This window comes from Zootoca vivipara, chromosome 5 (genome assembly GCF_965207765.1).
Source record: "Zootoca vivipara chromosome 5, rZooViv2.hap1.1, whole genome shotgun sequence".
Classification (NCBI taxonomy): domain Eukaryota; kingdom Metazoa; phylum Chordata; class Lepidosauria; order Squamata; family Lacertidae; genus Zootoca; species Zootoca vivipara.
Window position 1 is genome coordinate 62,097,711 of NC_142588.1, and position 239,728 is coordinate 62,337,438.

A 239,728-nucleotide genomic window follows, 5' to 3' on the forward strand; every position below is an offset into this window, starting at 1 on the left:
CTCGGCAACCAAATTTTCCGACTTACGAATTGGGCGAATGGCCGCACGCTTACGAATGTCTCGACATCTGAAAGGAAACTGCGGCGGTTTTAGATAGGCGGTTTTTTCTGTTTCCAATGCATTCCTATGGGAAAGCACGTTTCCAATGGCGCTTTTCGACTTACGAATTTTTCGACCTACGAAGGTGCCTTTGGAACGGATTAAATTCTTAAGTCGAGGCACCACTGTAGATAAAGAGGTACCTCTACAGTGGGAAAGTAAACGGCGTTTCCGTGTGCTGCTCTGGTTCGCCAGAAGCGGCTTTGTCATGCTGGCCACATGACCTGGAAGCTGTACGCCGCCGGCTCCCTCGGCCAATAACGTGAGATGAGTGCCGCAACCCCAGAGTCGGTCATGACTGGACCTAATGGTCAGGGGTCCCTTTACCTGTTTCCTGCTTGGCAGGGGGTTGGACTGGATGGCCCTTGTAGTCCCTTCCAACTCTATGATTCTATGATTCTACCTTTACCTTTAAGGTAATATAACCTAAGGTAACTGGTGGACCACTGCCTCTTCCCACAACTCACCCTGGACCTATTGCCAGAACCACTAACTCAAATACCCCTAATGGACTTTTGCTGCTCATCTCCCCATGCCTGAGAAAAGTGTGCATTTTGAAGGATGGTTCTGTTGTGGTTCACATCCTCTTTCAGAGAGCGTGAATTAGGTAAGTTTGTTTTTAAATGCAAACTGAATGCAATTTCTCCTCCATTCCTTTTTCCTATTAATCACTTATTCACCCCATGCTTTTCAGTGTATATTTCCCCAGCACCTACCAAACCACAAAAAGTCTAAAGTGTATTTGTTGCAATAGGGTGACAGAGCACGTTATTCCACTTGAATTGTGCAAAGCTAAATTTCCGTTATGTGCTTGAATTCTTCCCACAAAATATACAAGCTGGAGACACCCATGTGAAATCATATGTTCATTTAATGACAAGAGGCAGTGCTTTGCTGCTTTAAGAAAACCTAACAACAATCTGATTTAATTGAGCACTCCAGTGGAAGGTAAAGGGAACACTGAACCTTCAAATAACTGGAAAATAAAATTACACCTAATCAAAGGTTCTTCAAACAGTGCTGGCATTGTTGCAATTGTTGCATTTCACCACTTAAAAATATGGTAATAACCACCAGATGAGCACCCTTATGCTAACATTGTACAGTGTTACAGTGCATAGCCTCCAGATATTTTTTAAAAACATACATTTCTAAATGATGAGAACATGGGGGGGGGAGAGAAGTGGGTCATTGTCAGTTATTACATTGCAAGATATATCTGACGATTGCTTGTGGTTATGGCACAGCCACAATCCACAATCCACACAGTAAACACCAACACAAATAGTGTGCTTTCTTGCAGGCCCGGCTCTAGGTAAGGTCCCGGTGGGGCGCAGGGCACCAGGGCGCCGGGCCGGCAGGGGGGCGCTCGCGGTGAAGCCGCGCGGAAGCCATGCTGCGCGCTGCGAGGGCGGGGGCGCCGGAGCGATCTCCGTGCCTCAGCGCCAGGGTGCCCGACTTGCTTGAGACGGCCCTGCTTTCTTGGCAGAAATACCACATTTTCTGAATTTTGCAATGTACTTCTCCTGCCAGGTAATGTGTACAAAAAATCATATACTAGGGTAAAGTGTGCATATAAATGCAAATACTAGTGAAAATAACATAAATGCATTGTATCAGGGGAAATTGCTTACAAAAATGTGCATAGCATTCAAAACTGCATTAAAATGTGTTTATTAGGATAAAATTGCGCTAAAATGCTGATATATTTTCATGAGGATTATTTTTACTGGTTTGCAAACTGCTGCAGAAATGTGAACTGGATTTAGGATAACAACGATAACAACAACAACAACAACAACAACAACAACAACAACAACAACAACTTTTATTTGTATCCCACCCTCCGAAACCGGGCTCAGGTATAAATAATATCAAACAATAATTAAATTACCTCCTAAAAACAAGTCAGGATCAAATTAAAATCTAATTAGATGGCTTTCCGCAGGGTTAGGGTTGAGGGTGAGAAATTGAGTGAAGTGAGAGTTATTCTTCTTCATTACATCTGTAGCATGTCTCAGATACTATACAGTGGTACCTCTAGTTGTGAACTTAATTCATTCCGAAGGTCCGTTCTTAACCTGAAACTGCTCTTAACTAGAGGCGTGCTTTCGCCAATGGAGCCTCTTGCTGCCGCTGTGCTGCCGGCACATGCTTTCCGTTCTCATCCTGGGGCAAAGTTCTCAACTCGAAGTAACTCTTCCAGGCTAGCAGAGTTTGTAACCTGAGACGTTTGTAACTCAAGGTACCACTGTACTAAGTCCCAGCCTCTGCCTGCCACCTCCACCAAGGGTTAATCAAACATGTCAAGGGAAGACAGGCTACATTCTCATTTCAAGCAGGCCAGTCACTGGTTGTCCTCTATTACCATGCAGACCGATGAGATAGGCATGAGAAATTCTTATCATTGAATGTCACACAGGATTTGATGGACATAATCTCCTTCATATCTGTAATGTGAGAAAACAAAATGATGGATTATAAATTTACGGTACATCCTGCTTATTTACAGACTTGAGAAAACCACGCAAACCAAAATGAAAATTTAAAAATGTTATGTATTAGTGTATATAGTTTTCCCTCAGGTCCTTGACAGTTGTTTTAGGAGGGAACTTTAGGAGGGAACTTTGAATTATGTTTGATACATTGTTTGAGCCAACCTCTATAAAAGCAGGCCAGCTCGGCAATGCAGTTCAGTTCTGTTCTGGCTTCCGAATAAAGAGCTTCTTGAAGAATCGCTGTGTTGTCTACCCACTATTTAATAAAAAATGTGTTCTCTTCTTAGACATAAGTGCATTCAGTGTATCTTCCTCCTTCAGTTATTTGGCCCATACAATAAGAAAATGTTTAAAGGCATGCTTAGAAAGAATTCTACAGTTATAGTTATTTCTCCGTGTACTGTATAAGACTAGGTTTTTTCCCCTAAAAAATAATGTCGAAAATTTGGAGCCGTCTTATACACAGATAGTGCTGAGAGTGGATTTTCTTAAATTAGAGCCCCCCCAAAATAGGGGGCGTCTTATACATGGGGGCATCTTATAGAAGGATAAATACGGTAAATGCTGACCATGCAATACTCAGTGAGATACATGGTGTGGGCTTCTCCAGTGATATCTTCTTTTTGGTCCGAAGTTGTTATTCACTTCAATTTCGTAATGGCAAAATCATCAATATTTTCAGATGTTCATGTACTTTTAAATTATATTCATGTAGTATGGGGATGGACGTGAATTTTATAAGCCCTTATGGTTGCTAAGAGACTTTTACTTTTGATCCTGGAAAGATACAAACCCACCATCTATTACACAACATTCTGAGGATCTCATGGCACTGGCCACCATAGAACATATTTCATATTGATGGCAATTTTTGTGGATACCTTGCAGGATATTTGGAGGGCTTATTTTAGCTTCTATGTTTAACTCAAATGTAAGCAATGCTGGTTATTGTATACAGAATGTGAACTGATTGTGGCTTATTTTTTTCTTCATTAAATTTGCAAATTAATAATAATAATAGGAAAAAAGAAAGGATTCTCAAATAGAAGGCCGCATTCCCGCATTCACCTCTCTTTTGTTTCTCTCTCTCTCTCTCCTTCCTTCCTTCCTTTCCCAGCAGACTGTGGTATAAGAGACGGAATCTCTCTTGCCAGAGATCTGAACCATCATCTTGCAGCAGGCCTTTGATATTAAGCCAAGGGCCACATTAAATTGAACTGAGGGCCACATGCAGTGCTAGGGCCACATATTGCCCACTCCTGATGTAAATAAAGAGAACCCTCACACAGACGCTGCCTTTTTCTTTATGATATCTTTTTAGAAGGACTGTTCACCATGACTGCTGAACACAGTGTCTCTGGCTGATCCTGTTGTATAACATAGTTCAACTACTCCCCATATTTCTTGTTGGAATTCAGGTCCTGAGGGGGAAACTTGGCCACCCACATGGCGCTTGCCCTCATAACCGTGCACAAAGCCCCCAGGATTCCTAAGAATGTGACTAGATCAGTTGAATCAGCTTCTTCTTGGCTTCTCTCGCTACCTTTTAAAGGCACAGGAGCGCCCTGGTGAGTTAATAACACAAATGTCTGGAAATAACATGGAAAAAGAATAGCTAAGAAGGATATGAATACATATATTTCCCCCCTTTTGCTTAGGACTTCATGAATGCTTTTGGAAGTTACGATTTTCTCAGTTAAGTTATTCCAGCATTCCTCAACCTGGTGCTCTCTTGCTGGTCACAAAACATCTGGAGGATTCCATGTTGGGAAAGGCAGACATATCTTCTCTTATTTCATATTCATATGCACATTGACATTTTCAAAAAATGGTGCAATGTTACATGATATATGTGAGGCATTAAAATAATGCAATACGCACAGAAAATAAATGTTGTGGAAGCCATCCATGCAGCCTGTGGAGTATTTCAGGTTTCAGGCTCCTCCTTTGGGGTATCTAAGACTGCAATCCACACTTGTTGCTGTTGTTTAGTCGTTTAGTCATGTCCGACTCTTCGTGACCCCATGGACCAGAGAACGCCAGGCACTCCTGTCTTCCACTGCCTCCCGCAGATTGGTCAGACTCATGTTCGTAGCTTCGAGAACACTGTCCAACCATCTCATCCTCTGTCGTCCCCTTCTCCTTGTGCCCTCAATCTTTCCCAACATCAGGGTCTTTTTCAAGGAGTCTTCTCTTCTCATGAGGTGGCGAAAGTATTGGAGCCTCAGCTTCAGGATCTGTTCTTCCAGTGAGCACTCAGGGCTGATTTCTTTCAGAATGGATAGGTTTGATCTTCTTGCAGTCCATGGGACTCTCAAGAGTCTCCTCCAACACCATAATTCAAAAGCATCAATTATTTGGCAATCAGCCTTCTTTATGGTCCAGCTCTCACTTCCATACATCACTACTGGGAAAACCATAGCTTTAACTATATATGGACCTTTGTGGGCAAGGTGATGTCTCTGCTTTTTAAGATGCTGTCTAGGTTTGTCATTGCTTTTCTCCCAAGAAGCAGGCGTCTTTTAATTTCGTGACTGCTGTCACCATCTGCAGTGATCATGGAACCCAAGAAAGTAAAAACCCTCACTGCCTCCATTTCTTCCCCTTCTATTTGCCAGGAGGTGATGGGACCAGTGGCCATGATCTTAGTTTTTTTGATGTTGAGCTTCAGACCATATTTTGCGCTCTCCTCTTTCACCCTCATTAAAAGGTTCTTTAATTCCTCCTCACTTTCTGCCATCAAGGTTGTGTCATCAGCATATCTGAGGTTGTTGATATTTCTTCTGGCAATCTTAAGTCCGGTTTGGGATTCATCCAGTCCAGCCTTTCGCATGATGAATTCTGCATATAAGTTAAATAAGCAGGGAGACAATATACAGCCTTGTCGTACTCCTTTCCCAATTTTGAACCAATCTGTTGTTCCATATCCAGTTCTAACTGTAGCTTCTTGTCCCACATAGAGATTTCTCAGGAGACATATGAGGTGATCAGGCACTCCCATTTCTTTAAGAACTTGCCATAGTTTGCTGTGCCATGGCCTAGGGTGCCGAAATGGAGAGGGCGCTGTCGAGCCTGCCCGCCGCCTGCCTGCGCCTCCACGCGCGTCCCCGGAGCCTGGCGGGCGGCTGCTCGGCTCCACCCCTGAAATGGAGGGGGCGCTGGCGAGCCTGCCCGCCGGCCGCCCACGCTGCCACCAGCGCCTGGAGCAACGAGCGAGCGGTGGCGGCGGCAGCGCCCGTAGCTGAAGCCTTCAGCTATGGGCGCTGTTCCTGCTGGCGCCGCCGCTTGCTCGCTGCCGCGGCTGCTGAACAGCCCACAGCGTCCCCTCCATAGGCGGGAGGCGCGCGAACCAAAATGAGAGCTCAGCACCCTCCTGCCTATGGAGGGGACGCTGTGCGCTCCTCAGCGGCTGCAACAAGCGAGCGGTGGCGGTGGCAGCGCCCGTATCTGAAGCCTTCAGCTATGGGCGCTGTTGCTGCTGCCGCCGCTGCCGCCCACTGCCGCCGCCACTGAACAGCCCACAGTGTCCCCTCCATAGGCGGGAGGCGCACAAGCCAAAATGAGAGCTCAGCGCCCTCCCGCCTATGGAGGGGACGCAGCGGCGTTGTACGACACACGTGTCATGACGCATGTGCCGGGGGGAGGCGCCAGAAGGTGATTTAGCCTAGGGCGCAAAAGCCCTAGCACCGGCGCTGGCTGTGGTCGACACAGTCAAAGGCTTTTGCGTGGTCAATGAGACAAAAGTAGATGTTTTTTCTGGAATCCACACTTATCTGCCATTAAGTCCCACTGAAATCAACAGGACTTACTTTAGGGTTGCAGTGTGAAGGATTATAGTGTGTAGAAGTTAAATTTCTGAATATGGAGATGATTCCATCTTGATTCTAGCATACACATATGTAAATGCTTGTCCATGGACGCAAAATACCAGTCTGCTGCTTTCCTTCTAATAACAACCCATAGCTGCTTATTCAGACAGTAAATGTTGCTCAGCAGGTTGGAGTTGCAGCTGTTTTTTTTAATAGATAGTAAGTATGGAAAGGTCCTGTTTGTATGTAGGTACTGGTATTCATATTTATTTATTATTGCATTCATATTCTACCTTCCCTCCAAAGAGTTCAAGGTGACAGGCGTGGTTGTCCTTTTTATCTTCGCAACTGCCCTGTGAGGTGGGTCAGGCTGAGAGACAGTGACTAGCCTAATACAGTTGCTGTTTATTCCAAGCAACTGGTATTCAGAGGTATACAACATTGTAAACATAGGCACCCCTGTAATATTTAGTTTAAATTTTATTATTTATAATTTTATATCCACTTTTTAACCTCATGGCAGCTTATATAAATTTTAAAATGCACAATAAAACAAATATCAAAACTATTTTTTTAAAGAGCAATCAAAATACAGTAATCTACAGCAACAATAACCCAGCAACCATTTTATGTCATAGAACTGTCTAAACAGAAACCTCTTAATTAGTCCCTGGAAAACACTTCTCTCCTAAAACACATGTTCTTATTACGCCATCGAGATAGAAAGACTATGGGGCAGAAATCCAGCAGAAAGAGGCCCTCAAATGCAGCATGTCTGGCTTACCACATTTGGGTAAACATGTGAAGTAAAACACATTGCCAACTAAAGAGCAGAGGCAACTGAAAGACATTAAGTTAAAATTTGGCTAATTGCAACCCTGAATGCATAGCTTAAGCATCAATCTGGCTATGGGAGTGCTTTTTAGCGGTGTGGCATCCAGAACAATTTTACTGAAATAATTGCCTTCCACTCCTTCATCTCTGCAACTGGTCTGCATGGAGACAGACAGAAAGATGAGCTTTGAAGTGTGTGAAGCCACTTGCAGAGGCGGAGATGAGAACCGGCTTCAAACCCATTTCTCTCTCTCTCTCTCTTGTCTGCAGGGGCAGCAGCCTCAGGGCAAGGAGAGGCAACAGCTTTCCTCACTGCATATACTGGGCAATGTGGAGACAGGTAATTACAGTATTAATTTTTTTCTACGTGGGTAGATTGTGTCAGCTAGCAGCGCACCCTGGGGCATTTTCAAAAGGTCACTGCACAGGTGTGCATCACTGTACTCAGCACTCAGGGCTTCGGTATGAGACAGGCAGGTACACCCATGACTGTGCTGCTAAATTCATGGTTAAATGATGATGGAATATTGCATAACCACATAAGAACCTGCAAGATGCCAATGGCCCATCTACTTCAGCATCCTGTTTTCACCAGGGCCAACCCGATACCTGCGGGAAACCTGCAAGCAGGACCCAAGCAGGACAGCACTCTCCTCTCCCGTGGTTTCCAGTAACTGGTATTCAGAAGCATTACTGTACTGCCTCTGGCTGGAGGCAGAGCACAGCCAATCCCATTAAAGGAAGCACAAAAAGGAAGAATGACCTTCCTAGGGTGTAGGGTGGGAGACTGAATTCTGTTTTAGCAGACATGTTCAACAGTTCGACCACGACCGATAGGTAGATTGGCGGTGTACTCCAGGTTGAATGTGGGATTAAGAAAAGTGATCGTGTGCGCTCTCCTGATCGATTGCGGCGTTCTGTGCTCCCTGTGAAAGCTAGTATTTCCTGCATTGGCATCAGAGTGTTGTAAGGAGGGAGGACAGCGTACTGTGTTGTGATCGTTTTTATGTAATCTTCCCCGAAAATAGCTCAACAAATCTGGGCAGTACTGACAATGGGTAGATCACTGCCAGTTTTATTATACAGTACTGGGAGTAGATTGCAGTCTCTAGAGAGTTGGATGTACCTGTTTTATAGCATTCAGCATGACTTCATTGTCCCCAAAAGGTAGAGTCACCAGGGCCACAATGCTTCATTCCCCATAGGTCATATGCTTGCATGGAGTTGCTATTTATTTGAAATATGTATCATCGAAAGATTCTAGGGTAACAAATAAAACCATTTGCATAAATACAGTAAAAAAAAACTACAAAGCCAATAAACGTAACACAAAGAACAATATAATAGTCTGAAAAAGTCGTTGTCGTCTTGCTTACCAGGATGATACATAGATTGTTGTTGTTGTTTAGCCGTTTAGTCATGTCCGACTCTTCGTGACCCCATGGACCAGAGCACGCCAGGCACTCCTGTCTTCCACTGCCTCCCGCAGTTTGGTCAAACTCATGTTCGTAGCTTCGAGAACACTGTCCAACCATCTCATCCTCTGTCGTCCCCCTCCCCTTGTGCCCTCCATCTTTCCCAGCATCAGGGTCTTTTCCAGGGAGTCTTCTCTTCTCATGAGGTGGCCAAAGTATTGGAGCCTCAGCTTCAGGATCTGTCCTTCCAGCGAGCACTCAGGGCTGATTTCCTTCAGAATGGATAGGTTTGATCTTCTAGCAGTCCATGGGACTCTCAAGAGTCTCCTCTAGCACCATAATTCAAAAGCATCCTTTCTTCGGCAATCAGCCTTCTTTATGGTCCAGCTCTCACTTCCATACATCACTACTGGGAAAACCATAGCTTTAACTATACGGACCTTTGTCGGCAAGGTGATGTCTCTGCTTTTTAAGATGCTGTCTAGGTTTGTCATTGCTTTTCTCCCAAGAAGCAGGCGTCTTTTATATTGGTGGATAAAGAAACCTCTGGTCTTTTTATGGCGGGAAGGTAGCCGACGGTACAAAGGTAGAAGTCACATTCACTGCTCTGCCCTCTTTTGCCTTTGGCAGTGCCAATAATTGGCATGTGACCCCCGGAAGGTTCCCCACAAGGGAATGTGGCGCTCAGTCTGAAAAAAGGGCCCCCACCCCTAGATTACATGGAACATCTGGGACCACTTTCACTAGTTTCATTGGGTCATACACAGAATAAGTTTGTAGTGGGTTATGTTTCCCCTTTGTATTATCGGTTTCAAACACTTTTCTCAATGGGAAATCTTACTGTATATAACTCTAATAGTTGAGCTCTCAAGTGAAGCATGAATCACAGTGATATTCATAACTCTGATATGTGGATGATTGAAATTTGGGGTGGTGCTGATGAGGGACTGCTGCCACCTGGAGGCTAGACCCAACCCTAGCAACACTTAACCTTTCCATTTTGCAGTGGATGAGTGATACCCAAAGCTTCAGTGTGGTACATGATCTTTCAAAGCAGTATGCTTAGTTGTAAGCTCATCATTCATCCATCAAACTGAGCAGAGGAAATTTCCTCTCTTGCAAGTTTATTCCCCCAGCTGTATCCATGTTGCAAATCAGGTCCGTTGTACTAAAGACTTAGGGCACTTTCCGACTGTCACTATTTTCGAGTGGGGTTCAGTCACTCATCGGCAAAGTCAAGGTTGTTCAATTACAGTTGATTGGGAGAACCTGCACAACGAACCGACTCCCCCAAAATATCAGACTTCCGTGAGAAGTAAAGTGACAGGAAATTGCACTAGAAATTGTTTTTGCCACCTGCAGGCACCATGTTTGAGACTCTTGCTTTTGATGCTACTTACCAAGATGATAAAACAGAATATATAGACTATCAATAGTCTACCTCTGATACAAAGCGGATCGTACAATATTTAAGTATGAGCCACACCTAGCTCTTTAGGATTTGGGTTTATTTTTAATCTGGTAATTTCTGCAAGAATAGAGTTTCAGTACAACCAAAGGGCAAAAATTTGTTGTACTGTGCGTGGGAAGCTAATGCATTGCCACAGCAACCAGTCAAGCAATTTTTAGCTTCACCAACCAGAAATTATGAGGTCAGGCTTCATAGTTGGAGTCTGGAAGATGAAGAACTAATTATTTAATTTGCTTCTCAATTTGTCCTTTTAACCACAAAGAACTACACACATTTGTAAAATTCCTTTTTTAATAATAATAATAATAATAATAATAATAATAGAATTATAGAGTAGAATTGGAAGGGACCCAAGGGTCATCCAGTCCAACCCCCTGCAATACAGGAATCTCAGCTAAAGCACCCATGACAATGGCCACCCAACCTCTGCCCAAAAGCCTCCAAGGAAGGAGTCCACCCCACCCCAAGGAAGACCGCTCCACTGTCAAACAGCCCCCACTGTCAGAAAGTTCCTCCCGGTGTTCAGTCGGAATTCCCTCTCCCATAACCTGAAGCCATGGGTTTCAGGAATAAAGAATTTTGTTCCATCTTCCATGTGTACAATAAAGAAACCTATCGCTCACAGAATCATAGAACCAAAGCATTGTAGTTTTGGAAGGGACCCCCAAGGCGCATTTTTATTTCTAGGCACAGGTTGAGCACCCAGAAAGGTGCGCACCTTATCATCTGCACATCTAGGTCTGCATGCAGCAAGTTTGTCCCATGTTCAGGTTATCTCCAACCTGTCTGAATTCTGACTTTTTGAGTAGAAACAAACATTTGGTAGGGATGTTAGGATTCTGGAAAAGCCCAGAATTCAGTAGTGAATTTGCAATTCCACCTATATCAGAGTATAAGTAAGATCTGTTTAGGATCAGTTTCCTTCTCCTGGATGGGCTACCTTCTCAGGTTGATGAGCCCCATCTGCCCCTCACATCCCTCTACAGCATCTGCAGCAACCGCCTTCTTAACCGTTGGACCCATTATTGGTCTCATCCGCTCAATCCGCTGCAGCCTGTCATCACATGCAGGAGAAGTCTTAAGTCACTGAGGGTTTGAGACAGTTCCTGGGGTGTGGCTGCTGTCACATGCAGACATCTTTTAGGAGCCACAGGTGAGAGCTGAGTGCAGGGTGGGGACCAAAGGTGGACAAACTACCCCAGAAGGAGCACAACATGTCCCCCACCAAAGGCACTACCCCTCCTAAAACCCCATGGTGTTTTCCTCAGATGTACATCACACTGTGTTAACTGTGGCATATTCCTAGCTGAGTGGGCATGGGGCTGCAGCCTAAGGCTGCTTACTGGCACCCATTAAATAAAGACCAAGTCCCATTAGAATCATTAGGAAATCCTTCTGAGTAAATATGTTTAATATCACATTAATAATAATATCAGCCCAGAATCATAGAATCATAGAATCATAGAGTTGGAAGAGACCACAAGGGCCATCCAGTCCAACCCCCTGCCAAGCAGGAAACACCATCAAAGCATTCTTGACATATGCCTGTCAAGCCTCTGCTTAAAGACCTCCAAAGAAGGAGACTCCACCACACTCCTTGGTAGCAAATTCCACTGCCGAACAGCTCTTACTGTCAGGAAGTTCTTCCTAATGTTTAGGTGGAATCTTCTTTCTTGAAGTTTGAATCCATTGCTCCGTGTCCGCTTCTCTGGAGCAGCAGAAAACAACCTTTCTCCCTCCTCTATATGACATCTTTTTATATATTTGAACATGGCTATCATATTACCCCTTAACCTTCTCTTCTCCAGGCTAAACATACCCAGCTCCCCTCCAGGCTAAACATACCCAGCTCCCAAAGTCTTCAATCTTTTCACTATGGAATCTCCTTTAACCCAAACATGAATATGGGGACTCACTCAAGCTTTTAATATACCGTATATTTGGACCGTGATAGTGTTGGTGTCATGCAACTGGAGTTTAGTTGCGGCGCAGCAATGAGCCCCAGCTCACCAGATTGAGAGTGAATGAGGCTGCAATCTTATGTCCACTTATCTGGGAATAAGCTCCATGGAACTCAATGGGACTTTCTTTTGAATAGGCATACGAGTTAGACTTTTATATGCCTGTTGTCTTTGTCCATGGAGTTTTCTTGGCAGGGATACTGGAGTGGCTTGCCAGTTCCTTCTCCAGGTGGATCACGTTTAGTCAAAACTCTCCACTATGACCTGTCCATCTTGGGTGGCCCTGCATGGCATAGCTCATAGCTTCTCTGAGTTATTCAAGCATTGATCCATGAAGGGATCGAGAACTCCCAGAAGTGCAAGCTGGATTTCGAAAGGGCAGAGGAACCAGAGACCAAATAGCAAACATGCGCTGGATTATGGAGAAAGCTAGAGAGTTCCAGAAAAACGTCTACTTCTGCTTCATTGACTATGCAAAAGCCTTTGACTGTGTCGACCACAGCAAACTATGGCAAGTTCTTAAAGAAATGGGAGTGCCTGATCACCTCATCTGTCTCCTGAGAAATCTCTATGTGGGACAAGAAGCTACAGTTAGAACTGGATATGGAACAACTGATTGGTTCAAAATTGGGAAAGGAGTACGACAAGGTTGTATATTGTCTCCCTGCTTATTTAACTTATATGCAGAATTCATCATGCGAAAGGCTGGACTAGATGAATCCCAAGCCGGAATTAAGATTGCCGGAAGAAATATCAACAACCTCAGATATGCAGATGACACAACCTTGATGGCAGAAAGCGAGGAGGAATTAAAGAAGCTTTTAATGAGGGTGAAAGAGGAGAGCGCAAAATATGGTCTGAAGCTCAACATCAAAAAAACCAAGATCATGGCCACTGGTCCCATCACCTCCTGGCAAATAGAAGGGGAAGAAATGGAGGCAGTGAGAGATTTTACTTTCTTGGGCTCCTTGATCACTGCAGATGGTGACAGCAGTCACGAAATTAAAAGACGCCTGCTTCTTGGGAGAAAAGCAATGACAAACCTAGACAGCATCTTAAAAAGCAGAGACATCACCTTGCCGACAAAGGTCCGTATAGTTAAAGCTATGGTTTTCCCAGTAGTGATGTATGGAAGTGAGAGCTGGACCATAAAGAAGGCTGATCGCCGAAGAATTGATGCTTTTGAATTATGGTGCTGGAGGAGACTCTTGAGAGTCCCATGGACTGCAAGAAGATCAAACCTATCCATTCTTAAGGAAATCAGCCCTGAGTGCTCCCTGGAAGGACAGATCGTGAAGCTGAGGCTCCAATACTTTGGCCACCTCATGAGAAGAGAAGAATCCTTGGAAAAGACCCTGATGTTGGGAAAGATTGAGGGCACTAGGAGAAGGGGACGACAGAGGACAAGATGGGTGGACAGTGTTCTCGAAGCTACGAACATGAGTTTGACCAAACTGCGGGAGGCAGTGCAAGACAGGAGTGCCTGGCGTGCTATGGTCCATGGGGTCACGAAGAGTCGGACACGACTAAACGACTAAACAACAACAACACGAGTTAGACTGCAGCAGTAACCCCAACTGCCTTGAAGTAATTCACACTGAATTCAATAGGCCTTATTTCTGAGTGGACATGGTGAGGACTGTTCTCTTAGGCAGCATGTGCCCTCTCATGCCCTCTCATGGTAACTATGAAGAATGACACTCATCTGAGTAGGATAGCACAGCCTACCGTGTTTCTCCAAAAATAAGACACCGTCTTATATTTATTTTTCCTCAAAAAAAAACCCACGGTGGCTTATTTTCAGGGGATGTCTTTTATTATTATTATTATTATTATTATTATTATTATTATTATTATTATGTATGGTTAAACTGCCTATCACTATGGCTTATTTTCGGGGTTTGGCTTATTTTCGGAGAAACACGGTATTATTCTATACCAGGCATCCCCAAACTTCGGCCCTCCAGATGTTTTGGACTACAATTCCCATCTTCCCCGACCAGTGGTCCTGTTAGCTAGGGATCATGGGAGTTGTAGGCCAAAACATCTGGAGGGCCGCAGTTTGGGGATGCCTGTTCTATACAGTACCAGGGGTCCCCAAACTTAACTGGCTTTGGCCGGTTCCTCCGGCGCCAATCACGCAGCGGGCCGGAGGGTGGGGGAACACGCTCCCATACGCGTGCACACTTACTTTTTCTGGCGCAGCGCGGCGCCAGAAATGGCTTCTGCGGATGTGCAGGCGTCATTTCCTGTGCACTTCTGGGGCGGCGCAGCACCAGAACTAGCTTGTGCATGTGTGCATGGGAGCGCGTTTCCCCGCCCTCTGGCTCGTGCGTGCACACAAGCTATTTCTGGCACCGTGCTGACCTGAGATGGGCAACCGCACTGCGGCCCGCCAGTAAGAGCGGGCGGTGGGGGTCGTCGGGGGTCACACAATTGGCTTGCACAGGCCGCATCCGGCCCCCGGGCCGTAGTTTGGGGACACCTGTTCTATACAGTATAAAAACTATAACACATATTTATTTATTTTCTTGCATTTATACCCCACCTTCCTTTCACTGGTCAGACCCAGACCTCAGTTTCAGCAAGGTTACCCCTACTTAAGTTTCTTCAAACTAATAGATAAGAAGCAGTTTTTAATATATTGGACAGTGCTCATAGATTATCCCATGTATATTCTAGAGCAGGGGCCAGCAAACTTTTTCAGCAGGGGGGCCGATCCACTGTCCCTCAGACCTTGTGGGGGGCCGGACTATATATTTTTTTGGGGGGGAATGAACAAATTCCTATGCCTCACAAATGACCCAGAGATGCATTTTAAATAAAAGCAGAAACATGCTGATTCCCAGACTGTCCGCGGGCCAGATTTAGAAGGTGATTGAGCCGGATCCAGCCCCCAGGCCTTAGTTTGCCTACCAATGTTCTAGAGGTAAAACTGAAGCAGAAGTAAGTTCAAAGGCCTGTAAAAGATTATCCCATATAACTCATGTAAGAGTCATGCATTTTCCGTCCTTCATTTGAGCAACCTTACCCTACTTCCTTCTTTAAACTGAGGACCAGCAAGACCTGCTAAAGCTGCCAGCCAGCTAGTCATACCAACCTGCCTACACTTTGTTTTATCGAAACCAAGTTGAATGTGCAAGAGCTTTATCTTTTAAGGTGTACACAACTCCATTTCTAAAAACAGTTCCAATATGGATATAGACTGGATTAAAAATGTTACGATGTTCTGTCTCCAAGCTTCATCTCATTTGCAAATCTGATAAGCATCTGCTGTATTCATCTAAGCCATTTCTAAAGAGATAAGCGGCACCGGGCATGTTAGTAAAGTGAAGGACAAGGGCCAAAAACATTTTTCCTTTTTTTTCTTTTTTAATGCAGATGACCAGGGACCAGCTGCAGTTCTGCCCAAAAGTTATGTGGGAGAATTAGCTGTTATCTTGGAAGTGAGGACTCGAAACAGGTGTTAGGTTTTTTAAAAAATTATTTAACAAAATTTATTTACATACTGCTTACTAGAACAAAAGCAATTTTAAAACACACATACCTACTAAAAACACGTGCCAAATAAATACGATAACATAGGCAACGTTCTACCAGTTATGAACTGCCTTATGATTGTCAAAGGAAACAACAGGTTTTTCCCTATTCTAGGCCCGTCAGAGACTTCCAGGATCTCTGTCAGAAATGTTTGCTTGAGATGCAAGGCAGCATTTGTAAGGACGAATGGAGCAGAATCGACGAAATGCTGTAGATTCACAGCTGATCCATGGTAGGGGTAACGGAGTTGAGGGAGCCAAGAGAAACACTATCACCGCACAAAGCAACCGTGAAGCCGACCTCTCCTAAAGCCTGTCCCCTCTCAAGGCTAAGGGATCGCCGTGTGACATTTTGCTTTAGGCGAAAGCTGCATGATTCAACCCCCGCGAGCAGAAGGCAGGAGGAAAGAGAGCCGGGAGCGCGCAGACCGTAGGAATGTTAACAGCAAAGCAGAACAAACTACCTTTCCCGGAAGCCCTCGCTTTCCCGGCTGCTTGCCCCACCTTCTCCGAGTGCATGCTGGTTTTGACAGTCCCTGGCTCGGCCGCTCCGTGGGGAGACGGGACTGCGAAAACTACCCCTCCCAGCAGCCCAGGCGGCGAGTTAAGATTCCTGCGCATGGCTGTTGGCGTCCTACTCCCTGCCTCTCCTGCAGTTGCTGTAACCGATTTGAGTATCCCGAGGTGGTTGCGCGCGGAGCCGCGATGGGTCAGCGGGGCGGGACGGACCCTCGGGGTGCAGGTGAGGCGCGGAAGACACCGGAGCGGGGCTGCTTCTCTGCGGGGAGGGAGCAGGGGCTGCTCGGAGCAATGCTGGCGGCGGCAACCGTTGCCATGACAGTTGTGTCTGGAGGCTGGGTGGAGCTGCTGCGCCCGGGGGCAGCAGGGGAGGGGGCAGCCTGGCCCCCCAGGCACCTCCTAATGGGCGCACACCTTAAGGCCGGGCCGGACCTGCAAACCCACGAGCCATTGAGGCAGGATTAGGCTCTCGTGTCTTTGCAAGACCATTCATAAAATCGTAGGGAAAAGGCTCCCCCCGCACCCCACCCTTTTTACGGTCCGGGAAGACGGGGAGGGCTTGCCTTGGGAATTGCAGCCTGTGTCGTGCTTGCTCTAAAGTTATTCTGCATGGGGATAGAGGCGGACGACTTCTCATGCACCAGAGGTATTGTTTGGTGTAATCTGTTTAGGTTTTGCTCTCTTAAGGGGCTTGGTCACGCTGAGCAGTAAACTCCTTCGCTTGGGCTTCACTCCCAGTGGCTAAGTTCCCTACACTTTGGGCCACCTGTTAAGTGTGCGTTAATAAAATATGGTGATGGCGTGTTTATCCCACCCTCCCTCCAAGGAGCTCAGGGTGAGAAACCTGGATATGGGCTTACCCACCTCATCCTCACAACTACCCTGTGAAGTAGGCTAGACAGTAAGAGAAGAAAGCGGGGGAGTGGAGTAGCTGGGCCCAGGTTACCTGTGGCACCTAATGTGTTGTCCATGATATAAGTAGGCTAAATCTCTTTATCTCGAATAGGGTAGGACTGCCTATGGAAACTGTTATTTGGCATTTATGGTGCAGTGGAGTCATTTCACAGGAGCTTTACAATAATAACTGGTTGCATTTTTGTTTTTGTTTTTTTAAAAATAGTTTAAGTGACCCGTAGAAGAGAGCACATTTTTAATTACTGTGTAAGAAGATTGGTGAATGGGTGTTGTGCTGATCTTCAGCCATGGCCCACCTGAGGGAATTTGCCAACCAGGTAAGTGAGAACTGGAGGCTCTTTTTGAATAAACTTAGGGCTTCTCTACGCTCACACTTGGTCAGTGCCTAGAATGCATGGGTCCAAGTAATTTTCGCTTGTCTCTTCCTTTTTAGGCACGAGTGCAAGAGGTTTTGCCTTTGCCGCACCATTTGTTTCTGGAAAACCCACAGTTTGGCGCTAAATCAGAACAAATGGCAATTCACAGAAAACACAATTTCTGTTTGTTCTGATTTCGTGCTAAGATGCCGGTTTTCCCAGAGGAAAGCAGTAGGGCAAACGGAAGTGAGGATGAACCCTAAATTAAACTAAAGCATACTCCCCATGACAAAGCTACCATACTATATGAGAAATTGACTAAAAGGAAGGCATCTAAGGTCATAGTAGTGTTGAATGATTTGTCAGTTTACTGATATCAAAATGAATCAACAGAAAGGCAATGCCTCCAAATGATACTGTGAATTTTATTAACTTGAAATACACGACACATTTTGGTAAAGCTTTATTCGGGAGCACTGAACAGTTTTCCATGTAGCCAAAAGGATATGTTAAGGTTATTATACTGTTTTGTAAAAAAGAGAATAACAGTACCACTTTGAGGTGTTGCCTCTTTTTTGCTATTTGGTGCAGCAGCACAATTTGCTAATTGTGCCCAAGTCTGGAATTTAGTATAAGGCACCACACACTTAGTACTCTTAAATAAATCTTCGCTTCCGTTGCATATCTGGTCTTTCTGGCTTGGTAGCCTTGGAAATCTTTTGAAGCTGAAGGAAGGGAACAGGATTTTTCTTGACTTCTTCCTATGATTACATCACCTAACTTCAGGATTTGGTGAAACATATTCTGCCTTCCTCTGCACTAGAGTGGAGGGCAGGCCAAACACAGGTAGTAGAATAATGAAGCCAGTACCAAGATCCTTCTGCTCAGCTGCATGTGAATGGAGTGAATGGCTGCAGCTGCTGAGAGAGAGAGAAAAAAGAAGAAGAGAAGAGGAAGGAGAGAGGAATGGAAGGCATGAGTGGTGGAAAGGCATGGAGGCAGAAGGTGACAGAACAAACCCAGCAAAGAAGAGGCTGGGGAGGAGGGGCTTGGAACAGTAACCCAACTCAGAAAAAGGAGGCAGATGAGCCAAACCTAGAGTAGAAAGAAAGTTGATGGAGATTAAAAGGGCCTGACTGAGAAGCTAGGCTTGGAAAGAGGAATTACCCTTGAGACTGTATAAGGCAGCTCTATGTGCTCCTAAACATTTGCATAATGACTTGTTCTCTTGAAGCACCCAGATTTGGTCATTTTTAAAATGCAACATGTTGTTCTACCTGGGTCCAATGTTTGTTACATACTTTGTTTTGTATGAAAAGCTGTGTTCTTCACACCTGTGTCATACCCTGATTCTTGGGAGAGCAAAACATTCTCTTTCCGCAAACTGGTCTACCATTTCCCATCAAATGGCATAACAACATTGCACATCATCTCAGAAGAATCTGAGCACAGTGGTACCTCATGTTACATACCGTCCCCCTTACAAATGCTTCGGGTTACACGCTCCCCTAACCCGGAAGTAGATGCCCCTTGTTGCGAACTTTGCCCTGGGATGCGAGCGGAAGTCGTGCTCCGGTAGCGCGGCAGCAGCGGGAGGTGCCATTAGCGAAAGCACGCCTCATGAGCAGTTTCCAGTTACGAACGGACCTCCAGAACGGATTAAGTACGTAACACAAGGTATCACTGTAGTAAGAAATATTTTTCAAAGTAGTGGGTGGGTACATTAAGTTTGTGTTTTTAACACATACTGTATATATTCAGGGTCTCTTTATATTCCCTATGATGGAATTTAAGGCTGAGAAATACTGTATCAGCTTTAACCACTTCACCAAACAATATCTGCTTTCCCTCCCAGCTTTCTCTTTTACTGCCACAATGTACAGTGGTACCTTGGTTTAAGAACAGCTTAGTTTATGAACAACTTGGATTATGAACACTGCAAACCCGGAAGTAGGTGTTTTGGTTTGTGAACTTTGCCTTGGAATAAGAACATGTTCCACTTCCTGTTGAGTGTGTTCCATTTGTAAATTGAGTCCCCCGCTGCTATGGGAAAGGACGCCTTGGTTTAAGAATGGACTTCCGGAATGGATTAAGTTCGTAAATCAAGGTACCACTGTGCATGGCAAGGATGAGAGGTCAGAGAGATAGGCAGGAAGGACCACTGAGGTCACTACAGAAGGCATAATTTTTCAAGGCTCTTGTTTCTATTATTCTGTGATCAGGATACATTCTTTGGGTGATTCAACCAATTTTTTTATTTTGCTTGGCTGCATCATGCTGCATCCTCATAAGTGTCTTTATTTGCCTGCTGTTTTTCATAACGGATCGTAACAATTTCCTAGGATTCCTTCTCTGACGTCGTTTCTCTAGCTCATGAGATGTTGCCTTACTTCAGCCTTCCCCAAGCTGGTGCTCTGCAGATGTTTTGTACTACAACTGCCATCAGTCCCAGCCTGCAGAGCTGTAGTCCAAGATAACTGGAAGGTTGGGGAAGCCTGATTTATTTTCTCTCAGTCTCTTGTGCTCTAGCTCTCTTATGCCCCCCCCCCTGTTGCTCACATTTCACTTCCCTATATTGCCAGCAGGCATTCTTTCAGAGGCCTGTGCTGTTTGGGTGTTGCTATGGAGACAGGAGGATGTTTGGTTGCCCTCTTCTGTTCTGTTGACTGAGAACCCTATTAGAGTGGGGCTGAACTCAAAGCATGAGGCCTGCTCATACCGTACTTTGAGCGGGTAACTGCCGTCCTTGAGTAGGAGAGGTTGTTTATCTCTCGTACAGTGTCCAAAGGTTTCTTAATGGCATCTTATCAGTTTAATTACTAAAGATAAGAGGCCGTTGCCTTTGCCTCAGATTGAAATCTTGGGAAGAAGGGGAACTGAAACAGGTGTGGTCCTTTTTGATGACAGATTTATAAGCGAGTCTGTACTATTTCTTCCCTAAGCAGCACATATATACACACACACACAGAGTGTGGAAAATCCATAAACAGGGACAGCTTGTAATCCGTGCTTCAAAAAACAATTCTGCACCGGGGGGAAAGTTACACTGGTATAAGCTAGTTTTCATCTTTGGTGTAATTACATTATTTTTTTCAATCAAAGGTACTCCTAAGCACAGTTTACTAGAGCTTATCTTGGTTATAGGGCAGAGAAGATAGGTGCTGGGGTGGATATGACAATTAAAGCCTCTCCCAAACTTTTCTAGTATTCATGTGGTATCTGAGGCAAACCCTGGAGAAATAGCAACTGTGGGGTGAGGCTTCTCGGATTGAATGTGGCTCACTCTCATTGTCTTTGTGATGGGGCAGCTTTGTGTATTTGTTTGGGAAATTAAATCCTCTCGCCAACTTTCTGGTATCTCTGCTGCTGTCATTCCATATCAGGTAACCCTAACAAATTTATGATGGTATAAGCTTTTGTGGGATGGAGTCCACTTCATCAGATCACTTCCGCACTTATTCCATAAGAAATTTATGAGACATTTAGGTTGTGCAGAACTTGTGTTGTTTTTGCTATAGCAGGCTAGCACAGCTACCCCTCTAGATGTTATGAATGCTAAGTTATTTTTAGCTCTTCTATTCAGTGTTTTCTAACCTTAACAGGAAACATGGTAATGTGGTTCAGTGTTATCTCCACATTGCAGAGAGATACTAGTTTGCTTAAGGTTACCTAGCTGAGTGTGTGGATTAGGCAGTATTTGAAGCAGACTCTTCCTGGTTCATGATTCATTCCTGGATCCCTTTGACGCACTAGATACAGATGGGCAGGCACACTCTGTAATAGTTTGATAGCGCTGGATTGTATATCTAAATGACTGTCTAGTTTCCAGTAACTGTCTTTAGACGTTTCAGATGCTGGAAGCTGACCGTATTTCAATGGTTGCAGAAGCTTCAGGTCACTTTAAGGCTCAGGCTCAGAGTGCAAGAATGATATCAATATGTGTGTGGTGGGGGGTGAGGCCTACTAAATTCCTAAAGTCTTGTTGGTACCACAGTGGAAACCCATCAGATTTCAACAGATCTTAATTATATTCCAGTGCAATTCTGATATAGGTGGAATTGCAAATTTGCTACTGAATTCTAGGCTTTTCCAGAATCCTAACATCCCTACTAAATATTTGTTTCCACTCAGAAAGTCAGAATTCAGACAGGTTGGAGATATACTGAACATGGGACCAACTTGCTGCACATACACAGAGGTGCAGATGATAAGCCTTTAGGGTACTTCTAACCCTTGTGTCATGTTGGGAAAGGCATGGCTTTGGTGTTGGCCTGTCAGGTACACTAGGGCAGCAGTTCTAAGCAAGTCTACTACCGGTAGGAGCAACTTATAATGAACTCACTGGGACTTTTTCATGATGGAATGAGTTTAAGAATGAAGAAAAACCCTGCTCAGTCAGATTAAACAACCAGACCACCAAGCCTGGAATCCTATACAAGAAGTGGCCAAGCAACAGCTTTCAGGAAGCCCACAAGCAAATGCTGAAGGGACTAACCATATTCTGTTGTCCCCAGTTCCCAGTAACTGGCACTGGGAGACACATTGCCCCATGAACATGAAGGTTCTTCCCAGCTATCACTGTAGTTGATAGTTTCATCCTCCATTAACTAATCTACTCTTTTAAAGCCACCAGAGCTAGTGGTGATCACCAGGCCATGTGGTAGTGAATACCATAAGTTAACGATGTATTGTGTGAGGAAGTTGTCTGCTTTGACTGTCTTAAATGTTTATACAGTAACTTTTATTTGGTGATCCTCAGTTGTCCTAATATGGCAGAAAGAGCAAAATTTATCTATCTCCACATCATACATACATTTTTGGGCTGAGCTCCTGTTGCCCTTATAATGAGAAGTGAGCCCTATGCTAGATGATAGAATGGCTCTAACAGATGAATCATTAAATCCCTGCTATTTATGATGATTATGTTTATGAATTACCCACCCTTAACCCTAAGGTCCCAGGGCAGGTTAACATAAAGTGCTACAGATTATTTTATCTTACTAGCTCTCTCTCTTCTTCTCTTCCCCCATCACCCCATTTATTCCTACTGACTCAGCACTCTCGGGTTGATCCAGAGGAACTGTTCACAAAGCTGGAGAGGATCGGTAAAGGATCATTTGGAGAAGTGTACAAAGGAATTGACAACCGTACCAAGGAAGTGGTAGCTATCAAGATAATTGACCTAGAGGAGGCAGAGGATGAGATTGAAGACATCCAGCAGGAGATAACGGTGCTCAGCCAGTGTGACAGTCCCTACATCACCCGCTATTATGGTTCCTACTTGAAGGTAACTGAAGCTACCAGGGCAAGCTGCATCACAGTGCTTGCCCCCCCCCCACACACACCATAAAGTGTCCTCAGTGAGTCTTGTGGCTGGGACATTAGTGTGGCAGTGGGTGTGGAGGAGTGAGCATGGTAAGAGGATTTTGCCTTTGGAGGCCTTTCTCCTTGGTGCAATCAGAAATGTTTAACTAAAAATTCTTACAACTGGCACGACACAAATATTTAGTGACTTAGAAATTTGACTAATCTAAGTAAAATTAAAACTCCAAGAATTAAAGAGGAAACACCTTCCCTGCTTATGAGTTGCAGACTCTTCATTAGTGTTGTCATGAGTTTGAGGATGCCTGAGTGTCATGATAATCAGCTACAGTATCAGCAAGATAAAGAAGCAAACTACAATGCTGGGCAATATCAATACTTGCTAGTATCGCAGTTGGGACGTAAGAGTCCTGCTGGATCAGACCAATGGCTCATCTAGTCCAGCATTCTGTTCTCGCAATGCCAGCCAGATTTTTATGGGAAGACTGCAAGCAGGACACAAGTGTAATAGCACTCTCCTGTTCCCGAGCAACCGGTTCTGAGGCATACTTTTTCTCATACTAGAATATAGCTGTCATGACTAGTTGTTATCGATCACATTTGAATTATTTCCCATTCAACTGTTTACTACACTTAAGTAGCAGTGTAATGGAGAAAGCTGGGCCAGAACCATTCACCCTGACCTGCCACTCTTCTTACGGTATTATTATTATTATTATTATTATTATTATTATTATTATTATTATATAGAAAAGGATTTAGAGATGTCCTTTCACCACAACAATCTACAGGCTGAAATGGAACAGTCCACCAAAAGCTGCAGCTTGTGATTACTCATGTAATTCAACTCTGAGAAAAACAAAAAATATATCACTAGATATGTCTAGATATGTGGATCATGCTAACAAGCACTTCTGGTCTCATTGTGACATGTGAGAACTGAATGAGGAATACAGGGCTGCCGTGTTTCTTCCGCTGTTTTTAAGGCAAAACCAGGGTGGGCTTAATATTGAAGTGGCTGTCACTGCTTTCACACAACACCTTGTCTAATTTACAGGGCACCAAGCTTTGGATAATCATGGAGTACTTGGGAGGTGGCTCAGCACTGGATCTAGTGAGTACCTTTTTGTTATTCAGTTTTGATACCTTAACAAGATTCAGCCTGGAACATAGAATTAAAAGTAATTCCACATTGGTTGCATGCAGTACCATCTCAAATCCACATTCAGAACTGCCACCCCCTGTAGACTCCCCATATCATTCAGCAAAATACATTTGTGCCAAGTGGTTATGAATGAACAGCTCAATACTTAATCAGTAATCACAGCCCAGCTTGGAGCTGCTGTTTGATCCCGCTTTAGTTCATGTACAAGTTCATGTTTACATAACTGCATTCTTCTTTCCTCTCTTTTTCTCTGATCTCCATGCAAATGGTTTTTCCTGACATCTAAGTTAAAGTTTGTTAAGCATGGAAGACTGAGCGACTTCGGTTTGAATATATTAAATGTGCCTCATTCGGTAACCGTCATTCCTACACTTCTCCTGTAGCTCAAGCCTGGACCTTTGGAGGAGACCTACATTGCCACCATTCTCCGAGAAATTCTAAAGGGTTTGGACTATCTTCACTCTGAGAGGAAAATCCACAGAGACATCAAAGGTCAGTCTTGCAAAATACATGTCTTCCATTCCCCCCCCCCCCTATCAGTTCTCTTATGAGGCAATTGAAACCACACATACTTGCTTTCACCGACAATCTCAGGTGTCTATGCTAGAATCCCTCCCTCCCCATTTGCATTTCTGTGATCATTCCTTAAATCAAGAAGTAGGAATTCTGGCAGTAATTTGTGCACTTATCAGAATAGTCTGAAGACTATCGGGACCACTAAGGCGGATTTAGTTCTATAGCCAGGCCTGAACTCAGACTGAGAAGGGTGTACATCAAAAGTGCAGAACAGATGATGGAAATTACACTTCCTTATGCAGAAGGCTACAGGTTCCCCACCTGTGGTCTAGATAGTAGGTATCCTCCAGGACTGCCTACAGCTGCTCTGCCACTACTTTCTCCAGTAACTTGGCTATAAAGGGTAGACTTCTTGAGGAGTGGCTATAGCATTAAGACAGGCACCCCCAAACTTCGGCCCTCCAGATGTTTTGGACTACAATTTCCATCCTCCCCGACCACTGGTCCTGTTAGCTAGGGATCATGGGAGTTGTAGGCCAAAACATCTGGAGGGCCACAGTTTGGGGGTGCCTGCATTAAGATACAGAAAAGGGAAGTAAAGCAGGAGAGTGGGCTAAGAATTGAAAACAAGGTAGGGGTTAAACAAGCTTTGGTGGTTCATACAGGGTGAGAATATAACCCCTTTGCCCTATTTGCAAAGCCATAAGGGATTGGGTTTAGAAATAGCAGGGAGGATCGAGCCAATTTTTGGGATGCTCTGCCTTCCTTTGTGCAGTTGCTAAGGCACCGTTACTATCTTCCCCTGTACTAAACCAGGAATTAACACAAAACATGTTTACCGGGGCTTCAGAAAGGCATCGTTTCTTACTGCAAGATAACTTATTGTATTCCCCTTTGATTCAGCTGCCTTTATTATTATTATTTTTCTATGAACAGCTGCTAACGTGCTACTTTCAGAGCAAGGTGATGTGAAACTAGCTGACTTTGGTGTGGCTGGCCAACTGACAGATACCCAAATCAAGAGGAATACCTTTGTTGGGACTCCTTTTTGGATGGCACCTGAAGTCATCAAGCAGTCAGCCTATGACTTCAAGGTGAGCTGAGAGGAGCAGGTGAAAGCCTACTAGAACCCTAGCTCATCATTTAGAATGCATGTTACATTGCATTATCCTGTGTTCTGCCTACGTTAGAAAGAAAGGTGCACATAGGTGGGAAAAGTTTGCATGTGCTTCCAAGTCTTGCTATACACATAATTGGCCACTTAGTGCCCCCTTCAGTTTTCTAGTGAAGGATGTGCTTTCTAGGGGTGCATGTATGTTTATGCATACATTTGCACAACTTTAAAGAAATCTGTTCAATGGGTTCTCCTAACCCTCTGGATCAGATTTGGGGAGGGCACTGGGTGCACATGGGGGGAGGAGAGGTGGGGAAGTGCTGTTGTGCAATCAGGAATCCTTGCACTAAGAGAATGTGTTAGTTGGATCCCATCCTAAAAGTCAAATTCATGATTAGAAATGCAGCCTGCTTTGACAGTGAAAAATACCCAGATCCGTGGTGCAATCCATTGGGTTTAAAGATGTATTAAAACAGTCAGTAATATGTATTTCTTTAAGACTTCGTACCTGCCTTTCACCACAAGATCCCAAGACAGGTTACAACAATATAATACACAGTGACAAAGAAACAAAGAAACTGTTTTGCTTCAACTGGAACAAAACAGTATTATCGTAATTCCCTATGTAATTTATATACTGTAATTTAAATGCTTGCTATTCACAAGTTGTGATCAGAGCTTAACTGCACACCCTGTAAAGGCAGCCACCTTTGTATTAGAAAATGAAGAGCACAAAAAACTTCTTGCACTCTACAAGATTTCACATCTAAGAGATAGTTAGCTTAATTATAGGACTGCTTAATAAAAGATTAAAAAGAGAGATTTTAAATACATGTTTAATCTCCATGTCTTATTGCTGTCCAACCTACAGCAGTCTGACCTTCTGGATTATCTTGTAAATCATAGGCTTAGTAAAAATGTTTTGCTCAGACACACGTATTCAAGAACTTCTAAATCTGTGACAACCAGAAATAACTTTACCTTAGATGTCGTTTCATGTTAGACATATGGATCAAGGAGACGCCCACATGATAAGCACACAAGTTGTCACTCAATCACATACAGAAGTTGGGTAAATACGAGAGGCAAGTGAATGATTTGAGTCTCTGGAGGAGTCCCCTTTTCTTGTGAATCAGCATCAAAGCTCAAGGCAATGCAGTGTTGGCTTCTCTGTGCCATGGTAACACTGAGTGTTCAGAGATCGTTCTCATTTTTCTTCCAGGCAGATATTTGGTCCCTTGGAATTACTGCTATTGAACTGGCAAAGGGAGAGCCTCCAAACTCTGACCTGCATCCTATGAGAGTTCTCTTCCTGATTCCCAAGAATAACCCCCCGACGCTGGAGGGACACCACAGTAAGCCCTTTAAGGAATTTGTGGAAGCCTGCCTTAACAAGGACCCCAGATTTGTAAGTGTTGCTCCAGCCTCTTCTCATAAGCAGAGCCTGAGTGTCAGGTCAGAAAACCTGGCAGCTGCTAGCCAGCAGAGCTCTGAAATGCTTGTCCTTAGAGATGAACCAGTAGGGATGTGCAGAGAAGGCCTTAGTCAAGTTCAAAAGACTCCTTGGAAAGTGGCAGTGGTAGCTGTCCACCTTTATGGTCTGGTCCCTGCCAGCTAAAACACCTTGTCTCTTGTGTTTGTGCAGAGACCCACTGCAAAAGAATTGCTAAAGCACAAGTTTATCACACGTTACACCAAGAAAACATCATTTCTCATGGAGCTGATTGACCGGTACAAACGCTGGAAGTCAGAGGGGCATGGTGAGGATTCAAGCTCAGATGACTCTGACATGTATGTATGTTTCCATTTTATTTTAAAAACATTTATGAGCTGCTTAATTTTTTTAAAAAAAACTTTGAGACTTTTGTCCTACTTTGAGAATCTTTCATTTCCTCCCCTTTCTCCACACCTGAATAATCAGGGTGTGATTGCTCAGTTGTCACTGAGAAAAGTTTCTGCATATTTTTTATTTGCACCGATAAAGCCTGTAAGGTGGACCAGTAAGATTTTATGTAGCTTGTTGAGAAGTACAGATGGACACAAAAAGCAACATATGATTTGTCATGCTGGCTGCTTTCAGTCTTTAAATAAGATAATTGCATGGTGACATGGAATATATGAATACCCAGTTCTGGGCTATGAGTTTGGTATCTATTGGTACCAAGTACATTTTAGCCCCTTGATAATGTTTGGAAAATGCAAACATTGAGTTTGCGTTTAAGTGAGATTAAGCTGGAAAAGCCTGCAGTTGGGGAAGCCCTGCCCCCCTGCAAATTTTGGCACTCCTCTACCCAGTGTTCTTTGAATGAAATGCACTTTCACTCCTCTTGTTTCTAGTGATGGAGACGCAGATGAGAGAGATCAAGGGCCGATCTGGACTTTCCCACCAACCATTCGTCCCAATTCCTTGAATAAGCTGCACAAAGGGATGTCTCATCATGGGTCCCAAAAGGTCAGTGTGGTGTCCATTACCGCTGGGGAGCAGAGCCCTGAGCCAGCAGTGGTCACTCTGAGGGACTGAGCAGCCAGTGTGCGGGAATTGTAGTGTTTCCCCCATTAACCCTGATACTGTCAAAGCAGAACGTATCTTGCTTTAGATTTTGGAATCTGCTTATTCTGCTGTGGTTTTTTGTTAACTCATGGAAGATTCCCTTCAATGCAGTGGAGCTAGAATGCAGGTCAGGGTTGGGAAACTTTTTTTGGACTGGTGGACCGGATCATTATCTGTCCGCACCTGATTGACAGATGAGTTGTCCCTCCCACCTCCCTTGTGCAGTGCTTCCTAACCACCCAGTAAGGTGCTTGGGGACTGTAACGCACAAAGCTTTGCCAGCTGCCAAGTGCCAAGCATAGGGAAACTGCAAGAAATACGGTTGGCAAACCTGCTTTCTGTAGAGATTGGCTGTGTGATTGAGTTCTCCACCCAAGCTGTGCCTCTACCTGCCCCACACCTGAAGTCTCATCTGATGTCGGGTATGGGGCAGCTGGGCATGGTTTGAGGGAAATGGCAATGTTAGACACATTGGGACCTGTAGCAAGCCAGATTTGGCCCACGGGCTGGAGGTTTCCCATCTCTGATAAAGGAAGTTTGCTACAAAGAGTAATTCTGCTGTTAGTTGCTGCTGCAAAATGGTGTAACACCATACTCTTTGCATACAGGTTGCTACTCCTGCCTGTGCCATTTATCTGCCTTAGGCTTCTCCTAGGGTCCATGTAGGAGCTGTAGCACAAACTGGAAGATTCTTAACGGATGCTATATCTACTTTGTTCTTTACTGTTTCTGCTACCGTGTTTCTCATATTTTAAGGCATCCCTACAAAATAAGGCATGGCAGGATTTTCCTGAGGTGGAAAAATATAAGGCATACCTCGAAAATAAGCCGTGCCAGGTGGTGGTAGGAGGTCTGTGGCAAAGAAGGATTGCTGCTGCCGCGTTAACCCCCGGGACCTGGCTGCAGCCTTTGCTTGCCGTGCGCGCAGCCCCAGGACCTGGCTGCAGCCTTTGCTTGTCGTGCACGCAGCCCCAGGACCCGGCTGCAGCCTTTGCTTGCCGCGTGCGCAGCCCCAGGACCCGGCTGCAGCCTTTGCTTGCCGCGCGCGCAGCCCCAGGACCCGGCTGCAGCCTTTGCTTGCCGCGCGCGCAGCTCCAGGACCCGGCTGCAGCCTTTGCTTGCCGCGCACGCAGCCCCAGGACCCGGCTGCAGCCTTTGCTTGCCGCGCACGCAGCCCCAGGACCCGGCTGCAGCCTTTGCTTGCCGCATGCGAAGACCCAGGACCCGGCTGCAGCCTTTGCCTGCTGCGCGCGAAGACCCAGTGGGAGCAGGTCTGTGGTCTATACAGATACCGGTACTTAATTAAAAAATAAGACATCCCTTGAAAATAAGCCATGGTGTGTTTTTTTCAGGAAAAAATAAATATAAGACGTGTCTTATAATATGAGAAACACGGTAGTGGCAGTGGATTAATGTCGCTTGTCAAAGCAAAGCATTTTAATAGACAGGTTGAAAGAACTGTTCAGAGTCATATTGAATAGCATCCTTCTTGTCCCTCCTCCTATTAGCCTGCTGAGCCTATCAAGCGGCAACCACGGTCTCAGTGTCTCTCTACTCTTGTACGTCCTGTCTTCGGAGAGGTGAGGTGGCAGGGTCTGACTTTTTTCTAATTATTATCTGTAACATATGAAGTGTTTCTCTGAGGATGTTAGGGTAGAATGATGAGTAGGAGCTGACAACCAAGTGATAGTAATAAATGAGACCTTTTAACCTTGTATGGTGATGCTGAAGTTTCTATCTTCATCTCGGTTTTTGGAGATGAACAGGTAATGGCTGTGGTTCTGCATGGTGAAATGTGGCTGTAGTCCAATTCAACATTTTCATTTGGGGAGAAAAACACTCAAAACCCAAATAAGCAGTTGGTATCACCTAATACAGGATGCGGGTGGCGCTGTGGGTTGAACCACAGAGCCTAGGGCTTGCCGATCAGAAGGTCGGCAGTTCGAATCCCCGCCACGGGGTGAGCTCCCATTGCTCGGTCCCAGCTCCTGCCAACCTAGTAGTTCGAAAGCACCTCAAAGTGCAAGTAGATAAATGGTACCGCTACAGTGGGAAGGTAAACGGCATTTACATGTGCTGCTCTGGCTCGCCAGAAGCAGCTTTGTCATGCTGGCCACATGACCTGGAAGCTGTACGCCGGCTCCCTCGGCCAATAATGTGAGATGAGCGCCGCAACCCCAGAGTCGGTCACGACTGGACTGGTCAGGGGTCCCTTTACCTTTACCTTTTATCACCTAATGTAATATGTGAATGCACGTTTTAAGCTATCAGCTACTCAGATGTTGGTGTCCAGCGTCATACCATAATGTGTTCTTTTCTAACAAAGGTCATTTCCTTCTAGCTGTGGAACTAGGAATAGCTATTCCTTTCCCAATTTATTAGAATTAATCTTTTGCCCTGTTCTGCATCCTTATGATGTGGGAGGCAGCTTGAACTCTGCAAAAGAGGTTGATCCCTGGATTATGAGCCAGGATCTGTGAGGACAGCTCAAAGCCACTTAATTTGCACAGCTGATGAAGGGGAGAGTTATTGAACCAGACACGTTAGGTGGTATAAGAGAACAATATATGGTACAGTGGGCAGGGATCAGACAGGAAGTAATAAGTACACAGGGCCAGAGTACTTTAAAGAAGAACATGACTACAAAACATGCACACCTTGCTATATCCAGCATCCAGGCTTGCTGGTCTACATTTGGTAAAACGCAGCTGCGTGCATTAAGAAAGCATTGTGTTGTTTAGCTGGAGTTGCAAGCTTCCCAGGGACACTGGGCATCACATAGTGAGTGAAGCAACTGGGTGCAGTATAGTGCTGGGTGGTTGATTGCATACTCTTCCCAACAGCCACAAGGCATTTGGGGAGATTTAGTTCCATATGGCTTTAGGAACAGGATGCAAGTTTCCTGATATCTAGTGTGCTTAGTTATTACAGCAGTGGCCCGCTCCAGTGAGCCGCATCCAGCTCCAAATCATCATGTGTCACTTGAGCTCGTCACTTACTGTAGCTTTAGGCAATTTTTACAGCTAGGCAATGTTGCTGTTGCTGCAGCTGATTAATTCTGTATTCTGCTTGTTCAAGGTACTGTTTAAATTTGGCACCATTACCAGCCACCAGCAATAGCTTGCTAATCGAAACCGTCTTAGGCGCTAATAGAGACCTTTCTGAGTTTCTCTCCTACAGGAGCTAAGTTGCAACTTTGTGTGTCCACTCAGCCTTGTCTAGAATATTTCTGTGATGGGTGGTTGTATTTGTTTTGGGGAATCAGACCTATGCTCCGATAGGGGAAATGCTGTTTGTAGGAGAGGTTATTCCTGTTTATTCCCATTTCCGCCTCAGGCCCCTCCCACCTATGGAATGCAGCCTCCAAAGTTTGACTCCAGCCCTTGGCATGAAAGAGGTTCTCCACCCCTGTACTGCTACGGCCTTAGGGGCTGTGGAGCTGGTCCAAATTCTAGAGATGCCTGTTGTACTTCTTTATACAGCAAATGTTTTTGCCTCCCATGAAAACTGACATTAAGGATTTTGTGCTGCTACTTAGAGCTTTCTCTTGTTCCAAACATTTTGCTTTCCTCTAATGTCTTGGCAGCTCAAAGACAAGCACAAGCACACTGGAGGCAACGTGGGAGCCATGGAGGAACTGGAGAATGCCTTTAGCTTAGCTGAGGAGTCTTGTCCAGGAATCTCTGACAAACTAATTGCACACATGGTAGAACGAGTGCAAAGGTAAAAGTTCTGAGCGTTGTTAATGTGACAATTTATTTTGGGCGAGGAAATGGGCTAGAAGGAGTATCCTTCATCTTGCCCCTGTACACCTTTCTCTAGTGCTGCTGTTCTTAGCTGGGCCCAAGATAAAGCTATTTGCTTAGGACTACATACTCTGCCCTAGGTGACTGTCTGCTATTCTGGTCTTTTGATTGGTGGTTGTGTGGGATGATGAAATCTAAATTATGATTATTAACTGTATTTTGCTACTGTCCTTCACCATAAGGTCCCAGGGTAGGTTACATCTACAGAAATACAGGCAACAACTGATTTACGGTACATGTGTCCAATTGATGTGTGCAACCCTGCAACCCAGAAGTGACTGGGAAAAAGGGCCGGGCTTAGGCATGCTTCACCATCGCATGCCATGATGTGGAACACAACCCCCCACGCAAATCGAGGGTTGCCTGTTCAATGAAAACTTAACCCTCAAAATACAATTATTCTGGGCCAATTAATTTGTTAGTACATGGCCTGGGGCAAACATCTGCATCACCTGCCTGTTAAATTGGGACAGATGAGTTTTTGACAAGGTTGCTATTCCTTGTTTATGCTTGAATTTGAAGAAAGTTTGTGTGAGGCAGACAGCAAGAATTTACTGTGAATAAGCCTGATGCATATCCGTTCTCTCTCTCCCTCCCTCCCTCCCTCTCTCAGGTTCTCACACAGCAGGAACCACCTGACTTCAGCACGCTGAGGCATCATCTTTGTTACTCATTGAAAGGAGGGTTGACTTTTCCCACCCCAGCTCCATAAGAACTGCATATTGAATCCATCGCCATCTGCTGTTGGATGTTAACATTGTGCTATGGATTCCCAGACATTTCAGAGCCTTTGTGTGTGTTTCATGACGACCCTGGATGGGATTTACAACACAACTGAGAATGGACTACTTTGCAGAGCCCTAGGAGGGTAATTTCTACAGTGTACTTCATGGAGGTTTTTAATTATATCCCAATTTCTCTCAGGTCAGACCTTGTTTCAAAGCAAAATCCTGACTGCTGGAAAATGGAAATTCAGATAAACACATTCCAAAAGGGAAAAGGTGGGACTGTGTAGCTCCCTGCTTTGGCAAGAGGTATGTGTGAACATGTTGATCAGCAAGGAGGGATTATCACTACCCAGTTAGGTGGGCATATGCTGGTGCTACTGAACCAATATATTTGCTTAGAGTTTCTCCTCAACTATTAGAACAGGAAGATTGGCCTAACAGTTGCTGAGACAGGTGAAGCTTGCCTTCTCCTCCTCCTGTGTGTCTACTTGCCCCTTTTGTGAGGTAGGTTTGACTGCTGCTTGCATTCTGCTCTTAGCCCATGTTTCACCAGCAACAGCTTGGAAAAGATGTGCTCCTACTCAAAGCCTTTTGCTGCTACTTATTATCTTGAGTGTGAACACTCAGTATCATGGATACATTCATATCCAATTCAAATAGTTTATCAAGAGTATTATGCACTTGCTAAAGAGGAAGAGAAGCTAAATGCTTAACTACATCTACAGTGTAAAAGGATTGTGGTATACTCTTAAGTCTTCAAACTTTATGGAAGTTTGCTGTTCTCTGAAATGTGACTGCAATTCAGTAAAATTTAATTACATGTGTGGTGCCAACAGCTGGAGGAAGTTCTAGGTGATGATTCTAAAACTTACCCTGTCTCTTCTGAACTGTTCATTCAATTGTGGACTTGAACAGTACTTCTGCCCAATTTATTTATGGCCATTATCTCTGGTTCTGGCTGAGCCTCCTATAAATACCATAAGCATTTGAGATTTCCAACTAGTTCTTCCTCTTCAAGAAAGGAAGGTCTACAGTAGTCACACAAATTGACAGTAGTCATATTGAAAAGTGTCACCTCCTAAATGTGTAAAACCATTTAGTCATTACAGTGGTATGGATCTATTCTTTTGATAGAGTTCAGGGGTGGAGGTGGAATTGCCTATTCTACATACCCTTGCAAGTAATTTTTGTGGAAAAGTAATGGAAATGCTTTTTTCTTGGTATTCATACTTTATGCTAGAACCGTGTCTTCAGAGCTGCAGTTGCTGCATTCTCAGTTTTGCTCATGGATAGCTGAGTTGAGAACATGGGCAGGAATATGAAGAATCCATTTTCCTTTACCATTATCCTCCAGGACTGCTTACGAAACATTATGGGAATGATGTAGAAAGGAAAACAGGAAGCTGTGAAGCTGCTACTTTGTGCTGTTCATAAAAGGTACCTTGCATTTAACTCACAAATCACCAGTAAAGCTCTCACAGTGTCTCTAGTATTCAAACAACAATGTCTTAGTTTTTCAAATGAGCAGTGAGAGGGATCTGCCACTTTCAATAAAACTAACTTGTCAAGTAAAGGCTGACTATATGGTTATTTATGCATTGCTAGAAACTCCAAAACTGGACTGGAGTTACTTCAGGGGAGTAAGGACTATTTCTGTCTGATCTAATGCAGTGTGGGATTTCAGTTATGCTACTGAAGGGCCAAGGTTGTTTTGCTAGAGTGCATCTATCCACACACTGGTTGGGAGAGTTCTAAGGTAAATCAGAGCAGCTGTTTTTGGTGGTGGTGGTGGGTCTGGGGAACTAAGATTGAAAAAACTGGGTATGTTTAGCCTGGAGAAGATACTTGCAGGGAAGGGAAAGGAAATGTACTTTGGTGCCACAAAGGACAGGACTAAATTTCATCCGAGGGGAGCTTTCAGTTGACCATTAGCTGAAACATCTTGAACGTAACAGCAATTCAACAGTAAAATTATTTACCTATGGATGTGGTAGACTCTCCCTTCCCTGCAGCTCTTCTAGCAGATGCTGTACAGCCATCTGTTGTGAAGGCTGTAGGATTTCTTACGACAAGCAGGGGCTTGAAGCAGATTGCCCACAAAGCCCCCCGTCAACTCTCAATTATTATTTTTTGTTGTTGACAATTTTGGTTAAGCCTTGATCAGACTTCAGTTGTAGGCCAGCCACAGCTCACTAGAGGTCTTAAGTTAATAAAATAGGAAAAATGGACTACTGCAGACTATGCATTTGAAATGAGAATGTGGGCACTGCTGAGATGGGAGTCCTTTTTATGTTGAAAATTCTGAATGGAATAAGAATTAGGTTATGACAAACTGAGCCACCTAGAGATCTACAATAGTTTATTTCCAAAAACAGACACTAATAAATAAAAAAATACATTAATGTATATTGAATGGCCATAATAGTAGAGAAGAATATTTAGCACTTTGTAGCTTCCTTATAAATGACAACGTCAAACAAAAAATGTAACAAACCTTCCCTTTGCCCTCTAAGTGGGAAACCAACCCCAACCTTCTACCTAAAAGACTGACCTACATAATTTTAAGGGTCAATATGAGGAGTAATAAAGACATCTGTATCTTCCCATGTCCTGCCTCTCCTTTAATTGCCACATACTTCAAAATGCGGTGTTCAATATATAATTTTTTTTTTCACCTCAGTTTCTTCTAAAGCACACTACCCATCACCACATTGTTGCTCAACACAGTATAACATGACAAGACCGCCTTCAAACCAGCAGACTACTTCCTACTACTATCCAAGGGTGAGGTGATAAACCATATCTGTCCCATGAAAGAAGTATATGAACTTAAAAAACAAAATGCGTAGGCTCTGCCTCCATGATCTCGGGACAATAGCACTATAGCGAAAAGGGGGGATTTCAAATATCTTGCCATTGTGCAGTACTTGTTTCAACTGATCTGCCTTAATTCCTAAATACACACTTTTAAATATATGTCTACACCAGTTCTCATACTAAGTCCCTGAGTATTCCCCCCACCCTGGCATGTCACTGTTAAAGGAACTAAGAAGTAGAGGTGTGTCGTTAATGAAGGAATAAACCCTTCCATAGTTAGTCACCCCCAAACACTACTAGGCTTTTATTATTGCTGCACATGCGTGCTTATTGGACATACCTGCACACCTGTTACAAAAGATGTTTTGGCTGAGGTAATAAAAACGGACTGGTTATTTGCTGAAGCTGCCTTTCCTTTCCAACTGTCTGTATGCATATTTATAACTTTTAAAAGAACTTAGCCAAAACATAACAAGCACCACTCTCAAGCCCAGAACAGAATCTGCAGGGGTACAGACACACTAAAAGGTCCGCTATCTTCATCTTTGCATACTTCAGTATCTTCTGTGTACTTTTCTACCCCTTCAAACTGACCATGGAATCCTCTTTTCTCATGCCCACTACCCAAATAAAAACAATCCTTTCAACTTTGTTTGCAAGAAGGGTGAAGTTGCTTCCTGGCAACTTTCCGAAGCACTCTGCTCTACAGTGAGGAGAAATTCCATCTTAACATTAATGTGAACATTGCTTGCAGCATGTGAGGCATGTATGGCTGGTAGGCTGAAAGAACAAGTTGCACACAGGTTATTTAGTCGAGACTGAGCATTAACAAATAATAGAAAACCACTTGAAAGCCAGAGAACTAACATTGGCCAAACCCCACCAAAAGAAGCAAGTCATGTAAATCCAGCAGCCACATTTTTTTCATGAACTGAATTCCCCAGAGTCTTTGCAGTCCCTTTGGATGAGAGAGCTTTCTACACTATGCAAAAATCACCATCTTCCAAGAGGCAGCTAACTTGGCCACAGGAGGGAGCAGATGGTTCCTTTTACTACTAGCATGCTCAGGCTCCTTTCCCCCACACTGCAAATAATTAACTTACAACAGAGACCCAGCTCTGCTTCTATCAGTTTGTGTTCTTTTCCTTTTCATCTTTAGGAAGGCAGAGGCTGGATCTCCCTGGAGAACTTGTGGCTCTCTTTATTACTTCCATCCACCTGACAAGAGAGGAAAAAAAGTGAACTGTCATGGCCCTAGTTCGTTACCTACTCACTATCATTCTTTGAATGTGCTACAAAATAGTTTTTAGCAGGAATATTAATATTTTGCTTTCCTTTTTGCTGAGGATTTTAGTAAGATTAACACTCAAACTAATGCTTAAAAGTTAACTTGCTGTAAAGAAGGAGCCACAGTATCCCAACAGTCATCTGATAATTTGAACAAAGGTCTGTACAATTATGCTAGGTTTGTTACTACGGTGCAAAGGGAGAGTTATAGAAGGGAGTCCTAACCCACAAAGAAGGGGACTGGCAGTTAATGCCCCTCTTTTCCACTGCCTGCTCCAGGTGGGTTGAGAGAGAGAGAGAGAGAGAGAACATTTCTTAGTTGATATGCAAACTTCCATATATGTACAACTTCAATCTGAGCTACTTTTGCACAGAGTTCTTTCACTGACAGATTTTGAAGTTAGCAGAATCCACCAAAAGTTATCTCATTCATTGATATAGGCGAGGCCACAGAAAGCATGACTTCTGTGTGAAATTCCAGCAGCTTCCTCAACTCATTACCAGGAGAGTAGAGAACATTTGTCAAAATGGTAACTGGGGGTAACGAATTCATTTTGCAAATTGTGTCTAGGAAGCACACTTACCTCTCAAAGGTGTACTTGCTCTCAGCCCTGAAGAAATATACATGGGACTTGAACTGCAGTTTGAAGACATAATCCTTCTGAATGCCATCGGCTTCTACGGGTATGCTGACAGTGTAACCGAGAAGTGGTAAACTGGCCAGTGGATAATCATCCTGAAAAAATAGCCAAGTTTTATTATTTATTTAACAGATGTCCATTCCACTCTTCAACCACTGTTTTCAGGGCAGTTTGCAAAGAAAATACAGGCAGCAACCATTCTGCATGCACCCAATTGCCACGAGACCACTGACACACAGGTCCTTTGGACCCGGAAGAGAGCAGAATGGAGGCAGAGCAGGCTTATGTGCGCTCGGCCAATAGACGCAGGGGCCAGGAATGGAACCCCTGCACAAAATGTTCACTGCCTGTACTAAAACCCACCATGTATCACTGAGTTAATACATGAAGTTACAAGTAAAAACAAAAACCCTCAGTTGTCAGCCAGCACAAATATACCAGTCAGAGAGAACTAGCTCTCCCAAGTTCTAGGTATTGTATGCCGGCTGGAGAGCCTAACTAAAGCCATAATTGGGAACCCTCTCTGCAATTTTCTCTTCAACTAGGTGCTTTTAAAGAGCACCAGACATGCTATTCATATTACGATCAATTTTAGTTTACTGTGGTCTGGCGATGCCTAGTGAATTGCCAGAAAGATGTGCCAATGACTACTGGTTGAAGCTGCGTTGGAGCATTCAACTCGTTGCTGACAGCAGCAACACTCACAAAATGTACCAAAGAATGAAGAAAGCCTTTAAGAATGGATTCACAAGGCATATTGCATCTTAGTCCTATGTATGCCTAACACCATCTTGAAGTTGTGCCACATCCATCTTACCTGATGCGTCTTGTAGAAGAACAAACAGAAGTTTGTAAAAACAACCCACAGCTTCTGCCAGCCGTTACTATTTTTGAATTTCCTCAGTAGGTATCCTGACAGCTGGTTCTAAATGGAAGAGAAGAAAATATAGTGTAAGTGACTAGTAGTCATTCTCCACAACTGCTCAACAAAAACCTGCTGTTAAATTTGTATTGCAGATTCAAAAAACAAATAACTTTTTCTAGGGGATGACTGAATTTGAGAAAGACTGCTTCAGAGCCTTTTTGTATGATTAGATATTTTGTGCAAGGAGTAAACAAGTTACCTTTTCATGGTGGTGATCTAATTTGCCAAGTGCAGTTAGAAAAGTTCCATATTTTTCCAGACAGTGCAATATTGGTGCATGGGTGTGTAACACAGACATTTATTGGCTATTCCCTGTGATGAAGTTAATGACTCAGCAATATAAAGCCACCACCCAACTCGATGGTTGTGTAATTTAGAACTATTTAAAATTACAACCCCTCCAAAATTATTTGGGATTCTTTGCTCTGAAACTACAACACTGGAGTGCTCGTCAAGCATTGTGTATGTTATATTTATTTTACTGGCAGACCAGCAAAAACACCTCAATTGCCCGAACAGTCCTTTTATTTATTACTTTTTTTAGCATTTGGCCCCCAGGTTTTTGAGGTGGGAAGTGAGGCAGCATTATTTTTTTATTCAGTTTGTAGCAGTGGCTCCCAAACTTGAAAATTGCTGTTGGTCTTGGTTGACCACTTAACTGGTTTTTCTACTTGTAGTAACTGTAATGCGCCGTGCTGGATGCTGTATGGTTTTTAATTGCATTTTTCTTGCTTTTATTATATTCTATTTTATTGTATTACAATTTGCATTCCATAGAATGTCTGTTTAATACAGGCATGCTTTGGAACACCTGCAAAAACCTCATGGACCACAGGTAGTCCACAGACTGCAGTTTAGGAACTCCTGCCCTATGGCAGAGCTACCTACTCCCCATTCAGATCCACTCAGTCCAGATAGGATATTTCACTGTTTCCACTAAAGGTTATTTGAGTCAGGCTTTTCCTGATCATACCAAAAAGGCTCTAAGGCAGGTGAACCCAATGTGCCCTCCAGATGATGTTGGACTACAACTCCCATCACCCCTCAGCATTGGTCAAGGTGGCTGCGGCTGATGGGAGGTGGTGTCCAGCAACTTCTGAAGGGCACCCTGCACCAAGGTGTCTTATTTCAGGTATGCCCGCTACTAAAGTAATGTCCATTTGTGACACACCCACACACCATTTTTTCACAGAGCGATAACTGCGTACTGCATTTCCTCCTTTGAAAGGGTAGAACAGTTATGGATGCAACTGATTCATGTCCGTGCTGTGTTAACTGTGCGACTTTAAGTCCCCTTTTTTTGTCGTCTACGACATGCTAAGAACCAGTAGGCAACACACAGAGCTTGCATTCTTAGTTAAGGAGACAATACAACTAGAAGACAGAAAATGTTGAGGGGAAAGCACACAGCAAAAAGCCCTGCAAAGCACATGGCAGCAATGCCACTTTTAAGTTAACATGCTGGTAAAGTGAAGAGTAAGCCCCACTGGAGGGAGGAGAAACCTAACTTGCTGTGATCTAATCTGCAGAATAATGAAATGCACCAAAACAATGGCAGGTGTATCCAGGGTTCTTCTTAATAAAGAGATTAATTTGGCTGATTTCTGCAAGAGACTTAAAGGCTGTCTTACCATTCATTCCAATATTTTAGATCCTCGTTTCTGCACATTAGAACAGTGTTTAAGAGAGCTATAATGAGATGGTACAAGTAGAAAATGACCGTCTTCATAGATCCTATCAATACTGAAAGTGAGTGAAGCAGCTTTACCTGAATCATACACAAATAATCAGACAGGGATAGGCTCTGGTTCCGGTACCAGCAAACATGGGTGATTGTGTTGGGCCGCTGAGTCTGGCCCAGCAAATAGCGAGGAGGAAGCTCTGGAGAAACAGCAAGAGAGCAGAAAACTAAGCAGAGAGGGTGCAGGGCAAAGAGAAAAAGAAAGAAAAATGTGATTTAGAACGAGAAAGGGCAGCACACGAAAAGGTCTGTTAAATAGTATGAAAAAGCAAAAAAAAAAAGGTATGAAGTTCATTATTTGTAAGTCCTAAGATCAGCAGTGCAAGGGGCCGCGGTGCTTTGGGGAGAAATCGGAAAGATTCAACCAATTTACCTAAAACAGGGCTCTCAGTGGGCAAGATCACAAACTTTTGGTTTCATAACTCCAAAGCTGATTTCTTCCATTGGCTTTTTAGTGTGAATGGCAGCTGTTGATATCAAGGCCCCCCTTTTTATCTTTTTTCTTCTCCAAAGCACACCCTTCTTGAGAACATGATGGAAACATGCAGTCACACATACAAAGAACACCTTCAGACATCTTGTTAGTTACTCATTCATCGGCTCTCTCACACAAGGCCACCGAAGTTATTGAAGGAAATGAGGGGGCTGGGTGTTAAAACCGCACACATGAATACAGTGCAGAGAAACCAGCAACCAAGACAGACAGAGTGGTAAGTGAAAGTGATATGTGCTCTGCTGCTGGGTACCTCGACGGCCACACTGTGATCTGTCATGGAGACACTGGTGTTGCGATACCAGCATACATGCATGGTAGTATTGGCACGGTGGTGGCTCTGCCTGTCCAGGGAGCTACGAGAAGAATGTATGTCCTCTTCGGACTCCTGTTCTAGAGATACCTCATCTGAGGATCCTGAGGGGGGAGAAGGGAGCAAACATTTAACAGGCTGTGGGCACAGGGGTAGTGATAGCGGCAAGGATTGCTGACGTATAATAGCATCTTCCCCTCACAAAAGGAATTGGCATGCATGGGTTACTGTCCTTCTGACATCCATGACCTTCATAATCGATAGCTTGAAGGATAGGACACCTCAAAGTTATTGCATAGGAAAAAGTCACACACTGTTATATAGGGAAAATATTAAAAAGTGTGCTCAGAAGCATCCTAGAAGGGTTCGATGTGTAGCAGAAGGGGATTCCTAGGAAATATATAATTTCCACCTGAGGAATGCCACAGTGTGTTTCAGTGGCCAGTGGTGGGGTGGATCCATAAATAAGGAGACATTCAGGAGTACACAGGATATTACTTCAATTACTTCCCCAGATTGGTAAGTGAACTGTGGTTTAAAAGGATAAATACTTTCCTATGTAAGAGGGTGGTGAGGAAAGATTACACACTATAAACTTCATTATTATTGCTTTAACAGCTGGAAGTTCTTATTTGCCAAGCCTGAAATATCTGGAGCATCAGAGAGGGTATGGAATGTTACTTAGTGAAAAAGACTGAAGGCTGCGTAATCTATACTATTTCCGCCTCAGAAGCCTGAAGAGTGCACAACTAACCAAGAATCACTAATCACAAGTGCCATGGATGCTACTCACTGTTAGAACGATTGCACACTGAGTTTTCTAGAAACATCTCTGATTTCTCAGTGAATTTCTTGGCCATTTCAATTGCCATATTTAGATCTTCCATCCACTTCCCCATTTCCAGACGAGTGCTGAAAAATAGAGAAAAGGACTGATGGCTAAGCACGTTTTGAAAGCTCAGCTGCCATTTGTGATTTATGGTTCGATAAAAGCACTGCTTGACCCATACTTAGAGCAATTTAATGTTTCCATAAATTCCCACTGAAATAACAAAATTTGCCGCCAATGCTACCATTCTGGCAACTGCAGAAGCTTGCCTCAACAATTTTAAATTCCACACAAATTCAGGTTTGAACACAGTTCGGGATCTTTTTCTATTCCTCCAAAATCTGAAGTCTCAAAAAGATGAAAGGAAGCAACATACTATTGCACTTTAAGCTTGGAGCACTACTCCATGGGGAGATCAGGTTTTGCCTCAACAAATCACTGCATAATGACTCAGGAAGAGTGTGGTTTCCCACATTGTGCAGCTTGGGGTATAGTGGCATATACACACACTGAAAGACGCCTATTTTACTAGTGCTTTAACACTCCTACCTTTTCTGAGCGCTGAGAAAATGCTTACCTTGCTGCCACTACTATGGTTTTTTGAGCTGAATAAATGGTAAAGCAATGAGGGACAGACCATTCGTTTTCGCTCTCTTCCACCTACAATAAAGGAAATTTCTTCATCACTCGGTGAGCAACAGCACACACATCTACACTAGGAACTAAAAGAAACGGCCTGACAACAGCAACTAGCTACATTAAAAGTATTTCATTTCTATTTTGTTTCTAATGGGAAAACTATCAGCTACAATTGCATTGTCACTTCAGCAGCTGCTAAGCATAGTAGTCACTGGCTTATTACTCACCGGAGGATCCAGGACTATCAGCTGAAAATCAAACACAGACACATAAAAAAAAAGTTCCATTAAGGAGTGGGAGGGAATGTAGCATTTTGGTGTGGAAGCAACACCAATTAGCACATCCAGCTAGCCTTGAAAATAGCAACACCACAGCCAAGAGTTGTCTTGTCTTCCCAGCTACTCCAATGCCAAAAAACTGGCAGTGCTTATTCTTTTGACTACAGTGGCACCTTGGGTTACAGACGCTTCAGGTTACAAACTCTGCTAACCAGGAAGCGGTTGCTCCAGGTTAAGAACTTTGCCCCAGGATAAGAACGGAAATCGCAAGCCAGCGGCACAGCAGCAGCTGGAGGCCCCATTGGCGAAAGCGCACCTCAGGTTAAGAACCGTTTCAGGTTAAGAATGGATCTCTGGAACGAATTAAGTTCTTAACCCGAAGTACCACTGTATTTAAATCTAACACAGAAATCTGTGTCTAAATGACTGGAGAAAAACTACAGTAACCAGAATTGTGCATTTCACAAGAGTCCCTTAAAAGTTCAATATAAAGAGGACGCCCAGGTTAACATAAAACACATTATTTTGATGTTTGATTGCTGTGTGATGTATCACTCACCAGCATCCCATGCAGAGGGAGATGACCATGAATTTTGAACTGATTGGTACCCGTGACTCCTTTGCTGGTGTAGAGCAACATATCTGAAAACTGAGGCATGGAAAAGTTCACAGAATCATTTAGGTACTAAGAAAAAAGGGAATTCTCTCTTTTGTCACAATCCTTGGGTTGCAGACAATGAGTGCATAAGCAGAAAGCAGTGCATGCAACTATTGTCTTTTTCTCTCCTCCTGCTCTGGAGCCCCTGAGCTCCTCTGAAAATCCTCTCCATGAAATTGGGGCTTCCTCTGGAACAGTGTGGCTGTGTTGTTTGGGGCTGCAGTACGGATTTGGAATTGCCTGGAATCAGGCAGAGGAACCATGCACAATTTATCCCTCCTATTGCAGCCCCAAACAATACAGCTCACACTGTTCAGAGGGCTTCCCAAACCTATGCAGAGGCCACAGAGAGGGAAGAGAGAAAAAAAATGTTGGCAAGCTGCCCTCCACACATACAGCCATTGGATACACCACTTTGTAACTTTATTTGCAAACCAAATAAATTTGCAAATCAATTTAAGTTTTCTCTTTACATTGTCCTCCAAGTAGTTCACAATAAAGCATAACAGTAACAAAATCAACTATCACTCTCTGTTATATTTCTCTATAAAAGTATTTAACTTTTATCCACTCAATATACCTGCATTACACTAGTATGCTTAGAGTTTCTCACTGTAATAGCCCTTTTTATAGGGCAAAATTATTACCAACCGGTTTTTAATTCATACGTGATTACAAAGAGTCCTTCAACATCAAGGGAAAAAACCCTATCGTTTTTCTGTGCGTAATTAGGATCAAGCAAAGAGACTGCCCAACTAACAGAAACTACTTTTTTCCTTTTGGGAGCCGCTTTAAGGAACGGATCCTGACAACATCAAAATCTGATGAGGAACAAGAGCACATACAAATTAGCTGCCCACACGGAAGTATGCAGCCATCATAGAATCAAAGAATCTTGGAGTTGGAAGGGACTCCAAGCGTCATCTAGTCCAACCCCCCTGCAATGCAAGAATCTCAGCTAAAGCATCCATGGCAGGTGGCCACCAAACCTCCGCTTTAAAATCTCCAAGGAAGGAGAGTCCGCAACTGTTCCATCATGACAAGTAGTTACTGATTAATGGCCATTCTGCTATCTATCCCTTGAGGATCCAGCCCCATGAGGAGGCAAAGAATCTGAGCTTGCATAAAGGCAGAGTTTGGGGACCCACCTATGTAACTGCCTCACATTTCCTGAAAAGTTTGATTGTGTAAACAAAGGCTTCTTTATATTTTGGCTGTAAAACAACCGAGGCTCAAATAACAAGGCCGTACTCCTCAGAATATGTACAGGAAACTAAAGTCTTGATGAATCCCAATCAAACTACTACAGGGGAATGGGCTCCAGAAACCTTATTACGAGTTGAAATCTTGATCAAAAGCATCAGCTCACCAGAAAGAACATCCTTTGCTGTAAACCCTTTTTGGTAAGCTTGTATAAGCAGCCTTCCCGGATAAATTCCTGTGGGGGGAAATATACAAAGCTTTAGTACCTTTGATGGCTACTCTGTGAAATGCAGCACTCTCTAGTTCAGGGTTGGGGTAACTGTTTTTGGCCTGAGGACTCTCTTACAGTCAACCTCTCTGAGGCCTACATGTCACTGGTGGACATGGCCAATGTATATACTGTACATGTAAACATACAGACCCCACTCATAACACATACAGTAAGAAAAATGCCAGACATGCAGGCACACACCACACTCTTCCCCCTCTCTCACACATAAGATCACACACATAAAAACACTCAGGCTGCCTGTTACTTTGCATAGCTTGGTTTGTGCAAAGAAAAACACAGCATTTCTCCCCACTTCAGTGTGTGTGTGTGTGTGTGTGTGCGCGCGGGGGGCGCATGCATGCATGGTAATGCTGCCATTTACTCTTAAAGAACAATGAGCAGGCAAAGGCTTTATCTTTATTCTTGGTGCGGTGGTGAAATTGCGTAAAGTGAAATTGCGTAAAGTGGAGAGTACCTTCTAAAAAGCCTCTAAATGTCTCCCCCCTGCCGCCCCCGGTTCAGCAGCACTTTCTTGCACTCTCTCTCTCCATACAATTCTCTCTTCAGTGTGAGTTTAAGCTCTGGGGCTGGCAGGAGGTAGGAGGATGGTGCTGGAACGTGGCTGCTGCTGCGCTACCCCAGGTACCAGCCATTTGGCGGAGAGGCTGAGCAGCTTACACAAAGCCCTGTTGCGCCTCCAGTCTCCCCAGGGCTTCCTCTGTGCTATCTGATGTCCTCTTTGGGCTCCGGGGAGGGTTTCCTTAGAAGCGTCAAGGACTCTCCAGCTGACTTCCGCCATTTGAGTCTATTTATATTTATTTATATGAGTCTATTTATCTATTTTCTGGCACTGCACATACATGAGTAGAACATGCGTAAGTGGGAGGATGTTTGTCCAGTTTCCAAAGCTCTTAATGCTGTGGTACACAACTAGGAGTACTCAAAATGTCTAAGAGGCAAGTACTATTTTCCCTAGGATTTGTCCATGACGAATGAATACATGAAGAGAGCCTGCACACCCATGCATGCATCATACTTGTGCTGGTCCCTGTTACCTCTGTGGATCAGCAATAATTGAAGGACTGGGGAAACTGAAACAATGCCTCTGATCCCTGAAATGAAGGCCCTTCAAAGGAGCCTTTTCTCACATTGTTTTGCCAACCTTAAAAACATCTCGGTAAGTACATGCAAATACAAGTTTTGAATGGTTATTTATGAGAGTTTCAATATTGAGATATATTTTTGGAAAGAACATGCTGGATTTTCCTAGTTCTGAAATAAACCAGTAAAACTTCTAAAGCCATCATCCTATACAGGAAGCAAGCAAGAAGAAAGGTCAGAAACAACTGAAGTACACAGGTCTTAAAATAAAGAACTACCTACTCTGCCAGCTGCTACAAGGTTATCAATGCCAAGCAGGTCATGCTGTAACTCAGTTAGCTTCTGGAAATTCTCCAAACGGATGAGACTGTTTTGAAGCTGTGATGTAATTTCTGTGATTTCTTTCAGTGCACCTGCAGAAGGGAATTACAAAAGAATCATAGAATCATAGAGTTGGAAGAGACCACAAGGGCCATCCAGTCCAAACCCCTGCCAAGCAGGAAACACCATCTGTCAAGCCTCTGCTTAAAGACCTCCAAAGAAGGAGGTATACTCCAAACTAACCAATCAGAGAAGCATAGACAGAAGTACAGGCCTTAGTTTACTGTAGAAATGTTTAACGCAGAGATAACCTCTAAAATCAAATCCCGTACAACTATAAAGCACTTGAGATTTATCTGGGTAAAACCATTTTGCTCTGGATCATTATGTAGTTTGATTACTCCGTAATTTCAACTTGGCAGTGCAAAAGGAGTTTTTAGGTGAACAAATGTTTTATTGAATGATAGGTGTCTCCAAGAATGGATTACTTTACAACTCCATAATCCTTATTTAACTAGCACCTGCTTCACATGTAGAGGGCATGGGTGTTGAAAGAGGGCTTGAGTTATGTGTTTAATCACACACCCCCAAACTGCACAGCTCCTCATGCACACACGCCTCCACCATCAAAAGGAAAAGAAAAGGAAGTGGAGCCTGGACCCCAAAGCGTCATACTACCTAAAGGAGGCTTCAGGCTTTGATTTCTATACCCAAATGACTTGCAAATCACTTGTAAAACTGTGGAGAATTTCAAAATCAGTTTGTGATATACTTTGTGATTTGTTCTTCAAAAGAAAGGAAAAACTGAGCGGTCACACCCAGGCCCAGTTGAAGTGGTTTTATAGATCCAGAACTGAATGCTTCATTCATGAGTTAGCTAGTGCTCATAACTCTTGATGTGGCTTTCTTTTTCTCGTGGAGATGTGTTTAACAAATTACTGTTGTTAAATCACACTGAATGTGGACAGCACAGGTTGACATAGCTTACCTAAAATGGTGTGTTGGGCACTAACTAGGCTGGAGGTTCTCCACCACTGGGCTAGAGGTTAAAAATAACTGAAACCAGATGAACTAGTTTTGTAGCAATACAGTGGTACCTCGGAAGTCGAACGGAATCCATTCCGGAAGTCCATTCGACTTCCAAAACGTTCAGATACCAAAGCGGGGCTTCCAATTGGCTGCAAGAAGCTCTTGCAGCCAATCAGAAGCCGTGGAAGTCACATCGGACGTTTGGGTTCCAAAGAACGTTCACAAACCGGGAACACTCACTTCCAGTGTTTCTGGCATTTGGGAGCCAAAACATTCGACTGTACTGTTTCTACCAAGAGAACTGAATTTCTGTCAATCAGCAACATAAAATGAGAATACAGAATGTGTCGAGTAGGGGCATTGCAGATATATGTCTGATCTGTCACTCACTCCTGCAGTCGGTGTAGTCCCGATGATCTGGCACGTAGTGTTTGCAAAGTCTCCCCAGGATCAGCTTGTAGTGCATTAACCTCTGGATGGGTTTCAGCAGGAAAGTGTTGAGTGGCAGGTAACAAACCTTCTGGAGTTCGAACTCCTTATAAACCATTTCCAGTTTCTTTATGCGCTTCGTTGCTTTCTCTAACTCTGACAGGACTTCATCATGTTTCTTCAGGTAGGTGGTATATTCCTGTAGAATCACAAAAGGTGTGGCCATGAGTACAACCTCTTGCAGCATTTATTTTCAGTTTCACATAATCATGGGCTGTCATTGCACACAAACCAAATCTTGTGGTTTAAAGCAAACTCTGTTACCCAAACAAGCCACTTTCATGACCCAGAGTTTGAAAGCAGCTTGTTTTGAAACAGACTAGAATTTGTTTTAAACCACAATATCTGGCTCATAGGCAACAAATCAAGATTCTATGAAAATGGAAGTCAACACTGCTGAAGACCTCAGTCCAGTCATGCAGGAGAAGCAGGCTAGAAGGAGCATGCAAGAAGACTTCGCCTGGGCTCCTTCCTTGAGTACACATCACTAAACAATCATTTAATGTTATATATTAATCCACCCACTGAACATGGAGGAACACACAGATTCTTGGGAGTTATTTCCCTACCTTTAGCATATGCATATTTTTCAGCAAGACATCACCAATCCGTTGATAATCTCCTTTCGTGGGAGCGTTGGAACGTCCCTCCCTACAATGAGAGAGTGAGAAGATTGTGCTAATGCTCTTGGGAAATTGAATCTTACAATTATTTTCCAGCAGGAACTGTTTTATAGAAACTAAAGCATACTATCAATAACTATAAAAGTAAAGAGTACCAAAACTGTTTCCATTCATTTCTCAGCAAACTAACTAACCATGTTTCCTGTTTCAATTTGTAGCTCAAATTGGAGTCTCAAAGCAAAGCAAAGATGTTTATTCGGCTTTACGCCCATCATAAAACACAACATAACAAAACAAATCAAATAAAACCGCGGACTCGTACAAACCGCAAATAATATAACACAATTCACAGCTCACAAGGACAAATATTAACAATTCAAAAAACGTATCTTAAAAGTTTAAGATTAAGATTAAAAATTTAGGCACTAAACTAAAATCAATATCCGATGTCATTTACAAAATTCTTATAACTATCAATAATCAGCTAACATTCCATTCCGTCTCTTGTACGAGAGGACGGCTGTTAGGAATTTAGCAACCTGTAGAGTAATATAAGGGTCCACATCTTGAAGAACCCAGGCAAGCTGTAGGTCAACTGGTTTGTCAGCCATAGGCTGGATTATGGAGTAGCACGAGCCGAACTGTACATGGGGCAGAAAAACATAACATGGTGTAGAGATTCAGTTGATTTCATTTCACAAGCACACATTGAAGAGAGTTGGCCCTTAGTAAATCTATGTCTCAATTGGAGTCTCAATAATCATTTAAAAAACGGAAGTAGAGTAAAGGTTTTAACACTGTATGCTATCAACTAAACTTCTCTGAAGTTTATATGTATTTTGCAAAAACAGGCATGCCAGACCTGAAAATTTAAAACAAAGAAACCATATTTCTACTCTTTTTGACCAGATTCAAATGTTTGCCTTTACAATGCTCTTAACACTTACCAAAGTGCTAGCCGATGTTCAAGCTCTTTCAGAAAACCTCTGTGAAATTCATAGATGGGGTCTATGTTTGAGAACAGCAAGGTCATGAGACCTTCAGGCATGGCATTTTCCTTGACAACTGCACTGCGGAACCACTGCAGAGGAGAGATAAATAAGAAGCAGATGTTTGCCTTCCTGTTCTTGGTATCAGCAATGTAAAAAGTATCAAAGAACCCAGAAGAAAACAAGATGCAAACAAATTTCAACAATATCAAACAAGTCCTTTGGCTGCAGACACATACTCTAAACAAGATGCACAAGAGACGTTTTGCAAGTATTCCATCCTGGAAATTCCAGTTTATAACCAGTTTTACCCAGAGGCTAAAGGACTGCAATAACACACAACTCACAATTTACACATACAACTATTAAAACAACTCTTTTTAGGGGAAAGTGGGTTTAAATCACTTACTACAGTTAGAACTTCCAAGTCTTTTAAATAAGTTCGTTCAGTAGCAAGAATTTCTTTTGCAATGAAATAGGCTTTGTCTGCTGGGTACCTCTGAAAGATAAAAGCAAATCCCAAATAAATGAAACAGAAAATGTTTCTTATTAAGAAAGCTTGGTTGAGCTATATAAGACGACTCCTTCGGCCATCCAGATGTGCCAATATAAAAGGAGGGCCAAAACCAGAGCCTCCTGCTCTAAATGGCTTTGAAGTGTGTGGCTTTTAAAGGAAATATTTGAATCAACTCTGCCAAATGTATTCTTCAGGTGAGGCAGTGGGAATCCTGCACCTGAGATGTGAATATGAGTTTCATTAAACCACACCCTGATCCTGATCTAGAGCTAGTTGCTTGAAACACACTGTTACCTGTGACCAAGCAGATACGGTAAGAACTAACCCGCTGTGGCCTTAATTCACAGATGGGATACAACTGGTAGTGCACATTCCTGACACTGATGGTAATTGGCATTCTCAACAGCACTGCCCCATACTGACATCAAATCTATTTGGTAAAGGTAAAGGTAAAGGTACCTCTGACCATTAGGTCCAGTTGTGATTGACTCTGGGGTTGCAGTGCTCATCTCGCGTTATTGGCCGAGGGAGCCAGCTCATGTGGCCAGCATGACAAAGCCGCTTCTGGCGAACCAGAACAGCACATGGAAACAACAATTATCTATTTATCTACTTGCACTTTGGCGTGCTTTCGAACTGCTAGGTTGGCACTGGCATGAAATATTCCCTTTCCTCTGCTATATGGGCAGGAGAGTGGGGAAAACTTTAGGGGTAATGCTGATACTTCTGTATGAGATACAGTGCTGATGGAAAAAAAACCTTTTATCCCACCCCTCTGTTTGGGTCATGCAACGATGACAGCACTGATCCTCTAGGCTGCATATGTCTGGACAGAGACATACTGTACTGCATTGAAAAGCTTCAACTTCTTTGTCACATTGAGCCTGATGGAAACAGAAACATGGGTAGAGGAAGCCACAAATTTGCTTTTTAATATATCTCATCTAACCTCAGATAAGGCACCAAACCACAACCTTGAAGTTGACTGTATTATTTTCAATAGAAAAAGTTCTAGATTAAGATTATGAATCATACTCCAAACACAAAAATGCCCAACCCCAAACTTTCCCAAATTCTCATAAGTGCAAGATACAAAGTTGCAAAAAAATGCATGATTTTTGCAGTGGGAAGATAGAATTCCCAATTGTATGGTTAATTTCCCTCCTGCTTAGACATGCAAAATCAGGGTTTTGCCTTTCCTTCTAGTTAATTTCACGTTCACCAAGATTGATTCACCAGCAGTAATCAATACGGTTGTTAAATAAGATAAATTGTCTATGGTTTGAGCTGAGCTTGCTAAACAACAAAACCAGCTCATTCCCACCTGAAAAATGTGTTCAAGTGAAGGATCTGTTTTTGACAAGAAATTGTGGGTTATTAGACTGCAGAAAAGCACTCAGAGAGTTGGAATTAATGTATTTTATATAACTGTCTCTAATGTTTTACAGTACAACTATTCCCCACAAACAGAAAGGACAAAAATGGTGCTCTTGAGGTAAAGAGAAGCATTTAGTTCATATCTCACTTTGAAACAGCTGGAACAAAGGATTGTTCCTTTTAGCAGTTTTATAGTAGCAAAGTGTGGTGTATTTATTTTAACATAGGTCAAGAAAAACAATTATGTGGGAAGTTTAACAGCACACAAGTTAGTACGATAGATATTAGCAATGTGCAAATCTCCCAGTGCTATAACTAAGGGCTTATGTACGCTTAACTTTTGCCATGCTCTTTCCATGCGGAGGTCCGCGCTTTAATGCTCTGTGTCCAAGTGGTTTATTTGGTTTTGTTTTGCCCCAAGCTTTCCTCGTGAAAACCCGCGCTTCAAAGTTTTCTGTGGATTGATGTTTCCTCTGATTGAAATTTAAAGAGTAGGTTTTTGCAGGGAAAGCTCTGAAGCAAAAAAAAGGGGGGGAAGGGGAGCATTCAGACACAGAGGTTAAAACCGTGGACTGTGCATGGAAAGAGTAGAGGAAAGGTAAGTGTGAATAAGCCCCAACAAAGAAATCTGAAATTGAAGCAGAGGCTCATGAAACAAACAAACAAAAATCACCCTCCTTGTCCTTGCCTTACCTTACGCCTTGCCTCATCCTCTTCTTCTATCCTGGCACCACCAACATCGCTCAGGACAGGACTCAAAAGAGGAGATGAGCCCTGGCCAGGTGTGTTCATATTCACATGAAACGAGGGATTCAAAGTCATTGGACTCTTCATTACAAAGGAAGACAGCTGAGGACCTAACACATTAGGAAGGAAGTGGGGAAGAGAAAGAGGTTAAGAATTGGTTTTGCTTCAACAAAATACCACCAGGTACATCGCCAAATCCACATCACACTTGCAAGTACTGTAGTAGTTGTCTCCCTTGTTTGCTTTTTTTTTTTTATGAGCCCACAAATATTTTAAAGCAGTCTTTGAAAATGTTAGGAACAATTAGACTTTTGAACAAAAGCAACCTACAACAACAACAACAACAACAATCCCATTTCCTCTGCTATGGCTAAACAGATCAAGACCACAATACAGTGGTGCCTCGCTTAACGAATGCCCTGCTTAACGAAATTTCCGCTTAACGAAAGGATTTTTCGAGCGGAGCTTGCCTCGCTAGACGAATGCGTTTTACGAAAAATTCGTCTAGCAAATCGCGGTTTCCCATAGGAATGCATTGAAATTCAATTAATGCGTTCCTATGGGCAAAAAAAAAGTCGAAAAAAATCCAGTGCATTCCTATGGGATTCGCTAGACGAATTTTTCGCTATAAGAAAAGACCCGTGGAACGAATTAATTTCGTCTAGCGAGGCACCACTGTATACTGCTTCAACATATTCTGCTTCTAACATTCCTCTTGGAGAGTTAGGAGTTCTTACTACTTTCTGCAAACAGATCACACGAGACACAATGCCCCTGAAAAACAAGGAATGGAAAGCAGGAGAACAAAAATGGGAAAGCTCCATATTTTCAGAGTTCAGCATACATTTGATTTCAGAAACTGTATGTATGGATAGGAAATATGAAACTAGAAATAGGGAGAATGCAGATTGCATGCCCTTCCTGACTTTGTAACCACATAGCAGCTTTTCAATAACTACCCATGCTAAATACAGCTTCCTCTACAGTCTTTAAACCACGTTGCATCACTAACTGGGTGGAGATATGTTATTTCATTTGTCAAGTAATGTTTGAGGGTGTGTCTGGACAACCGTGGCACAACGTAATTGTTATGTAGCAAGGAATGAAAAAGAAGCTTATCAAAACAATGTTTTAGCATTGTAGTAATTACCAAGCTAAAGTAAATTTTCCATTTATTGTAGCTTTTCTTTAGAGCAAGCAAGCTATTTCACAAAATACTGTTCTCTACAGAGAAGGTCTCTGTTTTAATATGTTGCGCCACTAGCAATTCCCTTGCAACTGCTCTTTTTGCAAGCAAATTCCATGATCAGTATCATGTAAGAGTATCAGGCTGAATCAGGCTGAAGGCCCATCTAGTCCAGCACTCTTCTCACAGTGGCCAGCCAGATGCCCAGGAGAAGTCCACAAGTGGGACTTGAACACAGGAGCTTTGCACAAAATGGCAAATGAATGGCACAGATCCAAATTGCAATGTTAAGCATTCTGGTGCCCTAACATTGTGATTTGCTACCCAAAACATCAAAATTAGGCTGTTTATCCCATTGCCATTCACTCTTAAAGCAAAACAGCTTCTCTACTTATGCATTTTGAAAGTTTCTTGCATTTGAATTATGGCTGACATTTTCCACGTTATCATTAATATATATTATCGTTATTATTCCAATGCTAAAGCTGTTTTGCAGAGGGTAATGCCAGAGAGGGCTCCTACGCTGACACCAGTAAGTGCTGCCCCAGATATGTTTGCCACTCCCACTCCAAATTCCATTCTGTGCAGCCTCAGAAAGACAGCATGAAGCTTTGTGCTCTGGCCAACATGTATTCTTGATTCCACTGTAAACGGCAAAAAAAAAAGTTCCACTGAACTGCCCCAAAGTATCCACTCAAAGTGATATTAAGGCCCAGTAATAAACAGGCACGTAATACTTTTCAACACTTATTTGAAGCGGGATTAAGAAATTGGAGGGCAGCCAGCTGCAAGGCTTCTGCTACAGTGCTACACTACTGAAAGGAACTGACTGCTCTCTCGTTTGACTCTGGAAGCAAAGCCTTTTAAAAGTAATGAATGCCAAAAGGGGGAGGCATTACGAAAAGGAGAGGAAGTTTAAGTGCATGCATTCACACTGGCTAACTCAGGAAGCTAAACAGTGTTACACTTAGGTCACCTGGAAGAGATTCAGAGTATCAGGGAAGTTAACTATTAACATTCTTTGGCCAATCTACTGTGTATTGTATCAGCTCATGCAGTCCCCTACTCCTCCTCCTGACTTTTAGTATCGTATCTGTAAGATCCAGCGTACAGTATTTGTTGGCATTTGTTCCTTGCTGGGAAAGCAATTTACGGGAAATCTGCTTGAACGTACAAGTCAAATACAAGCAAGAAGCAACTTGGACTTTCCCCAAAGTCTTTAGTATTTCATTTCCTTTCCAACAGAAACAGCTTTTTCTTTCTTTCTTTCTTTTCTTTCTTAAAAAAAACTCTACAGTATTTGAAAATGCTGCTCAGTTTCAAGGCTAACATCCTTTTTATTGTGTGTATGAGATTGTGAGCAGATGGCATCCAGTACATTATGACCACAATTGTAGAAACAACAGTGGGGGAGAAATCTTTCCTTAAAATACACCAAGTAAAGAAAGATCTGCCAGTGTCTTGCATTGCCCATTAGCAGCATTACATTTTAACAGGTATATGATAATGGAATACTGCTACAGCTTTTCTTTTCTTTAGATGAATTGCTTTTGCCCCACCTCTCATCTTCTGCAGGAAGCAAAAGAATTGAAGAGAATCATGGGAGTGGGGTGGGGTGAGATTAAAGATGGGAGTGGTTTTGAAACAATGCAAATCAGCATGGTTTTTTAAAGTCAGCGACTATTAAAAGGCCTTCCATTATACATGAGAGTTAACAAGACAATTTTGCAGCCTGCCTGACAACTGACTGGTTATTTAGAAGGAATGCCACATCTACTTTTGATAGTATCATTTCAGAAAGAGAGGAAATGTGTGTTTAGAGTGTGAGTGAAAGTTGTGGATATGAAAAGCATAGAAGGAACTTTAGAAGCAAGTCTTTTGCCTTATAATTAGTGGTGTCTGTAGATGAGCCTGTCTGACTATGTGTAAAACTGCACTTCCTTTGCCACTGAGTCCAACTGTGTTTCCAGAGAGGTTTGCACTTTGAAGCAGTAGTTTTATATAGTTTTTCAGCTGCAGGTTTGTTTAATTTTAGAATCCAAATCATGTCACATAAATGGGACTAAAGCTGTAGAGAAGCTAATGCAATGCACAACACCTTCAATTTAACAGCAGTTAAAGGGGGGGGTCCTCAAGTGTCATGTCTTTAGAAAATCTACATCCAACAAGCATTTCCTAATTTGAAAAATTAGAAGTCGTCAAACTACTGCTAAGTAAACTGATTTTCTTGAAAGCAGGTGAGTTTCAGTAGTACCGCAGACAACTTACATTCTTACATTCTACATTTATTAATACATACATTAGTACAGGTCACAATAATGCATAAAAATCCATTTGTACTTCCACCCCCACCCCTCATTCTACAGCAATCAGATGCTAAAAAAACTCCTCAAACTCTTATTTATGTATATTAAAAGTATGACTTCTACAAAAGGTTTGTAGCCATCAGCCTTTCTGTTGGACACTGATGCATTGACAAGTTGTATAAACACATTATAAGTTACAGAAAGCCAGGCTTTATTTTAAAAAGATGCTATATATTAGTATGCATGCAATAAAATGGCAGTAGACACTATGGATAAGATTTCACAATAGTTTCAGACCTGATCTTACTTATGTTAATGAATGAAGGCTAGAACCTTCAAAGAGTGCACAACTTAGCAAAAGGAGATTTGTGATTTATTCAAAATGACTTCTGAAAACTGATCAAGTCCCCAATGTGCTTCCACTATGGCTCCATAAATGATGCACCCAGTCTTTACTTGCCTCTGAAAACTGAGGATTGGGTAGCTGTCTATTGTATATATACAATAAAGGTAAAGGTAAAGGGCCCCCTGACCATCAGGTCCAGTCATGTCCGACTCTGGGGTTGTGGCGCTCATCTCGCTCTATAGGCCGAGGGAGCCGGCGTTTGTCCGCAGACAGCTTCCGGGTCATGTGGCCAGCATGACAAAGCTGCTTCTGGCGAACCAGAGCAGCACACAGAAACGCCGTTTACCTTCCCGCCGGAGCGGTCCCTATTTATCTACTTGCACTTTGATGTGCTTTCGAACTGCTAGGTGGGCAGGAGCTGGGACCAAGCAACGGAAGCTCACCCCGTTGCAGGGATTCGAACCGCCGACCTTCTGATCAGCAAGCCCTAGACTCTGTGGATTAACCCACAGTACAATATCTTGTACTGTGGATTAACCCACAGTATCTCTGTGGATTAACCCACAGTACAATATCTTCTTTCAAAAAGAAATGTGACAGCTTCTCAAAAAATACAACAGGCTAGCATTCCAGTCCCACACTTGGCTTAATACCATTTAAAAACCAAAAAAATTGCAGATATGTGAAAATGTCTCCTGAATACCCAGAGTCTGATTTTTAGGACAAGTTTCTTGCACTATTTTCTGCAAATCTATTTTCTGCAAGCTGTTCAACCTTTTGACACAAGTAATCAAAATAGGATTCTATAACCCCTCTAAAACCAATTACCCCATTGAAAAAGACTCATTGCCATTATTCCTCCACTCCATGTCCCTATTGTAAGAACAGAATTTACTACTTCAAGCTGTAAATAAGCCTTGATGTCGTAGCCCCTTCCTATATAAGGCTGAGGCCTTTAAAGAAAAGCAATTCATTATTTGCCTCATGTTTTCCTTTTCTATGACTGCTACAGGTATAGACAAGTACAAAAGAAGGAATTCATGGTTGCACAGAGACAAAAGCAAATAGCATATCTGCAAGTGCCACACAGTAAGGAAACCCCCAGATCTTGCTGTCTTTAGCAAAAAGGGGGGGGGAGGAATTGTAACATCTTCTGCTCTCACCCCTAAGCAGTATATGTTCATGAAGTGTTTGCACACTAGTAAACTGAAATAGCATTTTTACACATGCAATGTGTTCTAACATGCATATTTTACTTACCTGCAACGATAGTTCAAGAACTGGTTCTGTGCATTCATATTACAGAACACAATTCTCTGTATGGTTCCACAGCATGATACCAAAAGCACGCATAGATCAGGCATCCCCAAGCTTTGGCCCTCCAGATGTTTTGGTGTACAATTCCCATCATCCCTGACCACTGGTCCTGTTAGCTAGGGATCATGGGAGTTGTAGGCCAAAACATCTGGAGGGCCGCAGTTTGGGGATGCCTGGCATAGATACTCTCAAAGAGGGTATTCACACACCCAAATACTGTAGCATTTAAAAATGGAACTTAATATTATAATGAGAAGGTAGGGTGTATTTCCTTTCCCAAAATATAATGAACCTCTTTCATATTCTGTGTCTGAAAATAAAAAGGGCCTTTGATAATATGATTGTCATTATAGTTGCATCCAGTGCATCAGCTTTACTCCTAAGGATTAACTTTCTGAGGAATCATATTTCCAGGTAGTATAGTAAGCACTACTTAAATAATAAGTTCTACCACTGTGTCAATACACTGTTTCTACACCAGGATGCATTGTACCTAAATTTGAACTGTCAGGAAAATGATACTATTCAACTACAAAACTGGTAGCTATATTTGGCTTGGGGAGCATGGATGGAAAACAATGCTAATTCAAACTGAGGGCCAGTGTCTCTGAATAGCCAGTGGTGGGGAACTTGTGGCCCTCCAGATGTTGTTGGAATAAAATTTCCATCAACCTTGGTCACTGACCATGATGGGAGCTCTAACTCCAACAATTTCTGGAGGAACGCAGGTTCCCCAACCCCTACCAGTAGGCGTTAGCCATATTATGAATTATTGTAATCTGCCCTCAGTGACACCAGCACGGAGGAAAAATTGACTGGCTATTTGAAGATATCAATATTACTAGAAAAGAGGAAGATGTTAATACTGGTGTCAAAATTTCAGCTAACTGGGAATGTGCAGAGCTCACAACCGAGTGCCAACAGTGCTTGAATATCAAGTACTAAATAGCGGGTCACAGGACACTTGAATGTGTTTTGTAGGAACTTTCTGTCTGTACATTAGTACAGTTATAAAACAAAGAAATGAGAAAGATATGAAAATGTCAAAATTGTTGAAAAAATATTTTTTATAGCAAGTTTTGAGGATTTTTGATCCCAAATCCCAGGTGGTTTCTTGTACGTAAGGGGTCCAGCTGTATGTAGCTCAGTGTGCAAATTAAAGCAATATTTTCAAACAAAAAGGCTAATCAAGTATGGATAATGAAGGAGCAGCTTTAAACAAGAGAGACCATAAAATATTTGGATATGTCGAACTCCTTAATCTGCATAGGCTACTTAGATCTTTCATGGCCTATCCTGCAAGTTAAATGTTGGTCATCTTCACGGACTAATCTGCCTGAAACAAGCCAAGTACATTTTTAGTTGTGTTTGTGTATATAATTTATACTATAGATTTACAGTATATAGAATATGTAACACTAAAACAACAACTTATGATCATGGCCAGCTTGTTTTAAAGAAAGAACAGTAAAAATGGTTCAAGATAAATTCGCTGTTGTATTCCAGAATAAATTGTTGGATTATAAAGAGCCAACTACACTTCTAAAGTAAGGCAGCCTTACAAAATAATATAGTATGCCTTTAAAAAAAACTGTTAATGAAAGGTAAAAGCAAATTTATCATTCATATCAAATACTTCTTCATTTTATTGCATAAACAATTTCAAATTAGTACAAATTTGTAGATATATCATCAATAATTTCAACAGAAAACAAAAAAGTATAAAACAAACATCTGGAGTATAAAAATGATCATGATCAAAAAGTTGTAGTAAGGAATTCCAGTCCAATAAATGTAGTCCCCCCCCCTGAATATGTATCATTGTACTAAGAAACGGATAATACTAAGGCACAAATCATTTGAAACATAAAGCTTTACTATATGTATGCCCAGTATGTTCTGAACCTTTGCAGTCGGTTGCCAATACAGAGAATCTGTATTTTTTATGTGCTCCACATACTAAAGCTATGACTTGGTCCTAAATATGGCAAACTGTTTCTTATGATCTCACTCATACCAATGTTAATTACTGATGAACAATTGAAAATCAAATTCTTCATTAAGTGGATGAACCCCCTAAAATTTCACAAACAAGGAGTAAGATATTTAGCTGAAGTTAAGCATGAAGAGCTGCAAAAAGCTCACAATATTAATTTATTCAGCATGTGCATACAAGTATATATACTGCATTAATTGGGTGGGAAATTGAATATTAAAAATAAGTGACCATTGTAAGAATCAGTACTGACACATTTGCAATGAAAGTCTAACTAATGCATGTAATACCTGAAAGCTTAAAACTCGGCAAAATGACAATAATGGGAATGAATTACCAACAGGTTTTTAATTAATGCTCTTCTAAAGGCTTAACACACACACCATCCATAAGAATATATCTGATAGGAATTTCATTAGTCTTTTAAGGTTAGTAAACTGAATTTAAAAGTGAACCAGATTTCAAAATAAGCATGTCACTACTCATGTCAAGTGGTAAATAATTATTAGAAAAAGAAATTGCTTTAATAGCAAATTATATACCTAATTCTACAATGGATAAAGGTAAAGGGACCCTTGACCATTAGGTCCAGTCGTGACCGACTCTGTGGTTGTGGCACTCATCTCACGTTATTGGCCGAGGGAGCCGGCGTACAGCTTCCGGGTCATGTGGCCAGCATGACAAAGCCACTTCTGGCGAAGCAGAGCAGCACACAGAAACGCCATTTACCTTCCTGCTGTAGCGGTACCTATTTATCTACTTGCACTTTGACGTGCTTTCAAACTGCTAGGTTGGCAGGAGCAGGGAGTGAGCAACGGGAGCTCATTATAAATTATGTGTGGACAGCTCTGCCAAAGCTTAACTGTATATGGTTGTCAAGCTACAGCATTCAACCATATTCCATCAATCAAGTCATCCTTTATTTTTTATTGGGTCAAAATAAATATGTTTAAATGCAGAATGATTACAAACCTATAATAATGTCAGTAAATAATGCTTTGAGTATATCTGATTAAAATCTGAAGTATTTAATACTACATACCCATGTACCATAAAGTGCAGTCAAATACTTTATCAGTGTACAACGGAGCAAACTCACTTGCATGGATGTTTCTGCAACTATGAAAAAAGCTACCTATTATGTACAGATTTTTTATTTCCCCTGTATCTTAATGTCAGAGGAACATTCATTTGTGAATTTGCTCCCCACCTGCTTGTTGACCCCGAGGCAATCAGCTGCTACTTGCTATAATCTGCAACACACATGCACATTTATTTTAAAAACTGGAATTCTAGGCAAGTTTTTCTACCAACAACTAGATTTGTACTAACAGAAGCGGGAAATGAGCAAAACAGTGAAAATAATAATAAAACTAGCAAAATTAACGATACCACAAGATATGACTAGGGTAAACAAAAATGTTCATCTTCTGTAGCATGGATGGTTTAATACTGAACAAAACAGACTTGAACTATGACAAGTTTCTCAGAAGAAAATAGAATACACTATGAGAACTAACAAAGTGCAAGAGATCTCCCCTTGGAGTATAATAAAAAGGGAACTATTTCTACACACAAGCCCAAGGTCTTCTGTGAGGTTTGCAATCAAGAGGCAGAGCAAACCTCTGGTTCCTTACGACTTCTAGATCAGCCCTCCATTGCCCACATTCTGAATTCTTTATTTTTTTTATATAAAAAAAACTACTGGAAACTAACCAGCGGATCCAACACATTTCCTTTCTGCTATGCATATCAGTCCCAACTTCAATCAACATAACCTTGTCAATCCATAACTTCACAGCTTGGAGATAAACAGAAGCTGAATACGGTATTGTGAAATTTATTTTTACCTATATTTCACTAAGAATAAATAACAAGTTCAGACTTACCTAAAAAGTATGAGAGTTCAGGAACAATCTCATATTGGGAATGAAGGCAATTTGATGTGTTTTAAACAGAAAAACTATGTTGTTGTTAAAAAGGTTTTTTAAAAAAATATTAAGACATTCATAGGGAGGCAAGTAGTTATACCTCGGTTTGCGACCACAATTCGTTCCGGGGAGCTGGTAGCTTCCTGAGTTCGTCGTAAACTGAGGGGCTCTTCTGCGTGTGCGCGAAGCACTGATAGAGCGCTTCTGCGCATGCGCGCTCTGCACAGATCGCTTCTGTGCATCCGCGCACCGCGGAAGCCGGATGTAAGCACTTCCAGGTCCGCGGTGGTCACAAACCAATCAGTCGCAAACAGAGGTATGACTGTACTTACAAAACAGAAGGGCACGGAGTCCAAACAAATCCTGAAAATTTTACTTGATTTCAAAACATACAACATATTTAAGAACAACAGCTACTAGAAAAGCCTCTGGGGAAGTTAACAGGCACTTCTAGAAAATGCACCTGCATTTGACCAATCTTGTATTTAATTATGATGGTCTTGAATAAAATGTGGTTGTGTGCAATGCTCCAAATGGAAAGGAAAATGTTTTATTTCAGTAACTGAACTGATCTATTCAATAGGAAGCTTTAACAGGAAATTAGCTGTACTGTACTGTGCCAAGAGTTCAGAAGTGGATTGCCATAGATATGTTGTTTCTGAGAAGAAATACAATTACCGGTACCTCATATTACCATTTACTAACCGAGGTTATTTGTACAATCTCGGCATGTACCACCAGTCATTGATCATGACCAATATCTAATTTTAGCACTCCTAGCCTGTATCAGCAAAGGTGCATGCATTCTTAACTTTAAAATCTTACATAAGCAAATTCCTTTCTGAATTATGGTTGGGAAAGGGGGGGCACTTTAATCTAGTAATATAACTTTATGGCATTACCGTCATAGCTTTAGAATAAGCAAAGCAATACTTAAAATCCAAGGTAAATATAGACTATGAAAACCCAAGTTGCAGATATTCTCCAGATACCCACATGAAGTACAACCTGGCCCTACAGAGTCCTGGTACTTCTCTGAAAAACTAGAGGGGCAGAGATGTCAGATTTTTAAAAAAATATGGTATCGAAAGATTGCATTCCATGGTACAGTAAGCCAGCAACTTGTGCACATTCAGCCTTGTGTTTGGCCAAAACAAAAAACAAAACAAGAAAACAACTTTCTTTAAAAATGGAAGGGATGTCCTGGGGGAAAGACTTTGGCAATCCCACCCGCATTTGAACCCAGTGTGTTTTGACTTTATGTGATTTGGCTTTAGGCACGATCCTTGGAGCGTAACCCCCGGGTTAAATTGTGGGTTTACTGTATGTATTATTTAATGTGCTACTATCACAACTAGTATAAATTCTTGCTGATATAACAATTTCAGGCACATGGAGCATATCACTACAGGTATGATAAACTAGTGAAAGTGAATCTTGTACAGTATGTGGAAAGACTCAGAACAAAAAGCAAACTAATTGGCAGCCTGAAGGCAATTGCTCCATTATGCTGAGCTGCACTCTGATAAAATCAGCCTAATAAGAATTTGGTCAGGAGGATTATGAAAGTGGTTTTTTTAAAGTATGATAGGAAATCCACAGTGAAAACACACAGAGTATACAAACCAGATGTGCCTGGTTCCCTACCACTACCACAGAAAATCTGGTGAAGTTCATATATTGCACAATCTTCCCTTTCACACAGGTATAATTAGGAAATTATAATGGAAAGATACACAAGCCTATTTAATTAACTCAAGATATAATCCTTTCAGACACAGCCCTAACAGTATTTTAGTTTATTTCCTGTACAAGGTTTGCTTTCCTGCTTTGCAACCTAAATACATTCTTCAATGTCTATCAGGAGACCTGAGAGAACCAGGTTTGCCAACTCTCTTACCGCCATAATATAGTCTTGCAATACCACTTGTATATTCATAGTCTAACAATAATAAGATCATTTCCTTGAAGTAGTACCATCTTCAAATAAAAGCTCAAGCAAACCTTTCATATTGATTCGGTTAAGTTACAGCAGGGGTGGAGAACCTGTGGCCCTCCAGATGCTGTTCCATGGCCAATAATCATGCATGATGTGATTTGTAGTCCAACAGCATATGGAGGACCACAAGTTCCCTATCCCTGTGTTATAGGCTTGTTTCTGCAGAGTAAGGAGTTAAAATTCTACAGTAACAAAACACCAACAAGGAAGCACAAAATATGGCAATGGCCATTCAAGACATTTACTGCTCATCAGCAACGGTGCTTTGTAGATAGTTTGTTATTTGCAAAGTGTACTTAAGTTCAAAATTCAGTGACGCCGTGCATCCATAAGGTGCAGTGACCTTCACCACAGATGGTTTAAACCAGGCATCCCAAAACTTCAGCCCTCCAGATGTTTTGGACTACAATTCCCATCTTCCCCGACTACTGGTCCTGTTAGCTAGGGATCATTGGAGTTGTAGGCCATAACATCTGGAGGGCGGCAATTTGGGGGTGCCTGGTTTAAACAATTGCTGGGTGATAAAAAGGCATAGTACAAAACATTAGAAAAATTATAATGGCTAGTCTGCACCACTGACATCTACACTTCAAAGTAGCAACTAATTTATGATGGCTTGAGAAAAATTGGGATAAGGATTTTTAAAAAGGACATGAATTTGAAATCCAAACACTAGAATGAACCACGTCAGAAACAATCTACATTATCTTTTCTCTTTCAAAACCAGATTCCCGAAAGCATAAATTAGCGCAATATCAACCAAAATACTAATGGCTTGTGTGTGTATCTTCTGTTTTATCTTCCTGGGTGAGATTCTTAAGATTATTCTGAAAATCAAGAGTGAAATTCTCTCTAGTAGCCTCAGCAAAGGAGTTGCTGAAAAAGAGGTTTATGTCTAATGGGGCTGCAGTTTCTGAATCCCATGAGTCATCAGTGCTACTAGAGTCTTCTGTAGTGGTAGGTGGATAGCTCAGCTGTTCCAACTGGTCAATAATGTCAGTGAACTGAAAAGCTGAACTTGACTCAGAGCGAACTGAATATGCCGGAAAATTCACCATTGAACTAGCTTCAGAGTGATTAGCAGAGCTATAAGTGTGCAAAAATGGCATACCATTTAATGTCAAATTGTTGAGAGAACTACTTTCAGAACGGTTGTTAATTAGTGAACTAGTTTCAGAAGGACTCAGAAGACTTTGCATTCTGCTTGCCTGAGCTTTAACTTCAAATAATTCCGAGGTATCTGATGGCTGTTCATTCCCATTGAAATCACTCTCTCCTTCAAATTCAAACTCATGGTCCATGTTCATATCTACTGCTTCTATGGAACACCTATCAGGACTTGACTGAGAAGACATCATATTTCTTTGCAGAATTTCTTTAGTTAAAGCAGGTGAATCTGAGAGACAATTAGTTAAATCTGACTCCTGCAAATCTAAACCATCATACAAATAGGAAAATGCTTCAGAACCTCCAGCAAAAAAGGAAATTTCTGCTGGATCATCATCAATGAACTCTTCTGAAACCTGAAGCTGGGAGCTAACCAGTTTTACAAGTGAGGCACCCCTACCTTGAGGCAGATGCTGTTTAGCAGCAATGGCCATACCTGTGGTAAAGTCATCCACATAATTGTCATTTTTACAAGTAATCCTACCTTCTACTGCTACACCTAAACCACAACTACTCTCAACATCAGTACAAGTGGGGGTGCAGTTTTCTGCAACTTTACAAAGCCCAACACCTTGGAATGACTGGAGTACTGGTGATCCAGGCTGCTGTATCACTTTCTTCCCAGTTTCTTCTGATGTCCCACTATTTGCTTCTGCGGCCAAGCTCCTTGTATGGGATATTCTGGGCTCCAAAAAGAAAGGATTGCTCTCTGTGAAAGTGGGCAAGCTGGCAATGTTTGTGGCTAACACATTATCCGAATGGAAGGAGGCATATGTACATGCATTAGGCCCAGGGGTTCTTAATCCTTCTGTAAATGAGGCACTCTGAGGAGAAAAACAAGAGAGGAAGCTGTTAGAGAATCTGTTTTAGGATATATCTAACCATGTCCACTTGAATTGACAGATAAACATGTTTATAAGTTCATGAATTTTACCGAGACGACTTGATTGTGAAGACTGTGGGACTCATCCTTGCCCGTTTTCAGTGTGAGAGACACTACCACATGACAAAGGTGGGTGAATCAGTGCCCTCTGCTCTATCTATGGCATTTTAAATCTGGGTCAAGTGTTCAGTCATCCATGATTTGTATTAATTTTAGAAAAAAGCATATTGTGCCAACTTTTTAAAGGTAACCATTTCATTGAGTCTTGAGCTTTGAAAGCCTATTTCTTCAGATATGGTGGAGGGATAAATTCAGTATGTGACTATTATACATAGGCAGATAGTATTGATCTCTCACTGGTTTCTATAGATATTTCATGTCTGTTTTGCATTCCTTCCTTTACTCTTTTATGTAGAACTGGCCCTGTTTGGTCTTTATAAAATGGCAGAGGGAATTATCATGAGGTGATGTATCTTTATTATATGAAATGGAAGATGAATAAACTCTTCATAGTATGGCTAATGGTGTTTCCAAATATAATGTTCAGAGTAGATGAATGAAGAAAACTGGCCCTGGGTTTCTTACAGATAACTCTTCCTTCTAATGTCTACATGAGATTATGCTGGTTTAGAATTCTGGATTTGGGACCAGAGAAAGTTGATTCATTATATGACTGTGTTAACTGTAACAGTAATTATGCATGCAATCTTGACACTCTGAAATGGCATCTATAGAAAAGTTTTAGTTATTGCAGCAGTAAGGAGATTTATTTGCTATACACTGGTAAATCATATTGATAATGAACTATAGGCTCCTGGTTGATAAAGACATATGAATTATTTAGGATCAAATATTGATCTGGATCCAAAGAACTGCACTGTTCCATGTGCCCAAAATAAGATTCATGGTTTTAGAACGGCGACCCCACCCACCCATATACATTCCATGTAGCAAATTTCTTTTGCAAGTAGGTTTTATATGCAGTTTGCTATATGACATGGAGGTCTGCCATTCAAGAGAAAAAAAGCTAATAATTGTTTTCCTGTACAAGCTGAAAAACTCTGAAGTTGCTTCAACAGTACACACATATTTAACATTACCACCAGAATTGGGGGACGCGTGTGGCGTTGTGGGTTAAACCACAGAGCCTAGGGCTTGCTGATCAGAAGGTTGGCGGTTCGAATCCCCGCGACGGGGTGAGCTCCCGTTGCTCGGTTCCAGTTCCTAGCAGTTTGAAAGCACGTCAAAGTGCAAGTGGATAAAAAGGTACAGCTACAGCGGGTAGGTAAACGGTGTTTCTGTGTGCTGCTCTGGTTCGCCAGAAGCGGCTTTGTCATGCTGGCCACATGACCTGGAAGCTGTACACTGGCTCCCTCAGCCAATAATGTGAGATGAGCGCAGCAACCCCACAGTTGGTCATGACTGGACCTAATGGTCAGGGATCCCTTTACCTTTACCTTACCAGAATTGGACAAGGCTGAACAGAGCAATGATTGAAAATATATAGAATTTTAAATGCAGACATCATTCATGCTTTAGAATGAAAAGACTGAGATTCATAATCTTTCTGATAATTCAAAACAGGTTAATATCAAGACTAACCTGTTTGGGTGTATCAGCATGCAAGGTGTGAGCAGACATTCTAGTTTTACTATGCCTCCTGTAAAGAAAGAATATGCTGTGATACCCTGATCACTTCATTAGCTATATACAGAAAGCAAACAGGGGGCCTTCAGTAAGAAGCTATTCCTGAAACATAACCTACTTCATAAGACTGTTAAGTGTGATAAAGATTAATAGTAATAAATCAACGAGCCTCAGAATTTTGTCATTCATGGATAGTTTTATCTGTTAGATGCAGTGACTGCAAATTATAGTTTTAACTAGAGAGAGGGGAAAGCTGCAAAAATGTATTTCCATATTCTGTAAGTTTTAACACAAATATTAAAATACAAATCCAGGACAGGACACATTTTTAACATTCAAAAAAATGCTTAAAATGTTTATTCATGTGGTCCAGATGCTCAAGATCTGATACACCTCTCCAAACTCTCAATAGCCAATTTTGGGGTGCAAGGGGCTACAGCATGGAAGAAGAATGACCAGAAATCACCTCCCTCCCTGTTCTGCTGACAGATGCTTTTTGTCAGCAGAAGGGAAGCTCTGGATACCATCTGGTAAGTATAACAATGAACAAATGCAAGATGGTTTACAACATTGGAACAAAAAAAAAGACTCCATGTCTCTAGTTGGCACTACGTGAAGCAAAAGTGAAGATTAAGCCAACATATATCCATACCATTCAATCAAATCACTTTTTTGAATTTGAAACATGTTAAATAGTTTGTCAATTGCAGCTCCTTCCTACTCAACATAATTCCCAGTGTCAAGTATTTAACATTTTAATTAATTAAATTTGGAATATAAAAATGTCAAATTCTGAAGCTGACAAAACTCCAGAAAACAATAATACTTTAACAGTTTAAAATCTCTAGGGAAAAAAGGACTTTCATTATTGTAGACTAGACTAAGGAAGATACAAAATAAGAACATTAAAGACTCTTTGCTTATATAAAAGAGCTTGTTACCTTTCATATGGGATTTTTTTCAACCCACTTTCTTTAACATAATCCACCAATTGTTTCTGTGTACGCCCACTGCGAAGAAATGAATATGAATGTTACAAAAAATATCCAGGAAAAGTACATAAAATCCTGGGCTTCTTGTACTCAAGAAATAAAGATCCTAAACCTTTAATTTAAAAGGAATTACTTCCGAAGTTTTTCTTGCTTCCATTTTCCTGGATCAAAATGAACTGGGTTATATCATACCTGTATCTGAAAGATGACCCTCTGCTGAAAAAGACTGCTTTTGACTTTGGTTTTGGCTGATCAAATAGCCTGAAGAAAGTGTGATATTCAACACATATTTTCCAGAAGTTCTTGCACTCGTCTCTACTTCCCAAAAGAAACTCCAGAGTGTCTTGATATGGACCCTAGAAATGAAACACAAAATGGGACTTTGTCATGCTACCTCTGCTCATTTAAGGTTACAATGAGAAAATATTTAATAAAACTTTATTCAACAGAAACAGATAGAAGTGAAGAGAAAAACAAAAATTAACAACAAATAATATAGACAAGGAGAAAAAATCAGGAGTGATTATAATGGATTCAATTATAAAATTATAAACGGGGTATAAAAACACAACTTACATTGTACAATGAAGGAAACAGGAATAAATAAAAAGGTCTTGCCTGTCTATAGAAGCCACCCAATAAAAACATATTTCAAAGGGATTTGCAACCCATGTGACTAGGATGTCAATAATAATAATTCCTATACCCGCAGGTCTCAGGGCAGTTCACAGGATAAAGTCACAATATAAAAACACAGAATACATAATCAAAATAAAAACAAGTACAACTCAATAACCTCCCTCCATAAATAACCTCCAGAGGTGAAATCAGAAGGATCAAAATCACTCTCAATGGGTCAAATGCCCCATCATTTTTTCTGAGATAGCAATGAATGTAGGATTCTTGAACTAGTTATCTAGGGTACATCATGAAACATCTTTCCAGCCCTGTGTAATAACTAATCAAGTGGCTACAAATTATACAATTAACTGTTTACATATAAGATCCACATCACCTTTCTAAAAATAGACAAAATACATAGTTTAGGGTCCAGGGTCATATTTTTTAATATCATGGTTCAATGTAGGCCTCAAGAACATGCTCTAGAGCAGTGGTTCCCAACTTTTACAAGTGTTAGGACCTCTTTTTAACTTTTTTTTGCGCAGATGGGCTCCTTTGAAAGACAAGTCAGAAGATAAATAAACTTAAATAATAAATTAATTTTAGAAATACAAGAGAAATTCAGACTTTAATGAAATATGGATTTTACTAGAATGCTTTTATTGTAGTGCTATTACCGATGAATGAATGGCATTAACAGTACTGAATACTGCATGAACATCATTTCATATTTGAGTCATGATTGAAACTGTAGAAGTGACATTATCATGCAAGTACTTACATGAACTTCTGGATGAAGCTTGATAAGGAATCGTTTTCTTTTGAAGCTTATTTTTCGGACTTTGGACCAGTTGAAAGTATTGATTTTTGTATTACCCTGTGTTCAATTCAATATAAAATAACTGAGGTATATTATACACCGGTTTTAAACAGAACGTAAATTATAGACTATCAAACCTTTTTTCTATCTACAGTAAATCATATCGTCTGGATCAGATAACTGATAATTTAAAACAACAAGACTGTTAAAAGAACTTCTAGTTCTGAAAGCAGCCCTCCCTGATCTTGCTACTCTACCTTTGACATCTGAGATACGTCTTTTCAGGATCCACACTATTCCTGTGATTGCAACCTGTTTTAACTGTTTTTAATTCTGAAAGTTAAATTGTTGTAACATGCCCTAGGACCTACTGGTGAAAGGTGGGTAACAGATTTATTACAACAACTACTACTACATTTGGACTACAACATCAGCCCAAGCCAGCATAATGAAGGCAGTATCACAAACACTCCCATTAGTCTCAAAGAAGAAGCTGCTGCAATGGTGCCCTACTGATCCCATCTGGGTTTGATGAAGAGTGCTGCTGCCACAAAGGTATCTGCAAACATCAAATTGTCTGTTGAGACTGCAAAGACTGTCATGGCAAGGATGTAGTAGCCATTCATTCAGAATCAATTGCTACATGCTCTAAAGCAGGCATATGGGTCTATCCTCGGGATTTAAAGTCTTCTGTCTGCATAACTACAAAAAGCTTCTCACTTTAAATACTGCTTTCCTACCTGGAATACCAGTACGCCCATGTTCGATACAGCCAGATTAATTTTTGTTCCCTCACGGTCAGATGCCAGGTGAAATCTCATGCCATACATTTCCAACTTCCGAGCTATTTCAAGCACCTGGAAATCTGATTCAGCTGGAGTTTGGCCCCTGTGTTACCAAAATTGAAAATATTATTAATTACTTATAACACTATCCAAAGCTATGAAACAGGAAAAAGACTCTAATACAGTTCAACAAGTTTAATGAGATCATATCCATATTAGTAAGCAGTCACTAAGCTTCAGAGTTATTCAGTTTCACTCTGACAGACCAAAAGAGAAAAACCAACTAGCATAAAAATACAGTGGCACCTCGACTTACGAAGGCGATCTGTTCCACAGTGCTCTTCATAAGTCAAAACCTTCGGATGTCGAAGCATCCATTTTGCGCATGCGCGAAGCGCAATTTTCAATTTTGCACTTCTGCGCAGGCGCAGAACGCGCGCACGACGAAAATACTTCCGGGTTTGCCGACTACGTTAAGTCGAAACCTTCGGAAGTCATGGCATTCAGAAGTCGAGATACCACAAATGGAAGAGCAAATGGCAATCTAGTTGAAGTCATAATCAGACTCAGAGACACTTAATTATTCTTTAAAACTAGCGTATCCTTAAAATGCCCTTTGTTATTTCATAATTTTAAATGTGAAAAGCTATGTATTCCATAATTTTGTAAAAGAGGATACGCCAACATCTAATCTCTCTGTCTTTATTTGAAAACATGAGAGCAAGTCAGTAAGTAGGCAAGCCCAATTGGTCCCATGGCTTTGCAATGTTCAAGACAGATGCACTACAATAGCATCAGTTGACTGTGTCTTTGTATATAGACAACTGGCTCCTGGTGGTTCTCATACCCACCCATTATCTGCAGTTGATAGGTGTCAATCCTTAACAGTTGCCCTTAAGTCTGTCTTATGAATTAAAATGATTGTATTATCCTAGTACAAGGGCAGATCCCCATTATGAATTTAAAGAATACAGTGGAACCTCGGTTTATGAACACCTCTGTTTATGAATTTTCGGTTTATGAACACTGCGGACCCATCTGGAACGGATTAATTCATTTTCCATTACTTTCAATGGGAAAGTTTGCTTCAGTTTATGAACGCTTCAGTTTATGAACAGACTTCCGGAACCAATTACACCCATGCTTCAGTTTATGAACGCTTCAGTTTAAGTACTCCACGGACCCATCTGGAACGGATTAATCCACTTTCCATTATTTTCAATGGGAAAGTTTGCTTCAGTTTATGAACGCTTCAGTTTAAGTACCCCGTGGACGCTTCAGTTTATGAACAGACTTCCGGAACCAATTGTGTTCATAAACCGAGGTACCACTGTATCTAACACACATTCAAAGCACATGATTTCACCCAAAGAATCCTGCAGTTTCCCCCTCACAGAGCTACAATTCCCAGCACCTTTAACAAACTTCGATTCCCAGGATTCTTTGGGGGACATTATATGCTTTAAATGTGCACTGATTGTGTTTTAAATGTATGGTGTGGATGTGCCACAGTTGTGTGCAAGTGGTGTTAGCACCCTCTGCGACATGCTAGGTCAATTCACTAACACCTTGGGTAGTATCAGTCCTGAAAATGCAAACACTCCCCCCAAGCTGTGGTTCCTCTTAGTCTTCTGCCTGTTTGGGGATCAACAGTCAAGTCTGTTACAGATTGCTTGTTGCCTTCTACCCCGTATCTCCTCCATCACAAAAAAGTGGAGAAGGGGGCATGTAAGCCACAGGCTCATGCACACAGATTATAGAGATATTTATTACAGATTAAAATGGTCAACATTTCTATGCTGTGCTAGTGACCAGAAGAAATCCCTGAATAAATGTTTGCCTAAAAAAACTGATCAACGTTCTTAAATAACCTTTTCCACCTAGAGAAGATACAGTACTTTATTTCTGAAGTGAGAAAAACCAGTAATTATGCCAAGTGATTTACCCTATGCAAGCAAATGTTTACAAGGGTAAAGCACAGTGAGTAATTATCTTCAGTTGTTTTCAGTCGACTAAGCCTCACAGACTGGCCTGAAAACAATCTGGTCTAATTTTGTTATCTGCTAAGCAGATCAAACCGCTTAGCCATCCTACAACCAGTGAACAGCCAATTTACAGAATTTTCTCAACAATAAATATATTCCTGCAGTTGATGTCTAGGTTTTTTTGTTGTTGTTTTTTAAAAAAGTTCTGACCTTGCATGGACAATAAATAGTTCAACGTTATTACAATATTCACCAATAAATCAGGGTCAAACTGACATAAATGTAATAAGATACTATACTTTGAAAAGGCCATTAAGCATTGTTAACTGGCCAATACTGCCACTTTTAACCTGGATTACTTCACATTAATTTGTAAACTGCATAAGTGAACGAAGTATAATTGCTACATTGGCATTCATAAGGCCCAAGCAATATTGAAAAACATAGTTCCAGTCATATACTTGCTAATGGCAGGGGAAATAGTGATGGAGTAGAGAATACTTTTAGAGAATTGGTAGAAGGGAGGGGGTAGTTTGGGAATTCTAAGAAACAAAAAAATCAGTGTTTGGGAATTCTAAGAAACAAAAAAATCAGTGCCGTTTTGAAAGAAGTGTTTAAAATCAGTGCTATTTTGAAAGGTTTATTCCACCATCTTGATTCAAAATGATATCCTATATTATAGGAGAAAACACTGAGGGAAACATTATGCTTAAACCCCATGAAATTGGTTCTTCTTAAATTTCAATTCTATTCAAGAAAGCTTCAAAACCTGTCAAATACCATTGTAAAGAATAAAAGAACAGATTAAATGATTATGTGGTCAGTTTCAGAGTCACACATCTAAAAGACTATACAATAAGGAAGAGTATCAAATAAATGTAACGATTGTATCCATCTAAGTCATTCTCCAAGTAGACCCACTGAAAATCAATGGACCAACACCAAACTCCTACTTTGAGGGAAAGTTGCCCAGCTTATAGTCTTAATTTACAACTGCTGCTGCAAACCTACTCAGTGGAGTGAGATATTTCACCTTTGGGATAAGACTCCACCCTGGAAGGTCTACCTGCCAATCAAGCATAAACTGATTTGCTAGCACTTCCCCTTTCTGTTTCTGTACTCAAAAGCCCCGTGGAGTATGTACTGGACAACCTTGCATTTGCACTACTTTTTTAAAAATAGAACTTAGAAACAAGGTTTTCAAAAGAAAAGTGAGGCGAAGACTTCTGCCTTTTCCTTTATTTTGTCACTGTCTAAGCTATAAAAAGAAAGAATTTAATATGTTTGTTTGCACTGAGCATGAACATGGTCAGAAATGTGGAACCTCTAAAAGCAACATTTTTAAACAGTTGTAGTCCTGACATTTGTCAATGGATTCTTCTCAAATTTGGGCATATTATACCACTCTGGAAGTAAATTATAGGAGTCAAATTTCATGCCACAGACAATTTTTCTTGATTTTAGGACCAACAGGTCACCTAGCCAACACAACACACATAACTAAATTCTCCTTCTAGCATTACTACGAAGGTATAGGTGAAATAACTTACTGTTAATGAGAGATATAGACATGCTGATTTTATCAATAACAGCAACAAATAGTTCTATGCTGAATACCAGAAATTAAACATCCATTTGCACTTACATGTGCTTCCTGTGAAATTCAAGTATTTTTCCTTGCAGTCTTTCTTGGTTTGGAAAGTACCGGTTGTTTTTAAGATGCTCTCGGTCCCCAGATTCATCAAAATCTCCTAACTCAGCTGTGATAGAAGAGAAAAATATATTTGAAAGAAAATAATGCTTCACTATTGCAATTGTTCCATAAAGTTAGCAAATGGATCCTTGAAAGTATCTTCATCTTACAATAACTATTGGTTCTCAATAGCATATGGGATGCAAATGACAAGATTTGGTACCCCTTTATAAAGTTTTCAAATGATCACCCTGATGACTGGCACCCACCAGATTCACAAAATGGACTTTGGTAAGACCTAATAGACTGATCTGTTTCCTGGGGGAGGGGGTGTCGGGAAAAGGGAAAATTCAATGTTCCTGTGCTATCAGAATCAACATATGTGTGAGTAGTTAAGTTCCCTAGGAAATTCAACATAGGCACATGTAACTTTTTTTAAAAAAGTAAACTTCTAAAAGCAAGCTGATAAGACAGAAAAGGGAACATTCTTCAGAATGTATGAAGGCTTACTAAAAGCATGATAACAGATATTCAAACAGAATGTATGCCTCCTATGGTTCCCCCCCCTTTGTAAATGGTATTTATATCAGATTCAAAAGAGCCCAAAGAAGTCATAGTAGATGCTTGCATGGTTAATGAGCAACACAAGTGCTAATCAATTAAGTTAAGCAAAAATGGCTTCTGGGAGCAACTATAATAGAAGCAGGAAACTAGCCAGGGAAGCTGTTGTAACTGCTGGATGACAAAGAAGCAAAATAACTACAGTGGAACCTCGGTTTACGAACACAATTGGTTCCAGAAGTCTGTTCATAAACCGAAGTGTTCATAAACCGAAGCGAACTTTCCCATTGAAAGTAATGGGAAGTTGATTAATCCGTTCTAGACGGGGGGAAAACACCCCCTAGAACGGATTAACTGCTTCGCTCCGATGCCTTTGCGGAGGCTGGGGGCCTCCGCAAAGGCATCGTAGTGAAGCCCCAGCCTCCAGAAGGCATCGGAGCCGGGACTTCGCTCCGATGCCTTTGCGGAGGCCAGTGTCGCGAAAGCGGTCCCCGGCCTCCGCAAAGGCATCGGAGCGAAGTCCCGGCTCTGATGCCTTCCGGAGGCCGGGGAGCGTTTCCGCAACTGGGCTGTGCAGCCGCGAAAGCGGTCCCCGGCCTCCGCAAAGGCATCAGAGCGAAGTCCCGGCTCCGATACCTTCCGGAGGCCGGGGACCACTTTCGCGGCTGCACAGCCCAGTCACGGAAACGCTCCCTGGCCTCTGGAAGGCATTGGAGCGAAGTCCCAGCTCCGATGCCTTCCGGAGGCTGGGGCATCGCGCCGATGCCTTTGCTGTGAGGAGCCGAGTCGTGCCGCGGTGCTTGCTGTACACCCGCTTCTTCTGCCGGATCGGCTGCAAGGGGATGTTGTCGGTGGCACGGCCCCGACAACATCCCCTTGCAGCCGGTCCGTCAGAAGAAGCGGATTGACAGCAAGCACTGCGGCGCGCCTTTGCTGTGAGAAGCCGAGTCGTGCCGCGGTGCTTGCTGTACACCCGCTTCTTCTGCCGGATCGGCTGCAAGGGGATGTTGTCGGTGGCACGGCCCCGACAACATCCCCTTGCAGCCGGTCCGTCAGAAGAAGCGGATTGACAGCAAGCAGCCGAGGCGCGCCACGGTGCTTGCTTCCCATTCGCTTTTTCTGCCGGACCGGCTGCAAGGGGATGTTGTCGGCATTCGACAACATCCCCTTGCAGCCGATCCGGCTGCAAGGGGATGTCGGCGTTCGACAATATCCCCTTGCAGCCGATCCAGCAGATGAAGCGAATGGGAAGCAAGCACCGCGACGTGCCTCGGCTCCTCGCAGCCGACGGGCCGAGGCCTCGCCACAGCCAGCGCGCCTTCCTGGGCTCTCCTGCCCGGCTTGGGTGGTCGCCGGGGCGGCCGCCTTTCTCTTGCTGACTTTGTGCTGCGGCTCTCTCGGCGACGCCGCCGGCGGCTGCTGCGCCTTGGCCCTGCCTTCGTCGCCGCCGACCCCCCAGCCTGCCCGGTCGTCCTCGGCAACACCTCCGCTGCAATCAGAGTGCGGAGGGGCTGGGCTGCGCCTGGCGAGGCTGGTACGGTAGTCCGAAGGGAGATCCTCCCCGCCGGCGCTCTTCCTCGGCCGCCGCGGCCATGACGGACAATATCAGAAGAAGCGGGTGGGCAGCAAGCAGCATGGCGGGTAAGGCAGCGCCGGGCCCGGCTCCCCTTGGCGCGCCTCGGCTCCTCGCAGCCGACTGGCCTCGGCTTCGCCGCAGCCAGCGCGCCTTCCTGGGCTCTCCTGCCCGGCTTGGATGGACACCGGGGCAGCCTCCTTTCTCTCCCTGTCTCAGAAACCTTGGAAACCTCGGGTTACTTACTTCCGGGTTAGGATGGTTCGTAAACCGAAAGTTCGTAACCCGAGGTGTTCGTAAACCGAGGTTCCACTGTACTGATGAAGGAAACTGTAGAGAAGCTGAATGGATTCTTTGTATCTGTGTGCTCAATATATAAGTGGCATTAGATACTTACACTGCAGAAGGTGAGAGATGAGGAGTGCTGCTGTATTGTCATTGCAGATAAGGCGTTCCTCAGCTAGATCTCTCTTGATTTGCAAAGCAAATAGATACCTAAAGGAAGGAAAAGCTATAGTATCATATTTTGTCCATTTTACTAGCTGTTTAGAAGCAGGAAATGAAAAATGGCCCATGCAGGACTACTACAGGCCAGTTAGTAGCTGCATTTATGCACAATGCTGACATTGAAGGCAACGTCTGAGTGATAACTAAGAGTAGTAATATAGCATTGTCTCCTCCCCCTCATCCCGCCAGCCTACTTAGTGACAGCCATTTACTACTACCACATCAGATCACCAGCTGTTGCTAGCCAAGATATCTGCTGTCACCAAGCAACATACAACTGCACTACCTCTAAGACTGGCAGGCTTTGTATCAAATGTGGCTAAGACTTGTTCAATTTTGAGGTTCAGCTATAGCTCTTGCTACCGTCACAACCCTACAACCCTTTCTATCTACTAGCTTCCCTGTGACTGACTCGTGTCCTGAAGAACCCACCCCCAAAAAGCTTTCTAGTTAAGCAACATATTTAAGACTTTCAAAATCTATATTAATCATTTTGTACAGTGGTACCTTGACTTACGAAGGCGATCCGTTCTGCGGTGCTCTTCGTAAGTCAAAGTCTTCAGTTGCTGAAGCGCCCGTTTTGTGCATGCGCGAAGCGCGATTTTGCGCTTCTGTGCAGGCGCCAATTGCGTGCGTCGCTTCTGCGCAGGCACAGAACGCGCACGAGGCGAAAAGACTTCCAGGTTTGCCAACTTCGGAAATTGAAACCTTCGGAAGTCGAGACATTCGGAATCGAGGTACCACTGTAATGCTATTATTTCTTCAGGTACTATCCTCCACAGAGCATGATAGAACATGCATCCTCACCCATTTCTTATGACTTAGGAGAAACTATGTAATAGATACTTTTTCAAATATAGCAACATATCCAGTATACCCTGCAGCCATTGACGGCAGTCATTTAGGAAAGGAGGAGTGCAAACAACAGAAAATGGCAGCAAGTAGTTTTAGCAGCAGCTGAACAGAAAAACTGACAAGCACAGAATCACTGGTGGAAAGGTAGGACTGAAGTAGACAATATAGGAAACACAAATGGCACAATTTGGCAGAAAAACAGGTATGAAAGGGCTGGAAGTGAGTAGATCTGCAAGAGGAAGACTTCAATGAGACTCAGTAAGAACATAGGAGACACCATTTCATAGGTACTTTCAACTCAAAGCATCACAAGAGAACACAACCAAATGGCACAGCAGTTGGGAACAGAATGAGAAAGATCAGATAAAAAATACTGAAATTCATAACATCCAAAGGCAACAAACAGAAATATGACTTGCTACCCTGAAGAACCAATCCTAGTATTTGTAAACTACCATACCAGTGTAATCTTATAAATGTTTATGCAGAAGTAGTCCTGTTGTGTTTAATGGGATTTGTTGTTGTTGTTCTTTAGTCGTGTCCGACTCTTTGTGACCCCATGGACCAGAGGACGCCAGGCACTCCTGTCTTCCACTGCCTCCCGCAGTTTGGTCAAACTCATGTTGGTAGCTTCAAGAACACTGTCCAACCATCTCATCCTCTGTCGTCCCCTTCCCCTTGTGCCCTCCATCTTTCCCAACATCCAGGGAGTCTTCTCTTCTCATGAGGTGGCCAAAGTATTGGAGTCTCAGCTTCACGATCTGTCCTTCCAGTGAGCACTCAGGGCTGATTTCCTTCAGAATGGATAGGTTTGATCTTCTTGCAGTCCATAGGACTCTCAAGAGCCTCCTCCAGCACCATAATTCAAAAGCATCAATTCTTCAGCGCTCAGCCTTCTTTATGGTCCAGCTCTCATTTCCATACATAGCTTTAACTATACGGACCTTTGTCAGCAAGGTGATATCTCTGCTTTTTAAGATGCTGTCTAGGTTTGTCATTGCTTTTCTCCCAAGAAGCAGGCGTCTTAATTTCATGACTGCTGTCACCATCTGCAGTGATCATGGTACCCAAGAAAGTAAAATCTCTCACTGCCTCCATTTCTTCGCCTTCTATTTGCCAGGAGGTGACGGGACCAGTGGCCATGATCTTGGTTTTTTTGATGTTGAGCTTCAGACCATATTTTGTGCTCTCCTCTTTCACCCTCATTAAAAGGTTCTTTAATTCCTCCTCACTTAATGGGATTTACTCCCATGTAAATATGCACAGGTCAGGATAACAACCTGAAACTAATTCCTTCAGTAGCACCTTAAAGACCAACTAAGTTTTTATTCGACTCAGACCAACACGGCTACCTACCTGTAACTAGAACCTGAAACTACTGCACCAAGCAACCAAACAAGTTCTTTATCTCTTGAGACAATTTTTAAACATGGACATTTTGACCACATTCTTGCCAAGTATATCCTCTTTGCACACAGCTGAAGCAGCGTCACTGCCACTTGATTAGATCAGGTAAAACATGCTTTCATTCAAGGCTACACACACATACAAACTCTGGCAGTGAATTCACAGGTCTCTTGAGTTTAAAGATATTAATCTTTCTTTCCTATTTCCATTGTAAATTATTGTGGAATTAATAGTGCCACATTGTTTACCTGGTATACTCCTCTTGCAGTTGACCAGGGTCAGGAGGAAAGAACTTTACTGCTAGACGAAGCAATGCATTCTTTGGTCCTAAAATAAAACCAATGCATTCTATTAACTTTTACCTTTATAGCTGAAACACTGAATCTGAATACCAATTGCCAACTCTCAAAAGTGAGGTAATAGGAATTAGGCATTTAGTGAATGGATCATGAACATTTCAACTTAAATACAGTAACTCTGAAGTATACCAACATAATTCTGAAACATGGTTGTAATATACACCCTAAGCAGGTGATCTGAAATACAGGAGAAGAACCTATACTATCTAAAGTGCCAGTGGTAGGTAGCTGTTGAAAACTACTAAATGGTGGAAGGAAAGGGATTAAAGGGATTATGGCAAAACTGGGAGCCAAAATAATACAAGAATATCAAAGAACAGTAAAATGGGCTGAATGAATGTGGGAAGTGGGCATAATCAAAAACTGAAATAGGACCTCATGAAGCTCCTAAGGTGATCCAAATTCTAAGGAAATTGCAGCCAGAAAACAAATGTTGATCTGTGGAACAGTGGAACAGGTGCATTTTAAAATGTTTTGTTTACTTTTGTTGTATTTTTATTTTTGATACAAGTCATTTTATTATTGATTTAAATTGCTGAACGAGCTAGTGGGAATGTAATTTTGTAAAGCTGCTTTAAAATCACTTTTGTGTTTTCCATATGAATGTTCTCCAATTCCATTGATTAAGTGAACCTGTGTGTCATACAAAACAGATTATCTTCATTTGCTTCAAATCTCTAGAACGGTCTTCCCCAACATAGTGTCTTTCATATGTCTTGGACTACAATTCCTATCATCTTCACCATTGACCATGGTAGCTGGGAATGATGAGAGCTGTAGCCCAAAACTTCTGGAGGGCACCAGGATATGGAAAGTCAGGCAATCAAATTCTGGCTTAATAAAGTAGCACAGGCATGAGCTGCATGCACCTTACCACAGTTAAAAGTATGCTCCGAAATCCTGGCTTACTGGGAGACATGAACCATAGTTCTCAGTTCAGACTTAACAGGAAGCTACAATTAACTGTGGCTTCCTGGATGGTTTCACTGGTTGCACAAAGAGGCAGCAAAGGGGCTGCATGTGGGTGCACACAGCTCATAGATATCCTGTCTTAATCTTCCAAATGTGGCCATGTTAAGAATAGCACCAAAAAGTTGCTAGAATTCTAGAAAGAAACACAAATAGAAATAGTATATATACTTACTTCGTATTTGTTTAAATATAGGTTTCATAGGCTCAAGCCAAATCTGAACAAGGAAAAAAGAGCTTAGATAAATAATTAAGCAAACACTGCAGCAGTAAATAAAGCCACACAGAGAAAATAATTCTAGCACCTGTAAACCAATACTTCCCTACACCCCCATTTCAGTTAAACAAATGTTTTAGTTAAAGGAATAAACCTCAAAATGTCTATACATAGACAGTGAAAAATATAGCAGAAAAGGTAGCAGAAGGAAGAAAGTTTCCTGAAGCGAATGAAGAAAAAGCACTGAGTTCTATGGTAGTTATAGCAGAGCACCTTTTGGAAGGATCACGGGAAAATTCATTTATACTAATACTTGTGAAACAGAGTCTCTTGCCCAAGAAACTTATGACAACTCTTTCTGGAGGTTTCAGTGAGGAGATGGAATGAAATCTGCCCAAGATAATAAAGCTAGAGGGCAAAGATTAGAATGAATGACTTGAAATTCCTTTCAACTATATGAATGCATTTATTCATGCAAACTTCAAAAATAACGTCAAAGATTTTTTTATCCACTGAGAAAAAAAGTTTTTTGCAAAAGGTCTAGATAGAACTCTACATCTAAATATGCAAATTCTGCCATCAAATGAAGTACATCAGGCAAGTGTTGTTTGAGTACACTGAATGTCTAGATTCAATTCAATCTGGGTTCAGGCCTGGTTTCATGATTGAATCAGCGTTTGTCACCCTCAAAAGAGGGACAACGAAAATGCAACCCTGTTACTCTTACTTGCTCTCTCAGTGGTTTTTGACCCCACTGACCATATCTTCCTACATCAACTGTTCAGAATCAGTACAGGAGACAATGTCTTACAGTACCACTGTTCCTATGGGTGAGTTCAGAGTGTAACAGTGGGACAGCACTGTTCTATGGCCTCCTGCACTTGTGTTATGTGATTTTGCAAGGCACAATTTGGTCCCCAGTGCTATTTAACATCTACATCCTCTACTCCTCCTTAACATCTGGATCAGGAAAGGCTGTGCAAGTCCTGGACCTATGCCTGAATGCAGTGGTGGACTGGATGAGGGCCAACAAACTGAGTTTGAAACCTGGTACGAAAGAGGCTCTGTGGGTAGGTTCTTACATCCTGAAGGCACTGCACTGCCTCTGAAGAATCAGGTACTGTATGTAGTTTAGATAAATCTTTGTCATTAGAGGTCCATGTGAACTCTGTGGCTAGCAGTGCCTTTCACCAATGACAGTATATGGATCGGGATAGCCAATGTAGTCCATGCAACAACATGTGCAATGGTGCACTTCAGCACATGTCTAGTTGACTTCACATCAAGCCTTATGCTATTTGTGTCAGGTATTGTCAGGCCTGTTTCATTGCTCAAGGTTATATTACTTGATCCCAGCCATGGACTTCCTAAACAGCTTTGTTTGATCAACGTTTTACTTTTATCCCTTGTACCACAACATATTGATTCTGTGTCAAAAGGTACAGTACAAATACTACTCAGTAGAAATGAGATTCCAATTTATACAGCACTCCATTTCAACTCTAAAAATGCTAATGATGTGGCATGGTGTCTTTTCTTGAAACACCGTTCTTTTTGAATCATAGCAAAAACTAAGAAAATTCATTGAAAACTAACTACCAGTAAGCACTCAAATTAAGAGAGCTCCATAATAAGCAGAGCAGATAGTGCTTGTTTTAAAAATGGAAGGACCAAAAAAGAGCATTCAACAAAACAGTGTAGGGTTATTATTTGAATCAACTGCAGCTGCATCACTATGGTGCTGCTTTGCTTACCTGTAATATAATCCTCTTTCCCCTACATAAAATGAATTTTTGTGCAAATTTAACCAGAGTAGAACTAACAAATGCCTTTCTTTCAAAACAAAGCTGAAAACACATCTATTTAAAGGTGTTTATATTGAGATAAAAACATATTACATACCCAATATGATTGCATGTTCTGGAATTCAATTCCAAAGTAGTCCGATTCAACCAAATTCAACCGATTAAATACTTCTGTCAGCAGTTTCTGGCCATAACATTTTGACTAGGAAAATTAAAATAAAGTGAAAATGTACAGTTGAGTTTACTTGAAAAGTAATGGCTAAAGTTGGTTTCAAACCTTAACCTGGAAACAAAAAGATAAAAATAGTTCATGGCAATTTAATGCTACTTCTGCACATATATCCATCAACACAATGCATTAGAATTCTTCTTTCTTTGCCACTTCCATGTGGCCTGCATTAAAAAAAAAAGAACCACAACTGTTAAAATGTTCATGCCATATAAAAATACACAGCATATTAACAGATACACTGTTCTGTAAAATCTTAAACATTATGGGAACAAACATGAATACATATCAAAAAGACTGGGCAATATCCAATTAGTCAAAGTCAGAGTAAATCCCCTGAAATTTGAGTATGGATATCACTCATTATCCAGTTCCAGGGGAACCTATAACAAAATGTTTCTCACATGCTATTTTAAAGTTTTTAGATCAACTTGGAGAAAATATATACTAGATTCTGACTAAATACAGAAGAAAGATCTCTTTTAGGACCAAGGTCTTAAGATCCACCTTCAATCCAATGCGTCTTTGCATTCAATGCTTTATTCTGAAACAAGCTAAAAGTCACGTCAAAGACAGTGCTCCCTTGTCGAGATGTTTCCGAGTGAGAGAAGCAGTTTCTTTCAAAATTTCAATGGCTGTTAACTGGAGTGAAAAACGTATACAGCTCAGTTAAACTAAGGAACATGGGAAGATTTTTGTAACTTTCTCTCTTAAAGACAGATGGATACTTTTTCAGGGGTGAGCCTGAGATAATCTCTCAATGATATAGTAGAAACTCATTAATCCCAATACAAAACACTTTAAAGCCTTCACTTGATTAAAACTGATTCCATGATCCTCTAGCACACGTAATGACCTTGCTTGAACACAACACTAAGCTATGGTTTACCTGTGTGAGCTGGTCAAGTCTCAGGATTCCATAATCCCCATACTCTACTCTTCCAGCATAGCCACAAAGTGATCAGATTATTTTGCATCAGTTTTCACTTAACCAGTTTAGCAGGTTGTACAAATGTTAAACCATGATTAATCTTAACTATAGTTAGCGAAACAAAGCATATTCAGAAATTATTGATTGAAGTTTGCTTGTTTCAGAAATTTACAATTGCCCATAGTTTGTCTGGTTTTGGATGTCACTACAAGCTGTGGTTGATCTGATGCAAAAATCTGCAATTTCCTCCACTAAGGAGTAAAGCCTACATAAAACCAGAGCGGAGTCCCTTGTACACCCTCCGGCAACTCCTGCAGGCAAGCTGGTGCCAAACATATCTCTCTGCTTTTCTTTGAACGACATCAGCAAGGCCGGTCTTATAGTCTTGGCAGCCCAGGACCTCCATACACACTGCCCAGGGTTGTGCCCCAGGTCACTTTGGTGCTGCCTAAACAGCAGATTGATTTCACCCCCAGGGGTGCACTCCTTCGCTCCGGGCCTCCGCAAAGGCATTGGAGCGTCCGCAGCCATGGAAGCGCTCCCATGCCTTCGCCGAGGCTCGGAGCAAAAGCCCAGCCTTGGCGAAGGCATTGGAGCACTTCCGTGGCTGCGGCCCAGTTGCGGAAGTGCTCCGATGCCTTCGCCGAGGCCCGGAGCAAAGGCCCAGCCTCGGCGAAGGCATAGGAGCGCCCGCAGCCACAGAAGCACTCTGATGCCTTCGCCGAGGCTCAGAGTGAAGACCTGGCCTTGGTGAAAGCATCGGAGCGTCCGCAGCCACGGAAGCGCTCTGATGCCTTCGCCGAAGCCTGGAGCGAATGCCCGGCCTCCGCGAAGGCATCGGAGTGCTTCCCTGGCTTTGGCCCAGTCGCGGAAGCGCTCTGATGCCCCCCACCCCCCTCCTTTAAAAAGAACAGCTGGTCGGGGGTCCCTGCCAGCGCGGTGGCGCCGGACGGGGCCTCGCTCCCGTGCTTCCCGCCGGCTTCTCACAGGAGCAAAGAGGACCCTGAACCCCCATCCAAACAATGACTATCATAAGCCCAGGTAAGAAAAAAAAATCGCATTTTTATTTTGTCTTATTTTATAGTACAGTACATTAATTATTGCCTTCATTTTATGTATCAATGGTCTTGGTAGACAGTAAAATTTGTGTTAAATTGCTGCTTTAGGGGGTGTTTTTCATCGCCTGGAACGGATTAAACCACTTTCCATTACTTTCAATGGGTAAGTTCGCTTCAGTTTATGAACGCTTCAGTTTATGAACAGACTTCCGGAACCAATTTTGGTTGTAAACCGAGGTACCACTGTATCTAGTACTAAATATTTGAAGATCTTTAAGACTTTTCCAAATGCATTCCAAGCACGGTTTGCATTCTTAAGCACTGACCCAAATATATCAACAACTGTTATCTGTTATCGCTCTAATACTAGAGGAATGCAGTGTAGGGCTTGCGAATGAGAATTCAATATGAACTAACTGATCACATTCAATCCAAACTTTGAACATCTTGAACGGGTTAACTTCCATCACTTGCCTTTTTTGTTAACTGTATATTAATTATGCCATTTCCATCTAGTATATAGGTGGTACATTTCAAAATACATTTATTGTAAGCAAATTTTACTAAAATGGAAGTAGAAGGTTTTTACCAATTTCAATCACACTAGAACATAGCAGGAGTTTCTATTAAGTACTTTTAAACAAAAGCTGGATTGTACAGCGCCTTCTTAAGATCTTACAGTAGTGTTAGAGAGAAGTTAGCCTTGACATTTCATGACTCTTCCAACAATCAATTTCATTATAGGGTTGAGATTTTGATGCCAAATAAATTCTGAATGCTAGAAAACACACACATACACACAGTCAAAACTCTCCCAGAACAGTCTCCATCAGCAGCTATTCCCCAGATTACATGGGATGGAGAGAATATCAAGGAGATGAAGCAACACTGTAAGATAAAGGTTGCATCATTGGGGCTTTTTAATATAGAGAAAAGACAAGTAAGAGATGATGTGATAAAAGTGTATACATGGAGTAAAGAGGGAGAAAGTGGATGGAAAACAAAATTTCTCGCTCTCTCTTAACACTAGAACTCACTGACATCCAATGAAGCTGAATGTTGGAGGATTCAGGACAGAAAGTACTTCTTTACATACCACATGTTGCTTTATTCGGTTATAAGTCACAGTGATGCTATTAGGCTAAACAGCAGGATAAAAATAATAGAAAGCAAGGACAAATATAATCCTGCAACTTTTGAGGATTATTTATATAATCCTTAATATAGCACAGATGTTGTGAATTTATTTTAGTGCTATGACAAACTCATATAGCTCTTCATAATTTTCAGTAATGTGGAGATTACTATTTCAGCAGCGCAATAATCCATTACCAGGCAGACAATGGAACAACTCCAAAATTACACCTGGATGTAACAAATTGGGAAGTACAGAACTCCAAGAAGGTGGAGTGTGTATGAAACTATTTTGCATATTTTCATGCTAAACCTATGTGCATAACTTTCCTCAAGGTGTTCTCACTAGGATTGCTAAAAGAAATGGGATGGCAAGTCCTTGACTTATGAAAGATAAGAATTATCTTAGAGCAGTGATGACATGGCATGGAGACAGGAGTTGCAAAAGTGCAGGGACAGAAATAGCTAGTGAGGAAAAGCAGTACATGCTTGGCTTAACATTTAGAGAAGCAAAACAAGGTAATAAAGTTTAACAAACATTTTCTTGTGCAATTTTACATTGTATATCAGTGTATTCTTATTTTCAGAAAAACAAAGAAGATTCTTTTCCTGGCCTTCACTGCTTGGTGAATAACTTGAACTCTTCGTTCAGTTTCTGATGAGCTATTTAATCAATAAATCAGAATGGTAAAAAGTCAAGGTGCAGGTTAGAAGGTACAACTGATGCATAAAAGGTATAGAAACACGGCTAAGTGTAAACCAAGAGACACACCCTGCATCTCCAGTTGAAGGACAGTGAAGGTAAAGTACTTAGCATGACGGCCAGCCACGTCCTGGGATGGGACAAGCAAACAGGCACTTCTTCAATAGGTTGGGCTTACAAAGTTTGTCCACAACAGTGCCTCACCAGTGGTGATGGAGGTAGGGTTGGGTGCTGGCTCAGCATTAGTTGCCTTCTCCTTGAAGGAGACAGTGCCGGGGCTGACTCCACAGCAAGAGGGATCTGATTAGAGGTCCTGGTGTCACAGGAACATAAAGCTCCTCTGCCAGCCCACTTGTTCTCTCCCCTGGATGCAGCTCTCCAGTCCCTTGACTACCGGTCTCTCCCTGGGCTCAGACACTTATTGGGGTTCCACTTTGACCTCCCCTATCCTGCCAGGACCCTCCCCAGGGTTATCCAGCATGAACTCCATGAATTCCTCCCCTTTCTCCTCATAATCTGACCATCTCCATGACACTTCCAAGGACCATGTGTAAATTCTGGGTAAATGCATAATACAGTAGTACCTCGGGTTAAAAGCGCTTCAGGTTACAAACTCCACTAACCAGGAAGTGGTTGCTCCAGGTTAAAAACTTTGCCCCGGGATAAGAACGGAAATCATGCACCAGCGGCGCAGTGGCAGCAGGAGGCCCCATTAGCAAAAGCACGCTTCAGGTTAAGAACTGTTTCAGGTTAAGAATGGACCTCTGGAATGAATTAAGTTCTTAACCCGAGGTACCACTGTAATTAGAACAAGGAACTACTGTGTTACAGACTAGCAAGTGACATAGGCTGGCACAATGTGGTCCAAGAAACACTACCAAGGTCTCTACTGCCAGCAGGCTCTTAAGGGGCAGTGGAAACAGCAGCATCTTTTCTGAGATAGTGTCAATGTCAACTGAGTACAGAAACTATTAATCTCAACCAGTGCTTTTTTTCTTTAAAAAATGTTTAGGGGTACTCTCATTTTCCTACTCATATTGAAATACTGTCCCTCAATGAGGCCAAACTTAGATTCACAAAATGTTTAGGGGTATGCGCCCACCCCTCCGAAAAAAAGCACTGATCTCAACTATGTGTTTTTTTAATGATTAAATTTTCCATTTTACAATCCAATAAAAACCACATTAAAACATTCCAAATTATCATACAATCAAAAAGGCTGAATAATCATGCCATGTTATAAATCTTTGGGTGACTTCCCATGCTCTGAAGTTCAGGGAGTGAAGATCTACGTAACATTGTACTGCATTCCTTAATTTATCAAATAGCCCTAACAAACATTTCTGATGTTGATACTTCAGGATCTCAACTATGTTCTTATGAGGTCTGGACATTTATTACAACTAAAAAATGGAAGTACTTAAATGTGAATTAGTAAAAGCAGTCTTTCCAGAAAAAAAGAAAAAAGAAACCCTCCAGCAGCAGAAGAGAAGGGTAGAGAAAGGGATGCAATAGCGCCAAAGTAAGTAATGCTTCCTAAACTCAAAGCATGACTTCATGGTACTGAATGCCAGTTATGGAACAAAAAATAAAAGTTCAATTGCAGAGAAAAATGTGTCAGCAGTTGGGCACCACAATGGTTTAATGGATGTCAGGTTGAGACAACTGAGGGCAGGAAGTGGAATAGAAGGACAGAATAAGCTGAAACAAATTACAGTTAGTTTGACTGACTGCAGACCATTATTTAACTCGAGCCTAGTTTGTTCAATAAACCATGGTTTAAATAAACCAGGGTTTAATACTGGCTTAACATGACAAGCTACTGGCCAATGTAGTTGCCAATTAGGTCACTATGTCTCTGTGCTAGATAACGATTTTAGTTACCCCCAAATGACTCAAATATGTTCCACTGAAAAATGAGTTATAAGGAAATGCCATTACCAGGAACAAATGAATTCTTTTGTCAAGGAAGCACAATTTAACACAACTAAACCAAGTGCTAGCTGAAGCCCAAATCTTGCTACTGGCTAGTACCGGTAGTTTATGGGAGGTAAAAAAGTTGTTCTCAAAAACAGTTTCAAAAGAAAGTCAAGCCATTAACAAAATAACAGGTTTAACAATATAGCAGTCCAAATAACAGGGAGAATGGAAATTGAAAATTGTTTTTTAAGAAGAACCTGTAATATCCACAGCCATGAATTATAGGTCTCTTCTAAGGACAGTTAAAAATAAGCTCAAGGCAGTTAACTGGCCATATTTAGAGTATTCAGAGTCATGACAAACATCTGGCAATGATTCTCTCTGGAATTTTGTCCATTTTTTTCCTACTCAACCAACAAGGCACTGTCTATGCTAACATCTTTTTGATTCTTGTAGCACAGTATTTAAAAGGATTTAAAAGAGTTCATCCTCCCCCATTTTGCACATTTAAAGTAGTTAATACTTTCATAGCATGCAGCTTCATGAAATAAAACGAATGCATTATCAAAGAATGACTAAAAGAAAAATCAGAAAAAGGAAAATATTGTCTCTGCCGGGGAGTGGGGGCAACCTTTTGAGTTAAGTCTATTTCCTTCTTTGGGAGCAGTATGGAATACTGGGCATTTGCCAGATGCTGAACCTAAAAACTACTACATGCTGTATGCACATATTGTCAAAAGTAACATCACAGCACAAACTCCTACAATGTGTTTACAAGTAGTCAGCTGATGAAATTATTTTAACATCTTTTTCTTTCCATCAGTACTTCAAATCAATAAGCCTTCTTTAGCCTAACTGCAGTTTTGTTTGTATATTTATGCTTTTATATTTCCCTTTAGTTAGCAGCTGGGTTTTTTCTGTACAACCACAGGAAATCACAGCCTCGTGTAAAAGCTTCCAGATTACTTCCTGTATAGCTCAATAAACTTTCTAAGTTCCAAAAACAGTTCGTTATTTTAGACCTCAGAATGTAGTGAGTCATGGTCAACCATATACAGATTTGATTATAAGTAAATCAAGACATATAAATACTGATTTAAGACAACAAGAGCAAAGTGTGCCTATTTTTATACCATGCCTATTCAAGTGGCACATAAACCACACATGATAAAATAATAAAATCTGAATTGTCTAACCCCAACTTAATGAAAGTTTGAAAGCAAGGCATTTTCACTTGTGGGATTCAGACCTTACATAGATAATTTATTGCAACAAGCTGGGAAAACTTAAAATGACCCAAATACCAAAGAAGTAATTTATGAAATCTAAAGAAAAAGTATCAGGCAATTATTTTAAAAATAGCTAAAGAGAATATTCTAATACTCAAGAATTTAAGAATTATTTTCCCACTCTCTTCATGCAATTGGAATATGTGCTCTGCAACTGGCTACATGCATTAAGCAACTGCACCCTGATGGCATGTTAATATATTTTGTTAAGCAGTCACAGGATACTTAAGTCACCTCTGGAAAATCCCTTCTAGAAAATCCTCTCCCCTAGTTGTATGAAGGTGGATTACACTGAAATACTCAAAGGAACATACTTGGTTTTCTTTTAATCAGGGTCAGTGATGGTCACTGCATCAGTTAGTGCAGGAGGAGAATTCACACAAAACATAGTTGCAGAACACAAAATAAAGTACTCACTCTATTACAGTGCATCTGAAAGTGTGGGCAACTAGTCTGTATCAAGAAGTGGAAACATTATTTAGTATGATAGCCAATTCAAACAGCCTACACCAAATGACACATTTGGGAAGCTCCAGTTGTGGGAAAATATGATTACAAGAGAGACACATTCAAGATAAAATCTGTACTTCTTTGGCTATAAAACTATACATGAAGCTACATTAGATCTTCTTTCAGAAACTTTAAGCAAGAACTTCATATATGAATTATGCAAGAGAATTTCACCTAGCAATGTTTTGAAGCATTAAAGGAATTGTACGCATCCTACATTTATGAAGAAATACATTACCTAGAGTATCAGGGGTAAATGGCATAAAGCTTAATGATAATATAGAATGATAATCTAGTTTTGCCTCTCTCCTCCAAGTGAAACTACAGAACAGATTAATTTAGAACACTCCTAAACAGGTGCTTCAGAATTCTTGTTTTTTATCAATATGAGCACAGGCATGATTGGGGTGGGGTGGGGTGGAGGGTGGGAATAGAAAAGGCCAATTTGGCCCTAGCCAAGGTGTATATTGGCAGTGTCCTGTATATTACTTCCTCCAGGTTTCACAATATTTAGACATTTAGTGGTAAATGGCTGGGGGCACTCCTTAAAAGGTAAAGGGACCCCTGACCATTAGGTCCAGTCGTGACTGACTCTGGGGTTGCGCGCTCATCTCGCATTATTGGCCAAGGGAGCCGGCGTATAGCTTCCAGGTCATGTGGCCAGCATGACAAAGCCGCTTCTGGCAAACCAGAGCAGCACATGGAAACGCCGTTTACCTTCCTGCTGTAGCGGTTCCTATTTATCTACTTGCATTTTGACGTGCTTTCGAACTGCTAGGTTGGCAGGAGCTGGGACCAAGCAACGGGAGCTCACCCCGTCACAGGGATTCGAACCGCCGACCTTCTGATCAGCAAGCCCTAGACTCTGTGGTTTAACCACAGCGTCACCTGGGTCCCTGGGTCCCACCTGGGGGCATTCCTTATCATTCATCAAACACAGAAAAATGGAAAAACCACTTCGCTTCCCCCATTTGCTTCATATCATCCCTCCACCCTATTTAAGAACAGGGGTACTGACAATAAACCAATCCTCCAAAAAAACAGGACAAAAAAACAGTGCTTACATGGCTACATACAGACTATATGGGGAGGTAAATACATTTTTACCATGGTGGTTTAACATTGTTTTAACTCCCACATGTAATGGGGTTTCAGTGAGAAAATAAATAAATTAAACTATGTGTTTGATTTGATCTTGAGATTCTTATATTTTTAACATTACATGTGGTTCCTATATGCCTCACCAGAATAGCTTGTTGTTGTTGTTGTTGTTTAGTCATTTAGTCGTGTCCGACTCTTCGTGACCCCATGGACCATAGCAAAGACCTTTTAACCTCATTAAGTGCATTTTCTATAATTCACTCCCTTTCTCAAATGAATCCCTTTTCCATGTTGCATACAGACAAAAATCCAAAGCTATACTGAAAGTTTTACCTCAATATCAAGTATCTCCACAGTGTTGTCCAAATGCTTTATCCTTATTTGAATAGACCTCTCATGTGTTTTAGCAGGTGTTGAGGCTATAGCAGAGGAGAGGTTCTGTCCTGGTTCCAGGGTGCTCACTCCAGAGTTTTTCTGCACCCCCAAACGAGAACCTGGAGTCTGCAGCACTCTGTAAGTGCCTTCTATCTCGCCCATTTTCCACCATCAAGCAACAATCCAATGAACTAAGAGAGAAAAATACAAATAATTTATTTTAATAACTTTTAAAGTCAGTACACCATGCATTTGTGCAAAAATATAACAACTAGCTGCTGCAAGTTGCTCTACAGCTCTGTACACTCACTACCCACAACCAGTGAGATTTTTGGGGCAATTCCTCCTGTTCAGCATGCATGAGTAACATAACAACTCCTTTATTGAGATACAAAAATTAAGTCGGTACGCATATTCAGGATAGAATTCTGAATTCCAAATCCAGCTCAAGGAAGACACAATACAATAATATCCCATGAAGATTAAAACATCCAGATGAGAATTGGTGCACACATTCAGGATGTCACTCTGTATTTGGGGCTCAAACACCAAATCCATTTTCAAAGAAATTAGTAAAATAGATTGAAATTCAATCTTTGAAGTAAGGATACTAGAATACAGTATGTTGCTTTACTAATTACTTGTTGAGGATTTGAAGTTGGCAAGAGCCTCAGAGTTATGCCATCCCTCTCATTACTTCATCTTGGGGCAAAACACAAACAAGTTAAGTGGGCTGTACAAGATAGATTTGAAAGTGGAACCTTCCTAAACCTGCAAGTCACCCCTGGATTGAAGTGGGGGCAAAGTATGGAATTGGGGAGATTCAACCTGTCCATAATCCAGGATTAATATGGGTGCCAGAATGATGAAGCAAGTGGGTGCATACTAAAGAGGGAAAGACAGAAACAAAAACAAAAAAATCTAAAACAGATTAAACCTTCCATTTTTAGTAATGAGGCTGCATAGCAACTTGAATAAATATAAGAACTGTCAAAGCATGAAACTTATTCATTACAGATTCTGCATTTTGTGTTTGTTGTTGTTGTTGTTTAGTCGTTTAGTTGTGTCTGACTCTTCGTGACCCCATGGACCAGAGCACGCCAGGCACTCCTGTCTTCCACTGCCTCCCGCAGTTTGGTCAAACTCATGTTTGTAGCTTCAAGAACACTGTCCAACCATCTCATCCTCTGTCGTCCCCTTCCCCTTGTGCCCTGTGTCCTCCATCTTTCCCAACATCCAGGGAGTCTTCTCTTCTCATGAGGTGGCCAAAGTATTGGAGCCTCAGCTTCAGGATCTGTCCTTCCAGTGAGCATTCCAGTGAGCATTCCTTCAGAATGGATAGGTTTGATCTTCTTGCAGTCCATGGGACTGCAGTCCCACTCTTGAGTCTCCTCCAGCACCATAATTCAAAAGCATCAATTCTTCGGCGATCAGCCTTCCTTATGGTCCAGCTCTCATTTCCATACATCACTAGCATTTTGTGTTAGCTTACGCCAGATAGTAGCATTACAAGTTAATTATGTCGTCTAAACAACTAGCCAATAACTCATGAATATGGCAGATTATGAGTACGTACTTCCAAACCTCCCTCCCAATGAAACTCCCATCTTCCAAGTTTAAGTCAATCAATATCACAAACCCATAACATTTGCAAAGATTGCTCTGGGTATAGCTTTCCAGAATTGAAAGCCAAATATAAGCTCTCTCAACTGTGGCAAGTTTGCCACTTCACAGACAAAATCTCTAATTCTGCTTAACTTGGAAGACCAGTAGCTTGCAACAGCCAAGTCAGGAATGCCAGTTTTAGTTGTCCATTCAGTATAATACTTATACTGAAACAATAGAACAGTGAGCATATTGTAACCAATTAAGGAAGTGTGAGTTCTGAAGCAAGCAGTAATATACATTAGGTTGATTCAGACACTGATATTTGTCCAGTCATGATCTCTGTGTTCAACTGTGAGCTATTTTTTGGTGCATGTGTATAAATGCACTTTCAGTAACTTATTTTTGTAAACCACTTAAAGGATTTTTTTTTACATTCAAGCGTCATATAAATTCTGTTAAACAAACAAACTTCCACTTATGCAACAGGACTTCCTCTTCTCTTCCCCCCTGAAGTCTCCCAAGAGCCCCCAAAAACTGTTCCAGTTAATAAAAAACCCTGGATTTTGGGGGTGAACTGGGGACTACTCATTAGGTTTAGGCATATCTTCTGGGAACACTCTAGAGCAGGTGGGGGCAGGGGTCTATAGGATGTGTGTGGAGAAGTAGGAAAATTCTATTGCACAATCAGGCATACTTCTTTGGATGTAATCCATTAAGTCCAGGTCTATCTTCTGGAAACAACAGACACATTTATTTATTTATTTATTTATTTATTTATTTATTTATTTGGAGAAGGGGACTGCAAATGTAGTTGTGGTGGGTGAACTTTAGTGGCTCTTTATCAAACAAATGTATTTTTAGTATGTGTATTTTACTACCTGCCCTAAACCTCCTAAGAAACAACAGGCTAATACAACATTCCAAATCAATAGCTAGAATAGAATCAAAGTACTTTAGCTAAAATAAACTGTTAGATATAAATAGCACGGTATGCTTGTAAATTTCCACCCTCAGAAAAGTTAAGTGTTAACTGTTGCTGCCCAAACCTCAGCAATAACTGATATAAACCTTTTTGTGCCTGCCTTGCACGAGACTTGGGGATAAGCAGCAGCACAAGAGGAGTACCCTAGATGGAATATAACTTTTCAGGCATTGTACTGTATCATAAATATGTGGCAAGACAGCAATTGTGAATGAAAATGCATTCTTTATCAACAACAAAAAGAGCCCAGAATTAATCCTCATATCCTCCATTCAGAGGGGGAAACACAATTGTTGCAAAACATTATCAAATGCAAAAAGTTATCAAAGCATACTGTAACAAATACTGCATATAGAATATACTATCCCCCCAAGCCTACAAGAAAAATCCATGTGTGCCACTGATACAGCTACAAATGCAAATTTGGACATACATAAGCATCACCACGGGACCCAGGTGGCGCTGTAGGTTAAACCACAGAGCCTAGGGCTCCCGTTGCTCGGTCCCAGCTCCTGCCCACCTAGCAGTTCGAAAGCACATCAAAGTGCAAGTAGATAAATAGGGACCGCTCCGGCGGGAATGTAAACAGTGTTTCTGTGCACTGCTCTGGTTCGCCAGAAGCAGCTTTGTCATGCTGACCACATGACCCAGAAGTTGTCTGCGGACAAACGCCGGCTCCCTCGGCCTATAGAGCGAGATGAGCGCCGCAACCCCAGAGTCGGACACAACTGGACCTGATGGTCAGGGGCCCCTTTACCTTTACTTTAAGCATCACCACAGTAGTGCTAGCTAATTGAAGCCCCAATTATACAAATTATGAAAGACTCCAGCTAAAAGCAAACAAAACCAACTCAATGCATGGAACAACACTAACTCCCCAATCCATAACCTTGAGGGGGTTAGGACTGCACAGAGATGCCTTCCTACCAGCAAAGGGCTTCACCAGTGAGCGAGTATCCTCCTCCAGAGGCCTCTGGTGCACCTGCTGAAAGCTCTGTGGGTGTAGTTCTACTGCTGGCAGTGTTCCTGCTGGCAGTACCTGGCAATAGGCTCTGAAATGGGGCAGAGGTGGCCTTGGATCAACTGCATGAAGTCTACTACAATATAACTAAATGACTAGAAGAGATATAATTTACTAGACTAAAATAACTTGACAGAAAGTTGATTTCCAAGTATCAGACCATTTTGAGACACTTACAAGCCATACAGAGTATTGATCCTCATTAGTCCAAACAGAATACTGATTGACAAGATCAATGCAGCAGAACAGGAACTGGATCAGTACACCTATAATCTTATACTATTAGATATTTATTTTTGCATATTTTCCTTTTAATTCCAGTTTCACACTATGAAACTAGATGCCAGAGAAGCTGCAGCCTGAACAATCCTTTCAGGAAGTTTCACATACTGCAGATTTTCAGGAAGACATCTTCATATAGCTAAGACTTAACTCTGAAATTCACATGTAGAGTATCTAGTTAGTATAATGATTGCACACATAAGTACAGTATTGCCATAGCTAGAGTATAAATAATGGCACACACAGTAATGTACCAGGAGGTTTCATGAGGAAGCTGTACCAAGCCTGTAGGGTGGGGTGTGCGAGCATTTCTTTTGCAAAACTCCAAAACATAAAGCACGTAGGGTCCTCATTAGAGATAAAAGCTATCAAAGGCTGGGCTGCATAAATAATTAGAAACTATTGAGCATATGGCCACCTAATTACCGCCCTTTGAAAGTAGTGTGTAAGTAAGTACTCTACAAGCCTTGTAGAAGTGGGGGGGGGAACCCTCAAGTATACCCTTTGAAACCAACGTCTTGGAAAAACTGACGTTATTTGCACCAAATAAACCATAATGAGAGCAGCATGCGCCAGGTGGTGTTAAAAAAACGCGATCGGGAAGAAGAGCCGCGTTTCATATTTGGGAACAGTCAGAGCTCGAATTGGGAAAGGAAGGCAACAAGAAGTTCTAAAAGCACGCAGAACTGCAACTCAGGAGAAACACACTTAAGGATGCCCCCTCCCCCCCCCGCGTATCTCAGAATTGCACAGCCCACTTGTAACACACCAGGTTTGAGTCGGGCAAGGCAACCGGACAGCAGCCACCGAAACCTGTTTCTTCAACGCCTCTCGGAAAGGGACTCTGCGCTGCTCGTCCTGCCTTGCCGCGCCCCGCGGGGGATAAGGGACGCGGCCGCGTTTATCTCCCGAGCAAAGGTCGTGTTTTCTGCTGCTGAATTCACGCCCCTCCCGCCCCCGACGGACTGACCTCCCCCTACCCCGCAGCTTCCGAGTCCCCTCGGGCCACGAAGCCGCCGAGAGAGGCTGGCTGCGGCAAACCGAAGGGGGAAAAGGGGGCTGCTTAGGTAGCGCCCCCCCTCCAAGCAACTCCGAGGGAGGGTAGGAGGCGCCCAGCCTCGACTTCGACGGCTCCCAGGCGAGGAATGCGCCCTTCCCCGCAGACCAGCAGCCCCGCGCTCACCTCAGACCGACATCTCAGTCGACGACCACACCGCGAGACGCAGCCGCCTCAGCTGCGCGCCCACTTCCCCGCTCTCGCGCGCCTCCTCGGCTTCCCTCCGCCTCCCCCCCCCCCCATCCACCCCTCAGGAGGCCGGCGCCATCGCCGCCACCCCCTCGCGCCAGAAGCGCTTCTCTCATTGGCTGTCGCGGAGTTCCTCAGGCAGGGCTCCAACGGCCCTCTTCCGCGAGCCCCGAGTCAGCAGCCTCGGAGGTGGGCGGGACCTGCTTACTGGGCGGGGCTCTTCACTCCCGGCTACGGGTGGCTCGAAGGAAGAAAGGCGTGCGAGGCGCGGCGACGGAGTTAACAGCCTCTACCGGAGGCTATTAAACTGCCACAGGCCCCACCATAATAAAGACACTGAGGAGTAATGGGCCCAAGCGAAAAACCTCTCTCCTGACTGCCTCGGTCAGAGGCTGCCCCATAACCGCCTCTGCACTCGCCCCCAAGGGAACCCTTCTCCGGCCTAACTGCCATTTCTGTCTTCGCAACCACACCTCGTTCGTGAGTGCGAAGCTGGATCGGGTTGAACCGGTGAAAGCGACGAGATTTTCCTGCCAAGCTTCTTTACTTGTAAGGGAAAGTCACGGCAGCCACTCCCCAGATGCCTGCAGCTCTTGGAGATGGGGGGGAGGGGAGAGAATGGGGTGTGGAGTAAAACGAAACGAAACTAAATAAAAATAAAAATCAGATACGACGCCTCTCTTCGCAGCTGATGCAAAACAAAACAAAAATAAAATTCGGGAAGTCTCAAACGTGTTTGTTGTAATGCATGGCCCACCCATACGTTCAAAAACTTGAGACGACAAACGTATGTGAAGTTGCGCTTTTGTCTTTCACAAATGCACACTCAAAGCCGAAGAGAAGTTGAAAAGCATTGACAGTTTTTATATAGTGTCAGTAGAGTTTTACATGCAAATTGCGGGAGGAATACAAAAACCGCTTTAAATTAAAGTCGTTAACGTCATCGGACATAATTGCCTTCCTTGATTAGATCAAGCCGGGTATGATGATCCTTATACCCAGTTTTCTTTCTCAGTATTTACAGGGGGTATAATGCTCCTGTAAATGGAAAATGCAAGGACCTTTCTGCACAATTATTTCATATTAAAACGTGTTTGACATGGGGCAAATGACAGCAAGGATCAGCCCTTCAATTTAGTTGTAGAGGAAGATAAGGAGGAAGAGTTTGTGGAACAAGTGGGTTTACAAGAGCCTGACTTTGTAGTTTGATCCTAGGTAATGCATCAACCCATACCTAACTGATAAGCAAGGGAAAATAATACTTATCATTCAAAATAATGTGGAACATTCTTCCTGTTCTGGATGACTATCCCTTTCCCCTAAGTGACAACATGTTTCCATAATCCTATTGCATAAGCATAAGCAATATGTACTTTTCAAGGGTGGTGGCTTGATACATATTTTTAAAGCTTGCTCTATATGTTTCTGATAGTGCTAAAGAGTTATTACCATGTTTTGAAGAGCATTGCTCAATGTGTGTTGGGGAAGAAGGGACAGAAATCCCAGATATAATGAAACAAGTGTGCATTATTCCATATACAAATGGAAACAATCAGGTTCTATCAACACACTTCAGATATGATGGTATCTTATTTTAATTGTTAATTAGCCAGTAGGCACTCAAAAGCGTATATAAACCAATGCATGATGTTCACTTTTAGAGGCGTCTATCAGATGTTTAGGGCAGGTGTCCTCCATATATTTTAGTCTATATTCTATAACATCTATCTGAGTTGTGGCTAATGGAAGTTATAGTCCACAGCATCTGGAATGCACCATACTGTGTATCACTGGGTTAGGGTGCCAAAAAGACAGTCAATAACTTGTAAAATAATAGATGGCTTTGTTTAGGGGTTTTGTCTTCTGCTGCCAGTTTTGACACACAACATAAAAGGACTGCTGAATCAAATGAAAGACCTAGTACAGCATCCTGTTTCCCACACTGGCCAACAAGATGTCTACAGGTAGCGCACAAGCAGAACATAAATAGCCCTCTAATGGTCTTGTTCTCATAAAACTGGTATTTACAGCATGTGGCATCTAAATTTAGAGGATGCTGCTTATACAGTAGCTATCTATATAGAACCATTACTACTACCGGTATATCCACTGTCAGTGAGCCTTTGCCCATTTACAGGTACAGTTTAAATCCAAACCGCATCTGCAAATGGACTGCAAAAAGGCTTGCTGAAATTACTGTTCAGCGGTTACAGGGAGTCCTTTTGAATTATGAATTTTTGAAAAGAGTTCTAGTCAAAAGCCTTTTGAAAGTCCAAGTATATATTTTTTTTACCAAATTCCCCCTATCCACATGCTTGTGAAGACACTCAAATAGCTCTAAAATGATAGTGAGGCAGAGCTTTGTAGAAGCCATGTATGTTGATTCTACAGCAAGCCTTACTATTAAGTATGATCAGTCATTTTATCTTTAACAAATGTTCAGCTAATGGGCCTGTAACTTCATAGAACCAACCTTTTAAACACTGGTGCCACATAGATTGCTTTCAGTTCTCTGTCATGGATGCCAAGCCATGGAGTGAGTTACAGACTCTTGTTAAAATATAGATATTTTAATCCTTCAGTTTTTTTAGAATGCTCAGGTGGATTCCATCCAGATCCAATGATTCGTTTTCATTCAAGGATCATAGGAGTTTGGTGGTTGCAGCAGATGGGATAGTCCAGACTCGCCTGTACAGTATATCATTACAGCTTCCATTTTTAAACAACAAACAAACAAACAACCCTAAAATATCTAAACCTTTAACTTACAATAGAGTAAGGGAAAACATGCAAGCTCTGTTCTGTCCAATTGCTGAGTAAGACAATCTCAGCTTAGCTCCCAGTGTTGCTAATGAAAGTTAAAACACCAAGCTGATTAAAACACTAAGGTGACATTTATTTTTAATTATTTTCCTTGCCCAAAATGAATTATAATTCTAGTATCAATTTAAGTGCTTGCTCCCACCTCTCACATCAAATAAACGAGACTCTCTTGGCTGGCTTTGTGCCTGCATTTCCTGGCTGATACTGTAGTAAACCTTAAGTGTCGAGGTCACTGTCTAGGGTAGGCCTGCATAGCTTGGGACACACCTAGCCAAATGCAGCCTATTTGCTATGTAACTGTACTGATGCCTTCCAGGTTTGATAATGTCTCCTGTTTTTGAAGTAGCATACTTTTTCAACCCCTTGGGCCACAAGTACATAAGTTTAATGAGCTGCATTCAACTTGGTGGCTCAACAAATAATGTAGTGGGCCAAGTTTAATTTTACTTCAGTTTGTATCATGAGTTTAGTATTGTTCCTTTTAAAACTGAAGTTTAGGATCTAAATTGTATTTGTGGGTGGAAAGGACAACAGCAACCATTAGAAAGTAAGGGAGGAACACGAACATTTGAGAGAGGCAGAATTCTTTAGAAGTGTTAACACCCTGTCATTTGTGCTCTTTGAGAGAGACTGCCCTTTGGCCTTCTGCCCACATTAACCAATGTAGTTTTCTGAACTTAAAAGAGTATAATCAAAAATTACTGAGGTTTATGTTACTTGCACTCAAAATGTCCAATTTAGCATTTTCTAAGGACCCATGTGCAGATGTCCTACTGTGGTGAAAGCTTCCTCTCGCCATCACAGCAGCTCTGTTCTTGATGAATGGCCAAGAACAAAAGTCTAAATTTTGCACACCACGTGGTCCACCACCACATGGTCCACACTGAGGAAGGGTGTGGTGGTGTTTAAAGCGATACCCTCTCTGTCTGTCTAGCATGAGAGGGAAAGAAAGATTTATGCCTGAATTTGCTCAGTCTGTCTGTGATCTGAGGACTCTTTGATTCAGGGCACAGAGAATGAACTGAGGACCTATGGCATCCACACAACTGTGCTGCTAACCACAACAGCCTTCCGTGGCAAAGGTGAGATTAGCTAAAGTGACAAGTGTTCACTCTGTATACAAGAAGCATCGGTGCCTCCAATGGTTCTCTGTAGTTCTCAAGATGCCATGGAGCAATGCCTGCCAGCATTTGAATAATTTGCTTATCAAGAAGAGTCGCTCTTCCTTGTGTGAGGCAGGGCTTGATGCCTCTGCTCTCAGCTTGATGTTGGGAAGTCCTCTGTCCTTTTTCAGTTTGCTTTGACCTGAAAGAGAAATATTAGAACCTGGGGCCATTCAATGAAGCTGAATAATGGCAGATTCAGGACAGACAAGAGGAAGAAGTTTTCTGCACAGTGTATTTTCTTTTTAAAAAACAGTGAAATTATCTACTGCAAGATGTAATAATGGCAACCCACTTTGATGGCTTTAGACAAATTCGTAGAGGAAAAGGCTATCAATGATGGATAGCATGAACCAACTCCTGCACACCCTAGTGGCACATCCAGTCTTACTCACTAGCTTAGGCTACCCCATTTCAGACGGGTTTTCAAATAAATGAATGGAAAATTTGTAGAAACCTCTGTAAACTTGTTGTTCCATTAGTCAGGGAGAAGTTTGCACAAGCAGAGCTGGGCAGCTCAAATTACTGAAGCTTGAATAACTAAAATTTTTGCAGAGCACCAGCAGCCACTTGTTTTAAAAATAAGAAATATGTTCTGAAAACAAGTTCCCATTCTTTGGATTAGGCATGGGAAGCTCAAAGGTTGTACCCTTGCCCCTCAGATATTTCTGTTTCTCACCCCCACATTGACCTTTTAATAAAAACAAACATTGAAGTCTATTTCTTGCTCATTCCTCATCCACACAGTCCTCATCCACCTGATTTCGTCCCCGAAAGGGAGGCTAGAGAAAGGAGGCTAGAGAAAGGGAGACAGGATAGCCAGCCCCCCCAAAGGTTCCCCACACTTGTCACAATGACTCTCAAACCCATTACATTGGTACCTTGGTTCCCAAACTTAATCCGTTCCGGAAGTCTGTTCCAAAACCGAGGCGTGCTTTCCTATAGAAAGTAATGCAAAACGGATTAATCCGTTCCAGACTTTTTTAAACAACCCCTAAAATTAACATGAATTTTACTATCTAACAAGGCAATTGATCCATAAAATGGAAAGCATCAATCAATGTACTGTACTGTAAAATAAAAAAGACATTAATTTTAATTTTTATCATTGACATTAAATTTTATCATTGACATTTTTTTTTCTTACCTGCACTGATGATAGTAATTGTTTGGATGGGGGGCTTTTATCCATTTCCGCAGTTACACAATCAATCCAACAGTAGCTGAACTGGGTTCCACACATCACAAAAACAAATTAACCGAAAAAGCCTCAAAAAATAAAAACACAAAAAAATAGCAAAAACAAAAGCGCCAAACTTAATCCGTTTGTTCAAAAACCAAAGCACAGCTTCTGATTGGTGCAGGTGCCCCGGAAACAATAGCAGATAGCCACATTGGACATTTAGCTTCCAAAAAATGTTTGAAAATCGGAACACTTCCAGGTTTTCGGCTTTGAGAACCAAGGCGTTTGACAACCAAGGTACCACTGTATTACATCCCTTGCAACTTATTTCATACTAGACCAAAGCAAAGGCTATTTTTACACAAGCATGTGAAGAGTAGGATGGGACCAGTTGAAAGCATCAGTGAGAAAATTAAGCAAATGCATAAATAAGAAGCTAGCACTGTAAAGGGAAGGGGTTTAGAAAAACCTCTTGTAGTAACTAAGGAAAAATTTTAATCTTAGAAGATGTAAGAGATAGAAACACCCCCTATTTCATATATATTATAGTTAACTGTAAATATAGCTTGTAAATGCAAGTTAGCAACAGGGCCCATGTAAGACGTTATTTTGAATTGTATTGTGTAGATACCAACAAACAGTACCTACTTTTATTCATGCCTCAAAAAGTATATGTATTTATATATATATATAAAAAGGTAAAGATAAAGGACCCCTGACAGTTAAGTCCAGTCGCAAACAACTCTGGGGTTGCGGCGCTCATCTCACTTTACTGGCCGAGGGAGCCGACGTTTGTCCAGCATGACTAAGCTGCTTCTGGCAAAACCAAAGCAGGGCACGGAAAAGCTGTTTACCTTCCCGCCGGAGCGGTCCCTATTTATCTACTTGCACTTTGACATGCTTTCGAACTGCTAGGTTGGCAGGAGCAGGGACCGAGCAACGGGAGCCCACCTCGTCACAGGGATTCGAACCACCAACCTTCCAATTGGCAAGCCCAAGTCCCAGTGGTTTACACCACAGCACCACATAATTATTATTTTTTAATCCTTTAAATACAGGGAGCATATTTAGTTATATTTTTGATAAAATAACTATTATTGCAAACTACTTTATTTTAATTGTACTTACTGGTGATAAAACAGGTTTATTGTTTTAGCTAGCTCTTATAAGAAAAACATTCTGCAAATATACTGCACTAAGCATATTTTGATATATGTTCAAACGCATACATGCTCTGCAACTTCTCTTTCATTAATTTTAAAGTTCAAACACCTTGTTACTTCCTAAAGAATAAGCTTACAGAATATGAACCGAAGAAAACAATACAGAAATACCCACTGAAGTGATCAAAACAAAGCTAGCTAATAATGTATAAACAACTCTTGTTCAAAAGGAATAGACCAAACAGAAAGGGAGGAAGAATAGCATTATATGTAAAGGATGTGTATATTGTGAAGAGATCCATGACCTGGAGAATGGAAGGCAGATTGAGAGTAAATGGGTAAAACTTTTAGGAGAAGAAAACAGCAGTGACCTTACTGTTGTTGTCTGCTATAGACCTCCAAGCCAGACTAAAGACTTCAGTGATGCAGATTACCAAACATTCAAAAAGGCGAAATATAGTAGTCATGGGAGATTTCAACTACCCCGATATCTCCTGGAACTCAAACTCTGCCAATAATGTAAGGGCCAACAAATTCCATTATTATTATTATTATTATTATTATTATTATTATTATTATTATTATTAAAATCTGTACACGGCCCTTCATCTGCAGATCTCTGACAATTTCATTTCCCAGAAGGTGGAAGAAACAACAAGGGGATCATCTATATTGAACTTGGTCCTCTTCAAAAGGGAGGAACTGATGAAGTGGAAGTACTGGAAACCTTGGGAGGAAGTGATTGTGTCCTCTTGTGTTTCATGATACACAAGCAAAGGAAAACTGAGCGTAATCAGACATGCACTCTGGACTTCAAGAAGGTTGGTTTCAAAAAGCTTAAGGAGCTACTGGGTGAGATCCCATGGTCAGAAATAATCAAAGAGAAAGAAGTCCAATATGGTTGGGAGTTTCTTAAAGAGGAAATATTGAAGGCACAAATGTAGACAATTTCAACATTAAATAAAAGTGGGATGCATCTAAAAAGCTGAGATTTAAGAATGGTATTATAAGAAACGTAAGAAAGAGGAAATCACTAAGGAAGAGTATACACGAGTAGCCAACAGTTGCAGGGTGAAGGTCAAGTGAGCCAAAGCCCACAATGAGCTCAGGCTTGCAAGAGAGGTTGTTTGTTCAACTATGTTAGAAGTAAGAGGAGGAACAAGCAAATATGTAGTAGGATCTCTGCATGGAGAAAACAGAGGAAAAAACTTTGTGATAACAGAATAAATGATCCAAAGAGGAAGCTGCAGCCAAGATAGGAAAAGTGGTAAAGGAACACCTAGCTACTTTAAATGAATTCACATCTCTAGGGCCTAATGAATTGCACCCAGGGGTATTAAAGGAGATTGTGGATGCAAACTTCAGAGCCTCTGTCTATAATCTTTGAGATATTTTGGAGAACAGGTGAGGTCCCTGCGTCTATTCTGTGACACTCATCCAACAAAGTGTGGTATGTTGCTCATGTGAATGGGGGACGTTGCAAACCAAATCTTTTAAAAATGTGATGATGTATCGCCCTCTTGTGGGAAGGATTCCTGATTGCATGATACCAGAGGAATAAAACAGTATTTGACATTTACTCAGTCCCACTCTGCTCAATGAAGTTTCCTCCCGAATCCTACATACTGTTACACGTGTGCAGCTAAAATTCAGTTCTGGCACCAGTGTAAATTATCTATATTAGTTGGCATCCGGCTGTCTCAGGAGATAATGGAAGAGTGTGCGCCTTTGGGGGGGGGGTGAAGTTAAACTGTTGGAGAGCTACAGTGCTGGCTGTGGCTCAATACGGGACAGGTGTGTTTTGTTTCAACTGGGGCAGATGAGAGGGTCCGGTTGTGCTGCTGCTGCTGTTTCAGCTCTTATCCACTGTTCATATTCAAAGCTCGCACCATGATGTGGGAGAACAAATCCAAAGTGGAAACTTCTAATTTTAAATCGAGCTACATATATTCAAATATTTGCTTCATCACTTTACTTGCGCTCCCAAACTTGAAGCAGTAAATACAATGCAAGTTTATTTTTATTCTTGTTTTATCTCAAAACACTTGTCTTTTGCCTTCATTTCGTCCTGCTTACATTATTATCTGCGCACAGCACACTGGCTCCAAGTTCAAATATATTAATTTGGCACAAAATTATGCGAGTTTTATTAGAATGTATGGGAAGGAGAGTCCTGTTATGAGAATAATACTAAGAACATATAGCATAAGCCCACTGTGCAGGATTGTTATAACTTGTTTTTACGTGACCTTGCATGGAGTTAGTACTGCTAAACAAATACTGTACTTTTCCATGTATAAGACTAGGTTTTTTAAATTTAAAATAAGGTTAAAAATCAGGGGGCATCTTATACACGGATAATGTATAAGCTCTGAATGCTTCAGCTGCTTCCCACGAATGGCTCACCTTCCACCGTGTGCAAGGTAAGGTTACCTGTTCCTACCTGGCCAATCCCCCCAGCACGCTTCCCTGAGCTGGATTGGACGGCTAACTGAGTGGGCGGAGAACCCCAGTATCCAGCCCAGGTAGGCAGTGCCGGCTTCCAAACTTCCAGGACTGCCTTAGGGATCCCAGGGGGCTGCACGCAACTGTGCAAAATGCGCCTCCCCTTTATGTGGGGAACGGTCATTACAGTACTTTAAAATAAGTTTAGAGATCAGGGGGCGTCTTAAACACGGAGAGTGCATATGCCCATTTTCAAAATTTGGGATCCCCAAAAGCAGGGGGCATCTTACACATGGGGGCACCTTATACATGGAAAAATACGGTGTGTGTGTGTGTGTGTGTGTTACCAGATTGGAGAGGAAGGCAGATCTTCCAGCTGAATCTGAATTATTTGTATCCATTGTTCAAAGTACAAGCTACCAATGAGTTCAGCTACTACCGCATCATTGGGTTGCACATAGGACACTGTTCAGCATACAAATATCAAAATTTCCAGGGAGAGAACTTACCTTTCTGTTGGAATGTGAAATGCACAAATACCTCAATAGGTTCTCTCCTGGTTCATTCCCTTCCTAGCTCATTGCATTAGGGCACGGTTAAGGAAATAATGAGATAACTGGTCAATGTGTGAAAAATAAGCTCCTTGAAGCAGAAATACTGGGCAGAGCAGCAAACCTCAGCAATCCAGATTCACTTCATCTCTTATCACTGTAGCTGGACGGCATCGTACCAAATGTACCCTTATGAATAGCTGTGTGGCATGTATATTTCCTAAACTTTCTGCTTGCACAAACAGAAAATGTACCATGCCAGTGGCAGTGACAAGAGTTGGGGCCTCATATGAACATAAACTCTCTAGGTGTCAAGCATAATTATTTCAATAGCATGATTATTTCAACAGGAGCTTAGTCATACATTTATTTTGATTCCTCAGATTTGTACAACACCAGAAAAGTGCAGAAGCAAATTTACTGTTGCACAATAGGGTGCTTTTGCACAGTAATTGGGAAGGGATTTTTTTTTTAAGAACAAGGTTCACACACCACTGAGTGCAACCTCTGTTGGTTCTTAACTGGCATAATATAATCAGCTAATTAGAAGGCAGAGACAAACAGAAAAGCGAATGCCTATTTTTATGAATGGGAAAGACTGAAGTTGCTTCTCATACACAAATACTTGTGGGTGTGGACAACTCCTGTCTCATTTTACTGGGGGGAAACTGGTTTAGTAGCGAAATGCTCAAATGTGGACAAGTCCATGCTCTCAGTTGAGTATAGGATTGTGGCCATAAGTAATTATTTACCTAACGACAGGAAAAAAGATTCCCACTGCTAAATTGCTTCCCTCTGGGACTATTGTTCAAGCTCTAAAGAAAAGCCTGGAATGAGTTTTTCCATTACATAAAGGCTGGTAAATTTTTAAAAGGTTACCTCATATGTAGCTAGAAGATTAAACTAAACAAACTTTTAATCAACTAAAGAGAAACATGTTTAAGCAAGGAGTCTCTCTAAACATTCTCTTTTCGCTCATTTGGTATAAGGGTCGTAGAAAGAAAGAAAATTAAATACTAGAAAATGTAGGTAGGATTACCAACATTTAACTGTGAGGTTTAACATTCTGCTCTAATAATCCAGGTTTAAAAACATAATGCAGACTTTCACCCCTTTTGTTGATTCAATATATGGTTGGTAATTGCAGAGCCATTACTGTGGTTTATTTTAGATATCAACATTTCAGCAATGCTCAGTGTTCTCTGTTTGATATAGCAATCTATGAAGAAGTAATGAACATGTGTATGTGATAATGTAATTGTTGTACTAAAGTTCATAAATCAGTTTTGAAGTTTTTTGCAAAACCCCTTTCAGGGGTGGCCAACTCCCAAGAGACTGTGATCTACTCACAGAGTTAAAAACTGGCAGTGATCTGCCCCATTTTTTGGGGTCCAGGTCAGTTGTTGAGCTTTTTTTAAGGAGGAAGGCGAGTCGGGTCCAAGTTGTTGAGTTTTTTCAGGGAGGTAAAATGTTGAGGTTTTTTTTTTTTAGGGGAGCCACAGTTGTTCAGCTTCTTGGGGGGGGAGCCAATGATCTACCAGTGATCTACCACAGACATCCAGTGATCTACCGGTAGATCACGATCTACCTGTTGGACATGCCTATTATATATCATATATTTAATTTATTCAGGCAGCAGTTTAGTGTACAGTATTTTATTTGGGATTAAGCCCCATGACATATACTGGGGCATACTTTTCAGGAAGCAGATACAGGATTGCCCTATAATTATTTTCTAGAGTTTTTAATTGAGTCATGAGATTCTGTACAAACGGAGTTCACTGAAATACACAGCTTTGCCAATTCCACCCCCCAACTTTTGATAATAAAAAAATTATTAAATTAGAAACTAAACACTTTCCAGATGAGATACTAAATATTATAAATCTTCATAAATTTTGGTCAGGGTGCTTGAAGGAAAACAGATCTTTGAGGCAGGAAGGTATAAAGGAACACTGATTCATAAACCACCTCCAGGATCAGAAATATTGGTCATATCAGCTGCTGTTTATGCTCTGAAAAACTTGTTTTTCATTTGTGTTCCTTTAAATCTCAAGCACCACAAAACATGCACCCTTTAATGTTCATGGGCTGTCTGCTTAGGCAGATCCCTAGGTCCAGGCAATATAATTGAGAAAGGCTCCCATTAATTTCCATTTTAAGTTTGTCCTTGATACCTCCACCGAAAGCTACCACCTTTATTTACTGTTAAAACTAGAGAGTGAGAGGGCTTGGCTGCAGTAAAGGCAGGATGGGGAATCTGATTTGACCAGTGGACCAGATCCTTATCCAAATTTGATGTCAATACCCTGACGAAGTAGTATCTGAAAAAGTGTGCATGCACACGAAAGCTTATACCCAGAACAAACTTAGTTGGTCTCTAAGGTGCAACTGGACATTTTTTTAATTTATTTCCACTGATGGCCTGACACTCAATGAATTTGTCCCAATTCTATTTTAAAGCCTTTCAAGTTGGTGGTCATTACTGTTTCTTTTGAGTGTGTACTCCATAGTTCAACTATGAGCTGCATGAAGTACTGTCTTTTTAAACATTCAGCTTCCTGGATATCATAAGAGGAAGAAACTTTCTCTATCCACTTTCTCCATGCCATGCATAACCCTATAAACTTTTCTAAACTAAACAGTCTCAATTGCTGCAACCTTTCCTAACGGGGAGCTGCTTTATCCTCTTAATGATTTTGATGAACCTTTTGCAACTCTATGCCTTTTGAGGTGTACTGACTATTCACTGCTAGTTTAAACCCCATGAGCACATATTCCCCCCCCCCCCATGCACCACTTTACCCTTGTTTACATTTACCGATAATTCCATTTGCCATTTTAGCACCCATTCACTCAGTTTAAGCAAGTCCTTTTGGTGCTCTTCACAATCTTTTTAACAACCCTGAACAGTTTAGTATCACCAGCAAATCTGGAACTGCTCATCCCTAACTCTAGATCCTTTATGAACTAGTTAAGAAGCACAGGTCCCAATACCAATCCTTGAGAGAGACTCCATTTTTTACATCTCTCTATTCAGAGAAATGCTTTTAAGTACTGAGCACAAGTTATTTTATTTCACACTGTCACGGGCTATTTACAGAAGCTTATCTTAAGCAGCAAAACAATTTTACATGTTTCATACCAGCATTTGTTCATTCTTAACTTATCCAATGAATTAAGGAGACACACACATTATGGTTTATTATTTTTATTAATAGTCTTGGCTAGTGTTAAAGAGTACAGGAAAAATTATATGTTAATATTGTCATACAAAAATTAGCCCTTTGAATATTCAAATATTTTAGAAAAATCAATAAAAAGTGTATTAATATACTTGTAAAATTGTAACTGTTACTTTTCTTAAAGAAATGGGTTCTGAAGTTCTGCAGACTGAATTTTTTAAGCTCGCTTCAAAACAGTCACAGCTCTAAAGATGCTCAATTTTTAATAAAAAGAATCAAACAAATTTTTAATAACTATTTAGTAACTAAAATTTCGCAGTTTGGACGGTTACAAGTGATCATAAAAAGCCAAGACATTTTAAAATACAATTCCACAGGTAAAACCTTAATATGTAATGAGGTTCTAATCAAAGTAACCAACAAACACATGCAGATGAACGTCTGGAAGAATTTCATAGATTATTTAATGAAAACAAATGTATTTATAATAAAATGTTAGGTTTATGCTAGTTATTTGGCACACACTACATTTTCACAACTCTTCTAATACTGGAAAATTACCATCTCAGTGCTGTATGGTTTATTATTGTAGTAACCTCTTATATAAAACACAGATATTGTGTGAACATGTTCTTGGCAAAATAAAGTCCCTCGAAGTGTGTTCAAAATAAGTAGAATAATTTAACCCCAATAATATTTATGTAAGCACATATAATACAACCATGCTCTATAGGACACAAAGAGATTTTAGTTGCTACTTTGGAAGAGGAAAAAAGAGATACCAAACTAAACTTTGTTTCATTATGATCACATTTTAGTAAAACAGTTTCCTAGAATATTTTAAAACAGGTTTTGTTGCTTCTACTTAGGATATGTACTGTACATTCTGGGTTAGATCCAGACCTCTGAATGGCACTGCTAACAAATTTCAGGGGGAAAGGAAGGGTCGGGGGAAAGGGGTGGTGGCAATTTGCACCAATTCCCCCTTCACCACCTCCTACAATCTGAACATCTACTTTGAAGAGTTGGTGGGAGGGGCTCTAGAACATAGGGGGTGGCATGGAAGGGGAAAAATCAGCAAAAATGTCTTCACCTCTATGTGGAGTCCTCTGCCACACAGCCCCTTGCATGAAGGGCTGCTCTGGGTTTAGCCCTAGGCTTCTACATTTCCTCTTACTTTTCTTACAAATTATATTCACAAATCCTATTATTATGATCTGGGATTTTAACTTGTTTATGTGGAGTTTTAAGTAACAGTTTAGATAACATCGTAACAGATCAGAGTTAAAGGGAAAGTATATACTGTATAATGATTAGAAACGGTGTCATGACAATATCCACATTCAGCCTTTTGGCAATGGGTGAACTGTTTAGTAACAATATAAGCTGCAATAGCAATGGCTGAATTGAGCAGTATGTCAAATAGAGCCCAAAACAGGCCTTTTTTTTTTTTAAAGAAAGCCAGTAGCATACTATGAGATTTTTCCCTTTTGCACCTCTCTTGCATACATTTTTCAATTTCAATGTTCCTTCACATAAGCAAGAAAAACTAAGCTGAGAGTAAGATCTTGTTACCATTACCAAAAACCAAGTAAATAAACCTTGCTTCAAGAACAAGCATCTGTTTTCTTAGGGCAATTATCTTACCTCTAGAATAAAGGGAAAATGCAATTTAATGATTAAGTAGGATCACTTCATTTTTTTAACTGCAAATATCTATTTCTACAGAATTGTCAAAATAAGCCACCAAGTTCACATGGGGCATTTCCCTGCTTTACTTTTAATAATCAAAATTATTGCAACTTGCTGGTCCCAGGCTTATTCTGTATATACATCTTCAGCTTGACCTGTCATTATCTGTAGACCCATGTAAGAACAATAGATTTCCTCTGTTCTCCTTAACACTCTGTCAAATTACAGTATAAGGACATGAAATATATCAGATTATCAGAATCGGGGTGTGAAAGCAACCAAGAGCAGGATGTCAGCACACAACCTACAGATTCACCCCTGAGTTCCTGTTGTTCCTTAAGGTGAAGACTAAAAGGATGTGTATCATGTATATATGTATATCATGTATATCATGTATATCATGCTACTTTTAAAAATATTTGACCTCTTTAAACACAAAGTCCCTGAAATATTGTAAGACTCGCTTTCTAAACTGCACAATGCCTTTAAAAACTATATTGGTTTTTCTTAAGATAAAAACACAAAAGGTTCATGTACTTGAAAAAATGACTATAAACCTTAGAAAGGTAGGGCAGTGCAGGAGTGATACAGGCACAGAGTTCTATATGCTACTAAATATAAGAAAAAATGGCACTGAAGAATTCCATTTTGTCACTTACATTGTTACTGGAACAGCTACATGCAAAGAACTGCATCCCAAGGACCAAAAGTTCACTCAAGGCTTTAGTCACAGTCTTCTCCAGCAAAAGCTCCCAGCACTGATCCTTCATGTGAGCATTATAACTATATGATACTTGTGGGGATGGTGGTTTAAAGTAGTCTTAAAACTGTGTGCACATTAGCCACACTAGGGTATCAGGGAAGGCTGTGGAGGAAATTCAAAGCTCATATGCGGACTTTGGACCTCAGGATTGTTATCATGATCAGTTGATTCCTTCAGTGCAAAAAACAAACCCAAAATAGTGGTAGTAATCCATAGTCAGATGAAAAATATTAGCTAGGAAGTATATATATCTTTGTAGCCAGTGTAGTAAAATCAGCTTAGTAAAAGAGTAGTAACCAAAGTTTTTTTAAAAAAAAACTATCACATTACACCATAACATTAAAATATTGACCATGTCTTAAGTTGTTTTCAAATGAGGCATTACAGAAATGACAATACAGTTGCACATTGAATGTGAATGGACCTCCCAAGTCACAGCAGGATAAGCATCTCTCCTCCCAAAATACACCACTGTGTCACAAGTCTCAAATGGCTCCAATTCATGAAGGTATCTGCCAAAATGAAAATATTAAAAGGCACAACTGTTATTTAATTTACATTTTGAAATTGAGCTGTAGTGCAAATATGAATTTTGAAACAGCTTCTCAACCATGAATCTATGGAGAAGCAATGTTCAAAGTAAGACTCTTGCTACAAGTCTTGCTTTTAAAAGTAAGAGTGGCACGTATGTTATATCTGTGTTTTATGCCATCAAATGACACTACTATAGTTCTCCACTAAAAAGTTGTAAGCTATAGTACTGGTTTCTTTTACCATGTAAATTCCTGTCAGGCAGGTTTCTTCCACCATTTTCACTATTCCTGCTTGAGTGAACCAATTTTTAAAAAGACTAAAGCTGTGGCTATCAACCCTAAGGCTAACTTAGAACGACCAAATTTCTGACACTGCAGCCCATGGCGGCTATCCAGGTGCTGCTGGACTGCAACCATCACCAGCTTCAGCCAGCATGGCCAATGATCAGGAATGATGGGAACTGCAGTTCAACAATATCTGGAGGGCACTACATAGGCTTTGTCTAGAGCAGGGATAGCCAGTGTTTCAGAAAGAATCATATGCACACCAACACAAGAAAATTGTGTAGAAATTAACTACACACAGACTGATCCAGAAGTCAAAATGTGTATTTAAGACACACAACACTGCTTTTCTTGCATAGCAGTATTTTACAAATAATGGCTTTTCTATTAAAATGTTTCTTACCAAATAATTTAAACTTTGTGCCCATGGATGCCATCACTGTCCCCTTCTCCACCATGCCTCTGCATCTGCATCTGCGCTTGCATTCTTGCAATCATCTCTTGCATCCGACGGAGCTAGAAGAAAATGATACAATCTTTAACCTGTTTCCATTATGAAAATATGGCTCTTCTGCAGATGTTGTTGTTGTTTTGCAAAAGTGAGTATAACAAACTGCTTTCTTCTTCCTTCCTCATTACAACAGACTATGGTACTCATAGTCTCAAAAAATAAAAAGCATGCATTTAACAGGTAGCCAAATGATTAAAATCCATTGAACTCAGTGCTATTTAATCACAATTAAATGTACATAGGACCACAGCCTTAGTTAATTTGAAATGTACAAATGAAAGCTTGTGGCTGCAATTTCTATTAAAGCTGAAATAATGAAGGTTTCATTTTTGTTTTTTGGAATCACAATTTCTAATGTTTGTGTCTGAACAGAGTGCACAAATAAAACAAATATTTAATTTAGCATTAAAAGAGCAAGATGGGAAACTTGCAGTGTTCATCCATGGACATTCTAAAATGAAAATTGCTAGACAGATTAGCTATGCTCAAACAGATCACTAGGCCATGGTTTAATGAGAATGAGTTGCAGTGAACTCCAGACTAATTTTCCTCCTACTTCACCTCTGGCTTGGCCATGGGGAGATTGGAAGATTCTTTTTATGCTTCATGTTAACTACAGCTGAGCATGGCATTTGAACCCTTAACGGAAGTTAATTTTAGCAGTGCTTAGCTGAAATAAGCTAGCTTCATCAACTGAAGTTTTTCTCTCTCCAACAAACCATAGTTAAGATTGATTCTTTGCACTTGTTTCACCACTAAACAAAGTGTAGTGAACAGTAAGCACTGGACAAAGTACAAGATTTACTGGACTTTGAGGCACCAGTAAACCTTCTCTTCTGATAAGAGCATTCCCCAACCCTCTGGCAAGATATTAATCTTCTGTCTGGTGCAGAGAACCAAATAGGTCTTCCATGGGTACTATATATCTGGGCTTCAGTGGAAATGTGGCTGCCTTTGTCCTTTCAAGAGAACACAGAAATAAAAGAAAAACATCAATTGTGAGGTATTCGATGTATTTTAAGTAAAAATAAAATCCTTACTTCAGCTTCCTTTTCCAGCAAGATTTGGTCTTTGTTAACTTCTTCATCTTCAACCTTCCTATATACAGGGAAGGAGGAGGAACAATTAGACAGAGAAATAGCTTTTTATTAGATCTTTTTGAAAGAAAAGTATCTATTCAGAACAAATAATTTAATTTGGAAATGAGCCACACCTATACATATAACACCCAACAAAGTAGTTGCTTCCGCACTAGAACTTCTGAATGCACAATGGGTCTTCCTCTCCCTCTCCTCAGGCTCTCCCCAAATCTGCTCTGGAGGATGCTGCAACCCCCAGAATGGATTTGGGGAACTGCAGGGGGTGCAAAATGAGGGAGATGAAGTTCAGTTGTGCAGGTGGAAATTCTTGTGCCAATCGTACACATTCATTGGATACAACCCATAGATTTCTGTTTCAATGAGCCAGTGAAGATTTTTCCTGTACTTGCAATTTTACTGTCAACCATCCAATATTTTGAAAATCAAAACAGTAAAAAAGAAAGAAAGAAAGAAAACAGAGCACAATACAGGTCAGATTCACTGGGATAAGGCTTGAGATGTACATGGAAAGCATCTCATTATGCACATAATACCTTTACACAGGAGCCATAGATTAAAAAAGTTTCCAGGAATCAAATGATTTGAGCAATGAAACACATCTTCATATATAAAGAACAGTTTAGTCTCATGTTATTTTTCTACATGATACTGTAGTTGAGGAAACGGAGTGAAATCTAACAATTTAAAAATCAAGATCTGTTCAGCCAGGGATAGCAATATCATCACAGAATGTAACAAGCAGAAAAAAACATTAACGGGTATCCACTCCTCAGTTTTGAATGTTGAAAGCAGCTCACATGGGGCTCCCAATGAGTATGCTAGTGGGGATACTCTAACATTGAGAAGGGGGGGGGTTGGTCTAAATTGCCTACGTTACCAGGCCCAACTTATGAAATTAACTTTCATGTAAAAATCTTAATACAATCCACAGGGGGTACAAGCTACCAATTAATATACATATATATTTTACTTCCAAGCATGATGACTGAAAAAAATAGTAAACCGGTTTAACTACCCTCCCCTCATTCTGAATGATCACCACCAGACATCAATGCAATTCAATGGAACTGCAGACACAAAGAAGAGGTACCAACCTGCCACCTTTTTTAAGTCTTTCAGAACGGAAATTTTCATAGTGAAGATCTTGAGTAACTTCCTGGAGGTCCTGCATGTGAGTGCTGGAAAAACAATGAAGCACAATGCTATATATAGTTTGTGACCAAGAGCTAGAATGGATGTGAAGGAATTCTGGCAAAAATACGCAGTGTGAGGGAAAGGTTGGGGAGTAGGAAAGGCTGGGAGAGTCTGAGGACTGTGCTTTTATGTTCGGTAGGGGGGAAATCATTCTGGACACAGACCTGTACCAAGCCAAAAGTCAAATCTAACGGCAAAATTTCTGGCAATATTATTTCTAGAATTGCCAAGTGGTATAGCGTTTAGAGAGTGATGATTCTGAACACTTCTGCCCCCTGAAATTATTTTAATTCTGTTAAAAATCAGGGAGATATACTAATTCTCCTTAAAAGTTCTTGTTGAATGTTTATGTGGGGAATATGAAGTAACAACAGATAAAGTAATGAAGTAAAAGTAACATGCTTACATTAGCATGGTTCTTAGCTTCAAGAAATCATTATGCTCTGGATTCTCCACTTCAACAACTCCCCAAGGATAGAGGCGACCTCTAACCTTTTTGCCTTTGGCCTCAATCAGCTGATTGGATCCCACTACACAAAATGGAATGCTGGTCTGAAATTGAACAGGATAAAAGTATGTTATAACCATATGGTACTTTCCGATGCAAGTAGTTCCGTAGCAATCACCACCATCTCAAGCATTCAAATGAAGTGGTCAATTACTTTATTAGACTTATGCTTAGGAGCATAAGTTGTGTAGCTGAACTGCAACAGAGGACAAATCTTATCTGAAGGTGTTTCATTTACAACGTGAGGACAACTAGCAACAGTCTATAAAGAGGAGGACATACACCATCTGATCCATTCAATGCATCACTGTTTCTCCACCACTGATACAGGCTTTACCTTCAGAAGCCTGGTCTGTTCTTTAAAGTCCTCATCCTCATCTGATTCAGCATCAGGCAAGTGATATATCTTGATACTATGTTCTTCAATTTCATCCAGAATCTGAGCATAACAAAAAAAAATTAAACAAAAAACAAAGGCATATGGGCTCCAAAGGCTGCAGGCTGTTATGCCCAGCCCTGACTTGAAGTGTGACAATAAAACAACAAAAACAACAGCAAGAACAACAATACCCCACCCATCTGGCTGGGTTTCCCCAGTCACTCGGGGTGGCTTTCAACAGAACATTAAAAACACAATAAAACTTCAAACATTAAAAGCTTCCCTAAACAGGGCTGCCTTCAGATGTCTTCTAAAAGTCGGATAGTTGTTTATTTCCTTGACATCTGACAGGAGGGCATTCCACAGGGAGGGCACCACTACCGAGAAAGCCCTTGTCCTCAAGAGCTCAAGCGTCTGAAGATTCAAGTCCAGGCCACAGACCCACAATGAAGTGTGTTTCTGAGAGCCCTAAGTCACCTTGTAACTTGGAAGTAAAACCCCAAGTTGGGAATAAGGATACCCTTAAAGACCAGCAGCTGGCCTGTATCATCCCTTACTTTGAGCTTCTTAACTGCTGGAACAGCACAGATCTCTAGCTCCCTGAATTATCTTGCCTAAACTAGATCTCCTTGGCTGCTGACTCCTGATTCCTCCTGATGCTGACCCTGGATGTTTTGGACTTCAACTGATTACTCATGCCTGACCCTGTCATGTCTTTGACTTTGCATGCTTGACTTATCCTACCATTGTTTTGTAATTTCATATACCAGACTGTAGCCTCCTTGAACTCTACAGATTTGGGGCAGTTCACCCATAGAATGCACTTGCTAAAGCTGGGCAGAGGTGCAATAGGGCTTTCCCACCACTGCATCCATCCATGACCTCCAAACAGCTACTGAACGTTAAAGCTTTCCTTGGAGTAAGATTCAACAGGACACGAAAAACTACAGTTGAAAGTTTGCCAAAACTTACTCTTTTCTTCAGTCTTTCTCGCTCCTTCAGAGTAAGAGTATCGGCTTTTGCAATTACAGGCACAATATTCACTTTGTTGTGTATGGCTTTCATGAACTCAACATCCAAGGGCTTAAGTCTAAAAATAGTAATGTAGAATTTTCAGTTATATACATAGTTTTTTAAAAATAAAAAGCATGATATTATGCATAAAGATTAGGCCACTGTATAAAAGATTTTTTTTACTACAAATCTACAAGTACTGCAATACATACCCATGACCAAATGGTGAAATGAAATAGAAGCAGCAGTGAACTCTATTGTCTACAATATGCCGTCTGTTCAAACCACTCTCATCATGAAGGTAACGCTCAAACTGCTCATCAATATAGGATATAATGGTCCTGAAACTTAAAATATCACACTTACGTAAACACCCCTTTTCTGCAATGCTGAGCAATAGTTGCTTATGCCAAATCAAGCAATTATTTAGAAAGAGCAGTATCAAAAAGGAATGAAGCTATTAATAGTACTTTAAAGGCACGCCAAAAAAGTACACATGTACGTGTGTGTGTATACATTTAAACAAAATATGTATATCTACCAAATATGACACTCTGGGTGGTATCCAAATGTATTGCTCAGTTGATGGTAAGGTTGAAAGAGGGCTGACGTATCCTCCTGATGATTTTTTTTTGGGGGGGCAGGGGAGCACTGGCAAGTGATTCCTGCTCTGTTGCATGAAGGGAAGATTTACCATCAGCTGAGGAACACCCTTAAATGCAATCTTATGCTTATACGACAGAGGTCCAAGAAAGATAGGGAATGATGAAGAGATGCACACTGAACTGTGGAATTGGCAATGAGCACAAACAGAAACACAATATTTCCAGCCAACAGATGCTAAAGAACAGAAGTAGAAGCTGTCTCAACACAGCATGCTGCACTATGAGGCTGCAAGACATTACTTACAGAATGAAATCAGGTTTTGAAAAAGGACTTGGTGGAGTGGGAGAAAATGGAGGTCCTGATCACAATTAAGTTTTTCAGTGCGTGCCCCAAACAGACCTATTACATATAGTCAGTCAGTAGATTTATATACTGCATTTTCCAGATTTGATCACAAAGTGGTTGGGGGGGGGGGGAACCCATGCTAAATACACTAACCAATACATACAGGAATAATAGTTCAGCAAGTGATAATTTATTCAAAATATATCAAAGGAAATTAAGTTGCCAACAAGCCAATTAATGAATTCAAGAACTCAACATCTTTGAGTGCATATTTTTGACCTATGGACAAGTATATAACATACCAATCTCGGCAATTGATGGCATCACCATATCCTGGTGTATCTACCACAGTTAGACGGAGCTTTACACCCCTTTCCTCAATTTCAACTGTTGAAGCTTCAATCTGCACAGTCCTTTCAATTTTCTCTGGAAAGGCAACAAAATTTGATCTCAGAGGATGGCTGAGGGCAAGATCAAGAGCCTTTGAAGCAAGATCAAGAATTAACAGTAACTGCATCTAGCTAAACTACAGCTGAGCCACAAACATCAAAATAATCTGCATTTTTAATTATTGGTTATATTGTAGTTGAAAGAGTTTAAAGTTCCCAAGGCCTTCTGGCACAAAAGGAAAGACATCTGCTCCCCCACCCTAAAACAGACCAATCTATATGGCCTTGATCACAATTTGCTATGAGCCCAACAAGGAAGGTTTTCTGTTGAGCAAATATATGCAAGTGTCAAAAGCAATAGACTCAAACTACAAGATACAAAGGAAGGGCAAAAGAAACAAGGCTAAAATAGTTAGGAAATGAGGAATAACTCTCTCACCAGGAATACTGCATTGCATTCTGACTTCTGAACTTTATCAGTATTTTTAAAAGATCAAAAAGGGGAAAGATCAAAGGAAACAATTATAAATGATTTACTATAAAAAAGTAAGAGCCTTCATCTAGGATTATTGTGTCAGAAACAGTGGTGTTGTTCACATGTCCAGCTTAACCATAAGGTTATGAGGATGAGTCACAGTGAGCATTGGATTCATGCCCTATACCCTTGAGAGTGGCTGTGAAGGGACTGGGTTGTTTTAGATAAAATTCAGTGTTATGCCTCAACCCTAAACTGTGCTGAATTCAAACTACGCTGAAAGAAAAATTCTAAGCTCCTTGATGCTGCACCAGAGAGGGAGGAAAGGAAGAGGACATGAGCCCAGGACCTGCCTTATCTCATTCATGCTAAACTACAGCTTAATATTATGTTCAAACCAGCCAAGTGGCTTTTATGAAATTGTTTTCAACTGCTCAGAAGTCTGCAAAAAGCTTTGTGTATTTTTGAGACCACATGGAGTAAGGAACAAGGCACTTAACCTCAAACAAAACTGCATTAAGCACCCATGACTAAAAGCCCCCCCCCTCAATCCCGGCTCAAACAAATTAAGTGTTTAATAAGATTCAAAAACAGAAGACACAAAAAAATCATGTTTACCAGCTGCTCCTGGGATTATTCTTTCTGGATAGAGATCTGTTAAGAACAGGCTGTTTATTAGAGTAGATTTTCCCAAGCCAGATTCACCTATGAATCAACATGGAAAAAAAAACCGTAATAAAGTGTTACATATTAATGGGTCAGCAGAAGGTTGGACTTTTCACTATTGTGTATTGTTACCTATTTCATTCCAAACTTGGCAACAGACAATGAACAGTTAATATTCTTCAGGCTTACAAAGCACACCTTCTAAATAAGTTAGTATTGTGACAATTATTTTCAGTGTTCCCTGCATGTAGGAACAAGCTCTTTCTGGGAGAAACCCAGTTGTGAGGAAAGCTTCACATCTTGACATTCTGCCTATCAGACATCTTAATACTTGTGTGTGTTTCCAGACTTATTTTTGGGAACTCCAAACAACCAGCAAAACAGATTACTAATTTGCATATGGCAAAAATGTGTGCAATTTTTTGTGTAATGTTATCTTGGTATCCTGCCCTGTTAAGAGTATCAATGAGGAGCAGGGCATAAATCTTTTAAATAAATAATTAACTATGGAAGGTCTTGGAATGGAAGGTAGCATTGTTTCAGATGGCGACACGGATCTAATTTGCATTGCAGGTTAGCATCACTATAATAATCTTTACAAGTGTTTGGACAATTTTATCTGAAATCCCACATTAGCTGTTTATTCTTTCATGTGCTAGAGCATTGAATGGGTTACCCAGATGTTGCATGATCAACTTTCCTGATTTCCTAATTTTACTTGATTTATGCAAGTTTGGTAGCAAAATAATTGTACAGTAATTAAATAATAATAATAATAATAAACAGGTTTAGAGAAAATATTACCTCCTGATTATTGGAACATCACTAATGTATGATGGTACACTGAAAAGAATGGGACTGACTTCTGAGCTCACATGTCATAATGATGGTAACTACTCACAGAGAATATAGATAGAAAATCTGTTTTATGGAGCAGCAACACTTAGGCCATTTTGCAGCATCTTTGACATATGGCCACAACACACACAGAACGGTTCCTGAAATCCACTACATTTTAGGGAGCAGGTCCTAAATGTGTTACTAGTTTCTGCCACTAGAGCTTTGAAGCCCATGTATTATAAGAATCTTGAAATATGTCTTCAAAGTTTATTTTTTCAGATTTTTCGCATACAAAACTGCATTTTAATAATGAGAGGCAATAATAAGCAGGCAAGTACTGTACTCTGATTGGAAGTGACTTCCCAAGAGGCATTTCTGAATCCTGCTATCAGAGAACCTTAAAAAAAGATTTAAGCAATGGAAGCTGGCACAATATTCTGTAACTGAGTTACAGATTCTTTAATAGGTTCAGATTTATACCTGCTAGTTCTTGAGAATAATGATTACTTCAGATATAATGTATATACAGGACCTTCAAAAATGAAAATTTGAATAATCACTAAATTCTACTTTATTAAAATAAAAATTGATCTTACCAACCACCATAAGGGTGAACTCAAAGCCTTTTTTCACAGACTTCCGATGAACCTGGTTTGGAAGGTTTGCAAATCCAACATAACCAGGAGTTTCTGGATTTGTAAACTTTTCAGCAGGCTGTTGCTGAAAAGAAAATAACGTAAAACTAAGATTATTAGTGTATATACTATTACATTCTCCTATTTTGAGGTGGGAAAATTGTTACTGGAAAAGCTACCCACTCTAGACCTCCTTTGATCGTTCCTTCCTCCTGACTCCAATTGTGGAGTCTGGCCTGGCTCAAAAAAATCATTCCAGGCTTCTTACACCACAGTTTATTACAACAGAAATAAATATCAGGGCCGAAACCCTTCCCCTTGCCCCTCTTTGTTGTTAACAAACTCTGGCTTGTTTTAAGACAGAATTCCCAACACAGGTGTACCTAGGGTGCCTTGCACCCTTGGTAAGGAGCTGTGTTGGCACCTCCCCTCACCCACTCGGAACTATTACTTTACTGCAGAGGACAGGAAGCTTTTCCTGCATTTGATCTCACCAAGACAGTAGCATCACATTGCCACACACACATATACGTCACACACTCCATAATCTGATATCCGATTTCTGCGCTCCCAAGAAGGGGCAGGTTTTGCTAGGCCCTAGGTACGCCTCTGATTCCCAAGACTGATATAGCCAGGATTTTCAAGCCAAAAGGAGGAAGGAGTGCTTGGCCCAGACACAGGACAGAGGGAGTGCATCTGTTCCTGCTTCTAGGGCTCTCAGCAGTTTTTGATACTGTTGGCTACAGCATCTTCCTGGACTAGCTCTGTTGGATAGTTTTTGGGGCACTTTTTTAGTGGTTCTATTCCTACCTGTAGGGCTCTGCCCAGAAAATAACACTGGGGGATTGTGTCTCAGTCCCATGATCCTTGTGCTATTGTGTACCACAGGGCACAATCTTCTTGCCATTGCTGCTTAGCTTCTACCGTATATGCTGCTGTTAGGAGCAACTATTACGAGTTCTGGGACAAAGCATAATCAGTACACTGGTGACATGTACTGTAGCTCTATTTCTCCATAACATGAGTTAGAAGAGGTTGAAGATAAACTGAGTCTGAACCCCGGACATTGGAGGCACTGTGAGTGAGTGGTTCCCCTGTCTGGGAAAATGGCCAGTTGCTTTCTCAGGCTGGGGGTTGCACTCAGACTGAAAGAACAGGTTTGTAGTTTGTGGATGCTCCTGAATCCATCTCTCTCACTTGAGGCTTAACTACAGATGGTATGTAAACTATGGCCATTATTGGCTAAGGATAGCCTGGCCATGATGATTCATGTACTGGTAACTTCAAGCCTTGATTATTGCAAATGCAGTCTACGTGGTGCTACCTTTGCGCTTGGTCTGGAAGTTCCAGGTGTAAAGTTATACAGCTAGACTTTTGGTGGGGAAAGACTACTGTCAGCACATACCTCGAGTGCTTAAAATCCTGCATTGACTGCCAATATGTTACTAGGCCAAGTTAAAGGTTACTGACCTTTTGGTCTAAGATACCTTAAGGAGTGCCCGATTCTTTATATCTGTTTGATCAGAGAGATCTTTGGGGATGTTTTGTTCGTCAACCCCCACATGGCTCAGATGTGCAGCTCATGTCCACCAGGAGCTGTGCAATCAGCTCTTTGCAACTTCACCTTGGCTAAGATCAGACAGGCACCCTCCCTGTTGAAATTCAGGTGCTTGATAAAGGCTTTAAAGTAAATTTTATTAGGCCTATTTTCTGTTTACCTGTGGTTTCTATAGTTTTAAGGCAGCATATTATTTGACTTATCCACTGCTTTATTTATTGTCCTGTAACCTGCTTTGAGAAAATTTATGGTGAAAAGTGACATATAAGTATTGGAAATAACAATTAAAAATAATAAATAGAAACAGTACTAAATGACAAAAAGACTGTGGGAGAGAACATGACTTCTTATTTCCATAGAGGTGGAAGTAGTATTTTTAAAAATCCATCCAATCCATCACCTAACATGGATTAACATGGAGATTTTTTAGAGAGTATAAAAGCAATGTGATTATATTCCTTTATTAGTTAATTTTGGACCCACGTGGCGCTGTGGTTAAACCACTGAGCCTAGGGCTTGCTGATCAGAAGGTCGGTAGTTCGAATCCCTGTGACGGGGTGAGCTCCCGTTGCTTGGTCCCAGCTCCTGCCAACCTAGCAGTTCGAAAGCACGTCAAAATGCAAGTAGATAAATAGGAACCGCTACAGCGGGAAGGTAAACTGCGTTTCCATGTGCTGCTCTGGTTTGCCAGAAGCGGCTTTGTCATGCTGGCCACATGACCTGGAAGCTATACGCCGGCTCCCTCGGCCAATAATTCAAGATGAGCTCGCAACCCCAGAGTTGGTCACGACTGGACCTAATGGTCAGGGGTCCCTTTACCTTTACTTAGTTAATTTAGCACACCAGTATCAATTAAGTGTTTATTGCCTGCAAAGAACAAACCATCATAATAGTTATGAGCAAAGGCACATCTTACCTTGGACATGTTTATGGAGGTGAAGAATCTGGGGGGGGGGAGAGAGATCAGTTTTAATCTGACATATTTAAAAACAGGCATTTGAGAGATTATACAAAATTTGAAAAACACACACAGAAAATTGTTTAAAATTAATAAAATCTTATTAAATTTCTGTGAAAAAGAGCAAGTGAAAGACATTTTGGTAAAATGGCAAAAACTGAAGAGATGTCAACCATGTGGTTAGTACATGACCCTGTACTAAAACAGTACTGGAGGAAAATAAAACCTTAACTGAAAAGGTAGTGCGTTCTCTCTTTTAACCTCCACAAAAGATCATCTATCAAGAATTGACTAGCTAGATAGTAACCACTAGGTCATGATATGATTAATGCTGGAAGTAACATAAATACCAAACATACATGAACGGGTAAATTATTAGCAACAGCCAAACTGACATCTTCTATAATAAAAGAAAATGATCAAATGGGAAAAGTTAGTAATTTTATGTCATATCTACATGCTTGAGAGTAATTCTGGGAACACATTTTGAGGTTGTGACTTAAGCACCGACATCAATAATATCCTGCGGAATAGGAAAGTGAAATCCGAGTGGAATTCCTAATAATTAAATACTGCATATGCCTGTTTCAATAGGAAATAGCTCTCTGTGGACATCAGAATTCTGTATGGAGCTGAACCCGCCCACGACTGGAATGTGGGCCCCAAGAGCTTTCCACCCAGCATGTCCTCAACCTAGGTTCTGCCCCTATAGGTTATACATGCACATACAGTGGAACCTCGGTTTATGAACACCTCGGTTTATGAACACCTCGGTTTATGAATTTTCGGTTTATGAACACCGCGGACCCATCTGGAACGGATTAATTCACTTTCCATTACTTTTAATGGGAAAGTTCGCTTCAGTTTATGAACGCTTCAGTTTATGAACAGACTTCCGGAACCAATTACACCCATGTTTCAGTTTATGAACGCTTCAGTTTAAGTACTTCGCGGACCCGTCTGGAACAGATTAATCCACTTTCCATTACTTTCAATGGAAAAGTTCGCTTCAGTTTATGAACGGTTACTCCGCGGACCGTCTGGAACGGATTAATCCACTTTCCATTACTTTCAATGGGAAAGTTCGCTTCAGTTTATGAACAGACTTCCGGAACCAATTGTGTTCATAAACCGAGGTACCACTGTATAAATGTACAAGTAGAGAGCTATTGTTGGGGGAGAATTTTCATTTCGCTCGTAATTCAACTTTGCAGTATAAGCGCTGAGGAAGTTATCCAAATAGATGCAGGAGTCGGGGGAACGTAATCAAGACTCCCCCTCCATAAGCGAGTATCGCATATATCCTCTGCAAACTCCCCCCTAGAAGGCCCACCCAACACGTCACTCCTGCTCTTTCAGCACACACGACACATCCCCAACCTCCAACCGGAAATCTGTCGCTATACAGAGCGAACACAGCTGTGCTGTTCTTCTCCGCAATGGCATTTTTGAAATCCTCCACTTTCGAGCTCAATGCGCCCCCGCCTCTCTTGGAGGAGAAACACCCACCGGAGTTATGAACCCTTCCCAATTCACAAGCGATTTTCCTCCCTCGCCATCCTGTGCTTTACTGTCTCAGAATGGTAGCGTGGGAAGGAACACCCGAGGGTCATCTAGTCCACACACCCACACCCTACAATACAGTAATCGCAAGTGTTTTTGAGGGCCCCCTTCCTCGATGCGTTTTTGTGGATAAGTCACGTTTGCAGTCAGCAAAACCTGCTGAACCATCTGCCTTTTGGGCGGCGGAGAAACAGCGTCAGTCGCAACCCATTTCCTCCCCACACACCCCTTTCCCGATTTCCTCCAGTCCGCTCTTCCCTGCTCCCATCCGCTGCCCTGCATTTTGTGGCGAAAACGCTGCCCGGGAGGCAGCGGAGGGGCTGAATCCAGAGCAAGGGATGGCGAGGGGACGGGGGCGGGGTCTTTCCCGCCTGAAAAGCGAGGTCCCCCCCCCTCACAGAGAGACAGGCAGCGGCTCCCAGTGGGCCACACAAACGCACACGGGCGCGCGCTGAGGGAAAGAGCCCGTGGCCACCATCCCCCGCGGTTGCCCAGCCCCAAAGAGGCTCACGGGCAACGCCTCACCTGGCAGCCGCGCCCCGTCCTCGCTTGCTAAACCGCCGCCGCAAATCTTCGAACCCGCCCAACCGCTTCACGGAGTTCCGCGGCGCATGCGCGCTGGTGCCTTCCCACCACCCCCGCGGCCTGTGTCTTTAACCCGTCTCCATCCGCAGCGTGAGGCAAAGACAACCCTCTTCGCGAAAAGCGCCCCCGCCCGCGGCCCAGCCTTCGCACGCGACAAAAGCATCCGGGGTGGGGGTGGGGTAGTAACAAAGGCGCGTGCGCGACTCAGCCAATACTTGCTCGCTCAGCCCCACCTCCCCCAGTTGCTATAGTGATACCCGAGGGCAAGGATGGGGGAGGAGTTTTCCCCTTTATCTTGGCGGGTCACGCACAACCCCTTTCCTTTACCAAGATGGCGGCTGGTCCTTCGTATTCGGCATAGCTGTGCTGCGAGCCCATGCGAGGTAAGAACGTATGCCTCCCGCAGTCCAGCCATAACGTAAAGCGTGGAGCGGTAAAGGTATACACGGAGCAATTTTCTAGTTTGACCTTTCTTTTTATGAGGGTTTTGTGGCTATTGCGAGATCACATTACCGGAACAGGGCCTGCACGCACGGGAGCTCCGATTAACCCTCATTAGTAACTCTATGTGTCTTCAATTTCAATTGGCTGCTGAAGGGCACGTGGTGTCACTTGCCCAGTACCATAGAGAGTGCGAGAATGAGAGGTCGTAGGGGGATATTCTAGAGGTGACCAGCTATGGGGGTTCTTTTGCATTCCTTCGTACAGTATTCTGTTCCGAACGGTGAACCTTGCGCGTGTCTCTTAATTCAGTCAGTAATTCATTGCATGCCGTGAAAACTATAAGTGATCTCGGGCTCGCTTTTTCCACTCCCACAGAAGCAAAATCATGTGTGTAAAATGTTCCCTACTATAGCTTAGGGTGGCCAGATACAATTCTCACAAAAGGGATGGTGTCTTTCCTCATCCCTTCATGACAACTACCTAGCAAATGCCATATATTAAGGTACTGGTAATGTATAGAAGCCCTGCTCTCCTTTGCACCTGGTGACCATGTTATGTTCATGGACTACTGAAACCTATACAATGGAGAATTTAGCACTTGTTCATACTATTTTCTGCCAGGCTGACACATCTCTGGCTTTGAAAAGCCCTTCATCTCGGTTTTGTGCTGTGCTTAAATTACAAAGGCCAGCTGCTTTTGTGAATTTGATGTCGACCCAGGCTACAATAGCTTCCCCATTTGCCACTGTACAGATTTTATTATATCTTTTTATAACATTTATTTAAGATTTTTTTTGTTATACATATCTGAAAATAAGTCTCATTGAACTCTGCAGGACTTACTTTAGAGTAGCCATGCATAGGAGTGCACTGCAGCAAGACAACATATTAGCAGTCCTGGGTTTGCATGTTATGAATTGGTAGCTTACTAATGAATAAAAGGATAGATGCAGAAGAGTAGAAATAAGCAGAATATTTTTGCACCAAAGGTAGAAACTTCCAAGGCTCTGTAATTAGACAAGAATTATTTAACTTATTCATAAATGATTAGGAACTGGTATGAACTGCAAAATAACCATTTGCAGAATTTGAGTTGGTGTGATGGCAGCAAAATATGAAGAGCTTGAAATGGAACTCTTCAAATCAGGTTAGTGACTAACAGAAAATGCAGATTCAGTTGCTAATCCCCTGCAAATTTACTTCAAAGTGATTCTTGTTTTGCATGATGGGACATTCAACACAATCCTGTGTTTCTTACTCAGAAGTAAGTTTTACTGGCTGAATCACAGCTTTCTTCTGAATAACTATTTAGAATTTCATTCTTAATCCTTGGTTGACATACACTGCTAAAGTTTGGTCTGCAGTCATATCCCCTACTTGCATTCTTCCTCAATGAAGCCTAAATGTGTGACAGCATTTGCTTCCACTTCTTTCTTGCTACCAGTTCCAGTTCTGTTCCTATTCTCTGTCACTCTGTTGTCTCCACTACCAACAGAATGTAGATTTCAAACATGCAAGGAACTGGGCTCTTCACATACTCAAAATACAACATGCACATTTAACAATATTTTATTTTTTTAAAAACTTGTATCTAGTATGGTCTAAACCACAGAGCCTAGGGCTTGCCGAACAGAAGGTTGGTGGTTCGAATCCCTGTGACAGGGTGAGCTTCCGTCGCTCGGTCCCAGCTCCTGCCAACCTAGCAGTTTGAAAGCACGTCAAAGTGCAAGTAGATAAATAGGCGGGAAGATAAACGGCGTTTTCGTTCGCTGCTGTAGTTTCGCCAGAAGCGGCTTAGTCATGCTGGCCACATGACCCGGAAGTTGTGCTCCTGCTTCCTCAGCCAGTAAAGTGAGATGAGCGCCGCAACCCCAGAGTTGTCCGCGACTGGACTTAATGGTCAGGGGTGCCTTTACTTTTACATGGTGAATTATGGTGTTTTTTTAAAAAATAATTCTGTATTCTTCCTGGTCAGATAGATGGTATTCAACTATTGTCTTATAACTTTTTGAAGAATGCTGAGAGACAGCCATTTTAAAATATATATATACACCGGTATATATGCTTTTTTTGTCCCTTGTAGCTTTTCACTTCTCTTAAGCAATGCAGATAAAATCCATAAACATCTCAAATGAAGGAACCACTCTAATACTAAGATTGCTTAGATAATGGCCTAGTTGGGATGATTTTATCTCAGTTTAATAAGCTGAGATATGGACAAGCCTTTTTCATGTACACATCCCCTTCACTCCTCCCTTTGTGGTGTGAGTAATCAAACTAGGAAGTCTCACTGATTAATCTTGGTTTCCCATTTCATCTGTACCAGGAAACTGTGATTACCAGCTTTTGAACAAGCCAGGCTAGTAACTCATAGTTACTGAAGTTAATAGCCAGAATTTCCTGACTTTGTTGAAATGATTAACCATAGTTAAGAGACTCCATCACTTGATTGCTGAAGCCATAAAGGAAGGTGTGAAGGAATTGTGTGCATGGACAAAATACGAAGTATGACCCTCTGAATGTGGTTGATCAGTTTAACGACAGAAGCAGTTCTTAGCTTCCCTATTTGGAAAATTTCCTTTCCCTTGAGATACTTATTGGGTAAGTTTGGTGTACAGATATTTAACTTCCAGCTACCAATGAATATTGTGGGTGAAAGGTGTATGTACATTGTATGAAAGTTTTCATATCACTTGAAACAACACACTTACACAGTTCATATTGAGCAGTTAAATCATACTGAGCACAAGTAAGCTAATAGATCCAGATTGTAGATAAATTTGTATTGAATTGCAGCTTTATGGTGAAATCACCATCAAACGTGGCAGAGGTCCACAAATGTTGACTTGGCTAATGAACCAGCTTTGATGTCTGGCCAATCCCTCCCTTCTCCCAAGGCTTCAGACTTTCACCCAAAAGAAAAGTGAGAACTTATTTCATTTGCAGTGGCATATGGAGAACGCATATGGCAGGAATATCTCCTCAGAAGAAATCCCTGTTATTTTTCTCCAAACTGCAGCACAAGTGAAAACTGTCAGGTGGGAATCTTGTGCTGAGTGTCCTGTATGCCAGAGGGCCTGCAGTGAGTTGGCAAGTGGAGTTATGCAAGCTTGAACCCAGCCTTCCCCAATCTGGTGCCCTCCAAAGATTGTTAGACCTAAACATTGTTAGTCCTGCAAGTATCACCAAAGGCCAGGGATGATGGGAGTTATAGTGAAAGACATTTGGAGGGCACCAGGTTGGGGGAAAACTCGATGAGATAGCTCTAGTCACTGATGGTATTATCATGCAGCATTATATCTTCAAATGTAATTACAAACTCTTAGCCATCTTTATGGTCACAGATTCCTTGAATGAATAAATTAATCATACCATCATATTGTTCATATGGATGCCTACAAATCTAAATTATTTGAGACTACCAGAAACAAGTTTTGCAAGATTAGATAAATATAAGACCCCAGGTCTTATATGTAGACCAGGGGTCGCCAGCCTGTGGCTCCTGAGCTGCAGGTGGCCCCCAAACTCTTTCAGGGCAGCTCCCAAGCTGCTTGGCTACTGCTGCTACCCTCCTGGCTTTTTCCTTCAGCCCTTCACTGTTTCTCATTGTCCCGAGGGAGGACACCATCTACTGCCGCTGTCCTGTGCTTCCCCTGCAAATATACACCAGCTTCATTGTTTCTTCTGGCCTCCAAGTAGCACCATAGCTGCCTCTGTATATAAGAAAGTTTTCAGAATCCATTTGAAGTGGCACCAGAAGAGGCAAGTGAATTTTTTTCAGATGAAATTCATTGATTTGTAAGACAATGATAATCCCAGGCTAACAGAAAACAACCACAGAAATCAAAATGACCAGGTAAGCATGTGTAGCTATATGAGAACATAGATTCCATAATACCATAACATTTCAAAATGGATTGAGTTCAGGTTAACATTTATTCATTGACCTTTGGCTTTTACTTTTGACCTTGATTAGCAAATTAATAATGTTTAGTCCCATTTTGATTCAAGCTGCCACATTCTTTAGGCATTGGAATCTCGAATATGTTCCCCATGTGTCACAAGGTTCGGACCCCGATACAGACAACCAGTTCTTTGAGAACTTTAATAATCATTTTCAATCTGAAGAATGCTATAGTCAGCCCAACATGATGTTACAGACAAGAGGCTTGATGTGTTATGATTAATGTTAGTAGGGGTAATGGCTTCCTGAATAGTAAACCATCCCTTCACTCTTTGAAGACATCATGTATTAGGATATGTGATGAATGCTTTCTGGCCATTTTTGTTTCTGGGAATAGTTGGAATGGGTTAGACATCCTTCTTGGATAGCTGTGGGATAATCCTGTTCTTCCAAAATTAGTAACAGAAATTGATTTCTATTTGGTACACTTAATAGAATTGTTTTTACGTTCTTTTGACCGGCCATTAAGAAATAAACATTGATTTTTAAAGGGCCTATGTGAAACTACTCATTGCAAAGTTTTGCTTTTTGTGACTCCACAATGCAGACCTGTTTTCTCTTTCCCCTCCCTACTAAAAAGGTGTTGTGCCTCTTGTAAGCTCACTTGCTTGAGTCTTCTTGTGTCATCCTAATAATCTCAGAATGGTGAGGGCATACTATAAACAGCTTTTCCTGTGAGGAGAAAACGTGAGCGAACAATGGCAAATCAGTCTTACTGAAGCTGTTTTATCCAAAGGGAGGGTAAGCAGGTCAAGGCAGACCTTTTGCCTCCCCTGAAATTTCTTCTTTATCCTCCTACAGGATATGTCTGATCTTGATGTGTGGGGGAGGTGCAAGTTATGACAAGCTGTCCTCCCCCATTTGGAAACTTTAATTCCTGTTGAAGTCATGCTGTGACATGTTAATACAACCAGAAATTCCTACATTAGGAGCAGAAAACAATGGGATGCAGTGGAACCCTTCCAGAATATATTTTATCTCCAGCATGGAGTTGGTGGCATGTTAAGTCACATCTCATATTGCAACTGTATATTTTGAAGGATGTAAAATATCTGCTTAAATGTCAGGGTGTTTTTTTTTTGCACAGACGAGAATGAGATCTAGTAGTCTGTTATACTGTTGATAGATTTAATCTTGCTGCAGACAATCTATTAGCAGTACATGTGATTGTGTGGTTTATTCTGTAGAATGTTGCAACACGTTTAGGGAAAACATTGCAAGGAAACACAGTGAAATGGAGATCTGGCTGAGAAATGCCTGGAGAGGTTCAAGAGAATATCTGATTCTCATGAAAGATTATGGATTGCTGTTGTAGGGGCAGTTATGTGGAAAGGAAGTTATATTCTGCTTGGCTTTTAATGTTAAAATTGTTAAAAGCCAAGGTGGAGAAGGCAGTTCCTGCGAAGTAGCATGGAAGAGCCCCTCAGTGCAACAACATGGGTCTCAAGAGTGTTCTGTTTTCAGTGTGGACCAGCATACGTTTAAGACCCTAGTGGTATGGTTGCACATCCAGCCCACACTTTCTCTCATAATTGCAAACTTTAAAAGGCAGGAGAGGAATAACACATGCTAAGCACTTTGAACGCTTGAAAACACTATACTCATGATGATTACTAATACTACTTTTTTAAAAAAAAATTCATGTTTGTATTTCAGTAAAACCTACTTGAAAATACTTTTTTTTTAAGTGAATATGGAGATGCAACATTGTCTAGAGTCAGAATGCTGCACTTTCCTTCCTTCTCGTGTGTTTTGACATTTATAGACATAGTGACCTCGGCCATTGAGGCTGGACAGGAAGAATTCTGAAACACTTTTCCAGTTGAAGATGATTGTACTATGTGAATCAGTTAAAAGAATTCACACCACATTCTGAGGAGCTTATTACTAGCCGGATGGTGGTAGTCTAGCAGTGAGAGTACAGTGGTCCCTTGGTTCTCGAACTTAATCCATTCTGGGAGTCTGTTTGACTCCTGAAAACATTCGAAAACCAAGACGCAGCTTCCAATTGGCTCCAGGAGCTTCCTGCCCTCAAGCGGAAGCTGCGTTGGACATTCGGCTTCCGAAAAACGTTTGCAAACCAGAACACTTACTTCTGGGTTTGCGGCGTTCGGGAGCTGATTTGTTTGGCAACTAAGCTATTCGGGAACCAAGGTTCCACTGTACTTCTTGAAGGAGATATGGCAAGGTTCTAAGCACAACTTATTTTGATTACATTTAACTATATTTGATATTAGAGAATTTTTCTATACTTGAGGATTTTGCTTTAGCATATGGAAGAGAAAGGGCACATCCGCAGACGGTCTCGCCAGAGTGGTGCATGCTCTGGTTATCTCCTGCTTGGACTACTGCAATGCGCTCTATGTGGGGCTACCATTGAAGGTGACCTGGAAACTGCAATTAATCCAGAATGCGGCAGCTAAACTAGTGACTGGGAGTGGCCGCCGGGACCACATAACACCGGTCCCGAGAGATCTACACTGGCTCCCAGTACGTTTCTGAGCACAATTCAAAGTGTTGGTACTGATCTTTAAAGCCCTAAACGGCCTCGGTCCTGTATACCTGAAGGAGCGTCTCCACCCCCACCATTCAGCCCGGACACTGAGATCCAGCCTTCTGGCGGTTCCCTCATTGCGAGAAGTGAGGGTACAGGGAACCAGACAGAGGGCCTTCTCGATAGTGGCACCCACCCTGTGGAACACCCTCCCAGCAGATGTCAAGGCAATAAACAACTATTTTACATTTAGAAGACAACTGAAGGCGGCCCTGTTTAGGGAAGTTTTTAATGTTTGATGCTGTACTGTTTTTAATATTCGGTTGGAAGCCACCCAGAGTGGCTGGGGAAACCCAGCCAGATGGGCGGGGTATCTATTATTATTATTATTATTATTATTATTATTATTATTATTATTATTATGTACTGTGAACCAAGCTCTATGAAAGGCAATACAGGCTCCCCCTTACGTGGGGGTTACGTTCTGGGACCCCATGCACATAAGTGAAAATTGCCTAAATAGGGAGCACCCTTTAAATGCCCTCTCTGCCACTCTTTCTCCAATCCATATAAAAAATACTGGATCCAAAAATATCCAGAAATAGAATTGAAGCTTTGTGGCTTGCTGGAGGTTAGAGGATGTGTGGAAAAGTGTTGGCTGCTGTTGCACTACCCCACATGTCAGCTGTTAGGTGGGGAGGCTGAGCAGCCTAAACTAAGCCCACCTGTGGCACTAGTCACCTCACTGACATTTTCTTCGGGCTCTGGAAAGGGCGTCCTCGAAAGCCACGATAACTCTCCAGCTCTCCCCCGCCATTTCCAGGCTTGAATCTATTTATTTGTTTATTGATTTCCCAGCACCATGCATATACGTGGTCACACAGCGAGTTGGTCTCGTGTAAGTGGTTGTCTTTATATCACTTAATTCCTAACCTTTTCTTTCTTCCTGAGTGACTCAAAGCTGTGAACCTGAGTGAATAGGGAAGACTGACCACAATAAAAAGTTGCTGCTCAGCACAGTGATACAGTATTTGACTGTTTTACTAGTCTGAACACAGATTTGTTCTTTCTGATTTTTTTGTCATAACATCGTATTTTCTGAACAAATTAAAATGCAGCTGATATGCATCTGGACTAGTGCAGTGTGTCTTTTGACATGTAATATGATTCTTTTGATGTTGGCATCTGTCCGTCTTGGGAGACAATAGAAGGGTGCACCTTCGGGAATAAACTCAAACTGTTGCAGAGTTACAGTGCTTGCTGGGGCTGTAAAAACTGACGCGGGAGAGACATGTTTTATTTTAAGCAGGTGTAATTAATGGATTTATTCCTTAAACGTGCTTAAAATGACAGCCCTGGCCTTTCATTACATTATTCCAGAAACCTCAAGGTATGTTGTCTAGGTTAAAAGACAGGTTGATACCAGCCTCATTCACATGATACGGTAAGCCAAACTATGGCTTACCGGGACCATGCAAATGTGTGGGCTCCTAAAGAGCAGTTTGCAGCCACTTTGCTCTTTCATGGATTTATTTACATCCATGCCATTCCAAGCTAAGTTAGACCCATTGTTAAGCACTCTCCCTGCTGACAATTTGCAATAAATATCCAAGAACAATATATTTTGGTAATACTAGGTCAGTGTTTCACCACCATTAAAAAAGTTTAAAAAATTAACTCTGTGCCGCCCTATATTATAATTATGACTGTAAGAAACACTTGCCAAATATTGCTTTCCGGTGGGTTTGGCGTGTATTGGCGGCCGCCAGGCTCGTTTGCATTGAGCTTTGGGAAAGAGGAGGAGAAATATTGCTTTCCGGCGGGTCAGTGCTTATTATTGGCGGCCGCCAGGCACGTGACAATGCAAATCGCCCTTCTCATCGCCGCACGTCGCGGCACACCAGCCAGCATCTCGCGGCACACTAGTGTGCCGCGGAACAGTGGTTGAGAAACGCTGTACTAGGTAATGTGAATCAGGCCACAGACTCTGTATTACATAGAGAGAATTGGGCACCTATTTGTTTAGCTAGTGAATGCAAGGTTTGCAACATGTGGATCAATATCAGACTATAAAGAGAGATCAAACCATGTCCTGGCAGTGTTCCAGGATCTTCTGCAAGACTTGGACAGAGCAGGCAACATGCTTATAAAATCTGCAGACGATACTGAAGGGACTGAGAAAAGGAGACAGGTAGTTACTACTATATGAAGTACTACATGTAAGAAATAATAATCAGATGCACAAATATAAGGAAGGGGAGAAATGGCCAACTAGCAGCATTTCGGATAAAAACATAAGAATCGTAAAGTAGTGGATGAACAATGAAAGACAGGTCTGCAATATGATGCAATGGCACATAAGACCAAACCTGTTTTAGTCTGTATCAACAGGAACATCATGTCTTGTTGACCCAGAGCAATAGTACTGTACTGCTCTGTCTGGCGCTTGTAAAGCCACATCTGAAGTTTTTTTTCAGTTCTGTGTATCCCAGTTCAAGTAGAATGTTGTCAATTTTGAATTTAAACAAAATCTTATGAGAGCTACACAAATGATAACTGTTCTAGGAAGTATATTTAGATGAAGAAATGCTGAATAACGTTTGAGGGTTTAACTTAAAAGATGATGTAGTGGGAACAGATATGCTAACAGTTCTCAGATACTTTAAATAACATCAGAGGGCAAATAATTGTTGCCCATCTTCTGAAGATAGAAATAATGGTTTTAAAAGTCAAGGGTAGATTTAGGTAATTATTGTACAGTATTGTGTGATGTGGCTCTTAGATTACTGTTGTTTATTTAATTACTGGCAGAAGAAAGTTGATGGTTGAAAATTGAGCACAACTGTTTACTTCCTACTCGAGTGATCGGTGCAATATGGCGTACTGCTGTTCCATACACTCCCCTCCCTATTTTTTTCCTAGAGCACTATTTTATCTAACTCCACTTGTAAGAAAACTGCCTATGAAATGTTACTTATGTGCTGTGTACACGAATCACTAGGTTATGGTGACAAGGCATTCTCATATAAAGTACAACAGTATCTAACCCCCAGAGAGTTAGTTTCCTGCCCTCTTAAACTACAACTCCCAGAATGGTTTGAGGTAAGCCTTGTGCTTTAAATGTGTTGGATCGTATGGTGTGGGCTGGGTTTCTGCCTCCCGTGCCTATGTTGAAATTATAGGCAAAGTATTTTGATTTGAACACCCGAGCTCCACGATTAAAACTGAATATTTGTGTATTTCCTGAGCATATTCACTCCGAGTTAAGTCTCACTGAGTTCCTGGGGCTTATTCCGTGGTAGTCTGCGAGTTTAGGATTGCAGGCACGCAGCCCGATCTTTTTCTTCGTTTCCTACATGCCCAAGGTTTGCTTCCGAGTAAATATGCATATGGTTGCCACGTTTTGCTATAGAGGGGGTGGCAGGGGGAAGAGTTCCTTAGGCTTTCGCCACCCTTAGTCAAAAGGAGAGAATTCGCTTCCCTCGGCGGCGGGGCTAGCTTGACCCAGCGCCTCTCCGCGCCTCCCCAGTTGCTGGCAGCTGGGCCGGGCCTTCCCAGGAAGGGAAAGGGAAGGGGCCCGGCTCGTCTGACGTGTGAGCCTGGGATTGGCAGCCTCTCCCCCATATAGCAGACGTGAAGGTGCCTCGCCGCTTTCCCGGGAGCGCTTCGGGGCTTCTCCAGCAGAGCGAGCTAAGCAGGCACGGGCCGGAGTGAGTGCCACGTACGGGGCAGGAGGGCGCGCGGGCCGGGGGCGGTGGGAGAGCAAACAGGGAGGCGGCCGCGGGAATGCGGGGCGGGGGTGCGGAGAAGGGGCTAGCGGAGCCTGATCGGTGCAGAAGAGAAAGAAAGGGGGGTTGGGTTGGGAGGAGGAGGACAGAGCGAGCTGCTTGCCGACGTGGAGGCAGAGAGGAGGCGCCGGCACGGGCTGTCCTCCTGCGTCCTCCCCTGCGGAGCTGCCCCTAACTCCGCATTCCTCTCCCTGGAAGACGGAGGGTGATCCGAGCGGGGCGCACGCTTAACGCCGGGGCTCCGTCCCCTCGGCAGGGAGGCGAGGAGCAGGAGGAGGGGCGGGGGAACCGATCGGGCTACGTGTCACAGGCGCGCGGCAGCCGGATCTCCTCCCCCTCCCAACTCAGCCGCAAAACTTTGCACCAACTTTCCTGGCCAGGTTCTTCCTGCTCCTCCGAGGAGCGACGGGGGTGGAGGAGCAGCAGCAGGAAAAAGAAGAAAAAAGCCCCCTTCTTCCCTCTCCGGGCCGGCGCGTCCTAGGCTCCTGACCTTAAAAGAGCCAGAAGAAAAAGCCGGGAAAGGGAGGGGGCGAAATGAGAGGCTTTGTACTCTATCCTCTCCACACACCCCGCTCCATTTTGCAGGAGGGCCCCAGGCAACATTCCTAATCCTGTGGCTGATGTGAACATTACAGAGGGCAAAAGCGGGACGCGGCCCTAAAGCCTGCTAGTCTACTCTCCCCCCTGAGGGCTGATTGCAGGTTATGGAGGTCCTTCTGCCTACAGTATTATTGTTGTTTTTTGCGCGCTTGGGGGGGGCAACCTTCATCCCAAGTGCATCCCTGTCCACTAGTGAACGAAGCAAGAAAGAGTGAGCATAAGATTTCACACACACACACACACACACACACACACACACACACACACACACACACACACACACAGGGCAGCATGGCTGGAAGGAGTGGGTCCTCTGGCACTGGTCAGGGAGAAAGAGAAAGTCTGGGAGCTTGCTACTACATCCTCTTGGTCCTTCCTGTCTTCATAGAATCACATAATTGTAGACTTGGAAGGGACCACAAGAGTCATCTAGTCCAATACCCTGCAATGCAGGAATCCTTTCCCCAATGTGGAGCTTGAACCCACAATCCTGAGATTGGGAGTCTCATGCTCTACCAACTGAGATATCCTCTCGCCTGGTCCCCACCATTGTGGCCCTCAGAGGAAAAGCATAGCCTTGCCAGGGGGCAGCTGGTGGTGGTGGAAGGAGGAGCCACCTCATTTTGCATTGCAGGGAGCCCAGTCCTCCATACTGGGCCAGGTTTCAACAGTTCCGCTTGACAGATTGGCCGCAATGTGTGTGGCACTGCCTTGTGGCAAGCACAATGCCTGCTCGAAGGTGCTCCCAGCGCCTTACACACAGCAGCACCCTCTCCCCACAGAGCCTTTCCCAGCATTTTTGGGCGATTCTGTACTTGGAGATGCTTGGCTACCCTCAAGCAACAGCAGCACCTCACCTGGCGTGTTCCTCACTGGCTTGACTGAAAAGGCCAGATCACTAGGCATCCACCACCATTGCGCCACTCAGAGCAGCAAGCATAGGTGAGCAAACAAGAGGATGATGTGGCTGCTCAATGAGTGAGCAGCTTGCACCTGTGCTTTCTCTTTGGGCACCACAATTGTGGGGATTGGACCCAGCAGGTGAAATCCTGTATGCCTCAATGTGTAGTGAAAGAGGGCAAATGAGTGGCAAGGGCCCCTTCTCTGCGTGAGAGAAACAATAAGTGATTCGAGAATATGGCAGCTGTTCCTGGCATCCACCACTCATTCACCTGCTTTTATGAGGGGGGTGGGAATGCAAGTAGCAAGTGTTCTGTGCCCCCTTCCCCCAGAGTCTTAGGTGGGGAGAAAGTAGTGGTGCTTTTGCTGTACCCAGCAGAGAACAGGACCACAGCGACTTTGCAGCAGCTTTTGCAGGGTCTGTGTTGTTCGGGCCTCCTGAGGCATGGGCTTGTGAGGCTACAGGTAACTGGGGCAGCCTCGGTTCTGCCCCCTTTCCCTCCTTGTGTGAGCTTCTGCACCTATTGGCAAACCCCAGACCCCACAAGAAACAAAACTGCCCTGTAAAGGACAAACTGTAACTTTCTGTAGACTGCTTGCTGATCTTAGGTTTATATGGGCACCTTTCCAGAGATTATTGCAAGTTGCTCAACTGGAGCCAGGAATTTTGAATCACTCATAACACACATGCCTGTAGAATTCATGAAAACCTCACTCTTCTTCTCTCTCCCTTTCTGTGTTCACCGCACCAGTAACTTTGAGGTTGGCTTTGCCTGCAGTTCTTTGGTTGTCTTTCGGTACTTCAGTGACTTCCCAGTGAGACTGGTTCCCTGGGTTGGTAGGTAGGCCTGGGAGGGTAGGGCAGGCTTTAATTACAATTACTGTACCTTGTTTCTTAGCACATGTAAGAGACAGTGAAGTAATGGCCATGAATAAAAGCAAGGCCCAAGGAAACAGGATGGGGGGAAGGTTTCAGAAGCTGTACAGTTAGTTGCATGGGAATGAGGGCGGTTGACTCACAGAGCAAGTCTTAATCACTCAAAATTGGTTCATGTGCAAAGGTGGTGTTGAAGTCTGCCATATAGAAGAAGAAGCCTTGCTGTGCTTTTGAAGTTCTCGGGCTGGGTGTTGTCTAGCAAGGGTGTGTGTATGTGGTAATAAAGCGTTAGTGTCACCATGAAAGAGTTGGATGCTGAGAAGACGTCTTGACCCTGATCTTGCACAGTCTGACATGTGTTTGTGGCTGTCCGAGACTTGGAAATGCTTTGATGTCAACAGACTAATCACACCGTTGAAGGCATTTTTAGGCTTTTGCAGAACTGGTGAGTCTCGGCCATCATGGATTTGATCTGGGGATGGGAACTTGCCTAGTTTGGCCTCCTGTTTTTTGTATGCATGTCCTACCCCACTGCTTTTTAATCATGGAACTAATGCTAGGGTTTCCCAAACACCATATTGAACCAGTGGTATATGTCTGAGATTTAGCATCTGCTGGAGATATCGTAAGGATTTGTGATAGAGAATATTGAGTCTTTCGTTTCATGCCATGTGCCTTATAAAACTGCTTGTTACTCATGATTTCAATATATTTAGAGTTATTCAAAGCTTTCTATCTGAATCTCATAAATTTTTCAAGCCAAACTAATTTTGAAAGTCTAAGTTCCAAATAGATATAGATTAGTAATTGTTTTGAATCTACTTTATACACACCTAACTCTTCTTTTAACAAAGCCAGTTACTTTAAACCCAATCAGTGGGATCATTCTTCTGTGGATGTCTTCGAATTTAGGGGTGCACATGCATAGTAGATGCTCACAGTGAATTTATTTCTGTCTGAAGGAGTTATTTTAAAAACCTAAACAGCTGCTCATTTGCTTGTCTATAGAATTATCATAAAAGAAAAATGAAAAAGTTTATCTCTGTTTTAAACTCTTTCTGTGGGTGATGATATTCAGAATTCTATATTCTGGGTAACTTTTGCTGAACGGATTAAATGGAAGATCATTTTTCTGCTGTATAATTAACTTGTGCCAAACTTTCTGCTGTATTCCACTAGAAATGTGTGGCTAATCTGTCTGCCACAAATGTGGGCCTGTGTGGTGTTGCTTTTGTTTGGCCTAGCTGCTGTATCTTTTCAGTTTCCTCCTGTGTTAAATTATGGTTTTGCAAGTGTAATTTTGCTATTCTTGCTCAGCCCAGGTTTAGTATGGCTTACATCACAAATTACGTCGGCTGTGGAGCTGAGTACCTTTGTGTCCAAGGTGTGTGATTTAGAACGAAACCCTGGGTCAAAAATTATTGGCTAGTTTTTTCTGGCGGGGGGTGGGCCTTGCTGGTGCTGACAGACAACTTTTATGAGCCAGTCAACAAGTAACAAAACCCTGGCAAGCCAGTATAGAACTTGGCCTTGCTGAGGATTTAAGCTTCGAGCTGCAGCAGACAAATGGGGATTGCTATCCTTGCTCACTTCTGTAGCACTCTTCAGCATACAAGGATGCTTTGCGATTCTTTCTCGGAGGGTTGCTAGCCCTTTAAGATTATCCTTTCCCCTCCCCCTCCCAAGCTGTGAATGGTCTCTGGTACAGGCAGTGCTGAGGTGGCATTTGTGAAAATTACACTTGGCTGTGTGCTGACACTGATATGCTGCAGGACCCTTCTGAAGCTTTTCTCCCTCTAAATAACAGGCAGCTTGGGAGATAGGCATACACGCTTTCAGGTATAAAAATGTATTAATTTTTAAATGACCTTTCTTGGGGCGGGGATGTTAACAAGGGTTTTAAGAAATACTCTCCCCCCCCCAGGTTATTACGTAAAATAAAAACAGGCTGTTACAGTTTTTACATTTTTAATATCACAAAACATGATTCCTTGCTCCTACCATTCATTCCCATGTGACTGTTCATTCCATATTAATGTTTATGTTGTAAACATGTGTTGCAATAAAAACAACCTCCATATTTCCATTAATAATTACTTGCAGATAGGTGATTGAATATGATTGGCCCTTAACAGAACAAACTCGGTTTTTCATTGTGTGTCCTGCATTTTGACTCCTAGTTTTTGTGAATGAATGAAGTAAGTTGCATGAAGCATTTTCTTTGCCATTAGAACTGTAACCCAATTGCATTGTGAAAGAATTCACATTTACCTTGGGGTAAGTTGTACTGAAGTAGATTTACTTCTGAGAAGACACATAGACATTGTGTACAACAACATTCACTGTTTATTTGGTGTGGGGTTTTTTTTAAGATCGGCACTCTGACCTTGCATGGGAACTGGTCCAAACTGCCAACCATACTACTTCATCAGGGATTGGTTGCTAAAATGACCAGTTATTTCTTACTAATCACCATTGTTTCACATAACTGAGCCTTTTTACCCTCGTAGACCCTGATAAGCTTTCTCATTTTGTGGTAGGGTTTCATGAGAGGAAACTGAAAGTCTTAGGACCTATAACTTTGGGCTGTGAAAATGTGTGTGACATGGAGCCCTGGTTAATCCCATGAGGGTAGAATGGTTAGCAAGTCAAACCTTGGGAAAAGTAGACAGGGCAGTTATTTCATTAACATGGCAAAAAGCCACAAACCCAGAAGTGTTCCGATTTGTGAACGTTTTTCAGAAGCTGAACTTCCGACGCGGCTTCTGCTTGAGTGCAGGAAACTCCTGCAGCCAATTGGAAGCCGTGCCTTTGTTTGTGAACGGTTTTGGGAGTCAAACGGACTCCTGGGACAGATTAAGTTCGATAACTAAGGTACGACTGTACAGGAGGTGGTGATTGACAAAAAAACGGAGCTGTTGCTTTTTAGTATGGAGGTAGATACTTTTTTTCTGCAAGATCATGTACTTTGCAGTTGAAGCACTGGTGTTGTCTCGCCTAGCTATGAATCCTTTCTTTACTATCATAAATAAACATTGGACTTCAAGAGGAAACCTAATAGATGGAACTGCCATAGCTGTGGTCTCACACAAGGGGTCTGGCATGATTTCTGGCTCAACTTACTTTAATATCTACCTACCTACCTATCTGACTTAAAAGTGAAAGTTTGTTTGTTTATTACATATCTGCCACCTTTTCCTTCCAAGGAGCTCAAGGTGGTGTACACGGTTTTCCTCCCCATTTCATCCTCACGACAACCCTGTGAGGTAGGTTAGGCTAAGAGATGGTGAATGTCCCAAGGTCACCCAGTGAGCCTTATGGCTTAGTGGAAATTCAAACCCTGGTCTCCCACACCACAACTCCATAACACTTGATCCAAAGACAAGTCCAAGTTTGATCACATAAGGCTTTTAAAGCATATTTTAAAACCCTTGCTCTGGCTCTTTTCACTGCTGCTGTCCCTTTAAAAAGCTTAAACTTTGATACAGTCGAGGAATGGCCAGAGAAATGTGTTAAGCATGCTTGGGTCGGAGGAATAGTTGGTGATTTGGAATGTTTGTTCTGTTTGACCTTGCTGTAATCAACAGGACTTGGAAGTGTACTGTTTCAGCCCTTTTTGTTCTGCATTTAATTATATATAATGGCTTCTATTAACAAAATGCTAACCATTTAAATTAAAATAGATTAAATTGCCACATGATTTGCTGTTACTGTCTGAAAACGCCGATCTTGTTGAAAATTAAATTATAGCTAGACATGTAGGGCGCACGCATACTTTGTGTTTTGCACAGAAACCATTTCCATGGAATTAACAGGAGTTTGCTGCTTGCTTGATACATGTTTTTTCCCCAAAATAATTATGTGGCTTATTCATTATTTTCTCCTCCCCCAATAACATTGGTCCAAACATGTGTGCAGATCTACTTTTTCAGTTTCCTTTATGAGGCATTTGCAGTTTGCTACCCAGAGCTGAATTCTTTTATGCTTCTCTTTGTTCTGCTGTATTCTTGCTCTTCAACTTGCTGCCAGTGATGAATGCTCCAAATTCACTGTCCTCTTTCACCTTTCATCTCTCTGGTTTGATATCCATCCTTATCCCCATATCCATCACCAGTTTCCTTTGCCTCCTGTTTGTGTCAGAGGAGGGAAGGTCATACTCATATCTTCCTTTTTGCTGCAAAGGAGACAAGGGATGCAATCCACCAATATGTTTTCCAGCATAAACCCATTGAAATGCAAGAGCGCTACTGCCTGTTCATTTATTTGGGACTTATACAGGGAGAATTTTTATGGGGGATTCACCGCTGGATAACATGGTGCAAGCGTACTCTTACGGTAATTCTTCCTGCAGACCATTCTTTGGCCAAAGTGGATAACTATTCCTGCAGTCTAGTTCTTTGGCTAAAATGGAAAATAAATGAGCTTGGTACTGTTGCTTGTTAGGTCTCTGTAACCTTAGGAGTCTGCCTCTCCACCTGCTGACATCTCAGCTTTTGTTTCGTGAAGCATTTCTCTTTCAGCTGGCTGATATTAAAAATCCACCTCCCATATGTTTTGGTAGCTCTGTCTCCGTGGGTAGTTGAAATAGTACAAGACTTTGGGTGGGGGGGATTCTTGCAGTTCTTTATTATAAAATAAGCCATGTTTGACTTCTAATTGCAAAGGGTAGTTAGAGCGTAGGGTATGTATAAACAGGATTAGAAATAACAAATGCATGGCTATGAAATGTTAGGGTTTATTTATTTTGCTGTCTGTAGTAGCTAGCACTGGCAGTACCCAGGCCTTTGGGTTGCAAAGAAATTGTGGAAGCAAAGACTTGTTGTATAGGAGCAGGGTGTCCTCCTATAAATGAATAAACAGGTGAGGCGCATACTAAAAAAGTAACATGATAATGTTGCAACAGTAGAGCTAGATGACTGTCTCAGTTAAGTAATACTATCTATTATTTACTTATTTTGCTATGCCACCTGATAATTTTGAAGTGAAGAGTTATTTGATCTCTCAAAATCTCCAGTATTGGAAATGTACCTGTCTCGGGACAGGATAAAATACATAAGATTATATACAACATTAGTCATACTCAGAGTAGATTGCTTGAAATGGATGGACTTAAGTAACTTAAATAACTTAATTTCAATATGTCTGCTTTGAATATGACTAACAGATGTCACACACTCAAAGAATTTACTCCCTCCTCTTTTAAAAAAAGATATATTAAAAGTACACTGCTGTTTTTAAAGTAAAATTGAATAAAGTTTTTTCTTGTAATTGCTTAAATCAGGCATCCCCAAACTTCGGCCCTCCAGATGTTTTGGACTCCAATTCCCATCTTCCCCGACCACTGGTCCTGTTAGCTAGGGATCATGGGAGTTGTAGGCCAAAACATCTGGAGGGCCGCAGTTTGGGGATGCCTGGCTTAAATGGTATTATGATCCCCTATCAATTATATTGAACCAAAGGTTGCTTTTATATGCATAAAAACTGTTGGGGAAGAGTGAACCATAAGTCATGTGTTTTCTGCAATCACAGACTAGCAAGGAGGTAGGAAGTTGCTGGACTGTTTGTCACTTGGTTTATGCATGGAAGCCTCTATGGTTGATATTTGTGCTCCTGTTTTAAGTCTTCCAACTATTTGAAATTTGCAGTGTACTTCATTCGAAATTATGAATATTTATCTTGATAAGTTTGTTTTCAAATTGTGATCTTTGGTCCAAAAAACCTTTTTTTGTCTACCTTAAACATAGCATATATTTGGTGGTATTGTAACCAATCCGTTACTTGGCTTCTTAAGTTCTCCATAGGTTTCAGTCTGGGTTCGCCCCCTGCAAAGTCCAGCAATTCCCTGTAACTCGCCCATTGTCTGTCCATATTAACTCTCTTATTTGTAATTGCTTCGAGGGGGGGGGTGTTTTTCTTTCTAGCAGATTTATATATTTCTCCCAGACACTATACAAATTCTTCCTGAGAATGTGGTTCATACTGAAGACATGCATGCCTGCCGAATTTTAAGTCTTGGCCTTCCAAGTCTAAAATATCTGCATTATCCAATACAATCCATTCCTTTAACCAACACAAACAAGCTGCCTCGTACAATTGCAAGTCTGACAGAGCAAAGCCCCTCTTCTTTTTGTATCTTTCAACATTTTATATTGAATTATTGGCTTTTCAGGATTGTTTTCTTAGACTAAAAGTAGATTATTATTCATGCATGTATATGCAGATGTAATTCTACAGTACCTGACTGTTGCACATATGCAAAAAACATTTTGAATTATGTGCCTGGGCTATGCTCGGTGTTAAATAAATGCCTTTCATTGTTTTTATAGCAGCCAGGAAACATGTGAATTTCACAGTGAGAGACATTATTTTGGATGAATAATTGAAAATGAACTTCCATTTCACCTTGATTTAAATCAATCCATGCTGCAGCACTTTGCTTTTTTGCTTCTTTTTTGGCAGTGCTTGCATACTTTTGAGATAAAATGTTTTCTTTGTTAAACCTTGATAAGCAGTTGATCGATGAAGTGATCCTAATCTTAAACAACAGCCATCTGCATTTGGCAGTGTGCCACAGGGCATAACATAACTGAAGATACCAGTAGCAATATTTTCACTAATTGTGGCCTGACATCCATTATGCTAATGCAAATTTATTAGTAGTATCATTAGAATACACACATGAGTTTGCATTGTATTTTCATTGTGGCCCCAGGACTTGAATAAACCGGCCAGCCATTAATAATGATCTAGGAAGAGCCTGTGGAATCAGGCCAGTGGTCTATATCAGTGTTTCTCAACCTTTTTTGGGCCAAGGCACACTTGTTCCATGAAAAAAATCACGCGGCACACCACCATTAAAAGACGGGGCAAATCCTGGGGGTTGGGAATGGGTGGGGGACTGAGGAATAGGGAGGGTGGGAAGACAGGGGGGAAAGGAAGTAGGTCGACCCACTGGCACACACACACACACCCCAAAAAATGAGACTGAGAGAGGTCATTCCCACAACATTTACCTGCTTTGCCAGCCCTGGATGAGGTTGGTGTACTTGCTGAGAGAGCCCTCGAGCACCGCCTCCGTCGTCCTGCCTGCCGCCAGCCCCCCCCGCTCCCTCCTGGGCTGGCCGCGGCTGAGCTGGGGCTGCTGCTGCTGCCGCCACCGCCCTCCCCGCTGGTGTAGCCGCCACCGCCGCTGGTGTAACCGCCACCGCCGCTGCTCCTTGGCGGCCCGAGAGCCCTCCCCGGCTGGCGGAGGAGGACGGCGAGGAGCCCGCCGAGGTGGGGCGGCTGCTGCTGCGGCTGTTGCTGTTACTGCCGCCGCTGGACGGGGCTGCTGCTGCTGCTCCGGAGTCCCCGCCGCCCTGCGCCGCTGCCGCCGCTGCCTTCTCCATGGAGCGCGCGGGGAGAGCGCGAGGAGGCGGCCTCGGCTGCTGACGGCGGGCTGGGAAATACCTGATTCATACGCAAGGAGGGAGAGAGGAAGGGCCGGAGAGAGAGACCCGAGGGGCAGCCTCCGCCACCGTCTCCTCCACCTCCTTCTCCCGGGATTGCGGAAAGCAGTGGCGTCGGCGCTTTGTGTCCGGCGGCGGAGAGATCCGCCCCGTCCCTCGATGTTCCCGCTTCCAAGCCCGGCCCCTCAGCCCAGGCGCGCGGCCATGAAGCGCTGCCTCGCTCAGGGAGCGAGCGCAAGGAGATGACTGAGAAACACCCTTCGCGCCCCTGCGAACCTCCAGACTGACCCGGCCGGCTTCCTTTCCGGCGGGTCAGCGCTGCCTATTGGCGGCTGCAAATCGCCCTTCTCGTCGCCTCACGTCGCGGCACACCAGCCAGCGTCTCGCAGCACAGTAGTGTGCCACGGAACAGCGGTTGAGAAACGCTGGTCTATATAGTCCAACATCCTGTTCTCACAGTGACCAACCAGATGGCTGCGGGAAACCAGGATTCAGGCACAAGAGCACACTCCCCACCTATGGTTTCCAGCAACTGGTGTTCAGAAGAAGCATTGCTGACTCTGAACGTGCAGGCAGAGCTTAGCTAGCATGGCTAGTAGCCATTAATGGTATTATTCTTTGACTGTTACATCCCGTGTAGCCAAGCTGTCTTCTTCTTCAGGTGTGTACATATTCCATTACGTAGTCTCTTTCTGAAAGGTCACAAATGAAATACAGTAGGTGATGAGGTGACTTGCCCTCCGAAGCCAGATTGTTTCTTAATTTCTTACCTTCATTGCTTTCCCTCATAAGATGCTTGAGACAGACTTAGCAGTGTTCTGTCATAGTTTTCTTGTCTTTGTTTTGAAATAACTTTCTGCACTTCTGTATTATGTAGACGTGGAAGCAACAAGAAAATGGGTAAAGATGACTGGAATGGTCAGGCATTAGTCTAACATACATTCTTTGTCTCAGTTCCCCCATGCATCTTGTACATGGGAAGCAAGAACTGACATCAGGAATTACCCCCAGCTGTTACAAAATTCTGGCATTGCCAAGCAATTTGCAGCTATTTCCCCTCCCATCTGTCTGTCGCCTTCCCTTGCCATTCTTCGCCTTGCCCAATAATATTTTATTATATTCTGCTAAAGCAGTGCTTTGGTCCAATCTCCTTAGCATACAGCAACGTTTCAGAACGTTCCTCAAGTCATCTCAGGGTGCCAGGGCGCACTGGTTGAAAACCAGTGATATTTTTTTTCATGTTGTACTTGTAAGCCTCCTTGAGCATGCTTTGAACATGGTTTTATTCCATTTCATTTTGTTCATAAGTAATATTTTCTCAAGCCTCTGCCATTCAAATCTGCACAGCTTCTGGGGGCATGATGAAACCAGCAGCTGTGCCATGAGGTTACATTCCTGTCAGGCAGGCACTAAATCAAGTTACAGCACCCAAACGGTCTCAACTTGAGCTCAGTTAAGCCACTAAACCCATACCCAGCTAGCAGGAAGTTCTGAGCAAAGGGTGTTGGGGGCCAGAAAAGGTGGCAGAGCCAGGAGAACCACTGCCTTGAGAATAGGGCCAGATCAAGGGGAGAACATACATATAATTAGTCATACCTCTGTATGCTAGGCTCAGTAAAAGTAAGGAGAGCACTATCACTGTTCCTGTTTTGCAGCTTGCTGAGCCTGTCACTCATGATTAACCCTGGAGTCCTCCTAGTACCTTTTCTTGAGAGCCAGTAGGAGACCAGGGTTGAAATCCCATCCTGCCTGACTGTGATGCTCACCGGGTGCAACCTGGGGGGGGGGGGTTGCCGTCTTCTGTCAGCCTAACCTAAAACACAGGTTGGCTGGCCATCTGCCAGGGATTCTTTAGCTGCGATTCCTGCATTTCAGGGGGTTGGACTTGATGACCCTTGGTGTACCTTACAATTATATGGTTCTATGAAGCTCTAAAGAGTTTGATAAAACAGATGGGAAGCACAGTTAGCATGAACTCCTTGACGATCTTATTCTGTTAAGGGTTGTAGGACGGATTGTTTGTTTTTGCGGTCTGAGCTGTGGCCACATGTGCCGGCAGATGTACTTTCTGTACCCACAATAGTGCAGATGCCACACTGGTTTTCTGTTAAGCTACCTTGTCTAAAGCAGTGACAAGCCTTGAATAGTGACATGAATAGTCAGTGTTGGTTCATGCAGAGCACATGCTCTTCCAGTCTATCCCGGCTTGACCCTGGTGCAAGAAACACTGTTGTACCTCAGTTTTGTTCACATTAAGTCAGTTGTCATGATTAGGTATATACATTCTTGATTACCATTTTAAATCTATCCACTTTTATTTACCGATACCAGGCCTAGATCTGTGTCATAGAGCCACCAAATTCCTGATGTTAGTGCCCTGTGTTAATGCTGTAAGCTTTCTGAGTGGCAAGCATGTTAGCCCTGCTAAAATGTATGTCTTTGTATTAAATTTTCAGCTCTCTTCCTTCTGGGTCATTTCCCAGCAATTACAGTTTTAGGCTCCTATCCTTTTCCTTCATTTTTCTTCTGGAGCAGCTATTACATGCCTCTTAGGTGATTACAGTTGTGGATTTCAGATTTAGTTTTAAAAGCGAGGAAATACCAAGATGTGCCAGCCTTGTTGAAGCTGACTTTGTAGGGATTGTACTTGTTCCAAGAAATGTTCAAAGTAGATTATGGCCCTACCCATAAATGCTGAGTGTCTCCGCTGCTGCTGCTGCTGCTGCTGCTGTTTTTCTAAGCTGGTTTGATCAGTTTTACCCAGTAGCACAGGTATTTGCAGTTAGACATCTAACTCCCACTGAACTCCTGTTGGGATGTTGGAAATATGTTGGTAACTTGTTTGTTTTCAAACAAAATCTCTGGTCAAGTTTGGAGCTCTTACCTTGTGTAGAGTTTTCAAAATGCCAATCACATACACATGTGCACAAATTGGGCATTGTTGGTGTGTGTGTGTGTGTGCATGCACATGCACATGCACATATCAGAGCTTAGAATTGCCAGGAGCTGATTTAATAAAACTCTGTACTTTTCTCAGCCTCCGATTGTAAGAAAGTGTATGTTTTACCCAGGCTCCACTAAACTACATTCCTATCTTCTGACTGATGTCCGTTTTCTTGGCAAGTTTTTAATCTGTTAGTTTCTCCGTGTGTCACCCAGTTGGAGACGCTTTTACAGCCATGAAACTTCAAATTCATATCTTACATCTGCTATTCATTTACTGTTTCTTAGCCTAAAATTACGTTGGGTAGTTTTGTGCTGGAGAATGGACAGGCAGTTAAGCCCAAAGTCCATAGGAAATCTTAAATTACTGTTTGCAGTTGAAATTGATGAGATTATTGGGATGATGCAGAACACTTTGCTGTACTGTTGCACCCAAAATGCTAGTACAATTTTTGATTTTTCTAGAAATAAAATACTACCATAAGTGTTGCTGGTATAACCTTTGATTGTATAGATTCATTATGTTCAGCATTCAGATTATATGTGGATGAGTGGGTTAAGAATGTGCTGAAATGTGGATATGAACAGTGACGTTTCCTCCTCCTTTTGTGTTTTGATTTTAAATTGTTTCCTTGTCTGTTCTGTGTTTTGCTTTTTGTGGGGAAGTACACTTGTTGCAAGGCAAGTTCCAAATTCATTATTGAAAAATAATAATTTACACTTCGGATCCTGATTCAGGTTTACCTGAGTGATTTCCAAACTACTGTATTGTGATTTCAAGGAATTTTAGCACTCTTAGAGCAGAGTAACTATTGTTTCTTTCTTTCCCCAAAGCAGAAGCTGGCAGGCTGACAAACAGGCAGCTCACAGGACGGACTTTCTGGCTACTGACCATTTAGCTGGTAAGTTTACAGATCTATGTGGTTAAGTTTGTATATCAAGACTTCTGGCCCGTGGTCCTATTGAACGCTAGGAGTTGTATTCAGCATAGCGCTAAAAAAATTCAACCCGTGGAAGGAATTCTCTTTGCTCAATGGAACGTACTCCACCCCCCCCCCATGCAATCTGGTTTCTCTTCAGATAGTACATATAAATCTTTTGCCTTTTACCCATGCAATCTGTTCTGGCAGTCTCCCCCTACCCTTGTGAGCAGTTTTGGGGGTGTGAGAGGGGGGAAATCCTGTTGCACTAGCAAAGCTCTTGAGTTCACTACCACCCTTGTTTTTAGTAGTGCCCATTAATTATTCATAGATTTCACATGACTTACTCCTGCAATTACCTGTAACAAAGAGTGGTTCTTCAAGGTGTGTGCACGCGCATGCATGCTTGCACTTAAAGCTGGTATTCTAAAATAAACTATAGCCCACACAGTTGAATATGGTCCATGCCCAATGCGGAATGAACCTCTGCTGCTGCTGCTGCTGCTTTTAAGAATTTTTGTTTCTAGTGTTCCAGTAAGAAGGAAAGGGAAAAATTATTCAGGGGAGAAATTCTGTGTAAATGCTTAAAATACCTAGATTTGCTCAGAAACAAGATAATTAAGGGGAACAGAAAAAGAGGTTTACAATTGTGTAGATAAAGTGAAAAGGGATTATGGTCCCTTTCTCACAAATTGTTTCCTAATTCTTATAATTAAGAGGCAGCAGGGTTAAAAAGTCAGTACCTTTAACATGGCACACAATTAACTTGTTCTCTGGGACATTTGAAGGCTAACTTTGTATCACTGCGTTCAGAATAGTGCTAGAGCAGGGGTCAGCAAACTTTTTCAGCAGGGGGCCGGTCCACTGTCCCTCAGACCTTGTGGGGGGCCGGACTATATTTTGAAAAAAAATATGAACGAATTTCTATGCCCCACAAATAACCCAGAGATGCATTTTAAATAAAAGGACACATTCTACTTATGTAAAAACACCAGGCAGGCCACACAAATAACCCAGAGATGCATTTTAAATAAAATGACACATTCTACTCATGTAAAAACATGCTGATTCCCAGACCGTCCGCGGGCCGGATTTAGAAGGTGTTTGGGCCGCATCCGGCCCCCGGGCCTTAGTTTGGGTACCCCTGTGCTAGAGAGTTTTGTACATGCCCAATTAACCAAGATGGTTGGGGTTATATGTCCCCACCTCCAGGTATTCTTTACTTTCTGACAATCGCAAAGTGATTATTGGCTAGATTGCTCTTTCAAAGAAATCAGGCTGCTCTATTTATTCTAACATATCTAGAATTGGCTGTTGCTGTCAGACTGGTAAAGGAACTAAACCCTGCGTGTGAAGTAATGTTGATGCTCCTAAATACCTGACTCAGGTTCTGGTCATATTGAAAGTTCTGTGTGTTAGGGGGGAGCATATAAGGCCAATGTTCGCTTCTCTGCCCTACAATGTGTAAAAATACATGCTGAGGTTGCATGTGAAGAGGACTAGAGTTGCATCTATAATAGCCCACTATTTGTGGCAGATATTGCAAAGGCAGACAGATTTAGTCAACAATTTCCCAAGATAACATATTTTCATTTTATGTTTTGTAATGTTCAAAATTCAACCAACAGCTCCTCATATTAGTGCAGCTTACTGTCACAGACATTTAAAGCTGCCCAAGGAGGCGGTGGGCATGTTGCTGTTGCTTCTAGAGGGGGAATAAGTGCTTTTGCAGCCACCTTTCCCAGCCTCAAAGGAATAACTGAAGTAATACCATGCAGCAGCGAAAGCAATGGATCAGTATTTTTCCAGGCTGGCTGGGAAGAAAGGCACTGCTTGCAGCCCTAGGAGAAATAGTTTTTTTGGCTAGGAAGAGGTACTCAACTAGGGACAGTTTCAGCTTGTGCCAGGCAAGTGGCCAGTCACGCCACATCTACTTTCCCTCCCTATTTAAACGCATCCTGCTAGTAATTATGACGGTGTTTTCCCTTTTGCGCTACCAGTGGCATACCCGGATTGTGCGTGGGTGGGAAATCGACCATGAGCTCCGTGGCAGTTTTGACCCAGGAGAGCTTTGCTGAACATCGCAGCGGCCTTGCTCAGCAGCAAGTGAAAGGTAAGACTGCAAGGCAAGGCTACTGGAAAATCTCTTTTTTGAAAACTTCTGCACAAAAGTGGCATATTCAGCTTCTACTCCCATTGTTCTAGGCACATTTTGCGACCGGGAATTTCATTAGCGCGCACATTTCCTGAGCTCTGGGCACAGTCTGGGCAGGGGAAGGATTAGATCATGTGAAAAATGAACACAATATTTTAGCTACAGTTCAGCTTTGTATTCTTGTTATAAGAAAATCATGCCTAGACATTCCGTTGTTGTGCCCGGAACCTAGGTTTAAGGTGCCATTTAGTTCCTAGCTTTCATATCTTAGTTTCTAACACTGTTTGCTGGGGAGCCACCAGCTTGAGGGCTGGATGTGGCCCCCTGAGGCCTCCCTACCCAGCCCGCATCATCTGCTGCTTTTCCTACTTCTCCTCTCTCCTTGAAGGCTTTTTTCAAGCCTAATTGTGGCACAGAAGGGGGTGGGGGTTACAGCTGGGGAGGGAAGAGTTAACATACCTCCATAAATGCCCCTTGCACCATATTTAGGCTAGGGGGGAGCCTTCTAGGAAGGCCTTTTCTAGTCTAATTGTAGCTGGAGAACCTTCCCAGAGGGTTCAGCTGGGGAGTGAAAGCATTTAAGCCTTTTACAAGCGCTGTGTGTGTGTGTATAGATATTGTGTGTGTGGCCTCGCCCACTTATTCCTTGGCCATTCTCCTTTTGGTGATGGAGGGTTGGCCAAGCCACTGTAGGGTTGGCCAAGTAGAATGCAGTTCTCAGGCTGAAGAAGGTTCCCCACCTCTGTTGTGGGAGGGAGTGCAAGCCAGCCTTCCTGGGGTCTTTGTTGCTTGAATGAGACAGTAAGTTTGATACTCGTGTGGCAAAGGGCTAACAACAAAATACAAGGGTAAGAGAGGTTCAAAATACGAGTTGTCTGATCTGCAGGTTCTCTCTCCTAGTTCTTTTCATTCTGTCAAGCTGTTCCTTAATGTGCAGCCTCTCTCCATGTGGTGTATTTACATACACTTCATCACATGGGTTAATGCTAGGTTAATCAGGAGAAGGGGGTGAGCTAAACGATCTTTTGGACTTTCTTAATCCTATTTTTCTATATTGGAAGCCTTATCACAACCACAAAAACGATTAAATATTTGTTCTCCTCTGTCCTTCATAGTGCTGTGTTGAGCAAGTTACAATATATGGGCAGCAGCCAACACTGCTTGACTTTACCGTGTTTAATCATTCTTCCATACAATCCTGTTAGCTGCTCTTATCAAGTATCTTACTATTTTGTCACAAGGTAGTGTAAGTAATAGGTGTAAATTGAATAATGAATGGGGTTTAATAAGCGTGATCAGATACCAGGTCAGTTTAGTTTGTCAAGGGACTCCCAAAATGAATTTTATAGATGGCTAAGTCATGCAGCATCAATGGGTCAGCCTGCAAGCAAAACATGTCCTACCTTCCAAGTAAAACATTAACAAAAGAAGCAGAGGAAGGTCAGCTAGCTCCTGGTCCTCCCTTTCTCAATAAGAAAATAATTTGCCAAATCAGCAACTTGTTAACTCTCAGGCGGGGTCATTCTGACACTAGAGGTGACTGAACTGATCATCCACTTGTTCTTCATGCCAAACCTGAATCCCATAATTCCATTGGCTGCAATAAGAAAAAGGGTGGTGAGGGTCCAGGGCATGTGTGTTAAATGTCAAGATTAACTCTGATTTCCACAAAAGATAAAGGTTTCCTAATCACTTGATAGACAGAAACAACCACTGGTGGTTTGCCAAATAGAAAGTTGCTTAATTTTGTTTGGTTTCAGTAATTTCTTTTAAAAGTTATTGCCTTTATTTTCTGCTGCTGAACTCAAGCATGTTTGGAAATCAGCAGGGTGAGCGCTATTTGTGTATGAAATCCTTCATTGTTTCTTTGCTTGCTCAACTCTAGTTGCAGCTTTAAATGCTGAAGAAGAAAATGACCCTCCAACTTACAAGGATGCCTTCCCTCCTCTCCCTGAGAAAGCAGCATGTTTGGAACCAGCCCAGGAACCTGCTGGTGCTTGGAGCAAAATCCGACCAATCAAGGCTTCTGTCATCACTCAGGTCAGTACAAAAGAAGATTTCCCCACTCTTTTACCCAACACTTAGTTTTCTACTGTAAGCTTTGAAGACAAATGCTTTTCAGTAACCCTCTAGCAAGCTAGTTTAAAGTTTAAAGACTACTGTATTTGAAGCAGGATGGCATTAACCAATCCGTTTTTGGATAATTCTGTTGATGTAGTCTGAGACATTCCCAGATATTGACCTTACTCAGTTAGTGACATCAGAGCCCTGAATGCTACATTAATCCTGTGCTAAATTAAATGGGTTGTCAGCGTAGCTGACCTCCAAAAGTAGCCTCCACTCTAAAAGTTAAGTATAGTGGTACCTCGACTTACGAGTGCCTCAACCTCCGAAGGTTTCAACTTCCGAAGTCCACTAACCCGGAAGTATTTTCGCTGTGTGCGTGCTCTGTGCATGCGCAAAATGGACGCTTCGACTTCCGAAGAGCGCCGTGGAACGGATCGCCTTCGTAAGTCGAGGTACCACTGTATCTTTTTGTGTTGAAATCTAAGGGCTCGCTTAATCACATCATGGAGGGTTGTGCCCAGTATGTATTTATCAGTTGAGTGCTTAAGTGTCTTGTTACAGCAGAAGTATCTGCTCATCTGCAAAAGGGAAGTAAATTTATCATTGTTTAAGTTGAACAAAACTTCCTTTTGCCTGAGCAGGTGTTCCATGTGCCGCTGGAAGAGAGGAAATACAAGGACATGAACCAGTTTGGGGAAGGGGAGCAGGCCAAAATCTGCTTGGACATCATGCAGAAGACGGGAGCTCACCTGGAGCTGTCTCTCGCAAAGGATCAGGGACTCTCGATCATGGTCTCTGGCAAGCTAGAAGCGGTGATGAAGGCTCGAAAGAAGATCGTAGCTCAGCTTCAGACACAGGTGAGTGACTTGGTTCTCTCCTCTTCCCACTGTGTGACCTTCCTCAAGGTGTGGGTGCTCATAAAACCAAGCATAGATTTTAGTAGGCCAGCTCACCTTTGCACTGCATCTTAAGTGCATGGAAGGTCACTGGAGTGATGCCATGTGTTTTCAACTGAGCTTCAAAAGCTAATTACAGTTTAATTAACCATGGCCTCCCCACATACTTTTCTAGCAGCCAGTCTTAGGCAAGTAATCTCTCCAGAAGCCAGAACCTGGTGATGTTTATAGATGATGCATTTGTGGGTGACTGTTTTTGGGTGTTAATGAGGTACAATGGGATCGATTTTTATGGTGAACAGTAGTACTGTGTACTCCCCCCAAAAAATTCTTCCAAAAGCTCAGTGCTCCCTGAGGAGGGGGGGAAATACATTGAAATTGGGATCTCTTCCCCTCTGCTTTCTGCGGCAAAGCACTTGGCAACATTAGAGGAGAGATGCTACAGCTATCTTAAGAGAGCAAGGCATGAGTGATGGGCAGAGCAGCATCCAATCCTCTTACTCCCTTGGCAAGAGAGAGAAAGTGGACTGAGTCCCCTACGTCATTTTGTGGTGGGTGTTGCATCCCTTAAGGTGGCTAATGCCCATTGACCCTAAGCTGTTGGCTAATTAAATACTAAGGAAGAGGTTTGGACTAGATGGCTCAAAGAATTCTGTGAGGCAGTTTAGAATGGATTGTGTTTAGAAAAAAGTGGGATGTCGGTAAATATGTAGATGGGGTGATCATGAAGACACCTGTCAAAAGGTTTTGGTAGGTGTGTGGAAGTCCCTCTTCAAAGGTAGCTGAGTAAACATAGCAGTTATAGGATAAGACGATGGATTGTCTTGTGAATTGGTAGCTGGCTAAAATGGGTAGGGAGCTAGAACTGGGTGGCTGGGCCCAGAGCCTTATCTCCATACACACTGTGGGCCAAGTTTTGACAGGTTGGCATGGCCACATTAAGTGACCCATTTTTTGTTTGCCTGGTCTGAAATCCTGCTATGAAAATAATGGGCCTCTGTCTCCATTGCCAGGAAAGATAAAGTGGCTGCATGGGCAAGTACATATATTCTCAACTCTTCTGTAGCCTGTTTGCCAACCACCAGAATTTAGCTTGCAGTTGAGAACTTCTGTGTTTGGATAAATGAGAACCTTGAACTAACTCTCTGTATTTGTGACAGCATGACTAAGTTTTCAAGTGGGACTTGGTCAGGGCTTTAGAGCATCCTGATTTATCCCATAAACCCATCTGGCAATGGAAAACTCTTACTTGGGCATTATGCCCTCCACCAAGGGAAATATTAATATCCCGTTCTATCTAAAATTTAATACGGTAGGTTCAGAAAGGACATAGAAAATAGCTTGAGGGGTGTATGCTCAACATAATTATGCTTAATTTGAGTTATAACATTAGAGATCATACAATCAGGCTAGTCTGAGTGGTTGAGCTAGTTCTGAAGTGTTTCCAATTCACACTGCAGCTGGGAGTCTTTTGTTCCAATGAAGACTGAGAAATTTAAATGAAGATGGGAGTTTGCATGGCTGAATGCTTCCTTCCACCGTCACTCGCCTACCCACATAACTTTACTGAATGAAATGCTATGTTAGGGAGGGAGAAGGCTAGGTTGAGTCTTAATAAAGCTGAGTGGACAGAATGTGTGCCTGGGAGAACTTGGCAGGGACTTTTATTTTTCTTAATTTGGGGAAGCAGTCCAACATATATATTTAAAAAAACAAATGTAGATACTGTACCTCTTAAGTGGTTTACCAGAAATATTTGAATGATCAATAATTAATAAGTAAAAGATTATAATTTTTCAACATGTGTCTGGATAGGCTTGGCTAAACAAAAAATGATTTAAGCAGGCACTGAAAAGAGCTCAGCAAACGTGCCTGCCTGATGCCAGTAGACAGAGAAAGCTTTTCTACCTGAAACCTCAAGTAGTACAGTTCATGCAAATCTCTTTATTACTTGATTCTGCTGGATAATTCCTCCTATCTCTGATAGTTGTATACAGTGGTGAACTTGGACATGCACAGTCCCCCACCACCGCCACCTCCTCCTGCATACGGTGGGAGAAATTGCACTGCTGAAATTCTGTCCTCCACTATGGCATTCAGGGCAAAACACAGCTCTGTTGGATTGGTCAACCCAACCTTTAGGGCTGGAATAGAGAAGTGTGTGTGTGTGTGTGTGTGTGTGTGTGTGTGTGTGTGTACACAGCCATTTTCTCTTGGGGATAAGTTGTCGGGTGCTAGTGGTGGGCAGACACACTCCCTCATACAGCAGTTTGCCAGGAGAGAAGTAGATAGCTCTTGTCAGAAGCCTCTATTGATCAGTTGCCGAGGGTTTATTCCTCCTCCTCCCATTGCACCATCCATTTCAACTTCCTTCTCCTCCTCTCCCCTCACTTCTGCATGAAATTAGGCTGAGGGCTACAGGTTCTCTCATCCCCGCCTTAAGGTGATAGAGACACATCCGTGTCATGGAACTGGCCTGCAGCTTCATCCCGCATCTTGATGTCTGTTGTAGGCTTCAGCAACGGTGCCCATTCCCAAGGAGCATCATCGCTTTGTCATTGGCAAAAATGGAGAGAAGTTGCAGGACCTTGAGCTCAAAACTGCCACTAAGATCCAGATCCCCCGCCCGGATGACCCCAGCAACCAGATCAAGATCACCGGCACCAAGGAAGGGATTGAGAAGGCACGGCATGAGATCCTGCTGATCTCTGCTGAGCAGGTAAGCAGCATTTCCACCGTTACTGCTTCTGAGAAACATTGCTGTCGTTATGCGTTTTCTGAGGAGAGTAGTTAAGACAAGCTGACTTAGTCTTGGCCTCTGCAGCAGAGCATTTACAATAACCAAGAACAGCACCTCCCAAATTGGGTAGTTTTATAAGCAACTATATTGAGCAAACAAGACATTACAGGTACTGCTGTTCTGCTCTTCCAGGCAGTTAAAATCTATGGCCCTAAACATGCACATCTAAAAAAATAAGCTCCATTAACATCATTTGGACTTCTGGGTAAGCAGAAGCACCAATATGTTTTGTGTACGAAGCTATGTAGGATTGGGCAGAGCAATCCAAATGCCTTTTTCACCAGCACAGTGATCAGGTCTGGATTGGGGCAGATGCTGTCTGGTGATGCCTGTGAGACCAAACAGGGATCCTTATGTGGCTCAGTCCCACACCCTCCCTGCCCTTGGAGGACCTAGTTCTGAGGCTTTCAACTGATGGGGATGCTATCTGCGAAGGGGCATACAAGCACTGATGGTAGGCCAGATCAGCTGTGAGACCTGAGCAAGACTGCCTGAGCATCTTGCCTCCAACCCCATGGCTAGAGTGAGCAGCCAGGCAACAGGTGCAATGGTGGCTCCCCAAAGCCTTAAGGGCGGATGGGATTGAGGTTGCAGCCCAAGTCTGCATATACTGTTCTCTACTACCTGCCATGTATATAGAATGTGCAGGTCCAATCATGCTGAGAAGTGACTTGCGTCCAAATAGTTGTGGGTTAAACTCTAGGTGGCACCACCTTTTGATGACAACTCCAGGAAACGCACATATAACACACCCATGTTTCCCACAACAGTCATCAATATGTAGAGTGGCCCTAAGGCATGAGGCTGGTTAGACGATTGGAGGGTTTCTGGGAAACAGGTTACTCTTGAGTTGGGTTCTCTGGAATAGGGAGATCATCCTTTACCTCCTAGGTTTTTCTTATTTCAGTTGCCTTTCCAGATGCCTTGCACCTGCACTTTCAACCACTGCATATGCAGTGCTGTCCACAGACTGTCCGAAACCGAACCAAGTCCCTTATTCCATTCCCCATATATTTGGGGATTATGTGGACTGTTAAGAATAAACACTGGTGCAGCAATCTCGGTGAACTGTATCATATAATAGTCTTCCCCCACCCCACTCTTTTTTTTGTTCTTCTGAACTCTTGTTTTGAATTCCCTCTGCCTTCAGTGTCCTTCCTTTACTCCACACTCCACAGCACTTCTAATAACCTTGTTGATCCAGGCTCTGTTTTTAACAAGCCACATGTCTGCAGCCCAGTCAGGTTATCCAAGGTACCACTTTTGGGGAAGGGAGGAATGTTTCAGGAAAAGCGGGAGGCATGTGAACAACAGTCTCAAGAGCTTCACACTAAGGAGTATAGGAATTTCAGTGAAATTTCTGTAGGCTTGACATACTTTGGTAACATCTGCTTGGAACACTTGCAATATTAGGCTTTGCTGTGTAGGAAAAAAAATAGAACATGCACATATTGCTTTATTTCCCAGGATAAGCGTGCAGTTGAAAGGTTTGAGGTGGAGAAGGTATATCATCCTTTCATTGCTGGCCCTTTCAACAAGCTGGTCGGTGAGATCATGCAGGAGACAGGGACACGCATAAACATCCCACCTCCCAGTGTCAACAGAACGGAGATAGTCTTCATTGGAGAAAAGGAGCAGCTGGCCCAAGCAGTTGCTTTGGTTAAAAAGATCTACGAGGAGAAGGTAAGATACTTCATGGTCTCTGAGCAGTGCCACATTGCACAGACCAGCCCTGAGCTGTTTTCCCCCTCTGATTTGTGGGGTGCTCTTTCCTGTCTAGTTTTCCCTTCACCTCCACAAATGTGAATTGGGACAGACGTATAGTGTTCTCATTCTCCCAGCATCTTTGCAGCTTGCGACAGGTGCTCGCCAGGAGAGCACACTACCTACAGAATCATGAGACTTGCTCATTGGAACTTATGCACAAACACAGATCCACTGATGGCTTGATTAGCTAATCAAGATTATGTACTTGTATCTAAAGTCATAGCTGAACCAAAACCACAGGAAGGCTTTATGGCGGACTGAACAGATGTGGTCTTTCTGCCTGTGTCTTCCCTATGTAAAAAGAGAGAGAAGATGGGTTGTGGTCTTAGCATATTTCATGGTTGGTTGGTTGGTTGATTGGTTGGTAAATCCAGCCCTTCTTTTTAGAGTACACACAGACAAGTTTCTGCCCCATTTCTAATCCTAGAGATTTCCTGGTGACTTCCCCAATGCACCCCCTTTCTTTTTCCCTAGCCCTTATTACTGATGCCCTAGTTCCTTTCTCCCTACAGAAGAAGAAGACTACCACCATTGCTGTGGAGGTGAAGAAGTCCCAGCATAAGTACGTCATCGGTCCCAAAGGGAACTCCCTGCAGGAGATCTTGGAGAAAACTGGAGTCTCGGTCGAGATACCACCCACAGACAGCAGCTCAGAGACTGTGATACTGCGTGGTGAACCTGAAAAGCTTGGGCAGGCACTGACTGAAGTCTATGCCAAGGTAACCAGGTTGCCACACAGCTAGGCCTTTCTGGCAGTCAGTACGTTCGTTAGGATTGCTAAATTGCTGGAATGCAGCATGGCTCAGAATGCATGCATATAGTGTGTTCAGTTACTATCAATAATGGGGACAACATTTTTTGCTGCATGAAATGGGAGGGCAGTTATTTAGTGCTGGGAACAACTGAGGAAAGCTCCTATTCCTCGGGTTAATTTGCTGGGGAGTGCAGGGGTGGGCAGGCTTTGAATTCAGGCGCAGTGTGGGCCTTATGGCATTCGGGTGAGGGCCAAGGTCGGGCCTTGGGCAATCGTTATGTGATCATAAACTTTCACAAATGCTGCATAAAAATGCTAATAGATAGCTGTTATAATACATTAATATTATTAAGCTGTTGTTTTTTGCTGAACGCTGCAACTTCTTGTCTGGTACCTGACAAGATCGTCCAGCTAAGGATACTGGATTGCGATGCGAACTAGAGTGATACAGCTTCTGAGTGGTTTGAGTTAATGCATATTGCTAATTGAATTTTAAATTTATTCATAACAACACTGTCCTTTTTTAGGCCAACAGTTTCACAGTCTCCTCTGTCTCTGCCCCCTCTTGGCTTCACCGTTTCATCATTGGCAAGAAAGGGCAAAACCTGGCCAAAATCACCCAGCAAATGCCAAAGGTATGAGCACCTCAAAAGTGAATTCTCGCATAATTGCCGTTGGAATTGAGGAATTGCAATGAGTGCAATGTCTCAAAAGGTGTACATGCACATATATCTCATAGCTGTGAGGCAGACTTGTAGTCTGAGGGACAAAGTCTACAAAGAGTCTCATCTTCATCCCCCTAAAAGGAATAGAGAAATTGAAACCTTGAAAGCCCTTGTGGCTTTTTACCACACTTCTGGGGAGTTCTGAAACATGAGGCCAGAGATTCCAAGTAACTTCTACTATTGTGAAATCGGGCGAAATTAGGTTGGCAGCAAGACAGAAAATGAGAAAGCAGATTCCACTTGTCACCATCTCCCATTTTAGATAGGATTAGCTTTTCAAAGACACTTGAATTTGTGGTGGTTGTGTTTTTGTGTTTATTTTATCTTAACAGTAAAAAAGAAACCAATTTCACCACAAATAGGGCCAAACAGCAGCTAAACACAGTTGGTGAAAAAAATTAGTGCTGCCCAAAGTTTGCATATAATTTTCAACTAATGCCTAAGTTGTTTTCTGTAAATAACCTATTAATTTAATATTTGATGGGAAAATACAGTGTTCTGAACATTCTGAACATTCACTAAAGAGCATCTTTGAAAATTATACAGAATAAGAATATAAAAAACCCCAAAAGTTATAAAATACAGAGAAACTGAAGTGTACTGATGAGGGCCATTCCATACAGTTTCTAAAACGATGAGTAGAGCAAGATACATTGAAATTAAATATTGATATACTGTACATAGTTGAAAAAGTGGAGCACAGTTTAGTCAAGTATATTTTACTGAATCAACCATATTATTTTAATATCTGCAGATTTAAGCTGCTTGAATCATCATTGACATATGAAATAAAGCCATACATCCCATATCACAAAAAATGTTTTGCTTTGTCCTCTTCCAACTCTTAATTTGTATGTAAGCTTTTCTTAAAAAAAGGCTATATCCCACACTTCTTTATACCACAATAAAAGATTGGCACCTACTAGGTCTTTCCAATGTCTGGCTATAATGGCTCTGACCAGCTATTAATGTGCGGTGCTATCTGCAAAAAGAGGGTAGCTCATGCCTAAGGTTTAGTCAAGTAGATGCTTGTTGAATGAGGCTGGGGAGGGAATTCCACCAATGGAGTGCCACCTCAAAGAAAGCTTTGTTCTACTAGGCAACTGTCTCTCACCCAATACTTCAGTTGGCTAGAACAAGGCTTCAGCACATGTTTTTAACCATGAAGTAGTTCCCTAGATCTTACCCGTCCTTCCCATCTTTAGAAAACACAAGTTCAAGGGGTTTCTTGCAAGCAAAAGCCACATTGCCACATTCATTCCCCTGCCATTACATGGATCCCTCTTCAGTAGTTTCATGCTGATGCTGAATTTTCTCCCTTACTGGAAGGTTCACATAGAATTCACTGAAGGAGAAGATAAAATCACTCTGGAGGGACCCACTGAAGATGTCAATATGGCTCAAGAACAAATCGAGAACATGGTCAAGGATCTGGTGAGTTAAGAAGCCACTGTTTCTGATATTGTGTGGCCATCTTATCAAAATGAAAGGTGCAGATGCAAGCCATCACTCAAAACTTTCAAGCCTCATATTATGTCCTCCTACTTAGATTAAATACACAACTTACATTCCATAGCAAAGCAAGTGCGCCGAGTTCAGTGGAGTTGACATCTGGTATGTGTGCTTAGGACTGCAATTCTGGAGACAAAAGGAGGCTGTTGATTTTTTTTCAATGGAATGGCCATAAAGGGAACAAAGAGCTGTGTTAGAAACATAATCTGTGTCAAGTGATGGTGAAACTGCTGAGTGTCCCCAAGCTGTGTGTTTTTTGCTCGGGCTTGAGCTACTTTCCTCAACTGAACATCTGGATCGAATAGTGGCTAGTTATCTATTGTGTCATGGCTGATGTTGCTGTCCTGTTTCTGTTCTTTGTTCCTCGTCTAGAGGAGTATGTGTTTGCTCCTGATTCTGGCTAACTATGGCGTGCTCTTTGCAGAATAACCGGATGGATTATACTGAAATCAATATTGACCATAAATTCCACAGACATCTCATTGGAAAGAGTGGAGCCAACAGTGAGTTAAATGCTTGTTCAGTGTCTCCCTGTGTGTGTAATATGCATTGCTGCTGTCCCTGTTAGAGATAGCCTACAATCTCATCTCTGTGGGTCTCTGGCTGTACTTCCGGGTCTCTAAGACTGAGGTGTTCTGGAGAACTAATAATGTGCTCTCTGCAAAAATGGGAGGTCCTTGAGAAACTTTCTTAATTTGTTTCTAGAATAGATACCGGTAACTGAAAATGTGGAATGGGGGGGAAATCTTGGGAAAATAACCTCTGTATGCACCATCCCACTCAATTCCTAATTATTCTATTGAACACAGTTTCCAATGGGAAGATATGCATCTCTTTCTTAAAACATCATGTTGACTAAGCATTGAAATCCCGCTTCCCCCTCTACTAGTTTGTCCTCTGTGAATAGGTCAGTGTCTCCTACAGCGCAAGTAATCCTTAAAGGAGAAAGCCTCTTGTTCTGAAACTCTGAAGCCTTGATTGCAGAGGACGAGTGTTCTTAGCAGAATCTTTTTGATTCGCAGTCAACAGGATTAAGGACCAGTACAAAGTGTCTGTGCGAATCCCTCCAGACAATGAGAAGAGCAACCTCATCAGAATTGAAGGAGACCCTCAGGGAGTTCAAGAGGCCAAGAGAGAGCTGCTGGAACTTGCATCACGTATGGTGAGCCAGGAGAGAAGTGTTAACTACTAGCGAGGCTTCCTGCCAAACTTTCCCACACACCAGGGAAGCAATTCTGTTTTATCTCTCTACCTGGGTGGTGCATCATTGTGGTGACGTTTGTGGGTTGTCAAACTTTGCAGCTTGACTGGTTGGTACATCTGCCTGTTGTGCAAGTGTGAATGAAAGACAACATGTGTTTCAAGCATGGAGACTTTTAATCATGGAGACTCCCGCCCCATTTTTCCTCCCCAGGAAAATGAACGCACAAAGGACCTGATCATTGACCAGAAATTCCATAGAACTATCATTGGGCAGAAGGGTGAACGGATTCGGGATACCCGGGATAAATTTCCAGAGGTAACAGAAGTCTTTGAAACACACACACGACAGATAGACAGATTAAAATGTATCTTTATATTGACTTGATTACAGGCATCTCCCCACTTGCACGTGATCAGCATGCATATGGCCGCTGACACTCACACCATTTTCAGTGCCCAAAGGGTGTGGGGCAAGGCAGTCTTGTGCACGTCCTGCTGATGCATGCGGTGACCAGGAATGGAACCCCCATGCAATTGGGGGTCTCATAGTGCTCTTAAATGGCGCCCCTGGTGGCTTCCTATTCACACTCTGCAGCAACTCTAGTGTCTGCCAAGGTCCTAGACCATTAATCTGGCCCCAATATTTCTTTATTTAAAATTTTAAAAGGCATCAGGTTGGCAGAATCATTGCCTATTTGGTATGTCCTGTGCGTGCAGCCTAAAAAAATATTATTGGGGTTGGAGCATTCTTTTTTACTTGCAGCTAATCAGCCACAGCTGATGTTTAGAATCCAAGGCAATCCCTCTGTTGTTGTTGCTACTGCTGCCTTGTAAATAAATAAGGGGTGGTATTCATCTAAGTTTTACTTGGAATAGACTCATTGAAATTAATGAACATTAATTTCCAATAATTTCAATGGATCTACTCTGAGTAAAACTTCATTATATCTTAACCTTAAATACTACCCGATCTGTTTGCTGTCCACTTGCATTTGGTTACAAAGATAAAACAATAGTTTAGAACGTTGCAATGTATTGTGTAAGGCTACCACAAAAGTGTTAGGCAAATAGAGAAAGCAAATTCTCCAAGTCATGTTTACTGATGCTAGATAATTTTTCAACTAACCCTTGTCAGATGCCAGGAGGTCCCATTTTGGGGATTGATGGAGAGTTGCTTACCTTTTTTCACCCCTTCATGGGGGCAACTTTAAGCTCTTCTCCTATCACTCATGTCCCCCATCTCCCACAGCCCTCTGTTCTCCCATTGCATTTCCGTATTCTCGTATTCCCTCTTTGTCCTATTTGGTATCAACTGCCTCTATTAAGCCCTTTCTGTTCTACCTTTTAAATTGTCTTTGGAGTTTCCCTCTGGGCTTTCCCCCCCCCCTCAAAATAGTTTCAGCTGTTCATAGGAGGCTCCCTCTTTCATGCTTTTCCGACACATCCCTCGCCTCATAAATGTAAAACAGGCTTTCATTGAAATCAAGACAACACTGTCTCTTTTGAATTGCATAGCAGGAAGGAGATATCAAAAACTTTACATTTGACCTTCTTCAGTAATGTTTTATTCCGGATTGCTTTAAGTGATGTTTTAATGTGGTGTGAACCGCTTTGAGATTTTTTCTTAAAAATATAAAGTGGTATAGAAATGAAATTAATAATATAATTTAGAAAACCAAAGTGAGGCTCTGTCTTTGGTTCAAAGCATACTAGGTCTTGCCTGAAGTGGTCCAAAGTAAAGCAGCCTCCTCTCCAAAGCAGATTCTGAAACAGACAGGTTCTTTCTTTCTTTCTTTCTTTCTTTCTTTCTTTCTTTCTTTCTTTCTTTCTTTCTTTCTTTCTTTCTCTGTGTGCCCCTTAAGAAATAATGTTTGGAGGTGCTGTTTTAGACACATACAAAAATGGGTGGCTGTGGGTGTTAGCTAACTATTGCAGCAGAGTGTGTTTTTGTTTTACTGTTCCTTTTTTTATCTACTTCTCACTCATATTACATTGTGCTAATTCACCTATAGCAAGGTGATGTCATATAGCAATAACTAGTATAGGGCTGTGTCTTGGAGCACAGAGGAAAACTCTGTGAGCCTTGAATTCCACAGTATGGAAATAACCTCCTGGGACTCAGCAACCTGTTTAACATTATCTTGGATTAACTATTTCTTGCAGGTTATTATCAACTTCCCAGATCCTTCACACAAGAGTGACATTGTCCAACTTAGAGGACCCAAGAATGAGGTGGAAAAATGCACAAAGTACATGCAGAAGTTGGTGGCGGATCTGGTAGGTGACCTTCTCTGCCTCTGCTTTCACTTTGGTTTGCAAATACAGGGGCTTTGTCAGTGCTAAGCATTCTACTAAATCAGGCATGGGGAACCCGCGGTCTATAAGCCTCAATGAGATCCAGCAGGATTATTAATTTGGCCCATGAGGCCATTTCCTGCAAGACACACTTACCTGTGCTTCAGCTGGTGTAATTTAGGACATTGAGTGTGAGTCAGGAAAAGACACAGCTCCCTGCCAAAAGTGGGGTTTGCTGGCACTGTGAGAAAATGAGTAAAACATAGGTAAAGTCACATTTGCTCATACAACTTTGTGTCTATTCTTTATTCCACTCATCCATGCTTCCTTTCTTGTAAGGTTGAAAACAGCTACTCCATTTCAGTTCCCATCTTCAAACAATTCCACAAGAACATCATTGGGAAAGGAGGTGCAAATATCAAAAAGGTGAGACTTCCTTGATTCTTCCTTGTTATCCTTGTAGTTTATTACTTCTCAGTGTATTTCTGACACCTCTTTGGCCCAGGAGGCAGCCATGTCTGTTCCTTTAACGTGTTTTTTTTTGTGTGTGTGTGTCTTTGCTTTAGATCCGTGAAGAATGCAGCACCAAGATTGATCTCCCAGCAGAGAATAGCAATTCGGAGACAATTATCATTACAGGGAAAAGAGCCAACTGTGAAGCTGCTCGCAATCGGATTCTCTCCATCCAAAAAGAGTTGGTAAGACGAACAGCCCTTTCAGCATAACAGCTATTACCAATGTCAGTAAAAAAAAAAAGTTGCATGCAGATTGATTCAGTTTCCTTAGAGAGAAACCACAACTTTCTTGGGCAATGTCTTGGTTTTCTGGGGGGGCATGTGTGTTAGTTTTCCTTTTGGCTTTATCGGACATCACTCACCAAATATTCCAGGTGAACTGCCACCCAGAAATCAAAAGATCTTTGTTGCCCCTCAACTGTTCTTGATAAAAGCCACATAATCAAAAGGTCACAATGCTGGGAAGATGTTTGGGCTTGTACTACAATAACCCGCAAGTGGAAAGGGATTCTGGAGTAAGCTCCAGACGTCAAGTTTGAAGAGGTAGCAGTTCTGAGAAATAATCACACTGTTTGTTTGGTCCTTGAACCATTTAGATTCTGTGGAAGCTTTTTCTGAAGGGATTCCCTTCCCCATTTAGTACAGTGTGTGCTACAATTAAAAAACAACAACCCACTGAACACTATATACTATGGAAACCCTTGTTGACTGACCATAAAATAAATATGTTTATATAGTACATATTCTACAGTAAACATGTACAGTGGTACCTCGGTTTATGAACACAATTGGTTCCGGAAGTCTGTTCATAAACCGAAGCGTTCATAAACCGAAGCAAACTTTCCCATTGAAAATAATGGAAAGTGGATTAATCCGTTCCAGGCGATAAAAAACACCCCCTAAAGCAGCAATTTAACAATAATTTTACTTTCTACCAAGAGCTTTCCGAGGCCTATGGAGGCCTCCACGGAGGCATCGGAGGGTCCGTGACTGGGACGCAGCCACGGAAGCACTCCGATGCCTTCACAGAGGCAAACTGCACAGAAAGGAGCCTTTCCCCGACGCGAGTGCCCTGCGCTGCGGCCGCCTCTCAGTCAAGGCGGCTGAGTAAAGCGCGGGAAACCGGGGGGGGGGTTTCTCTTCGGAAGCTCTTACCTTGAGCTTAGAAAAGGGCTTCCAGCAGCAGTAGCAGCAACAGCAGTGAGAGGCTTTGCGAGTCGTTTCGCTGCACAGTGGTGGCAGCGCTCGCAGCTCTCCTTCCCCCTCTCTCTGCGGTGCCGGCCGGGCGACCTTCCTCCTCCTCAGAGCAGCCGCCGCCACCACCAGACGCCAGGACTGGCCGGGGTGGCTCGCGGTGCGCCTGGCTCTGGTTGGAGCGGCGGCGGCAATGGCGGCTCTCTCAACCCCGAGCCTCTCCACTCCGCAGGGGCGCAATGGTGAGGGCCCGGCCTCGCTTCTCTTGACCCCTCCGCGAGGCCGGGCCTTCGCCGTCGTGCTCCTGCGACGTCTCTCCACCTTCGGCGTCGCGCTCCTGTGGAGAGGCGTCACAGGAGCGCGAAGGTCCGCTTCTCTTGAGCCCTCCGCGAGGCCGGCTCAAGAGAAGCGGGCTTTCGCGTCGCGCTCCTGCGACGTCTCTCCACCTTCGCCGTAGCGCTCCTGTGGAGAGGCGTCGCAGGAGCACGAAGGTCTGCTTCTCTTGAGCCGTCCGCGAGGCTGGCTCAAGAGAAGCGGGCTTTCGCGTCGCGCTCCTGCGACGTCTCTCCACCTTCGCCGTAGCGCTCCTGTGGAGAGGCATCGCAGGAACGTGACAGCGAAGGCCCGCTTCTCTTGAGCCGGCCTCGCGGAGGGCTCAAAAGAAGCGGACCTTCGCGCTCCTGCGATGCCTCTCCACAGGAGCGCGACGCCGAAGGTGGAGAGACGTCGCAGGAGCACGACGGTGAAGGCCCGGCCTCGCGGAGGGGTCAAGAGAAGCGAGGCCGGGCCCTCACCATTGCGCCCCTGCGGAGTGGAGAGGCTCGGGGTTGAGAGAGCCGCCATTGCCGCCGCCGCTCCAACCAGAGCCAGGCGCACCGCGAGCCACCCCGGCCAGTCCTGGCGTCTGGTGGTGGCGTCTGCTCTGAGGAGGAGGAAGGTCGCCCGGCCGGCACCGCAGAGAGAGGGGGAAGGAGAGCTGCGAGCGCTGCCACCGCCGTGCAGCGAAACGACTCGCAAAACCTCTCACTGCTGTTGCTGCTACTGCTGCTGGAAGCCCTTTTCTAAGCGCGAGGTAAGAGCTTCCAAAGAGAACCCCCCCCCCCGGGGTTCCCGCGCTTTACTCAGCCGCCTTGACTGAGAGGCGGCCGCAGCGCAGGGCACTCGCATCGGGGAAAGGCTCCTTTCTGTGCAGTTTGCCTCCGTGAAGGCATCGGAGCACTTCCGTGGCTGCGTCCCAGTCGCGGACGCTCCGATGCCTCCATGGAGGCCTTCATGGGCCTCGGAAACCTCGGGTTACTTACTTCCGGGTTTCAATGGTTCGTAAACCGAAAGTTCGTAACCCGAGGTGTTCGTAAACCGAGGTACCACTGTAGAATGAACATAGAGCCAGAAACTCCTCCATGCTGAAGATCTCAAAGTATATCTGAAACACATTGCTTTGGCACAAGGATGGGGGACGTATAGCCCTCTGATGCTGCTGTTTGACTACAAGTCCTATTGGTCTCAACCAGCATAACCAGAGGTGATGAGGGGTGATTAAAGTTGTAGTCCAATGACATTTGGAGGACTGTAGCTTTCACATTCCTACATTTTAAGGATGTCCTCTTGTCTGCTCTCCCCCCCCCCCCCCCCCCGGCCGCTACTGGATCAGAAATCCTTTAACTTTAAATAGAAACCTCTGAGGCGAAAAGAATTGCCACATCCTATCTGCCCTCTCATCGCTGGCATGCAGAAATAGAGCAGCCAGCCAGATTTTGTAGCTAGCTCTTTAGGCATTTGTTTGAAAGCAGCAGAGGTACGTGTTAAGCGACGTGCTATTGGCGCTTCAGTTATTCTCTCCACCTCCCTTCCGCCGCTTTCACCGGCAGCTGAGAAAAGAGAAACCAAGACAGGTTGTTCTGTGTGCATTTAATATGCAGTGAATTGGGGGCCTCTGTAAAAAAAAGAGAAGAAAGGGCAGGATTTTTCAACTTACATCCATCTGATCTGAGGTTTAATATGAAGGTATCTCTGAATAACAGCTATTCCTTTTACTGTGAGGAGGACACTCCCCTAGAACTCTGTGTTGAAGCACATAGGCGTGCTTGCTTCTGTGGGGTAGTGCTGCCTGATGCAGTCAGTGACTGTCGTTTGCTGACACATCCAGCTGGTTCCTGGCACGAGTCCCAGATTCCCGCTGTCAGTCTTAGTTTTTAATAAGAAATAATGGGGGTGGGGGAACTTACTGAGCACATAGTGGGGGAGACGGGGTTCTACAATTTCTCTGCATGAAGGAAGAGGGGGTGAAAGGCCTAAATACCTCTTCTCTTCTGTCTGTGCCTCTCCTTACCCCCTTGCTGCTGCCCCAGGCTAACATTGCAGAGGTGGAGGTCTCCATCCCTTCCAAGCTGCACAACTCGCTCATTGGTGCCAAAGGTCGTTTCATCCGCTCCATCATGGAGGAGTGTGGTGGGGTTCACATCCACTTCCCCACAGAAGGCTCTGGCAGCGATACAGTCACCATCAGGGGCCCTGCCCAGGACGTCGAAAAGGCCAAGAAACAGCTCCTACAACTGGCAGAAGAGAAGGTAGGAACCATGGATGTGGAAAAGTAGGTGCTGCTAGCACAGTTCCTATGGATAAGCTTCAAATTTGTGGTCACAAGGAAATCACTGTGGCAAAAATTTACACATTCCCCGGGGGGGGCGGGGATTAGCTAATAAAAAAGAAAGTTGGCAGTTGCTAGCCTATTATGCCACATTCTGCTTCCATTCTGTGGCTGGCTGTGCCCCATACCGTCATTTTGTGACTGATGGGCCTTAGAAATTTTCAGCTCTCTCAAGAGCTGATCCCTGGGGATAGAAAGTTTGAGAACTCCTGGTCTCTTATCACTAGAATTAGTGCTCCAGGGTCTCAGGCATAGGTCTTGCCTGGACCTGCTACCTAAAGACAATTTAACTATGGACACCAAGATCAGACATGCAATACATTTACTCTGCCACTAAAATATGGCTGCTCCCTAAATTTATTCCCTTCCTGCTAATAGCTAATCCAACAGGGTTGTTAAAGGTGATTGAAAATTTATTGTACGTCACTGTGCTATGGAAAAGTTCTCCCTCACTCCCTTTGTCTGGTGTTTGGAGCAGGGGAGGGGGGGTGTTCCCCTAACACAGGGATCATTGCTTTAATAATTCCAGCTGGCTATATTTATACTTGAAAAGGGGAGCAACTTGAGCTGCTCCTTCTTTCTATTGGAGCCTTAGCTGGGTACGGAAGAATATGCAGCTTGTCTGGAATTTTGGCTTCTCTTGGAGCCTTCAGAGCAACTTCCTGGAACTTTACAGGCCCAGGCTTCATCCTGAGCTACTCAGAACTGACTCTCTCTGTTTACTAACTAAATAAACACCCTTTACGTGCAAGTTCTTAGGTGCTGCTTTGAAAACAGCATGTCCTAAATCTGCAGAACAGGTGGAATCTGCCTACACTGCATTTAATGGCAGGGTGTTTGGCCCTGTCAGGTTACTTAACAGCAATCTGTTGTTGGGCTCCTCTGTCTAGCTATAATGTCTCGCTCCATTTGTCTGCAGCCCTGAGGCTGGTCTTTCCACTAGAGGCAAATTCAGAGCCAGTGCAGAATCTCAAAGCACTTTCTTTGGCATACTTTCCTGGTTTCTAGCAGACTAAGCATTTCATTTGTCTTTTACTACATATGCAGCTCTCACTCAGTTCGTTCTTTGGTGCAGTTGAAGGTAGCCCTCGTACCAACTCTAAGGGGTGGTTAAGAGTTGAGAGAAAGTGTCTTTTCCAAGGTCACAATGAGTGTCGGGGATTAAGCAGAGATTTGAACAGATGTCTCTCTGGTTCAATTCCAGCCTACTCTCCTCTGTACCACCCTTTGAGGGCGTGGTGGAAGAGTGCTGAAACTATGGGGCAGAGTACTTTCTTTGCATGCAGAAGGTCCCAGCGTCAGTTCCTGGCATCTCCAGATAGGGCAAGGAAAGACTCGTTTCTGAAACCTTGGAGAGCCACTGCCAGTCACAGTAAATGATATGGAGCTAGGTAGACTAATGGTCTAGCTCTACATCAAACAGCTTCCCATGTTTTATCATTCTAACTTTAGAAAAAGTATTCATTGTACATATATTTTGGGTGTGATCCTCTCTAACGTGAGCACCCGCTGCACATGCGTAGAGGGATTGCTTATAAAGCCATTGGAATATTTTCTGTGACAAGCGAAGTATCTATATGCAGACTTATTCAATTTAGCATGATTTGTACAGATAATTTGACTTTTGCTGGACTGCAGTGTTTATTTGCTTTAGTATACAGGGCAGAATTCACTTAACAAACCGCGTCAGCAGAAACCCTGTGCAATGGTGCTCCCCCCCCCATGTCCCCCCCCCCAAGCTGAATTTGGCTCTGGGGGTGTCATGGGAAACCCCAGAACAGTGCAGAAAGAGACCATCTGTGCAAGCTAATATGCTTGTGACAGAAGGAACGTTTGTAATAGTGCAACTCTGAAACCTGCCAACAGAGTTCTGCTTCTATGAATGAATGAATATTGCTTAACTTCTACCTTTCATGCCTTGAAAAGGGCTTTTAACCTGATTTATTCTGAGCATCTGGATCTCAAAGCTGTTAACCTCCACATATTTTTTCAGTAGGGCTGTCATATTAGTTTTCTCCAGTAAAAACGGCGACAAGAATGTAAAGAAATACCCCCAAATCCTGATGCATTTATTTTTATTGATTCCTGCTGTTTAGCAAACAAAGAGTTATACTGTGGACTTGCGTGCCAAACCGGAGTACCACAAGTTTCTGATTGGCAAAGGAGGCGGTAACATTCGCAAGGTGCGTGATAATACTGGTGCCCGGATTATCTTCCCCACCTCGGAGGACAAAGATCAGGAGCTGATTACTATCATGGGAACAGAGGAAGCTGTCAAAGAGGCCCAGAAGGAGCTGGAAGTGCTCATCAAGAACCTGGTGAGGAAAAAGATCTTTTCATTTGTCAATATATGAAGGGATAACCTTTTGATGTTAACATATGGACTTCAGGGAGATCATTGCCCTGGAGAACTTTCAGGCAGTGACGATGCCTTGTGTGTTTCAGGACAATGTGATTGAAGATTCCATGACGGTGGACCCTAAACACCACCGGCACTTTGTCATCCGGAAAGGGCAGGTGCTACGGACCATCGCAGAGGAGTATGGGGGTGTGATGGTCAGCTTTCCACGCCCTGGGACACAGAGTGACAAGGTCACCCTTAAAGGAGCAAAAGACTGCGTGGAAGCGGCAAAGAAGCGCATCTTGGAGATCATTGATGACTTGGTGAGTGTCCATGTGAGAAGAGCTTCTTTCACCCATGGTCGCTTTCTTTTTCTAGTCTAGGTGTTTTTGTTTCTGTTTTGGTCTAGCATTTATTTAAAAAAAACCACTGGGTGTATCATAAACTCTCATAACACCTGAGAAACAAGTCTCTTTAGATTCTAAGCTTTCGGTAGGAATTCTTAATGACTAATTATAGCCTTCTAATTGCTGCAACAGTCTGACCGTGACGTGCAGGAACCTGTTCTTTGTGATTTAATTTCATATAACCCTGGCATGTATTTCCTAGCAGCCATACTTTTCTTCCATTATTGCATGCATTATAGTCAACAAACAAACAATTCATAAATGCAGTACAGCACGCAGTCTGATCCTGGCAGATTGAATACATAACCAAAAACCCCATAGAACTTTGCAGTCCTAAGGACAGAGATGAGATTGTCAAGGAAAACAGAGAAATTCTAAAACGAACATTTGGCAGTATTGGAAAGCATGCCCCAGAAGGACACTGTGATAAGATAATAAAAATCATAGTAATAAAAATGGGTATACCACACGTATCATCTGAAAATATTGGGCAGGATTCACCTCATCCGCAGGAGTTCAGCAGAAGGGTGTCCTTTTGCCCATAGGGCTGCGCCCCCGGAGATTGGCTCTGGTGGGGTCAGGTCATACCCTAAAACAGCACACACAGAAAGTGAGGGATCATCTCACCCAGTAGAGTTTAAAATTGATGTGAGTTACTTTGGGAGGCAATCGTTATCTGGAAAGTGGGATAAAAATATGAATAAATTCTTTTCTCCTCCCCCTAGGAAGCCCAGGTGACAATAGAATGCACCATTCTTCAGAAGTATCACCGCTCTATTATGGGCCCCAAAGGTTCCAGGATCCAGCAGATCACCCGTGACCATGGTGTTCAGATCAAATTCCCAGACCGGGAGGAGAACGTGGGTACGAGATCTTACAAGCCTGCCAGTAAAAGCAGGCACCCTCGGGGGTGGGGTGGGGGCAAGGAGCAACACAAAAGTGCCTCATATCTTCTGACATGCTTTCAGAGTGTGCTTAAGAAGATAAATTGCTATTTTTCATAGGTTGTTTTTTTAAGCAACACAATTTCCTTAAACCCATATGTATTGCCTTGGGAGTCTGCTAAATAGGGCCTCCATTTACTACAGACTTGTCTTAAGGTCAGCACACTTTCAGAGTTTGTTAATCGTCTACCAAAACCTAGGTAGAAAGGAAAACATGGCAAACTCCTAATGATTCAGTCCCTTTCCAAATAAGGCTATCCTACCACACATTGAGAACTGACTATTTAGGTGGGTAATTCTTTGTAGTTCATTTATGAGCAGTAGGCTACATCCAAGATGTCAGCCAGCCCAGATATCACTACTGGGAAACCAAATACATTTGGTGTGGAAGTTGGCTCTTGCATTTTTAACAGAGGATAATGATAGGTGGCACTTCAGACATGGCTTTTCTATGATCTGCCTAGGCAGGAATTTTACAGTGAGAACAATCCATAGCCTGGGTGCCCTGCAGATAACAAGCCGGCAACTTCAGGCTAACCAGTTGAAAATGTAGTCACTCTTCTCACCTCTGTGATCATAGCTCCCGCTGCAGAGTCACCAGCCCAGGAGAATGGCAAAGAGGGTGGAGAAGGGAAGGAGAACAAAGAAACAGATCCTGGCTCCCCAAAGAAATGTGACACTATCATAATCTCTGGCCGTCGAGAGAAGTGTGAGGCAGCAAAAGAAGCCTTGCAGGTAAGATTATTTGTTGGCTATCTGAGGGGCCTGCTATGCCCTGAAAAAATATAACTTTGCTTACTAGGTGCTGTAAAATGGCCCAGCCATATTTTGCTCATAAGGATACAGTATTTTAATTGTACATGGCTCCAGGGACCGCTTAATTGACTGTATTAAATAATCTCCACTGGAGAAGCAGGATGTTGGCCTGAGTGGAAAAGGTAAATAATTGACCTCTAGAGATGATTAGTTGTGGCACATGTTATGCAGCACCCACACTCAGTATCTTGAATATTATTTTACTCTACGGCTTTGGTTTGACAGCTTCACGTGTTGCTGGGGTGAGAGTTTGCTTGGTGGGTTCTGGACAAGTACTTGTTGGCAAATTGATTCTTTCGCTTATAAATTCTGCAGCTGGTGTAATTTCAGCCTTTCCTCTTCAGGCGCTGGTTCCAGTTACCATTGAAGTAGAAGTTCCTTTCGACCTTCATCGTTTCATCATTGGTCAGAAGGGCGTTGGAATCAGGAAAATGATGGACGAGTTTGAGGTGAGCAGGCTCCCTGTTGACTCCTTCTGTTTTTGGGCTTTGGAGAACAGATAGGCCAAAATACAAATACCACTCTTACTGATTATCCTAATGTTGAAACAGTCTTAAGAACACTGAAGAGGTCAAGCACAATTTTTCTTCCATGTGCTTGCACATGCACCTGAGATGTACAATAACATCTTTCCTTTGGTTCATTGTAGTTGTGTGTTTTTTGTGCTACAGAGAACTAAAGTAGCCTATATAAACCCAGCAATGATACATTAAGGGTGATGTGTTTTGGGGTGTGTCTTTTTCCAATTTTAAGTACTTGAGAATTCCAGTTCTTTGAAGAAATATTGATTGTGAAGGTTATGGGTGGCTGCAAAGATGCTCCTATACAGCAACTGCCCAGTCCTGACATAATGATAGCTGCCTGGGTTTTCTTGTAGGTGAACATCCAAGTCCCTGCCCCAGAGCTTCAGTCTGACATCATCTCTATCAGTGGGCTTGCTGCTAACCTGGACCGTGCCAAGGCCAGACTTCTTGAGAGGGTGAAGGAGCTGCAAGCTGAGCAAGAGGATCGGGTATGTGTTGCGCCGGAACCATTGTGATTTGTCAGTCTCTCCCAGCTGCCTTGCCTTATTAAAAAATAAATAAATCAGGAATAACATATATTTTAATTAAGAGTGGTGCTGTGGGAAGAGACTGGGATCTTGTCAGCAGCCTTAACGCAGGATGAGTTCATGCAGAAAGTGCTTTAATGCCTAATGTTGGAGGTTGAGGGGTGTGACTCTGTAGTTCTGGGTTAGTAAGTATTCCTGCGATGCGGTCACTAAATCTGACATTTACCAAATTTAGATACAAATAATTGACCTAATTAGATGCAGCAGCTGTGCAGATCATTAAAAACATCCCTCTTGATCATTCTAGGCTTTGCGAAATTTTAAGCTGACTGTTGCTGTGGAGCCCAGATACCACCCTAAAATCATTGGCAGGAAAGGGGCTGTGATCACTCAAATCCGCACAGAGCATGATGTTACTATACAATTTCCAGATAAGGATGATGAATCCCAGGTGAGGAACTCTAGAAGAGCGGCTGGTGTGGGGGAGACTGTTTACCCACATCCACAGAATGGAGGGGGCTTTTCTTTGAGCAGAGCTCCAGTGAGCACCGTCTGCTCAATTTCCATCACGGCCTTGTTGGGCTATTGGCCATTGCTTGCCACAGAGGCCTGTGCTATGTGCTGCTGTCTTTGGGGGCCTGGGACTAACTCTTCGAACTTCCGCCTTAGTCCCAGGATCAGATCACCATCACTGGTTATGAGAAGAATACTGAATCTGCCCGAGATGCCATCATGAAGATTGTTGGTGAATTGGAGCAGATGGTATCTGAGGACATCACTCTGGACCATCGTGTTCATGCCCGCATTATCGGAGCGCGGGGGAAAGCCATCCGCAAGATCATGGATGAGTTCAAGGTATGTAAAGGACACGTGGTATCTGATAGACAGATGGTGTCATCTGTGACAACAGAGATGTTTATTTTTGCCAAGTGTAATGAACGCATTCAAGAACCCTGGCACTTGGTTGGTTGTGCAGTGAGATTATGAGTACAGTCATACCTCGGTTGTTGAATGCCTTGGTACTCAAACGTTTTGGCTCCCAAACACTGCAAACCCGGAAGTGAGTGTTGCAGTTTGTGAACTATTTTTGGAAGCCAAACATCCGGCGGGGCTTCCGCGGCTTCTGATTGGCTGCAGGAGCTTCCTGCAGCTAATCAGAAACCGTGCTTTGGTTTCTGAACGTTTTGGAAGTCGAACGGACTTCTGGAACGGATTCCGTTCGACTTCCAATGTATGACTGTAGTGAGAAAATAACTTACTGGCTGCACAAACATGCACCCTTGCTTTTAGGAGTGACTGTAGATAGTCTTCAAACACCTTTCAGAGCATGTCAGAAAAAAATGTTGATGATTCAACCGAATTGCACAAGACAGGGCTTCAACTCAGTCACTGCACAGAAAACAAAATCTGTACAACTGTGAAAATATGACTACAACTAGATTTATATGCCAGGGATAGGGAGCCTGTGTGCCACTTTATCCCACAGCCCATCTTTATGACCTATAACTCCCATCGTCCCTGATTGTCCCATGCAGGCTGGGTGTGATGGGAGTTGTAGATCAACACTCTAGTCTTTTGGTGTATGGCATGCAGGGTAACGAGACAAGCAAAGACCTATTTTCTTTTAACTTGTTAGCTGATCTGAAATCTTTGTTATTCCAGGTGGACATCCGCTTCCCCCAGAGTGGAGCTGCTGATCCAAATTGTGTGACTGTGACTGGACTCCCTGAGAATGTGGAGGAAGCCATTGATCATATCCTGAACCTGGAGGAGGAATATGTGAGTGTCAGAATTCTTAAATCCATGTAGTTTTTAGTACTTAAGAGACGAGAGAAGGCAGTATGCGGACCTTCCAAACTTCTCAGCTTGCATCTTATGTATATACCACATATGGGTGATATCAATAAAATACTGCTCCTTTTGCAGTGGGGGGGAAATACACAAGAATTTGTGTTGCAATAAACATCTCTAACTTGAACCACACTTGTTTGTATGGTGTTGCAGCTGGCAGATGTAGTGGACAATGAGGCAATGCAAGTCTACATGAAACCACCTGCTCATGGGGAAGCTAAGGCTGCATCAAAGGGATTTGTGGTGAGAGATGCCCCCTGGACACCAGGAAACACTGAGAAGGTAGGTGCTGCTTCCTCAATAGTTACTCTTTGTATTGAAAGGATGGTTAGGACTTCGGCTGGAGAGATGAGTCCTTTCATTATGAAGTTAAGAGTCAATCCTCTTATTAGTGTAGACTAGAGTGAAAAAAGGAGGGAAAAGAAAAGAAAAAGGAAGAATGGAGTGGTGTGAGAGACTCTGCCACCACTTTTGTTGTCATAATGTGATTTCGTATCCGGTTAGGGGGCCAGCACATGGGTGCAAAATGGACTATAGAAGGTGATACACACCTGACCCCTGAAAAACGTAATATGTATGCCCCTCTCTTCTGTCATCCTTACTTTTTATTGTCCTTTTTCCTCTCTTCCCAATACCTGCCCTCCAACAGTGTCTGTTTCCCCCTAGCTGTCAGGATTTTTTGCACTACAACCTGAGACACTAGGCCAGATACATATTACCTAGCCAATTACTCCTCCCAGCGCCACTCATAAAAAAAACTGTAGATTGCCAATGGGTTATGAACACTGGTATGGATTGCTGCAACCTCCACCATCTTGCTTCTGCATCATACCACTGTAGAACTCTATGGATGCTATATCCTCATTCCCTGCAGGCAGGGTGGCTGCCACGGAAAGAGGGGTGCAAGGCAGTTGGGCGTGATGCTGTCACATGACGGCAGTGAGACCAAGCCAGCTTTAGCCGGGAGAGTTGTGTGTCTCCAGTCCAAACCCTCCACGCAGCCCATTTGAAGGGAAGTTTGTATTGCTCTGCCCCTCATTCTTGAGTGTGTGCAGCTGGGTTGTTGTTTTTTAAAGGCTAATCTTGGAAGAGACAGCTTTACTCTTGTTGGAAAAATCTTTCCTCAAGCTGTCTGTAGTAGCAGTGGATGAGACACTACCTTCAAAGCTTATCATTCTTGGTGCATTTTCGGGGCAGGTAGTGGTCTGTAGAGAAGTTCCTCTTCATATACAGTCCGTGGTGTTATTTAATGCAGCAATAGCACTTGTACTAGTTATGGTTTTGGCTTTTGTTTCCCTACAGGCCCCTGACATGACCAGTTCTGAAGATTTCCCAAGTTTTGGAGCTCAGGTGGCCCCCAAAACTCTACCTTGGGGTCCTAAGCGATAATAGCGTGGAAGCAGCAATCTTGTCCAGCCACCTGCCACAAGGTTTCCTTTCTGAATTCTGATCTAGTGGCTGGATCCAGGCAGATTGCCCATGGGGGGTCTCTTAATGAAACTAGAGTGCTACCCCTTTTGAGGTTCTCTGTTGTCCCTGCGCTTAGGCCTCACTATGCTTCAGTTTGCCTCTTTCCTTTCTCCTTGCCCTGGAAGAAACTTTCCACGTAGATTCCAACCTAAAATACATACTTTTTTTTGGCCTTTCACCTTTCACTCAATCTCATGTTGGCCATGGTATAGTAACCAAACATCCCAGGTACACCTTGCAAAAAGCACTCTAGGCTCCATTAGGAGATCTCCTCACTGCAGCTAGGAATCTACTTCCTGTCTCTCAACCTCAGGAAATGCATTTCCTCAACTTTCTACAAAGCCAAAATATTTGCTCTTTTCCCCTCCTGCCCTATTTCTCCAAGGCCTTACCTTTGTAGAGTGCAATCAACTTTTCCCTTTCAACTGCCAAACAAAAAAACAAAACACACACCCATCTAATACTGCTACGGGAGAGGAAATTGGCCAGAATGGATAGGTGGAGGTGGTGGTTCAGCTTGGAGATATGGCCCCAGGAAGCACTAACAGGGGCATAACCCTTGCTGTGTTAGTCTGCATCACTGAGTGTACCAAAATTCTCCCCTTGTTGGTGTGAGTATTGAATCGCGGCTCATCACCAGTGTTTGGACACATACACTCTCTTTTGTTCTCCCTTCCCAACAGTAGTACGGCTGAGTGGAACCAGAAAACTGACAGTATTATTGGGTCTAACAAAACTTGGTTCAACCAAAAGTGCCATGGTAGCATGTCACAGAAGGTGGTGGGTGATTAGTGTGGTGTTAGAGAGTACATTACTCTTTCTCCCTCCCCAGGCTTGATAGTGATGGCATTTAAATACCAGGGTTAAGAGTGTGTCTTTTTTGCTTTTTACTATTGCCTTCTTTCTACCTCAAGCCGGAATGACAGTGGCCTGCTTCTTCAGTCAAGCCCCTCTTGCTTCCTGTTATCATGACTGTTGTTCCCCTGTGAGCAGAGGGATCTATGTGTGGCTTCAGCCTGGCTACATGCCATCAAACATCCCCTCCTGCTAAGATGGTCTTAACCACCGTCACATAATTTGGTCTGTAGTCTTGTGACAAAAGGTTAGGCCTTGGAGAGGGAGGCAGGAAAGGAGTGGCTCTCACTTAAATTGAAGAAGCTGGATTGCAGTTCAGTCTTAAACCAAGCCTCTCTTGGAGGGGAAGAGAGAATACCTACATTCAGCAAAGGCCTTTCTGTAGTCTGGCAGCAAATGTTTTTGTCCTTTTGTCATGTCCCTCATACAACAGTAGTTTCTGCATTCTAGCTGCTGCCATAAACCGATACAAGGCTGCTTGTATTAAAGCTGCTCTTCCAGCCATTACATGGTATATATCTTTTCTGCCGAAGGTGCTGGTGCCAGGGCTGGTCTGGTGCCAACTCTGCTCTCTGCCTACTGCCTCCCTTCCCCTCCAAAGAGCTTTTCTGAGCCATTAGCTAAGAACCGAACCCCAGGATTGCTTATGCCCCTGTTAATACAGACTGGGAAAAGGTCTGCAAGGCTCTTGTCTTTCTTGACCGCTAACCCAACAGGAAGGAAAGCCTCTTTCTTTCAGTATACCTAGCTGAAGGGAGGAGAGATTTGTTTCTCTATGCTAATTCCACTTGGGGCAGGACAAGCCCTCTTACTATCTGAGCAGGAGACAAACAGGGTAGTAGTGTTTTAATGTATTGCCAGTAGTATACCTGGTGTCTGAATGTCAGTCACATCACTTGCACATGTTTTTAGGCTTCAACTGCCATTGAGCATGGCCCCCCCAACCCAGCCATTTGTTCAAACTGTTGAGAGTACTCTACCCCCTCTGTCCCATGTAGTCTGCAGCAGATGCTCTGCGGAGGTGTGCTCCATGTCCTCTTAATGTCTTCCATATTATGTTTCCATGGCAATGATCCCTTGGCCTTAACTTTGGAATTTGGAGATTATATGCAAAACATGTATAAAGGCTCATGAGTATGGATGACACTGGAATTTTATAAATTCTAAAAAAATAAAATAAAACCTGAAACAGCTTTTGCGTGGCTGTCTTTATTTCCTGTATACTTTATTTTTTTAAAAAAAGAAGTCACTAATTCAAAATTTCTACCTGCCTTCCTAATGAAATGCTAAACAGCTACTAACTCACAATTAATTCCAAACAATTGTAAAAGAACTTGCACTTTTTAGCTGTTCGTACTGAATGTTGAACAGATTCTGTCCATTTGCTCTCAGCAGGGGTACTGTTTAATCATGATTGCAATCACTAGTATTTGGCATACGCCACATTGCTGAAACGTAGCTTCCAGCTAAAGCAGATTCAAACTGATGTGCAGAAGATACAAGTCTTGTATTGCTTCTGTGAGAGGAAGGGAGGAGCAGGCAGCTTGTGAAGCTCAGTACAAGCTCTCAAATGGTTGCCTTCTCCAGCAGTAATCTTCTGTTAAGCTGGCCACTGCATGCTAAGCAAAGTGCACATCTACTCTCCAGTAATCTGCCCTTAGCTCATCAGAGCAGCTCTCATTCTTATAAGCCATTCAAGTGATGCAGCTTCTTACCTCTTTGGAAGATTTTTTGTCACTAACCAGTACTTCTTCACAAGTTAAAAAGCAGCCCTCCCTCTTTGTAAGCAGGAATGTAGGACTCATCTGTGCTCACTATAACTCTATAAATATCAGTAGAAGTCACTTCTTGGGCAGTGAGGACATGGAAAGCCTGACAAAGCTGTTCAGTTAGGCAAATGATTGCAGAGCTGATGAATGGGCTGGTTAGATTAATCCATTGTCCATGTATATCTTGTCCTTTGCCAAGTTAACACTTCTCAAAGTCCTTAAAGCAGCTGGATCGATCAAATTCCTGAAGCCTTTAAAAGCTCAAAGTCTCCTTCTACAGTACAGCACTTGAAAAAAGTGACACTTTTCTGCACAAGTTCTTCTAGGCTGCTCACCTCCTCACCCCTTGCTCTTCCAAAAGCTTGGCAACTTGGTGTGGATCAAAACCAGAATATCTTTCAGCATCATGAGCCTCCTATGGTGCTTTCTCTGTCAGAGGGGTTGGATTTCTCGCATCTATCACTTCAGTCAGGGCCTGTCACAAGAGAAATCAACAGTGAACAGGGTGGAGAAGCATTGCTTACCTGGCTTCCCAACATGGAGGTCGCTGGTGATAACTTAACAGGCAAGAGAATGATGGTTAGGTCAACACATTGTAGATGGAATGAGAGATTGGCCCTACAGTGACTTCTTTGATGCGAAGCCAAGTAAGTGATGCCACTCCACTGACAGCTGCTATACCACCTAAAGATACATAGCTGTGTCAGTTCTACACAGCTTATGTTTCAATTTGCTTCTTACCCAACCCTCAATATTGCCACCCTTGAGGGGTCACTCAACCATTACACACCGGCAGTAAAGTTGCTTCAAAAAAGTAAGCCCAAAATTCCTAATACCTTGAAATCAACACACCTGAGACCAAAAGAGTTGAAAATTGGCTTATTAGAAAAATTCTATGGAGTTGTCCATAGATTGTTGGCACAATATGCTTTGAATGATAGCATGTGTGATCAAAGGGTGAGCCAACCTCCAGAATCTTACTTTGCTTTGTCAAATGACGCATACAGTGGTACCTCAGTTTATGAACACAATTGGTTCCGGAAGTCTGTTCATAAACTGAAGCATTCATAAACTGAAGCGAACTTTCCCATTGAAAGTAATGGAAAATGAATTAATCCATTCCAGATGGGTCCGCAGCGTTCATAAACTGAGGTGTTCATAAACCGAGGTTCCACTGTACTGTACTAGGAAAAATATAAGACCTTCCCCTAAAAGGTATGTGTCAGTTTTGAAAAATAGTGGACAGGGTTACAAATAGAAAGACTGGTGCTGACATACAGGCTGGAACTTAACGGAATCAGCAGCTGAAATTTCCAGTTCTTGATACCAGCTTCCAAAAATAAGGACACCCCCACAACAGATAGACAGGTGTCACTAGTCATCTAATACAATAAAATTACTATGCTGTTATTTTAATACAATCTTCCAAACTTGGGTCTCCAGCTGTTGTTGGACTATAACCCCATCATCCCTAGCTAGCAGGACTGGTGGCCAGGGATGATGGAAACTGTAGTCCAAAATGGGAAATGCTAATACAATAAAATTACTATGCTGTTACTGTGGGTTTGTACCTAATGAACTTGTCCAATTGGTGCAAGGACTTCTGCTTGTGCAACAGAACTTCCTTGCCCCGCAAAAAATCTGCTTTGGAGGGTTGGGGGAACCCCCCAAACATGCAAGGAAAGGAGTAGGGCAATTCTTTTGTGCAAGCAGAAGGACAAGTTCACCGGATACAACTCTATAATACAGTATCAAGGTAAAAGTAGGTTATTTGGGGAGGAATGTAGGTAGGGTAGAGGGGCTACTCTTGTGTGTTTGGGCACTTTTGTTCCCCCATCATGTGGGTACAGGGACTTAAAATTCCCTGCCAAAGACCAATGGACTCGTGCTAGACGGGAAACAAAGGTTATATTTACCCTCATAAGCTGCAAGGCTGCTTACTGAGAAAGGGAGGGAAATTGACATCTCTGAAGTAGATCCTATATTTCTGACAGCAAGTGAACCTTGCTGCTTTACCTAGTCCTGTAAAAGGAAATCCCTCCCAGGAGACAAAGAAGGGGATTCACCACAGGAACAGTGTGACTCGGTTTAGGTTAAGGTTTATGGCATTAAGCACTTTAGATGGTCTTGGGAAGAGAAAAGCCAACTACCGATTCAAACTAATATTTAAAAATAAATGATTACCTTGTTCTCAGCCAGAGCCTCTTTAGCTAGAAACTGCTCTCGCTTCACTTTGATCCCCACCACTTCTGGGATGTCGGGCACCATCATATCAATCAAACGTGCAATGAAGAAGACCACGTGCTGGGAAGAGGAGGCAAGAAAGCTGCAGGTAGTCAGTGGCCCAATTTGCCAGAGTGGGAGCAAGCAAGTCAGGACCATGCAGCAGTAATATGGCCCAGCTGTTCAAAACTGGATGGATGGGGAATCCTGCTGCATGTCTGACTCCAGTTGTGTTCTCTTCTCCCTCCACCCTGCCAATTATATGTAATTGCAGCGAAAATATGACTGGGGCCTATCTCACCAATTAAGGGGTGTTTTATCAAAGATTAGTATCATGAAGCCCGTTAAAATAACGGGTGCTAGAGCAGACCTGTTGCTCTAGCAACTTCAGGGCAGGGACATGCGCAGAGCTGATGAAGCGGCAGGTCTGCACTCCAAGTCCCAACAGATAGAACTGACCTGATGGGGTGAGAGTTAGGAGAAGGCCTCACTTTCTTTCCTCCTCCACTGAGGCCAGCAATTCCCTACGAATTCCCTTCCTGGGCCTCCTACCTCAGCCCGGCTCGAGCGCCCCAGCGGCCTGCCCGCCTCATTCTCTCTCGTGTGGATGAACCACCGAGCTGCGCCCTGAGGAGGCCGGGCCCGCCTCTCCCATCAGGGCCTACAAAGAAGCAGCGCCCGGCAAAGGGGAACGGGCGGTCCTCGTGCCCGCCTCGCCTGGTTCATCTCCCTGCCAGGCCGAGTGGGCACCAAGCTCCCCTCTCCGAAGTGTCTCTGCGCTCCAAGTCCCAACGGCTGTCCGCGGGGAACATGCGCAGTAGCGCAATCCCACGGACACACGGACTGGACGCAGAGACACTTGCATATTATTATATAGGGTGATGATAAGGGATCCCCTGTGTCCCAGAAAGCAGGACTAGTGCACATGTAGCTTTACTACAATGGTCTGAATAAATGTGACACCTTTATTACACATAATATTTGAAACTCAATAGAACAGTAGTTCGTGTTGTACTACGTACAGATCAGCACAGAGGAAGCTACCCAGTGAATATAGATGCTCTACTATACAAATTCCATTTCCCCTTGAATAAGCTGTGATAGAGGACTTCCACAAGCACCAAGGTGATGCATTTGTAGATTATTTACAGAACAAGGCACATACTGGTGGCACTGTCAGTAGACTCTTGACCAGGATGTAGCAATGGCCTGATTCAGTTGGAGCGATTTAATATCTTGCCTGAACCAGATCTGCAGTAGCTGCTAAATTCTGCAGAAACAGCAGCTCCATCAAAGCCATCTCAACACCAGTTCCTGACATCATCACCTGCCTCCCCCCCCCCCCCCGACTGGGACTTAAGGCAGCTAAATGGCTTCTTTGCAACCCCAGCCGGCTCCTTTAAAAAAAAAAAAGGTCCTACTTCACACTAACAACAGAGTTGCCTACATGCCAATGTCTGAAGTGAATTCAGAATGGGGGGTTTATTTATTTATTACATTTATATCCTAGGAGCTCGAGGTGTAGTACATGACTCTATTCCAGGCATCCCCAAACTGCGGCCCTTCAGATGTTTTGGCCTACAACTCCCATGATCCCTAGCTAACAGGACCAGTGGTCAGGGATCAGGGCGGATAAAAATCAATGATTTTTTTAAAAAAATCAAAAAAATCGGATTTTTTTGATTTAAATCGATTTTTTTGATTTAAATTGGATTTTTTTTAAATAAAATGCTTTTTGAGGAAAGAATATTACCATCCAAAGGTTATTCCATCATGAAATAAAGATTAGTTTTTTTAATTATGTAGTATAAGGTTGTATATGTTTAATTTATGGGGTAAATAAATTCCATTAATCCATTCACCTCTTCCAGAGGTTTTTGTAAGATTATTGGGCAGTTTCTCTGCCTACAAGATATTATCACAGGTGCTTGGTTTACTTTTGCAGTTCTCAAAACTGAATTTGACTCAACAGAGATCACATGCCTCTTCTTCACAGCAAAAATGTTATAACATGAACAGAGTTGAGAAAAAGACCTTAATCCTATTGTTCTACAAACCTATGAATACAGAAGCAACCCCTTCAGTGCTAAGTTTCAAGAAGTTCAGTGAATAGAATAGAAACAATATTTTTCTGATTGTTTGGACAGTATTTAAGTTTTTCATGTGTAGGCTGGGCTGACAGTCTAAGTTTCTTAAAATATATATATTTTGTTTTTGTTTAGCCAAATTAGTTAACAAACATGGATGTTTGTTTAAGCAAATAACATTTGCTGAAATGTTATTGTTTCAGTTGAATAAATCTATTTAAATTGTTATTATTAAGGTAATGATTATTTTTCTCCTTCCTAAGTACAACAGTAAAGTTGTCCAAATATGAATGATTAACCTATTAAACTGGGGATAAAAAAACTAATATGAAAAGTTGTTATTCTAAAAATCTTCATCTACTTGCATAATAAAGTTATACCAGCAAGAATTAGTCTTTATGATTTAAATCAACTATGATTTAAATCAAGCCTTACTGACTAGTGATTTAAATCGTGATTTAAATCGTGATTTAAATCAGTTTGATTTAAATCAAATCCACCCTGTCAGGGATGATGGGGATTGTAGTCCAAAACATCTGGATGGCCTAAGTTTGGTGATGCCTGCTCTATTCCCGGCCCATTTTATATTCATCGTATGAGAGAGGTTAGGTTAAGAGATGGGCTGGCGCAAGATCACCCAGTGAGTTTCATGGATGAGTGGGATTTAAACCTTGTCTCCGAGGCTCCAGTCAACATACGACATCTTGTACTGTAGGACATTGGGTCTTTATAAACAAATAATGACATTAGGGCTGCAAACAACAAGTGAGCTGGTGCAAAAAATTATGCTTTGGGGCAGGGGCATATTCCAGTAACCATTTCATCTCCCCCAACCCCTTTTTCACAACAATTTATTTTATTTTTTTTGCCCTTTCACCACCATGTGATGTAGTCAAAATAGGACTGGCTAAGTATGGTAAGTGTTGTAATAGGTGGGTAGATGTGAATAGGACCACTTGTTTTTAGAGCAGCATTCAGGGGGCACTTGGAAGGAAACAAACCTCAAATACAATTATGAAGCCAAGGCGGATTGCCAGTAGATTCCAATAAGCTAGTGAATACCTCCCACTTTGTTCTCGATATGCTCTGTACCTGTGGAGATAGAGCTGTAAGTTCAAGAGGTATGCCGAGTAGCCCTGAAGTAGTCAGCATAGCAACCATACATTTGCAGGAACCAAACTAAATGTCTGTTGCTTCTCTCCATGCCTTCCTGTAAGCCATAACTAAATTCCCTTTAGTTAAACTAACAGAGACCTGAGTAGATTTGCTGCATTCGGATCCCAGTTGCCATTCTAAAGATTAATATTAAGTCTCCTGTCCACTTGGTTATAGCAAGGTCGGGGGGACGACGACCAAAAGATGCTTATTTTCAGGGCTGCAATTCTTATGCATGGTTTTCAGTGAACAAGCCTGGTGGGAAGGAACATAGCTCAGAAGTAGAGCATATGCACTACATGCAGAAAATCCTAGGTTCAGTCTCCGGCAGCTCTAAGTAGGACTGGGAATGTCCCCTGAAACCCTGGACTACTGCTGCCAAGTCACTGTGAACAATACTGAAGCCAATGGTCAGACTCTGCATAAGGCAGGGGCCACCAACATAGCACCTAGTCCTCCTAGAAAGTAAGTTATAAGACAAAATGTGTGGGTAACCTCTAAGCAATTTCTGTAGAGTGGTGCGGCTACTTTGTATGTTTTCCCTTGTGCTGGGGTACTTGACTCTGCGTCCTATGCCACACTCACCATGGTAGCCATTTTGTGTTATGCTACCCCCATGGCAGCCATTTTGAAACTGATGGCCCCACCATTTTGTCAAAATTTGAAATATACCCATTAGTTCAAAAGGGTTGGTGACCCCTGTTATAAAGTACCGGTAACTTCCTATGTTTCCCACAGAACATATAGACATACTTCTGAGTAAACATGCTACACATCTCACTATATTTGGTTTCTTGGTGAATATTATACCAGTTTTCCCACAAGGGATGGTTGCCATACCAGATGTGCCTGTATATTATGACAGTATGTGGTATGTTATTCCATGTGCAGTGGTCCATGATTCTCCCCTCCAATTTTTTGTTTTGGGACAAAGTGTTTTTCTGAGAAAACACTTTTTTCCCAAAATAGGCAAAGTGTTTTTCAAGAACCTGCCCTCTGCTTAATTTTTGAAGCAATGGACCTGTCCAATGTCCCCCATGAGGAAGACAGCTGAAACAGAAAAGTGGGAGATCCTACCTGCATGTGACATTGTGCTGCAGGACAAAAGAGTTTGGGGCATAGGCCAGGGTGAAGTCAATGTAGCCCTGTAGATCGCTGGCACGCGTGTACTGGTAATATAGCCGAGGGAGGAAGTCAGAGGTGAAGGCAATCAGAAAGGCCTGGAATAAGATAGGCGCAATAGTAGTCTCTGTCTAAAGAACCATTTTGTTTCCAGGTGTTAAATGGAACACATCCACCCACTTTTCTGTCTTACTCCAACTTCTTTAGACAACATGTATATCAAGTTTCTGCAACCCAGGAGGCTGCCTTCTATTACGTCAGACCGTTGGTCAACCCAGCTCAGTATTGCTGCACGTGGAGAACCTTGACCCAGTGCTACTCACATTGCTAACGACTGCCAGGTGTGTGATGACTTCCAGGATAGGGAACCAGATGCCCATGCCTTGGGCCCGCTCAGCAACCGGCCGCCTGTATTCACAAACAAATTTGTGAGCATCCAAGCGAATTTCCACCCAGTTGTTGAGCAAGGCAAAGAGAGGTGCCAAGGGGCAGGCGGCCACAAAGATGGTAATGAAGCCAAACTGCAGGACTGAAGAGGAAAGAAAGAAGACATTATAAGGGAAGGCAAGCACAAAGAAATCCCACGCAGGAGATAATGTAGGTGAGCCCACACAAGAATTCTGTCCACAGGAACTCTGGATAGTATTTGCTATGTTGTTCCTTTTCTTAGAAGGATATGCACACACTCTTTTGACCTGAGTAAAGTTTTTGACCCCATGTATTCTAATTGTCATTCCACTAGGGCTACCAAATCTTACAACTGGTGGTTGAGTGGAGCAAGCACAAGTGCTCTTGAACCAGAATGGTTGACCTGAGAACATGGTATAGTCAAAGCGAGATATAGGACTCAGTGTGCCTCACACACTTACGCAGACTAAGCCCTCAACTGTCAGGGAACTGTCCTCAGTTGCTCAGCTCCTTCCTTCCCAAATGATTCGTACCCATTTCCAGGTATTCGTTAAAGAGTCCTTCATAGGGCAGCAGTTCATAATCACTCTCCCAGAGCTGCTTCGTGGTGCTTTCCTGGCCCTCATTCCTTTTACGGTGAGACTTCTGCTTCTGCCACCATGATTTCAACTTCCTGTGGAGAGCAGGAAGATATAGTTAACATGTTCAGGTTTTGCCCTCTTAATGTTCAACGAGGGACGATCCATTAGTGGCTACATGTCTGCATCTAGGCCAAGACAGAGTTTTGATCTAGCCCCAGAATTGAATCTATAGGGTAGGGGTAACTAATGTTGCATCTTTTAGAAGCTGTTTGACTACAACTACTGTCCTCCCTGATCATTGGACCATGTTGGCTAGGGCTGATAGAGGTGTAATCCCACAACATCTTGAGGTAGGGTTGGAGGAGAAAAAATGATTCAGTTTGCATTTAAAGCAGCATATCAAATTAGCACTTCCTGAAACAATATAGCCTTCCTGCAAAATGTGCACTTATCCGGATTTTATGATGCAGTTCTCCAACCAAACCTTTACAAAAATGTGTATGTTAGGGGGAAATGTGCACAAAAATTAATACATTAGTGAAAATCTATATATTTTGGGAAATGATTTGTCTGTTCATCTTGTTTATTCTCTACAGGTCTGGCCACGTCTGGATACTCCATTGTAGCAAAGCACAAGATCACAAAGACTCACGGGATGAGGAGCTCCTGCACATTATTAATTATTTGCTTTCCCACCATGATGACAAGCAGCTCTTGGGCAAGTTCAATGAGGCAGCCACCTGGACCACACTGGAGAAAACAGAGAGAGGCTTTAGAAGGACGATGCAGCAGAGAAACAATTAACAGTCACTCAGACCTCATGCCCCCAAGAACTTTGCTATATTGTTGGAGAATGAAGGCTCACATGATGGAATGCTCCTTCGTAAGGGTAGGGGGATATTACCATACACAGAACACCAGAACCATTTCCCCTGAAATCTTGGCTTTCTATATGGAGGTAATGTTTCTATATGGAGAAGCATTCAGTCATGTGATCCCTCATCTGTAGATAAACAGTCTAGAGACAGGTTAACTACTTCATTTGCTGCTGGTGAAAAGGAAACCTCAATTCTCTACTCCCCTGGGAATCTCTACACCAAACACTGGAGTCTCAGAGCATATCATGCCTACTTAAAAGACTTTCACCACATTAAAACGTTGGGGAAGGAAAGAATGAGTCTTTTTAATTGTATGTCCTTAAACGTAATTGTTTTCAGAACATCTAAATCTGTTTCTGCTTTGTTTTGTTTTTAAATGGTACAGTGGTACCTCGGGTTACAAACACTTCAGGTTACAAACTATGCTAACCCAGAATCATAGAATCATAGAGTTGGAAGAGACCACAAGGGCCATCCAGTCCAACCCCCTACCAAGCAGGAAACACCATCAAAGCATTATTGACATACGCCTGTCAAGCCTCTGCTTAAAGACCTCCAAAGAAGGAGACTCCACCACACTCCTTGGTAGCAAATTCCACTGCCGAACAGCTCTCACTGTCAGGAAGTTCTTCCTAGTAATAGTACCTCAGGTTAAGAACTTTGCTTCAGGATGAGAACAGAAATCGTGCTCCGGCGGCGCGGCGGCAGCAGGAGGCGCGATTAGCTAAAGTGGTGCTTCAAGTTAAGAGCAGTTTCAGAACGGACCTCTGGAACGAATTAAGTTCTTAACCAGAGGTCCCACTGTATATCTGTTTGCTCCCCTGTGCTCTTTGAGGATAAAGGGCGGGATATACATTCAATAAATAATAATAATAATAATCTGGCTAAAAGCACATGGCATTATGGAGCTAGAAGAGGGATTCTTTTGGTTTTTAGAGAAACATCCACTCCTAGCATTGAGCCTGAGGCCCTCTTTATCTGGCCTCTGCCTTTGGAATGGCTGACCCTATTTCCTTGGCAAAGAGAGGGCCTTGTTTATTTTATTGCTGCATTTATTATACAGAGTTTAACTCCAGCCTTAAACAAGTCCCTTATGGTGCCAGCCGCTCTAGAACACCCCTAATCAGCTCCACTACTAATCTGCACTACTCTCTTTTTAGATACTTACATCTTCATTGCGGATACCCAGCAATGTGGAATAGTGTCCTGGATAGCCTACAAACCTGAAGATGAAGAAAGAATAAAAATAAAAGGCCAAGACAGTCAGCTGCAAGGTCTTTCTTTACTAATGGCATAAACATCCTACTGTGTGCATAAAGGGAAGCCACAGAAAAAAGCTGGCAGTGATCAGAATGCCATCTGCTGTAACCAATCACAAGGCACCTTCATACAATTTGCTGCCTCAAATGGCTCAGCCAGCACAACCCTCAGACTCATAGAAAAGAGGAGTACATACAGCAATGATCCTGAAAAGCAGTAACTTCATGTGGTCCAAGCACATTACTGTACAGGGAAAGGGGAATTCCCCGCTCTCTCTCCAAGCATGTACATAAGAAGCCACAACAGTCCCTTGCTGATTTTTATTTTAATTATCTCTAAACTGTCTTTCATGCAACAATCACAAGGTGGTGTGCAAAACAACATTAAAACTTATTTACAGAATAAATAACATAGCAGCAAACATTGGGTCAAAATATCTGTGTCCAGCAAAGGCTCAAAAGAACAAATGATTTTTAGCAGACACCAAAATGCCTTCAAAGCTGGTGCTGGCCTTAATTCAATAAGAAAGCCTCCCTACTGAAAATGCACAAAAAGATCTCTGCAGGTTGCAGAACAACCATAAGGGCCTCATCTTTTTTCTTTTTCTTTCTTTTATTTTAATAAAATGTCAGTTTGGCCAGGGACAATTTGCATAATATTTAGTTTGACCCAAAGAAATCAGTCTTTCCACCATAACCTTCCAAGCTATGCCTGGATTCAGGATCCCAAGGTCACTGCAAACATCACAAACTAACATAGCTGGCACATTCAGTCTTGTGTTCACCTACAACCAGTCTGACTTTTTAATACTAACCACTGAGGATTTGCATTATAAACTATAACTACTTCATGGCAACAGGACTTCACTTTTTCTTCAATGGCTATCAATAGCAACTAATTGCAGCTAGAATTACTGCTGAATTTTGAGTTTTGCTACATCTGAGACTTAGCTGGATCAGAAGAAGCATCAGTTTGCTATTGAATTTAACTTGGATGAGGAGTAGTGGAGCAAGACCACACCTTCAAAAGAACGGCTAGAAGTCCTCACCTTCTTGAGTTCCACTCTCTTTCTGTGTGGCCTAGACCAGTGCTCTTCAACTTTGGGTCCCCATATATGTCTGGACTACAACTCCCATCATCCCTGGCCATTGACTAAGCTGGCTGGGGGTGATGGGAGTTTCAGCCCAACATCTACACCATAGAGAAATATATTTGTGTAGATTTGGTTAGGCAGTTTATAGATTTTTCTAAACACACCTGGAGACCCAGTGTTAAAAAACATTGCACAGAGCTTTTTATTGCCGGGGAAGGGAGGGAGAGAACTTAAGAGCCTGCTGAAAGAGGCCAATAGCCCATTTAGTCCAGCATCCTGTTCTCACAGTAGCCAACCAGATGCCTGCGGGAGAGTGCCATAGGTATGTGCTACAGCAAAAAAAGGTATTGTCAGAAAGCATGGCACAGCCAAGAGATAGGGCTCTCCTCATAGTTTGACCATGGTTAAATCATTCTGTTTGTGCAGGCAATAGTATGTCTGTACCCTTCTCACACTAATGAAAGCGGTCCTGTTCTCTAAATTGAATGCAGATGGGATATCATGTTATGGAAACATAATTATGGAGAAGGAGAATACAGTACAGTATTATACAAATGTGAGCATGTAGTAGGGGTATATTTCAATGGTGCAGATGAGTCTTTCAACTTTAGAGAAGCTGCTCGTCTCCAAAACAGCTTACCTGCCCTTAAAGAAAGCAATGTAGATGGGAGAGGAGTAGAAATTGATGAACTCAAAGACAAACACCTTGAAGGTGAACGCATCTTCGAACATGGTCTGTGTACGATGCATCTCTATGGCAGAAAAAACATAATAGAGTACCATGAGAATGGTGGAAACTTCCAAGCCCTCCCAGTGGTATCACAACAGGAGCATCCTTAATTCTTTAAGTGAACAAAGATGACTCAAACTCCACCCGCTACCATCTCAGTGTCACAGAATTCTAATGCACATTGTGGGTTACAAGTACCTTCTAGTTTAAATACTGTGGTTGAGATGGATGAAAAACAGCTCTTGTAGTTTCTGATTTAAGCCATTTCCACCCCTTTATTTTACATGTAGTGGTACTGTATGAAAGGAGAGTGAGGCTGTGCCCCCAGACCCACTCAAACCCTTCTCTGGATGCCTGTGAACTGAGTGCAGATGTCTGCAGAGGGTTGCCTACTAATGAGGGAAATGCTCATGCAAGCAAGATCCCAAAATTTAAGCATGAAAAATATGCAGGAAAAATAAGAGGCAGACTTTTAAACAACTATAAAGATCAGAGCAAGGCAATATTCTAAAATGTCATCCAATGGGATCATGGGAGTTGTAGGTCAAAACATCTGGAGGGCCACAGTTTGGGGATGCCTGGTCTAAACCAAGCACTAAGAAGATAATTAAAAAATCCTCTTTTGGGGATTCCAGATTCTATGCACCACCATAAAAACGTTAAGTGCCACCCACTTTAGCTGGTGCTTTTAAAAGACTATGGAAAGGCACAATTTAGTTAATATTAGGGTGAGTTAGGAAGTAAGACAGGCATAGGCAAACTCGGCCCTCCAGATGTTTTGGGACTACAACTCCCATCATCCCTGACCACTGGTCCTGTTAGCTAGGGATGATGGGAGTTGTAGTCCCAAAACATCTGGAGGGCCGAGTTTGTCTATGCCTGAAGTAAGGCTTTTGGATTTCATTAAAGATCTATTCACCTGCCCCTGCCCCCTCCCCCACAAATTCAAGCCCCGGTTTAATGTTTTGTCTTCAAGAAGCGGCACCTTCAGGTTGAGAACCTGGTTCGGTGCTTCCAGATACAGCCTACTTACCCCACTTGGTAAGAAAAAGTGCCAGTGAAGTGTAAATTTTTGATAGGATGAGGATGAAGAGCAGGTTCACCACTGAGCCAGTGAGGCTAGCGATACGAGAAGCCTAAGAGGGGGAAACAGGATAGAATGTGAAGTCCAAATGCAAACAGCACACCTAAGCTAGAGTGGTAGAGAGTCATGGAAATATCTTACCGAAGCTACAAGAAGGTATTTCCCAGACCTGGCTACAACTACGGCAATGATGGCCCGGTAAAGGATTATCGAAATCAGGAACATCACCACCACAGCAATCTGAAGACAGAACCAGGCTGAATGAGTACTAATAATAATGAGTTTGCTGTCTTATTATTGTAAGTGCGTCTGTTACTATGACTTGGGGAGGACTTTTGTTATACACCATCCCAATCTCCCCGAGAGGTGTGAGATTCAAGGGGTCCTAGGTGCTGTGTTTCCTTTTGGAAATAAGGCACAGTAGAGATTGTAATGTCTTTATGATATATGGTTTATTTACTCATATATACAACAACATTAACACCCATGAGATTATGGCTTCTCCCACAGCCACAGCAGACTTGGACTTAAGCAGACTTAATATAATGCATTTTTATGCTATGTTAACTCATATATATTCAACTAAACACACCTTTTACCTAATGAATGCATTTTTGTAAACATTGGTTGGAGAGTTGCTTTGGAAAATTCAAATAAGTACGAATTTCAAATGATGCCTGTGTTTCAGTTCTCATGCTGTTTTTGAAAGTGCAGATTTGATAGATTCACCACTAAATGTGAACTGTATCAAATTTCTCCCCTATCCCTACTCAAGATGATTCCATCCTATTTGATGCCTCCAACCTCAAACAGCAGCTCCCTCACCATCATGATGATGACCATTGATCCAGCGATGATTCTTTTGAATCGGCTCCGTGTGGGGAAATAGGGCTCCTCCACTCCAGTGATTGGATTTGTGGTTGTCATGGGTGCCATAGCAGTGAATTGGGGCCGTGGACGTTCCTACAACAGAGGAAACCTGAAGTGGGCTCTGTGTCACTGTTGGGCTTTTGTAGTATTCGAGGGCCCTCCCCCCCCCCAAAGCTAGTACCTCAATATCTTCAAAGTCTGAACAGTCCCAGCGGTATGTTAAGGTAGCATTCAGCCGCTTCCAGTATTCAAGGAATGTGACTGCCCATAAAGACATGAAGATACTGAAGAAGACAGTTCCACCATGATCAAAGAGGCGACCAGCCTGAAAAGAATAGGAAAAAAGGGAAGGAGCTGCACTTGAGCATGTGCTAAGACACTCTTAGGCTGGGACAGAGGGGCGATGAATTTTGTATCAAGGGCAAATTACAGATAGCCCAGTTTTTAAAATGCAGTTCTACCCAAATCACAAAGTACGGAGCAAGGGTGTGGCTTAAAGAAGCAAAGGGCGACAAACACGGTTCCTGCTAAAACTTTCCTGCCCACAAGTCTGTTTAAATCTCAGTCACCCACTTTAGATACATTTTACCTACATTTTAAACCTGCTTCCGTTGCATGTAGTTTGGCCCCAAAAGATAAAGGCGGAGCTAGTTGCATTATGCACTAAAAGCAAGCCCTGAATTCGAAAAGTTGTGTTACACAATGTGAAAGATTGCGTATCAGCTTAATGCTGGTGAACAAATTATGATGCTACATGAACAGAGGCTGGATAAAATTATTTTTTATGTGAAAGCTGATAGCACATAGTGTTAGGTTTCTTGAATAATCAAAGTTGCTTTTGAGCCAGTCTAATGTCAATACTGTCTAAGAAAAACAGGTGCCGGTAATTTCTGTTTAATTGCTCACAGGTGTGGGCTCTACTCCATGTATATAAGGCTCTGTTGGAAAGCATTTTGTGTGGTAGTTGTGTGGGAGTATGGTGGGAGGTTTGGAGGGTTGGAATGTGGGTATGTAAAGTTTATGGGAGAGAGAGCGTTTATCTTTAGTTTAAAGTCTATTCCGAGTCAGTTTGTTTTTCTGTTAAAGAAAGCCAACCTTTTGTTTTTCTTCTGTATACTTTAAACGGTATACTGCTAGTCAGGGGTTTCATGCTAGGTTGGGAAAACTCTTTAAATTCTTGGTGGTGTATTTTAGCCAAGTCAACTTCTGTTTGCGTATTTTGTTTTTCTATAAATTCTGCGTGAAGCGTACTTTGAAGGGCCACTGGGAAACGGGGGCATATGATTTATGTTAGCACTCTTAATACCCAGTTTTCCCCAATATTATTTCGCGATACATAGATGATGTCTTGCCATGAGTCTGTGGGCAAGTACACAGGCTCAAGGCAAAGTGTGGAGGAGGCTCTCTGAACCACATGGAAGTGTAGAAAATCAAGAAATCATGGTAAATCCAATGTACTTTTCTGTGTGACCCTTTATCTGAGAACACACAACGTACTCCTAATCTAACACATGGCTTTAATGAAGTGCTGTCCCAGAGCCACAAACTGTACCTGAAACATTGGGCACACGGTGGAGAGGTTCCAATAGGGGCAGACTTTGCAGAGTGGGCACATATTGTATTTCCCCTCACTGGTACAGATCTCCTTCCTGTTGTGCAGATGGGAGTAAAAATAAAAGGGTAGAAAAAAAGCAATTAACCCACCGCATTAAAATTATTGACTCTTAGCTTCTCTTCAAAAAACACTTTGTTTTTCTGGCCTTTGGCTCTTGCTGTTCCTAAAGCCACCTTTCCCATTCTTGCAAGGATAAGTATAGCCACATTAGGTTGTTGTTGTTTAGTCGTTTAGTCGTGTCCGACTCTTCGTGACCCCATGGACCATAGCACGCCAGGCACTCCTGTCTTGCACTGCCTCCCACAGTTTGGTCAAACTCATGTTCGTAGCTTCGAGAACACTGTCCAACCATCTTGTCCTCTGTCGTTCCCTTCTCCTAGTGCCCTCAATCTTTCCCAACATCAGGGTCTTTTCCAAGGATTCTTCTCTTCTCATGAGGTGGCCAAAGTATTGGAGCCTCAGCTTCACGATCCGTCCTTCCAGGGAGCACTCAGGGCTGATTTCCTTAAGAATGGATAGGTTTGATCTTCTTGCAGTCCATGGGACTCTCAAGAGTCTCCTCCAGCACCATAATTCAAAAGCATCAATTCTTCGGCGATCAGCCTTCTTTATGGTCCAACTCTCACTTCCATACATCACTACTGGGAAAACCATAGCTTTAACTATACGGACCTTTGTCGGCAAGGTGATGTCTCTGCTTTTTAAGATGCTGTCTAGGTTTGTCATTGCTTTTCTCCCAAGAAGCAGGCGTCTTTTAATTTCGTGACTGCTGTCACCATCTGCAGTGATCAAGGAGCCCAAGAAAGTAAAATCTCTCACTGCCTCCATTTCTTCCCCTTCTATTTGCCAGGAGGTGATGGGACCAGTGGCCATGATCTTGGTTTTTTTGATGTTGAGCTTCAGACCATATTTTGCGCTCTCCTCTTTCACCCTCATTAAAAGGTTCTTTAATTCCTCCTCGCTTTCTGCCATCAAGGTTGTGTCATCTGCATATCTGAGGTTGTTGATATTTCTTCCAGCAATCTTAATTCCGGCTTGGGATTCATCTAGTCCAGCCTTTCGCATGATGAATTCTGCATATAAGTTAAATAAGCAGGGAGACAATATACAACCTTGTCGTACTCCTTTCCCAATTTTGAACCAATCAGTTGTTCCATATCCAGTTCTAACTGTAGCTTCTTGTCCCACATAGAGATTTCTCAGGAGACAGATGAGGTGATCAGGCACTCCCATTTCTTTAAGAACTTGCCATAGTTTGCTGTGGTCGACACAGTCAAAGGCTTTTGCATAGTCAATGAAGCAGAAGTAGACGTTTTTCTGGAACTCTCTAGCTTTCTCCATAATCCAGCGCATGTTTGCTATTTGGTCTCTGGTTCCTCTGCCCTTTCGAAATCCAGCTTGCACTTCTGGGAGTTCTCGGTCCACATACTGCCTAAGCCTGCCTTGTAGAATTTTAAGCATAACCTTGCTAGCGTGTGAAATGAGCGCAATTGTGCGGTAGTTGCAGCATTCTTTGGCACTGCCCTTCTTTGGAATTGGGATGTAGACTGATCTTCTCCAATCCTCTGGCCATTGCTGAGTTTTCCAAACTTGCTGGCATATTGGGTGTAGCACCTTAACAGCATCATCTTTTAAAATTTTAAACAGTTCAGCTGGAATATCATCACTTCCACTGGCCTTGTTATTAGCAATGCTTTCTAAGGCCCATTTGACTTCACTCTCCAAGATGTCTGGCACATTAGGTACCACTTAACAATAGTTGCATAGGCAAAGCCACCATTCACATTCTATTGATGTCCCCAAGGAACTTATTTCTAATGAGCAGAAATCTCTGCCACATTCTGCTCCAGATCTGTGAAAAAGTCGGGGGTTACAAAGCCAAATGACTTGTCAATGGTTTGAGAAGCAGAAAAGTGAGAAAGAAGAGAAGATATTAGAACTTACGTAGGGATGTCATCAAGCATCATAAATATGCCTATTATGAAGACTAGTGTCCCCACTACAGCTGCTGGCAAAAGCCATCCAGTGTAGAAACCTAAATGAAGAGAGGTAAAAGCATATTAGAACTGCAGAAGCGGAGCCGTTACCTACATAGGTAGTGGAGACAGCTACCTATGTCTAGCTGTTGCCCATCACCAACCTGCTTTCCAAAAAGCCAGAACCAATTTAATTCATTTTGTGGAAAGGACCCATCTTACGAAAAAGGCTTATATTTCCAAGCAGAGCAAAGTGCTAGGACTAGGGATGTGAATAGGTACATTCTGACTGCAAGAAAAGCACTGATCTATTTCCTCCATGGGCAACCTTTCTTAGTTGCATATAGCAAAAAAGCTTAGACGAATCACATTTTTAAATCACTATTCTACACTACAAACTTATATTGGTTTTATACTACCCAGTTATGCCTTTCCCCATAGAATAGTTGACAACTATATTGTTGTCAGAGATTCTAGATTTCTTCCTCCAGAGAACATAATTCCTTTAGTTCCAGGAAATGACTATAAAACCAGTTCAAGTCTGTACCGTTGAAATACCCCCAGCTCTCCATTACCAGAGTTACCCGGCTTAGGAAAATGCACATTTTTGCCAGGTTGGAGAACAGGCTAACAGTTTGTAATGACTGACATGCCCATGCCTATGGAGCAAATAGGAGGGGCAATCAATTTCAGAATAACCACAGTGGGTTCAATCTGGCACTAGAACAAGATGCTAGGGAACATAAGCAGCCTTTTACTCACCAAGCCAGGCAAAGTAGAGAGCAATCTTCTCCCCAAAGTACCTGCGGATGTGATCCAATGGCTGGTACTTATTCCACTTACTCCACTGGGCCCAGTAGTGGAAAAGAATCTGTCTCTGATTCAGCTGAATACAGGGAATCTCCTTCTGGGGGATCTTGTAGGGACCCTATTGGCAGAAGAGGTAAAGTACCCATATCAAGTACAGATTTGTTTAAAATGTGCTGTGTTTTATATTAACTTGCAGAAATTCCCTGTTAAGAGTTGAATAACGTATCTTTTTAAAGCAGAATATTCAATTGCAGCCTTCATGAATAGGTCATAATTTTAATATATATATTAAATAAAACAAAACGCTTCCTCATTTGTAACAGAGAAAGGGGGTTGCCCAATATTAAACCTATTCACTCTTTCACAGAATCGCATGAACAAAATCCAAACTGTAAGTATATTGTTTGTCTTCTGAACAATCAAGGAGATATTTAGATGGTAACTGAAATGAGTGGGTTCTGCTTACCAAAACCCAGTCAGATGCTCTACACTCAGCTAGGGATGAAGGAATCTGTCAAATTTCATTTCACTCAGTTTTTCATCTTTCCAAGCTTAAGTCCAGTTTGCCATTTTTCCACATCAATTGCGAATTTTGGTTCATGTATTGCTTTGGAAAGAACAAACTGGGTAAGCTCGCATTATGATGCAAACTGAACTGAATTTCTCCCCCCAACTATCTACAGCACAATCAGAATAATTCATGAGCTGTAAAGCCCAGGGTTCTCAAACTCTGCTACATCAAAGGCTACAAGGAAAGAATCCAGTATAGCTATTTGTTTGCATTTGGTGATGTTCCGTAACATTTGCCTAGGGCCAAAATAATTACTTTACTCTAGTTTCACTTTTCCTGTCCCATTGCAGATACCTGAAGAAGCCTAACCTTGGGTTTAATGAAGTTGTGTTTGTGAAATTACTATAGTATTGTAAAGGAGCAAAATGCCTACTTAAAAGACCTAGCTGAAGATTTAAAAGAGATCATTTGATTCTTTGCCATCTATGGTAATATGTAGGCACAACTGTTTAGCCAATATAAGCAGCAGTCTGCAGCAAAGAAGTGCACTCTAAAGTGGAGCTCATTGTATACAACTCCCACTCTAGACTTTACATAGGATTCTGTCTCCTATATACATAATTAACACATCCTGTATTCTGCTGTTTCAGGAAGATTGTATACTTGAGAGTGAACAGTTCTGTGATGTCCTTGGAGACATACATTTCCACAAAATCAGTGGCAGGGACATTACCAGGCAGAAGACATCCTGACATCTCCAGTTAAAGCAGGTATGGGGAACCTTTGGTGCTCCAGTTGTTGCTGAACTACAACTCCATCAGCCCTAGTAAGCATGGCCAATGGACAGAGCTGATGGGATTTGTAGTTCAGCAACAACTGGAGCACCAAAGGTTCCCCATACCTGCTTTAACTGGAGATGTCAGGATGTCTTCTGCCTGGTAATGTCCCTGCCACTGATTTTGTGGAAATGTATGTCTCCAAGGAACAACTGGAGGGCCAAATGTTCACCACACTTTTGAAAGGGCCAGGTAGCAGGCAATGATAGAAAAACCTTTGCCTGAGGCCACTGCCAGCCTGCTCATGTTTTCAAATCTCCCTGTTTTCTATACAGTGTCACTATGGGCTAACTAACCCATTTGAAAGTGGAATAGGAAGAGCACTTGCCAACTTACATCATGCAATGGGAATGCAGCTGTGAAGACCTCCTCATTCAGCAGCCTTTCTATTCCAACCTGCCCTGCCTTTGGGTTGCCATATGATGTGGTGGCCAGGATCTCATATAGCTGAAGGGAAGCACAAAGAGATTATTTTGACTTCTACAGTTAGCAGCTATCATCCACATTTTTTTAAAAAAAAAGTACCGTAAATTTTCAATAGTACCTCTCCACCACCATTCTGATTAACTTTTCATATTCTGCTTCCCACTTTACACATAGCTGCCAAGTACCCCGTTTTCCCCGGGAAACCCCCCGTTTTTACTTACCTTTTCCCGGTGGTCTCCCGTATCACTTCGTCTCCTGTTTTTCTCCATTATTTTCTCCTGCCCGCGGCCATTTTTTTTCTTTCCGATTTGCCCTTCTGTGGGCACCAAAAATGGCCGCTGCCGGCTTCAAAAGTCGCATCTACGCATGTCCGGAAGTGCATAGACGCGACTTCCGGTGTCGGCCATTTTTGGTGCCCATAGATGGGCGGAGCGACATCGGAAGTTGCGTCGACGCACTTCCTGACATGTGTACAAGCGACTTTCGAAGCCGGCGGCGGCCATTTTTTGTGCCCATAGAAGGGCAAAGTGACACCGGAAGTTACGTCGGCGCAACTTCCGGTGTCGCACGGCTGCTGGTCCCGGATTCTGCAGTCCGGGACTTGGAAGGTAAGCACTTTACATTTCCTTCTCTCATTATCAGGAGTCTGGCTATACTTTAATTTGGATGACAGGACTTGGTTTTTCTTTCTTTACCTTTTTTAACATAATGTCAATTCATCACAGATAAATCTACCTGCTGCGCTCAGTTAAGAAGTAGGAAAGGGAATCTTGAGACCAATGAAATGGCAATACAGGCCAAGCATTGTACAGAGAGATGAAGGGAGAAAAAGTGGCAACTAAAGAAGAAAATAGCAGATAAAAACTGAATAAGGAGAGAGAGAATAAAGGCCAGGGTGAAGAAAAAAGTGAAATGTTTGTTTGTTTGTTTGTTTGTTTCTGTGCTCAGTCAGTAACCATACTGGGTGGATATCAAAACCCATCAAGAGTGCTTATGCTGCAGTCAAGTTCCAGTTCCCATTGCATACTTCACCAGGCTTGCATTCATTTCACCATGTGGACTTGGGACTTACTATTCTGTGTCGCTGTGTGGTGTTGAAGAATGTATCATGATGTTCACTCCCAAGAAACCTTGGAGAGAAATGTTTAATAATAATAATAACAACAACAACAACAACAACTTACTGAAAATTCAAAGCAGAGCTTGCATAACAGGAGAGAATAATTGCTTTTAATCCCAAATAAAGTGGTACATCAGTTTTCAAACATCTCCATCGACAAACATTTTGGTTTTCGAATGCCATAAACCCGGAAGTAAATGCTTTGGTTTTCGAACATGCCTCGGAAGTCACGCGGCTTCCTCTGAGTGCAAAATCCTGAGGCCTAGCTGTTGGCTACTGAGTTTTCTGTGTTCGAACATTTCAGAACTCAAACGGATTACGTTCGAAAAGCAAGGTACCACTGTAATAGTTTTTAATCCTTAATGAATATGGAGAATACTGCATGGTCTCTAGACTATACATCTCTGATCAAAAAAAGACTAGACACATATACAGATCACCAGGAATGTCAAGAGAGGCAGCCTCAGAAATCGTAGGGCCTACCACTTCTAACACCAAGGCTGCATACATACTGAAACTTTAAAGTGCATTCACAGCAAGAAAATGGTTGTTTGTTAAAGCTTACTGGAAATTGTAACTCTGTGAGGGGTAATCTACAGTGCTCAGAATTCTTGGAGGGGAGAAATGTACTTTGAATGTGATTTAAATGTATACAGTACGTTATGTGTATGCAACCCGAGAAAAGGAGAAGTTATTGGTAAAATATGTGTGTAGTTAAAAAAACTTCTGAGACAATTAGGGCTTATTCACACTTAGCTTTTGCCACGCTCTTTCCAGGCAGAGGTCCGTGTTAGAGCCCCAAGTTTTCTCCACAAAACCCACTCTTTATACTGTAGTTGAATTGGAGCAAACGTCAATTCGGGTTTTCTGTGGATTGACGTTTGCTCCAACTGAGCTTTAAAGAGCAGATTTGTGCAAAGAAAGCCCGGAGCAGGAAAAAAGAGAGTCCAGACACAGAGCTTTAAATCTCAGAGGATACCTGGCCTAGAAAGAGCAGAGGAAAGGAAAGTGTACATAAGCCCTCAGACCCTCCAATACAGTTTGTGAGGCACTGTTGACCCTAGTTTCTTATTTATATATTAATCAGCTGCCTCATGCAACAAGTATCTAGGTGATGTATAATACAATATAAAACAAGCGTCAATATATATATATATATAACATTTTAGAGAGAGAAGGATGTCATATTGAAGAAGTTGGCATCAAGGCCCGATTCAGTTGGTCTCCCCTCCCCCACCCCCTAGGCCATCCTTTCACCAGAGGGATCCTGATTACTTCTTAATATATTTATGTTGTTCATTGTGGTTTTTAAGATTAAAGTTTAGTTTAAGGTTTACTGTAAGCAGACTCGGAAGGAGTTCTATCTTAAAAGGAAAGTATAATACTGTACATGAAAAACAAAATTTCTGTGTAACTATATTCTCTTATTGGAAAAGGGAAGGTCTCAATAAAGGCATGATATTTTTAAACTTGCAAGCGGGGTCGTGCCTAATAACATCCTTGTTCACATGGGTTTACTAAGGTACACTTGGACCCCAAAATATGACTGGTATTGTGACTTTTTTCTATCCACAAACCGCAGTCTTAACCATGTCAACTAAGAAGTCCAACCGAGTTTCATGGGGCTTACTCCCGGGTATGTGGATATAGAATTGCAACCTTAAAGCCAGTAGTAAGAGTCGGACACGACTAAATGACTAAACAACAACAAGATGTATTTCTGAAATTTTTGCCCTGTTTTTCCACATGTAGAGCCCCTGAGGTAGCTTTCCAAAAGCCATCTCCCAACATCAATAAAAGCCACAAGAAGGTGCTGCAAACTAAAGAAACACGAAAGCAGCAGATAGTGGAAAATCAAAAACAGCAAAATAAAAGCAAAATAGTGACACTTATATATAGCTGAATGTCTGCTCTAATTTGGGAAGAGGGTGGGTCAAAGAATAATTAATTCCAAATTCTTACCAGGGTAATTTATTTGCCTTGAAATGACAGGTGTAGTAATCCAAGGGAAAGTTAGGAACCTCATCATAGAGCATATTGGGAATGCCCAGCTTCACCAGCAACCTGTGAGACCAGTTAGCTGCAGCCTGAATATTGTCCACAACCTGAGGGATAAAGCAACAGATATACTTTATATGCTAAGCAGGTGCAGGGAGGGGGACACTCTTAACAGTCTGCATACAAGTCAGGGACGAAAGAGAATTAACGCAGGCAAGACCAAGCAGAAGGTGAAAGAACCTGAGGTTCTGTTAAAGCAGGGGTCGGCAACCTTTTTGGGCGCATGGGCCCATTTGCAAACCAGAGAAACTCTTGTAGGTACCACACATACACACAGAATCTATTGCTATAGATCTTGGGGGGGGGTGTCCCCTGCTAAATCCTAAGAATGAATAAATACCGTACTAGGATTTTGATTAATGGGGATATGGATTAAAACACAAACTGCAGAGCTGTGTCACACAGGGAATTCCTCAGCTGGCTTATGCAAACCAACCTGGTGGCTGTCAAGAGAACAATAGAGGGCCTTAACAATACAAGGGAACACCCCCCCCTCAGGTGTGACTAGAGACTGGGGATTTGGGAGATTGCCTGGGTAACTGCTCTGGGGGAGGGCCAGGGGTTTCTGGGAAGAAGGAGGAGGAAGAAAAACTGGGGGGGGGGGGGCTGCTGGCAGGCTGCTTGCACAACTGCCTCAGGGAAGCACCATACCATAAGATCAGTGCAGACTGAAGGCAGTGGGGTAGCAAGGGGGGCGATGGGGGAGGGTCGCCCCGGGTGCTACCCTGGAGGGGCGTGCCACTCGGCGCCCCCCCCCCCCCACTGGGGAACTTTTTTTTTCTTTTGCATGAGATTTTTCAACTGTTCTTATATGTTCTTTCAATGCTGATTTCATATCTGAAGTTGGTTTTGTTCTATCAGCTCTAGGTTTTTTTTTGCAATTCATGTTTTTCACTTTTTGCCAGAGCCGGAGCCAGAGCCGTGTTGGGGGGTGACAAAAAAATTCCCGCACCGGGTACCACCTGGGCTTGCTATGCCTCTGACTGGAGGTGTAAATAGGTGACTAAACCATATTTCTTAAAGCCACAACAGTCTCCTCTGTGTCTTCTATCCCCCAAAGGGACATAGACCCTGTGTGTGTGCCTGGGACACCATGGGCTCTTGCCACCACTCGGCAGAGAGGGGCAGGCACCCAGTTTTTGTAACACTATTCTATTGGCTACAACAGAATGCTTCTTTCAAGCCCAGTTTCAGGGAAGAGGGGACCTGTGGGGTTTTGGTGGAGGACCAAATGACACAACCTTTCGCGTAATAAAAAACAAAAAAACGTAGAAACTAGATTCCACAAGTGGAACTCAAGCACAAGAACACACTCCCCTCCTGTGGTTTCCAGCAACTGGTTTTCAGAAGCATTGCCACCTCGAAACTTACAACCTAAGCAGAGAACAAAGTTTGACCCACTGGCATTTAAGCTCCATAACATTCTCACCTGCAAGGGAACCCTCAGCCTGAGGTCTTCAGCATAATAACAGAGCACACTCCAAGGAGCGCTCAGCAATATAAAGTGCACCAGCTTCCTTGCATTCTGGGCAATGTGCTAGAAAGAAAAAAGGAGATGGGAAGCATTAGGATCAGCCAGCTACATGGATCTAGTTACAGGTAGGTAGCCGTGTTGGTCTGCCGTAGTTGAAACAAACAAACAAACAAAATCCTTCCAGTAGCACCTTAGAGACCAACTAAGTTTGTCATTGTTATGAGCTTTCGTGTGCATGCACACTTCTTCAGATACACTGAAACAGAAGCCACCAGACCCTTATATATAGTGAGAGGGTGGGGAGGGGTACTAAGAAGGGTGGTGGGAATGGGTGATTGGCTGATACGTGTGGTAAACCTGTTGACTGTTAACGACTGCAATTGGTCTTACAGGAAAAAGCAAGGGGTGAGAGGGCTAAAGAATAGTTTTATCATGTATAATGAGATAAGAATCCAATGTCTCTATTCAGACGAGGTCTCTCCATGGTTTTAAGTTTGGTAATAAGTTGCAATTCTGCAACTTCTCTTTCCAGTCTGTAGCTATTTCATGCAGCTATTTCTCCAGCTACATGGAGTTTCCTTGCAAGACAAGTATTTTTTTACTGAGGCACTCAAGCAATCTTCTACAGCTGAGGACAATTTCCGCCCTCCCCCTTCCACTCAGGTGGGCGGGGTTTGCAGCACTGAGCGAGGCTTACCTGGAGCAGGTGCCCCCACCTGCTTGGGTTGGCCTCTGACCCACCTTCCAGCCAGGTAGGACAAAGGACACCTGGTGGTGGGTGGGTGGTGGGTGGAGTTAAGGCCAAAGAAATGAGGCTGGGCCTTGTGCCCAAGCCTCTTTGCTCTTTCTTCCTTTTAGGACAAATGTATGTGGCTGTCCCTCTGCATCATAGGGCAGCAGTTTCCAGTACAGTGGTCCCTCGGTTTAAGTACACAATTGGTCTGTACTTAACCTGAAGCATACTTAACCCGAAGCGAACTTTCCCATTGAAAGTAATGGAAAGTGGATTAATCCGTTCCAGACGGTCCACGGAGTACTTAAACTGAAGCATACTTAACCCGAAGTATGAGTGTAATTGGTTCTGGAAGTCCGTACTTAACCTGAAGCGAACTTAACCTGAAGCGAACTTTCCCATTGAAAGTAATGGAAAGTGAATTAATCCGTTCCAGACAGGTCCGCAGAGTACTTAAACTGAAAGTACTCAAACCGAAGTGTACTTAAACCGAGGTATGACTGTACTTTTATACAGCTATACTATGCTGAAATTAATCTCAACTTTTCCTTTCCCAAAAGTGAGTTTACTAGCTTTGATCCCATAAAGGTATAATCATATCCACAGTACTGAGAGACACATGCATAAACAAGTGATGCAGGAGGGGGGAAATGTCTGAAACTATGTCATTGCATTAGTGTAGTCTTCACCAATCTGGTGCCCACCAGATGTTTTAGACTACAAAAAAGGCAGGGTGTAAATAATTCCATAAAATAAATACACAAAACGCTGGTACAGTGGTGCCTCGCTTAACAAATGCCCTGCTTAACGAAAGGTTTTTTCTAGTGGAGGTTGCCTCGCTAGACGAATTCATTTTACGAAAAATTTGTCTAGCGAATCGCGGTTTCCCATAGGAATGCATTGAAATTCAATTAATGCGTTCCTATGGGCAAAAAAAAAAATTTCAAAAAAAAAAATCAATGCATTCCTATGGGATTCGCTAGACAATTTTTCGTTATAAGAAAAGACCAGTGGAACAAATTAAATTCGTCTAGCGAGGCACCACTGTATTGGGACCTCTATTTGCAGAAAGGATGGAGATTGACCCACCCGTAGTGCTATGCTTTAATTTTTAGCCTTGTGAGTAATCAAACACCGCCACAGTTTTGACCAGTAGGACTCTGTTGATGAGGGGAACTGGAGCTCAGCTTGCAGCTGGGTTTGTTTTGCCCTCCACCCTTCAGGTACAATTTTGAACAGTGGAACTTTAAAAGGGTTAAATAAGAGGAGGGCAGATACATCAGTAACAATCAAGAAAAAGCTAAAACAAGAGGTCTCTCCCACCACCCACCCCTCTACGCCCAGCACTTAACCAAAACAAAACCCACAAAATACTAGGAACAGAAGAGTCTGGTTACCTTTTCCATTCTAATCCCTTTCTTCTGGAGTTTCTTCAGAAAATTCTCTCGCCACACTCTATGTATTTCAAGCGATCTCTTCTGCCTTCGATTTGATTTCTCAGCCACATCACCTTGCCCTTCCAAATTCTGGTAATCCGATTCCCATACTAGAATAAAGTCTGAGACAAAGCACACAGACACACACACTGCAAATATCACATCAGCAGTAAGCCAAGTGGGAAGGCAATTAGTCACTCTAAACATCTGTCACATCCTAAGAATGGGGAACAGCATGGAGTGGACAAAGGGGAATCCTAGATGACTGTGGGGTGCTACAGGAAAGGTAGGAACAGACTGGGGACTCGCTCTTGCTGCACTACCTATCACATTTTCCTGTTGTCCAATTAGAGCATGTAAATGCACAAGAAAATCACTTTTTATTTGTTTGTAACTGATTTTTAAAAGAAAAGTTGTGAAGATGGATTGACATTACAAAACATTAAAAACAAATTCAGCCTTTCAATATCATATATGGTTCTATCTAAGAATAGAACAGAAAAGAGAAAATTTGGTTTTTTCCTTGCAACATCTACTTTGAGTTTGTTGAGAAAAGTAATACTTCAGTAGTTAGGAGTAGGAACTCATGCAAAACTAACTTTCCAGTCACTGTGTTCCTGAACTTTGGGGGGTTTTATATGCACTTGTTACAAAACAAAAAAATTAAAAACCTGAATACTTAAAGTTAAAATCTGCAAAAAGAATAAAACTTGCAAAACTTGTCTATAAGAGTTCTCAGAGCAATGGAAAGGAACTGAGGCAGCATTGCTTCAAGAATGACCACCTCGTAGAGGTGCAGCAATAAAACTGCTAGCACATTTTCAAAAAAGTAGGTTCTGGTATGGTTTCAAATTGGATGGGAGACTGCGTGCTCAGCTTCCTGCATTGCAGTGGGTTGCAGTAAACGACCCTCTGGTCCTTCCAACTCTACAATTCCATGATTCTATTATATCATTTCAAAAGAGAAGTCCTGCTGACATCAGAAATCTTTACCCAGCTTGTGCATTTAGTGATGAACTGTGTTCTCTTACCTATCCTGGCTGTCTCATCACTGAAGAGGTTCGCAGTGCTCTTTACAGCATGGCTTAATGGCACTTGTTTATTCCTCTGTAAACAAAATGTTAGAAATGAATGAAAAAAGTAGACCGGGGGGTCATATTTCTCGGTCCAGCAGTACTAGCTGTCTAAAGGAGATTGGAATGGTGCAATAATTGGTCAGTCCAAATCATCACCAAAATGCAAGAAGTGGGAATTTGCTGCTCCATCCTTGAATGCTGAATCTTAATCTTAATCTTAATATTAAGAACCTTGGCTTAGGATACTGTGCTGTGCATGGGCTGCACACTGGTGCATGAAGCCTGATCACTCCTAATCTGTTTCACTATATCCTTCATGCAAGTGGGTAAATAATCTGGAAAGGAAAATCCTAGAATCATGGCTTGTTCTAACAAACCAAGATGGTTAGCCTGCTGTCAGCCAAGGTTTGCTGCTGGCTTATGAATCCTGGCTTGCCTAGAAGAAACAAACCACAATCCTGGATTGGGACACAACCTTAAGCTATTATAGATTGTTTGCCTGCTCACATGAAGTGGAAACAATTAGGCTGCATGCAAGGTTCATGGCTTATCATTTATGTGCTCCACTCAGTCCTCCACAACTATTACCATAACCTCAAAGAGGGTCCTGTAGCTGAATGTCCCACTTTGCAGAGTTAGAAGAGGGATTAAACAACCTATCAGTGTTGGCTCAAGCCATTGTTTCATCTGAAACAGAGCACGAAATGGCACCATCACCTGCTAGCACTTGAAAAAGTCTCCCTCCATGAGACACCAAATACTGCCTTCATCTGTTCCCCTAAATTCCACTTCCTAAAGCCACCAGCTTCACTTTGTTGCAAAGTGGGGCTGACCCAACTACCATTAGCTTTTCTCATGCCCAGTTTTACCAACTTGCACTACTACATCCAAATCTGACTATTGCCCTTCCTTCCCCAATAAGGACAAGCTAGTTTGAATAATACAGTATACAAGTCATATATAGTTGTATTCAAAGCTGTGTGCCTGAGCTGAACAGATTTCTACTCGTTCGGCAGAAATTAACTTTTTTGTCCTCCCTGCCCCCAGTGCCCCTCAAAATCTGCTCCTGAGGGTTCTGGAACTGTCACTAGAGCAGCTTTTTGTGACACACAAGGGGTTTCAAGGGGGAGAAGAGGAAGTCCCTTTGCAGGAGTGGAATCCCGCTCACATAAAGTGGGGTGTTAATCAATCTAGGTCTTGTTGTTAGAGAACAGAGGTTTCTTGTGTCAGGTCTGATACAGTCATACCGTAGCTCGGTTTAAGTACGCCTCGGTTTGAGTATTTTCAGTTTAAGTACTCCGCAGACCTGTCTGGAACGGATTAATCCACTTTCCATTGCTTTCAATGGGAAAGTTCGCTTCAGGTTAAGTACGGACTTCCGGAACCAATTACACTCCTACCTCGGGTTAAGTACGCTTCAGGTTGAGTACTCCGCGGACCGTCTGAAACGGATTAATCCACTTTCCATTACTTTCAATGGGAAAGTTCGCTTCAGGTTAAGTACGCTTCAGGTTAAGTACAGACTTCCGGAACCAATTGTGTTTGTAAACCGAGTACCACTGTATCACAACGCTGCCTGGTGGAGGGCTGGGTTGTTCTGCCTCAATACCTTTCTTCTCCCAACAGTTCAAGTGTGAGGGCAAAAACAGCTTCCTCTCCATCCCTGCTCACCTCTTCCACAATAGGGCTCTATAGAATTATACTGTTATAGAAATAGAGAGGACTCCCCTAAACCTTAGAAATTAATAAATGCTAGGGTTTGGGGTTCTTTGTGATATGAAGGGAGAATAAGAAACCCAAACCAGTCTGGCTGGCTGAGGGAAGAGCAGAGCTGCTAGCATTACAACAGAGAGCAATTGAGGGTCAACAACTCCTTGTCCCAGGTGTGACAAGAGACTGGAGAGTTGGAAGGTTGCCAGGGTAACTGCTCTGGGGGAGGGCAAGTGGCTTCCATCTTGGTGAGGGTGAAGGAAGGACTGCCTGCAATGCTCTGGGCCAGGGGTCAGCAAACTTTTTCAGCAGGGGGACGGTTCACTGTCCCTCAGACCTTGTGGGTGGCCGGACTATATATTTTTTTGGGGGGGGGGGAATGAACAAATTCCTATGCCCCACAATTAACCCAGAGATGTATTTTAAAGGACACATTCTACTCATGTAAAAACACGCTGATTCCCAGACCGTCCGCGGGCCGGATTTAGAAGGCGATTGGGCCAGATACAGCCCCCCTGGGTCTTAGTTTGCCTGCCCATGCTGTAAGATCTGGACCCCCTCCATACAGATGGAAGGTATAAATAGACGAATAAACCCTATTTCTTAAAGCACGGCAGCCTCCGCCGTATCTTCTGTTCTCTGAAAAGACACAGACTCTGTATGTGTGCCTGTGACCCCATGCGCACTGGCCACTGCTTAGCAGAGAGGGGGCAGGCGCCGGGCTTTTGTAACAATACTCTCTAGAACAGTGGTTCTTCAAGGGTGTTGTGCACCACACTGGTGTGGCAGGAGAGGGTGGCAAGTGTGGCAGGAAGATTCAGAGGCAATCAAAAAAATATTTAAACATATCCTATAGGATAGGATCAAAATATTTTTATTTTTATTTGCGGGATATAGATCTTTAAAAAATCAAGCACTGCTAGGGGTTGTTTCTTTTTGTTTTCCAATGTATCTCTTATCACTTTAAAAATGTGGTGTGAGCAAATTTTTATTATGAAAGTGTGGCCCAGAGAAAAAAGTTTGAGAATCCCTGCTCTAGAAGATGTGCCTCTAACTTTAAAGCATTTGGTTTTCAGAGCCTTTCTGTCTGGCCCTTTGAACTTTCCCCAAGTCTCTCTTTCTTTCCAGGCCACGTTTCTCACTGGCCCTGGAAGATAGGATGGTGTGTGTGTGTGTGTGTGTGTGTGTGTGTGTGTGTGTGTGTGTGTGTGTGTAGAAGGAACCTCTGATTTTTGTGTGGCTGGAACGTAGTCTACTGTACAAAGGACAAGAGGCATTATCAGAGTCCAAGGACAACTTTACGATGAGGCAAAAACACTCAAGGTGAGGGGTGAGTCCTGAATCCTGGGAAGAGGGGGTATGGGTGGAGATGAGGTTTGGCACATCTCCTGAAGGCCAATCAGAGAGGATTATAGGGCTGATTTTGGCCCCAGGCCTGAGTTTTCCCACCCCTGCCTAGAGAATATGTGCATGCACAAGCGTATGCCCAAGCAGCCAGTTCTTCCTCAACTCTAAAAAAGACAAGTAATCTTTTCTTTGGTTAAACTCATGTTGACCAAACTGCGGGAGGCAGTGGAAGACAGGAGTGCCTGGCATGCTCTGGTCCATGGGGTCATGAAGAGTCTGACACGACTAAACAACTAAACAACAACAAATCTTTTCTTACCCGTGGGACCTCAGGATAACTCATGGGTTGCCTCCCACCCTTGGCATCATCTATATTCTGCCCATAGTTATCAGCAAAGCTTTCATAAGTGGTGTGCTTTGAGACCTTCTCGGGGCCCAAGGTGATGAATTCATATATGTAGTCCTCCGTGGTCTGTAAGCTCCCATAACCGGCCTCCTGGAAATTCTGCTCATCTGTGATCAGATTGTCATCCTCTTTGGTCTTTCTCTGCTGCATCTTTATTTTTCATGCCACCATCAAGCCGTCTAGGAGGAATTGAGCCAACAATTGAGTGTGCAGGAACGCACAAAAGAGTCTAAGCATGAGTGCTGAAAGGAGAAAATTTCCCACCCACCCCCTTCTCCTCAGGAAGACAGCTTGAATGCAACCACTACTGCTGGCAATCTGCTCCCTGTCTAACCAGTCCAGCTGCTTACAAAGGCAGCAGAACATCCTGGTGAAGTCATATGGGAAAAGGGGAGGGAGAGTATGGTAAGCACACGTGGCCACAACTCCAGTTGGAGGACTGCCCTGCAAGAAAAGCAGGTGGACGCAGCTTCTTCAAGTCACGGCTGAAAATAGCCAGTGTTGTCAAAGCCGTCTCAGACACCCGTTCACTTGCTTAAAGCTTCCACCTTTTAGGAATGCAACCTGAGTGGCCAGAAAGAAGGAAATGGCTCGGTGTAGTTCACTGCCAGAATAGTCAACGCCACACCAGATGTACTGAAGCAACCTGCTAAGCGGCAGAACTGACATTTCCTTTTGCTAGGCAAACAATGGAAATACCTATGGATTTGACTTTCAAATGTTGGGGAGCAGGCCCAAAGGCAGTTTGAAGGGCTTTTCCTACGAGGAATTTTAACCCTTATGTGCACTCACTGACACTCGCATTCTAATTTGAGCCACAACTTTTAAACACTTAGACTTGGATCCTAAGAAAAGATCCTAAGAAAAGTTGACTTAATGGAAGGAGAGCTGAGAAAGGCCTCTCTAGCTAGTCAAACCCCTTAATGTAGCCTCTTGTTCCTCCAGCCAGTTATGAACCAGAGTTCATAGGCCAGAGTTATGAACATGCACATGGGGATAGCTCTCCCATCTGGTTATTTGTTTGTTAGTTTGCATATACTGCCCAATATCCTGCAATTCTAAACTTGTAGGAGCATAGGAGATAAATGAGATTAGATGAAAGGAACTATGTCTGTCTATCTGAGCTATGGCTGGTCCCAGAACTCCCTTTGGTCTCTAAAATTTTCTCCTCAGACATTGTCATGAGGGACTTGGGGTGGGGTTGGGGAAATTAAAAAAGGGAAAGGCTGCCTTTTAACCACAGAAGCCCTCACAGGATGCCTCTGCTGAGATTACAAACTTCTTCTCTATAATTTTAGAATACAGTGGTACCTCGGGTTACAAACGCTTCGGGTTACAAACTCCGCTGCTCCTGGTTACGAACTTTGCCCCAGGTTGAGAACGGAAATTGCGTGCCGGAAGCGGGAGGCCCCATTAGCTAAAGTGGTGCCTCAGGTTAAGAACGGTTTTGGGTTAAGAACGGACCTCCGGAAAAAATTAAGTTCGTAATCCAAGGTACCACTGTACTACCGGTATGTATGTTCCTATACGTATTAAAAAGGCTATTGTCATGCTGCAAATTGTGTGACCACCAGGAGGTGTCCATGCCAACTCTAGCATGATAACAGAATGGTAGGCAAGCGAGCAAGCAGTTTGGGCTCAGGTGAGCTGTTTGGTGGAGGGGGAGAGGCGCTTCACAGAGAGGTTTGCCAAAGCTATGAGGGAAGGGTCAAGCTGAGAGAGGATAGGCAAGGGAGTAGTTGAGGTGTAAAGGAAGGAGTGCTCGCTTGTTTGCCACTCCAGAGACTCCCATTGCTTGCTGCGCTAAATGCTGTGCCCTTCAAAAAGGAAGGTGCAGGGGGGTATGGAGCTTGTTGGATCAATGGCTTAGCTTGTGCTTAGCCACATATCTATCTCTCTTGTGCGCCTGCTGCACCATGTACCGGTAATTAATCTGTGCTTTGCCTCTGTACCGATCTGATTTATGCATTGAAGACTTTGGCAGAAACTGAACTGGGAGCTTGAGTTCTTTGTCCGGCAGGGAGGGCCAGGACAAGGGGTGTAAAACTCTCTTCTTGAACTGCCCTGGTGCATATCCAATATAATGAGTGATACCCAGCAGCAAGACCATGCAAGACTATTTTACAAAAAAAAAAAAAAATTCTTCCAGCAGCACCTTAAGAGACCAACCTGTAACTGGACTATTTTATGTAACTAAAATGTTGAATATATCTTTTCAAAACAACAACAGACATGCAGATTTTGTGCTTGAGCTCTTTTACACCTTGGCTTTGAAATTCAAATCAAGGGTCAGAATTAGAAACATAGGAAGTGAAAGCAAACGTCACCCATAATGACAGCTTCCCGAATTTGCCAGTTGGCAGCTCAGCTGGGGTTGTGTAACTATGCTAAATGAGCAGTATAAACCTGTCTGACCAGAAATGATTCAGGAAAAGGACAAGAGGCTAGTTGTGGTTATTGGCTCTATTACTTCAGTTTGTGTGTTGACTGGAGGGTGAAATTAGAAACAAAACGTTAATTTCTAAGGGAAAAAAGCCACATTCACCGCATGGTGAATTGATAGCAAACCTGAACTAATTAATGGCTTTCAACCATTTGGAAAAAACTTCCTAAATGGGCTTCAAATTCTAAACTAGGCTTCCTAATTATGGAATCCTGCACCAATGTCTCCATCTTTTTCCCCACAACTGATGCAAACCATTTGAATATAAATAACTGAAGATTGTCTTGGGGGCAGTATCCAATTTCTCTTTGGAAATTTGTTTTTAACTGTTTTATTTATTTAACTGTTTTATTTATTGCTGTTGTACAACAAGATGGTATTTGGTAGCGTTTAACAGTTTATTATTATTATTATTATTATTATTATTATTATTATTATTAATTTATTGAATATATATGCCGCCCTACACCTAGAGGTCTCAGGGCAGTTCACATAAAAATATCACAGTATATAAAATAAAAACAAAAACAATAACCCAATAATTCCCCACCACCACCAAAAAAGAGCCACATTTTAAAAGGGTATGGGATGTTGATCAGGTCAACCAAAGGCCTGGTTAAAAAGGAACATTTTTGCCTGGTGCCTAAAGGTGTATAATGAAGGCTTCCAGCGAACTTCCTTGGAGGGAGCATTCCACAGACAGGGAGCCACTGCAGAGAAGGCCCATTCTCATGTTGCTACCCTCCGGACCTCTCGAGGGTATCTCGAAGATGATCTCAGGGTCCAGGTAGGTTTAGAAATATCCCATATAAATTAATAAAGTAGGTATTTTTTTTCTCACTTCTCTGGAGCAGGACTGCAATCCTGCTCACTTGCAACCAGTTCTCTGGGCTCCTGATGCTTTGGTACTCCATTGGCTCCAACCAGCAATGCCAGGGATGTTTGGAGTTGTCATCCACCAACATATGGAGGGCTACAGGTTAGCCATATCTACCATACACAGTTTCCTGGGATTGTACTGCATAGGAACTAGCGATGGGATGCATCTCTCTGATGTAGACGTCCACTAGTGCAAGTGGGGGAAAGGCCATCGCCGAGTGGTAGAATACGTGCTTTCTACGCAGAAGGTTCCCAGGTTCAATCCCAGCATCTCCAGATAGGGCTGGGAAATACCCCCGTCTGAAACCCTGGAGAACTAGTGCCAGTACAATCAGACTCCATGATGAAATCCAGAGAAACGTGAGAGATGTCCTGCAGCAAGACTTTCTCTCTCCCATTTCCCACCACCAGGAAATATGCTCAGCCCAATGCCAAAGGGACCCGAGAAAGAAATAAAGCAGCACCCTACCACTGCAATACATAAAAGCCCTTCTGTTTCCCAGCTAACACACCAGGGGGACTTGCACCCCAGCAGTTTCTTTCAGTGGTGGCTACACGTTCAAAGTTGGGCTGACCTGTGATTTGAGTTTCTGGAAGGATTTCTTCCTCCATCCTAGGCAGATTAGGTTAGTGAGTTTGAGGTTTTACTCTGCAGTTTGTGGCATTGCTTGCTTGCTTGCTTGCTTGGGGTTTTAGTGCAGGGGTCGCCAATGTGGTGCCCAGCAGATGTTGTAGGGCGACAACACCCACCAGCCCACTACAATGGCACAATGATGGGAGCCATAGTCCAATACCTGGAGAGCTCACACTGGCTACCTGTTTTAGTGGATGGAGTTGAACCAACACCTCATTAGACAGATGCAGCTATTGTAAAGAAGCTACCTGCTGCACTCCAGTTGTTTCAGACTGTGGATGGAGTCAAATTCTATAAGGCAAGGAATCTAGGCAGGAGACTGACTTAGGCTTGACTGGAGCTGAGCTTCCCATTTCAGCTGGGGTGAATGCAAGGTGGGAGGGACTTTGAAAGTGGTCATGGCATGGCAATCAAAGTTCAAAGACCTGTAATGTGATTCCCAAACACCCCTGGTGCCCAAACACTACTTTGCATTGTTTTCCAATTTATATGCAGAAAGGTTTGCTTGTAAAATACCTGGTAATGTTGATGAAGTTACTGTGTCCATACTCTCCCTCCCTCTGCTGAGTTGCTATCAGATAGTGGCTCCATTGCACGGATCCCGTGAGATTCCAAGGAAATACAAAGGATGCTAAACGTACTGTTATTCTCCTCCTCCTCCTCCTCCTCCTGGTCTTTCTTCCCTTGAGTTTTGAAGTTAGTAAAATACCACTGCTCTACTTTTCCACTCTGTTGCTGTTCACCATCCACTCCAAGAGATTCCTGCTTTGGTAAATACCTGGGTGTATGCATAAGGCGGAGGAATCTGAAACTTGCAGGCAGGTTCCCAAGACCGTTCCTGTTTAATAATTTTACCAGACCTTGCCTTTGTTTGGTAAGAGGGTGTGGATCTGTAGAACTGAGCATAAACGTAAGCAGCCACGTTTTATTAGGTTTTCCTTATGGCAAATAGATATATAGAAAAGGTGCATATAACAAAAAAGAGAAATAGCTTTAGCATGTCAAGTGAGTCTTTGTCTGACCAATGGGAAGGAAGGTGAGGTGGGAAGAAAAAAAGAGAGGAGGGACTACTGCTCATTCTCTAGATCCATTGGATGCCGCCCATTTCCTAATAAGAGCCCTACTGGATGCAAATAAAGGCCTCTAGTCCAGCATCCTGTTCCCTACAGTGGCTAACCAGTTACCTATGGGAAGTCGCCAAGCTGGACATAGGCACAATAGGCCTCTCTTCTGCAGTCATTTCCCAGCAAATAGTATTCAGAGGCAAACCGTCTCCCATAGGAGAGGTAGAACACACTCCTCATGACTAGTAACCATTGATAGCCTTTTCCTCCATTAGCTGCGGTGGAGGGCAGCCGTAGTCCAAAGCATTTGAAGGGCTCCAGGTTGGGGAGGGCCTAGACAACAATCTGTCCTACAGAGACTTGTTAAAACCTCACCTGCTGCTGCTGACTTGAGAGTTCTGAAGCCGTCACCTATGAGATCATAATTGGAGAGTGATGGGAAGCTTGGCATTCAGCAGCTCTGAAACCAACAAACCTAACTAACGTCTAAGCTCAGTATTCGGACAACTGGAAAACCTTCAGACAACTGGGGAAAAACACAGGCAAGGAAAGGACCAGGAAAACCAGAGTACTTAATTTTACAGGATATGCATTCCTCACACCTACAGGTACCCAGGGATCAATCAAGATGGGTAACATTTAGGCCCAAGTCATACACATAGTGGACCATCACCTTTTTTCACGTCTACCTTAAACTCTACATTTCTATAGGTTCCATTTCTCTGTGGTGTGTGTCCCCAACTGAACCAACATTTTATTTCCAAGATAAACTTGAAGGGTATTAACATTAACACTGCCCCCCCCCCCAGTTTGTCTTCTTTCCTCTAGATGCCAGCTGTTCCATTGGCTGTTCTTCAGCTTTCTGATTCCTTTTCGTGACTACTGCATACTGCTGCAGGGGTGCAACAGAGAGGTCAATTTAGAAATCACTTCAACGTGCAAAGAAAACTCTTAGGTAGCCGATCAATAAAGATTGCAATGTCCGTGATGCCAAGTTCTCAGGAGTGAAATCTCTTTACTCAAGGCCAGTATAGCACCGCACATTACTCTGCTCAGCTGGATCGGAATTGCTTTCCTGAAGAAAAGTTCGGCACTCTGCAGGAGAGCCATGGGATAAGTTGAATACAGAGTTGCACTAGGGCCAAGAAGACCCAGGTTCAATTCACTGTTCAGCCATATCGTTACTATGTACTGCCCTCAGTTCTTTGGAGAATATTGGGCTGCAAAGACGATTTCAAACCAATATATTCTGACTATTTGCCGAGGGCCCTCTCAAGAGTTGCTGAAAGATAACTTTACAATGTGGTGCCTTCCAGGATACTTGTTCAAAATAGATGACCGTTCACCTCCACTGCCAGTACTGTATATTCAAGAGGCACAGTTAAAGTAATGTCCAACAGCCCCCAAGAAAAGGCATTGGCTTCAAATTTGTGCATACATTTACTGTAGTTGGTTATTCCTAAATGACAAAGGAGAGTCCTAAATAACAGTGTTAAGAGATATAAAACTATGCACCCTCTCACCCTACTGATCCCTTTCCCTACTCTCTTGCCCCCTTTTCCCACTAGGACAATCTACCATCAACCCTCCTGTAGGAAGGCTTCTAGGAACGGGAGACAGGAGAACACCCCACCCCTAGATTTGCTCCCCTCAACACATGGTGATCTACTGCCCTGTTGGAAGGATTCTGATGTATTTTAATATCTTAGTATTGTTTATTGTGTTTTTGAGGTATGCATTTGAATATTACTTGTAAGCTGCCTTGGTAGATCTTGAAAGGCGCATGATAAATATAACTAATTGTAATAAATAAAACAACTAGTTGGCAATAATAGTCACAGTTAGATCATCGATAGAACTAATTCTTCCCTCATCCCCAACAAATTAACACAATATGAATTTCACACGCAAGTGGTGCAACTTGTTTTACCACTATAAAGGAGTCTGCCTTTATAAATCAGCAGGAGGAATGCAATGTATTCACAGAACCATAGATTTGGAAGGGACCCCGAGGGTCATCTAATCCAACCCCCTGCAATGCAGGAATCTCAAGTATCTCATACATGTAAACAAATGGAAACGTCATGCTGCTAAACTGCATCCCATCAGAATGCACGCCAGCAGATGAGAGGGCTAGAATGGCAAATAGAAGCATATGGAATACAGGCATGCTTGCACAATGAGAAGAAACAGGATGTGACCTATCATTTCCAGTGCAAATATTGACAGGTACAACACCCAGCTGTTACATTATGGAATGCAGATCAAAGTGAAGACTGGAAGAAGCTGCTTAACTATACAATAGAGGCTGGTTTGCATCTAGTTGCTACAATGCTCATTGGAAAGGCTATCCAAGATGGCCCTGCCTCTTCAGTTTAGGAAAGGGGACAGAATTACAGATTGCATTCCACAGTATGAGTATCCTTTCCCTGTCCCCATTTCCTGGCTTATTTCAATGTGTAAAACAATGCTGGTGCTATTCAGCTCTGAATAGTTGTTTCAGGGACTATTACTACTAGGTGTCAGTGACAGGGAAAGAGCTTAGGGGACCAATGGGTCACCATGCAATTCTTCAAGAACAGATACACCCAACACTTTACAGACAGAAAATGCTCAGGTTTCAGAGTACATCTCTGAACATGCTACTAGACTGCCCAATAGGAACAGACACTGTCACAACCAGGAAATCTCACACATTAAAGATTTAATAATAATAATTATAATAATTATAATAATAATCAAAAAACGACAAGTGTGTGCATTATACGCAAGGTCTGTTATCAGTGCTCTTGGTTAGCCGTTTGCTCTTTAAGTGTCGGAGGGCTGAAGACAGAGGATGCAGTGTGGATGAAAATCCCATCTGTGACACTCTGAGAGAGGGAGGGAGGGAGGGAGGGAGGGAGGGAGGGAGGAGGGTAAGGGACTGGAGAGGGTTCAGAACCGGACAAAGGTGGCATCAATCTGCCGGACAGTTGGAAGGGCCAGCATGATTTTGCGTCGGTACTGGGGATCTTTTTGCAGTGGGTTTCGCTCCAGGTAGACAGTTTCCAAGTTCTTGGCTCCTTTCAGCTCATCCAAGTCGCTCCAACACTCAATGAGGTTATCATTCATCTGGGTAAAACACAAAAGAAAAGTGCCAGCAATTCTTGAGAGTTGGTAAAAAATAGACTCTTAATCTCGGGGTCATGGCCCTAGATGGGCCAGGGCTTTTCCTATTAAGTCTGATGGCACAAAAGCAATCCATGCTGCTGCAGCTCCCAGACGACTGGTATAATCTAAAGAGCAGTCCTTAGGCCTACCAATTATTCGAGTCCAGTGCTTCCCATGCTGTGGCTCTCATATGCATGTAAATTCAGTGTATGGGAATGACACCCACTCTCCCCAAAACACAGGACAGTAATTTTGTTTGAGCGCTGTATTAAAGATGCGTTTCTGGATCCCCAATTTCTGACCACTTGGTAGGACAGCCTGGAATTGAAGTTCTGTCACTGCAGAACTTTAGAAAGTTGGAAACTCTCCCACACCATCAGAGACTGAGTACTAGATCAGGTTATCGGGGTCTTAAGCCACAATTCAAAAAACGTAAGAATAGCCTTCTGTATCAGCCAATGTCCCGCCTAGTCCAGCTCTTCCTGTTTGGAGAGTAACCAACCAGATACCTATGGGAAGCTTGCAAGCAGGACATGAGCACAACAGTACTCTGCCTACCTATGATTCCCCAACAAACACTGCCTCTGACAGTGGAGGCCAAACATAGCCATTGTGGCTATGCTGCTGGTCCGTAAGCACTTCTTGGTCTCCCTCTCATAGACTTACCCAAAATTCTTGGAGCTCTGTTAGATGGGTAATATTTTCAATTTTTTTGATCCTGTTGGCCGCAATGTCCAGCATTGTCAATTTATTCTGAAACAAGCATAAAGAAAACTTTAGTCTCTATTTTCATTCTTGTCTTCTTGCAAATTGTGCATCCTTGGACGAAACATTAATAGGCGTTAAGGGACATGCCATGTAGCAAAACAGCCAAAGCCAAAGTTCAGCAACCATACATACTGCAGAGTCTACTACATATATATTGCAGAGCATATATATATACTACATATATGGCGCCATCCTTGTACACGCCATTTAGTATATATATATACTACATAAACCTTCTTGACCTTTGGCATCTAAACACCAAGATTGGACAAATTTACTGAACTGGCCAGAACTAGCAGGCCAATTAGCACAACCCATTTCCCAAAATACTACTCGTGCTCTGGAATTCCCTCAATATTGCTTTATATAACCAAGCGTGGCTAAATACAAAAGTAGATAGTAAAAAAATACAACCCTTTGTTTGTTCCCCTTTGGCAGAAACTCACATTCACATCACTCATCCTCCTCTCTGGTCTTCTGCTTCCTCACATTGGTTTCCCTACTTCTATCCAGTACTGTGTCCAAAATTATTTACCTCTCTTGTAACTGAACACATTAACACCCTTTCCTAAATCCTCACACTACTAGCTTCCTCTTCACCACACAAGCTTCTTTTCCTTACCTTCAAACCCCTCCATAGCCTTCCTCACTTTATCTCCACACACTTATAACCAGACATATCCCTGCCTGTGGCTTACAGTCATCTATCTCCAATCACCTTCAGTAATCCAAAGGTCTCCTGCTCCCTCAAAAGACTGTGCTTACACGCTTACACACACACACACACACACACACACACACACACACACACACCTCTGTGCTCTCCTTGTTGCTGTCCCCTATCCTTCAGTTGCCTTTCCAGGATGTCTCTATGATACAACTCCTTCCTTCCTTCCTTCCTCAAAACTCACCTGTTCCATGAAGCCATTAGAACAACCACCTAGTCCCAATGCTCTACTAAAATTAAGCCTATACATGTGTAACTAGATGGGACCCAGGTGGCGCTGTGGTTAAACCACTGAGCCTAGGGCTTGCTGATCAGAAGGTCGGCGGTTCGAATCCCTGTGACGGGGTGAGCTTCCGTTGCTTGGTCCCAGCTCCTGCCAACCTAGCAGTTCGAAAGCACGTCAAAGTGCAAGTAGATAAATAGGAACCGCTACAGCGGGAAGGTAAACGGCGTTTCCATGTGCTGCTCTGGTTTGCCAGAAGCGGCTTTGTCATGCTGGCCACATGACCTGGAAGCTATACGCCGGCTCCCTCAGCCAATAATGCGAGATGAGCGCGCAACCCCAGAGTCGGTCACGACTGGACCTAATGGTCAGGGGTCACTTTACCTTTACCTTTATGTGTAACTAAAATGTGTGTTCTTTCCATATTCCCCCATTTCTGTCCCATTCCTCTGTTGCCTCCCTTGCATCTGTGTCTAGTTTATAAGTCTCTTGGGGTAGAAACTTGACTGCTCATTCTTTGTAAAATGGCATGTACAAGGATGGCGCCAAATAGATAACAATAAATAGGCAACTCACATTGTTTTCCAGCCCCTCAATGACTTCTATGCCATTATGGCTAAGGTACAGCTCCCTCAAGTTCCCCAAATTCTGCAGCCCTTCAATCTTGGTCAACCGATTGCTCTAGGGTGGTGATAAAAATGGATTAACATGACAGAACCAGACTTTTCAGGTAAAAAATTTACACGTCTCTCTATTGAACACACTGTATTTGCATGGCACATTTTATACAAGACTTGGGAGTCATTGTGCAGCTGCACAATATCACATGTACACCTTGGCCCATGTACATTACTTTAAATTTTCATTAACCCTTTGCATAATTTCTGATGCAGTTCGAACAAATAATGTATTAAAAATCATATATTAAGAGGAAAGCATGCATACAAATGAAAATATTAGTGACAATATCATACCAAAATGCATTAGGAGAAATTGCTTGTAAAAATCTGTACATTAATCAAAACTGCATACACAAATGTGTTTATTAGAATAAATTCACACTAAGATGCTGAAGAATTTTCATTTCTTTTCAGACTGCAAGTTGCTGAAGAAATGTAGAGAACTCATTTTTAAGACTGGAAAATGATAAGCTGAGAAAACTGGTTGACAGTTCCTTCCTTCCACAATCTGAACTATAACTACCATATAATCGCCTCCCTTCATTCATAGAGGTTACTGGTCTTTTTGTCATTCTAGTTTCGAAAGGTCTAAACTGCTGCAAAGTTCATATGATGGGGAAAAGCAGACATGTTAAATGAATAAATAAATGGAATGGGAAGCCCAGGGCTGATACCTGTATACTAAGCACTGTTAAGTTTGTCAATGCATCCAGGTTCTGAAGCTTGGTGATTTTGTTCTTTCCCAGAAACAGGCTGTCCAGATTAGTCAACGCATCAATATTCTGAATTGCCTGCAAATTGACCACAGTAAACATTACAATCCTTGATTCTAGCAAGCAAACCTCTTGCAACACATTCTCTACTTAGTAAGACTGTAGCACAGTCAATTACCAATCATCGCCTCACCCACTCTTTTATCACAAACTTGTATACTGAAGGTGGGTTATGAGATTATTCTGATCAGACGTCTCATGCTGTACGACTGACTACTTCAACTTTGTACTGGCCAAGCAAGCTGAACTAACACAGTACTGTATACATACTTAAGCTGTGGGAAAATGCTGCAGAATAGCAACTTTCAGTTTCAAGTTTGAGTTCTTTGTCATTTGGACTCCCAAAGAAGTTCTGAGAAGAAATTCCTTAAGAAGGTAGAATCTCAGAACAAGTGGCCTACAGAATCCCATTAGCAGGATGTACCTTCTTAATTATTAAGCACCTAGGGAATCCATGTGAAGCTGGAAAAATGAGGTAATTCCACCTGGCAAAATATTTCAGCATTGTCAATAAAAGAAAGAAAAAGTATCTTATGTTTAAGAGTATTTTTCAAAACAAGCGATTACATGAAGGAACTGGAAGACAGTATGCCGGCTACCCAATATAAATAGTTATTAGCCATATTTTTTCACTGATGTTTGATTATTATGGACTAGAACGGAGAATATTCTGCTTATTTTGTGCCTCAAAATTTCATTTCATCTTCTAGCTCAGGGGTCAGCAAACTTTTTCAGCAGGGGGCCGGTCCACCGTCCCTCAGACCATGTGGTGGGCCGGACTATATTTTGAAAAAAAATATGAACGAATTCCTATGCCCCACAAATAACCCAAAGTTGCATTTTAAATAAAAGGACACATTCTACTCATGTAAAAACATGCTGATTCCAAGACCACCCACGGGCCGGATTTAGAAGGCAATTGGGCCGCATCTGGCCCCCGGGCCTTAGTTTGGGGACCCTGTTCTAGCTTAAGTTGTCGCTTTCATGTAACAAGTTCCACTCAACTTCTTGTTGCTTATCAGCTGCCCCCCCCCAAATTCACAGTTTCTTAATGTACTATCTGATCTTGCCAAGTCTATGGTTTGGCTTTCTTCCACCTTCAAATCTATGCTGTCAGTAGTATAGTTAGTTACAAGCCTTTGATCCTCCAGTACTTTTCAGTTTTGGTCCCCTTACGTAACAACCTGAAGTTGTCTTTCAGTGTGCTGCTTGAAATGCCAGCCACAATCAACACTGTGATGAGTTTCCCTCTTGCATTTTAAAATGTTTTTCTTGAGTTATTCTCAGAAGGGGGAGCAACACATTTTTTAACAGATATCAGGGAGGTTGCCAAGGAAAGCATTTGGAGGCCAAATGGATACTTTTTCTGTGCTTCTTAAGTCTCCCTCTAGAAGTCACTGTTGCAGTCAGCAGCACCACATTTGCAACCTGAAAGTTTTTACTTCTCCCCACTCCTGTCTGATATGGCTGATTTCTCAGCTATACAATGACGGATCCTCAGCTATACAATGACGGATCAAATACCTACCCTGATTCGATTAGATCCCAGCTCTAACATCTGTAATTGCTGTAAGTTGCTTAGATTCTCAATTTTGCTGATTTTATTGTTCACAAGGAAGAGTTTCTTTAACTGAGTGAGCTGGTCCAGCCCCTCAATGTGTCGTAGAATGTTAAACGAAATATCCAGGACCCTAAATAGGAAACAAAGGAAAATACTTTAAAATGTAGACATCTTCTAAGGTACTGTATAGCATCCCAATCTTGCTCCAAAGAGCTCATAGTGTTATATATGTAGCTGGTTCCTATTTTACCTTCACAACGACTCAGAGGTGGGGTATGATGAGAGAGTATGAGACTGGCCCAATATCACTCAAGTGAGCTTCATGGCTCACTGGAGGTTTGAACTTGGGTTCCTCCGGTCTGAATCTGTAACTTCACTCTTTACACCAAGGGTGGGGAATCTGTAGCCCTCCATATGTTGTCGGACTCCAATGACCATGAGCCCCCCCCCAGCAGAATGGCATGATGGGGATTGTAGTCTGGCAACGGATTGAGGAAATCAAAGAGCTTTGTATATACTGGCTGAAATGAAGCTTCTGCAGATGGGATGGTAGTTTGTACTGTAGTCTCTCTTTATATGAACAACAGATTTGGCCACTCAAGCAAAATCAGAAACCATGGTTTGTACTAAGTATAGTTAGGCACAATATCTGAATTAACAATACAATTGGTGTCTGCATGAAGCCACTGTCTTACATAACCATGCAAGTTACAATAGGATCTATGATCCAGGAAAAAAAGAAGCATGTTACAATGAGGACAGCCATTCTGAAAGAGGGAGACAAATATGGGAACATCTCTCACCAGTACTGAAATAACTTTCCTGTATTCCAGTCAATTTCCAAGACAATTCAAAGTGCTGGCAATTACTTTTAAAGCCCTTATATAGCCTAGGTACTCACTCAAGTTCTGTCAGGGCCTCCAAGTTCTCAATCTTTCGAATCTGATTGTCATAGAGATCCAATTCTCTGAGACTTTGCAACTGTTCCAGATTCTCAATGCACTTAATCAAGTTCTGACGGAGACAAAGAGTCTGACGGGTGGAGTGAAGATAAACAAAGATGTAAAAACAATAATGCACAAGTCTCACTCCCAACAGATGCACTTAATACTGTGTATGAAACAGCTTTGAAAATAAGTTCTCTGCAGGTGGATGCTGCCCTCACTCAAATTATTTGTTCATCTCCTGCTCCTCCACCAATTCCTAATATCTCCACCCATTCCTCACCAGAAGATGACTCCTGCAGCGGCCAAAATGGGTTACTGTGCATTTTCACTGGGGGGGGGGACATGTTGCCAATCTTGGCAGTCTTTGGGCCAGGAGAAAATGAAATTTCATCTACAGCACACCACTGCTGTAGATTGCCAAGGGGAGGCCCAGCTATGGAGATAGAGAATCAAACTGAACAAATTACTGAACCTCCCAATGTCCTTTATAAAGCCTAAAAGCAGCTGTGGAGACCCCAAATACGTTCAGGTCAATGAGGCTTCCGCTCATGCCACTTTCCAGCTTAAAATTGCCCCTGAAGTGGATATTAACCCCACTTGGGAAATATTACAATAATAATAATAATAATAATAATAATAATTTATTATTTGTACCCCACCCATCTGGCTGTGTCTGTATTGTGTCTACCTTTTCTCATGGTGAAACTATTAGTAGCTCTGTGTGTGCATGAGAATTTGAATTGGGAAAAATGCTTAGGGTATGGCGAAGGGTTGAACATTCCTTCACCCAAGCACTGCTCCCTTGAGTTAATTCCCTCAGTGGCTGCTTTCAAATTTACTTTTTAAAGAGTTCAGGAAATCCAGTCATGGTCTTTCTGCATCATTTGTAATATGACCCACAGTGGAATGCTACTAGTGTACCTCTGGGTGCCCTCTGCTTCCCTTTTCTCAAATGCAGTCTTTATTCCATTACGCTGCATCCCTCTAGCCAGAGAAATATAGCACAGTACTTTGGCTGCCATGCATACTCTCAGTTACACAACCATGGCAGAGCCATTTCAGCTCAACTAGAGAGGGCTCCTTAAGAGTCTCACCTTCACTTTCTTGAGAACCTCAAACCCTTCAATCTTGCCAATTCGGAAGTGATTCAGATCAACATCCTGAAAGGCGATAAAAAGCCACAAGCTGTCTTAGTATTCACACAAAGGTTTATTTCAATATTACTTCTAAAGTAAGTAGCATGAAGGTAGATTGTAAGCCTATAGCATGTGGGTTGCAAGGGTGGGTGATTACCATCACAGTGTGCAGAAAAGCTGGCCTTTGTTAACTAGATAAGGGCCTTCTGCTTAGAGCAGACATACCCAAACTGCGGCCCTCCAGATGTTTTGGCCTACAACTCCCATGATCCCTAGCTAAGAGGACCAGTGGTCAGGGATGATGGGAATTGTAGTCCAAAACATCTGGAGGGCTGAAGTTTGGGGATGCCTGGCTTAGAGAGAAACAAATCAGCACAATTGCTGTGCAGGACTCACATCTCTTCCTAAAAGAAGGGGCTCTGTGCCGAATATATTACATCTTTTTCAGCAATCAGGAACACAAGTATTTGGCCCTATTTTTATTCTGTGGGACAAGCCCAGCTCCTACTCAACTTTGCCATGAAAAGTACACAGTGATGTCAAAGCTCGTTCTCTTCATGCATCAGCCAAGCAAGTTGGTCCCCCCCCCCCCCGGTTTTTAAAAAGCACATGTACATTTACGTAAATATGTAAACAAATCCACATCTGTCAACACACAAAGCCACCCAATTCTTCCTTCTGGTTACATTACTACCATAGTACAGTGGTTGCTCGGTTCTCGAACAAAATCCATTCCGGAAGCCCATTTGGCTTCTGAAACGTTCAAAAACCAAGGCGTGGCTTCCCATTGGTTGCAAGAGCTTCTTGCCCTCAGTGGAAGCCGCATCACACACTTGGGGTCTGAAAAACGTTCAAAAATGGACGTTTTTGGCGTTTGAGAACCAAAACGTACGACAACTAAGGTGTTCGGGCACCGAGGTTCCACTGTAATGAAAATCCTGTGGGGATAGTGTCAGTTACATGCTTTGTAACTATATGCTTAGAAATACACCGTGTGTGCCATTTGCTTTTGCATTTTGGGGAATGGGACACACAGAGCAGGCAACTAATTCCTTTTTATAGTCTTCTATAGGGAAAGTGGAGCCCTTTGACATGCTGTCTAATCAAAAGTTTTCCTCCATACCAACAGATCTGAAAACAGCTTGACAGTGCAGATCTTCAAAGACAAAAAGGAGAACAGCAGATCCCTTTTTGTATCAACTTTCCATCAGCAAAGTATCTTGTTGCCTTTGAAGCTATCTTCCCCAGTTTCTCTGCTGTTGTGATCCAGCTCTTCTCATACCAAGTACCTGCCCCACCATTGCCCTAGATCTCAGCACAGAAACAATATATACATTTTAACAGGGGTGACATCTGTTAACTCTTGGAAAGAAATTCTTGATCACACAGGCTTCAGAGTTCTTCCTCTGTGGGCCCTTCCCATGCATTGCTACAATGTAAATTACAGTGAATCTATATTACCTCTGCTTCCGGATCCAGGCTAATCGTCTCCATATCCACTGGCGTCTCAGCTTCAGCTGCAATAGAACAAATGCACTCTGCTTTAAGCCCATGGTGCTCATCAACTGAACTCAAGCTTGCAATGTCAGCTGTCCCAGAGGAGAAAGAATGCCTTCAAAAGAGAGAACCTAACGTGTTCAGACTGGATCAGGCCTCCTAACCTGGTGGTCACGTTGCCAGTAAGAGGTGTGATATACATTGAAGGAAGCAATACTAATGAACCCTTCCCCCCAGAAAATGTACATTTACAACACTGCACTAACAGAAGTTTTGCTTCAGTGGTTAAAGGAGGAAGGTCATAGCTGACAAAGTGGCTAATTGTTTGCACAAACGATATACCGTATTTTTCACTCCATAGGACGCACCTAGTTTTTAGAGCAGGAAAACAAGAAAAAAAATATTTTGCTTTCTTGAATTGTCCTAGGCATAGCAGCCAACTCCTAGAGGCCTAGGTGCCTTTGTCCCCCCATTAAATATTTGAGGAAGCTTCTTTTGCACAGGGGGAAAGCTCCATTTTTTAGGATCAGCTCAAAGTTGCTGAGTTTCCTTGCAAAGGGGAAAAATCCTGTTTTTATGGGGTTCAACTCACAGTTCTGCAGCTTCTCTAGTTTCCAGACAGATAATCTAATCAGCCAGTCACATGTCTCCCTCTGCAGACAACAATTGAGGCCTAGGCAAGGGGCCGGGAAGGGAGCTAGCTCTCTGATCTCCCTCCCCGATCTCTTGCAATCAGCTGCTGAGCGGGTTCCTTTCAACATGCTCATTCCCTCTCCTTAGCCTTTAGCTCTTTCTTTAAAAAAGCACGATCTGCCTTTAGCCCCTGGGCAATTCAGCTCCAGGGACCACGCATTCACTCCATAAGATGCACAGACATTTCCTCTTACTTTTTAGGAGGAAAAAAGTCCGTCATGGAATGAAAAATACAGTAACTGTTACCAGAATTGTTAGATTAGTCACCGGCCATCTTTGCAGCCTGCTCCCTTTGGGTAACATGGCACAGCTCTTGGAACGGTAGAAACTAAAATCAAAACACCAATTTCTTGGACTAGTTACCTGAAGAACTAGAGCCATATTCTTCATGATTAAAGTCAGCCAGATATATTTGCAAGCTGTATTATTAGGTCTCACTTTTTTTCATTAGAGTACACTGAGAACCTGGTATTACCAGCTTTTTGAAGAAACCGTTTTGCTGCTTTGATTTCCCCCCCTTCAAAACCCAACCTCGTTCCTAAATGCAATTCTCACTCTGTATGCATGAGTGGAGGTGGACCTCAGAGATTTGTGCTGAATAATTCATGCAAGCTTTCCATTTGGCAGGTGGGTGGATTCTCTCCTTCACGTAATGTTCAGCAACATAAGCCCTCTTCAGGCGTTCAAGCCTCAACACAATAAGCAGGAACAAGCAGGGGGGAAAGGAACTCCAGGTGTATAGCAATTTCCATCAAGTTCACCAGCCACTTTAGTAAACAGAAGCTGGTATTGTGATTCAAGTACTTGGTGGAAATTGTTATATAAAACATGTTCCCAATGAAGGACGTTTCCAAAATGCATCAGCCAAAGCAATTGAAGTTTCTTTCTCTTTATTTAAAAACAAAGATTGTCAGCAGTGCTTTTATTGGTTTTGCGGTCTGTTTTTGCTTTGGGAGAAGAGTCGAGGGGCTCCAATCTCCTCTGTCACCCCCCCCCCAGTTTCACCACCTTTCAAGCATGGAAGGGCAAACATTGACAGTGGGGAGCTAACTATACTTTTGCAGGCTCCCCAAGCAATTTACAACCCTGAAATGTCAAGGTTTTTAGTTGTGCACAGAACCTGCACGAATAAAAGGAGCTTCCTACTATAGATGTTGCTTTCCCAACATGTGGCAGGAGAAGCAAGCAGGGATGCAATGGAAGGGACAGGACTAACAGGCTCATCGCAATCTCCCCCTCACCCAATGACAAACTTGTGAACAAATAATGACTCAGGAAGGCTACAGAAGCCATTTATTCCAGCACACAGGATTTGCTGCCACCCACCGAACCATTTGCTACCGTCCCCTCTTGAGCTGGCCAGTTCCCCCTTGCTCTATCTCAGGCGAGGGGAATCTTTAGCTCTCCAGATTTTGCTGAACTGCAACTTCCACCACCCCATTGGCCCCACTGGGGCTGAAGGGAATTGTAGTTTGGCCAAAGGTGCCCCACACCTGCTCTCCCATGTGCAAAACCACCCTCTCTCCTCCAAATCCTTTTCTGCAAGCTTCCTCTCTCAAATCATCAGCTACAGGAAGCAAGAAGGGCCAAAGGAAAGAAAGGTGTGGGGAAAACTACTGGATGCTCTTGCCTATTTACTCTGCTACAATCAACTTTCATGTCCCCGAATTCCACACACATTCCCACCACCTGATAAGCACTGGATTTAACTAAATAGTTGTGCTAGCGGGAGCCAGCATGACAAATCCTGCTTACCCACCCCCTTCAAAAATGGCTTGTGTGTGTGTGTGTAAAGTTGGGAGAACGCCGAAAACAGCGTGTAGGGGAAGGAGAGGGTCACGTTCCCACCGTCAAGTAGAAATGCTTGTGCTGACAGAATGATCATAATAGCACTGAATTCCTCGCAGTATATTTCATTCATGGACAAATATAGATAGCAATCCGATTAAATAATAGTTGCCTAAGCCACCAATGTTCTGAAATCCAGTAAAGCAAAAATTCCTGCATTTTAGGGATTGAGCAGGATGCAGCTCCAACACAAGTCTACAAGCCAGCAGAGGAGATACTTTGCTGTGAAAATGTCATCATTCAGTTAATACTGAAACACATACAGAGCAACCACCTGCCCACCTCGCTTATTATTAATTTAGCATATATTCATGAACAAAGTGGTTGTCACAATCTGTTGGGAAGTCAGCTGACATTTTTGCCACCATGTGGTTGAGGCTGAAAGCAAATTCCCTCTGAGCGCACCACAGGGCCGTAGGCAAAGTACAATAAAGGAGCTCAAAATTGTCAGAATGCCAAAACTGCACATGTGCAGGAGATGAAATGCAGGCTGCAAGTCCTCAGCCCAAAACAAACTGGGCTGAAAGAAGCAGGCTGGTGTGCCAAACTTGCATGCCAGATTATGAACCCGCCCGAGGCCAGGATTAGAAAAAACCCAACAGTGGTCTTGGCAATTAATACAGTCATAATCCTAGTTAGGTTCGCTGCGGGTTGCGTACACCATGGGTTACGAACTCGCCGAACATGGAAGTACCGGAACAGGTTACTTCTGGGTTCGGCGATTCACACATGTGCAAACGCACCGAAAGACATCACATGCATGCACAAAAGCGCCAAATCGCACAGCGAGCATGCGCAGAATCGGCGCTTCAGGTTCTGTACTGCACTGGATGCAAACAGGGCTCCGGAACTACTAGTCATTTGTGTAACAGTAGGCTATCTCAGCATTAGGAACACAATACTAGAGCTTCTTCCAATCATCTCAGTTACTCCCAGTTGCACCCATTGTGGCAAAGCAGTTTGTTCAGGAAGTTCCTGCCAGACTCGCAGCCAGACAAATGCTGCAATTATGTCTAGATTTGTTCACAGAATTTTCAAAATGCATGATAGGACTGGGTGAAATATTGTCCAAAACTGGTATGAAGTTCACATTGTGATAATTGTTTCATAATATTTGAGGTGGCAATATATCGCGAATCACCATTTGTGTAAGAGCTAGGCGATATCTGGTTTTCAACATCGTGATAACTCACCAGCTCACATCAGCAGCTAAACCTCACATTATCACCAGCTAAATATAATCATTCCATCTCAGATATTAATTGGTGCATCTGCCATATTATTAGTGTGATATTCTAAACACAAAACTCTTGCTCTCCTGTTTCACAACTCCATATAACGTATGCCATCTGAAATAGATCCTAGGAACAACAGATGTTTCTTATGCAATAGGTTGGAAACAATTGGCAAGATTCAACTACGGCAGTGATGGCCAAACTTGGCCCTCCAGCTGTTTTGGGACTACAACTCCCATCAGCCCTAGCTAACAGGACCAGTGCTCGGGCCACCCAGCCTGGCCGTAGGGCCGGCCCTGAGCATGACCAGTAGTCCAACATTTAGAGAGTACCATGTTAGCTACTCCTGCTTTAACTCATCTCCTAAAGCTTTAAAATGATGGGTTATGATGTCTTCAAGTGTATACCAGCATAACAGTTTACCTGTTGAATTATCGCCATTCTGTTCATCCCTCAAACTCTGTTGACTGAGGTCTGTTACTATGCAAACCGTTTGCTTCTTCCCTTCATCGTCTCCCGACTCTTCAGACTCAATCCTCCTGTCAACTGTGTAAAAGAAACACTCTGTAATTAAGTTTTATTTCTGGAAGGGAGCAAACAATGAGACACATGTAAACTACTAATGGTATTAAAGCAGGTGTGGGAAACCTGTGACCGTCTTGCAGCTGCTGGACTCCAACTCCCATCAGACCCAGCCAGCATGACCATTGGTTAGGGATGATGGGAGTTGTAGTCCAACAACAACTGGAGGGGCATTTCTCTGCCAAGATTTTTGGACATTTTTCTCCACCCAGTCTGCAGGTATAGATTATAATTACGGTACAGTACTTCATGTAACACATGGCATAGAAATCTTTCCAAGACACCACCACAGTCTTCAGGACTGCTTTGGATGTTATGAATTTCCTGCACATAATGTGTATGTGAGAAAAAGAGGACAAACCACACACAGATCGCCATGTGTGATCACTGCATACACATCTAGCTTGCCATATGTACCCAACATCACGAAGTCCCAACAGATGTTTAAGAAAAACAGTAGCTGTACAGAATTTGACAAAGTAACCAAAGTATATCAAGTCTACATGGAGCTTACTTTAAATTCATCTGCTTAGGGACCAAGATGCGGGACAAGATGACTCATTTTTAAAATTTCTGTGCTTAATCTGCATCACAGTGGATTCGATTACTGTTCAGGAGGCAGCTGATACAGCAAGTATGGGCAGGAGGCAGAACTGTATCTACTAGTAGATTTCAGGATGATTTGCAGTAATTCAGGTAGGGTTTCTAAGTTCAATTGTTAAATAAGAGCAACAACAAAAGAACTCTGCCCCAAATGAAATAAAATATTGGGCTGCTAAAATGAAGAAAGCTAACCAGAAATGAACTTTTGTGTTAAATAACTGTGAGGTTATTCTAGTACGGTACTGAAAACAAATCCTTAGGTTCAAAATGTGTTCAGAGACACCCTTTAATTATAACTGTACATCATTTGCATTTGCTTCTTGTCAGCAGATTTTGGGGTTCTAGTAAAAAACAACAGATCCAACAAGCTTGAACTCTGCCCACCCCTAGATTAGAGCCTGCCCTAGGATGCTTTTGATTCAAATGTCAGATTAGCTTCCGTCATAAACTTACTCTTTTCCCTATTTTTTTGGCACACCACTCTCAGTCTTACTTTGCACTTGTAATACAGGCATAATATTCACCTACCATATAGAGTTGCTGTAAGGATTACTGAAACAGTGCATGTGATGAAATTTCAGCTCTTAATAATTTTTGGTCTCTGCATAATAGAATTAGTAATGGCTGGGAAAAGTACTAAGAGGGTAGGATGAATATTCCTATTGTTCCTCAACAGAACCCAGATAGGGTCAATAGCAGTGCTCTTTAGCCTGATGGAGCACCCATGGTGTTTTGTTTTCCTGGTCTAATGCCTTAATATGGTTACTGCCCTTTGGGATTAAAAACCCCAGAGTAATATTTTTTCACAATTCATAACCCATCAGTCTTAAACACTAACAACATCAGCAATTCCTCCTCAAAGGTCCAATAACAGATTTCTCCTAAATCATTTTCCTGTCCCCACAAAAAGCAGTCACACATGATTGTTCACAGTACAAGAGTCATACATATTAAAATTTCCATTCCTACACTACCATAAAGAACACCTCATTGCACTATTTCCCAAGGTACAGCAAAGCAGTAAAGCACTGAAGGGGAGGCAAGAGGCAGCATGTGAAGCAACTAATGGGGTCCCAAAGAATATAAAAGATCCCTGTGTTTGTCATCTTAAACTGCTGACACCAAGGATTCCAGTGACCACTTAGTGGTACCGCTTAATCTGGCGGGAGGAAGGGTTATCAGATACCTCTTCTTCGAAAAGATGCCCCCTATTTAAAATTATATTAACAGTGTCACACAGATAAGGAGGGATATATTTTGTAGGTCACGGTAACAGCGTAGCAGAAGCCAGGCACCCAAGTGTTTTTTTTGGGGGGGGGGAATTGGGGAGGGGAGAGAGACCCAACAACCTGCATTAAAGAGAACATGCACTGGATATGGATATAGATTCGGGGAGGTTCTTACAGTCCCTCCTCTGCTTGGCATACACCCACAGTTTCCTTTGCCCAATACCATTATTCCACCATGCTTCCTCCCAATGCCCCCCTACACCCATTGCAATAAGTAGGTTCCCCAACACACGGTGAGACTCCTCCACAGCGCCCACCTCCCGCATAACGCTGACGCCCAACGGCTCCTGAACCGCAGCTTCCCCGGCCCCAACCCTCGCCCGGCCCCAATTCGGACACCGCGCGCTACGGCCCGGCCTCTCACCCTCCATCATCTCCTGCGCGCCCTCTCCGCTTTCCGTCTCAGCTACCGTCGTCGCCATAACGCTTTCTACCCCCTCCCCTTTCCGGCATCGGACACAGCGCTCGGGACAGCCAATGGGCATCTCGATCGGAAATGCCTGCATCCAATCACAGGGCCGGCTTCGCCGCAGCGGCTCCCAGGAGGGTTCTTGCGCCTGCGCCTGGACCCACGGCCTTCTGGGAAATGTAGTTCTCCTTTAGGAGACTCGGCGGCAAGCCAAGGAAATACGGGTGGAATAATCTCTGCGGGTTGCATAGCTGCCAAGTTTTCACTTTTCTCGCGAGGAAGCCTATTCAGCATAAGGGAAAATCCCTGTAAAAAAGGGATAACTTGGCAGCTATGGGGTTGGATGGGCAGCGGATGTCCCCCGAGATGCTTGTCGGTCAGCTGTAGGGACGCTCTGTCACTGTCGCCCCTGGATTGGGATGTGAAGGCTGGCTGTCTCCATGCCAGCAATCCGGCTGACAAAAAATAAGAAGGGGGGGAGGTTGGGGAAAATAAGGGTGGCTAAAGGAAAATGGCTAAACTACATTTTCCCTGCCGTTCGCTCATCCCTGGAGATCTTGGGAGGAGGTATACTGCTTGCACTTCCTGTGTTGGATAACTGGGTTTTGGTGGCTGATGTTAGTGTGCGGTCTATGGGCTCATCTGTTTTTCTCCAGCTTTCATTGCAATGTTGTGCTGTTTACTCTCCCCGCCAGAAGTCAGTCAAATATATCAAATGCATATAACTATGGATATGCATGCATACACAAGTAGACCCCTGCTGGATCAAAGGAATATGTATAGACCAGGGCTGGCTCTACCATGAGGCAGAGGGAAGCAGCTGCCTCACAGGGCAAATTCCAGCAATTGGTATTCAGTGGCACACTGGCTCTGTATATGGAGATTCTGTTAGATATAATGCCCAAATGACCATGTTGAGAGACCAATTCTCTGTTAGTTTGTCTCATCTCTTTTATAAACCATCAAAGTTCATAGCATTTGTGGCAGTGAATTCCATTAATTAATGGCTTGTTATGTGGAGCTTTCTTGGGCTCCTTGATCACTGCAGATGGTGACAGCAGTCACGAAATTAAAAGACGCCTGCTTCTTGGGAGAAAAGCAATGACAAACCTAGACAGCATCTTAAAAAGCAGAGACATCACCTTGCCGACAAAGGTCCGTATAGTTAAAGCTATGGTTTTCCCAGTAGTGATGTATGGAAGTGAGAGCTGGACCATAAAGAAGGCTGATCGCCGAAGAATTGATACTTTTGAATTATGGTGCTGGAGGAGACTCTTGAGAGTCCCATGGACTGCTAGAAGATCAAACCTATCCATTCTTAAGGAAATCAGCCCTGAGTGCTCCCTGGAAGGACAGATCGTGAAGCTGGGGCTCCAATACTTTGGCCACCTCATGAGAAGAGAAGAATCCTTGGAAAAGACCCTGATGTTGGGAAAGATGGAGGGCACAAGGAGAAGGGGACGACAGAGGACAAGATGGTTGGACAGTGTTCTCGAAGCTACGAACATGAGTTTGACCAAACTACGGGAGGCAGTGCAAGACAGGAGTGCCTGGCGTGCTATGGTCCATGGGGTCACGAAGAGTCGGACACGACTAAACGACTAAACAACAACAACATGTGGAGCTTTCTTTTGTAATGAGCCAGAGTTGTTTAAACATTTATTATATCTGTTAGATACTTTTCTCTCAGAGTGACCCAAGGCATCTTAACATTTAAAAAATAATCAAAATCAATCAAAATCTAAAAACACAGCAAAACAGATTATTATTATTATTATTATTATCTAGTGTATTTATATCCCCAGATCCTGAAGCTGAGGCTCCAATACTTTGGCCACCTCATGAGAAGAGAAGACTCCCTGGACAAGACCCTGATGTTGGGAAAGATTGAGGGCACTAGGAGAAGGGGACGACAGAGGACAAGATGGTTGGACAGTGTTCTCGAAGCTACGAACATGAGTTTGACCAAACTACGGGAGGCAGTGCAAGACAGGAGTGCCTGGCGTGCTATGGTCCATGGGGTCACGAAGAGTCGGACACGACTAAACGACTAAACAACAACAACAACATTTATATCCCATCTTTCTCCCAAATTGGGATTCAATATCACCTTCTGAATTTTCCCCTCCAAGGAGTGGAGCCATTGTAAAATCCCCAAATCCCACCCCAGCCCAGCAGCCCAGAAGGATACCATAGCCAATGGTATCAGCATCTGCTGAGATCCCCAACAGTGTCAGTCTGCATTTCTTAGTACAAAAAGTATTGATCTGATATGTAGAGATATTTCCTACTCTAATTAATTCAAGAGGCATCTGGAAGCTTTTCTGTCTGAAAAAAACAAGCAGAAGGTTCATGATGTTTGCGTTATTCCTTCAGAGAAGCTGAGTACAGCTGGCTTAAACTGGGTCTGTTATCTCTTTCAGTCAAGGGCATGCTGACTATAATAATAGGCCAGAAGGAGCCTGGGTTTCACTTTGTCTTTCTATATCTCTTCTGGTGTGGTGGTCTGTATATAGTGTTAAGCTTTAGTCTTATTATAAGTTATTGTAAGTTTAAGTTAAGTCTGCTGCAACTGGATTTCTTATGAACAGTGCCAATCCTGAATGTACTGGATTTGTGACCATTATGCCCATTTGCCTTCAATAGCAGTAAAGCTCTGTTGGATGAAATATTAATTGCCTCTGGTCTATTTTTTGGGAATCTTGCAATGTGTTTAAGTTTTTGCTCTGCTCACTATACATTGGAGTTCTGCTCTGGATCACTATGAGTAGAATTCTCTGACAGGTCATGCTCCCAGAATGTTTTTTTGCTGCTCTGATGGGTTCCTGAGGTTGAGCAGAGTGCTGAGGAGGACTGGCTGTACCGTGCCAGAGTTTGCTGTGTTTGCTGTGAATTAGCGAAGGAGTAGCTGTGCCAGAATGCCAGAGGATGAGGAGGACCTGGAAAGTCTCCGTGGCTGGGCAATGTGGTGGAGTGGAATCCGGCTGTGGTGATTTATGAGCTGGGTGAACTGTAGCTGACCAACAGGCATATATTCCCACTGTCCAGTTCCTGGCATAGATCACTCACCAAGGTGACCTAAGCAGTCTCTGTTCTATAGCCAGACTTAAAGCCAGATTGAAATTAGATCTAGATAATCCATTTCATCCAGGAAGCCCTGTAGCTGACACTTTGCCAAAGAAGGGAAGATTGGAGACTGGTTGAAAATACCATGGGATTCAGGGAGGTAGGGGTTTTTTTTTTAAAGGAAATCTCACCACTGCTTCTTTTAGGAAGCTATTCCTGGGACTGAAGCTCAGTATATTGGCCTTCATCCAGCCCATCACTGCATCCAGGCACTGGTCCAGAACTCGCACAGCCTCATCTGATTAAGATGTAATGGAGAAGAGCTGAGTGTAGTCAGCACCAGCATATGGATGACGTCCTGCAGAAAGCTCCTAATGATTGTTCCCAGCAGCTTCATTATAGATGTTAAAAAGCATTGATGATAAAATGGTGCCCTGATGTACACCATAGCACAGGGGTGGCCAACTGCGAAGAGACTGCAGTCTACTCACAGAGTTAAAAACTAGCAGTGATCTACCCCCTTTTGGTAGGAAGGAGGAAGGCCCATTTTTAGGGGTTCAGGTCAGAGTTGTTGAGCTTTTCTGAGGCAGGAGGAAAGCCCTGTTTGGGATGTGTGTGAAGGGCTAAAAAGTTGAGCATTTTTAAGGGGAGCCAAGGTTGTTGAGCTTCTTTGGGGGGAGCCAGTGATCTACCGGTAGATCACGATCTATCTGTTGGCTGTGCCTGCCATAGCATATACACCATAGAGCC

At 42.7% G+C, this 239,728-nt stretch overlaps 6 protein-coding genes and 2 long non-coding RNA genes across 18 annotated transcripts; 3 read left to right on the forward strand and 5 right to left on the reverse strand.

Moving 5' to 3' along the window:
- Positions 1 to 952: 952 nt before the first annotated feature.
- Positions 953 to 16,319, reverse strand: LOC148685704 (uncharacterized). Its single transcript, XR_015950263.1, has 2 exons — positions 16,091 to 16,319; positions 953 to 2,549 (listed from the first exon to the last, which is right to left on the reverse strand). It is a non-coding gene; the product is annotated as an uncharacterized LOC148685704 (long non-coding RNA).
- STK25 (serine/threonine kinase 25) lies at positions 16,285 to 34,191 on the forward strand. 3 transcript variants are annotated; one of them, XM_088670783.1, is made up of 12 exons: positions 16,285 to 16,368; positions 17,255 to 17,377; positions 22,473 to 22,703; positions 23,796 to 23,852; positions 24,287 to 24,395; positions 25,356 to 25,513; positions 26,756 to 26,941; positions 27,179 to 27,324; positions 27,871 to 27,985; positions 29,593 to 29,664; positions 31,671 to 31,807; positions 32,504 to 34,191. In XM_088670783.1, the coding sequence occupies exons 2-12, from the start codon at positions 17,348 to 17,350 to the stop codon at positions 32,541 to 32,543; spliced, it is 1,281 nt and encodes a 426-aa protein (XP_088526909.1). In that variant the 5' UTR covers positions 16,285 to 16,368; positions 17,255 to 17,347; the 3' UTR covers positions 32,544 to 34,191. The 3 variants fall into 3 exon arrangements, with proteins under 3 accessions (XP_088526909.1, XP_034989821.1, XP_088526910.1); XM_035133930.3 differs by having other exon boundaries at positions 17,266 to 17,377; XM_088670784.1 differs by lacking the exons at positions 16,285 to 16,368; positions 17,255 to 17,377 and adding an exon at positions 19,741 to 19,909.
- A 771-nt stretch (positions 34,192 to 34,962) lies between these two features.
- Positions 34,963 to 96,321, reverse strand: FARP2 (FERM, ARH/RhoGEF and pleckstrin domain protein 2). 3 transcript variants are annotated; one of them, XM_035133929.3, is made up of 28 exons: positions 96,160 to 96,321; positions 91,042 to 91,274; positions 81,931 to 82,035; positions 79,987 to 80,029; positions 78,732 to 78,810; positions 76,112 to 76,209; positions 73,533 to 73,647; positions 69,858 to 70,005; positions 69,079 to 69,174; positions 67,869 to 68,032; positions 67,626 to 67,694; positions 66,640 to 66,697; positions 64,726 to 64,978; positions 51,853 to 52,016; positions 49,675 to 49,764; positions 49,224 to 49,357; positions 48,223 to 48,304; positions 47,555 to 47,792; positions 46,097 to 46,227; positions 44,609 to 44,677; positions 43,141 to 43,230; positions 42,242 to 42,324; positions 41,629 to 41,747; positions 40,776 to 40,939; positions 38,181 to 38,288; positions 37,307 to 37,458; positions 36,539 to 36,653; positions 34,963 to 36,215 (listed from the first exon to the last, which is right to left on the reverse strand). In XM_035133929.3, exons 2-27 carry the CDS (start codon positions 91,243 to 91,245, stop codon positions 36,563 to 36,565), a joined length of 3,147 nt encoding a protein of 1,048 aa, XP_034989820.1. In that variant the 5' UTR covers positions 91,246 to 91,274; positions 96,160 to 96,321; the 3' UTR covers positions 34,963 to 36,215; positions 36,539 to 36,562. The 3 variants fall into 3 exon arrangements, with proteins under 3 accessions (XP_034989820.1, XP_034989817.1, XP_088526907.1); XM_035133926.3 differs by having other exon boundaries at positions 34,963 to 36,653; XM_088670781.1 differs by lacking the exon at positions 96,160 to 96,321 and adding an exon at positions 95,746 to 96,135 and having other exon boundaries at positions 34,963 to 36,653.
- A 12,424-nt stretch (positions 96,322 to 108,745) lies between these two features.
- SEPTIN2 (septin 2) lies at positions 108,746 to 125,337 on the reverse strand. Of its 2 annotated transcripts, none has more exons than XM_035133381.3 (13): positions 125,275 to 125,337; positions 123,145 to 123,172; positions 120,632 to 120,755; positions 119,148 to 119,234; positions 117,968 to 118,091; positions 116,927 to 117,061; positions 116,673 to 116,790; positions 115,659 to 115,760; positions 115,220 to 115,365; positions 114,714 to 114,797; positions 113,560 to 113,617; positions 112,412 to 112,524; positions 108,746 to 111,702 (listed from the first exon to the last, which is right to left on the reverse strand). In XM_035133381.3, the coding sequence occupies exons 2-12, from the start codon at positions 123,151 to 123,153 to the stop codon at positions 112,420 to 112,422; spliced, it is 1,092 nt and encodes a 363-aa protein (XP_034989272.1). In that variant the 5' UTR covers positions 123,154 to 123,172; positions 125,275 to 125,337; the 3' UTR covers positions 108,746 to 111,702; positions 112,412 to 112,419. The 2 variants fall into 2 exon arrangements, with proteins under 2 accessions (XP_034989272.1, XP_088526913.1); XM_088670787.1 differs by having other exon boundaries at positions 124,976 to 125,337.
- A 317-nt stretch (positions 125,338 to 125,654) lies between these two features.
- HDLBP (high density lipoprotein binding protein) lies at positions 125,655 to 181,168 on the forward strand. 5 transcript variants are annotated; one of them, XM_035133377.3, is made up of 28 exons: positions 125,655 to 125,717; positions 149,627 to 149,694; positions 151,713 to 151,825; positions 153,753 to 153,907; positions 154,576 to 154,791; positions 157,343 to 157,549; positions 159,098 to 159,313; positions 159,910 to 160,116; positions 160,679 to 160,786; positions 162,206 to 162,310; positions 162,813 to 162,891; positions 163,411 to 163,550; positions 163,803 to 163,907; positions 165,755 to 165,868; positions 166,226 to 166,312; positions 166,453 to 166,584; positions 169,944 to 170,162; positions 172,339 to 172,560; positions 172,688 to 172,906; positions 173,716 to 173,854; positions 174,515 to 174,669; positions 175,095 to 175,199; positions 175,628 to 175,762; positions 176,109 to 176,252; positions 176,471 to 176,656; positions 177,464 to 177,580; positions 177,806 to 177,934; positions 178,955 to 181,168. In XM_035133377.3, exons 3-28 carry the CDS (start codon positions 151,750 to 151,752, stop codon positions 179,039 to 179,041), a joined length of 3,804 nt encoding a protein of 1,267 aa, XP_034989268.1. In that variant the 5' UTR covers positions 125,655 to 125,717; positions 149,627 to 149,694; positions 151,713 to 151,749; the 3' UTR covers positions 179,042 to 181,168. The 5 variants fall into 5 exon arrangements, with proteins under 5 accessions (XP_034989268.1, XP_034989267.1, XP_034989269.1 ...); XM_035133376.3 differs by having other exon boundaries at positions 149,630 to 149,694; XM_035133378.3 differs by lacking the exon at positions 125,655 to 125,717 and adding an exon at positions 135,902 to 135,946.
- On the reverse strand, positions 180,549 to 217,381 carry ANO7 (anoctamin 7). The gene is made up of 24 exons (XM_035133379.3): positions 217,244 to 217,381; positions 212,685 to 212,950; positions 209,264 to 209,339; positions 208,194 to 208,354; positions 206,019 to 206,126; positions 204,494 to 204,636; positions 202,484 to 202,541; positions 201,322 to 201,432; positions 199,591 to 199,756; positions 198,797 to 198,887; positions 196,790 to 196,886; positions 195,419 to 195,562; positions 195,193 to 195,330; positions 194,509 to 194,607; positions 194,317 to 194,419; positions 193,194 to 193,305; positions 191,369 to 191,423; positions 189,975 to 190,072; positions 189,275 to 189,414; positions 188,657 to 188,862; positions 188,289 to 188,431; positions 187,058 to 187,148; positions 183,931 to 184,050; positions 180,549 to 182,221 (listed from the first exon to the last, which is right to left on the reverse strand). Exons 2-24 carry the CDS (start codon positions 212,919 to 212,921, stop codon positions 182,162 to 182,164), a joined length of 2,757 nt encoding a protein of 918 aa, XP_034989270.1. The 5' UTR covers positions 212,922 to 212,950; positions 217,244 to 217,381; the 3' UTR covers positions 180,549 to 182,161.
- On the forward strand, positions 188,801 to 190,496 carry LOC148685705 (uncharacterized). Its single transcript, XR_015950264.1, has 2 exons — positions 188,801 to 188,934; positions 189,919 to 190,496. It is a non-coding gene; the product is annotated as an uncharacterized LOC148685705 (long non-coding RNA).
- Positions 217,382 to 220,478: 3,097 nt separating the features above from the next.
- On the reverse strand, positions 220,479 to 236,024 carry PPP1R7 (protein phosphatase 1 regulatory subunit 7). 2 transcript variants are annotated; one of them, XM_035133382.3, is made up of 10 exons: positions 235,868 to 236,024; positions 233,453 to 233,575; positions 229,218 to 229,273; positions 227,715 to 227,780; positions 226,575 to 226,705; positions 225,641 to 225,803; positions 224,014 to 224,130; positions 223,236 to 223,340; positions 221,608 to 221,694; positions 220,479 to 220,902 (listed from the first exon to the last, which is right to left on the reverse strand). In XM_035133382.3, the coding sequence occupies exons 1-10, from the start codon at positions 236,007 to 236,009 to the stop codon at positions 220,726 to 220,728; spliced, it is 1,167 nt and encodes a 388-aa protein (XP_034989273.2). In that variant the 5' UTR covers positions 236,010 to 236,024; the 3' UTR covers positions 220,479 to 220,725. The 2 variants fall into 2 exon arrangements, with proteins under 2 accessions (XP_034989273.2, XP_034989274.2); XM_035133383.3 differs by lacking the exon at positions 227,715 to 227,780 and having other exon boundaries at positions 235,868 to 236,020.
- Between the last annotated feature and the right edge of the window lie 3,704 nt (positions 236,025 to 239,728).

Excerpts from the sequence above, each read along its gene's own strand:
- STK25 (XM_088670784.1), top strand. The coding sequence starts at position 19,790 with ATGAGATGTTGCCTTACTTCAGCCTTCCCCAAGCTGGTGCTCTGCAGA. Across the intron at positions 22,704-23,795 it reads ATTATGGTTCCTACTTGAAG|GGCACCAAGCTTTGGATAAT; the intron begins GTAACTGAAGCT and ends TCTAATTTACAG. Across the intron at positions 25,514-26,755 it reads AGTCAGCCTATGACTTCAAG|GCAGATATTTGGTCCCTTGG; the intron begins GTGAGCTGAGAG and ends TTTTTCTTCCAG.
- FARP2 (XM_035133929.3), bottom strand. The coding sequence starts at position 91,245 with ATGGGCGAGATAGAAGGCACTTACAGAGTGCTGCAGACTCCAGGTTCT. Across the intron at positions 47,793-48,222 it reads AAAATATGCATATGCTAAAG|GAATATACCACCTACCTGAA; the intron begins GTAGGGAAATAA and ends GTGATTCTACAG. Across the intron at positions 44,678-46,096 it reads ACCTTGTAGCAGCTGGCAGA|GAATTTATCCGGGAAGGCTG; the intron begins GTAGGTAGTTCT and ends TTCCCCCCACAG.
- SEPTIN2 (XM_088670787.1), bottom strand. The coding sequence starts at position 125,031 with ATGCAGGGCAGCGGATGGGAGCAGGGAAGAGCGGACTGGAGGAAATCG. Across the intron at positions 120,756-123,144 it reads CCTCCATAAACATGTCCAAG|CAACAGCCTGCTGAAAAGTT; the intron begins GTAAGATGTGCC and ends TTTTCTTTTCAG. Across the intron at positions 113,618-114,713 it reads AGACTTAAAAAAGGTGGCAG|GAAGGTTGAAGATGAAGAAG; the intron begins GTTGGTACCTCT and ends CCCTGTATATAG.
- HDLBP (XM_035133377.3), top strand. The coding sequence starts at position 151,750 with ATGAGCTCCGTGGCAGTTTTGACCCAGGAGAGCTTTGCTGAACATCGC. Across the intron at positions 151,826-153,752 it reads TGCTCAGCAGCAAGTGAAAG|TTGCAGCTTTAAATGCTGAA; the intron begins GTAAGACTGCAA and ends GCTCAACTCTAG. Across the intron at positions 166,585-169,943 it reads TCTCCATCCAAAAAGAGTTG|GCTAACATTGCAGAGGTGGA; the intron begins GTAAGACGAACA and ends CTGCTGCCCCAG.
- ANO7 (XM_035133379.3), bottom strand. The coding sequence starts at position 212,921 with ATGCAGCAGAGAAAGACCAAAGAGGATGACAATCTGATCACAGATGAG. Across the intron at positions 199,757-201,321 it reads CTGCATTCCCATTGCATGAT|GGTCCCTACAAGATCCCCCA; the intron begins GTAAGTTGGCAA and ends TTCTGCCAATAG. Across the intron at positions 182,222-183,930 it reads AGGCTCTGGCTGAGAACAAG|GCCCTGACTGAAGTGATAGA; the intron begins GTAATCATTTAT and ends CTCTTGTGACAG.
- PPP1R7 (XM_035133382.3), bottom strand. The coding sequence starts at position 236,009 with ATGCAGGCATTTCCGATCGAGATGCCCATTGGCTGTCCCGAGCGCTGT. Across the intron at positions 224,131-225,640 it reads TGGGATCTAATCGAATCAGG|GCAATTCAGAATATTGATGC; the intron begins GTAGGTATTTGA and ends GTCAATTTGCAG. Across the intron at positions 221,695-223,235 it reads TTGAGGGGCTGGAAAACAAT|AATAAATTGACAATGCTGGA; the intron begins GTGAGTTGCCTA and ends TGCTTGTTTCAG.